The following is a 232923-nucleotide window of genomic DNA, read 5'->3' on the forward strand; positions in this document are numbered from 1 at the left end:
CTGACAATCTTACATGAGATCGTCGGTGTTCTTGCAGAAATTCAAGCGGCCAGTGTTGACAGCTGGCAAGTTTTTTCCGGAAAAGTGGCTGATTTTCCGGAAAAACTGGCCAGTCTAGACACAGACTGCTTTTGTGGAAAAACTTGCCGGTCTAGACGCAGCCTATACGTTTTTCAAAGCCCATACTGTGAACTGGATTATTTTTGATAATCACACATTTGGCAATCCTGCATGCTTGCTTGAATCTCTAGAAAAGCATACATGTGAGTGTGAGGCCTTTCCTGACAAAATATTCTGTATCCTAAGGGAAATCATGCTGGATTTTGATCTAGGATGTTGAATTGTAGGTTCACCTCCTCCACAGAGTGATGGTAATATTTCTGCTTTGCCTTATATTCCTACTAGGAAAGATAACTCACATCTTTAATGTGACTACCAGAATCCTCATCTCCTTAGCCATGCCTCATGAAGCCTGATATTTCATTTACAGATTTGTAACCCATTAGCGTAGGGTCCCTGGTGCTGTCAATCTAGACTTGGTCCACATGGAGGCTACCTGCCTACTTTCACAACAAGTTAGTTCTTGAGCTCAAATAGTAGAGCTCTTGCTGTTTATATGAAGGTGCTAATAAATCATGCAGATAACTATATTGGAAAAAACAGTATGTGATAATAGAATCATGGAAATTTAGGGCTGAGTAGGACCTTGAAAAGCCATCATGTAATTAAAGACTGTATCCTAATGCATATTCACAAGGGGCAGAATTAGAAACCTTAGCGCTTGCATTCTTTTGAGTGCTCTATGAAGAATTGGAACCATTAGATATTCTACCACCTGGACTTCCGCCACTTGAACTAATGGAGTAACTGCATTCAGTCTATAGAAAAGGTAAACCTACAACTCAGAGTGCTGGTTCAAAGTCCAGTGTAATTTCCTTTAGGCTATAGGAGATTGGGGGAGAGGACATGGGGACCCGCCCTACCCTCATCCTACTAGGTCACAACAGTGGTTTTCACATGTATTTGCAAACACAAAAGTGGGACTCAGGAACCTTGAATTCCATTCCACACTCAGGAGGGGAGTGTATTTTAGTTGCCATAGATTCATCTCTCCATTCCCAAGTGTGACCCCTTTTGCTCCAGTCCCTCCACCTTGTTCCTGTTCTGTCTCTTCTCCCACCTCATTCCTCATTTAGCCAACACCAGACACCACTTCTTAGGTAACTGGGGCTGGGATGAGTAACCTTTCCCAATCTTCCCCTCCAGGTTCTTCAGGAAAATGTTTGCCTCCTTACCCCTCAGCCAATCCCAGTTCCTCCTTCCCAGCTCTTCTGCCCATCACTCTCACTCCAACACCCATCCAGTCACCACTCATTGTTCCTGCCCCACCACCCGCCTTTCCCCCGCCTTCCAGTCTCTTTTCTCAGGCTCCTCGTCCTGTTTCATTTTTCTCTGCCCTACCCACACTGCCCTTTGTCCCAGTCACACCTTTCCCATGTTCTTTGCCTCAGGGTTCTTTTTTCCCCTAGCCAGTTCTGAGCTGTCCAGTCTCCTCTTTCCCCTACTTCCCAGTCCTAATCTCCTTGCCCAGCAAGTCCCAGTCTTCTCAGCATCCCCATGCTCTTTGTCCAACCTCCCATGGTCTCAGGCACCAGATCTATAAAGAGACTATCTCCTCCCTCGCTTCCCCATTTTCCAGTCCCAGTCTCTCTCCCTTGTAAACTTCCAGTCCAGTCTCACACTGGTTCCTTATCCCAGGCTACCCTTTTCCCTGCACCCCAATCAATTTATCACCTCTGTATTCAGGACAGACACGCTTCTTGTCCACACTGTCCTAGTGCCAGTACGGAAGTCACTCAGAGCCCAGTGAAGACAGGCTTCCTACTCTCAGTTCTAGTGCCTAGCTTCACCATGGCCCAGAATACTTGGCTGCTATTATTGCGCCCTGGGCTCAAGCATGTTCAGTTACTGTTTAGGGATGGCACATCTGTTTGGTCACATATACAAGCTATGAAGGTGTAGAAGCCCACATTAGATTTCAGTGAACTATGATTTTAAATGGAGTAAGAATATTAGTATGAGCAGTAGCCCAAAAGCAAATGGCTAAGGAGAATGAGATGAGAAGAAAGAAGAGTTGTATTAATCTTGCAGTGGCCCTTTGAAATACCAGTGTTACTTTATTTAATATTTGGGGTTATTAATAGAAATAAAACCAGACTGAATCCAGCAAAGCACTATGAAGTATATGAAGTTGCTCCTATCCAATCTAATAGATGTTTAGTGGCCTTGGCCTCTATTTGAGATTAGTTTGTAGGGATGTAAGTGCCTAGTTGCTTCCCCACCCCACACTCTTGATGCCTCTATCAGAGAGATGCAGCAAGGCGGGGGGGAGCAGGATCCAGTGCTGGGGGGAGCCAGCTTAAAAGCCGGTTCCCCCTAGCACCATCTCCGTGGGGAGAAGGGGCAGAGGCGCAGTGGGAGACTGGTGGCACTTCTGCCTTTGAAATGTAGCAGAACTCTTGCTACATTTCAAAAGTAGAAGTGCTGTGGGGAGCCTGGGGCGAGCTGGGCATTCAAACAGTCCCCTGCTGTCCCTGCGATCCCTGCTTTTGAACTGTATAAGAGCCTCGGGAGGGCTCTTGTACATTTCAAAAGCAAAGTGCCACCGGGAATGCGGGTCCAGCAGGGGACTCTGTCTCAAATATGGAGGCACCCTAATCAAATAGTCGATGTAAATTACATTGACTATTTGATCAACCGATCAATCTAAATTTAACATCCTTAAGTTTGGGGGGCCTCAGATCTAGTTCCTACATGAAAAATGTTTGTAACCTGAGTGGCAGACTCAGCAGAGAAGCCAAGAGTCATATGGACTGTGGAGACAGTGAACTATCTTTGATACCCCTAGTGGATAGGTTAGAACCATGCTGGCAGGACTGTATGGCAAGATTGCCATACCACTACCTTGTAGATATCAGCACTTACTAGCACTGTTAAATGGATAACTCCTACTGAAACTGAATAACACAATTTTAATGAAAATGTATGGTTATGCCAATATGTAAATTAACTAATTAGATAAGTTGCATGAAATATCACTCATGGCACTGCACAAAGTTTGGTAGCTATATCTGTAGAGGGAGACAGGTTAGGGCAAAGGTGAACTGAATGGGAGCACAGTTTCTGAGGAAGTCATGCTCTCAAGAGGAATAGGTCAGGGAGACATGCGGCAAAGCCAGCAATCCTTATCAATACTTTGGAATGTATCTCGTCAGATCCTTTGTTCCCCTCAACTATGCTGGGTCTCCAGAATTTGAAGACTGAAGCACCTGTCCCCTACTGACAAGTCCAGATTTTTCCTACCAAGAGAAACAGTCTTCAAACGTGATGACTTACCTTAATTCTGCAGAGCATTCAGATCACTGTAAGATGAGGATATTAGTCTTTGAATGTTTCATGTTCAAAAAAGATATTTTGATGACAAAGTGAATTTAAAAAAAGATCAGCTATGACAATGATTACTTTGATTGCAGAAGCACCCTAAAATCCTAGCAAGGATAGAAGAGGAAGATCTCTGATCTGAGCAGTCTGCATTCCAATTTACTGATGATTTGATTATATAAAATATTTCATGGACAAAAGTGACTAGCCTAACTGCTCTTCAGGTTTTCAGTAGCATTGGATTAACTACCTGTAAAAACAATATTGTATAGGTTTTCAATCAAACTTTGTTCTCAGGTACACAGGCACAAATTTCACTACTTTTAATGGGTTTGCACCCATGTAAACTAATGAAAGAATTGGGCTTTGTATTTTGTCCTGTCTAAAAAGCTCTTAAAATATTTCACAATACATAAATTATACAAGACCATAAACACACACATTAATGTAAATGTTATGGAGAAAATGTTTTTCTTAATTTGTTAAAGTGGGTATCTAAAACATTTATGTCTTTCATTAGCGGTTATTCTTAGAAAATATAAGAGAGGATGATCTTGGTATGTAGGTTTTTAGAACAGGTGCATTGGTGGATTTAGCTCCCAGTTGAGCTGATGGGACTGGCCAGGCAGTAGGGTTTGAGGCTTCTGGATCAAGCCATTACTTAAATTATATTGATATTTGTTTGAATAATACAAAGGGCTTAAAATGTGATATACATGTTATAAAAGCCTGAATAAACATTGGTACAATACTCCATGAAGCTTTTAGCCAGAACCACAAAACTTGGCTAGTTTAAGATGGCTAGCATTTTATAATAATTTTGCCAGTCTTTGCCAATCCTGATAGTATTGATTTAGAGTGTCTTTTAGAGATGTCCTGTTATGGAGGAGTGTTTCTGATCTCTGAGTCACTCATACAGAATAAATGGGCAATATGACAAAATGCTGTTATGTTAGCAGACCATCTTGTCACTGGTATGTTATCATTGTACAAGAAATCCAGATAAGTACTAGGGAGGTTTACTTATTCTTGGTTTTGTTCTGAACCCTTCTTTTTATTATATATTTATATATTTTTATTTTTTGGCAGAGGGAGAAAAAACATTTAAAAATATTTTGAAAGGGAAGCCCATACAGTATTTTGATGCTCCTCCTCTCCCCCGTCCTCCCCAAAAAAAGTAGCCAGGATTCATGGGCCCAATCCAAAGTTCACTTAAATGAATGGAAAGACACCTGTTGATTTCAGTCAAATTTGGATCAGGACCTATATACATTAAACAGTATGTACAGTTTACAGTTCCCAACTTTGGTTGAATGAATTCCTGGAAGGTTCATTACATGACATCATTATTAATTAAAGATTAATCTTTAATTCTTGGAGACTCCAGGATATTCCTGAAGAATTGGCAACCTTAGCGCTGTTAAAGTTGTTCTGTACATACAAGTGTAATAAGAATGCCTAATTTGAAATTGAGCTGTATGCCTGGTTACACAATATGAGCTCTGTCTTACACTACTGGAGCAAAAGGTCACCCTCTAACAAAAAGGATGGGCTAAAATTTTTCCAATTAGAAACTTGAGCAATGATTTTCTAGGCTATAATACATTTTTCTAATACGCTAAAGATTATGCTGCTTGCAACAACCAACAGTATGCATAATTTTTAGAAACAGACTAGAATTGTTATGTTGAAGTGTAACAGAATAAATGTTGAACTTTATTTAGTTAAAAATTATTTATAAAATAAACGTGTGGAAAAAGTCCTCTGCATATTTAACAAGCAGGAGATAATAACACAGATGGGAGGGTTATATGTGCTCTCACACTTTATCAAATTTAAACCGGGATCTTTCAAATGGACCTTTGGTCTGACCCAGTATGGCCATGCTTATGTTTGCATGTTCTTAAATGTTTACAAATTATGTACGTAACTTTATACATCTTGGGTATGTCTAGACTACATGGCTCTGTTGCCAGAGCCATGTAGATTAGTTTACTAGACATATCCAAATGAAGCAGCAATTTAAATAATCGCTGCTTCATTTAAATTAAAATGGCTGCCGCGCTGAGCCAGTCAGCTGTTTGTCGGCTCAGCGCGCTAGTTTGGATGCTCCGCAGTCGACATCAAAGGCATTTGTCGACTGCCCCGTTATGCCTCGTGGAATGAGGTTTACCAGGGCAGTCGACAAATGCCTTTGATGTCGACTGCGGAGCATCCAGACTAGCGCGCTGAGCCGACAAACAGTTGATCGGCTCAGCGCGGCAGCCATTTTAATTTAAATGAAGCGGCAATTATTTAAATCGCCGCTTCATTTGGGTATGTCTAGTAAATTAATCTACATGGATCTGGCAATAGAGCCATGTAGTCTAGACATATCCCTTGGTAGTACAACTAAGTTCAGTATAAAGACGCTCATGGACTTAAAAAAAGGACCCTGGCCTGCTGGCCTTAATCTGTCCTTTAGAATTTGTTAAAAATAGATAGTGAGAATTTTTCTTATGTAAAGAACATTTCTGTACCTAAATATTTTTTTCTGCCTGAACTGTTTTTATAGGAGTAAAAACTATGTTTTTGCCCAACTGCAGACCTATCTTAGTCTAGGGAACAGTTTTTTCACCCTGTTAGGCTCTGTTTTAACAAACCAGATTGAACCATGTTAGAATATATTTGAACCATGATCGTTCTAGCCCACATGGTGGGTTGTTGTGTGTGGGTTTTTTTTTGTTTGTTTTTGTTTTTTTGCAATACATACAGTGATGACATATTTGCTTTGTCCTTTCCTTACCCTGATTATAGTTCCCGGATCAGTAAGAAAATATGTGGGGCTCTGCCTCATCAGAAAACTTGACATGCTTTCTAAAATTCAATTACTTTAAAAAAATCAAGACATCTCAAAACCAAACTCATAGGCTGTGTCTAGACTGGCCAGTGTTTCCAAAAAATCAGCCACTTTTCTGGAAAAACTTGACAGCTGTCTACACTGGCCGCTTGAATTTCCGCAAAAGCACTGACGATCTCATGCAAAATTGTCAGTGTTCTTGCGGAAAACTTTTGCGCAAAAGGGCCAGTATAGACAGCCCAGATTTGTTTTCCGCAAAAAAGCCCCAATTGCGAAAATGGCGATCAGGGCTTTTTTGCGGAAAAGCGCGTCTAGATTGGCACGGACACTTTTCCGCAAAAAGTGCTTTAGCAGAAAAGCATCCTGCCAATCTAGACACTCTATTCCGAAAATGCTTTTAATGGAAAACTTTTCCGTTAAAAGCATTTGCAGAAAATCATGCCAGTCTAGACGTAGCCATAGACTTTAAGGTCAGAAGGGACCATTATGATCATCTAGTCTGACCCCCTGCACAATGTAGGCCCCAGAATCTCACCCATCCTCTCCTAGAATAATCCTCTCACCTATATCTCAGATATTGAAGTCCTCAAATGGTTTAAGGACCCCAAGATGCAGAGAATCCTACAGCAAGTGATCCGTGCCCTATGCTACAGAGGAAAGCGAAAAACCTCCAGGGCTTCTGCAATCTACCCTGGAGGAAAATTCCTTCCCAACCCCAAATATGGCGATCAGCACTGCATGCAAAGCAAATAAGTCCATCTAGTATTTATCTGGAATCAGACCAAGACCAACCTACTAGTGACAAATTTATGTTTTGATAAATACCAAAGGCATACGGCCCCAAAGCCCTGGAGTCCTCCCCCATTTAACCCATAATTAGAGCTGTGTGACAATTCTTGTTTTGGGGGAGGGGGAGTTGCTTCGGCAGGGGCTTCAGATAATTTTAAATATTGATGTTTGACCCCAATACAAAATTAAGAAGTAAAACAAATTAACCTTGTTGTTTTGGGTTGAATGCAATATTTTTATTTCAAGTTTTCCCTGCTTGCCTTTCATCCTTCCTTCTTCCCTTCTACTTGCCTTTCTTCTCACTTTTGCCCTATTTTTCTTTTTCCTTCCCTCTCCTTACCTTCCTTTTTTAAAAATACTTCCTATTGCTTTTGAAGCATCCCCTTACCTAAGGGGTCAGCAACCTTTTCAAACTACATCAAAATTAAGAACAAGTGGCCAACAAAGAGTCAATATAAGAATGCCAATTTGCATGACTGAAAATATACAACTTAATATTATTGATAATTGACATGATTAATAGTAGCATAAATGAAACATTGTACTCACAGACTTATTTAATGGGACTTCTGCTGCATCTTTTCACATTTCTTTGAAGTTTACTACATAACTGGTCAAATGTAGGTTCATGCAGGTATTCAAGCTACATGAGTAATTATGCATTTTTTAAATTTTGAATTAATTTATTTTAATTTAAAAAGTTGCATGTATTTTGGGAATGACAAAAGAGTCATATTTGGTTCCACACTAAACCATATTCCAGCGCCTTAGAACCTGGAACCTAAGCACTGTGCTTCCCCTGCAACCTTCATGCCTGTAAAGAGTTTCTGCACTTGGTGCACAAAAGGAAAACTGATCAATTCTATAAGCAGAGCCACTATTTGGGTGTGCTCCCCCTCCCTCAACTTATTCAACTCTCCTCTTACAAGCTCCCTGGCTGGAAAGGTTTTGCTCCATTCCACGTGGGAGTGGAGGAACAAAGTGAAACTGACAAGATTCTTGAAGTATTTCGCTTTGCTGCTGCATCATGAGAATGAGCAGTAAAGAGAGCATTCAACAAGATGCCAAAGGCACCCGCCCGCACTCCCTGCCAACCGTAGGTATCCCCAAGAAAGTGGTGCGGATTTAATCTGTAGACCGCCTCACGAGCTCCAGCAATGTCTGTGCTGATGGCTGCGTGGCTGGCTCAGCTTCTCCTCTGGGGAATCGGTAGCATCCAGCCACTAGCATCTTCTCGTGGCGGAAGCTCAACCATTTGGAGAGCAAGAAAAAAAATCCCGAGCAGGAGGAGCACATGTTGTCTGCCTCCTCGCCTGGATGTTTTGCTGAAACATCGGGACATCTGCATAGAAAGGAGGGGGGCTGCCCTGGCTAGGGGCTGAAGTTCTTCTAGTGCTACTGGGCTGTGTATGCGTAGCACACGGGGAAAGGAAGAGGGAGGCAAGTGGTGCTAGAATTGCCGTACTTAGAGCGCACACATCTGGGTTTAGAGATTAAAATATTTTATGTCTGATGGCTTCTGGCATAAACAAAATTCATCAGCCCGGGACTTGCAATGAAGCTAGAGCCGCTCACTGCAGCTCGACAGGGGAATGCAACCAAGAACTCCACCTGAAAATGTGCAAGAAGATTGCCCAGCTCACCAAGGTAAATCTTGCTGTTTAGCGCCTTTCCGGCGAGGGTTTGGGGGGGGGGGGGGGGGGGGGGAGAGGAGTGTACTTGGGAATTTGGTCTGGCGATGACCCCAAGAGGAGAGGAAAGAGTTTTAGCTTATCTCACTATACCTGGGGGGAAATAATCTATGTGCAGAAACTTCATTTCAAATCGCTTTCCCCCAAGGTGCTACAAATCAGCCTCAGGAGATTGCCTCTGCGGCTAACGCGCAAGTCCCCCGCTCACAGCATGCCCTAATTAAAAAAATGAGGAGTAGTAACTCTCTAAAGTTACGTCGGGTAGACGGGCGGATATTATGCAGCTTTTATCTTAAGTCCTCAGGATCAGTTTGTTTGCCTTTCACTGGTTTTGAAGTAACATTGCCTCCAAAGCTAATGACTTTGCCGTGTTGTATTACTGCTTATAGCATATGCTGTCATAGCTTAATGTGTCATATGTGTTTTGTGAAAATTAAAATGGATTCAATTACATTAGCAAAGGATAGGCACTTCTGGTGAGCGTGTAGTAACCTACCTCACTGAACTCTCTCACATCTCTAAGTAGACCTTGTCAATTAATCTACACAAATAAATCAGCGGTTTAGCTTGTCCTCTACACCTGGGGTCAGTGAAAGGAAAAAAATCTTCCAGCTCAGGTTTGTGTGTTCTCCTTCTACATATTATGCAAGATCGACACAACCTATAGAGACATGACTGCACATTGTCCATTAATCTACCTAATAACCTCCACTCCCTTCATTATTAATTAAAAGTACTGTATTAGCTTCAGTTTAAATTGCAACGTGTACAAATATGGTATGACTATAAAACAGTAGGAAAGCTTTACAATATATGTGCACTGGGCAGTGATGCTATATTTTGCTACTTGTGACTTCAGTCATCCCTAAATAATGGCAGATACTGAGTGTGTGTTGTATGTATGCTGTCCCCACAGATAAACACAAGTGTTTTGTGTTTGTGCATGTGTAAAATAATGGTTATTTCTATCCTATTATATATACACACATGAATGCACATTTTTGCACATGAATAAACATTTTGATTGTACAGTAAACTTAAACTACTCATCCACATATCTGTAGTATTTCATTACTTGGGAGGCACTCAAACATAACCCATGTAAGTAGTAGGTATAGTCATCATGTAAGGTTAATTTTTTAATCATGTTAATTTTTTATTTACCCCTGACATTGCTGCTCCTTTGCCCAACTACACAAGCACAAAAGGTGGTTACAAGAAGTATTTACATTGGTCCTTATTTTCTACTTACTAGCTCAGTCACTGTCATTGGTGCACTTTACCTCTGGCTGAAGACTCAATCTAGCAACAATCTCTTACACCTACTTTAGTGAACTGTTCCATGGCGCACCCAATAGGATTTGCTGAAGTAGTTGATCAATAAGGATATCATTCAAAGTTAATGTTAAAATTCTTGGTTCTTTTCAATTTGAAAACCAGTAGTAATTGTATCACTTGTTATTTTTATTTTTAAAAGTGCAAACTGACGGTTTACAGCACCTGTAATTCATAGGAACTCTAACAATGTTTCACTCTGAGGGGGCAGCCATATGAGTCAGTATCTGCAAAAACAATGAAGAGCCTTGTGGATAAATATCGGCCTGTGAACCAGATCTGGTCTGCCAGAGTTAGCCCCTGGTGGGCCCCACACCACTGTAATTATCTGTGCTTCTACAGGTACGGGGATTGCAGCACCCTATTGGCTGCAGATCACTATTCCCAGCCAATGAGAGCTGTGATCATGCATACCTGTGGAGGTTCTACTACATATATTGCCAACCCCTGCCTTAGAATAGAGATGTTAACAAATGTGTATTTGTGTAAATGTTGTAACTGCTGGATTATTTTTTTTAGCAATTACATGTTTACATGCAGGGGAGCAGGCAGGAGCCAGTGCTCATGGGAAGCCAGCTCCCCACAAGCACCTTTCCTGCCTGTCCCCCACCCTCACCCCCACCCACTGCCTCTGATACAGAGGCAGCAGCATAGGGGCAGGTGGCTCCACGGGAGCTGGTACACACAGGGAGCCCGCTTGAAAGCCACCTCCCTGCATATATTGGCTCCTGCCTGTCCCTCCCCTACCCCTCATGCTGCTGCCCCTCTATCAGAGGCAGTAGCGTGGGGGGGGGGGCAGGAGGCTGCTGCCTGCCTTCCCCTCCACCCTCCCTGCCTCCAGCTCTGTGGGAGACAGCAGGAAAAGGGGGAGGCAGCTCTGCAGAAACCAGAACATGCAGGGAGCCGGCTTAAAAGCTGACTTCCCATGAGCACCTACTCCCACTTTCCTCTCCCCTGCCTTGCTGCCTCTGATTTATCTGATACAGAGTAAGGATGTTAAGGACCAGTCAACTATCCAATAAGCAAATGCTTAGTCAACTAGTCGATTCCCCCCCCCCCCCCTTGCTGCCTCTATCAGGTAGCAGGGGGTATTTCAAAGTGGCAGCGCCACATGGAGCCACTACCAAGATCCCGGGATCAGCTGTGTGACACTGCCCCTTTGAAACTTTCTCAGCATTTCAAAGCAGCTCCACGAGGAGCTGACCCTGGGCTCCATGTGGCGCTGCCCCTTTGAAACGCTGAGGCTTTGTGCAGCACTGCCCCTTTGAAATAAAGGGGCAGTGGTGGCTTGGATTGCCCGGAGTACCCACACTGGGCACATCACAGCACTCAGCCATCAGACCGGCTGCACTTGCTGCAGGCTGCCATCTGGGGAGAGGGGGCAATTGGGGGGCTGCAGGAGAGGTTCCACCCCCAGAAGCCCGCAGAGCCAGCCCAGTCCTCCCCATCGGGGGCTTGTACCCCATTCCTCCCTCACCTCCTTCCACTTACCCTTCCCTAACCCCCCCTTCCTGATGTACAAAATAAAGGACAATTGTGTTCAAAAATAGAATCTCTCTTTATTGAACAAAACTAGGGGAGACTGGGAAAAGGAGGTGGGAGAGGGGAAGAGAGAGGGTGGGAGCGGGGAGGGCAACTACAATGATGAGGGGTTTGGAACAGGTCCCATATGAAGAGAGGCTAAAGAGACTGGGACTTTTCAGCTTAGAAAAGAGGAGATGGAGGGGGGACAGGATAGAGGTCTATAAAAGCATGAGTGGGGTGGAGAGGGTGCATAAAGAAAAGTTCTTCATTAGTTCCCATAATAGAAGGACTAGAGGACACCAAAGGAAAGGAATGGGTAGCAGGCTTCAAACTAGTAACAGAAAGTTGTTCTTCACAAAGCAAAGAGTCAACCTGTGGAACTCCTTGCTGCAGGAGGCTGTGAAGGCTAGAACTAGAACAGAGTTTAAAGAGAAGTGAGATAAAGTCATGGAGGTTGGGTCTATGGAGTGGTATTAGCCAGGGGGTAGGAGTGGTGTCCCTGCCTGAAGTTTGTGGAAGGCTGGAGAGGGATGGCACGAGACAAATGGCTTGGTCACTGTCTTCGGTCCATCCCCTCCATGGTCCCTAGGGTTGGCTGCTGTCAGCAGACAGGCTACTGGGCTAGATGGACCTTTGGTCTGACCCAGTATGGCCATTGTAAGCTCAGGGTCGGGGCCTCAGTGGACCACCTTGATTTCATGCACACCTGCTCCTGGGTGGCCAGGCTGGCAGCTCTCCTGCCCTAGACGGCCACTTTCCTGTGTCTAGGGTGGAGGTCGTGGACGAGGTCCACAATGTCCGCACTAGCCCAGGCGGGTGCCGCCTCTTGCGGTCCCGGGCAAGCTCCTGGGAGCCGCCAGCCTGGTCCCGGGAAGAGGGGGAGGGATGGGGAGCATCGGGTGGCTGGCTCGAGCCATGCCAGGTGTAAGGTCTGCTAGCTGGGTGCTGGCAGGCTTGCACCTGGAACGGGCACCGTAGCCAGCCCGTGCCTCTTTAAGGGGTCCGGGGCCGGGAGGGGGGCAATAGAGTTTCCCTGGTGTTGGCCAGAGTGGCCACCAGGGAAAGCTGGGGAGGGCTAGCCTCCCACTAGTTCGAATTAAGGGGCTACAGACCCCTTAATTCGAACTAGTAAGTTCGAACTAGGCTTAGTCCTTGTGGAATGAGGTTTACCTAGTTCGAACTAAGCGCTCCGCTAGTTCAAATTAAGTTCGAACTAGCAGAGCGCTAGTGTAGCGCCTATCAAAGTTAATTCGAACTAACGTCCGTTAGTTCGAATTAACTTTGTAGTGTAGACATACCCTGAGGCTTTTCAGAGCTCCTTTGTATAATTCCACAATTGCAAACTTGGGAAGGTAGGTTGGAATGCCTTCTTTACCTTCGGGATTCATCCTCTAGCCACTGCTACCACTTTTCCTAGCTACAATGTAGCTGATTTATCCCTGAATCTCATAAAAATATGTCTAAATTCTTAGTATTACAAGGTGCAGCCCTTATGCACTTTTCATTGCAGTGAGATGCTTATTAGGGCTGTGCCGGTGCAGATATCATTTCAGGATTAAGTTTTTTGCCATGTTGTTATTTAAATACTTGATGAAGCAATGGTAGATTACATAAACACAACAAAAATAGTACCCTAGTAGGCTTCATAAAAGGGCCAACTTTTCAAAAAATGACCTCAGAATTTTATTAGGCAACATCCTTCATGCCATTCAGAGGCTAGAGTGAGGCCGTGTGAAAATTTTTTTGCTTCTCTTTGGAAAAACTACCTAAGTAGGTCAGATTTTGGCTTACTAACTAAAAAGGTGCTACTTTGACTGGCCCTTTTCCCCTGGCCAAGCTCCAGTCTGGAAAATTACAGTAAATTCCCCCTTCAATTTCAACTGGATATAGTATTCACCTCCATCTCTAACCTGAAATTCAAGTATAATATTGATATATGTGGTTAAAGAACTGCCACCTTCCACCCTAAGGGTGTCAGTGTTTCAGAGTTGATACAGGGTTGCCAACTGTGACCAAAGCTATTCCAAGAGATTTATTTCCAATATGATGTAATGTCCTTTTTAAACATGTCCTATTAAAATCTCCAGGACTGCTTTTAGTAGTCAGAGAGCTTGATGCTGATTCCAGAAGACTCCAGGCTAATCTTGAAGGGCTGGCAACCTTAGAGATGAGGTGGGGGAATACATGTTTTGTATACAGGCAGTCCCCGGGTTACGTACAAGATAGGGACTGTAGGTTTGTTCTTAAGTTGAATCTGTATGTAAGTCGGAACTGGCGTCCAGATTCAGACACTGCTGAAACTGACCGCCAGTTCTGACTTACATACAGAATCAACTTAAGAACCCCAGGCGTCCCCAAGTCAGCTGCTGCTGAAACTGATCAGCAGCTGATTCCAGGAAGCCCGGGGCAGAGCAACTCTGCCTGGGGCTTCCTGTAGTCAGCGCTGGTCAGTTTCAGCAGAAGCTGACTTGGGGACGCCTGGGGCAGAGCAGCTGGGGTGCTGCTGGGTTGCTCCAGTAGCGCCGCTCCTCGGTGCTACTGGACCAACCCAGCAGCACCCCATCTGCTCTGCCCCAGGCGTCCTGATTCAGCCGCTGCTGAAACTGACCAGCAGCGGCTGAATCAGGACCTGGGGCAGAGCAGCTGGGGTGCTGCCGGGTTGGTCCAGTAGTGCCCAGAGCGGGCGCTACAGGACCAATCGGCAGCGCCCCAGCTGCTCTGCCCCAGAGTCCAAAACAAAAGCCTGGTCTGCTGGGGGGGGAGCACACTAGCTGCGCCCCCCCCCCAACAGACCAGGGACACGGGGAGCAGAGCCGCAGCGGCAGCGGGGTGCCGCGCCTCTGAGGCTTTGCTCTGGCAAAGCCTCAGAGGCGAGGGACCCCCCCGCGGCTGCGGCTTCAGTCCGGGTGCCTGTGGTCTGCTGGGGACCATCCCCAGCAGACCACAGGCACCCAGACTGAAGCGGCAGCAGCGGCGGTTCCCCGCGCCTCTGAGGCTTTGCTCTGGCAAAGCCTCAGAGGCGCGGGACCCCCCCGCGGCTGCGGCTTCAGTCCGGGTGCCTGTGGTCTGCTGGGGACCGTCCCCAGCAGACCACAGGCACCCAGACTGAAGCAGCAGCAGCGGCGGTTCCCCGCGCCTCTGAGGCTTTGCTCTGGCAAAGCCTCAGAAGCGTGGGAACCCGCCCGGTGCCCCTGGTCTGCTGGAGACGGTCTCCAGCAGACCAGGGGCACTGGAGCAGCTTACGAACGGGGCTTTCTCGCCCCGACCTCCGGGGCGAGAAAGCCCCGTTCGTAAGTGCGGATCCGACATAAGTCAGATCCGCGTAAGTCGGGGACTGCCTGTACTGGGGTTGCAGCCATGCTTCCAGCTCCTCCAGAGCCTAAGAGATTCTGGCTGAATGTTTTCTCACAACTTGTAATTCATGTGTACTCCATCATGGCACCATGAATGAACAGGACTTCCTTTCCCAACTTTCTCCTGTTGCTGGCAAAGAAGGCCATCCATCACATGAGGAGAAGGAAGCTAGAAAGGAGGTCATTCTGACAGTAGAGAGTACCGTATTTGATCATGTCTCTGGACAGACTTCCTCGAGGCAGTGTCCTCTAATGTCTTAGACATCTTTGAAGAGCAGTGGACACAGTCAGGTTCTGCTCAGTGCCCCTTTCTGGCTCCCTCATTTTTAACATTTGACCTCACTGCCATTCCTGTGTTTTCTTTTGTTGTCCCATACCCTAGCTTACAGACTGGGGCCAATGGTTCATCCCCCTCCTTAATCTTGGGGGTGGGGTTGGATCCCATGTTCCTTACTTGTAAATAGAATCACTACTGATTTCACTCATAATGAGGGAAATTATGGCATAGCTTTTGTACTTTCAGCTAAGTGCATTTTTTCCTGCTCTACACCTTTTTTGCATGGAAGGAGCTGAGGCTAGCTGTATGTTTGTAGTTTGTAAAGCATAGAAAAGCCTTTGGAATGAAAGGTGCAATATACATATCAGATAGTGTTAGCAGTAGTTATTAATAACTATCTGCAACTGATGTAAAAGAACATCAGTTTGGCTGTTTGAAGATGAATAATTTTATTTTAAATATTTCATAATGGAGTCGTATGCATTTGATGTACTAGAACAGTGGTCTCCAAACTTTTTACACTCAAGATCACATTTTAAATCTGAGAACAAGCAAAGACCTACTGCCCCACCCCTTCCTTGAAGCCCCACCCTCTCTATTCTCCTCCTCTCTATCACTTGCTATCCCTAGCCCTTATACACTCTACACTGCCACTTTTTTTTTTCCAATTCTTCTATAGGAAGAGGTTTTCCCAACATTTGGCTTGTCTAGACTGGACCAATTGTCAGAAAAAAACCCTTCTTTTGGCAGCCCCCTTATTCCTCGTAGAATGAGGAATATAGGGGTTACCGAATGAGCATGTTTGCTCTTCTACTAAAAAAATGGAAGAACAAACACATCCCTGGATGCGGAAGAGTTTTTCTGGGATATCTCTGGAATCCTGAAAAAACTCCAGCAGTCTAGCTGTACCCTCACTGGGTTGAGATAGGATGTATGGGCTCTGGGGTAGGACTGAGGGATTTGGGTCTGGGAAGGGGTGAGAGGCACAAGTTCTGGGAGGAAATTTGGATGCAGGAGGAGGTGAAATTTGGATGCAGGAGAAAGGGACGCTGGCTTGGGGAGGGAGCTCCAGGCTGGGAAGTGTTGGGGTTAGATGGAGAGTTGGACTACTAAGCAAGTCACAGGCTTGTGGATGTGAGGGTGCAGGAATTTGGGTTGGGGTATGTGAGGGGCTCAGGGAAGGGGGTTCCAGTGTATGATAGGCTCATATCTGTGGTCTCAGGGGGTGCAGGAGTGTTACAATGCTGTAGCCAGATGGGGGCTTGACCCCAATTGAGGGTTTGTTGGCCAGGCTTCATTTTTAAATAAAAGACTATGTCAGACACAAAATGTTTCTTCATTGTCTTTGTTTATGAGAAGGGCAGGGAACCTATTTTGAGTCAGGGGTCACTGACCCACAGAAAAGTCAGTTGGGGCCTCACTAATGTGGCCCCAATTGTGCTGGTGGGAGCAGGGGACGTGGTACTGGGAAAGGTGTTAGTGGGTGCTGGGGCAGGGGACAGGGTGGCAGTGGGGGCAAGGGACAGGGTTCTAGGGTGGGTGCAGGGGACAGGATTCTGCAGCAGGGGACAGAGTACCAGTGGGAGCTGGGAGTCTCCTGCACCCACCTCCTCCCAGGACTCTTCCCCCTTCCCCCCGCGGAGCAGGGAAGCCCCAGCAGGCACCTTCTCTAGGACCAACTCCTCCCTCCCGCGGAGCAGGGAAGCCCCCAGTATGTGCCTCCTCTGGGGCCGACTCCCCCCTCCTGCAGAGAAGGGTGCACCTGGGATGAACACCATGGCCAGCTAACCAGGCAGCCTCTCCTCTTTGATCCAGCCCAACTGCCCTGTGCTCAGCCCTATGGGAACACCTATGCTCACTTTCAGGTGACATGTTAATAAGAAGGTGGCAGCATTATCTCCCATAAAAGTAAATAAACCTGTTTCTCTTATCAATGGCTGACTAAGAAGTAGGACTGAGTAGACTTGTAGGCTCTAAAGTGTTACATTGTTTTGTTTGAGTGCAGTTATGTAACAACAAATCTACATTTGTAAGTTGTACTTTCATGATAGAGATTGCACTACAATAGTTTAAAATAACAACAATATTTTTTGCAGTTAGTGTTAGTTAGCTGATCTTCACTTTTTTTTCTTGGCCAGTCTTCTTATATTTTCACATCTGACTTGCTATAATTTATGTTCCTTTTTATTTTCCTAGGTAGGGTTTGACTTTGAATTTTTAAAATGATGCCCTTTTGCCTTTAACTTCCTCTATTATTCTGCTGTTCATCCATCATGGCATTTTATTGGTCCTAGCCAACTGCACTATGTTTTCAGAAAAACAGACAACTTTTAATAACTGGCAAATAAATGTTGATTTACAAAATAAATTCAGACCAAATTCAAGCTACTATTTCAAGTCCCCTTATTTAATGTTTTTATCTGAAATGTCTTACATTTTGCCTGTACTGTAAGAAGTGATGAAAAGTTATATAACTTAAAAGTAAATGAGCCATTAAATGTATAACAGAAATGGCAACAACGGGTTTTAGTCTCAATAACGCTTTTCTCAGTCTAGCTTTTAGTTTTGTATACTATACATAAGTACCATTTTCAGTGACTTTATAAATTGAACTTCTCAAACATGCATTCATTCAAGCAGCATTAAAGCTGCTACAGTTGAGACATTACAATCAGAAAAAAATAGCATCTGACTTAGGAATTGCTACAGCACTCATTAGCCTAGCTTCCTTAAGGCATTGCATGTTCATGTAATCCTCTAACACAGGTTGCAACTGTAGTGAATTATACTATGTGTCCTGAGCTTTCCTGTACACTGTAGTATAAATAATTTACAACATATTTCTGTCTGTGATAGTGAGATTCTACACAACCCATGTGGAAAATTGAGAGCCCAAATTCCCTCCAAAACAAGCAAATGAATTGATAGATTGTATGAAATATTATTGTACTATAAAAGTGTACTGCTGCTCTTCCCACACCCACTTCTCACTGCAGATTATTGGGCATAACTGAATTTTCAGTGTCTTGGTGGCTGGGACTAGTGCCGGGGCTGGAGCAGAACCAGTGGCAGAATGAGACTAGGTGGCACGCACCCATCATCCCCTGGGGATTGGCCCAGGCCTGCTGTGCTCCCTGGATATTCCTTTGCACCCCTCAGGGGGCACGCACTACAGTGAGGGTATGTCATAATCAGGAGTGCTGACCAGCACCTGGTGACTAAGGGGTTAACTCTGTCCTTAGCCAGGTATTTGGTCAGCCAATAACAATGCAGGTAGGAATTTCAAACTGAGACAAAGGAGTCTTTATCTTTCTCTCCTTTGTCTGAAAAGCAGAGTGGTTTCTTCCAAGACTAAAGGAGATGGGAGGCCTGTCTCTCTCCAAGAAAAGACTTCTTACAATGTGTAAGTAGGGCAAAGTTTAGATAGTCCATCTGGATTTGTTGTTTTCATGGTTTGGGAATTTGGAACTGATGTCTGAATTGTTAAGGGTGTTTTTTTCTCTTTTATAACTGAAGTCTTGAGCCCAGGGAATTCCTCTGAGTATATCAAATTAGTGACCCTTTTTATCTAGACACTTTATTATGCTTGCAACTGTAGTTTTGGTTTTAATAATAAAAGGTTTTTTTAAAATTTACCGGTACTGGTTGATTTTTCTGTCTTGGAAGGTCTGTCTGTGGATCCCCTCTGTTTTTCCCTACTCCAAGCAAAATGGAGGTTGGGGCAGGGGAGAGTTTTACCTTAGGGAGGAGGTGTCCCAAGTGATCTCTTCCCTGATTTTTCTTGGAGTTACTTGGGTGGTGGCAGTGGACTTCTCCAAAATCTGGGTATTAGGATTTGTGGTGGTGGTGGTGGGGGGGGGGGTGTTTTGGTACCAAAGCCTGTAGAGACAAAGTTTTGGGGTGTTCTTGCGGGCCCCCACTTCTAAATTTGTCATGCCAGAATGGGGAACAGCCTTGACAGGGTACCATGGCTTTACCTTAACTCAGTCTGTGGAAAAGACATAGCTCATCTGTTTGCTGATGTATTTCCAGTTAGAGCAATATTTCCTTTAGTTGTGCATTCTGTGCTTTCTCATGTTCATACCATGCACAACCAAATCTGCTCATGTTTGTTCTCAAAACAAGACAAATTGCATAAAGATATAAGACCCTAGATATACAGCTGCATAAGGGCTGGAGTGGTACAGACGCATGGTCAGGAGGAGTTGCTAGTGTGGGGCACTGACTCCTCAGAACAGCAGTCCCAAATTCTTCTCCTTTCACCTGTGCAGTTCCCAGGAGAGCCCTTGTGGCTCAGCAGATACCAATTTGTATCCATGAAGATCCATATCCATATCTGTGCACAGATCTACCAATCACCTGTTTAGGAAGAAATTTCCTCCCCCAGTGGCCAAATTGGCAGAGAACCATGGAATCTTTTACTCTTCTTTCAGTAACTGCAAGCCCCAGGGGGTTAAGTAGGAATGCACATGGTTCCTAACTGAGATATTGGTATAGTGTGGCTTACTAATCACAACTTGCAGCTGGTATCCAATGTGGTTAAGAGAATAAAATGAAAAGTTCCTTGATGTAAATGACCTTGGATTTTGGTGATGGGCCTTGGGCTCAGGTGATAGAGCCAGACCTTGTGGCCCTCATGAGCCATGTTTGCCATTCTGTTGCACCTTCTTGTCCATCTCACAGGCATGGAGAATGAGATTCATAGTTCTCATTGTTGTAGTTGTATCTATTTGAAGAAGAGCTGTGTGACTCGAAAGCTTGTCTCTCTCAGCAACAGAAGTTGATCCATGAAAAGATATTACATTACCCATTTTGTCTTTCTCACTTCCACTATTTAGAGAAAGTTTCATGTCACATTTCACATACTCTGCCTGGGAAATTTATCACTTATATGAAATCCCAGAGAGGTTAGTAAAGTGTATCAAAGTATTCAGTTCTTATATGCAAACATAATTGTCAGCTGAACAGCCATATTGGTCAGACCAAAGGTCCATCTAGCTCAGTATCCTGTCTTCTAACAGTGGCCAATTCCAGATGCCCTAGAGAGAGTAAACAGAACAGGTAATCATCAAGTGATCCCTCTCCTGTCATCCATTTCCAGCCTCTGAAAAATAGAGGCTAACTAGGGACACCATTCCTACCCATCCTGGCTAATAAGTATTGATGGACCTAACTTCCATGAATGTATCCAGTTCCTTTTTGAACCCTGTTGAAGTCATAGTCTTCACCACATCCTCTGGCAAGGAGTTCCACAGGTTGACTGTGCACTGAGTGAAGAAAAACTTCCTTTTATTTGTTTTAAACCTGCTACCTATTAATTTCATGTGGTGACCCCTAGTTCTTATATTGTGGGAACAAGAAAATAACTTTTCCTTATTCACTTTTTCCACACCAGTCATGATTTTATAGACCTTTATCATATCCCCCCTTAGTCTCCTTTTTTTCTAAGCTGAAAAGTCCTAGTCTTTCTAAACTCTCTTCACATGACACCCGTTGCAAACAATTATCTTTTTTGTTACCCTTTTCTGAACCTTTTCCAATGCCAATACACCTTTTTTGAGATGAGGCGACCACATCTGTATGCAATATTCAAGATGTGGGAGTACGATGGATTTATATAGAGGCAATAAGATATTCTCTGTCTTATTCTCTACCCCCTTTTTAATGTTTCTTAATATTCTGTTTGCTTTTTTGACTGCAGCTGCATATTGAGTGGATATTTTCAGAGAACTATCCACAATGACTCCAAGATCTCTCTCTTGAGTAGTTATAGCTAAATTAGTCCCCATCATTTTGTATGTATAGTTGGGATTATTTTTTCCAATGTGCATTACTTTACATTTATCAACATTAAAATTAATTTCCTATTTTGTTGCCCAATCAGTTTTCTTTTTGAAGCTCTTTAGAATCTGCATTGGTCTTAAATATATTGAGCAGTTTAGTATCATCTGAAAATTTTGCCACCTCACTGTTTACTCCTTTGTCCAGATGGTTTATAAATAGATGAAATAGAATTGGTCCCAGTACGAACCGTTGGGGGATGCCACTAGTTACCTCTCTCCATTCTGAAAACTTAACATTCTTCTTCGAGTGGTCCCCGTGGGTGCTCCACTCAAGGTGTCGGGTCCCGACCCAGCGCCGCTAGTCGGAGATTTCCAGAACCATAGCCGGGCCGGACCACGCATGCCTGAGAACAGCGTGCGGCGTTTGCACCTTTGCAACGGTCCGGCCCCCCCCCTCATCGGTTCCTCTCAACTGCCTGTGGTTGCTGGCGGAGCGCCGTTTATCTCCTCAGAGAAAAGCTGTTCTAAAAAAAGAAAAAAAAGGAGAGAGAAAAACTTATTATACACAGTTGGTATTCTAGTATAGTTAGTTAGTTAGTAGTTCAACTGTTAGTTTAAAAAAAAAGAAGAAAAAGTTATTAGTTTACTTGTATATAGTTAAGTGGTTAACATCATGCCCGGCTCACCCGGGTTTAAACGCTGTGCGCAATGTAAGGAAGCGATGCCGGCATCTGACGGGCATGCGACCTGTATCAGATGCCTAGGAGAGTCGCACGTACCACAGAAATGCGCCCATTGCGTGAAATTGACACCTAGAGCACGCAGGGAGAGAGACATGAGATTGAAACTCCTGCTGTGTGATAAGGCTTTACAGCCTTCTAATGACCAGGTGTCAGAAACCCCCGCAGGGCAGAAAAGGAGATCGCGATCGCCCGCGGTGATGGGGTCAAAGAGAAAGAGAGTGTCTCCGTCACGCTCTCTTCCAGGCACTTCATTGTCCCGGACCAGTCAGGGACACAAGCCGGGTACGTCTGTAGGGATAGGGCAACAAGAAACGCCACACGGGGCACTGTCTGTGATGCCCGCACCTCCAAGCCGATCGTCATCGGCACCGGTTCTGAACGCCTCTAAGCGTTCAGCTCACCGAGAGCAATCAGCACTGCCAGAGGTGCTTGAAAAGGGACTGACTGCGCAGCGGCAATCTACAGCGGCACCGCATCAACTCTTGGATGAATGCCATCTGGTCCTGGTGACTTGTTATTGTTAAGTTTATCAATTTGTTCCAAAATCGTCTCTAGTGACACCTCAGTCTGGGATAATTCCTCAGATTTGTCAGCTAAAAAAAATGGGTCAGGTTTGAGAATCTCCCTAACATCCTCAGCCATGAAAACCAAAGCAAAGAATTCATTTAGTTTCTCCACAATGACTTTATCATCTTTGAAGTGCTCCTTTGGCATCTCAATCATCCAGTGGGCCCCACTGGTTGTTTAGCCGGCTTCCTGCTTCTGATGTACTTAAAAAACTTTTTGCTCTTATTTCTTGAGTTTTTGGCTAGCTGTTCTTCAAACTCATTTTTCGCTTTTCTTATTTTATTTTTACACTTAATTTGCCAGAGTTTATGTTCCTTTCTATTTTCCTCACTAGGCTTTAACTTCCACTTTTTAACAACACCTTTTTTATCTCTCACTGCTTCTTTTACTTGGTTGTTAACCCACAGTGGAACTTTTTTAATTCTCTTACTGTGTTTTTTAATTTGGGGTATACATTAAGTTGGGACTTTATTATGGTGTCTTTGAAAAGTTCCCATGCAGCTTGCAGGGTTTTTACTTTTGTCACTGTACCTTTTAATTTCTGTTTAACTAACCTCATTTTTGTGTAGTCCCCCTTTCTAAAATTAAATGCCATAGTGTTGGGCTGCTGAGGTATTTTTCCCACCACAGAGATGTTAAATTTTATTACATTATGGTCACTATTTCCAAGGGATCCAGTTATATGTACCTCTTGGGCCAGATCCTGCACTTCACTTAGGACTAAATCAAGAATTGCCTCTCCCCTTGTGGTTTCCAGAACCAGCTGCTCCAAGCAGCAGTCATTTAAGGTATCAAGAAATTTTATCTCTGCATCCTGTCCTGAGCTGACGTGTACCCAGTCAATATGGGGATAGCTGTTCATGAGTTTTTTATTTTGACAATCTCTCTAATCTCCAGTCTCCTGACAAATGCAAGAAGCAGTATTTATATTCATCGTAATTGTGAAAAGTGACATCATTTCAGAGTTTGCAATATCAACTTCATGGGTGGCTAATCCATTTGACAAAGAGAGCCAAAACAGCAGCGGAAAAAATGCGAAGAGCTGCACCAGAAGCTTAGGCTTTTTGGCCATATAAGGCTTCCGTAGACAACCGCCATCTTAGGAGCCACTTTGAATCCCTGCCTCAGTGAGCACAGAGGAGTGGGGAGGTGGGGTGGAGCAGGGTCCGTTGGAGGGTGCAGGAGCAGTTTCATGAGCCACACTTTTGGGGGAGAAGAACCACATGCTGCTCATGAGCTGCAGGTTGGCCACCCCTAGCCTACTTTCTCAGCGCATCCTAGAGATGCAGTTTAAAGCCCCAGTGCTTTGCTGACTTCAGATTGGCCATTGACTTCAGTAAGGTTTCATATGAATGCCAGAGAGCCTGCTGAAGGACAGACTGGAGCCTGGCATCTTAGGAACAAAGCTACACCTTTCCCCTTGATTTTATGATTATTTCTCACAAGTATCTTTGAGTTAATTTTGCCATTCCCCCAAATATGAAATAGTCCATTTTTGCTACTGCCTTTAAGGTATAGGGCATCAGATTTGACCTGGCCTAGGCAATATCAATATATGTATTGCTGATAATGAGTGGAAGAAAAAGTAAAAATTTGAGGATCGTCCCAAGTGTTCTCTTCTTACTCTAAATGGAATATCACAGCAAACAATAAATCCTCTTCCAGTTGCTCTCTTGTGATGCTTCTAAAATGCTTTCTAACTATCTCACATAGGCTATTGATCTTGGGGGAAATTCCTGCGTATGTACTTAATCTCCAATATCCCCATAAATCCTCCAGCACTTACTGTATCCAATACATTTGTAGGGATAACATATTAATGTATTGAAAGTGACTCCCCATAATTTGTTCCCCACAACTTTAAGTGTTTAGATTTATTATTAATTCTTCTTCTTATTATTATTATTTGTTAAGATTGTTAAATGTTTAGATTTATTATTATTATTGCCCCTTTAGAATATAATCCTATGTAGCCAGAAACAGCCCCCCCTCTGTGCTCCAGGGCATGCTCAAGCTTGTGCAAGGGGCTGCTTGAAATTGACATTGCAGAGATACATTGTAACAATGCATTGTCAAGCCATTAACTCTGCTATGGGAGCCAAGCCCTATAATTGACTAAGGGCATTGTTACATAATTGACGCCTGTTCTCTTTAAAACATTGTAACTTTACTCAGCACTCAGATAATGTTTTAAGCAATACCACCCAGAAACTTTTGTAACTACAACTTTTTATTATTATACAAAATACTGTATGAATGTATGAGAGAGTGCTTGGACGATGAATGAATGGTTCTGAGAGGTGCCAGCCTGAGAATACAGCAACAAAGGGCTGAAGAAGGCGTCCGGTGCCAGTGCAACCAAAAGGTGTCAAGTGGAGAAAACCAAGTACTGGAGGTCCACCGGATGAGATCACTGACGAGCACCTGGCAGCCACCCTGGAGACATCAGCATGATGCAGTAATTTCCATAGACTGGCATAGGAAGAAATTCCTATAAGAACTGGACTAAAAAACTATGGAATCAGAGTCCAAGGTTCTGCTGCCAGCCTACCAGGAGCTTCAGATGCGCATCTGATCAGGACTTCGCTCCCCACTACCATCACTTGTGTACAGAATACCTGGCCAGTATTCTGTCACAAGCAACTTCCAGGCTGCCACATTCATTTCCATCTTACAAAGCTCTTCTAAGTAGTTAACATACGGGAAATAGAATTTTTTTTATTTAGATCATAATTATTTCCACTTCCTTTTCTAACATTTCAGTTCAAATTAGGTTTTAAAGTAGATGTGTACAGGTGAATTTTCCGCATAGAGATGCAGTAACCCTTTTTTCATTAATAAAAGAGAGAATGCAAGGCATTATTTCCATGCTCTGCACTGACCCGAGCCCTTTATATTCCTTTTCTCCATATCTTTCCAACAACTACTGAGCAGTGTTCATCCCAGAGGCAAGACCATTATTATACTTCAAATATGTGAGTTGTTGCATCTCAGTAAGCAGTTGTAAGTACAAAGAGAGAAAGAGAACTTACTTGCCACATTATCCATAGTGGGAAGTCATTTCTGTGTGTTAATATTTAGCTACAAAGGGCCAGATTTTTAAAAGGTAGTCACTTAGGCACTTTGAAAATTCCACTACGAGCCTATCATTCACTTAAGATACCTAAATATCTCCTTTAAAATCTGTCTCCAAATAATTATCACAGAATACAGTACAGTATTCCAGAAAAACTCCACAAATTATCAAAACCCTTGTAGAAACATATTCTTCTCATTCTCCTTTTTAAAAAAAAATATTTCCTAATTTTAAATACTGTTAGAGTAGGTTTGGGGAAAATTTGATAAACAGACTGGAGTTCTTCTACAGGTAACAGCTTTCAATGAATTGTTAATTAAGAATATTTAAGAACATAAAGCAATGTAAATTAAAAAGCAATCACTTTAAAGTTGGCTTGTCAGTCCTCAAGGATGGTCCTGGAGCCCTCAAGAAGCCTCCAGTAATGCATCAAACCAAAATTGTCAACCTTGTACTTTAAATGTGAAGGATTTCCTGGTGCTGCTTGCAAGTTAGGGGCTCTGATGGAAGCTATATGATCTGGGTCATCTGCCTCAGCCAACAGACAGGCAACCTGGAAAGAGCCACCTAAAATCAAGGTCAAGTGAGTTGTATCTCTCTGTCTTAGGGAGCAGCCTTTTCCCTCTTTCTGTTTTTTGGGTTCATGTGTGTTATCATTCTGAATTAAAGATAAAGTGGGGTTATGTTGCCATCTTCCAGAAAGAATGTTCATGGTTTTTATGTAATACCTGTGTATGCTGTGTACATAACATGAAATAAATAGGTTGCAGCTGCCCTCATCTTTAATACAGAGATGGGGCCTGTGGCGACTATAGGTTCTAGGGAGGAATATTCTATCTTAATTTATGTGAAAGAATTGTGCTTGGCTTAGTCAGACACTGACACACTCATAACGTAAGAGCAGACTTTTGGTGAAGGAATTTTTAAAAGTCAGGGAAATCCTTTGAAGATCTGTACCTTGCTATTGAAGAAAGGAAATATCTGGGCAAACATATATTTCCTTAATCATACTCTCTCAAAGGCAGTAGCTAGGCAACACTCTGCTAGTGTGGATCAGAACACCACCAGAGGAGCTGACCCTAAGTATCTTGCTCCCTCTCTTTTATTCTTTTTTCTATAGCAAGGGAGTTGTTTTTCTTTTCCTTCCCTCAGAGCTTACAATGTATTTATACAGAATTTGGAAGTGCTTCTCTTAAGGTCCCTGAATATTTTTACTGAGATCATTAATAGTTATATAGAGAATTCATACGTAAACTGAAGTGAGTCTTTACTTTTTATCAATAAAGCCATCTTAACTCAACTTTAGCCCACCATGTAGACCTACCCAGAGGAGCCAGACCTTCTGAGAGCTTTAAGGGTAGCCAGTGGCAGAGACAACAGAGTTACCAGGAAAAGCTGTGCAGTGAGAAGAAATCTAGCAATGGACCATATGAGAAAAGGAAGCTGGTGGGGATAGGTAGGATAACAGCTTGCTGAGGAAACTCCTAGGGTATGTCTACACTTGCAGCCTAATTCGAACTAGGGCTGCAAATATAGGCATTCGGAATTGCAAATCAAGCCCAGGATTTAAATATCCTGCGCTTGATTTGCATCTTACCAGCCGGGCACCATTTTTTAAATATACAAGCCCGAAGTAACTGCCCGCGTCTACATGCGGCAGTGAAATGGGTGTTCTAAATAAAGCCCTAGTTTGAACTACCTGTTATTCCTCGTGCAATGAGGTTTAACAGGTAGTTCGAACTAGGGCTTTATTTCGAACACCTGTTTCACTGCCGCATGTAGACGCGGGCAGTTACTTTGGGCTTGTAAATTTCAAAAATGGTGCCTGGCCGGGAAGATGCAAATCAAGCATGGGATATTTAAATCCCAGGCTTGATTTGCAATTCTGAATGCCTACATTTGCAGCCCTAGTTCGAATTAGGCTGCAAGTGTAGACATACCCGTAGGTAACTTGTGGGGATTCCCTGTGGGACTTTTAATTAAGGTTCCAATTTCACAAGGCTTCATTAGAGAAGCCCAGAAAAAGGTTGGGTACTGGAGGGGTCCCTTCATTACAAATTAAATGAAACTAGAGTGAGCTATAATGTTATGGAGTACAAATGCAAAATTAATTCACTATTTAGTAAGTTTTTCCTTTTTAAAATGAGCCCTAAACAGTCATTGAATCACAAAACCTAAAATTGTATAAAATACATGTTGTGAGTTCCTAGTTTTCTTCAAAAGCAAGTATTCGTGTTGTCTCAGTAAGCCAGCAACTTTGTCATGTTCCAACAAAGTGCCTCACAAATCATATATATAGTAGCCCAATGTCTGTGAGTCTGTAATGCTGAAATGCTGGCTGTTCCCTCTGGGTGGCCCATGCTGCATGGGGAGTGTGGGACCCAAATGGCCGCTTGCGCCGCTTGCTCCCCGTGGTGGCCTGGCTGAGCGGCGCAGAAGTCAGCCAAGCGCCACGGCAGGAGGCGAAGGGGGGCGGGGCGGTGCCGTGCAGCGTGACAGTGGCTCCAGGCCCCGCCCCCGGCCGTGAACATCACTGCCCCCCTTCGCCTTCCGCTGTGGCACTTGGCTGACTTCTGCACCACTCAGCCAGGCTGCCGCATGGGAGCAAGTGGCACAAGCGACTGTTTGGGCTCCATGCTCCCCATGCAGCACGGGGAGTGTGGAGCCCAAATGGCCGTTTGGGCTTCGCGGTCCTCTGCGTGAGGGGCAGGAGGGGGAGGAGAAGAGAGAGAGAGAGAGACAAAGAGAGAGGCAGGAGGTGGAGGAGAGCTGAGGGGGGTGGAGAGGAGGCAGTAGGAAGAGGAGAGAGAGAGAGAGAGACTGAGCGAGAGACCGGAGGCTCAGGAGAGAAAGCTGACGTGGAGGAGAGACTTGAAAATCCCATCTTATGACGGGCTAATTGGCTAGTATTAATAGAGTTGGGGTTTGTTTGAACACAAACATGGTGCTGCTTTAATGGTAGGCCTGGTCTACACTGCAGTTTTGTTGACAAAATGCAGGTTCATCAACACAACAGTTGAGGTGTAAACACCTCCTGTCAATTTAACTCTCCTGATATGCTGCCACAGTAAAAGCACTTCAGTGAGTGGCAGAGAGATTTTATGCTGCTTCTACAAGGAGCTACACACCATCCACATGGCGGATCCACACCCACTGCTAAGAATCCCATGGATACTTTGGGGGAACTGGAGGCAGTGGACAGAAGAGTTCACCCCATGGATGAAATGGTGGGTGAGGAGATAGAGTTGAAGGAGGATGGGGACAGGAAACAGGCTTATCCAGAGGTGTGGTATTCCAGGACTTCTTTTGACTCTGGGAGATCTGTTCAGTTCCGGTACTCTGGCTCTGGCATGCCTGAAGCAGGAAATGGGAGCTCCAGTGAGTACTCCTTTTTCTTTGAGCTACATGAGGTTACATGGCGCACATGAGAGAAGGAATTGAAATTAACAACACAAGGTATTGTTTGCATCTGCTTCACATACGCATTGGAGGGCTCCAGCCTGCAGAAAAGTTTTGTAATGCACAGAGATCTCCTGGGAGTCCTGCAGATAATCTGCGGTCCTCTGCCAAAGGTTCCTTGGCAGAGCTGCTAGTTTCTTTCTGTTATAGGAATCTTTGCTGCTCCAGTGATACACTGCAAGCCTTTCCTAGAACTCCTACTGGGAGAAGGTGGTGATGTGTATAAGAAGAGAGCTACCCATGTTTAGAGCCCTACCAAATTCACAGCCATGAAAAATGTGTTGTGGACTGTGAAATCTGGTCTTGTCTATGACATCTGGTCTTTTGTGTATTTTTTACCCTGTACTATTCAGATTTTATGGGTGGAGGGAGACCAATGTTTGGATGTTGTAGGAAGGTTTCAAGATTATCTGGGGGATCACAGATTGATACCCTTAGTTCTGCACTGCCTTCAGACTGAGGTGGCTAGAGAATGGTAGCTGCTGACTGAGGGCTCAGTTCTGCAGGCAGCATCAGAGAAGTAAGGGTAACAATAGCATACCATACCATCCTTACTTGTGTGTGTTGTCAGTCAGGTGGGGTCGCCCCTCATTTTACTATACTGTGCTGTAACTGGTGGTAGCTCTGCCTTTTGAGCTGGGCTCCTGCCCACTGCTCCCCAGCTGCCCAGCTCTGAAGGCGGCACTGCCTCTAGTAGCAGAACAGCAGTAAGGGTAGCAGAATTGCAATCCCTGTTACTATAATCTTTCAACCACCCCTCAGTACCTTGTTCAGTCAGGACCATAACACTGTAAAATTTAAGATTTAAATAGCTATGTGACAGATTGGGCCGGGTCTGGGCACCGCTCAGGGTGTCCGCTCAGGGCAAATTGTTCAAAACCAGGGCTACCTACAGCCCTCGACTGGAGATCTTTCCCAAACAGGTCACAAACCAGTCATACCGACCACTTCAGCTACCAATCTGGCCAGCAGGAAGCCTCATGAGCAAAACCCCTCAGATACTCCAGCTTTCCCTGTGTCACAATCAGTCCTGGGCCTTACACACAGGTGAGGGGTTATAGAACTCAATTTCACCTACCCCGAATGGGTTCTCCTGGACCCAAAGAACCAGTCACAGGTTCCCAGTCAATTTATACTTTAGATTTTACCCACAAAATCATGCTGTGCCAATCCCTTTAGAATCTAAAATCTAAAGGTTTATTAGCAAAAGAAAGAAAAAGTTGTGAGTAAGATTGTTAATGAGAATACATTACATGCACCAATCACCAAGTTCTGGACGCAGGCTCTTAGCAGAGATGTTACAAACTGCTATTTTAAAAGTCTCTTGTGAACATCCTATGTCAGGATGGGTCATCAATCTTTCCCAGCTTTCTGTCCCTCACACGGCTGCATCTGGGATCAGTAGCAAGATTACAGACAAGATGGAGTCCACCTCATGGCATTTTTATATCCATTCCTGGTGTCTCCCAAGCCAGAGTGGGTCACATGATCAAGTGACCTGTCTGTGTTTCACATGCTGGCACCCATTATGCCCTGATTGGTTGCAGGTTTCCAGATGCATTCCTCAGGTATGTATTGGCTACCTTGAGAGCCATGGGGCTGTGCTAGTTAGCATAGTCATTCATTGGACATTCCTTCCTTACAGCTGGCAGTCCAGGCCATTGCTCTGTCTCAGACAGAGAACATTCACAGTACCAGCACAGAGTCCATATTCATAACTCTACATACAAACATCACACAAGTAGCATACATAGAATCAGTAAGACATAAGCTTTCATTTGACACCTCACATGGCCCCCTTTGTACAGACTTTGGGGCAAACACCCCCCATGGGTGCAGCAGTGATCTGTCTGCTCCCCTTAAAATCCAATAATGTGATAAGCTAAAATTATGAAATTTGCAAATTTAAAATTCTATGACTCTGAAATTTATCAAAATGAACTGTGAATTTGGTAGGGCCCTAAACATGGTGCATCGCCTACTCTGTTGGTACTAGAGCAGCAACCGTGGATATGGTCTGCTGGCACGAGGAGTCTTGCATGAACACACACAGACAATGTAATTACAGTTCTTTATGAGTGTCAATAGAAATTAAGGTGAATTAACTCTGTAGTATAGATGTAGACTTAGTTGCCACTATGAAATTTTGCTGGCACAGCTATGGTGGCTAAGAGTGTAAAAAAAACTGGCATAATTATGCCAGCAACTCCCCCTCCGCAATGTAGAGGTAGCTATATTCACAGAAAAGTGCTTCTGTCAATTTAGCTAGTATAAATGGGGAAGGGGGTCTTAGGAAAATTCCTGTCAGCCAGCATATGCTGCACCTATTAAAGGGGTCTCTTGCTGGTATAGTTGTGCTACAAAGGTATTTGTAGTGTAGACAAGCCCACAGGAGTATCGTTAAAGCACTAAAGCCCTCCTAGTGTGGAGAATTTGACAAAGGTGCTTATCCTGGTAGAGCTTATTACTATAATCAAAGGGGAACAAACAGTGTGAATATTGGGCACTTCTGTATCAGTCTGACTATATCCACACTAGGGATGTACCTATCCTATGTACCCCTACAGCCAGGGGTGATGCACTGGGGAAGGGCAACAAGGGGTCATGTGCCCCAAATGCCATGAGCAGGAGAGGTTGGCCAGCAGCTGGCAGGGGGCTAGCCGGAAGGGCCCTGGCACCTGCTGGTCCCCCACACTTTGGTCCCCCACACTCACCAGCAGTGGCAGGTTAGAGTGGAACAGGGCAGTCCCAGCTGCTTTGATCTCCCAGAGTGCCCTGCTCCATAGGAGGGAGCAGGACCACCCTGCACTCCCTGGCAGGAAGTAGAATGATGTGGCTGGGGAAGCAAAGTGATCTGAGGCCACCTTGCTCCGCTTCCCCCCCACCACTGCCAGTGAGTACGGAGGTGTAGGACTCCTGCTGCTGTCACTGGCCTCCCCAGCCATGCTAGTCCCCTAGGTTACCTCAGTGGAAGGAAGAGGCAGAGGAAATCTCTAGCAAAACCAGTAGAACCATCATCATCTGATTCCCAGTCCTGTGTTTTAACCACAGGTTCATTTTTCCTCTGCATGCAATAGCATATGAGAATTACAGCATTGTGGTTCATCTAGCGAAACAGTTAGGCTGTGTCTACACTGCACCCCTTTTCTGGAAAAGGGATGCAGATTAGACACTTTGGAATAGGCAAATCCGTGGGGAATTTAAATATCCCCCGCAGCATTTGCATTAACATGGCTGCCGCTTTTTTCCGGCTTGGGGATAAGCCGCAGAAAAGCGCCAGTCTAGACGTGATTCTCCGGAAAATAAACCCTTTTCCGGAGGATCTCTTATTCCTTCTTGAAATTACTTTGCAGTTGAATTTAGTTGAAATAATGGGTTTTATAAGATGCACACTCCTCACAGAATTAGATAAATGTATATTCATTTAGCCGCAATTGGAAGTAACTGAAGATGCCTTCCTTTAAACATTAAGGCTGTGTCTACACTGCACCCCTTTTCCGGAAAAGGGATGCAGATTAGACACTTTGGAATAGGCAAATCTGCGGGGGATTTAAATACTTGAAAGTAGGAATAAGAGATTCTCCGGAAAAGGGTTTATTTTCCGGAGAATCACGTCTAGACTGGCGCTTTTCTCCAGCTTATCCCTAAGCCGGAAAAAAGCGGCAGCCATGTTAATGCAAATGCCGTGGAGGATGTTTAAATCCCCCGCGGATTTGCCTATTCCAAAGTGTCTAATCTGCATCCCTTTTCCAGAAAAGGGGTGCAGTGTAGACACAGCCAAAGGCTACGTCTACACTGGCCCCTTTTCCGAAAGGGGCATGTTAATTTCACAGGTCGTAATAGGGAAATCCGCGGGGGATTTAAATATCCCCCGTGGCATTTAAATAAAAATGTCCGCCGCTTTTTTCCGGCTTTTAGAAAAGCTGGAAAAGAGCGTCTACACTGGCCCCGATCCTCCGGAAAAAAAGCCCTTTTCAAAGTAGGAATAAGATCCTCCGGAAAAGGGCTTTTTTTCCGGAGGATCGGGGCCAGTGTAGACGCTCTTTTCCGGCTTTTCTAAAAGCCGGAAAAAAGCGGCGGACATTTTTATTTAAATGCTGCGGGGGATATTTAAATCCCCTGCGGATTTCCCTATTACGACCTGTGAAATTAACATGCCCCTTTCGGAAAAGGGGCCAGTGTAGACGAGCCCTTAATGTTTAAAGGAAGGCATCTTCAGTTACTTCCAATTGCGGCTAAATGAATATACATTTATCTAATTCTGTGAGGAGTGTGCATCTTAGTTCCCCTTGTGGCTAAATGAATATACATTTATCTAATTCTGTGAGGAGTGTGAATCTTAGTTCCCCTTGTGGCTAAATGAATATGCATTTATGTAATTCTGTGAGGAGTGCACATCTATCTTATACATCCTGTCCTTGACTTCCAAGAGACAGCAACATTTTAAAATAATCATAATACTCTAGCATTGGGATGCAAGCCACTCCTCCCAGACCACCCTTGACTACTGGAAGCCAAGGACAGTTTACTTAATGGAAGGTATCATACCACTGTGTGCTATGAAATTATAGAAAATGCAGTGCTTTTACAATGAAACATAACAGACTCTTTTAATTTTGGTCAAATTGCAGATGATGAAAAATTCTATTTGTGTATATAAAACCCATTATTTCAACTAAATTCAACTGCAAAATAATTTCTATTTGACCGACTTCAGTGACCATATTTTTATGTAAGACTTATCTTGAAAAATATGTTGAGACTCAGTTTGATTAACTACAGTAATTACTAGAGCAAAAAAGAGGGAATATATTTCATTTCATGATTAGACAAGCTGCTTTTTCTTCCACTTTCATAATACTTTAGTTATTGTCAAATGAATTCAAATTAGTTTGGATAAGGGCACTGCCACATGAATTTAATCAAAGGTAATGATAACATATCAAGTTGTGGAGAGGTGAATGCCACAGGGATTTTTGCCTTATTTAACAACTTAATTAAATATATGGAAGTGAGAGTAAACATGTTAAGAAAAGTCACAGATGATAGAAGGGTATGTGGAAATGCAAACACTCATGAGGGAAGAGAAATAAAGCAAAGGAAACTGCAGAGAGGGGAAATATGGCCAGAAAGCAACAAAACTGGATTCAGCTAGGAAAACTGCCTGCTGGCACATGTGGAGTAAACTAATCCAAAAAGCGGACATTAAATGGGAAGAAGAAACCTGGAAAACTGGAATAGTAAAAAACATCTGGGAGGAAGGAACCAAAAAGCTGCTCCACAGTAGTTTGTGTAGAAATCTTGCACTGGCAGAGGTATTGACAGAATGGCTAATAGGTCCCTAATTTGTATCCAGTTCTTACTTTGTTTTAAATGGTGGGAAAGGTTCCATAAAGCATACTGGACCACATGAAGTGGCTGCACTCTGGTCTGACTAAATCCTTAATGTACAAAAGTTAAAGGAGAGAACCATGGCAAGGAGATGAGTGGGAAAACTCGAGCTTCCTGCCCCTGCGAAGTCATCCATCCATCCTGATCTTCCCTCTCAGTAGAGCAGTGGTTCTCAAACTTTTGTACGGGTGATCCCTTTCAGATAGCAAGCCTTTGAGTGTGCCCTCCATCTTTCTAAATTAAAAACATTGTTTATATACTTAACATCATTCTAATGCAGGATGCAAAGCAGGGTTTGGGGTGGAGGCTGACCACACATGACTCCACCATGTAATAACCTTATGATCCCTGAGGGGTTCCAGCTCCCAATTTGAGAACCCCTGCTGCAGGGCTTTCCTCCTGCTCTGTGGAAACAGAGAAGGACCAGAGCCTTTGCTATTCAAAACTAAATACTTACTGTTAAGGGGGAGCTATTTGTGAGAGAATAGGGAATTGCTGGAGTTTCTCTTTCTGTCTTTCCTGTGAGTTCTAGGGAGCTCTCTTGATGAACTGTGAGCAAGGAATTCTCATTAAAGATCCACTGCTTGGGTGCTGGCACTGCACGTGTCCAAAACTGTGGTGGGTAGGATCTGTGACTCTACCTCTGAACATGAGGAGCAATTTGAGGCTGCACAAACACTATCACACATCCCCAAAGGCTAATCCCATCCATACAATCTGCATTTAGGCAGGCTGTGAAGTGCATCTGTGCCCAAGATAAGATCTTCTGAATCTCTAAATAATTTCAGGAAAGGAAAAATAAATTGTATACCATACTAGTGGTGTTGTTTTCACCACCTCCCCAGTCCCTGGAAACTTAAAAGTACCATTACTGCAGTACATTTTTATTTTACAAATTCTTCAACTGCCTGAGCAGCTATTTCCAACACAGGACAAATTTAGCACATGTCTATATTTCACAAAAGAGACGTCCAGCTGGCCTGCTTTTATTCATAGACCTTAATGTGATTAGCAGAATGATGGAGTGCTGAGTACATAAGCAATTTGGGTACTGTGTGTCCAATATTAATCTTAGAAGTGCAGGAACATTTCAGCCCAGATAAGCAAAGAGCACACAGAAGGGAGAAGAATATATGTGCTTGTCTGGTGTCTGGGGCACTTTAGGTGAGCTAAAACATTTAAATTTAATGTATAACATTTCAACTGAATGAAAAAAAAAAAGCCTTTCCCCTTGTCCAGCTTTCCAAACTTTTAACAAGGACAAGGTGCTGGCACAATCTAGGCAACAAGCACAAGAAAAGAGAGTGAATAGTAATCTCAAGCAAAGTATTCTAGACTTAGAATTTCTTAATGCACCACTGCTGATATGCATTATTGATAGCAATATATAGCTCATGGAGGAGAAAAGGACATACACTAGAATTTCCAGGACATAAAGTCACATAATTTGATGGTAACATTTTGCTAGTATAGTTTTAATAATGTGTTGGTTGATAGTTAAAGGTCTGATATAAGATTGCTTCATTATGTGCGGGTAAACATGAGTCAATACCACTAAGATCAGTGTTGATTTACAATAACATGAATGTACTACCATGGCACAGTTTTATCTACTATTGGCGAATAAGTGAGCTACGAGCTAGGGTCAAAAAGTGAGCTATGTTTGTTTCTCATATATATGTGGAATTGTTACAAAATCTCATGGCTGTGGTAACATTTTGCCAACTCTTGGGACATTAGGTAGCTTTTCCTGTAGCTTTTGGAATTATGAGATTTCAGGAGAATTAAAAAAAATACATTTCTGGCCATTGTGGTTACAAAAATAAATATGAAAACATGGCCCACCTTCATCCGAAAGACTCAGAAAACAAATAAAAGACACATTATTTTTTTTTAATCCCATGTTTTTTAAGTCAGTCTCATGATTTGGGGGGCCTGACTCATGGTTTTCAAATGCTTGAGTTGGACAATGCTTCAAGGGCCTCATCATTCGATAGAACTATTCATGAGCACAATGCTGGTTTGGTATGTCTACATTGCAGCTAGGATACAGACATGCCAGCTCTGCTTGAACTAGTGTGCTACAAATAGTGTAGCTTCCCAGCTTCCCCCCCCCCCCCCCCCCCGGTTCATATGGGGACATTGTTGGCTCTTCCCCTTCATCAGGGAGTGAGGGGGAAGTGCTTAGTGTGCTTCATTCCTCGCTGTGGCTGGGCAATGCAGGGGACAGACAAGCTGTGCGCTGCATTCTCTCTCCCTCACAGGGACAGGAAAGGGAAGAGCAAGCAGCCTCTTTATGAATCTTGAAAGGGAGGGCTTTGTGTCCCCCCTCCACCGCACACACACACAATCCTCCTACACACACACACACTCTGGGTTCCTTGCCCAGAGCCTCTCCTCACCCCAGCTTTGACTTCTGCAACTCCTACAACCCTCCCACAACACCCTGCCCTGAGCCCCATCTTAAGGACCCGAGCATCACCAGGTAACTGTGCTAGTATGTTTCACCCACCATTGACTGCAATGATGTGGACCAAGGTGACCCGCCCAGTTGAAATTCAGGGGTTTAACAGTGTGTAGCAGCAGCACCCAACATACTAAGGTAGGAAGTTAAAAATTCCTCCTGATGCTGTCCAAGCCCTTTACCATTCTTGAATGTATAATCACAACACCCAATGTGAAGAAGGGAACTCTCATCCCTGTTCTGCAGCTCAAGAAACTGAAGCAAAGAGGGACTAAGGCCCACATTCTCAAAAGTATTTAGGTGCCTAAATAACTTTTGAGGATTAGGGCCAAGATGACTTCCTAAGATCATACGTGAAGTTGTGGAAGAGCCAGGAATAGAACTCCAGGACCTGATTCATCACTGCATTATGCCAGGTTCATGTGAGTGTAACTCCATTGAAATCAGTGAAAGTCCACTAGCATAAAATTGGAGTTCTACTGTGGCAAATCAGAGCCCAGAAATTCTGGATTTCAGGTCTGTCCCCTCATCATAAGACTGTCTTTCTTCTGCTTGAATGTGAATACTAATATGGGGAAGAATGCCGGTGTGGACATTTATAAAAAATATTTCTTTTGTGTATTGTGATTTATATTTGTTGGTTTGGTTTTGTACCATTTATACAGATATAGATAGAACACAGGGAGGGGAAGAAGGAGCCTGTCTTTTCACCAAGGGAGAGTTTTGTATTATTGTTTGGAAAGTAGCTCCTTACAGACGCCCGCTGTAATCTGCTTGGACAATAGACAACATAGAGTTCACGGAGAGAAATTAGCAGCTATTGGTGGAAATGAGATGCTGTCTTTGCTAGTAGCAACAGTGATGATACAATCACCTGGCCTCAGTGAGCAGATATAAACTTGAAGTTTGTCCCCTCCCCATGCTCTGAAGAGTTTGTGTAACTCTTTAAATACATGTCTGGTTTAAACAGGTATGTTTACTTGTCAGGTGGCAGGCATGTGTAAATGAACATATTTAGGCTTGCCAGAATTCAATATATATAACAATGTTTTTCTTTAAACATTTTTTCTAATTTCATCAATTTAAATTTTTTCAGTTGCTGGGAACTAGGGGGCTGGACAACATGGGGATCAGACAGTAATTATCGAATGACAGTAGACATTAGGATACAAAAAGTTAAATCTTAATGATTGTTAAAATACAAATTATCAACATCATAATGACAAAGTAAATTACCTTAAATAAAACTTTTAAGTTCTCAACCAGCATTTTCTACTTTGCTTAGCTGTATATTTTGATCTTTAATTAATGGAATTTTTTCTAATCAGTTTGTGTGTGTGTGGTGAAATCAACATTTACTGATGTTTACAAACAAAAATCTAGTCCTTCCAAGCCTTAAACCATATTTTTGAATGCTGATTGCCTCTATTATGACAATCACTTATGATTTTGTTCTCCTTTCATTCTACCTCTTTCTTAACACCTCGCTCTGACATCTTTTATCCTGCTGATGAAACATCCTTCAGTGGTGGCATTCAGGTTCCTAAGAGAATAATGCACCTGACACATCTCTGTAAACAGAAATAAGGCTTTTGTTCCACAATGAGTCAGTTAACCTTATCTCCATTTTTAATTACCAGATTAAATAATAGAAAGTGGGAATAGTAAGGGTTATTATCTAATGCTCTGGTAATGTATTGTATACTGTGTGCCCGTGCTTTTACCAGCATGTCATCTAACTCTATTCAATTGCAGAAAAACAGGTAAGCCATTTCCTAGTGCACACACAGCTTTGGAGAATTGCTATGGCGGCAGTAGCCTAGGTATTATGCTGGTAAGTCACAGAACTATATAATCATCTCTCCAGGTCAAGATGATTCAGGTTTTGCTGTCACACTGATTGGACATTTAAGATTGCCTTTGAAAACCATTTAAACTCTAACTAGAATGCAGCAGCACAGTTTCACAGAGGCTGACACCAGGTTAGCTGATGTTACCTTTGTTCTATTAACTACACCTGGCTGCAATTATGCTTCAGTGTCTTCCTTCTGGTACAGTGAGCTATAAATAACAGGGCCAGTCCCCCTAACTGGCTGTCATAAGGGTATGAGAGAGTTTTTGATTGATTGGGTTAGACTCAGCATCTCACAATGCACATGGAGGATTCTCTGTCAAAAGCACATGACGTTGGAATGATTTTTCTATGGCAAAACTAACATTTTTTTTAATTTCCTTTTTCTGTTTGTCTATGTAGGTTTCTTTTGCTGAATTTAGTATTATATTTTTGGGAGTTCTAAATTTATTATTAGTTTATTTTTTGAATGGGAATATTGTTGTCAATTATATTTTGTGAAGGGGCTTAGCATTTTGGGGCATTGGCATTTAATAAAAAATCATTTTTGTTTTCTTATTTAGGTGAGATTAATTGTTTATGAGATTAATGACTTTGACTTTGGGCATACAGCCCAAGGCTCATTTTCAGGAAATGCGGAACACCTGACCTCTGAAAGCCCAATATCCTCTATGTCATTTCAGTTTGAGTACCCCAAAACTGAACTACCCAAAACCACTTCACTTTTGAAAATGTTATGCCCTTAAACCTAGCAATATTTAAATCAAAATTATAACTTTCATAGTGGTTCTACCCATCAATAGAAGACAGGATACCAAGAATTCATAAATAGCTACAATGAGTAGATAAGCCATTATCTCCCAGCCTTTTTGAGCATCTGAATCAACTATGACTTTGAACTATTCCCATTAGTGCAGATTGATTCGTATTCTTTTGTACCTACTCTAACATTCAGTGGAGTCTGGGTTCTTCTAAAGCCCAATTTCACAATAGCCGGGGAAGGGGAATGGGTGGAGCAGGAAGTAGTCCAAACTCAACTGCTGTAAGCAACAACACAGTTGAATAGGAGGCAAATAGTGGTGGCACACTAGAATTCAACACAGGAACTCAGCATTAAGGGCTCATCTAGACTACAGGGAAGGGTCGAAAGAAGATATGCAAATTCTGCGGGAATTTACATATCTTCTGCCAATCACACTTTCGAAAGCGGAGCTTTCAAAAGCAAAAGTAATTAAGATGCGGCTTTTTCAGCAAACCCTCCACTCTTGGTTGAAAAGTCACATAAACCTCATTTTTTTTTAAGGGAAAGCAGCTTGTCGACAAACTGGAGGGTTTGCCGACAAAACCGTGTCTTAATTACTTTCACTTTTGAAAGTACCACTTTCGAAAGTGAGCTCAAAAGAAGATATGCAAATTCCTGCAGAATTTGCATATCCTCTTTTGACCATTCCTTGTAGTCTAAATATGAGATGAGTCGATGTCTTGACCCTGTTAATTGAAGGGCCAAACAAGTAACTGGTCATTGCCAAAGCATGTGAATGGAATGAATTCCTTTCCCTTTATTTTTCCAACAGACTATTGAATAATTAAATATGTTCCAAAACTGACTGAGGTTGGCACTAAACAGTTAAAACTAAAAGGGGAGAATTAACAAAATATATTACAAAGCTAAAAACTTGTCTACATGGAAATAATAGCCAAAAGGCTTTTGGCTGCTGATTTGCTTGGCATTAGGAATATGATTCTATCACTGTCTGTTGTCATATATTTATCCAGAAATGTCCCCAGACACTGCTGTACTTGTGTTATTTTTATTAAGGCTCCTCTATATACTTTAATATTAGCAGGGCGTGAGTACTTGCATGTCTACTTTTTTTTCTAATGGATAGCTGAAGTCTGAAGTCCAATATGTGAATGTCACACTTTGGAATATATAAAATAGTACTGTGGTAAGCACAGAAGACTCTTACACATGACAAGAGAGTCAATGTTACTAACAAGTGTCTGGAAGAAATCTGACAATATTCTTAAGGTGTGCAAAATAAAGGGCCCAGCCCTGCAGTTCTTACTCAGACAAAGCTCCTTTTGATCTTTTAGTTGATGTTTTGCCTGAGTAACGAGGATTGCAGGAGTTGGCCTACACTGTGATCAAAGAGTTGGATGAGATCCTGACTCTAAATGCATGCATTTGAGGCTATTGTTGGCTATAAAGAACTTGTCAAAAGTCCATTGGGAGACTATCCATAATCTGTATTATAACTTGTATGTAGTTCCCAGATATTTATGTAGAGCTATGAGTTTTGTATCTCTGATACGAAAAATAAAAGCAGGAAAATCCAGGCTTATCTCAATATATTAATCAATATCCTACTTGAGTTTTGACACCATTCTATATTTTTATGCCATGACTTTGTATGAACCCACTTAATGAGAAAAAAGCTTCAGAAGGGTAGCCGAGTTAGTCTGTAACAGGAAAAACTTTAAAAACAACAAATAGTCTGGTAGCACTTTAAAGACTAACAAAACATGTAAATGGTATCATGAGCTTTTGTGTGCCCACCAATGCTACCAGACTGTTTGTTGTTTTTAAAGTTTTTAATGAGAAAAGACATCCTATTTCACAAAGGTATCCGGAAACAGCCAAGTCAGTGTAGACCAGCATCCATTTAAGTCAGTATCCTGTCTCTGAGGGTATGTCTACACTAGCCCCCAGTTCAAACTAGGGAGGCTAATGTAGGCATTTGAAGTTGCACATGAAGCCTGGGATTTAAATATCCCGGGCTTTATTTGCATATTCCCGTCCGGTTGCCATTTTTAAATTCCCCTAGTCCGAAATAACTGCCGCTACACACGGCAGTGAAACGGCAATTCGAACTAAGTCCTTAGTTTGAATTAGCTGTTACACCTCAGTTAATGGAATGAGGCGTAACAGTTAATTTGAGCTAAGGACCGCGGACTAGTGGAATTTAAAAATGGCGACCGGACGGGAAGATGCAAATAAAGCCCGGGATATTTAAATCCCGGGCTTCATTTGCAACTTTGAATGCCTACATTAGCCTCCCTAGTTTGAACTAGGGGGCTAGTTGGACATACCCTGATAGTGCCAGAAATTCATGTTAGCCAATAAATACAGAAAAGAGATTTGCTAATAAACAGTAGGAAAGTAAAAAATCAATGGAAAAAATTAAAACCAGACACATGTATCTGACTAACATAGATGTCACCTACAGGGCTTTTAGTGGGAGGACATATGAGCACTAAATGACCTCATCTATATCTCTATGTTATATAGAGATATAGATGAGATATGCTATATGCTGGTAGCAGCACAATTCAATACTGATCTTTATGCATTTGAAACACGATTACCTATGCATTACTCCTAACAAATTCCTCTTGCTCAATCTATTCAGAAAGCCCCTAATGGTAAATAACATGAGTGTGCTGATGCATAAATTTTACATGCTCAGGATGACTTAGAGCATCATAAGAGATTTTGAATGTATTAAATCAATCTGTTTGACACTTACAGGGATGGCTGTTATTAATAATCTTGGGACATGTCAGAGCTTGAAGCAGAAAATAAAGAAGAAAACATCTATAACAAAACAAAGAAGAGAACCTTTATAACAATCAGTGACATGCCTGAAGCCTGATCCTGGACCCTGAAGATCAATGACAAAATTCCCATTGACTTAATGGGAATGGGATTAGGCTCCAAGTATCTCTTCAAAGAGAATTCTAAACGTATAACAGACTAGCAAGTGCATCACTGAAATGTATCACCTCAGGCAAAAATTCTGTCAATCTACCCACTGTAGATTTTAATGGATATTTTATCATTCTCATCAATATAAATAATAATTTGTTTTATATTGTACTTTCCATATGAGGATCTGGATAAGCTTTACAAATAGTGAATGAAGCATTATCACACCTCTGTAAAAAGAGAATGATTACTCTCTATCTATAGACTGCACAAAGTTTAAGACCAACAATTTTAAAAGTGGCCACTTATTTCTCAGCTGTTGAATGCTTAACTTGAACCAACTCAGAAACTGGTTTTCTGTAGTGCTGAGCAACCAGCACTTCCATTGATCTCAAATGGCTTTGTGTGACCTCAATACCTCTGGAAATCAGATCTGTGTTTTGAGTTAGATAGACTGGATGCTCCTGAAAATTTTGGCCTTAGTGACTTTCCAAAGTTGTCTGAAGAAATCTTTGCTAGACTCCAGAATATACCCAGTATTTTCCAGCTTCTAGGCTCTTATCTTAACCTCTGGGTCATCTTTCCTCCCTTCACTCTGTGTTGCTTTCTAATTTGTGCATGAGAGGCACCTATCTGTTATTTCCACTTTTTCTCTCTTTGCTGGTAAGGAATGATTTTTACTTACCTTGATCAGAAACTTAGAAATGAATATAATACACTGATAAATACAAATGCCAAATCTTTAAGACTATCAATTAAATATATTGTAACTTTCTTTTCCTGGTTTATAGGTAATATATGTTTTGAACACTAAAAATGATGAGCATGAGGCCAGTATACAGACTCTTACAGAAGCCCATCAAGAGGAAATTCAGCACATCCTTGCTGAGACCAGAAAAACCATTCTCCAATATAAATGCAAAGTAGGAGAGGAGCAGGAGCTACATAAGCATGTTCACACTCTTGAAGATACACTGGAGCAACACAGGCTAAACAAAGAAGCCTTAGAAGAATTTACCATGTGCAAGAAGCAGGTGGATGAGAGGGCATTCAGAACAGAGGCAAAACATGCTGAAAGGATCATTACCCTTTCCAAGGAGATGCTAGATACAAAAACAGACTTTGAAAACAAGTCTCAACATTTCAACAAGGAATCTGAGAGCCTGGTAAATGAATGTAAGCTACTTAGGCAAGAGAAATTGGATAAAAAGGAGACAATAGATGAAAAATGTAACCTACAGTTGCAGACTCTAATTAATGAAATGGAAAACCTCAAGAGGGAGAACCAGAAAATAACTGAAGAATATGTCCAGAAATCCAGCAAACTACACACCCCTTCCAAGAAAGAAAAAGAGATGTTGAAAAAGACCATGCAGCAGGCAGTGACTAATACACAGAAACAGCGCCAGCAAAGAGCAACAGAGCAAAAGAAAAGTTCTGGGGCCCTGGAAGCTGCCTTGCTGGAGCAGGTGAAGAAGCTGGAAACTGAGATGGAAGTGAAAGGTCTAAAGATAAATGAGTTGAAGAATCATTCCCAGAAGCTAATGGAGAGGATGCAGGTAGAATGGGAGACACTGATCCATCTGTCTATAAAGGAGAAAATTCTGTTTTTATAAAAGTTTTTTTTTTTCTTTCTATCAATAGCCCTTTGAACCAAGTGCCTTGTAGAGAATTTTAACAGGACTTAGAAGGCAATGGGAAGAAACCTAGTTCAGACACAGAGTTTCACACAATTAAGAATCCCCTGGGGAGCCTTCCTGAACAGCACCCTCTCTCAAAGGTGTACGATGTACAGGGGGAAAGAGGTGAAATGTGTGTCTTGACTGAAAACTTATTCTCCCTTCAGCTGCCAGCTAAAGGGGCAGTAATGTTGCCATCATGTGGGCAGAACGTATGTAAGGAATGGGGAATGGCAAGTCAACTTTCTATCTCCCCACCCCCTAGCCATCAGCAACTCATTCACTTCAATATGAGGTGCATTCTTGGGTAGAAAGGCTAGCCAGCACAGAGCAGATTGGAGATCAGGGCTGCTTTATGTAGTATGTTTCTATAGGCATGGCTCTTTAATTTTGATAGCATTGAATAAAGTATGTACCTTGGAAGATTCTAATGTGATGACAATAGGCCAAGTCACTTCCTCAGTGGGGAAAAATCTGTGGGAGGGGGCTCAGGAGGAAATCTGGAAATCATGAGGATCCTGTCAGAAACTCTCACACTGTTCCACTGGGGAAGGGGCCAGAGTTTACCTCTATGGTAACCTCATAGATTCCTAGAATCCATGAGTTGCCAGAGCCAGATACAAGGAGCTCCTTCTCCCCAGTGAAGGTCTGGTGTCCTTTGCCCCCACCTCACTACCTGGCAACACAGCTCTGAAACTACGTCTACATGGCAGCTTTTTTCCTGCAGAAGATATGCAAATTAACACTAATTTGCATATCGTGCACTCTCATTTGCATATCCTCTTCCTATCCTTTTTGCAGAAGACGTCTGGCTATTAAAAAGCCCAGTGAAGAAGGGCCATTTGTCGGAAAAAATCTTTTGCGCAAGAGCCTGTAAACCTCATTTTTTGAGGAATAAGGGCTCAACAAGTCTCTCAAAGAGATCCAGTCCCTTCAGTATAACTGACAACATGCATTTCCTATGATCAGGAGTTACAGGGAGGGAAAGATCCAATAACTTTGAGGCTCCCCCAGGCAAATGTATCCTCAAAGCTTTATGCCCTCCTTCTTTATTCAGTGAGCTGTGTGCAGGATCTTGTATCTGTTCTTAAGAATGTAATATTTCAAATTTTAATGTTACAATTAATTAATTCTTAATTTACAGCTTCAAGAAGGCCTGTAGTATGTAGGCCCCTATTTGGCAAACCAAGGACATATTTAATCGTAAACAGCTGCTCAGCCCCACTGAAATTAAAATTAAGCATTCGCATAAATGCTTTCTTAATTTTTGGCCTAGCCAAACTAGCTACCCTGGAAGAAGCAGAAGGTGAAGGATTGAAACAACACTTCCTAGAACTTGGTCCTATTAATAAAGATTAGATGGTAATTATACACTTAAAAAGACCAGTAAAAAAGAGTTTTCATGCTGCTGTTACATGCTTATGTATTGCCTATGGCTTATGCATATTAGATCATGCAGCCATCTTACGTCTATTTATTTCCACATACCATAATATTTTATGTAATGCTAGAAACTGGTTTAAATGAAAGAAAATGCAGTGTTTCTGCCATGCAATACATAATTAAATCATATAAATAAAAAGGAATTGGATATACCGAGGCAATTTCAGATCTTTTTGTTTCTGATTTTGGTATTTGTTTTGCTTTTTGTTTCTGATTTTGGTATTAGCTGAATTAGGCTCAAGTTGAAATTACATTAGGAAGATCTGTTCTGAGAGTCAGATCCTCTGCCAGAGTAAATTGGCAGTGTTCCTTTGAAGTAAATGGACCTATGCAGTTTCACACCCTTTTAGGCTCTTCCCTTGGGTGTTTAAAGAACACCACTCACTCTGGGGTAAATTTGGGGAAAAACAAAACATAGTTTCCAATACTTTGCTAGTTTTGACAATATTTGTTTTCACATAAAAGCCCTCCTTTATAAGGTGGCTTTTTCTGCTATCATATTTATGACTACTTTACTTTTCACAAACATATACAAGACGACAGGTTGGGAAGAAGAAACAATTCTGGGTCACAAATATCTCTTACCATGAGCAAGAAAAGTCTTTAAAATATATTAAACATAAAAAGGATGTTAAAGGCTATTAGTCAGGTGAAGTTTCTATTTTTTCCTTAGTGCATGAAAAATGCTTGGAGACCTTTGGATGAAAAGCACCATATGAGGGCAAATTTATAATTGTTATTATTTCAGAGCCAGTATATGGATGATGACAATTAGTGAAGCTAGTTTAAATAAAGTTCTGATCTCCCCAATAGATGTTGGAAGCATTGCAGTGCTTGACAGAGATAGAGATAGAACTAATTAGTTTATTTTTAAGTCACGGAGGGTACGTCTAGACTACATGGCTCCGTCGACGGAGCCATGTAGATTTGTTGTTTTGGCAAAGGCAAATGAAGCCGTGATTTAAATGATCGCGGCTTCATTTACATTTACATGGCTGCCGCGCTGAGCCGACAAACAGCTCACCAGCTGTTTGTCGGCTCGCGCGCTAGTCTGGATGTTCCCCCTGTCGACATCAAAGCCCTTTGTCGGCAGCCCCGGTAAACCTCATTCCACGAGGAATAATGGGGTCGACAGAGGCATGTAGTCTAGACACAGCCCAAGTGTCTGAGACATCACTATGTAGTAATGGTGATGGGCGATTGTTTAATGACCTCTCTGCTTGAGAATAAAATAGACTATATGCAGATGAAAAGAAGGAATGCCACAGAAGTAAGTGATATCATATGAAATTATAGGATTTGGAAATACAGCTCAAGGAATCACAACAAGAGATGCTGGAGTCCAAAAGCACAGTGAAAAAAGTGGAAGAAGAACTGACTGTAGCCAGAGAGAGGCTCATGTTGCAGGAGAATGAAATATTGAGTAAAGCAGGTGAGATGCTCATTAATGCCATTATTAAATATTTCCCCTTGCTAGCCATTCATATTGTAAACTCCCAAGTGACGTATGTTGTTTGAAATGTAAATTTTACAAACGCAGAAGAAATGGAAACTATACTGAATTCCCAAAGCAAAGCTGAGAAAGAAGTAGATGAACTGAAGAATCAAATAATGCAGATGAAGCAAATGACCTCTACCAAACAGAGCCAAACCAAGAAAGGCAGTGAAGACACACAAGTATTTACAAAGGTATTTACTTCAAGACCCCTTAAGGCATGGTACCCTTATCCAAAGTTCATTGATATCAGTGGGGATCGTTCTTTTGACTCCTTTGTCTTTGGATTGTGTGTGTAAGGGCTCAAGTCCTGCAAGGTACTGAGTGCTTGGCCCACGGTAGCAAAGCACTTAAAATAACACTTAACTCATTTAGTTGACTTCACTTGGACTACTCACATGCTTAGAGTGTCCATTTTGTGCTTAAGTGCTTTTCTAGATCAGAACAGAGTGCTTATTACCTTGTAGGATCAAGCCTTTAAAAAGAGAAAGAGAACCAGTGCAGGCATCCTAAGGCAGGGTTGTGCAATAATTTTTGAATGAGTGCCACTTCATAAATTATTGAAGTGGTCACAGGCTGCCCCGGAAGGGGCAGAGGCTCAGGTGGAAGGAATGAGCCTTTAAATAGCAGGAGCTGAAAGGGCTCCTGTCTCCCACATTAGTGGGGGAAGGGAGCTGCAAGCCCTTTCAAGTCTTGCTATTTAAAGAGCTCCCAGTTCCCTGCGCCACAGCTAACACATTGCCTGGGAGCCAATGGGAAGACGTGAACCCTTTCAATTGTTTGTATTTAAGGAGCTTGCTCCTGCTGGATGAATCAGTTAAAAGGGCTCACAGTTCCCAGCCCTGTTGCTAGCGCATTGCCAGGGAACTGAGACTTGCGAGTCCTTTTAACTGCTTCTATTTAAAGGGCTCACACCTTCCCCATGCCTGTCGGGCAATGTGTTCCCTGGCAGCTTTAGAGAAGGCACGAGCCTTATAAACAGGAGCAGTTGAAAAGGCTCATGCATCTGGCTCCCAGGCAACATGCTAGCAGCAGGACTGGGAGCTGCGAGCCCTTTTAACGGCTTCTGTTTAAAGGGCTTGCAGCTCTGGTGCTGCTAGCACATTGCCAGGGAGCCAGGATGTGCAAGCTCTTTCAATTGCTTCTATTTAAAGGGCTCCCATCTTCCCCGAGGCTGCCAGGCAATTAATTGCTCGATGGACGAGGGGAAGATGCAAGCCCTTTAAATTGAAGCAGTTAAAAGGACTCGTGCATCTCCAGCTTCCAGGCAATGCATTAGGGGGGTGGGATCTGGAACTGCCTCACTGGCCAAATCAAAGCCCTAGGCGAGCCACTTCCAGCCCACTTAGAGGCTTTTGCCCACCCCTGTTCTAAGGTTAAGATGCTGATTTAATGTAAAAAAGAAACTATTCCATATAAAGGCTCAACAAAAAAAAGTTTCAATAGTGAATTCCCACACAATAAAGCATTTATTGACCACAATGCCCCCTGCTAATTAATTATTCAACGCCAATTCTCTTTAACGGTTAACTTCCCCTAGTGGATTATTGTACTTGGATATTAAAAATATACTCTTTGCATGAGAAACATAATGGGGACCAAATTTATTTGTACTTTATCTCCAAGCAAGTGCAGCTGTCTACGAGATCTCTTAATTTCCTAAGTAGCTTGCAATATGAAAAAAAGTGAGAAGTTTGATTATAAAGTTTGTGTACAGTCCTAGAGCTTTACAGGAAGGGATTTTCCCCCCAAGAAACCAGTGTTGTCCAATGGAATTCACCTTCCAGGACATGAAATCTCCTACAGAACAAGTGGACTGCTCAGATTCTAGGACTTTACCTTAATATTTTTATATTATAAGGCCACTGTATTTTATAGCCCATGGAAGTTGCAGCTACTGAAACAGAAGATATGAAGCAACAGCACAAAGAAGAACTTCATAAAATTAAATGGCAGTCAAATGAGAAAACGCGTCGGAAGGATCAGCTTGTGAAGGGGTTGGAAGATCTTGTAGGGAAACACACATTGGAAATCAAATCTGCCCAAACCACCATGGAACCTGAAAGAATAACAGTGCAGAAGGTGAGTATGATCTTCTATTAATAGATACTCTGAGTTATCTGTTTTTAATCTTATTGGTTGTAATAATTTTCATTATTCTAACTGGAGGTACATTGAGTTAGTCAATAATGGAAGGATTTTGTTGCTGTGTTTCTCTGCTAAAAAGTAAACCGAAATAGTGGTTTTTATATGAAAAGTTTTACAGGCAAAGTTAATTTATCCGTGATGTGACTCCTCTGTTCCTGAATGCCTGACATGTGACACCAATGTGATTAATGTAATGTCCATCACAAGGGATAATGTAGAGGGGTTGTATTTTCCAATCTCAAATTTAAATTCATATAGATCTTTGCTATTCAAAACTCAAAGAGCATTTACCTACTCTATGCTTACCCATTTTCCAAACATACAGTTCAGTCTTGCAAGATGCTGAGGCTCTCGTCTAAGACAATAGAATTGAGGGGATTTCGCCCCACATAGGATTGGGTTCAGAGTGCAGTTGCTCCAGAGAGGAGCCCCGTGGTGGTCACCCAGGCACAAAGGAGATAAAAGAGTTGATCCTCATCTCTATACTTAATTATAATTAGTAGGAGTAATTCTTATCTTCCCTCAGATCCAGATAGGTTGCCTTGGTAACACCAGCTTTCCTCATGGAAATACGGTAGGAGGCTATACTGCACTTTAATTTAAATCATTGGCATGCACTGACACCCAGTTGCTAAAGAGATGTAATTTCTTGAGAAATAATGCTCTGCACTAAATTGTGCCCTTGCCCGTGTGTTCTGCTCCCTTGGGTTCAGTGAATTTGCACATTGCAAGAGCCTTGATACAGCAAAGCACCTAAATGCACATGTTAAGTCCATGCCAATTTAGCAAAGCACTTGAAACAGGTGCTTAAATCCCAGTAGGTTTTACAATTAAGCATGTACTTAAATGACATGCTGAATCAGAGCCTAAATCAAAGAAGAACTGGGCCCTTAATCTCCTAATGGGACTTTCTTATTTCTTCTTATAAGATAAATAAGAAAAACTTCCATCACAGCATATTACATGGCAATGAGACCAACTGGTCAGGACTTCCTTTCACATCCTTGTTGGAGCTTCACAGGCTTCCCTGCTTTATTTATCTGCTTTTACATTTTTGCCCTCAGAGATCCACTTCTGGTTAAGAATCACTGAGCACACCTCCTACTGGGGAGCATAAAGGAGGTTGCTGCGAAGCCACGCAATACACTCTGGGGGCTCGTCTACACTGGCCCCTTTTCCGGAAGGGGCATGTAAATTTCATGAGTCATAGTAGGGAAATGCGCGGGGGATTTAAATATCCCCTGCGGCATTTAAATAAAAATGTCCGCCGCTTTTTTCCGGCTTTTAAAAAAGCCGGAAAAGAGCGTCTACACTGGCCCCGATCCTCCGGAAAAAGTGCCCTTTTCCGGAGGGTCTTATTCCTACTTTGAAGTAGGCAAGCCTGGGGAGCAAAAGTCTGGGGACTGAAACCAGGCCCTTCCGTGTAATAGTGCCAAGCAGTATGAGCTTTGAAGTAGGAATAAGACCCTCCGGAAAAGGGCACTTTTTCCGGAGGATCGGGGCCAGTGTAGACGCTCTTTTCCGGCTTTTTTAAAAGCCGGAAAAAAGCGGCGGACATTTTTATTTAAATGCCGCGGGGGATATTTAAATCCCCCGCGCATTTCCCTACTACGACTCATGAAATTTACATGCCCCTTCCGGAAAAGGGGCTAGTGTAGACGTAGCCTGGGATGCTTGCCAGCTGCTGAGTATCTTGTTTTGTAGCACCCATTGCCCCTGCATGTCTTGTTTTGTACCCATAGCCCCTGCAAGCCTGGGGAGCAAAAGTCTGGGGACTGAAACCAGGCCCTTCCGTGTAATAGTGCCAAGCAGTATGAGCTTTCATTTGTATGGTGTGTCTAATTTTTAAACAGGACAGATTGGCTTAAATCAGTTTGATTTAAAATTGGATCTTAATCATGATTTAAATCACCAAGCAGGAAATTTTGATTGGTTTCAATAAAAATTGGCATTTTGCATGTTAGATATTTTCCTAAGAAAAGATTGATTTGCTACTCACTAGGCCCTTTACACCTAAACTTGGTGTTTCTTTTTGCTAACCAAGAGGGTACACTGTATCTAGCACATTGATTTAAATCATTATTTACCGTAACTTTTTACTACCTGAGGCTTTTTCTCTTGCAATTTGTGTCAAGTCCTATTTGGATGGAAATTCAAAATAGAAATGCAAAAAACAGCTTTTTAAAAATATAAATAAAACTATCTTAATGCTAGATATGTTGGAAAGTTTATCAACATATTTTGCATTTAAAACTAACTGATTTTATTAAACAAAGGAAGAATTATCTGTAATTAGTGAATTGAACTGATCATTTCTCATCACTGTGTCCTTCATGAACTAGGAGATCTTATTCTCTCACATCACATCTAATTTTTATTCATAGAATGGTGGAGGAAAACAAGCTTTCCTGCTGTTTCAACTCCCAGGTGGTTTCTTAACTTTGAATGGATTTGTCATTGAACTGATCTAGTTGAATAAACCATAATGAAGAAAATATTGTCTCTGCACTTGCAGCTGAGACTACTGATGTCAAAAAGGTTTAGCACATCAGGAAACATGGGTTCCAGTGCTTAGCCAGTATCTTCCACTTGTTCAATAGTTTGACTTGGTTGAAAGCTTGGCAATAAACATATACTGTTTAAGAAGTTTGTAGTTATTATAATCCATGAAATAATTTAAATAAGTTTGGGCCTCAACATAACTTGCCAACTTCAACTTTCATTTTAAATAAATCTGTATGTAAATGAATATCCAATTTAAATAAAAAAAACCTCCCCTTTTATTTAAAAAGATTATAGTTTTTCTACCCTGGGTTTTTTAAGGAACACAGTCTGGCCTCCATTTATGTGTGTACATGTTTGCATGTGCAAAGCATCTGTATCCATACTCCTCACTGATAATAATATATATCTGTTACAGTAGCATTCAAAGGCTCCAGTTAAGAGCTGGGCCTCATTGTGATAGGTGCTGTGCAAACACTTTCTGAAGCACTAATGTGTGTGCATGCCGTGGTAGAGTTTAAATGCACAAATCCCATTTTTTCAAAAAGGGAACTGTGTGCGGAAAGTTCAGATACCTAACCATGAAAGTACAAGTGTTCTAACAGGCAAAATTGAACTCCTACAAAGGAAAGCCTCCTTCTTAAGATTCAACCCCTTATTTTTGAATAGCCCGTACCTATGTGAGCAATCTGTTGTATAGTGTATGCCACTTGGCGCTGGGAAAAGCCATAGAAACTTTCTGTGTGCACAATTTAAACTTCCAGGTTCAAATGGGGGGAGTTAGTTCATTTGTCAGTAATAAATGCATAGGTATAGACACTGCTCAGGGGCTTCTTCCATAGGAAACCTATTAACAGTAAAACAAATATTATTTTTGTCAACTACTGTTTTTCACTGCTGTTCTGACTTCTGTCCCAGTATCTAATGAATTATGTCCCTCAGCTTCACAAGGTAGGGAGATGATGATAATATCCCCATTTTCCAGGTAGGAAAAGTGAGGTAGAGAGAGGTTAAGTAACTAGCCAAAGATACACAGGAGACCTGTGTAGATCTCTGATCTTCAGTGCTTTAACCACAAGACCATTTTTTCTCTTTTTTGAAAACTATTTTTTTCCTTTTCCACCACACTTCTCTGTTCTGTTCTGGCAGGCAGAGATTATCCCCACACTGTGAATTGGTGCTAGCTAGCTATCCATTTGTTTAATTTTAGCTGTGAGGAACCCTCATTACTTTATGGACTTTGCTTGTGTTTGCTAACATTGTTCCTTTCTTTATATTATATATTATTTGTCTCTTCAGGAGTCTACATTCTCATTCTATTATGTGGAAAGTTTTTAAGTCATTCTGTTTAAACATTATAGACTTCCACTGGGGCTGAAGTTCTTAGTCTTGGCATCTTCTCCCTCTCTCCCCCATCCCCTCCCAGTAGTGGTCTCTCAAGATCTGCTGGAGAAATGTTTTTCAGTCAGCAAGTTGACACAGAATAGAAGACCAAGTATGTAAATGAGATTCAAATATGGATTGCTCAAGGAAATATTTAGGAGTTGCCTATTCAGTCTTTTTACAGTAAATGAGCACTGTAACTGTGAAAAATATTCAGACATTATGGGAGACACATTCAGTTCAGATCACAAGGAGTTAGATGAGTTAAACTGGCTAAATCCCCCACCTTCTGCTTTGATAGTGATGTGTATGAAGTAATGCATGCCCTGAAATGAGATTTAATTAACTATAAATGCAGTGGATTGACAACCATAGATACTGAATTGCTTGATCCATTGAGCAGATACAAAATAGAGAGCATCACTACAAGCTTCTGCTTAGTCTCTTGCCAATAAGCATCAGTTTTGAACTGAAGAGACAATTTCTAAGGGTGAGAAATGGCAGCTCAATCTTCATTTAGTTCTTGATGTCTACATTGAGATTAGTCTTAGAGGGGTAGTTGTGAACGTCTGTATCTGTGAAAACAACAAGGAGTCCTGTGGCACCTTCAAGACTAAAAAATGAATTTGGGCACAAGTGTTTGTGGGTCAAAAACCACTTTGTCAGATACATAGAATGACATCTCCATGTTGTTGTTTCCACTGAGATTGTTGTCAAGATTGCAATTATAATGGTGGTTTATGACATGTGCACATCTTTCTCTTAGAAACTCTACTGCATTTAGCAGTCATTATACTTTGAATATATTGTAAATACATGTTTCATAATGTATCGGATGGTTTGCACATTAATACAGATTTCAATTAATCCTTCTTCAACATAGACGCAATGTCAGACAAGTGTCATTTATCTGTTGCCATTCTAATATTGAGAGCTGCTTTTTGGTGGAAGATTGAAACCACAACCAGTATAAGTCTATGCTAATCATGGAAACAGAACAAAATACTTAAATGTCTCTGTAATTAATGTAAGGAGAGACACTATAGGACAGCACTATCTATTCTTGAGTAAACTATTATGGCTCTCCGAATGCATGGAGACAGCCTTCTGAATCTGGGGAGACACAACAGCATGTGAATTCTGCAGATTAACCAGGAGAAAATGTATCTGAATTCTTAAACTGAAATTGCTTCCCTGCCTTCTATGGAAATCCTCGCCACACAATTCAGTTATGTTGGAATCATCATCGGGGCCAAGGATAACAATTTCTAATGGGTTGTTTGTAGGATACTTCTAGTGAATGATTTTTCCACATAAAAATTGCTTCCATAATAATGAGAAATGATTTCACAATATTGATTGATAATTGTATTTTCTTAAATGAAGAAATTACTGATCAAACTCCATTATATCTATTAATATGCATTATTTAGATACACTTAACATCCTTTAAACGTAGAGCCAGAAAAACCCTTGTTAAAAACAAAACAACAAAGGAATTTTCTTTAGGAGTGAGAAGAGAAACCAGACTGAAGGCTTGCAACAGAGTGGGGTCTATCCAGCTTATTACACCCAATGTGGCATGTCTGGCTACCTGCCCTATGGGCAGGCAGCATATATGTGCATTTGATGCAAGGAGCTTCTGGCCCTCTGAGACTGTGTACATGCTTGGAGACGAGAGTATCTGAACAGAAGGAACTAATGGAGACAGAGAGCTACAAAGTTGAGACTTCTTGTGACACATTAAAAGAGCCCCAGACTGATAATGTCTCTGCTGTTGAAGAGGATGAAAGTCTCAAGGAAGGAGAACATTCAATTGAGAGAAAAATTCCCATACTTGGGATCCCTTCTAGATAATATTATGGTATCCCTCTTGCTCTGAGACTACCTCTCCAGGGAAAGGAACTACAGTTATTAGGAAGAGACCAGTAATATGGGAGATTTGATCATTAGAAACATAGATAGCTGGTTTGCGATGACCAGGAGAACCTGCTCGCTGTGAAGGTTGCAGATCTCTCAAGATATCTAGATAGACTTATTTGTAGTGCTGGGAAGAAGCTGATGGTCATGTTACATATATGTAACAATGACATAGGGAAGTATAGGAGAGAGATTGTGGAGCCCAAATTTAGGCTACAAGATAAGCAACTGAAGTTCAAAACCTCCATGGTAACATTTTTTGAGATTCATAGCCAGTTAAACAGGCAGAACTGCAGGGTCTCAATGCATGGATGAGACAATGGTGTAAGGAGGAGAGGTTTAGATTTATTAGGAACTGGGAAAAAGGGAAGCATATACAGGAAGTATGGGCTCCATCTAAGCCAGTGAGAGGATACTGCTGGGTGCGGGGGTGGGTGGTAGGATGCTGGGGCAGGATGCTGGAGCAGGTGGCAGGGTGCTGGGGACAGGGACATCATCTTTCTGGGCACTGGGGTGGGTGGCAGGGTACTGGGGCCAGGGACAGAGTGCTGCTGGGTGCTAGGATGGATGGCAGGGTGCTGCTGGATGCCAGGGTGGGTGGCAGGGCACTGGGGCTGGGGACAGGGTGCTGCTGGGTGATAAGGTGGATGGCAGGGTGCTGGGGCTAGGGTCAGGGTGCTGCGGTGGGTGGCAGGGTGCTGCTGGGGACAGGGCTGGTGGGGGTAGGGATTGGATACTCATGGAGGGGGTCTGGGCAGGGGACAGGGGCAGCTGGGACCAGTACCTGGCAATCCTGCAGCACCTCTGGGTTCCAGGAAGTGTGTGACTGCACTTCCCCTCCCCAAACAGCTGGTGCACACACTACCTGAACAGCAGGGGCTGTTGCACCCTAGCAATTTACTTCCGTGATGCCATCCTGCGGGGGGCGGGGGAGCAGAGGGGGCTGGGAGTCCCAGGGCAGAGCGTGCTGCCTGCACAGTTGGAGATGCACAGCCCCAGGTCTCCTGACCTCCCGCCCCCCCACCGCACAGAAAGGCCACGGAACTAAGTTGCCGGGTGCCACGGCCCCAGCTGTTCAGGCAGTGAATGCCAGCTCCTTTGGGGAGGGGAAGTGCTTCCTTCCCTGCTGTGGATCATATGGGGTCACCCCTGTCCAGCACCCCCCTAGTATGCCGGCTGGAAGCAACTGTTTCTCTCTGCCCCCGCCTTGCTACACCTCTGCATTGCCAGGGAAGAACAGGAAACAACTGTGCTGTTTCTTTAAGAATTTGGCTAGCTGTCTCTTTCTCTTTCAGAGGGGGCGGGGGACTGCTGGCTCCTCATGGAACCCCTACTTTTGCTTCATGGAACCCTAGGCTTCCGCAGAGCACCAATTGGGAAACACTGCCTTAGGGAATGAACTATTAATGGAGATTCTCTATTTCCTAGTAAGGAGAAGAAGATGGAAAATGATAAAATACAGACATGATCTGATTAGAAATATTCAAATGAAAAAGAGTCCCATTCAATAATATAATGCCAGACAGCTGAAGAGTGACATGTTTTTAAAGTGCTTATATGCCAGTGCAACAAGTCTAAATAATACAGTGGGTGAACAAGAGTGCCTCGTATTTAAGGAGGATATTGATATAATAGGCATCACACAAACTTGGTGGTATGAGGCCAATCAATAGGACACAGTAATACCAGTGTACATAACTTATTGGGAGGATACACCAGGTTGTGCTGACACTATATATGAAAGAAAGCGTAGAAATCAAATGAGGTAAAAATCTTAAATGAACCAAATTGTGCCATTCAATCTCTATGGATAGTAATTTTATGCTCTAATAATATGAATATACCAGTAGGGATATCTTACAGACCATCTGACCAGAATGCAGGACTATATAGTACTTTAAAGACTAACAAGATGGTTTATTAGATGGTGAGCTTTCGTGGGCCAGACCCACTTCCTCAGATCAAATAGTGGAAGAAAATAGTCACAACCATATATACCAAAGGATAAAATTAAATTTAATAGTATTTAATTGTATTTAATTGTATCCTTTGGTATATATGGTTGTGACTATTTTCTTCCACTATTTGATCTGAGGAAGTGGGTCTGGCCCACGAAAGTTCATCATCTAATAAACCATCTTGTTAGTCTTTAAAGTGCTACATAGTCCTGCATTTTGCTTCAGCTACACCAGACTAACACGGCTACATTTCTATTACCATCTGACCAGGTGATAGTGACTCTTAAAAGCTCAGGTAGAATAGAGAGGCTGTTAAAAATTTTTTTAAAAATAGGGGATTTCAACTATCTTTATATTGACCTAAGGACAAGATGTAGAAATAAAATTTCTTGACCCTTTAAATGACTTCTTGGAGCAGCTGGTCCTGGAACCCACAAGAGCAGAGACAATTTTTTATTTAGTCCTAAGCGGAATACAGGATCTGGTCCAAGAAGTGACTTTAATTTAATTTCTTGACAATAGTGACAAGAGAAATTAAAAGGTACAGTACTAAAAGTGAAAACCCCGCAAGCTGCATGGAAACTTTTTAAAGGCATCATAATAGAGGCTCAACTTAAATGTATACCCCAAATTAAAAAAAACATAAAGAGAAAACAAGTTCCACTGTGGCTAAATAAAGTGAAAGAAGCAGTGAGAGGCAAAAAGGCATTGTTTTGAAAGTGGAAGTTAAATCCTAGTGAGGAAAATAGAAAAGAGCATAAACTCTGGCAAATGAAGTATAAATATATAATTAGGAAGGCAAAAAATTTTTGAAGAACATGTAGCCAAAGATTAATAATAAAAGTGATAGTAAAATTATAAGTAGCAGTGGAGTGACTGGAGGGTACGTCTAGACTATATGCCTCTGACGACAGAGGCATGTAGATTAGGCTACCGGATATAGTAAAATGAAGCGGCGATTTAAATAATCGCCGCTTCATTTAAATTTACATGGCTGCCACGCTGAGCCGACAAACAGCTGATCAGCTGTTTGTCGGCTCAGCGCGATAGTCTGGACGCTCCCCTGCCGACATCAAAGGTATTTGTCGACCACCCAGGTAAACCTCATTGCAGTCTAGACGCTCATTTTTGAAAGAGGCTTTTTCGAAAGATTCTTTTGAAAAAGCCTCTTTCAAAAGAGGCTTGCAGTCTAGACATAGCCCTGGAGAGCAGCAATTTCAACATTCAATTTATGTAACTGTTCGTCTATGACTGCTGTTTTACGTATTGAATCCGTGTTTGTAAGATAATGATCAGGTTCAAGTCCAGGACACATTGTCCGCACATTCCAGCTACCAAGCCAGAGGCAAGTTGGTTTATTCTATCACCCAGGGTCGGACATAGGGCAGGGCAAACGGGGTGGCCACCCCGGGCCCCGCGCTACAAAATGTCCTGCGCATGCGCATGGCGTCACTGCGCATGCGCCGTAGCAAAGGGGGGGGGGCCGCGAAATTATGCTGCCTGGGGCCCCGCAAAATGGTCATCTGCCCCTGCTATCACCTGTAGTAGCTGTGTATAGCTGTGTGTGGGTAAGTGTCTCCTCCTGTGTGCTGCATTGCCTGGGCTAGCGTGTGAGGAAAGTGTATTGCCAAGTGGCACTATCCCCCTCTCAGTTGCCCCAGTTAGATCCAAAGGAAAGACAAGAGCCAGTACGTTAGGAACTGAGGTGACTGCAGGAGATGCCAGAAAAGCAGATTGGATGAAACCCACTGTTATCCGCCTTGGGGCCTCCACGCCGGATTATCTGTTTGGGTTTAATCCCATAGCCTTTGGATCTCCCAAACCTACCCACAAGTCAGTGGGGAATTTTCTGTCAGGGTTCTCTTCCCTGGGGTGACATAAGGAGTCACTATCACTTGGATGCCGATGACCATACGCAAATCAGATTATCCAAAGTAATCCAGGGACCCTAGTATCCCAAACCCTCAACCAACAGAGTGAGGGGGTAGGGCAGCCATATTTGATGGTGGGCTGCACTCGCCATGTCACACCATTGTCATCAGGCACTTGTGACTTTTAGTCAGAGCATTGGATACCACCCAATGTCCCATCACACTCTGGTAATGTTGCCGCTGCTGGTCCACGGCTGCCTATTCGCACGACAAAGCACACTTATTTTTCAGCAAACCTCTGAAAAGAGGCCCCTTCCTATCCACCATCTGGAGATGTGCCAGGTAGCATGCAGCTTTGCCAACCGTGTGTGTGTGTGTGTGTGTGTGTGTGTGTGTTTCTGTTAGTCTCTACGGTGCAACAGGACTACTCGCTATTTTTAAAGTTAAGGACTAATACGGTTACCCCTCTGAGACTTTTACAGCATGGAAGGGCAGGGATAGCACCTTGCATGGTATGGTCCCCTGATCTTTGTTCAAGGTCTTGAGATTCTACCAGAATACACATCATAATAATGGCAATGTGGTGACCCATCTTGGTTCCCCTCCTAGGAGATGCACAGAGTTTTGACGATCCTAGATGAGCCTGAAATAACTTTGGATCCAGCAAAACAACATCACATGGTAACATTATGTCACTACATGTTTATGTGTAGCTATAGCAGGGTGTCACTATGATGCAATATCATTGTACTATGACTGAAACATTGCAACATTATGGTGCCCAAATTTGTTATACTGAAAGCACTCTCGAATGTGGCAGTTCTAATATGGATGCATCAGAAGGCAGTTTCAAGTCCTCCAAATGAATGCAGACCCTTCCAATAGGCAATAGCAATAAGAATGTCAAATCTTCTGTTTAATTGGGTAGATAGTACAGTATTCCAAGTTATTTTCTTTGATTCCAAGAGCAGATCTCAGCCCTGATATTTCACTTTTCTTACAGCCACCAGAGGGAGGAAGATCCAGGAACTAGTGCATTAGATAGAATGTAGGAACCCCAAGTTCAATTTCCAATTCCACCACAGACTTCCCGTATGATCTTCGGCAAATTGTTTAATCTCTCTCTGTCTCAGTTCCCCATCTATAAAATGGGGATATAGTACTTTTCTCCTTCACAGGAGCATTGTAAGGATAAGTACATTAAAGATTGTGAGGTGTTATAATAAGGGAATGGGGACCATATAAGCTTCTTAGAAAGATACAAATCTTTCACTGGTGTTTATCTATCTAATTTATCCATAAAAGGCATTTCTAATGTACCCAAGACGTTGGTACATAGGGATTTCCACTTTTGTAGAGAGAGCAGAATATGGATTGAAAGAAATCAACCCATTCTTGCCAACAAGAGATCCTAGATATGGTTAAAAGAGAATAAGGCTTTGGAGGAAAAGTGAAATAAAACTTTTAAAATATAATTCATATTCCTTATGTATCACAATGGATGTTGTATCAGCCATTTTTCTTTTATTTTTGGAGGGTTGGGGAGATTGGTTGGCAAAGGTAGGTGCTGGCCACATGCAAGCATATTGTGAGAAAAAGATCTATAGGTGCAAAAATGATATTAATAAAACTATTTTGTTAGGCCATTGGTTACGTCATACAATGTTGTCTGTGTTTATGGACTATTAAGATTCATAGCTACAAGTAAGTTACAGCCAGGATGTTAGAAAATATAACAATACATATTCTGATTAGCTAGTTATGACACAAAATATTCATGATAATCAAAGAAATTCCATGAGGTTTCTACTATCATTATGAAGACAAGTCAAATGTCAGGCAGTTATTTCTCCTTAATCATAAAACTATGTTAATTACCCATAGTGTTCCATTGAGAGTACACCAAAACACCTCCCTTTTATATAAATATTGGTTTGACACAGAATCATAGAATCATAGAACTGGAAGAGACCTCAGAAGGTCATCAAGTCCAGCCCCCTGTTCTAGGCAGGACCAATTCCAACTAAATCAACCCGGCCAGGGCTTTGTCAAGCCGAGACTTAAACACCTCTAGGGATGGAGACTCCCCTACTTCCCTAGGTAACCCATTCCAGTCACCCCCTTCCTAGTGAAATAGTTTTTCCTAATATCCAACCTGGACCTCTCCCACCACAACTTGAGACCATTGCTCCTTGTTCTGCCATCTGTCACTACTGAGAACAGCCTCTCTCCATCCTCTTTGGAACCTCCCTTCAGGAAGTTGAAGGCTGCTATCAAATCCCCCCTCACTCTTCACTTCTGCAGACTAAACAGACCCAAGACTCTCAGCCTCTCCTCATAAGTCATATGCTCCAGCCCCCTAATCATTTTGGTTGCCCTCCGCTGGACCCTCTCCAATGCGTCAACATCCTTTTTGTAGTGGGGGGCCCAGAACTGGACACAATACTCCAGATGTGGCCTCACCAAAGCCGAATAAAGGGGAATAATGACATCTCTGGATCTGCTGGCAATGCTCCTCTTAATGCAACCTAATATGCCATTAGCCTTCTTGGTTACAAGGGCACACTGTTGACTCATATCCAGCTTCTCATCCACTGTAACCCCCAGGTCCTTTTCTGCAGAACTATTACTTAACCAGTTGGTCCCCAGCTTGTAACTATGCTTGGGATTCTTCCGTCCAAAGTGCAGGACTCTACACTTGTCCTTGTTGAACCTCATCAGATTTCTTGTGGCCCAATCCTCCAATTTGTCTAAGTCATTCTAGACCCTATCTCTGCCCTTAAGCGTATCTACCTTTCCCCCCAGCTTAGTGTGTAAGCCTTATCTCAAGAATGTAAAACATTCATGTTTTAGAAAGAAACCTGCTTGGGAAAAGGAATGTAGGGTTGAATTATCAAAGCAATAAATCTAGGGGTAAACTGGGATTTTTCACCCTCTCAAACGAAACTCCTAAGTAAATCTACACAACAAGTATCCTTGTTTAAATGAATTTTATAATTGCACTAAAAACTTTATTCAGAAAAGTTTGTAGGAAATATGTGTACTTGGAAATCTTGTAAGCCCTTTGTTTATTTCTTAAACAAAATGTCAGACAACTTTGTGAAATGCATGCTTGCAAATGTGTTGGTTAAATGCAAAGCTCCTAATATCATGACTTTATAAATGGTAAAATGTTTTATGCACTGGCACAGGATCTAGTGACTTTGCCAAACTAATAAATAATGTAAGAAGACATTTAAGTTTAGAATAGTTATATCAGTGGGGAAATAATTATTTAATTAATTACTGACAGTGGTCAAACTTTTCCCTCGCCCAACTCAGGAAGACACAAAGAATGATCTCTCCAAAAATTGTTATAAGGAATTAATAATCTCATTAACTATTTAAGCGAAAGGCTCTCTGCAAATTATTTATTTTAAAAAGTCTGTTTTGAGGGCTAAACTGTTGTGTATATACAGAATAGGGGTGCTTGGATATTTAAAAAACAGAATTCCATTTCCTAACAAACTCTACTAAAATTGAAGGAATGTCTCAGAATACAAAGAAAAAGTTATCTTTAACTTTAGAAGTTGTCTGATGCTCTCCCTCCATAAGAAGAACAAAGACAATTACATGAGTGCTACATATTCAGGAACTGTGGATATCACCTAAACCAATCCAGAGAGCATGAAACCAGTGAAAGAAAGACAACAAGAACAAACCTGGAAGAAGTGTGTTTCCTACAATTTCCTGGAAATAGGAAGGAGAAGAGTACCGAAAACTCTGAAGTGAACATCCTCATACACACACCCTCTCTGTTACTCTGTTTAAACAGCAAGCACTCCACAACCTATCCTGGTGATCTCTGCAAGCAAGCTACCAGAGATACATAAGAAAAACAAGACTCAAGAAGAGAGCAAGCCATGGGAAACCTCCCCAAGAGTTGAACATGGATTGGTGAGAGAAAGTTAACTAAAGATACTAAGGGATTAGATTTAAAAGCTCTTGTAAAGGTTCACTTGGAATATTGAAGTGCAGTTGTAACTTAAAATATGAATAGTTTCTCCTGTTATTCATAGATGGTTAGACCATGTGTTCCTGGAAAAGTGATAAGGGCTGAATATTGTTAAACTGAGAAATAGTGGGACTGAGTTGGATTTTAAATTCTTGATGTTGGTTAACTGGCTTAATTTAAGATGACTCTTTAAATGGTTTCTTCTTAGTAACTCCCTTTAATTTCATAGTATTTAATTAAGATTGCTTTCTTTCTCATGTATAATCTAGGTGGTTATTTATGGTTATTAATTTATTTATAGCCAGATATTCAGCTGTGTGAATTGGCATAGCTCTGCTGACTTCATCTGAGAGTCTGGCCAGATACTTTGAAGCAATGGCAGATGACAAAAAGCTGAATATAGCAAAATGATGGGGAGAAGGGGCACGCATTGGTGAATCTTAAAAGTCCGTCTCATGGCTTGAAAGATAAGAAAAAGGAGTTTGGCAGGGTGTAGCCTTTATTTCTGGTACTCTGTTGGAGATATTAGACATAGTGGGATGCATAGATAAGAGTTTGTATGTCTGTCATGTTTGTATAGATCCTGCCTTCATCTCCTTTTGTACAAAATATAATCCTTTCCCCATCCAAAGCCTGAATCTGAACACTTCATTTTAAAATTTTATTTTGCTGCTTCTTCTCAGTGTTATTTGAGCTCAGTAAAAGAAATACACTGTGGAGAACTTTAATGTAAGTTAAACATCTATCCCTATAGAAGAGCTAATATACCATTATCTCTATATTGAGAGTTTATACATGTCTTGGCTCATGTACATTTGTCCACATATCAGTCACGCCTGCTGCCAGTCCACACAGCAGAGATGCACGTCATACCTTATGTAGCTGTGTCCACAATGACACTATAGATACTTGTTAGCCAAGCCTGTGTCCATAGGTGTTGATCCCTAAGCCCTTACTTTCCTTGCCACATGGAGCTGTGTTAGTGCTAAAACTTGTCTGTCCTCCCCATCGCCTGTGTAGAAGTGCTTTCAGATTGCCATATTGTAAATCAGTTCTGACTGTGAAACCTGCTCAAATTCTGTCTGTTCCAGCCAGGAACAAACCATGGAGCTCATTGATCAATTACTGCTGCTTGCAAGCAAATGGTTGATGCAGCGGAGTAAACATAAGGCAAGACATTGGATGGCATTTCATGAACAGTTTCTGGGATGAAGAATACAGAAGGACTTTGAGGGGAGTCTATTGACACCAGACTGCATAGACCTATTGAATGCTCCAGTTGGAACTTATTTTCCATGTGTGCGGAGTAGCGGTACTGGTACAGGATAACTAACATAGCATGGTGGGACCACATTGTCCTGAAGACATGGGATGCTCCAGAACTTCTGTGTAAGGAAACGGACATTTTTAATTCTGTGCAAGGCGCTTGGCCCAAACCTCCTGCACCAGAGCACTCAATTGAGGAATGCCATACCAGTGCAGAAGCAGGATGGAGTTGCCCGGCGTGTTAAAGGCTAACCAGTTTGGTGTTGGGAAGTCAGCTGCAGGGATTGTGGTAACAGAGATTTACTGTGACATCCACACATGTGATTGGCATTACAAATGTGCCTTAAGTAATAGTTGGCTTTCAGAGAATGGGGTTCTCCAACTGCATGGGGGCCAATGATGACATATATGTAAGCAAATATATAAACTGCAGTGTCTTACACCATCATTCTCCATGACTTGGTGGACCACATAGTCAGGTTAAAAAAAAACCCCAAACCAACGTTGGTAGCAAGGTACATGACATGAGGGTTTCCAAGAGAACTAGGCACTACCTGTTGGAAGAAGTTGAGACCTTAGTTCTTCCTAAAAATATTACTGCCAATGGACGGTTGGTGCCTACCATTATTTTGAGGGACCTGATCCTAACATGTCTCATAACACTATATCCAGAAAACCATTCTTCTTCTAGGTCCAGACAGCACAGGACCTAGAAGAAGAAGGTTCAGTTACCTGCCCAGAAGTTGCAGAATAGTTATGTAGTGTGCCTTTGGCAGGATAAAGGTGAAATAATACATTTTACTGGCCTCTTTGGAGGCTCTTGTGTCAGTGTGATAGTCCTTATTCATGTAAGCATTTCCTTAAACTCAATAGGACTATATGAGTAGGTGAAAGACAATCACATGAATGAAGGTTTGCAGGATTGGGCCCATACTCTGCAGAGCCCAGTGTGCAAGACATTCCTACACGTTTTGTTACAAATAGGGGAGTCTACCCACCCACAGAGCTATAGTTCTGAAATGCAGCTTTTTGTCTCAAGTGTCCTATTTTTAGTCAGAATTTGTTATGTGGAATATCTTATCTAAAAAATGCTCTTTATCTACTCACATTATGCATGCTGTTTTTACTCCTGCTTACAAATGAACAGACCAGCATATTCTTTGATGTGGTGCATTAAATTTACATGTGATCTTAATGAGGACATATTTTATTGAGATAAATGAAACTATATGCTTATTCCTACCAACTTTTCGTAGTTCTCTCAGAATAGCTTTTATATAATTTTGCCAGTAGATGGCACTAAATGTACCACAGATTAATGAAGAGCCCAGTGTTTATTCCTGCCAGAGTAATTTTAACTGCACACGCACAACTTGTGCTTTTTGCCATGTTGGCACAAAGACACTACTAGATGGAACTAGTTTAGTTTCTATATATACTAAGCAACAAATATCAGGATAACTAATATTGTGTCATTTTTGTTTGTAATGTGTGCACCTGTCCTTAGACACTAGACTGAGAGTACCACCTAACTTTGAATAGGCCATCCTGATGGTTCATACAGATTGTAAATTTCTTTCACTATTGACCTCAGCTTGATTTAAGATGTCAACCTATGTGAAAAGCTCAAGTGTCTACATCGAAGCCCCTGATCCAATCCACACATCCCTTGGCCCTCCTAAGATGAATATTTGAAAGATGTGGCAATGATAGAGACCTGACCATACATCAGAGATTTGAACTGGTTTCCAGCTTTCTCTGTGCATATAATGAATAGAGATGGGGAAGTCCGATATATATAAAAATCCTCAAGGTTAATTCAATTTCCCTGTTAGATCAGCTTTCTGTCCTTGGCAGCCCTGCTAGAGAGACTTTTTTGGCCAGGCTTTCTGCTGCTTACTGCCTTCTATCATGTCTTAAGTGCAAACAATGTAATGCATGACATGTTTGCCATGTTCCCCAGCTAAACTGATACAGATTCTGCATCAGTGATGAAGCTGAGAAACTTCACCATCTAAAACAGGAACTTCTATTGCTTTAGCTAAAGGAGTATCTGTCTCCAGTACTGCCTGGACATCAGGCCTTTGTGAGACAGCTACGGAGAATGGGACAAATTCACACAAGCCTCTAATTTATATATATTCTTCTCTCACTCTTCCCCTGTTAAACCAAGCTCACCCTTGACTGTCTGAGTATCAAAGGAGAATCCAATCCAAGAGTGGTTTTCCAAACAGTCACACACTTACAAGCAACAAGTACCTGAATGGTGGATTTGAACTCCTATGAACCTCATGCATTCAAGAACAACCACTACTAAATGGAGGGAACAGACCTGCACTGATTTGCACTTATGAGAACCAATGCTGTATCCATGAATGGTTTGGAATGTCAGACTAAGGCCTGGTCTACACTGGGAGTTTTGTGCCCTCCCCAAACTTAACCGCATTAGAGCAATTTTGTAAACAGTGAGTTCACACCACCAAACCTGTTCTGTTGACTATAAGGGCTGCTAAAGTTGATTTTGGTACTCCTGCTTTTCAAAAGGAGTAATGGTAAATTCAACATTGCTTGGTAATAGCCAGCTTTAGGGTAGCAGAGATTCAGTGTTTTGAAAGCTGAAGTTCTTGGCCTCTGAGAGATGTCCCACAGTGTCACACTCTGGCCAGGACTTTCAACTCTGCTGCTCTCTGGGCGCACAGGAAAAGCCCTGGGAAAATTTGAATTTAATTTCTAATGTGGCCAGCATGGTGAGCAGACCTCTGAGTAAGCAGGCAGTACACCTCAGCAGCACACTTGAGCATGAATGCCCCAGGTTGTAAACAAGCACCAGCATGGAACGTGCAGGAGATCCTGGACCTCACTGCTGTGTAGGGAGAGGAGTCAGTTCAGGTAGAGCTACAAAACAGCAAAAGAAACACTGATATCTATGCCACTGATATCTAAGACCACACAGGGCATGGTTGAGAGAGGATACACCAGGGATGCCCAGCAGTGCCACGTGAAAATAAAAGAGCTCAGGCAGGCGTACCAGAAGACAAAGGAGGCATATGCATGGTCTGGTCATCACTGCAAACATGCCACTTCTATGAGCAGCTGCCTGGGATTCTAGGGGGGGACCAGACTAATTTCCCAAGCCAGTCTGTAGATTCCTCCCAAGACACTCAGGCAGCCGTGGGCAGCAGCATGGAGGACAGTGTGGATGAGGAAGAAGAGGAGAATACATCACTGTCAAAGTTGACAGTAGCTGCCCTGCTGGGAAGGCACCACATCAAACTCTTGCGCACAGTAGGGATGCGCACCTTTGACTTTACAAATTGGGATGCTAGAAAACTGACCTTAATAAATTCGACCTAATCTGTCAGTATAGACAAGGTCTTAGTCCCTCTTATGGCTGCCCTATACAGGATATAAAAGCATCTCTAACTAAAGGAGACATGTGGTTCAGGTGCTAGAGACCTGTGTTGTTGGAATAGACAGTTCTGACTTTTGTCTGGGATGTTGCAAATTCATGGCCATGGTCATGCATGCTTCATGTGACCATCACTTAAAAAGGAACAAAGACAACCCTACTGATATTTTACTCAAAGTGGTAATCAAAACCAACCCAGCCCTCCCATTTATATGCAATGTTCCTTCTGGTCCTTTAATTATTTTGCAGGAGAAGTAAATTTGAAAAAAAAAATGCAAATAGAAAATTTAAATAACTTTAAAAGAAACAAAGAGCTTGTGTTTAAGCTGCACGTGTCTCTAACAGCAAGTATCATTCTTGCCTTTTTGTCTTAATTGCAGGCTCTGTTTCTACAGCAGAAAGATGGGTCTAAGTTGCAGAGAGAAAGTGGCAAAAGCCAAGAGCCCTTAAGAGCACAGACAGGGACCAGACATGAAGCCAAGCCACGGTACAGTGCAAGCAGAAGGCTCCAGTTATAAAGTGCCTTGGAATTTAGGTTTTACTGGAGTGTATTAGTAGACACAGAAGATGCTGGGAGCTGCATCCCTTCAGAAATTTGGAGAGGTTGTGGACTGAACCCGGGAAGGCTAAGGGCACCCTGAGTAGTTGTGGGAAGGACCCTGGGTTTCTGGGAATGGGGAGAGGTTATGTGAATCCACTGGGTGAGTGCTCAGCCCTTGGCAGAAAGGCAGCAGGTATGCTCAGCCCTGGGCAGAAGTACTAAGCACCTAGGGAGAGGGAGCACATTGAGACCCGGAAAGAAACTATGCATGGAAGCTGTGCTGTGGAGTGAGGGGGTGGTCTTGCATTGCTCATTAACACCTTCTTCTGGCCAATCAAGACATGAAAGAAGGCCACAAATGCAAAGCAACAGTAGGCTTATGAGCAGCTAATAAAGCTTTTCGGCTTGACAAGTAATTATAAACTGATGTAAACACAGAGAACCCAGACCATGCTGAAGAAGAGAAAAATGAGTACCCACTAGTACGGAGACAGGCAATAATTTGGCCAATCTAGAAAAGTCATAAATTATAGGGACACAACTTTGTTGGCCAGTAAAGTTCTCCCTTTAACACCATGGCCTCTGTTTCTTTAAGGCTAGAAAGTGCACGTGTCCCCAAAAGGGAAGGCAGGCATTCTTTTCTCACTGCTTTCCAGAAAGAGAAGACAAAAGAAGCAAAGACCTTGCAGGAAGAACGGCAAAACCAAAAGTCAAATTTACAAGTGCAGGTATGGTGACTAACCCTTTACATAGTAAATATGCTCCTTGGTTCATGAGAGATCAGCAGCAGTGAATTTTGTCATGACAGATGTAGCCAGTTATTTAGAAAATGTAGCAATAAAAAAAGGGAATGACCGTACACTAACTGGCCCCAGGACCCCCAAAAGTCAGAGCTGTAATTATAGGTATAGGTTGTACCTCCAAAATCCAGCACTCTATGGTCCAGCAACAACCTTCGTCCAACAGGACCATGGATGCTCCTGGATCAGAGAGCCCAGGAGCCCAAGGGCAGGAGGGCCAGCCAGGCTGGGCATCAGGGTCAGCAGCCCAGCTGGGGACAGCACAGGACTCGGGCCAGAGTCCTGCAGTAGCCCCCAGGAGTGCAGAGCTGAGGCTGGAGCCCTGTGGCAGTGCGGAGTTGGAGTCCCCATGCAACCCCCAGGAGCACAGGGCCAGAGCCCTGCAGCTTCCCCACGCTGTGCAGTGTCAGGGTTGAGGCTCTACGGGGCCGGGGCCAGAGCCCCAGCCCTGCACCTGCCCCCAGCTGCGTGGGCCCAGAGCCCCGTAGCAGGAGCTGGGGTCTATGCCACCCAGGGACCCAGCAGTGGGTGGGCAAGTAGCCTAGCCAGGTTGGGGGAGAGGGCTAGGCAGGGTTGCTTACTGGGGCAGCCTGCCAGTGGTGGGCAATGGGCTTGGGGGCCAGTGATAGGAGACCTCCTCTGGTCCTGCAAATTCTTTTGTTTGAGGCCAGTAAGGTTCTCAAGATGCTGGACCAGGGACGTCCAATTTGTACTCATATGATAAATACTCTTTCTTCAGTATTTATTTGTTATGAGGAGAGAAGGAAAGCACAGAACGTAAATCTAGGGTGTGGTGCACAGAACTTCCATTATTGTTAATGGGAGGTTTTTTGCACTAACTGCCTCATTGCCCTTTTTGTCAGTGGAGCTATCAGTGTCACAACTCAAATGCCACAGTAACTCTGCTCTTGAACCTGCTTTGGGAAATGTGCATTTGTGCCCTTAATTATCATGTGACTTGGATAATGGACTACCCTTGAGTAGGAAATGATTTGAGTTAGGTAAGAGTGCAAAGTGCTAATGCTTTATTGTTTTAATAAATTCCTTGATGGGGTCTAAGCTAATGCCTGGTGGAAAAAGGATGGCAGTGTTTGATTATATTCTTTCTGGGAGGGTATAAGCATCCCCACAGAGCCTGCTCCCCTTCCACCAGTCTAGTACTTCCATCCTTCCGGTGTTCAGTTGCATCCATCATTCTTCAAGCTGACTTTGAGTTGCAGAGCTAGACAAGTCAGAAAGATCATTACTGAGAGAAATAAGAGACTTTCTTCCACCAAGAAATGAATATCCTGATGTTTTCAAAAAGCCTCACATATTCATAAAGTATAGTTAAACTGATCACAGGTTCTTCAGATGAATCTATTTTGATGCTGCAAAGCAGCTGAGCACAGTAGTTTGTCCAGTGCATAGCGCCGTGAGATCCTGACTAGGGCTTGTAGGAGCTATAGTAATATAAATACTAATTGTTGAAGCTAACAGCTAACCATATCCTGGTAACTGTACTCATTGGTAAAGGTTGCTCAGCTAAAGCAAACTTTAGCTCACCAAGCAAATAACTTCAAAGAATCTCTGAAGGAGCAGACTCTACAGTCCAGCAAAGAAAAAGAAAAGCTTTTACAGGATCTTCAGGACACTGTAAAACAAAGCCAGAATTGTAAAGCTCAGCTGGAGGCATCACATCAGAGAACCCTACACATGCTAGAAAAAAGCAAAAATCAAGAACTCAAGGTAGTTTTGCACTGACATTGGTGCTGTTTATTTTCATTTCCTTACTCGGTTCTGACTTAAAGCATTTTAGGGTAACTATAAGCTGAGAGATGGCAATCTAAATTCAGGTATTTCCAGTTATCCTAAAGATAGGTCATTGTTATTTCAAGTAACAGGCTAGCCTGCAGTTCTGATAGCTTGTGGACCTGCTTTTGTGCTTTATTTCATTGTGTCAGTGCTTGAATACAGATTACACTGTGAAGGACGTGTTTTTATAGGCATTACCTGAGCCTGGCCTCAAAAATAAGAGGAAACTCCTAAGAAATATATATATATATTTAAGTATAATATTACTAGGACTCTCACTTTTTCTTGTTCATCCATAATTAATTTCTACATATAATATTTTATTTAAAATACAATAAACTGATTATTATAACGTGTGCAGATTAAAGAATGTGTAAAAATCAACAATAGAAGTGTAAAAACTACTTCTTTTAAATGCTTATGTAGATAGGCCTCATTGGCAACATAAGATGTAAGATTTACACTGTGTATTGTCCTAAAGAAAGGTAAATTTAAAAATATCCTCTGATTGTGACATTGAGTTCATATCCATATTGCACATGAGCTTTAAATTAACTCTTTAGTTACTTAGCTTAGACCATTTCTTTACAAATTCCTAATCAAATTCTGCCTTAGGTTCTTGGAGGAAACCACAGTCAGTCAGGTGGCATAGATCTATTTTAGGGCAGCATTTGGCCCTCAGAATGTCCCAATCACATAAGGCCATGGCCTGCAAACTAGACTCAGTGAAGACTTCACTCACAATGATAGTTGGTTTTTATCTCCAAATATGGTGACAGGAAGGACTGTAGGATTTTGCCAATAATATTGAGACCTTCCTGGAGGCTGAAGAAAAATTACCTTTCTAATGACCAATATTACAAACTTCAACATTTGTGTTTCATAGCTGATACAAACATTGAGAACTTCTCGAATTCTGCTATAAGAGGCCTGGAATACTTCTTATGTTCCTTTATTTTATTTTATTTTTGAATCTTCTGCTAATCTTGTGTTGATGAAGCTATTTGGGATGATGAAAATTAAATATGCCGTACATATGAGGAGTCTGATTCAGCCTTGCATTAAAGCTGGAGTAACAAAGTGGTAAATTAAGACCTACATATATTTGTCTTGGCTGCAGGAGGTAGAGGAACATTTGAAGAAGCAATATGATGACAACATCAAAATCCAGCATCAGTTTCACAGATTGGAAGTACAGGCTTTGGAAGAGAAAGCAAAAAAAGAGGGTGAAATTGAATGGATACAAAAACAACAAGCTGCATTGATAGGTATAGCAAGCCATGTGTCACACAGAGCTTCTTACTTTATTAAGATTTGAGAGATACTCTGGTCATTCCATGTATTCTTTGCCCCATGTCCTACAAATCCAACTCTTTGTCAGCCTGCAGCAGACAAAGTTTTAGCCACACATGCTTATTGTTAGCTTAGGGTCTAGTGGTCAGTGGCCTATTTCACAAAGCTGCCTACGCAGACACAGTAAATCAATACATGATAGCTGGAATTTTGTGGGATTTTGTTTATTTCTTTATATCTGCCATGGGTAAAATGTAACTTACTGAATTCCGTGATGCTGCTAATGGCAGCTTTGTTCTTGCTACTGTGATCTGCAAATATCTCAGCATAAAATGCTCAGATCTAGATAGAGCATTGCATGCTGGGACCTGTGGTCTCTACGCAACACCTTCAGTTTGCACCACTTTTGGCAAATTAGGCATATCCCTAAGGCTCTTGGCAAATTGCCAGCATAGCCCTTGCTTGGATGAAGTTTGGACACTCCTGATTAATTTTTAGTCTTTTCTTTTGCAATTGCTTCAGTCTTGATTGCCTCTATCCAGTGTGATTTACCTGGTATTGAGTCATAAGTGAAGTCCTGTGGGATTTTTTTCTCCTGGCAAGAAAGTGAAGGGAAAAGCAAGGCGGTATGATGCAAATGTTATAATTTTTAGTGTTAAAAAAGCAATACTTGGTGGGGTGCACACCGTTTTAATTACCATTAAGCTGTTTGTGTGAAATAATAAGAAATAATAAGAAAAAAATATATTTAATAGTATAACATGATTTAGACTCATTTAACAATAACTAACTAGTAGCCTAACGCCATTAAAAATGGATACTCCACTACACTGGAAATACAGATAAAAACTGACCCTTGTGCTGAGGGCTAACCACAGGCTGGCACATCTCTACGTCCTAAACTATAGCTAGGACAAAGTGGTACATAGGTGTCCTACTGGACCTCTATATAGTGGTGAATCGCACCCACAGGTGAAAGGAAAGTTGCAGAAAGAGTGAAGTCTGTAGGCCCTGGTCTACACTAGGGAGTTATTTCAAAATACACTACAGCTGGAAAAATAAGATTAAATGTAAGTTTAAGCTTTATCTAATTTGAGGTTAAATGATTAAAATTTCATTTACTTTCCAAGTTATACTCTCAGGGTACCCTAAAAACTAACCACAGCTATGATATAGTCACTGTAATTAAATACCTCTCATAGTTTTAGGTCGCTGTTCATAGATTTACATTGTGGTTGATTTTGTTTTAATATAATTTACACAAAAAATATATTTTAAGGTATCTTTCTGATATAAAGTAAAACAATAACAATAAATTCTGTATAAATACTTTTCATATTTTAGGGGACTATTCATACATTCACATAGTGGTTGACTTTGTTTTAATGTTATGTACTTAGAAATCTCTCTTACTGAATTGTTCCAATATAAAGTAAAACAAAGAATAAGCCAATTTCTACTCATTGATGTGAAACCACTAATTTTTAAGAGTTTTTCATTGACTTGAGTTGGCTTGCCTATGGACTATCTGTAGTGCAGCCCAGAACTCCTGTAGTGTTCAGCAATCCAGCATGTTCCCTCCTGCCACGATCACCTCCCAGTTTTCCTTCTATGCCAGATCCTAGGGCTGGTATAGAGTTGTTTACATCAGTCCAATATTGCACAGAGGAATTCTCCATTAGCCCCTTGTGGCTTTTTTATAGCTGTCTATGCACCACCAGTGGTGCATAGATATCTATAAAAGGGAATTGGGCAAGTACACCCAGAAGGCCAGAAGAGACCACTGTGATCGGTCAGAGCTATACCATAAGTTATAGAATCTCATCCACTGATTCCTGCATTATCTTGTTGTGGAAGCACAATAACCTGTAGTTGTTATTTAGCAGGTGAATTATGCCACCAGAGCAGACAGGGTCCACTCTACAGTGTGTGTGGGGTACTTCCTGCTTTTTCCAGGTTTATTCAATAGACTGAATGGTGAAGCAATTAAGACTTTGTCTACACAACGCAGCTTTTAGTGACCTGGCCATGTCAATACGGCCATTGCTAAAAGTAGGGCAGTATAAACACCATTATCAGCACTTTTTCTGACAAAATACTTCCAACCTCTACGAGTAGGGTTCACATTGTGGACAGGAGAGCATACCTGCTGACAACGACAAAACTTGTCTTTCTGGGGAGGTGTAGGGGTGGAGTTTAAGCACCTGTGAATGACAAAAGTTTTGTTGTTCTATTGGCAGTGTAGGCAAAGCTTGAGTGTCATGACAAAACTTAACCCTTTAATTTCTTTACCTCCCATAGCAAAAGTGTATGTGTGTATTGCTCTATGTCTGACCTCTTACCCCCTTAACTTCCTGATAAGTCTTTTATTGTTGTTGCTAGAAACATTGAGGATGGAGCTATCTGAGCATCACACATCCTGTATAAGTCACACAAAACAAATGGAAGAACTCCAGCTGGAACTGAAGAGTGTGAGAGCACTAAAGAAACAAGAGGCAATCTTCCAGTTCTTACTTTATCATCATATGGTGCTCCTGATCAGATGGTGAAAACTCCGGCTTAGGTTTTAAATTACACTATTCCCATGTGGAAACAAACAGGGTCTCCTTCCTTTGACTCAGAGTCAAAAGGAATTGGGTGCAGTTTATCATCATTTTCCTTTGGTGGGCAAATTTGTGTTCCATGTAGTATTTTGAGAGTGAGATCCACAACAGAAAAAAACATACAGCCAATTGATCACTAATTTCAACATTTATTGTATATGTCACTGATAGATGGGATCCTACTGCATTCACATTTGACACTATAAATCTACAAGCCCTTTTGGGGGGGTTAATTGAATACATACACCAAGGCTACGTCTAGACTACATGGCTCCGTTGACGGAGCCATGTAATCTAGACATAGCCCAATAGTCCATGAAAAGTGCAGCATTCTGACTAGATGTCTGTATGGCTTTCCCCTCATATTCCATGGGAAACTTGTAAAGTGGGTCTGTGCCCATTCCAATACCTGGTATTGTATAGCATTTCATGTGTTTAAAAGTACTTGCTCCTTGTTCTCCCTTACATATAGTTTGCCCAAACTTTTAAAACATTTTGTGCCTGACAATAGCTACCTAATATAACTGATTTTTAGAGATGCAGCAAACCCAAAAGTACCATTGATTTTAATAGATGCTGCAGGTGACTGATGTTTGTTGGTAGGTGTCTAACTTTCAGCATCTATGTTTGAAAACTTTGGCCTGTGTGTGCATGTGTGAGTAATGTTATTGGTGGATGTAAATATATATGTATGTATTACTTAAGATGAATACATATATACTTTAGAATCCAGTCACTTGATTATATTTATTATAGCCAGTTAATTTGTCATTATGTTAAGTTACTTTATAGACTCAGAACAGATCTACACTTACTGGGAGATCAATCCCTCTGAGGTCGTTTTAGTGGGTCTAGTAAAGACCTGCTAAATTGACTGCTGATTACTTTTTTACTCTCTTGTTGACTCCAGTACTCCACCAGAACAAGAAGTGTAAGGAAATCGACGGGAGAGTTTCTCTCATCAACCCCTCTCTCCCAGTGGAGACCCCCATGACAACTCAACCTAAAGCATGTTGACTCCAGCTATTCTAGTCATGCAGCTGGAGTTGGTTTCCTTAGGTTGACATTGCCCCATAGTGTAGACTTGTCCTCATTCATTCCATATAGCTTCATGGCATCTTAAAAAAGATCCCAACCCTTGAAGTTTGTTCACTGAAAGATTGGTTTGAATGTTTTCTGTTGTTTTGACCAATATCCTTAAACTTTCATTGATGGTAGTTGTAGTGGTGTTTTATTTCTGGCAGTTTGCTAGGAACAGAGAACTCAGTCCTGAATGGCAAGATTTTAAAGTGACATGATAACATCTGTACTGCATAAACTGTGCTGTACATCATAAACTTTGTGTTTCAGTTGTTTTATTCAAAGTTCAGCTCTCGATCATGATAACCAATTGCAGTCCTGGGAAAGCCTCTGGCTATTTAACCAGCAGATAATAATAGCTAAATTTTCCCTTTTCCACTCCCCCACCCTTAGGAAGGAAGCAAGCAAAACCAAATTAAATTTCTTACTGAGGAACTGGAGAAATGTCAGAATGAGATTGCTGGGCTCAAGAAGGAGAATTTGCTTCTAAGGGACACAACGGAACTGCTGAATTCAGGGGCGGCCTTACAGAAGCAAGAGCCTCCACTGTCCCCTTGCCTTCAGGACAATGAGAAGCAGCACAGGTCTGCCTTATATTAGTACCTTCACAGGTATCTCATAGAGAGTTAACAAATTGCTGACATCAATATTCCAAATGCTATGAGAGATCTGAATTTATTTCCTAAAGAGAATTATATTTTAAACTTGGAGCTCCTCCACTGGTCTAGAAAGCTTGTCCATAATTAATCAAGTTGTGTGATTGTTGGGCCCTACCAATGGACAGGTCCTTTAAAAATCTGTCTAGGATAATCTAGAAAGAGAACTCAGGGAACATTCTGAGAAATTCATTACCTTCAGGAGTGCCTGAATATCTCTGTTGGCTTTTACCACTCAGTAACTAATTAATGAATGGGAAATGGAGTCTCTTCTTACTTCATTTTGGAAGTTACTTGAAAGTGACCTTAAAGCCAAGTATTCAAAAGAACTGGAGACTTTGAAACAAGGTCAACAGAAAGAAATGCAAACCACAGAGTCTAATGTCAGCAGCGCTTCCAGTTACCTTGGAGGTATTTAGAACCTGTGGTCATGAAAGAAATAATTATTGACATTCTAAGAACATGAAAGGAAAAGGAACAATGACCTGAGACTAAAAAAGGAGAAATGCAGGATAGATACTAAGGGCAAAAATTAAGGTGTAACAATTCTCAATGGCAAAAGCACCTGAGTATTAGCATAAGGGAAGTAGATCACAGTAAGTATCCAAGATTAAGGTAGTTGAGACATTTGTAGACATCGTGGTAAGGGGTAGTCTTGCAGAATATAGGGAGTGAGAGTGGATGACCCAAATGATCATTGCTGGTCATAACCAGTTATTTAACTCCTACCCCTTGCTAATTGATATAATGGATCAAAGAACTGCTAGTATGGCATGAGATGTGATCATAGGTATTCTGGGTTTGCTTGCAGATCATACATTGGAGGAGCTGGGATCTGAAGCCCTTGTTTGGGAAGGGCAGTAATAGGACTTTAAAATGTAAGGTGTTGCATGTGTGTGTCAGTTTTTGGCCTGACAACTTTGATACTCTTCTTTTCAGGACATTGACTCTCTTCTCTCTTTTTCTGCAAGTTGTTTCACAGTTGGAAGCTCCGATTGATGACTGTTGTGGCCTTTAGTCATGTCTCACATTAGTTGGGGGTAGAAGTGCACACTAGGCCCACCAAAACGAGACATTCTCTCTCAAGATAATCTCATCTGAAGAAGTGGGCTTTGCCCATGAAAGCTCATGACACTATATATGTTTTTGTTAGTCTCTAAGGGTATGTCTATGCTACAGCACTAATTGGAACTAACTTAATTCGAATTAGTTAATTCAAACTAAGCTAATTCGAATTAGCACATCTAGACCCAAAAACTAATTTGAATTAGCGTTTTGCTAATTTGAACTAGCGCGTCCACACTGGTTGGACGCTGGGTCGCATTTAAGGGCAGCTGAAACTGGTTCCGGTAGGGCATCAGGTCAGTAGTTGCTTTGTGTGGCTGCTGTCTGAGGCTTGTGCTTAAAGGGACCCCCCCCTGGACAGCCAGTTCTCAGCTTTTCCGCTTGCTTGCCTACCTTGCCGAGGGACAGCAAAGCGTTTTTCTCTCTTCTTGCCTGTGTCGATGGTTCCCATTGGGGACGCCGCCACAGTTGGCAACATGGAGCCAGAGCTCGCCCTGGGCATGCTGTTCCAGTTTCTGGACTTGCTGCTGCAAGCCTGCCAGGAATGGCTGGAGGCTGCCTTGCACCATCTGGTGCATGTCAGCCCCCTGCCTCTCCCCCTGGCCTCCCCGGGGGTTGTGGAGGAGCGGCAGCAGCGCCCAGACGCCAGCGTGCCCTGCCACATCTGGCATCTGGACACCAGCAGCGACTGGTGGGACCACATCGTCCTGGAGCGCTGAGGAGACCAACAGTGGACCCAGAACTTCAGGATGAAGAAGGACACCTTCCTGGAGCTCTGCAAGTGGCTCACCTCTGCTCTGTGGTGATGGGACACTCGCATAAGTCCCGCCATCATCTTCCAGAAGCATGTGGCCATCGCCCTGTGGAAGCTCTCCACACTGGACAGCTACCGATCCGTCAGGAACCAGTTCGGTGTGGGGAAATCCACCATTGGAGCAGTGCTCATGCAGGTACGGCACCCACCAGCCACTGGGCTGGGGGGGAAAGAGGCTGCAAGGAGGGGATGGGCTGCCCCAGGGAAAATGGGGGGGGAGGAGGTGAAAGTGTCCCGCACGGAAGGGTTCGGTCTGTCTTGGCCGTACTACACGCCACCTTCGGGTGTTGTTTCCGGGAGTGGGGCACGGGGCAGTGCCAGGGAACGAACACTCCCAGCCACCCGGGCGCCTCAGTGATTTGCGCTTTGCTGTGTCTCTTTGCAGGTGGTCAAGGCCATCAACCAGGTGCTGCTCCGCAGGGTGGTCCGCCTCGCCGCCCCGGATGCGGTCATCCAGAGGTTCGGCGCCCTCAGCTTCCCCAACTGCGGGGGAGGGGGCCATCGATGGGACGCACATCCCCATCCATGCCCTGGAACACCAGGCCTCCCAGTACATCAACTGCAAGGGGTACTTCTCTGTCCTCCTGCAGGCCATGTGAGACCACCGGGGCCAGTTCATGGACATTAATGTGGGCTGGTCCGGCAAGGCACACGATGCCAGGGTGTTCCGGAACTCCTCCGTGTGCCAGAGGCTGCAGGCCAGGACCTTCTTCCCTGACCGCCACATCAGGGTCAGGGACATGGACATGCCCATCTGCCTGGTGGGGGATGCGGCTTACCCCCTAGAGCCCTGGCTCATGAAGACGTACACGGGGCACCTCAACCCCTCCCAGCAGGCCTTCAATGCCAGGCTCACCAGGGCCCGCATTGTGGTCAAGGGGGCCTTCAGATGCCTGAAAGCACGCTTTAGGTGCCTCCTCACCTGCCTCGACCTCGCCGAGCACAATATCCCTTCCATGGTGGCAGCATGTTGTGTGCTGCACAGTTTATGTGAGTGGAAGGGGGGAGGCTTTCCTGCCAGCCTGGATGGCTGAGGCTGAGCGCATGGCTGACCAGTACGTGCAGCCCCACACCACTGACATCCAGGAGGCCCAGCGGGGGGCCGTCCAGATCCGGGAAGCCCTGCTGGAGAGCTTCCAGGTGGAGGAGGACTGAACTCTCCCTGCATGCCCCACTGGGGCCTTCTTCCACCCTCCTCTCCTTCCCCTTTCCCCTCCCTAACCCCCCTTCCTACTGTAAAATAAACACAACTGTTTTGCCAACAAAAATCTCTCTTTATTGTACATAACTGGGGTGGGGGAGGGAGAAACCTGGGAGGAGGAAGCTGAAAGGGGGTGGAAGGGGAGGAAGGGAAGGGAAAGGTCAGGGTTGGGGGTCCTGCTTGCTCTCCCATCTCGCAGCACTGTGGATGTGGGGCAGGAGGGACGGGGGGTGCGGAGGAAGCAGGAAGGGGAGCAGGGGTGGAAGGAGGAGCGAGAGCTGGGGCGGCCGCAGGGGCTGGAGCAGGAGGAGGCAGGAACCTGTCCACCAGGGTCTGGAGGTGACCTCTGAGAGCACGTCTCTGCTCCTCCAGCACCTCCAACCTCTGTTGCCACAACCACAGGTCCTCCCAGACCCAGTGGTCCTGGATGCGGAGCTGGTGCTCCAATAGCCGCAGGTGCCACCGCTGGTAGTCCTCCAGGTTCTTGGTGCACCTGCTGGCCTGGGTGTGGGTGGCTGTTGCAGGCAGGGTGGTGCGCCCTGCAGTCCCAGGTGCTGCGGCTGTGGTGAAACAAGAGCAGTGGTCAGTTCTCCGTGGGGACACAGTGGGTGAAACCCAGCCCCCCTCTGCAAAGCGAGGTCGGCGTGTGAGGAACGGGCCAGGGCCCCTGCATGACACCCAGCTGCTGCTCCATGGTGGGCAAGGCCCAGGTGCACTGTCCCTGGGCTCCCTCTCCCCCCACTCTCCCATACACATAAAGGGAGCATGATGGCACTCACATGTGGAGCCCTTCCTGGCCTCGGACAACACAGCCGATGTGCTCTGTGGGATGCCTCGGGGGTCCTGGGTATTGGCCATGCTCCCTGCAGGCTCCTGGCTCTCAGCGTCATCCTCCTCCTCCGTGTCAGGGACGGGTCCCTCTGCCCTGGGGTCAATCACCACCTGGGGGTCATGAATTGCATGAGCCCCCAGGATGTGGTCCAGGGCCTCAAAGTGAGGGCATGCCTCCGGGTCGGACCCTGGCTGGGAGGCCCTGGGGTAGGCCTGCTGCAGTTCCTTTATTTTGTGGCGGACCTGCTCCCGGGTCCACATGTGGCCTCTGGTGGCCAGGCTGGCAGCCATGCGACTGTAGACAGCCGTGTTCCTGTGGCTAGTGTAGAGATCGTGGATATTGGAGGCCTCCCCTCAAACCTCGATGAAGTCCACGATCTCCGCACTAGACCAGGCGGGCACCCACCTCTTGCGGCCCCGGGCAGGCTTCTGTGAGCTGCCAGCCTGGTCCCGGGAAGAGGCGGAGGGCTGGGTGGCAGCAGGTGGCTGGCTCATCTTGTGCCAGGTGCAGGCCATACTGGGTGCTGGCAGGCAGGTCTGCTGGCTGGGTGCTGGCAGGCTTGCAACTGGCACTAGCACCGTAGCCAGACCGTGGCCCTTTAAGGGCTCCAGGGCTGGGAGGGGGGCAGAAGAGTTTCCCTGGTTTGGCCCAGAGTGGCCACCAGGGCAAGCTGGGGAGGGCTAGCCTCCCACTAGTTCGAATTAAGTGGCTACACAGCCCTTAATTCGAACTACTTAATTCGAACTAGGCGTTAGTCCTCGTAGAATGAGGTTTACCTAGTTCGAATTAAGCGCTCCGTTAGTTCTATTTAAATTTGAACTAGCGGTTTGCATGTATAGCCGCTATTAAAGTTAATTCGAACTAATGGCTGTTAGTTCGAATTAACTTTGTAGTGTAGACATACCCTAAGGTGCCACAGGACTACTCATTGTTTTTAAAGTTACAGACTAACATGGCTATCCCTCTGAGACACAAAGAAAAGAGAGAGATGTACAAATCATCATCAAGTAAACCCTCTCCTGTCACCCATTTCCAGCCTCTGACAAACAAAGGCTAGGAATACCATTCCTACCCATTCTGGCTAATAACTACTGAGGGACCTAACCTCCATGAATTTTTCTAGTTCTCTTTTGAACCCTGTCAAAGTCCTGGTCTTCACAACATCATTGTGTTGTCTTCTGATCTCTCATAGATGTTATTATACAAACTCAGCCATTATTTTCAAAACATCAGTATAGTTCACACAAACACAGCTCAGCAAGTTAATTATTATCTTACTTAGGATAAATTATGCTAATTTATTTTTATGATATTACTAAGACCTGATTTGGCTAAGATTAATATCTTAAGAGCCTGAGGTTTGTAAGCCTTGTGTTATAAGATTAATTCATATATTTCTTCTCGATATCCTAAGTATTCCTGATAAGGCTGAACTACACATGATCCCATCAGTGGGCACTGCTCCTGAGCTGTGCTGAGTTAACCTTCTTCTTAGCCTAAAATAATCAGAACTCTTAATAGTATTTATCCATCAGCCGCTAATTAATGAATGTTAAACACTTGAGTGACTTTAACCCCATTTTGACAGGCTCCTGGAAGACCTCAAAGTCAAGCACAAAAGAGAACTGGACATCTTGAAACAAGAGCACCATAAAGAAATCCAGAATATGGTATCGGATTTCAGTAGTGCTCAGGCCCAGCTCCAAGCAAAGATTGTCTCCGTAGAAACCGAGTAAGTGATTCCAATAAGACACAGCTGCGTTAGAGATGTTTCACTATGTCAGTGCTAAGTATTAATTATTGTTAATTATTGTTTTCATTACAAATGGGTGGAATATTTTAAGTGTTGGAATAACAGTGTATTGTATAACTATTTCCCAGGCGCTCAAACAAGGCACAAGTGTACTCTAACAAAACAGAGATATTTCTGACAGTGCAAATCTCTACAAACATACTTTCAGTACCAGTACCATGCACTGTTGCACTTATGGCCCTTGTTAATTTTACTAACTCTAAAATAATCTATGCTGTGTGATGATCCCATAGGCCCTGATTCTGCAAAGAATTTACACATATACTTAACTGAAAATCAAGAGACCTACATATATCAGTAAAATTAAGCATGTGCGTAAGTGTTTTTAGGATAGGGACCAAAACGGGAATGACAGAGGATAAAACACATAGTTACTGAAGCAGCTGGTGGCTAGTGGTTAGATTCAGGGGTTGAGGAATTAGGAGACCTGGATGCCAGTGCCCCCTGTAAGCTGAGCACTTGTGCAGCTGCCCAGAAGAGATTCAAATTCCACCCAGCTAATTAGCAGAGCATCTCCAGCCAGGCAGCATGTGTTTCTGCTGATGGTGTACATCCACATGTGTAAGTGCACAGAGCAAAATTTATTCTGCACACAGATGGAAAAAAAATTAGAGGGAACCTTACTAAATTCTGTCCCTAGCTGTGAGGCCAGACTTTTAAGATCTGTGCCTTGGTTTCCCCATTTCACAAATATGGGACATATCCCTTGGTAATGTCCTTTGACATCTTTAAAGAAAAAGTGCTCTGTAACAGCAAATTGGTTATTAAATCATTATTATTATTTTTTATTACCAATTTTGTTTTATAAGTGTTAAAAAGACACCTATTGGAAACAACAGGAACTTCTGTCATAAGTTAAAAAAACCAAAATAATTATTACCAACATCCCCAACAGGCAATAAAACTCAATCCCCAACAAAACTCCCACCCTCATACACAAACTGACTCCATCACACCCCTTTTTCTGCTGAAGCCTGGATAAAGAAATGCACCTTTCTCCATGCCCCCAAGTTTAGCAGCTCTGGGCTATTTCAGCTAATGCACAGAGCGGATCCAAAGCTGTGGATCATTCATGAAGAACCCCTCTGCTCCCAGCCTTTTTCCCTTTGAAAGCAGGTGCCTCCATCAATCACAGCTGTGGGAGCGTGGTACTGAGAGAGGGGCACTCTTCCTAGTAGGAAGATCCCAAGCCACTGATTCTGTTTTATCTCATGCTGTTGGGTGACTGTATTTCCTTATGCTTGAATACTGGACACCTGGTAAAATTATTCATATTCAAGTGTGTTCAATGGCAATTGATCATCCAAACATTCAGATTAACATTTAAAAAAAAACCTGTGTGGTTAGATTCTTTTTATTTATCTTCGTATCTTTAAGGCTTTTGGGTTCACATAAGGAGGAGTGACACACCCAGGGAGGGATAACACACACACACGCTTCCATACATCTCTCTCTCAGGTAGGGGGTGACCAACCTACCTGACTTTCCCTGCCTGGTGCTCTCCAGCTACTATACCTGTCTGGGTCTCATGGATGGACCCACCTCTACTCGAAACTGACACCACATCTTCCCAAGGCAACAGAAAGGAAAGCAGTAGGGTCACATTCCCTTCCTCCCCCACACTTTGGCCAGGATCCACACTAGAATGTAGCTGACCACAGCCTCTCAGCACTGTGTGGGAAGGAAGGGACAGAACAGCTTCCAGCTATAATGAAGGAGACAGGGGAGGGATGACCTGGCCTGTATCTTTACAGAGCTCATCTCTTCTCCCCGCCCCAAACACCAACTACTCCCATGTAGCTGGAAGCAGCTTGTCCCTTCCTGCTTGCTCAGTGTGAAAAGACAGCTAACACCTTCAGTTGATGCTGGCCACTGACAAACCCAGCCACCACTTGTCACCCTGCTGCCCTGCTATAGCATGGGCAGGAAGGGGTTAAGCCCTAAGTATGCCTAGTTCACCAAGGCCCGGGAACCCAGAGAAGTTGCTCAATAGAGGAGGGAGCAGCCCATGTTCCTTTGAGGACATGGCCCGGGTGGGGTGGGGTGGAGTGAAGCATGTGCTAAGGCCCAGCCTATGGGGCTGCTGTGGAGCATGTAGGTTCAAGGCATGAACAGACTGAAAATTGCTTCCCCAACCCTCACCACTCTAGAGCTGAGCTGGGGGCAAGGAAGCAGAGAGGCTTCCTGATGTCAGCGCTTTGTGGGACGTTGACACGTGCAGGGCTCAACTCTTTGTGGCAGTGTCCCAGGCCAGAGGGTGCTGGGCTTTCCTGGACACTGGCTCATCCAGCAGCAGTGGGGAAGGAAGGAGCCTGCTGGCCAAGGTGCTGATGGGTTCAGTGCTCCAACCAAGGGCTGGTTCCTGCACAGGGTTGCAACTGGGACATGCCCTGATGTGGGATTGGGGTGATATGGAGGAGCAGTGGGACAAGGTGCAGGTAAAGGGGCAAGGCAGGGAGAGGACTGCAAGAGGGGAAGCATGTAATGGTCTGATGGGTGGAGAGCAGCAAGGACACGTAACCAGCCACTGCCCAGTGCTTGCCTGCACTCACTAACCACTGCAGCTCACAGCAATGCTGCCTGGAAATGGGATAGGGGACGGGGTGCCACTGGCTGGGCTGATTGACTAGCTGGGGGAGTGACGAGCCCCGTACACTGCATCTTTACCCCTTCGCCAACTGTGCACACCCACCCCCATCATCAGCCACTGGACGTCCCCATGCATATGCACTGTTGGTAGACAGGCAACAGGCGAGCAGGTATCTGGCCAGAAGTGGGTCTGATGGGGGTGGGGACAGAAAATATGGGACAATTTTCCCATTTTTTACAAAAAGTCAGGACACCTGCAAGAGGGCTTAAACATGGGACATAAAAACAGGTCATCTGGTCATCTGGTACCCAAACCCAGCTGGTAAGACTGGAGGCATCATTTCTCTTGAAAATTTCCAACAAAAACAAAAGAATAAATTAATACATTCTCTATAGGGCATTGCTCAGAATCATATCAAAATGTAGCTTATATAGATGTAGATCCAATTCCTGCCTGGGGTGTGGCTCAAACAGGCCCCAGCTCTGTGCAGAAGCCTACTGACAGCACAAGCAGGACACATCTCATGTACAGAATTGACTTCAGCTGAACTTTGCCCCCCGGGGCAGCAGGGAAGCAATCATGTTTAATGTGTGCACAAGCTTCAGCACATTCCTCTTTAAAAATATATATATAGTTTTGTCCGGGGAGAGCTAACTATTCTCCTGGCTTTCAGGGCCAGGGCTTATGACAGGTCAAAGAGAGAGAAAACCTAGTCTAAATTTTTAGGCCTTAAAAGAAGTTTTCTGATCTGAATGATAGTGTTTGCATTTTTATTTGACACAGATGTAAAGAATTAGAAGAGAAACTAAAAAAGCAAGAACCCAGGCCAGAAGATATGCACCTTATAGGCTGCTTGCAAAACAAATTAAGTGAGAGAGAAGAGATTATCAGACAGCTGACGGTGAGCATTCATTTGTGAATACGTACTGTACAATGTGTGTGCGAGCACTGAAGTCAAATCTTCCATTGACTGCTATGGTACAGTATGACTCCAACTGGTGTACCAGCATTGTATTAATGATACAATTAGGATGTCATCCCATACACCAGGGGTGGGCAATCATATTTTAATGGAAACTACTTCAAAAATGTTTGCAGTGGGTGCAGGCTGCCTCAGAAGGGGTGGAGCCTCAGGCGGAAGGGGCACAGCCTTTAAATAGCAGGAGTTGAAAGGGCTCACACCTCCCCTGAGGAACAGGAGCTGTGAGCCCTTTTGATTCCTGCTATTTAAAGGGCTCGCTGTTCCCAGCCTCGCTGTTAGTGCATTGCCTGGGAGCCCTTTCAACGGCTTCTATCTAAAGGATGCACGCCTTCCCTGGGGCTGTTACCTGATAGCTGCAGAGAAAGCAGACGTCCTTTAAATAGAAGCAATTGAAAGGGTTTGAGAGTCCCTGGCTCCCAGGCAATGGGCTAGCATGAGGCCAGGAGCCGCGAACCCTTTCATTTGCTTCTGTTAGAAGGGCTTGTGTCTGTCAGATGGCTGCTAGGCAACATTGCCTGACAGGCACGGGAAAGGTGTGAGCCCTTTAAATAGAAGCTTAGGGGGCGGGGCGTGAAACTGCCATGCAGGCAGAATCAAAGTCTTAGGCGGGCTGGATCCAGCCAACTGAGAGGCTTTTGTCCACCACTGCCATACAGTACTCTGAGTGCCCTTTTACCCTTGCCATAGCAGCTTTACAGCGGAACAAAGCCACTTATTCCACTTGCCAAGACTAAGACATACATTAGTAGTAATATGAAGGGGGAAAAAATCTCTGTTTCATCTCCTAAATGTAAACCTGCATGTGGCTAATGCGACAGTGAACCTGCTTATATGTATTGCAATAAGCCTTTCGGTCTTTTACTAGAGCAATTGTCAAGGCCCAGTGCTTAGGTCCAGTTCATAATTATGAAAGGTCCTATCCACTAGTAATTTCATCCAACTCTTCACATTTTTGCTCTGGGCCATTCTGAACTCAGTACACTTACATATCAAGGGCATACATGGTTTTATTTCACTTTAAGGAGGGAAGAAAATTTCAGCATTTGCTGTTATCCAGCACTGAATCTCATCGGAATAGATCCTTTTCTTTCAACCCTACTCCTGGATGCTTAACTCCTTCCACCAAGGTAAGACAAACCATTCAACTACAATAGTAAATCTTGTTGTGATAGAATATGAACAGATATAGGTGCTCAGATTCCATGGGAGGAACATACGAGTAGCTGAACAGAGATTTTTCAATACTTCAGTAATATTTCAGTGATGAGACTGCTGCTTTACTGTAGAAGAAGTATAATGCTTCCTCAGGTGAGCTAACCTAGAACCTGGTGATGATAATACAGTACCTACTATACTGGCATAGCAGGAAAAAGGGGCATGTTGGTGGAGGAGAAAGGGTGGCCTAGTGGCTAAAGACACTAATGCCACGTTTTCAACCCCGATGGTTGGTGAGGCAGCTCCTGTAGCTTTAGAGCAGGAGTGACTGCACATTTGGAGCAGTATAGCCAATACCAAAGGAATGCCACCAGTTGCTGTAAGACTGTGTGCATAACATACATTTATTTTCTCACAATAAAAGCAGAAGAAACTAAATGAGGTGCCAAGCCGTGTTGTCAGTGTTCCGAATTTAGCCTCCTATGCGAAGAACTTCTTGAGCTGTGACTTGAGATCAAAGAGAACAGCGCCTCCAATAACAAAATCTACAAGTTTAGACCAGAGTGCGGGCTCCATCAGGGCCAGCTATCAATCAGCGCAATCTTCAGACAGTAGCTATGCTGCAAGGTAATTGTATAATTTGTAGAAACTTGATTATGAATTAATATTTAACTTTTATCAAGCACCCAGATAGTGCTAAGTTCCTCATGGAAAAAAAAGCCAGAGGCCCTGATGCTGCAGTGAGCTCCATCCAGTCTGTGGAACCCTCTAGTCTACACACACATACACTCACAGCTCATGGCACAATCGGGATCATTCTTCCTGCCTGGAAAAGCCTGCAACTGAAATTCCTCATGTTCAAGTCATACAGTTGAAGCTTGCATCTTCCATCCATTCCATGGGTCTAGTAGTTCAAGTATTTTTGGTTAGCGCCACAAGAACTTGAGCAACAAAGTTGTTCTTCCAAAAATAAAGCAGATAGGACTGTCAATTAATCATAGTTAACTCAGGTGATTAACTCAAAAGAAATAATCATAATTAATTGAAGTTTTAATAGCACTGTTAAACAATAGAATACAAATTGAAATTATTAAATATTTTGGATGGTTTTCTACATTTTCAAATATTGATTTCAAGTTACAACACAGAACACAAAGTGTACAATGCTCATGGTAAATGATAAAAGAAATTGTATTTTTTTTTTCAATTCACCTCATAGAAGTACTGTAGTGCACCTGCTTTGTAGGGAAAGTGCAGCTTATAAAGGTAGATTTTTGTTGTTGTTGTAGAACTGCATTCAAAAATAAAACAATGCAAAATTTTAGAGCCTATAAGTCCTCTCAGTCCTGCTTCTTATTCTGCTAATCGCTAAGATAAGCAAGTTTGTTTACATTTACAAGAGATAATGCTGCCTGCTTCTTACTTACAGTGTCACTTGAAAGTGAGAACATGATGATGATGGGTGATCACTCATTGTCAAGTATGACCATCTTCCGTGGGAATTGTGGACTTTCAGGTGGCTAAGGCCAATTCTTGAACCAAAATCCCAATGAGGAAAGATGTTTCCAGACACAGCAGGAGGCTGTTGACCATGACTAGAAGCTAGTCTCCCCTTTCTCCTCGCCTAATTTCCTCAACTTGTTGGCAGGCAAATTCAAAACGCAGGGGGCCATCGCATAGGACTTCTCTCAATTTTGAGCAATCCTGGGCTAGTGTCTCCCAAATGTCTGCATCAATGTTGCACTTCTTTAAGTTATTCTTTAGTAAGTCCTTAGAATACTCCCACATTAGGGAACCCTCTTTCACCTGATGGCAGCTCTAAAGGGTGCCACACGGCCCCTGGCGTGCAGCGCTTGATGGCAGCTCTAAGGGGCACAGCGCGCCAGGGGGCGCAGCCACGCATGCGCTGTGTGCCTGGGGGCGGAGCCGCGCATTCGTGGGGAGTAGGAATGGTATTAGTGCCCTGGTATTAGTGAAAGCCCTGGTATTAGTGCTTCTGTCTTCCCATCAAGATATTTCAGAGGCAGCATTGGTGATACCACTCAAGGACTTTCAAGTGATGTCTGTAGGTTATCCAGGTTTCAGACCTATACAGTAGTGTTGACAGAAAGTGAGAACAGGCATGTACATGGCAGTTTTTTAGCCAGCAATGCTAAATATTTACATACCAGGTGTGTTAAACATTTGTATGCCCCTTTGTGCTTTGGCCACCTGTCAGGGGTCGGGCTCCCCCTCAGGCTTACAGCCCTATCATCATCGGGGTTGCCTTCCCCCAACCAACCCGATAACACCCGCGTGTTCCTAGGACTCTGTGCTCCCACCACCATCAGTCAAGGCACAGATGGACCCATGGACGCCCGTGAGGGTTCCAACCACTCTCACAGGGCTTGGGGCCAGCGCCCCACTGCCAAACACCGAGAGTCCTTCCTGGGGTACCTCCAACTGCGGGGCTTCTCCCTCGCCACTCACCCGTTCGGCCCTTGCTTCCCGTGCTCCCTCTCTGTCCTCCACTGCGGTGAGGATGGATCCCTGCCGCCCCCACGAGCGGGCGGAGTGCGGAGAGGTGTGGTCTCCACATTCGTGGAGCCCCACACCCCGTCACACATCCCCTCCTTTAAGTCACTTACAGTCCCGCCGCTCAGCCCATCTTCTTCCATCACCCTGGAAAAGAAGTCAGCATTTCCGTGCCTCAATCCCGGCCGATGTTGTATTTCAAATGTATATGGTTGTAGGGCGAGGTACCAGCACATAACCCGGGGGTTGGTTTCCTTCATTGCCTGGATCCACCGTAAAGGGGCATGGTCAGTCACCAATTTGAATGGGTTCCTGAGCAGATAATATTGTAAAGTCTTCACCGCCCATTTTGCAGCCAGGGCTTCTTTCTCAATTGTGGCATACCTTTGCTCACGAGGGAATAACTTGCAACTCAGGTATACTACTGGGTGTTCTTGTCCCCCTACCTGTTGAGTCAGCACTGCTCCGAGGCCCACGGCAGATGTGTCGGTCTGCAAGGTAAATTCTTTTGAGAAGTCCAGTTGTACTAGGACCAGAGCCCACATTAAAGCGGTCTTTATTCGCTGGAATGCCTGCGCGCACCGTTCCGTCCACACTATTTGCTTCAGGCTGTTCTTCTTGGTGAGATCTGTCAATGGAGCGGCCTCTGACGTGAAGCTCGGAATAAACCGCCAGTAGTATCCCGCTAGGCCCAGGAATTGCTGGACTTGCTTTGTCGTCCGGGGACGGCGATAGTCGGCTAGGGCTTGTACTTTACTGGCTAGGGGCCTCAATTGTCCCCTCACAACCGTGAACTCCAAATAGGTCACCTCTCGTTGACCTAGGTGGCATTTTTCTGGGTTCACCGTCAGCCCGGCATGCCGCAACGCCTCCAGGACCGCTCGCAGGCGTTGTAAGTGCTCTTTCCATGATTTGCTATACACTACTATATCATCTATATATGCAGCTGCGTACTGCTGGTGTCCCCTTAGCACGCGATCCATGAGTCTCTGGAAAGTAGCAGCTGCCCCGTGGAGCCCAAAGGGCATGGTTTTAAAATGGTAGAGGCCGAAAGGGGTGGAGAAGGCGGTCCTCTCTCGGGAGGCGGGTGTTAGCGGGATTTGCCAATATCCCTTTGTGAGATCTAGCATGGAAATGTACTGGGCTTGGCCTAGCCGTTCTAAGAGTTCATCCACCCGGGGCATGGGGTAGGCATCAAACCGAGAAATCGCATTAACCTTTCAGAAGTCGAAAGCGTATGGTCTTGTCAGGTTTCGGGACCAGCACGATGGCACTGTGCCACTCACTATGCGATTCTTCTATCACTCCTAGTTGCAGTATCTTCTGCACCTCCTCCCACACCGTCCCCCACATTTTTCTAGGAAGGGGGTGCACGGGCTCCCTCACCCTACACCCGGGTTCGATGGCTACATGGTGGCTGATCAGGCTGGTACGCCCTGGCACGGGGATAACTACTGCCTGGAACTCCTGGACTAGGTCCCACATCTCCTGTTTCTGTGCTGCTGTCAAATCTGAGCCTATGTCTACGCTGTGGGTTATCTCCAGATCTCTGGCCTATGGCCCCAACTCTGTGGGCCGAGGCTGGGGATCTACAAAGAGACCCTCTCGCGGGTTCCATTTCTTTAGCAAGTTGACATGGTAGACCTGCGTGCCCTTCCGCTTCCCCACCAAGCGTACCTCATAGTCACCTGCCCCTACTTTACGGACAATTTCGAAAAGCCCCTGCCATTTCGCCAGTAGCTTAGATTTGCATGAGGGAAGCAGGAGAAGGACCCTATCCCCCGGCTTAAACTCCCGGACCCGCACGTCCCGGTTGTAGTAAAAGGTCTGCTTGTCTTGTGCCTGCATTAAGTTAACTTTTGCAAACTCCCCCAGCTGCCGCAGTCTTTCCCTTAAGTGAAGGATGTAGGAAACCGTTCCCTGGACTCAGGTTTCCTGGTCCTCCAGGTTTCCCTTAACAGGTCTACGATCCCCCGGGGCTGTCATCCATAGAGGAGCTCGAATGGGGAGTACCCGGTCGAGGCCTGGGGGACTTCGCAGATGGCAAACAACAGGGCTGGCAGCAATTTATCCCACTTGTGCGGGTCACTCGCTGTGAACTGGCAGAGCATTGCTTTTAGTGTGCGATTAAAACGCTCCACCAACCCGTCAGTCTGTGGGTGGTACGGTGAGGTGCGAAATGTTTTAATCTGTAGTAGGTGGCATAGTTCCACCATGAGCTTAGAAGAGACATTCGTCCCTTGGTCCGTTAATATTTCCCGGGGTATCCCCACCGGAGAAAAGATCTTCATTAATTCTCCTGTGAGGGTCTGTGACGTGGTGTTTTTCAGGGGCACCGCCTCCGGGTATCGGGTGGCATAGTCTATTAAGACTAACATATGTTGGTGCCCGGCTTTTGACCACTTGACTGGTCCAACGAGGTCAAACACTACCCGGTCAAAAGGCACCCCTATCACCGGGAGGGGAACCAAGGAGGCCTTAGTTATCTCCCGTGGTCGGGTTAACAGGCACTCGGGGCAGGAGTTACAAAAATCTCTCACCTGCTTATGGATCCCAGGCCAAACAAATCTTTGGGTTATGTGCTGCAGAGTTTTTTCCCTTCCGAGATGACCTGCCCATGGGTTCGAGTGAGCCAGATCCAATACATTCCGGCGTCGCCCGGCCAGTACTAACAACTGCCAGAGGATCCCCCTGCCCTCCGCGGACGTTGTCACCCAGTAGAGACGGTCCCCACGTACCTCAAAAAAGGGCCCTTGTCTTAGCCTCGCATCCTCATCCCCGACGTTGGTCGTCTCGCCCACTTGTTCCCAGGCCCATTGTAGGGACGGGTCGTCCTGCTGCTCCTGGATGAAGTCTCCTTTGGTGTCACCGTCCCTGGTCTGGCTCCAGTCCTGAGAAGCAGCCGGGTCCCTCCCTGCGTCTCCCGCGTGCTTGGGGCTCCTTTCTCGGGCCTGCCTGACCTGTTGGGCTGCTAGTGCGCTCTCTGGTTGGCCAATCTCTGGCTTGCCGGCTGGCTGAGGGGTCCACCCTTCTATTAGTCGCTGGAAGCCCGGCCAGTCTCGTCCCAGGAGCACTGGGTATTCTAAATTTTCAGCTACCGCCACCTTACATGTCATCTCCTCCTGTCCATCAGATAATTTCACCCATACTGTGGGGTAGGGCTTCACGTCCCTGTGAATGCACTTCAGCCATATGGGGGTCCCGGGGACCCCTGAGTGTGGGACCAAGGAGGCCCGGGCCATGGTTTTGCCGCAGCCACTATCAACTAGGGCCCAAACCTCCCACCCTTCTACCTTCAGTTGGGCCAGTACTTTCTTATTTTCAGTCGCGGTGGAAATGGCCTTCTTGGCCACACTCATAACATGCCCCCTGGCTGCCCGTCCCAGACCCCGCAGGGCGTATGGGCTCCTTCTCTCTCGAGGCCTTGTCTCCCTGCGCTCCTTCCCCGGGGAGACTATCTAGGTTGGTAGGTCTATAGTCAGGGAGCCCCCTTTCCTGTCCTCCATAAGTCCGCCCCCGGCCGCCGCGGGGAGTCTGGGCCCGGACCACCGGGGGGCGTTGCCCTCGCCCCTCCCCTGGGGTCACCGCGGTCTTCCCTGAACCCTCCGCAGCCATATAGGCTTCCATAAAAGCGACCGCATCTGCTATAGTCGTGGGTTGCTGCCACCTTACCCACTTGCGGGCATCCGTCGACAGAATCTGTAAGAATTGTTCCAATACAATAACATCGACTAGCTGACCGCTAGTCCGTTTTTTGGGCTCTAGCCATCTCCAGCATGCTTCCCACAACCTTTGGGTGACCACCCTAGGGCGCACCCTGGTTGGGTACCGTTCTTGGCGAAATCTTTGCCTAAATGTCTCGGGGTTCAACCCAATTTGGTCTAGGATTGCCTCTTTTACCTTATAGTAATTGAGGGCTTCTTGCGGATCTAGTCTCCTATATGCTAATTGGGCCGGCCCTGACAAATAGGGAGCCAACAGGGTGGCCCAATGGTCTCCTGGCCAACGGGCAGCCATGGCAACCCTTTCGAACGTCTCAAGGAAGGCCTCCGGGTCGTCTTGGGACCCCATTTTGGTTAGGCGGATGGGGTAACTGAGGCACTTCGGCTGTGCCCGTCAGCCCACGGAGTTGCCCTGGCCAATACGGCCCCTTGTTGGAGCCACATCTTTCTCTGCGCTTGTTGTTGATCAGTCAGTTCTCTAACGAGCTGCCTTTGCTGCTCCTGCTGCTGTGCCACCAACTGCTGCAGGAGTTGAGTCTGCTGTTGTTGTTGCTAGCACTGATGCTTCACCAGCCACTGCCAGACTTCCTTCATCTCCATTTCCTCACCCCCTTCCCTTTCACCACGGTTTAGGACCAGGTGCCCACGTTCTCCACCATCTGTCAGGGGTTGGGCTCCCCCTCAGGCTTACAGCCCTATCATCATCGGGGTTGCCTTCCCCCAACCAACCCGATAACACCCGTGTTCCTAGGACTCTGTGCTCTCACCACCGTCAGTCAAGGCCCAGATGGACCTGTGGACACCCGTGAGGGTTCTGACCGCTCTCGCAGGGTTCGGGGCTGGCGTCCCACTGCCGAACACCGAGAGTCCTTCCCGGGGTGCCTCCAGCCGCGGGGCTTCCCCCTCGCCACTCACCCGTTTGGACCTTGCTTCCCGCGCTCCCCCTCCATCCTCCACTGCGGTGGGGATGGATCCCTGCTGCCCCCGCGAGCGGGCAGAGTGTGGGGAGGCGGGGTCTCCGCATCCGTGGAGCCCCGCGCCCCGTCACACCACCATTCCATGAGACATGCTTCCATGCTGATGACACTTGTTAAAAAAATGTGTTAATTAAATTTGTGACTCTATTGTTTATACATCTCTTGCTGTTTTATCTACATTGGCATATTTTTCATATAATAGCCGTCTTAGATGATGATTAGCACATCTTGTTTGTGTTTTGTCAGATCTGCAGGGAAAGTGCTCTTAAAAGAAAGAAGGTACCAATGTGAAATTTCCAAAGATAGCTACAGCATTTGACCCAAGGTTTAAGGATCTGACATGCCTTCCAAAATCTGAGGATGAGGCATGTAGCATACGTTCATAAGTCTTAAAAGAGCAATGCTCCAATGCAGAAACTATAGCACGTGAACCACCAAGAAAAGAAAATCAGCCTTCTGCTGGAGGCATCTGATCTGACTCATATGAAGAAAATGAACTACTGCACTACTTTGGATTGTTATTGAGCAGAACCTGTTATCAGCATGGATAACTACAACAGTGCCATGCAAATGCCTCTTCTCACTTTAAGGTGACATTGTAAAAAAGAAGCCAGCAGCATGGTCTCCTGCAAATACAAACAAATTTGTTTGATTGATGTGCTGAAATAAGACAAGTAGGATGGAGTAGACTTGTAGGCTCTAAAGTTTTACATTGTTCTATTTATGAAAGCAGATTCTTTTGTACATAATTCTACATTTTTAAGTTCCATTTTCATGATGAGATTGCATTACAGTACCTGTATTAGGTGAAGTGAAATAAAATGCCTTTTTTTACAGTGCATACATTTGTAATAAAAATATAAAATGAGTACTGTACACTTTGTATTGTGTTGTAACTGAAATCAATATATTTGAAAACATCCAAAAAAATATAATGGAATTCTACAGGTTGCACCTCTATAAACTGGATCTCTCTGGTTCGGCAACATCTCTGGTCCTGCCAGACCACAGATGTTCCAGGATCAGAGTGTCCTGGCATGCTGTTGATAGTGGAGGGGCCAGGAGCCTGGTCTGCAGTGCAGTTGGGCTGCAGCTTAGCTGGGCTGTGGAGGCAGGGAGAACTGGGAAGGCTGGTGCGTGGTGCAGCTGGACTGCAGAGTGGGAAGCCTAGAACATGTGACCCAGATGGACTGCCTGGGGAAACCAGGTGCATAGTTCAGTTGGGCTGTGGGGCAGAAGGGAAGGCAAGCTGGGCTGGGGAGGGTTAGGGGGGCAAGAAGCCCGGCACATGACCCAGCTGAGCTGTTCAGGGAGCTGGAAATGCCAGTAGAGCAGCAGGGCAGGGTGTGGAACTGGCAGCAGAGGGGCCAGAAATGACCTCCCCGGTCTGACAAAATCCCTTATCTGGGACCAGTCAGGTCCCATGGGTGCTGGAACCAGGAAGGTCCAACTTGTATTAACAGCACAAGTCATTTTTTAATTGGGCAGTCAATCATAATCAATTGTTAATCTCTGGATAGCCTTTAAATAAATAAATGATTTCTGAGATTTAACAAACACTCAAGTAATATTATTTGTGTCTCTGTGCAGAATACAAGACAATGAAGTACCCCAAACCAAAGATGGCCAGAAACAAGACCCCCGGCATCAGGAATGGTTTACTAAATACTTTTCATTCTAAACTCAATTATTTCCAAAGTACTGAGAAAGATAACTTCCCTTAATTTCACACTCATGTGAAATGTTTAATCATTGGGGAAAAAAAGTTTGAGTTGCACACAGCTTAATAGGAATCTTAGTGTTCTTGGCAACCAGCTACTATGGGATTCAAGAGTGGGTGCCTTAGAAATATGATTATAAATAACCATTGCAAACATGAAGGCAGGTTAGGTGAAAAATGATGGGTATATTGTCATCCCAATAGCCTGGTGTTGCAGAGAAATAATCCTTGATATCAAGACAAACTGTTCTACAGTTGTACAGGCAGAGTGCTGAATTTGTTCCCCAGGGACTCCTGTCCCTGTCTGGCTTTCTCTTACAAAAATACCTTAACTTTATTTTGTGCATGTTTTAGGATATAAACCCATGTATGATTATTTATTGCATCCCATGCGCTCTCATTTTATTATTTAATAGTCAAAATAAATGGGGGGAAATTACTTGTAATGGGTGTTTGATTAATCTGATAGTTTGTTTCACATTTGTTATTTAGGGTGCAGCATTTTGACAGACTATACCGTTGGGTGCTTTTAGAATTATTAATATAACTAGATTTACCTGGCTTTGCTCGGGTGTTTAACTCTAAGTTTTTACTTAAATAATTGTTTTGAAGTGGGCCTGGGAATGAGGGGTTTAGTATGCAGACTGGCCTGGGGAGAGGGAACAATCCCAACCCTCTCGCACTTCAGCAGTTTAGGGCCAGGTGAGAAGTGCCCATGGCCACTGCAGCAGGCACAGCTGGAAAAGGCGTGTGTGGGTGTAGCTCAGCTGGGGGACAGAAACACACAGACTGTCTGAAGTATATAGTAGCTAGCTGTCCCTTTCTCCACCTGTCCCTTGCTTGCCCAATGGGGTTGCAGCTATCCCGGTCCCCATCTCTGGACCCTTGCTGCCTCTATGTAGTCATTCTACAGTGTAATGCCTCCCTTTCATAAGAAATAATCAAATCCCAGGCATATCCCAGTGTCTTGGCAAAACCAAATCCTTACCTTGCTTTAAGTTATGATAAGAGGATGCTGCATACCAAATTTGATAGTCTAGCTCTTACTTTTTAGCAGTTCTTGAACAAACTGACTCACGGATGGACAGATACACATTTTAAAAATGTGTAAGATTAGAATGGGGTATTATTGCATCTGCAATTGTATAGGCAGCTGATTACAAGATACTATTCTCATTAAACATATTTAAGGATCAGTCTGAGAAATTCATGATAAAATTCAACTATGAACATTAATAAAATTTGCTTACAGATCAAATTCATGTTTTACACTTCAATTCATTATGCAGAATTTTGAACCAGAGTCTGTACAATTCATAAAGTTTCAAGTTTATGAAAGATGGATATTTAGTACATACCATCCATGTGTATCTTCAGTATTCCTACTGTGGGTATCTAAGCACTAAGTACATCAAACCATTGAAATAACCAAATTATTTACATCTTGTTCAGACACTGCTCATCATTCAGACATACTTTAAAAAGTGTGCATCTTAAACTAAATTGCCTACCTGAAGCTGGCTTAGCTGCATCCCACCCTGACATTGGACAACAAGGAGTTGCACATCTGAGCCTACTATTGAAACACCTGTAACTTTCAGACCCCTTTGCCAGGTCTTAGCCTCCTCAGGTAACCAGACCAATGCTAGGTGACTTGTGTGGGTGATTTTTCCCTTGACAAACAAGATCAGAGCAGAAGCCAGTTTTTTCTCTACAGTGCTTTTTTCAATAGGGACCATGAAGGTTTAACAATCCCATGTTAGGCGTTTGCCACTAACCCACTAGAACTGCAGTCCAAGACAGCAATACAAGAACAAGAGACAAAATGGAGCTTGCAGCTTAGTAGAGAGAGCATTCAGTCTTACACAGAATGTGAAAGTTGTACAGATATTCTCTAAACTGCCAGAACTGCATCATAATATGTCATCATACATCATTCCAGTGAGCACAAGCTACTCCATGATATGTTTAAAAGTCCAAGAGGGATAGCCATATTAGTCTGTAACTTTAAAAACAATGAGTAGTCCCGTAGCACCTGAAAGACTAACAAAAATATATATAGTATCATGAGCTTTTCTGGGAAAAATCCACTTCTTCAGATGATTATTGTATGGCGTGTGAAAATATGTAGCAGTCTCCTACATGAAAATAAGCTTCAGGCTACTGTTCAAGTCAAGCAGATGGCTTCCTTGAGTCAACAATTTAAAGAGCGGCTTTGAGAGAACGTAACTCCCAACTTCTGGAGTTAAATATCTCCTGTGTTGAAGCTTCTCTCCACTGATGGCAGAGTGAAAACAATTTAAATCTACCCTCTAAAGGGATTTTAATTTATACTTTTTTTCCTGCAGTAATACTTTGAGTAAATTGGCAAGCACAGAGCAGACAAGCTTTCTGGTTCCCTCACTTACAATATCTCAGCTAATTAGCCACATGGTACACAATCAGGCAGTACTTTCTCCACTCTATTTGCACTCCAGGTGCAGCAGCCTGAAACTGGCAACACTCAATTTCTAGCGATTCAGCTTAATCTGCTTTAATGAGGAAAGCCAACAACTTTCTTCTAAGTTGCCAAACCCTTAAGCTGAGTGGATATCATTTCAGGAGGAAAGGGGGGGGATCATAAGTTTGTAGAAACAGAGCATGGAAAGGGTAGGAAATTACAATCATTTTGCTTTGATGGAGGATGACTAGAAAATATTAAATAATATCTCCATCCTGTTCCTACAAAAAGTTACCCTACAAGATTTTAAAAGCATCACATGCCAGAGCAATTTACCATTGGCACCAACATCCTGTCAGCTCTTGTCTACACTAGGAAAAAGATGCATTTTTGATATACATCTTCTCGCCTCCCATTGGCTACATCTACACTGGCATGATTTTGTGCAAGAACTCTTTTGCAGAAGAGTTCTTGTGCAAAAACTCTTCCAGAAGAGAGCATCTACACTGGCATGTGCCTTTGCACACGAGCATCCTTGCCATTATAGACGCTCTCTTGCACAAGAAAGCTCTGATGGCCATTTTAACCATAGGGTTTTCTTGTGCAAGAAATTCACGTTGCCTATCTACATTGGCCTCTTGTGCAAGAACAGGTGCACAAAAGGGCTTATTCCTGAGTGGGAGCATCATAGTTCTTGCACAAGCAGCACTAATTTCATACAGTAGAACGTCAGTGTTCTTGCGCAAGAACTCGCGGCCAGTGTAGACAGGCAGCAAGTTTTGGCGCAAAAGCAGTTGCTTTTGCGCAAGATCACACCAATGTAGACACAGCCGCTAAGTGAAAGCAAGTGCTTATGTCACAGACAGCAGTAGTGCTCAAGAGAAAATCCTTACTTTGATTTATTTGACCAATCAATATCAGCAATAAGCCTACATTATGTCACCAAAATCAGAGGATGTGACATGATTAGAAACAGTCCCAGTGAAACTGTATACAAAAATACACTGAGATGAAAAACTCTGCAAGTACTTCTACATCTATAGTACCTTAACTTGATTTCAGTTACATTTTAGGACTGCTTTGCCAGTTCCATAAGTAATAGGACAGGACTTTATATTATAGTTGCAGTACAAGTGCATAGAATATACTATAGATATCTATACACACTTAACACATACCTGGAACACTTGTTTGAATGTAAAACCAATCCATACTTTTATCAAAGTTAAAACTATAGATTTGTCCCCATTTAGTTTGTTTGTCCCACTGTCATGTAGTAAAACACTTTATTTGTATATTACAATTCATTATACAAGGTAGAAAGACCACTGCTCTATTTCACTTTAAGTTAAAATACTTAAAGATCTAAATGTACATGTCCATCTAAATCATGTTTGCTTCATGGGTGCAGGAATATTAGCAGAAGCCTGTTCAAGATAAGCTAATGGTCCCTGTGGCATTTCTGCTGGTTTTTTGTGTTGCACATTCATGTCTTCTAGAACTTGCTGCCAGTGACGCAGTTTACCCAAGTGCTTCTGAATTAGTGCTTCTTTCCTCTGTAATTCATTTTTCAATTCTGAAACATCCTGCAGTTGAGAAATCTTGAATTAGTAAATAACTTATTTTCATTGTAATAAGATTATATAACCTAATTTTAACTATTACAGTTCCTACAAAACAATGAACAATTCTCCAAGTGAAAACAACTTAACTCTGAGGGCTTGTCTACACTTACCAGAGGATCAATGCTCTGGTGATCAATCTTCTGGAGTTCAATTTAGCGGGTCTAGTAAAGACCCACTAAATTGAAGGGTGAGAATGCCCCCATCAACTGAAGTACTTCTTCCAGTTGTGAGGACTAAGGGAGATCTACAGGAAAGTTTCTCCTGTTGATCGCCTGCTGTGGGGCCATCCTAGAAAACTGACATAAGGTACGTCAACTCCAGCTACACAGTTGTCATAGCTGGAACTGTGTATCTTACAATGATTTTCTCTGCCAGTGTAGACCTGGCCTGAGAAGTGGCTGAACTAAAGATGAAGTAATTTGGCTACTCCCTTCCCTTTGTGTGTAGAATACATTTTGATATGCACACCAAGACATGTACAGAAGTGTACCACCAACAGTAACACATGCTGCCAGCTGTGGGCACTCTTGCTAATCGGTTGGGAGGCATTTGAATCTCCCCTGGATGGCCATCCAAGTGCACCACTGACAGGAAACACTGCTCCCTCCCATGATATACATCTAACTCGAGGAGTATAAATATGAGGCCTGGTAAATGCATGTAATCAAAAAGAAGTTTGTTTTCTGCACATTAAATTTGACTAAATGGTCTGTTCCCTTACAGAGGCATATCCCTCTGGCTGATTATCTCCTTTAATGCTTCAGAAAACAGACATCCAGATTATCTGACATGCTATAAAGAGCTACTGAGAGTCACCCAGGAGAGCTCTACCAAACTTATAGTGATGAGAAGATAAACTCAACCATTGTTTGTTCCGTACTTGTCTCGGATTCCCTGTACTATCATGCAACAAAAGAAACACCCTTAGTCTTCAGAGAAAGGAACAATTTAAAATTTCACAGGTAAAGAAGATAAAAAGATGGTAAATTCCTACCTCTTTAATAACTAGCTCTGGTTTCTGGACAGAAAGATGTAATCTTTTTTGTAGGAAGAAACATTCAGTTTGTCTCGCAACATCCAGAAATTTCTGGATACACTGATCAACACCTAAAATACAGAAATAAAACTAGATATAAAAGAAAAATCAAAGACCAGATTAGTTTAACAACCTCCATAGAAGAAAATTAATTAATGTACATTTTGCCTCTTTGCCCAAGTAGCCAGGTATTCAGTATTTAAAAACTAAGACACTTGAGACAGCAAATCCAAAACCTTGACGTCAACTTTTTTTTTTTTTTTTAAGTGTCCTGTAGTTATAAAATCTGAAGTTCTTATATAATGGAGAGTAAACTGACTGGGTATATTGACAGATTATCTCTCCGCAGACCTTTTACTTCAGCAAGTTCTAAAAGGCACTCCTCTTTTTGAACAGTAACCATGACAATCAGTATTCCATAAGATGTGGAAAAAAATGGTCACTTCCATTTTCACTGCAACAGATTAAAATTTCTCTAATGATAAAGGACCTCAAAAAACAAGTATACAACACAATATCACTAATTTGGGTCTTGAATGCAAATATGTGAAATAAGATTTCAATGTATTCCCGTGCAGCGATGAACAAAGCCCTACAGTAATGTTTAGATGAATTGTATTGAAAGTGGCATATTTATTAATGATGCTTACCAAATTTATTTTTCACTTCAAAAGCTATGAATGGGACACATCCAGCCCACTTCATTAGCCTCATTAACAGGTATGCTGACAGGTACTTCTTGTGCTGTTATATATTTTGGTTTCTGTTATTTCCACTCCAACTCATCTGATGAAGTGAGTTTTATTCTTATTTTTATCTCTAAGTTGCGACAGGACTACTCTTTAGGGATGTTAAAATGCAGAAAATTGACTAGTCGAGTAGCTGATAGAATTTCCATTGATATTTGACTAGTTAATAGGCACTTCCTCATTCCTTCTTTGAAATGTACAAGAACCCTCGCTGGGGCTCTTGTACATTTCGAAGGAGGAATGCAGAACTCCAGGTACAACCAGGTACAACCCCGCTGACTCCGGGCTGCACACAGGGGTCCCCAGTGGGGGCTCTTGTGCATTTCAAAGCCATGGAGCCCAGCGGTCAGCAGGGGACTCCCCAGCTGACCCCAGCTCCACTCAAATGCCACAGATGATCCCGTATTCTGGGGAAATGCTGCACAGAACCTGGAGTCATCTGGGGAGTCCCCAGCTGACCCCAGGCTCCACAGTGCTTAGGCGTTTTAAAGGGGCAGCACCGCACAGCTGAGCCGCGGACCAGCTATGCAGTGCTGCAGCTTTGAAGTACCCCTGTCCTCCTTTGCTGCCTCTATCTTATGGAGCATCCCTATAAACATCCCTACTACTTTTTGTTTTAAAAATGTATTTAGTTATCCAACAAGAGTTTTCTTTAGTCCAGCACAGTCCATAAATATAACTGGATATCTGAAAACAGAATGATGAGCTAGTTTTCAAAAACTCATAAGTCATTTTTGAAAATGGGAGTTCAGCTCTTAAATCACTGATTTTCAATTAAGACTTTTGCTCCTAAATTACTTCTGTAAATTTTACCCACAGCCTTTTTCTACTTCATATATAACCATAAACTACTATAAACAAATGAGATTCAAGAATTAGAGATTGGCTGCTAATGCTGCCATTGCATAAGTAGAACAGCATATAGAAATACTGTCAAGTGAGGCAAAACACTAGCTCTCATTTTCTCCCTATCTTTTTGCTAAGTCACTGCAATTCATGCTGTTCTTTAGTTTTACAAACCAAACACTCCTCTCTCATTGACAGCTAACTATAATACTAATGGAAAAATTCCACAAGGCCATGACTGTAATAGGACCTTTTTGAAAAATTCTTATAATTGTTAACACTAATTCAGCTCCATTGGGTTTAGCCACAATTGGATCTCTACCCCAACAAACACATGTGATGCCTTTAACAATCTGGGTCTAACTTGATCAGACAGATCTTAATAGGGTTAGCTGACAGAGTATTTAGAACAATGGTGGTACCTCCACTGTTGCTTCCCGATTAGCACAGACCAGTGAAGCTCAACAGTATCAACAGGGGTAATACTTTTCTTAGATTTCATAGTGCAGGTTGGCCCTACACATGTACAGATTCCTGAAAGTACGTGTCATAAATTAAAAGAGATGTAGTTTAAAAATGGTTACCAATCCCTTGACAACCACATGCTAGCCAGATCCAGACGCTGGCAGGCTCGCTTACCCGTTCGGATTTCCTCCTGATCCGTGCCATTCACGTAATCCTGACTCACAAGCGAGGCGAAGCAAGCCTAGAGCACCGGGGAAGCAGAGGGACTTGTTACAAGGGAACGCAGGGCGCCCTGCGCACGTGCCACGGCAGCCCCCGCAGCGTCGCCCCCGCCGCAAACGCCTCAGCCCTGGACACCCCCCCCCCCAGCCCGCCCGACCCGAACCACCCGCCTCCCCCACGGCCCCGAGCGCCCGGCCCGGCCCCTGCCTCAAAGGAAGCCTCCAGCTCGTCCACCAGCGTGCCGTTGGGGTTGCGCGGCCCCGCGGGCGCCGGGAGCAGGCCGGCCTGGCCGGGTCCGCCAGGAGGAAGCGGAGGGGGAGGTGGCCCCGGCGGCTGGTTTGTAAACATCCCGCTCAGAGCCGCCGCCATGACAGGCCGCCTCCAGAGCGAACTGCGCACGCGCGGAGGGCGAAGGGGCGGGGTTTGCGAAGGGGCGTGGCGATGTGGCCAAGAGGCGGGGCCGGGAGCGACTCTTCCCCGCGCCGCGTTCCTGTTCTGTCCTTGCCCGGCAGGAGCGGCTCGCAGGGCCCCGCTGCGGCAGGACAGCAGAGCAAGCGCCGCTTGGTGGCCGCTGGACGCCTCCCGCCAGCCGGGGAGTTTTCCCCACCGCTCGGGGCAACAGGCGGCCGAGCCTCGGTGCATCAACCCCCATCGGGGGGGACCCGCTTCCCCACTTCACCTTTGCCCATTGAGAGTTGGCTTCCTCCCCCCCCTCCCCCCGCCTAAGGGTGCGTCGACCCCAGAGGCATAGTGAGGGACGGGGTGTTATGTGCCCAGGGACAAAGGCAAAATGTGTCATTTTTCCTCCCCCGCACGGCCCCGAACCTAGTTAAATTTGGTAAAAGTCCACTTCAGGCTTTATTGAATCTGACCTGTCTTCCCTATTCATCACCAAAAAGAGGGAAATTATTTTACAGCAGGTGAAAAAAATCAATGCTAATAGCCAAGGCTCCGGTTTACATAGGGCATTAAGAATGTGCCCAGAAATAATGCTGCTCGTGCATAATGCCACCTTGCTGTCCTAAATTTAGTATTCTCAATCTGCATATGGATCATCTAGAGCCACGGTGTCCAACACTTTAGCCACTTGTGGCTATTTGGCCAGTTGGGTGTGGCTAGTTGGCTTGAACAATGTAGCTATTTGACCAGTTGAGCGTGGCTAGTTCCCTGTAATCACTATAGTGGCTACTGCTTCAGAAATGATTGGACAGCACGCATCTAGGAGTTAAAAGCATGGTACTGAGTGTCAAAAGATGAACAGTAAATAATTCCAATTCTACCACCGATTGGGTATATGGACATGGGCAATTTTGTAAAATCCTCATCACCACATTGCTTTGAAAGTACCATGGCAAAGTACTATAGCAAGGGAGAGGGAAAGATTATCTTTGTCACATATACATGGTCAACAGTTTGTTTTCCTCCAGTCTCAGTACAATTGTAGGAGTACATCTGTTCCAGTAGTCTCTGATACCAAACCTGCTGTGAATTCTTGTGGCCAGCCATGGTTACAGGAAGCAAGACACAAATGCTGTCTTCTAAACAATTAGCTTGCTCTAAGTCCTAGTAGTGAACTGGAATGGGTTACTTAGGGAGAGGGTGGAATCTCCATCCTTAGGGTGTGTCTAGACTGGCATGATTTTGCACAGAAGTGGCCACTTTTGCGCAAAATCTTGCCGCCGGTCTACACTGGCCGTGAGTATTTGCGCAAGAACACTGACTTTGTAATGTACAAAATCAGTGGTTCTTGCGCAAATACTCCGACGCTCCCACTCAGGGATAAGTGCTCTTGCACAAGTATTCTCGCGCAAGGGGGCCAGTGTAGACAGCCACGTTAATTTCTTGCGCAATAAAGCCCGATGGCTAAAATGGCCATCGGAGCTTTCTTGCTCAAGACAGCGTCTACACTGGCTCGGATGCTTTTGCGCAAAAGCAAATCTTTTGCACAAAGGCACATGCCAGTATAGACACTCTCTTGTGCAAATACTTTTAACGGAAAAACTTTTCCATTAAAAGTATTTGCACAAAATGAGGTCAGTCTAGATGCAGCCATAGAGGTTTTTAAGTCCTGGCTTGAAAAAGCCCTGGCTGGGATGATTTAGTTAGGGTTGGTCCTGCTTTGGGCAGGTAGCTGGACTCAATGACCTCCTGAGGTCTCCTCCAGCCCTAGGATTCTATGAATTGTAGTTGGAAGTGTGATGGAAATATTAACATGAGGGTTCAGATTTCAGAATCTAAATCACAGTCCTTCATCTGGTGGCTCATGGTGGTGCAGACCAATCAGTTTAAAAAAAAAAAAAAAGGAACTTAAGTTACGTCTACATTGCACATTCTTGCGCAAGAAGATATGCAAATGAAAATAAGCAGCAGAATGGCTCTTGCACAAGAGGGGGCTTTTGCACAAAGAGTAGCAGTGTAGACTGCTCCATGCGCAAAATGGCGGCTCATTAGGTATGCAAATGGGGAGTGACAATATTCATCGCTGCGCCTCATTTGCATATCTTCTTGCGCAAGAATGTGCAATGTAAACGTAACAGTCTCTGTAAACTCCTCTATTTAAATAATATAGTGCATTAGAAAAGTTGTCCCTCTCTCTGACACCCTGCAAGAACAAGATTTTCCTTTAACAATTCCTCTCCTAAACTCTGCTCAGAGTGTGAGTAGCATTAACTATGGTATCACCCCAGAAGGAAATTACTGAAATCAAAAACAGTCATGTTCATTTCAGCTTTATTGAATGCACAAAAGAAAAATCAATGCAGACACAATGGAAAAAAGCATAACAATTGTCAGATGTATTTATGCTAAGCTTCTTTCCAGGAATTATGAACTGCAGGAAATTAAGTTTCCTATAATTATGCTCAATAAACTGGCATCTCATATTGCAATTGGCAAGATAATCCATCTCCCTGCTGAACATAGTAAGATTCTTCACAGCTGATTTTCTGGTCCTTTATCTAGTCTAAGAACCCTCTAGCAATGGAGTCTCCCAATACCTAATAAAGCAGTATTACGTATTAGTTGATTAAACAGATGGTAACAGTACTTCTAGCTTCTCTCTTACATTGTTCTGATAAAATTTCTGTCAATAAACCCTATTAAGAGTTATTCTTCCATGTATGGTACATGCAAAACACAGAGATAGGGTCCTGATTCCAAATTAATGGCTTTATAATGGAGGTTACATTACCATGTTTACACAAAAGAACTTTCTAAAGCAGCTAAAGGTAAATTTGTTTATAACCATTACACAGATCAAGTCCAGATTTTTACAATTATCTTTTTTCTAGTATTAAATGTCTAAGAATAGTCCAAGCAGAACTATTGGATAACCATGGAGGGAACCCTCAACTATGGGATATTCTTACCCAGTAAGAACTGTTTATAAAATGCATTTCTCTTTCATCATTATATCTTTTCAGATTATGGGAAGTATTCCTGTATTGCAAATATATGTCCACATTTTGGATTTTACTAAAGTTTACATATTCCGTAAGCCATTAATTGGTTTTAAAATAAATTTTAAGATTAATTGAAGTAGATAGATTTAAGGCAGTGTGGACGATTATAAAATTACTATTTTACTAGATATTTTGCTTGTCTTTGCTCAGTCGTGTAGCAAACTCTGTTAACGTTCGTGTGGGTCGTCCTGCCATGCCTTTTCGAAGATATGGAACCTCATCTTTATTTGACATCACACCAGCAATATCTAAGTGAGCCCAGTTAGCGACAGTCACAAATTCTTTCAGGAAGGCAGCAGCTGTGCATGCACCTCCAGCTCTGTTGGGAGAGGACAGAGAAGGGCGGGGGGGAAAAACAGATGTTTGAAAACTTAATAAGTCAATAATAAAATGCACACAGAATGGTTATCTATTCCATAGCAACTATGGATTTTCAAGATGTTATAATCAACATGGATCCACATGCAAATCTAGCTATGTTTCTCAGGCTTGTAGCTGTACCTATGCCGCTTAATGTTTCCATACAAAACCATAAAATGGTGGAGCAGCTGCAACCCTCCCTCATTTCTCTCTCAATTAGAAGCTAAGGACTCCAAAAAGTAGGGACAAAGGGCAGAGCAGATTTACACTGACTTACATCTCAAAGAACCACAGTTGCTACAAGGCCAAAAAACAATTCTTCCCCATTCCAGTATTTGTCAGTGTAGTTGGTGGAAGGCAGTACATTTCATCAGGCAATCCAGGGACACAGGGGATGCTGGATTATGGAAGTTTTGCAGACCATGGAGGGTGCTGGAGTGGGGTCTGGGAAGGAGGGAGTGGGATGGGGCGCTTCCTTGATACCCCACTTCTGGGGGCACATGAGGCTCCATGCTGACTGCTGCTCTCAGGCACCATCCCCCACTGCCATGGGAGCAGTGGGGAAAAGCCTAAGGGGAAGCATGTTGCTGCATCACTGTTCTGTGTGCTGCAGAACTGCATCCTTCTCCCCCTGCCAGGATCTGTACCATGGGTGTTCCTACATTAGGGATACACCTGAACCTTCCTACCAAGAGTATCGCCTCAGAATGGTGGGAATGAAAAATCTTAGCTTGATCAGTCAATGACAGAAGCATTGTTTTGCTGAACTTGGCATGGGACCTGGTTGCTGTGTTAAAGACATAGGCTATGTCTACACTGGCCCCTTTTCCGAAAGGGGCATGGTAATTTCAGAGATCGTAATAGGGAAATCCGCGGGGGATTTAAATATCCCCTGCGGCATTTATATAAAAATGTCCGCCGCTTTTTTCCGGCTTTTAGAAAAGCCGGAAAAGAGCGTCTACACTGGCCCCGATCCTCCAGAAAAAGCGCCCTTTTCCAGAGGATCTTATTCCTACTTCAAAGTAGGATGGGACATATGCGCTCACAAAGACAACATAAAAGTAGAGATGTAAAAGTGTAACTCTGTAACTGCTGAAAAATCATAGCGGTTATACAAGCTGCAAGCTCTGCAGTATAAAGCTTAAGTAAGCTTTAAACTTCGGAGCTCACAGTGAAGCTGCCTCCCTGGGAGTAGAGCCAGGGATGCTGCTAGCCCTGCTCCTAGGGAAGAGGCTTCGCTCTGGGGAGCCACTGTATAATCTACAGCAGTGGCAGGAGAGAGGGACATGGACAGGGACTGTTCTGGGGCTGAAGCAGCCCCCTGCCAAGGGCAGGGAGTTCCTCCAGACTTTACCATTGGAAAAAAAAAAAAAAAGTGCGAGGGGGGGGGGGGAGAGAGATAAATCTCAACCATTACAGGTGAGGTGTACATGTTAAGCTTTTACATCCCTACCTAAAATATTTTCTTGTGTTAAGATAATGGAGGAAGTCTTCCAAAACATCTAGTGCATAGCTAGAGTCTGGTTTTATGAAAAAGATTAGTAGATTAACTGGTTGATTTAGGTGAAATTCCAAGACTACTGAAGACTGCACCCTAAGTTGATGGCAGAACACCACTGTGTTACTGTGAAAGAAGGTGTAAAGAGATCCATCTCATTGGACCTCATTAGCCTTCCCTTTTGAGGTAACAGTCAGCTGAGGGAAAGATGATGAACCAAGCAATCTGACAGCAGCTCAAAAAAGGCTGCTCCATGAGCTTCCAGAGAATAGTGTTGCAATTCCATGCAGAAGTTGGTTCTGATAGGTGGGGGAGTACGCAGGAGGCCCTCGATAGAACTGATGGAGAGTACCACAGACAAGAACATGAGACAGCTCAGAGTGTATGTGTGGTCCGCAGTATTCAAGACTAATGTTGTGACATGAGGCACATGCACACTAATGCACCTGAAGAACACAATGATACTCAATATTTGGAAGAATTACAGACTCTTGTGCCTGTTTAAATGGACTATAACTCCCTCCCACAGATATAGTGATAGCACTGGTGTTCTCATTCCCAGTTTCCAGATATACAGCTCTCATCATTTTTGAATGGTAAAAATTGCTTATAGTTTGGTGCAGCTCTCCCACACTCACCCCGCTTTGCAGAGACACATGCCCAGAGGTGCACAAAAGGGGGAACTCCCTATGTTTTACTGTGTGTAAGGACTGCACCGTTACATAACCTTGAGTAGGACACACAGTGGTGGCTAGGAGGTTCATAGTATGTTCTTCCTCTGAACAACAGCTGCTATCACCAGCTGCTCCTCAACTGTCAAATAAAGATCAGGCTTTACATACTAGTAATTTTTAAAAGTAAAAATATTAAAATCTCAATTCCTGTTTTAAAATCTAACTGTACTAATGTAAGTTCAGAGCATTCCTATAACTTTGGATATGGCTGGCTCTTTCTAAAACAGAAACGTGATAATCAGTCAAGACAAGAGTTGCTGCATTTCAGTTAAATAATGTACCTGCTATATTTTCCAATGTTACTGAGGTCTGCAAGTTGACATTCGGTAACCTGTTTTGTGTAATGTTCAAAGAGAGGCATTCTCCAAACACGGTCCCCTGTCAAAATACTGGCCTATCAACGAAACAACTGTTATACTTGGGACAAAATAGATATGTTATTTTTTGTTATATTGTCTGTGCAATCTTAGCTTTGGGTGGACTGGTTAGTTATGAAACTACATCAGAAATTAGTAATATAAGATAACTTCTAGCATCTGAAAAAATATGCTAGAAAAATAAAAGATGAAACAATTTTTGGATGCTTTAAATGTTGCCCTCTGTGATTATGATAAAAAATAGCCAATTTTCTGCAAGACACATTTTTCTGCTGGTAATGCAGCCTTTTTATAAATCACTTCCCTGGAGGCTTCCCTCAGTTTGACCATATATTATGCGTTGTTAAGAATGTAATGAAAGACACTTAATCAAGACCAATTCACCTTTTAACGTAAGTTACCACTAACCAGTAGATCTAGAATTTACAAATAACCAATAAGCCTCAGGAGGGTGTAAACCCTTGACATACATGTGCATGCCACAGTATGATGTAAGCTATCAAGAAGTATATCAGTGGGTCAGCAATTCACAACTCATACAACTTATACTTCTCAATTAAATGCAATGTTAACCTCCCCCTGCAACACAATAGTTTAAAACTGAATACAACACCTATTTCCACTTCTATAAGAGACATTCAGGAACATACATGTCTATTTAAAAAAAAGTCCTACCTCATAAAGATGAGTCCAAAGCCAAGATGAATTGGTAAAAACTCCAGTTGCAGCAGATCCTAGTGCTACATCCATGGCACCTATAATACACCATACTATAAATCATACTCTTGCTCTTGATGAAGAACCAGCGTGTTTCATCCTCCAACTGTATTTTTATAAGATAATTTCCTATCCTCCCCATCCCTGATTCCTACCTTGGACCTCTGCATTTATTAAAAAAAAATATTGAAAACTTGCTCCTTTATATGAATTAGTAATGAGACTGATTGTACCCATGGTCATCCCTCCTCAATGGAAATGGATGGGTAGGCATCTCCATAAGAGTATCCCTCTTTGCCCAGGACCCCACGGAAGGCGGTTTGGATGGAAGGGAGACTGACAAGCACTATGTCCTCCATACCATGATCATCAGGTAGGAAAGGAAGCACGATCCAGGTCTTTTTGGCAACAGGAATTCCCTTTTCAGGAGGACCCAGTCATCAGCTGGCTAAATCTTGGTGGTACAGATAGAATGGACACTGTCAAAAGGCAAGCTGCCCAAGATAGGGTGGTAGATGGCCCAAATCTCTCATTATCACTGGGCACATGAAATCATCTAAATTCTGTTCTATAATTCACACAGAAATCTGGGAGGAAGCTTAGATACTGCCTTCCCTTTATAACTTGCCTCCCATTGATTGCACCACAGAAGGGGATGGGCTGGCCAATAACCTTAACATAAACTTTTTATCCAGCCAGTTATAAAAGTTCCTTGTATTTCAGCTCTATAGTTACTATTTGGGGACAAATAAAAGGAATACAGACAAGTAACTGAAGCCCAAATGTAGGTTTTCTAAAAGAAAATATTAATAGAAATACTTCTGTGAATTTGTAATGGCATGGCATCCATCTCTCATGCATGCTCCATCAGGTCAGGTATGTCTGCCGTCTTTAAATAGTCCCAGCCCTGATACTGGGCCATACCCCTTAGGGCTTCCTCTCTGGAGCAAAGGTTTTATCCTCTTGATCTACTCTGGTCGTAGCTCTCTAGCTCAACCACTAAGTTCCCCTTCTGGGGATGTCTCACTCTCTAGTTGTAAGCCAGTTCCCCAGTGTCCTTTTGGGAGGATGGGGAAGACCCAGGTCTGTCCACTACTTTGGATCCCAGCCCAAAGACCCTAAGAATAGCTGCCATTTGCCACCATCTCCTTTTAATTACACTGCATTCAGTTCCCTGCGCCACTTCCTTGAGGCCTCAACCTTTGCCCATGCTTCACCCTTACCTCAGGGCTCATTTAAGTTCAGACCCAGCAGCCAGCCAGACTGCCAGGAGCTCTTTTTTCCCTGATCCTTGCTAGCACTGAGCTGTCCGTGGTGTTGCAGTCCCCTTAGGCTAGCACCAACTGCACTCCTCTAGCTACAGGAAGGAACTGACTAGATCTGGCTCTGCAGACCTTTTATATGGCCCTCCGAGGCCCTAATTGGTTGTTTCCTGTAGCCTCTCTGGTTGCGTCCCACGCAGCTACTCCAGGCTCCTTGGAGGACTGCTCCTTTCTTGGGACAAGTGTAGCAGGAACCTGAGGCCTCCAGGAGGAGAGTTCTGGGCCTACTCTGCCCCCCTCACAGTATTCAGTGAAACAGTTTCCTTGTTTGGAATTTGAAATTCCTTTGCTATGTTTGTAATGTAAACTTTTCAGCTTAGGAAACTACAAAACCTGAAGCTTACACAACTGTCTAAACCAGGAGTCTCAAACTCAATTTATCTTTGGGCCAGTGCCAGTGCCAGTCCTCAAATCCTCCTGGTTGGCCAGCAGGTACCACACTCTAGCAGGGCTCTGGGGAGGTGGCGTGGAACTCTGTGCATTCCCCTCATATACATCTCTCAGCCTCGCCTGCTGGTCCACATGCCCTCCCCCCCACACATCCTCCAGCCCCATCTACCACCCCCGAGTGACTAAAAACCCACCTGGGGCCCCTGCCACCACCACCTGCAATGCAGCACAGCTAGAGTGGCTTATGGATGCTAGTTCCATGCTGCTGCCTGCATATCCCAGTGGCCTGGAGGAGGTGTGTGCAGAGCTGTCCCATCCACAGGTGTAACCTATGAAACTATTAACTCACTTTGTGAAATTGACTAGATACCAGTAAATGCCAACTACCCTGATTTGATCACAAACTTCCTAATGAGTGAGACCCTTTATTCCTGGAAAGCCCCAGCCACATTATGAGAATTAAGCTAGATCTGGGAACTTCACTACCTGATGCCTCATGAACCACTATCAACTATGAGCGCTCTGACTTAGCAGGCTATGCTTGTTTATTGGTGCACGGTATTAGAAGAGAATCCCAGCTTTTTTCTTTTTCTTTTTAAAAAGGAAGATTTTAGGCCTTGTAGTTTGTGAAGCAATGCTAGAAAACATGCCGCGAGTTTAGCCAAAAGACTTCAAACACAGATGCTAAATAAAAATGTCCCAAGTGTATTTTTATCTGTTATTTCAAGAAGCCATTTTATTTTTGGGGGTGGGAAGGCTGATTAATGAATTTTGTACTCTTCAAGTTATCAATACAGGGGGAGACACTGAAAAAACCTGAAACTGAGTCGTCACTTTGACATCCTCATGTCCTCACGCTAGGATGTTTTCCCCCACCCCACTAATGTCCGCACACTTGCCCTGGGATCCTGCCTTCCCCCCCGCCACTAACATCTGCGTCCTTGCACTAGAATTCCCTGCCCACACTTGGAGTAACCGAAAGTGAAACTCACCAGTCCCACCTCACTGGCTACAGAAACGTGTCAGTTCGGGTGGCTCCCTGGCCAATGTGGCTCACACCATGGCAGAGGCAGGCAGCATGACTTCCCGGACGAAGCAGTGCTCTCTGCATCCGGGATTATGTGACCACTAGGAGCCATGCATGCGGGAGAGTCCCTGTGCACCACCCACCTCTCCCCTCACCTCCACCTCCATACTGAGCCGGCAGCCATGCAGGCCTGATTAAATAACTTTTTTAAAATGTTTTGCAGGCCAGACTGGGGAAGTGCTTGGGCTGTAGATGACCCAAGTCATCGGCTGGGAGTTTGAGACCCCTGGTCTAAACAGAGTAAGTCAACACGCTAAACCAATTAAATGAAAAAGGCTCTACCAAGATACTGACCACGTATAAGACAAAGAGCTTACACACTAGTGCTTCTGTTAACAGAGGGCTGCTTCTCAATGCTGATCCTTCTTGGGACACGCAGTGTCTGTCAACACTGCAATTAGTCACCTCTGCCAGCCCTGTGCCAACTCACACACAGGCTCATAGGGCTCCGGCAGCGGGGCTATTTAGTTGTAGTATAGACATTTGGGTTTTAGCTGGCGCTTGGGCTCTAGTACCCTGGGAGGTGGGAGGGTCCTGGAGATAGCTCAGGCTGCAATCTGAGCCAGAACGTCTACACTGCAATTAGACAGCTCCACAGCCTGAGCAAGCTGGCACAGGGCTGTCGCATTTGTCTAGCTACAGTGTAGACATACTCTCAGCGCCCACACAGTGCCCATTTTAATACCAGAGAATATCAATATTAAAAGCTCTGAGGAGATCTGCAAGAGGCCAGAAGCACACAGAGCTTGGGCTACTCTTCATCTCCTTGGCACTTAGACATCCCAGGCAGAATCAGCATTATCATGGTGGTGGCCACTACCTTCTCTTCTGGTCTGTGAAGTATCTGAAGCAGAAGTTACTTTTATACAAGCCAGTAATCCTGGAATCAGCTTTCTCTTTGGCTGAAGAAGTTACTTTATACACTTATAAAATAGCATAAACGATTAAATAAATCTAATTAAGACATCATTGACATATAGGTAAAGATTTTTTTGGTTTTCTTTACATATGAATTTTTAACTCAATGAAATCCTGTTTCTAAAGTATAGACTCCTTTGTTTTTCTGATAAATGTTTTGCTGTGATGTATGAAAACACACATTTATTTTTAAAAAATAAAAATAAAACGTAACTACAAAATTCATACATAAACAAGGAGAACAAAATACATAGGTGACAAAATTTTCATTTATTAAATGAAAACTTCTCTAAGAAATGTATTTAAGGGGAGTTAGTTTTTCATTTCGAGAAGCTATTTTACAACATAAAGCAGGAAAAAGAAATTGGTTACCTGTTAATGTTGCAGCATTCACTATGGCCCTTGCATTAAAATTGTGGGCATAACAGAGAGCATCAGCTATTAGTAATCTTCCCTCTGCATCTGTGTTATCAATCTGAAGGTACAAGAGAGGGATAAAATGGTCATCTGCTCAAAGTTCCCCTTTACTTGACTTGCTTCTTACAAATTCTTTTTAAAGTGACCATCTGGGTTTTTGGCTATCAGATGGAAAGTGGCAGCTGTAATACAGCTTGTGCAATAACAGAAGGTAAATTTAACTCTTTGCAAATATAAATACAAAACAAAAACAGAAAACATTTTGATTATCACTTATTTTCAGAGTAAATAAACTGGAGCAGGACACTAAAATCAACTGAAATGGAGCTCTGAAGCATTCAGAAAATTATTTTAAATATTGAGCAGGGAACCCCAGAGCATTGCTCTAAAGCCTCCCATGCTGAGACTCATAGATGTCAGCAGCACAGAGCAGAGCAAGAGGGGTATTGTAGAAGACTAGTTATTGTCCCCCGCAAAACCCATGGGAATCCAATGGCTATTATCAAGCAGCTGCAGGGGGAGCTAACCAGTGGAAATGTAGATCCTACCAGAACTATATTGCCAGGAGTGAAACTGTAGAGCAACAAAAAAGGCAGAAGGCATTCCTATAAATGGCTCTGACATCTGTGCAGAGACCCCATTTCCTTTGGCTCTTGAGGCCTCTTCTCCCCCCAAATCTATGGCTTCTATAGCCACTCCTGTTTAAGGCAATGCTTTACAGTGGTAGCCCTTTATAGTGATAGCTGCATGGTAGCGCTTGTGATGCTTTCCTGAAACTCCTAGCTCTTTCTCTATGGCAGGGCGTGATGAGGCCGCTCTGAAGCACAGTGATTTAGAACTCAATCTTCATGCATATAGCTTGGTGAAACCTCAGGAAACTGAAAGATTCTAAATATCAAAGCCAAAAGGTAATATCAGATTACACAAAAACTCTGGAAGGAGAAATAGTGATTTGTCAAGTATACAGCAAGGGTGGGGAACCGATTTTCAGTCAGTGGCCACTAACCCACAGAAAAATCAGTTGGTGGTTATCTCCAAGTGAGAAGCAAAAAAAAAAAAAAAAAAAAAATCAAGAACATCTCACTGACCCAGCCAAAACAATCACCTCATTCACACTCAACATAGGGGACTGGATGTCGCTCACGCTGAGGTTCAGGAACTTTCCAGAGCAGCGGAGTGGAGATTTGCTGCAGGGCTGGAGCATGACCACTGGCTTGCCCCACTGCAGGTTGTAGATTCCCCACCCCTGGGCTGTGTCTACACTGCACCCCTTTTCTGGAAAAGAGATGCAGATGAGACAAGTCGGAATTGCAAATGAAGCGGGGGATTTAAATATCCCCCGCTTCATTTGTATAAACATGGCTGCCGCTTTTTTCCGGCTCGGGGCTTTGCCGGAGAAAAGCGTCAGTCTAGACAGGATCTTTCAGAAAATAAATCCTTTTCTGAAAGATCCCTCATTCCTGATTTTAAAAGGAATAAGGGATCTTTCGGAAAAGGCTTTATTTTCCGAAAGATCCCGTCTAGACTGGCGCTTTTCTCCGGCAAAGCCCCGAGCCAGAAAAAAGCGGCAGCCATTTTTATACAAATGAAGCGGGGGATATTTAAATCCCCCGCTTCATTTGCAATTCCGACTTGTCTCATCTGCATCCCTTTTCCAGAAAAGGGGTGCAGTGTAGACTCAGCCCTAGACTATAGCATTAGGGCATGTGTTAAAATTTAGCCAATGTGTAATGGTTACATTTCAGATGAAACACAATATATGCATATTAGGCCCTGATTCCGCAAGCTGCTCTGTGACTATGCAGTCTTGTGTGATGGGATGCCCAATCTACACAAGACATGGAGGGGTTAAAGTAGCTAAGCAGACCAATTAACTATTAGCTGCACTTGAAGAAAGTCTGGACGCTCTTGAGCTAAAACGCATCGCATTTTCGATATGCTTTTGCAGTGTAGACATGCTCTTGAGCAAGAAGTTTTTGAGGAAAATCTCTTCTGCAAAAAGCTTCTTGCACAAGAAGCCTGTAATGTAGACATAGCCTCAGAGAGGGGAGGCTAGCTAAGCAGGAAGGAGTCCAGAAAAATCAACAGCAACAGGTAGGACTGTACAGACCCTGGCTACTTATTATAGGGTCCTTGGATTGGAACCTACTGTAGAAGGTGCACCTAGGTTTCCCTACCAGCTTCTGGGAGGTGGCTGAAGGAATTGGAGATATCTAGAAAGTTGGTCCAGAAGGAGTCTGAATTCCCTGGAAGGGAAGAACCTAAGGCTATGTCTAGATTGCATCCCTCTCTCGACAGAGGGATGTAAATGAAGCACTTCGAAAGTGCAAATGAAGCCAGGATTTAAATATCCCGTGCTTCATTTGCATAATCACGTAATGGCGCTCCTTCAAAAAAGCACTATATCAAAATTGAAACTGCAGTCTAGACGCTGTTCTTTCGAAAACAGGGCACTTTTTCGAAAGATCCTGTAAACCTAGACTGCGGTTTCAATTTTGAAATAGCGCTTTTTTGAAAGAGTGCCATTACGTGATTATGCAAATGAAGCACAGGATATTTAAATCCCAGCTTCATCTGTACTTTCAAAGTGCGTCATTTACATCCCTCTGCTGACAGAGGGATATAGTCTAGACGTAGCCTTAGTGATCTGGCCACAGAGCCAAGCTATGAACAGGAAGCTGGAGCTCTGAGAATAAGAAGGGCTGCAGGGTGAAAGAGATGATGGGTAGAGACCATGCAGAAAGAGGACAGTGCCTGGCAGTAGCTCAGCTCCATACCCACCAAAAAGAGGCACAACATGTGATGAATGGACCCTGCCACACACCTAGGTTATACTTAGGTGGAGCAGCGTGTAGCATCCACACCTTAGTTATGTCAGCAGAAGTGTAACATTCATGTTTTACAAGCAACGTGCCTGGAAGAAGGCCTTGAAAATGTAGCAGAAGCAATTACCATTTTGCTTACTGTGTTTGATGACTATCTTTAACTCTGGTTTTATAAGCACTACAACCACTTCCTGTACTGCTATCGCAGATTCTGCAAAATGTAACTTACTGTACTTTTTTGCCTGCCCTCATAATTCATAATTATTAATTTATAATAATTTAGAAACAAAACTTATCAATTTCAGTAAAGTTACTGTATTTTTTAAATTGGTGTATGTTCACTGGTTTTTAAAAATAATGTTTTTGTGCACTCACTGTAACAGAAATTGAAACAGTACAACCTGAGGGATTGGACTGGAAGGTTTAGAATGAACGTGTGTAAAACCAATATAACACACACATACCTGGATTGTTTTTCCATTCTTAGCCCTAACAACATCTCCAGGTTTGCTTGCTCTACTGCTGGGCATATTTTCACAGAGAGGTGCCAAACCTAAGAAGGAAAAGAGAGAAAATTACTGTAGTGTCTCATGGGTTTCTACATTTAGTAGTCAGTCACTACAGAAAAACACTACTTAAAAGAAGATACTTTGCTACCCTTCTGTCACAAGTGATTTTAGTGTATTCTCATCTGGAATTTACATATGATTTCTAGATTTGCGCTTGAAATTTTCTTACTAAAAATGACACAAGCCAAATGTCTCCATTAGTGACAGTTCTTGCATTACACAATTAAGTTTGTATATTTATCTTTAACATGCTACATTCACTCTTCTATTCTATTTTACACCATGGGGTACACCTGATTTAGATGAATGAGGTCAGAATCAGATCCATGGTCTTGAGAGAGCTGTGAGCTTCTCATCAAAATGATGAGGCTCCCTGACAATTAGTTATGCCTAGAACATGTGGGACTGTATGTATATTTAATATGATTATAAAGGGATCCATTAATTTCTGCAATTCTAAAGCTCTCTTGGCAACTAAAATGATTAGGGGGTTTGGAACGGGTCCCATATGAGGAGAGATTAAAGAGGCAGGGACTTTTCAACTTGGAAAAGAGGAGACTAAGGGAGGATATGATAGAGGTATATAAAATCATGAGTGGTATGGACAAAGTGAATAAGGAAAAGTTATTTACTTGTTCCCATAATATAAGAACTAGGGGCCACCAAATGAAACTAACGGGCAGCAGGTTTAAAACAAATAAAAGGAAGTTCTTCTTCACACAGCACACAGTCAACCTGTGGAACTCCTTGCCTGAGGAGGTTGTGAAAGCTAGGACTATAACAGGGTTTAAAAGAGAACTAGATAAATTCATGGCAGTTAAGTCCATAAATGACTATTAGCCAGTATGGGTAAGGAATGGTGTCCCTAGCCTCTATTTGTCAGAGGGTGGAGATGGATGGCAGGATCATTACCTGTTCGATTCACTCCCTCTGGGGCACCTGGCATTGGCCACTGTCGGCAGACAGGGTACTGGGCTGGATGGACCTTTGGTCTGACCCAGTATGGCCGTTCTTATGTTCTCTGGGGAATTTCAAGTGTCTCGTTCCAAACAAACATTTTATAACATCAAAAGAAAGAGATCCAGAGGAACCATTATAGAGCAACAACATGAAGGGAGCTGGGGAAGATGCTAAACAGCCCAAGTCAATGCTCTGATTCCATCCATAGCTATAGTATAAGGCAGGGTGGGCAACCTTTTCTGGGTCGAGGGCCGCTGACCCACAGAAAAACTAGTCGGGGGCCACACACAAGTGAGAAGCAACAAAAGAAAAATGAGCCCTCACTAATGTAGCCCCTGACTGCGTAGAAGACACTCCCTGCATTCCCCTCACACTCCAGAGACTAGCAGGGCTCAGTCTAGTCAATTTTGTGTGCTCCAGCCCTGCGATGAGGTAGCAGGGGAGCTGGAGCACCAGTGAAGGCTCCCCAATGCTGGGGGGAGCCCTGAAGTTTGGGGGCCAGATCCAGGTAAGCTGGGGGCCTCATCTGGCCTCCAGGCCTTAGGTTCCCTACCCTGCTATATGGAAATGGCAGTCCACCAGCCATACCAAAGGGGAAGCCCATGATCCGATGTTCTGGACAGAGCACACTAACGGAGGAGGATGCTGGATTGACATGAAGTAGTTTCCAGAACTAACAAACAATTCCCATAAAGTTGGGGTTTTTCAAGCTTGTCAACTGTGTCAACCTCCTCCTGGACATCCACTTTTGCCACTATGTGAGCCAACTTACTTATTCACAGCTGCACAACATCCTATGGCAACTACACTACTGCTTATATTGGAAAATATTAACAAGTTCTTTAGCTGCCTACATCTCCAACCATAAGCGTGTCTCTTATTTTCTTTCTTCCTGTTCTGCACCAATCACTAAAGGTATACCTACAAAGCAGCGTTATTCCAAAATAACATAGTCCGCGTCCACAGTACAAATAGTAGTGTAATAATGTCAAAATAATGTTGAGCTGTGGGAGTTCTTACTCCGACTCCTCTAACTCTAATTTTACGAGAGTAAGGGAAGCCAGAGGAAGAGTGCTGTCTCTCAGACTTTCTGCTGTATAGACAGTGCCAAAAGCCAAAATAAGCTATTTCGACTTGCTCAATTTACGTAGCTCAAGTTGCGTAGCTTATTTCAGCTTTAGCCCTGCTGTGCAGACATGCTGTAAGAGGGGAGGCAAATAAGCTGGCTCTTCCTCATTTCCAGCTGTTTTTGCCGATATCTTTATAATGAAGAGCCAGAGCATTTGTAAAAGCAGTTGGAAACAAAAGGAGACTTACTTGGCCTTCCAGTTTTCCAGAGACTATCCGTAAGTGCTCCCCGGACCAAGTATTTATTAACATTGGCTAAACTAGTGGAATTACTCCATTATCTCAGCAGCCAGGTGCTTGTTTTTCTGGAACCAAAGACTGCAAGTTCTATTCGCAATACTGGATTTGTGACCAGTTATTACAGTACGTATGTTTAGTCATGCATTGCTACTTTGCACATTAGGTTAATAGCCCCTCTTCCCCTCCAACAGTGGGTACTTTTGTTCCTGACTAGGGTTTATCTTATTAATGTACAACTCAATATTTCTGCCTCACAAATGGCATTTTTGTGATTTACACAGTCAGACAGGACTATCTGTACAAGTCAGTACTTCCAGTTTTCAACAGTATATATTCTGGAGATTCTAACCTCTTTCAATCGGTTTTATTACTATACTAACATACTGTAAAAATAACTCTTTTTGACAGCACATATTTTAAGTTAGGTTTTCCTATCCTTTTTGGGGATGCATCATGCCAATCTCTGGTCTGATTGCTTTTAAAACAAAGCAAATACAAAAAAGTATAATTATTTGAAAATCAACAGCAGTCATCATCAGGAGTATCCCACATCTGGGTCCATCTTACAAGAAGTCAGGCACCTCATGCAAGTCCCAAATGCTTCCAATTCCTTTAAGACATGAAAGGTGTGTCTGTAGAGGTGGTTTTGGAACAAACTGATAGACTAAATGGTAACAAGTCACAAGGACCAGATGACATACACCAGATGGCAAGAGCCCTGAAAGAACTTAAAATGTGAAACTGCTGAACTTCTAACTGTGGTTTGTGACCTATCCTTTAAATCAACTTCTGAATCAAATAACTAGAGGATAGCTAATGTGACAATTTTTAAAAAGGGTTCCAGCGTTGATCCTGGCAGTTACAGACCGGTAAGTCTAGCTTCAATAATAGACAAATTGGTTGAAACTACAGTGAAGAACAGAATTGTCAGACACAGAGGAACATAATTTGTTGGGGAAAAGTCAACATGGTTTCTGTAAAAGGAAATCATGCCTTACTAATCTACTAGAATTCTTTGAGGGGGTCAACAAGCATGTGGACAATAGGGATCCAGAGAATATAGTGTACTTAGAATTGCAGAAAGCCTTTGACAAGGTCCCTCACCAAAGGCTCTTGCAGAAAGTCCTCCCATGAACCGGAAACTGGTTAAAAAAATAGGAAACAAAGGGCAGAATAAATCAGTTTTCAGAATGGAGAGGGATAGCTAGTGGTGTCCTGCATGCATCCATTCTGGGACCAATCCTATTCAACATATTCATAAATGATCTGGAGAAAGTGGTAAACAGTGAGGTGGAAAAATCTGCAGCTCAAGATCGTTAAGTCCAAAGCAGACTGTGAAGAGTTTCAGCAGGATCTCACAAAACTCAGTGACTGGACAACAAAATTGCAAATTAATTTTAATGCTGATCAATGAAAAGTATTGATCCCAACCACACATACAAAATGATGGTGACTAAATTAGCTAATACCACTCAAGAGAAACATCTTGGAGTCAATATGGACAGTTCTTTGAAAACATCCACTCAACATGCAGCAGCAATCAAAAAGGCAACAGAATGTTAGAAATCATTAAAAAGGGGAGAGAATAAGACAAAGAATATCTTAATGCCTCTATATAAATCCATAGTACTCCTACATCTTAAATACGGTGTGCAAATGTGGTTGTCTCATCTCAAAAAAGATATATTGGCATTTGGAAAAGTTCAAAAAAGGCAACAAAAAAAGATTAGGGGTTTGGAACGACTGCCATAGGAGGAGAGATTAATAAGGCTGGGACTTTTCATCTTAGAAAAGATATAATAGAAGTCTATAAAATCATGACTAGCATGGAAAAAGTAAATAAGGAAAAGTTATTTACTTGTTCCCATAACACAACTCAAATGAAGAAAATGAAATCAATAGGTAGTAGGTTTAAAATAAACAAAAGGAAACATTTCTTCACACAATGCACAGTCAACCTGTGGAACTCATTGCCAAAGGATGTTGTGAAGGCCAGGACTTTAAGAGGGTTCAAAAAAGAACTAGATAAATTCATGGAGGATATGTTCATTGATGGCTATTAGCTAGGATAGGCAGGAATAGTGTACCTAACCTCTGTTAGTCAGGGGCTGGGAATGGGCGATGGATCATTTGATTGATTACCAATTTTGTTCATTCCCTCTGGGGCACCTGGAATTGGCCCCTATCAGAAGACAGGATACTGGGCTAGATGGACCTTTTATCTGACCCAGTACGGCCATTCTCAATGGGCGTTAAAGAAGGATAAACACTTCACAGGATCAAGCCCAGCGTGGGTGTCAGAACTGGTAGTTTACATCCACACCATTTATGAGACACTACCCACCATAAGAGATTCCACAATAGTTTATATTACTAGATATACTCTATTCTATTTCTTTGTAACAATGTATGGACACTAGCTTTAATTTTCTTACTCTGTAAGTCTCAAAACACCAAACAAGTCGGGACCAGACTGAGGCACATGCATGTTAGACAGACAGTTCCAGTTGCTCTGAACCACGATTCTAGCCAATGAGGCAGAGACAAAAAAGTCTCCACCCAGTTCTGTGTGTCATACATTTTCCCTCAAAATACTTCTAATCCAGTCTTGCAAAATTCTTCTCACCATGCTAATTTTTGACAGGCAAGTAAAATATTGGGATTTTTTTTGCACAGTTATGAAAGGAATTAGGTGATGTGATTAGCCTCGTAAGTATGCGGGAAAATTTTGAGCAGCCATTTCCATTACTGAAATTAAAATAGTAACATTTTAAGCCATATTTTTTTATGTTGTTCCCCTCCCCCCCTCACAACTTACCAATTATATTAAGAGGTAGATTTAGGGTTGCTGCTGTCACAATGGCTGAACACACAGTTGCTGCTCCTCCCATATCTGCTCTCATTGAATCCATGCCTGAAGAAGGCTTAAGTGAAATGCCACCACTGGGGATATATAGGTAAGAACAAATACCAACTGAAAATTTCATTCAGCACACAGGCACCTTACACCACATGCTTTAAAATAACTATTTTGTCTATATGTATTTTACACAATAATAGCAATAGGTTTTTAAAAAAATTCTAATATTCTAAAAAGCAATATATCTGGTTTTAGTAAAAGTTAACCTCACAGATCAGTTTAATCTGACACAATAAAACATCTCTCAGATAATCTGGAGCATGCTAAAATGTAACAAGGCAAACACATTGTTCTTCTAAATGTAATTCAAAGATAATTCCCCCTCTGCAATATTCGGGCTCCTTTTACAAACAATACACAATATGTCAGTGTTAGCTTATCTGCCTGTTTTTTAGAAAAAAGAGCTAGTGGCACAATGCCAAATATTTTCACAATACCCATTTTTATACACACATCTATTCCTTCATAATTGGATTACAGTTTTTGTTTCAGTCATAATAAAATGAGCAAACATACCTATCAAATGTAACTCCTTTTCCAACAAACACTAACGGAGAGTCATTTGCATTACCACTGCCTGCATAGTGAATCTCCAAGAAGACTGGAGGCTCATCTGAGCCCTTAGCTATACTCAAGAATGCTCCCATCTGTTGTTCCTCTATCCATGCTTTTGATCTACAATAAAAAGATTTTAATTATATGCATTAAAAAGAGACTAAAAATATACAAATGATCATAACTCAAAACATGCATGCAATTCTATTTTTCCTAAATGACTGACTGCAAAGTCAAATCACTGTTTTTCACCCATTGCTTCTTCTTTGTTAAATAGAAAAACACTCTCTCAAAGTAATTTTGTTTTCCCTTATAAATTATTTTTCCTGGTTTTCCACATTAGAAATATCATGCCTTCCCTCCTCACCTTTTTGGCTGGAGGCATGTTCTAAGATCTTTGGAAGACCCGAACAGTAATGTGACATGAGACTACTCCCACAAAGCAGAAGGGCACAACCTGGTTCTACGGTATCAAAGAAACTGCTACATTGTGGGCAAATTAATAGGAGCAGGACAGATAGGGAGAGTTTGCTTATCATCTCCAATGGAAGAAGGGGTGTATATGTACTGGGAAGTAACATGAAAAGACTTTTTAAAAAAGGAAGAAGATGGGATTAGAAATATAGTCACTGATCTGATATTTGGTTTCCTTTTCTGTCATTTCTTAGAAGGCTTATGTTACAAAAGGATTAACATTTTCATCTTGTTTCTTTATTTTTGTCCCAGCAGCCTCTCTCTGTCTCCTGTAGTGACTGGAAGCCTTGCTCTTGATACTGAGAATAGTTACTTTTGAGCACTAGCAAAACTTGTATTCATTTAAAATTTACAGACTGTTACACAAATACATTCCTTCCATTTTGTCATCTTGAATTGCAAAAGGTAAAAATAAAAGTGAGCTCACTGCAAACTCTAGGAGACTTTTACATGCTACATCTTAATCAATTACAACATAGGGTATTTCTACACTTGAACCCTAGTTCAAACTAGGGATGCAAATGTAGGCATTCAAAATAGTCAATGAAGCGGGGATTTAAATATCCCGCGCTTCATTAGCATGATCTCGCCGGCGCATTATTCCGATCGACAGCTATTTCGAAAGTGAAAATGCGAGCCGGGACATGTTAGTTTGAACCAAGCCCCTTGGTTCGAACTAACGCATCCTGGCATGCACTTTCACTTTCGAAACAGCTGTAGATCGGAGTAATGCGCCGGCGAGATCATGCTAATGAAGCGCTGGATATTTAAATCCCTGCTTCATTGACTATTTTGAATGCCTACATTTGCATCCCTAGTTCAAACGAGGGTGCAAGTGTAGACATACCCTTACAGACAAGGAATGATTTCAGATGGACTTACCTTATATGAACCGTCACGTTGCTATTGACACTTCTGAGTTTATTTTCAAAAATTTCAGCAAATTTGATTGGTGTTATATAATTAGCTGGAGCCTCCATCAAGTAGCGAGCCAAATTTTGCCCCTCAGCATAGATGACACCTTTCTGCCAGTCTTCCTTTCCATCACTATACACAGACCAGATAGTTATAATTGAATTCTAGCAAAAACAGGATTGTCTGTATACAATTGTTGTCTATATTTTGAAAACTGCCCCATTGAAGGAAGGTGATAAGGACCTGTGATATGGTATCTCTTATTATAGGAACATTGGAACTGCCATACTGGGTTAGACCTGAAGTCCACCTAATCTAGTTCAGTATCTGTTTATGTCAGTAGTCAGAACAAGATGTTTCAGAGGAAAATGCATGAAATCTCCAGTAGAAGAAATGGGATAATTTCTGCCCCTCCCTCTATTAGCACTCGTAATAGTTAGCAATTACCTTATATCCTGAAGCATGAGTTTTAATATCCCATCCATTATGTGTGTTCACAATGATTAAAACAAACAATTCTGGAAATTCTTTATTCTCCACATAACTGTGCAGTCCATTTTTTAATCTTACTACTGTTATGATTATTAGTTGACAAAGGTGGAGCTTGGATAGTGACATTCCAACTACAAAGCACAGTTTTGGTCACTCAACTGTCAACAGCCACAGGAAGGCGTTCATAAAGAGATATCCCTAAATCCTCAGGAGTACGGGATCTTTTGAAAAAGGTGTGGTTTTTTTTCCCCCAGAAGAACCATGTTTACACGGTGCTTTCACTTTCGAAATACCCCTTTTCAAAAGACCACTGTGACGTGATTATGCAAATGAAGCGCAGGATACTGAAATCTCTACTTCATTTGCACTTTCAATTTGGCTAATTTACATCCCACTTTCAACAGAGGGAAGTAGTTTAGACAGAGATTTTCCTAGACTACTAATTAATAGGAAACAACTGCCCTCCCTCAAGGAAATAACTTGTATATCCAATTCTCATTCCCTAGGAGAAGGGGAAATGTGCAAGGTGTGCAGGGGAGGGTATATAAAAGAAGTAACTGAACTTTTCTGAGGAAGTGCTATATTACTGAGATAAGTTCCATTATTTATCTCAGCTCCCAATGATAGGCCAATGCCATTCGGAATACAAAAGAATTGTGTGTCATTTTTCTTGTTGCATAATATGTTGCCTATCACAGTGTACCTAGTGATCTGTGCAAAGCATGCTAAGTTTCAAGAGTTTATCAGGGCTCCAGAAAGGATCAGGCAATTCTGAACAACAAGATAAACAGAAGAGGTACAAATCCAAACATTTCAGGGCACAAACACACTTCCAACAAAGGTTAGAAAGTGTCTTACTATGGATCCAGTATTATAATTGTTCACTAGGGAGTTTCTTGCAACTTACTACTACAGATAAGGTATCACGTAGTCTGGTCCGGTCTAGCATTTCTCATGTCTTCGAAGGGTTTGTTTATATAGAGAGAGAAGTCCTGCACTTCTGAGTTTTTGGGCTTGGTACCATTAAAAGCACTATACACATCATAAAACAGACTGTTGTGTTTGCCTCATCTTCTTTCTTAATCCCAGACCCTTCTCTGCTGCCGGGATGCAATTATGAGGGGAAAAACAAACATGGGACAACTGGCAATGGCAATTAGACATGCAAAGCAAATGCTGTAAAGATGTCTACTGCTAAAATATGCAACACAATATGAAAGAGTTGGTAGGAGAAGGAATGCTCTTAAGTATCCAAATGTTTCACAATTAAAACATTAGTTTGTCATCACCTTCCATGTAGCTGAGCAGTAACTACAGGTTTCTTTTTTTGCTTAAGTTCATTGTATTCATATAGTCCAAGAACAGCTCCTTCTGCAGCAGACTGAGCATCTCCACATGGGTCTATTTCAATACAAGGAATCTCCAGGTCCTGAACTTGTCTGCATCCAACTGGAAAATACAATACATCAGTAAGTGAGTACTGACTGCAGCAGCAGAATGGATTCCTGAGATTATATTAAAATGACTTTTCAAGGAAAGAACTCAGTGCTATTGATCCTTGCATAAACCAGCCCCCCCCCCCGCCCAAAAAAAAAACCCATGATGCTGCTATAAGCTTTGTTCTATTGAAATTTTTAAAAAACAGAGTCTTGGGATTCCCCATACAACAGTGAACTCTTAATATAACTTATCAAATAAGCAATTCAGCAAGGGTTGAAAGACAAAACCAAAGTTCTTAAAACTACACAACTTTAGGAGTACTTCAGGTGACCAAAGCCTGTAGCCAGCAGAAATGAAGTTGTAATACAGCGTGCTTCTAGTAACGCTGAAATAACAGTTAATTTTTTTAATTCATAACAACCTTTTGATTCTAAAGACACATTTTGGAATAGCAGAAAATATGGATGTATTCCATAAACAAGGGACTGTCATATAACAGCCCTTCCTGGGAGCACCCTACTACTGCACATCATGGCATGACAGACACATAGAATCATAGAATAATAGGACTGGAAGGGACCTCAAGAGGTCATCGAGTCCAGCCCCCTGCCCTCAAGGCAGGGCCAAGCTCTGTCTACACCATCCCTGACAGATGTCTATCTAACCTGTTCTTAAATATCTCCAGAGAGGGAGATTCCACCACCTCCCTTGGCAATTTATTCCAATATTTGACCACCCTGACAGTTAGGAATTTTTTCCTCATGTCCAATCTAAACCTCCCCTGCTGCACTTTAAGCCCATTACTCCTTGTCCTGTCCTCAGAAACCAAGAGGAACAAATTTTCTCCTTCCTCCTTGTGACACCCTTTTAGATATTTGAAAACCGCTATCATGTCCCCCCTTAATCTTCTTTTTTCCAAACTAAACAAGCCCAGTTCATGAAGCCTGGCTTCATAGGTCATGTTCTCTAAACCTTTAATCATTCTTGTCGCTCTTCTCTGTACCCTTTCCAATTTCTCCACATCTTTCTTGAAATGTGGCGCCCAGAACTGGACACAGTACTCCAGCTGAGGCCTAACTAGTGCAGAGTAGAGCGGCAGAATGACTTCACGAGTTTTGCTTACAACACACCTGTTGATACAACCTAGAATCATATTTGCTTTTTTTGTAACAGCATCACACTGTTGACTCATATTCAACTTGTGGTCCACAACATCTACCTAAGTTTCCCTCTTTCAGCATCCCCAAGTAATTCTACTCAGGCTTTGTCTCAGTACGACTCTCTCTTGCTGCTTCTCTCTTGCTGCTTCTGTAATAAACCAGCACAACATACATAGTCCGAAACACAGGATCCAAAACCCAAGCCCATTTTTTGGATCAGTGTAATCATTAAGAGCTCCTGACATCTTACTCCCTTGACTTCTTACATACCACATATTGGCATTTGCATCCATGCCCAGGCACTCTGTCAGTCCCCTCCATCTTGTACCAGAACAGTTACCCCAGCCCTTTCAAGTGAAGTGCAACCCTGCTGTTCCCATCAGGAACCTCTGCCAGTCTCTCTTCTCAGGGACATCCGTGCCAGTGGAGCATTCTTCACTCTTCTTGGACCTCTCATGATTCCTCTGGGACCAGCTCTCCAGCCCTGGAGATGTTGGCAAGCAAGCTCCTCCCTTGCTCACCTGTCTTCAGTTCTGGCTCTCTGGGTTATAGCCAGCAAGCAACTCTCCCAGTTGCTGCTGCTCCTGCTTTTCAGCCTTTTCCAGCCCTCACTCTTTGGCTTGTGGATATCAACCAGCAAGTCTGTCTTTCTTTTATCCTGCCTTCAGCTTTCTTCCAGGTCCAACACATGCAATTTTCAGCAGTTCTCACCTACACGACTCTCACACAGGCAGCCCAGATTCACCAAGTCTGTCCGACACACTGGATCTCTTCCTGTCTGCATCTCCCTGATCCTTTACAGTTCCCAGGTGCTGACCCACATGCTTATTTGGCCAACTAGAAGCACCTGTTCTAGCACAGAGGTGATGGACCTACTTATTTACTGAGGCCAGCCACCCTGTGAAAAGGACCAAGGTCCAAATGCACCATCCCTCCCAATTAAAATGCGAGAAAGCAAGACTATACCAAATTATGAGAAACTACATAAACATGACCAATACCCACACCGCATGATTTCACTGACTGCAAGAGACAGAATACTCACAAACTGATAAGGAACTTTCTTTGGCCCCCAACTAATGGGGGAAAGGGGAAGAAACAGTGACAATCTATAAAAATGGAAATAGGGACAACCAGGAGAATTACAGACTAGTCAACTTAAGTATCTGAAAAGATAATGGAGCAAATAATTAAGCAATATGCAAACACTTAGAAATGATAAAGTGATAAACAACAGTCAATATGCATTTGTAAGGAACCAATCATTTCAAACCAATCTAATAACCTTATTTAACGAGGTAACAAATCTTGTGAGTGGGGGGAAATGGTAGATGTGCTTTATCTTGAATTTAGTAAGGCTTTTGATACCATCTCACATGAACTTCTCAAACAAACAGGAAATACAGCCTAGATGGAGCTACTATAAGGTGGGTGCATAACTGGTTGGAAAACCATTCCCAGAGAGCAGTTATCAATGGTTCACAGTCAAGCTGAAAGGAAATATCAAGTGGGGTACCACAAGAATCACATCTGGCTCTGTCTGATATCTTCATCAGTGATTTGGATAATGGCATAAAAAGTACACTTATAAAGTTTGTGGATGATACCAAGATGGGAGGGGATGCAAGTGCTGTGGAGGATAGGATTATAATTCAAAATTATCTGAACACACTGGAGAAATGGTCTGAAGAAAGCAGGATGAAATTCAATATGGACAGATGCAAAGTACTCACTTAAGAAGGAACTATCAGTTTCACACATGCAAAATGGGAAATGATTACCTGGGAAGGAATATGGAGGAAAGAGATCTGGAGGGTCATAGTAGATCACATGCTAAAATATGAACCAACAGGCATAACTCTGTTAAAAAAAGTAAACATCATTCTTGCATCTATTACTCCACACTGATTAGGCTTAAACTGGAGTAGTATGTCCAGTTCTGGGAGTCACATTTCAGGAAAGATGTGGACAAATTGGAAAAAGTACAGAGATGAGCAACAAAAATGATTAAAAGGTCTTGAAAACATGATCTGTGAGGAAAGACTGAAAAATAGCTTTTTTAGTCTGGAGAAGAGAAGACTGAGGGGAACCATCATAACAATTTTCAAGTACAAAAAGGGTTTTTACAAGGAGGTGGGAGAAAAAGTGTTCTCGTTAACCTCTGAGGATAGGACTAGAAGCAATGAGCTTAAATTGCATCAACAGCAGTTGAGACTGGACATTTGGATAAATCATCAAGGTAATTAAGCATGGGAATAAATTGCCTAAGGGAGGTTGTAGAATCTCTGTTACAGGAAATTTTTAAGGGCAGGTTAGACAAACACCTGTTATGACTGGTCTAGATAATATTTAATTCTTCTATGAGTGCAGAGACTGGACTAAGTGATCTCTTGAGGTCTTTTCCTGTTCTATGAATCATAGAATCATAGAATACTAGGACTGGAAGGGACCTCAAGAGGTCTTTGAGTCCAGTCCCCTGCCCTCATGGCAGGACCAAATACTGTCTAGACCAGTGGTCCCCAACCATTTGAGGCTGCCGGGCCCAGGGAGCATGGTCGTTCGCCTGCCGGGCGCTAGAGGGCGGGGACACTTGCACACCCGGGGGCAGGGGGCAGGGCCCCCCCCATAGCCGCGTGCCCGGGGGCGGGGCCCCCCTCCAAGGCCCGCACGACCGGGGCCGGCGCCCCCCCCCAAGCGCCACATGCCCGGCGCTCCCCCATGCGCCGCGCGCCCAGAGTGCGGGCGGCCAATCTGCGGCGCTCCCAGGGCCGGCGCTCACCATGCGCCCGGGGCCGGCTCCGGCAACATGCATGCGCCACGTGCCCGGGGCCAGGCCAGCCCCGAGCACTTGGCAGGCACACACAAATGCCCCTGCGGGTGCCATGGCACCCACGGGCACCGTGTTGGGGACCACTGGTCTAGACCATCCCTGATAGACATTTATCTAACCTACTCTTAAATATCTCCAGAGATGGAGATTCCACAACCTCCCTGGGCAATTTAGTCCAGTGTTTGACTACCCTGACAGTTAGGAACTTTTTCCTAATGTCCAACCTAAACCTCCTTTGCTGCAGTTTAAGCCCATTGCTTCTTGTTCTATCCTCAGAGGCCAAGATGAACAAGTTTTCTCCCTCCTCCTTATGACACCCTTTTAGATACCTGAAAACTGCTATCATATTCCCCCTTAATCTTCTCTTTTCTAAACTAAACAAACCCAATTCTTTCAGCCTTCCTTCATAGGTCATGTTCTCTAGACCTTTAATCATTCTCGTTGCTCTTCTCTGGACCTTCTCCAGTTTCTCCACATCTTTCTTGAAATGCCCAGAACTGGACACAATACTCCAACTGAGGCCTAACCAGCACAGAGTAGAGTGGAAAAATGACTTCTCGTGTCTTGCTCACAACACACCTGTTAATGCATCTATAATGAAGAAATGCATAATATTTCATGCTTTCTTGTCAGGGAAATAAAAGTCTTAATTACCATCTAACCATCAGCAGGAAATATTTAAAATTGTCATATGTGCACAGGTTATAGGCAGGGCTTGACAAACAATGTAATCTACTCACCTCTGGTGAGTAGATTACACCCCGGAAGAGCCGGCGCAGAGCAATCTGCGCATGTACAGAGCACAGAACCACACAGCTGGTGAGCAGGGCTCGCCGCTGCTCGGTGAGCCCTGGTTATAGGCAAAGTGAGTATGGTTATAATCTTGTCAATTTCACTAATTCTCAGGAGGAAGTGGAAGTGACAGAGTTTTTCAATTTCACACTATTTGGGAAAGCTACGAGAAACAGTTACTGGAGTTGCGACAAGGAGTCCTGTGGCACCTTATAGACTAACAGATGAATTGAAGCATAAGCTTTCATGGGCAAAGACCCACTTCATCAGATGCATACTGGAGTTGTGTGTTTGCAGACACAGGAAGACTGCATCTATTCTTATTTGTAAGGTTATCTCTATAACGATAAGACTGGAGGTATTGTGTTGTGTTTTATGTTTGTTTATGACAGGGGAAGGAAGTAGGGAGATTTAAAAAAATATGGAAAAATTATATTCTGCAAAAATTAAAGAGGATGGCCCTTTTATCACCAGGGAAACCTTTCTACTTGTTAGTGGTAAGTGAATTTTCGAAGCCATGTATTAGGTCTTACGATTTAAAACAGAATGTGTTATGGTCTGTTTCATTTAAGCTCATGTGCATCACCAAAAACGGAATGTATCACATTACAGCAGGGCTTCAATAGATCAAATACTTGCAACAGGAACAAATATTAAATGAAAACAAGTTAACCTGCAACAGCTGTCCGAATATTTTCTTTGTCCTCATTCCAATTTTCTTGATCATTTACTCCAGTAGCCTTCTTACCCAAACCGACAACTACAACACTCGGAAAATCCTGTGCAAAATCAACACACAAGTGGATTTAATTTGTTCACTTTGATAGCTATGGTTGAAGATTAATATATGAATGATAAAGAGCATCCTTTTTAAATGAAGTCATACATAAAATGAAAACATATGTATTATCGTCAGCATGTCATTATCATAACAATCTCCTCTCTACCTCTGCATATTTGCATAAACTAGGGATGTAAAAATGCAGTTAAAAATGTAACCGTGTAACCGCTAAAAATCAAAGCAGTTACCGGTTACACAGCTGTTGGGCCCTGCAATATAAACCTTAAATAAGCTTTATATTGCAGAGCGTGCAGCAAAGCCTCCCAAGGAGCAGGGCCGGCTCCTGGGGAGGAAGAATCGCTGCCACAGCAAAGCCACCTCCCTTCGTGCAGAAATGGCAGGGGTTGCTGCTGGCCCCACTCCTGGGGAGGAGGTTTTGCTGCCAGCTCCCAGGGAGCCAGCGTGTAACCTGCAGCCAGGGGTTATGGCAGGGAAAGGGGGTAGCCAGGCCCTCCATGGAGTTGCTCCAGCTCCTACCAGTTAACAGGTTAACTTTTTACATCCCTAGCATAAGTAGATGGACAACTTCAATATTATCTAATTGTTAATATTTATTTGCATTATTGTGATGCTTAGAGGGCCCAGCCAAGGTCCCATTGTGCTAAGCCCTGTCGACAGACAAATAGACAGACAGACACACACACACACAGAGAAAAGCTGGTGTCTGTCCCAAAAGCAATCCAAGTAATAGGACTGTTCTTATTGGCTTTGTATTCACTATACCATATCAAGCTTTGTGCACTTTACAGCCTGTCCCCACCTCCTAGTTCACACAGCATAGAACGATGCCTCCCATCCTGAGCAAGGGCTGCTTCACAATTCAAAGGCAGCAGGCCAGTGGCTAACTGATTCTCTGCACATATATGCCCTTTTTTAGATCCCCACAGAGAGCAAGAAAAAGTCCCCAAAGAGGGCACTATGCCTTTCCCCAGCTTACCACTGCTGAAAACTCTTTCTAGTGCTGCTATGGCAACCTACAAACAGCAGTACTTACAAGGAAACAAGAAAGTTGCAATCAGTTTAGTGTAACAGTCAGGAATGGGAGAGGAGAAAGGAGAGCGTATCTAGAGCTATGGGAGACTGAGAAAAAACAGAGGTGAAAGAAATAGCTAAAATGTAATGTGTTTTTATCCACAAAGATATAAAGGTGGAGGGATCTCTGTTTCTCTTGTGTGGGATGAAGAAAACATTCAACTTGAGGTTGCCTCACACTTCAGTTACAAAAGCTATGCTCTTTCTATTTATAATAATTTGATTTCAAACTGTTGTACCATGCAAAATCTAGCTCACAACTGACTACACACTTTTCAGAACAGCTACAACCCACAGTGATTTAAACTGTCTTCTTCTTTTCTCTCATGCTCTTGGGGAGAAAATTGCACAGGGCCAATTCTACAGTTTTTTCATGCAAGAAATCCCTGCTTAATTTAATGGCAGTTCCACATGCTACTGAATTGGGATTTTGGGACCTGATCTAAACTCCAGTGAAATCTATGGGAATCGTTCCATGACACTGTTAGACTATTTCTTTGAAATCTTACAAAAACCACAGTATAGCAGCACATTATATTCAAACACAACAATATTTAATGACAAAGTATAACATTCTGCTGTAATAATATGCTGCACCCAAAATGAGCATATAATAAGGAGTAATGCCAAGACTCAAATTCAGGGAATGTACTAATCATTATACTCATGAAAATTCAAGTTTCATACCTGATGCAAGCCATGAAATAGGCGTGTTTTGCCTTTCTTCAAAGGAGGCCCAGATCTAGAACACAAAAAGGTGCCATGAAATCTTTTAAAAAGGAGTTCCTAATTTTTTGGTAATAGTTTAATTCTCCACTCATGCTATACGCATTAACTCCATAAAAGGATACTGGTTCAGAACTGATTCAAAGGGACCTCTTACAGACTCACCATCACGACTGTTTTTTCATTAGAGGTTTCTTTATCTGATTACTGACTTAACCCAATTCGGTTTAGCCAGAAAAATAGGAATATCAATGCATAAGATTGTTACAGTTTGCAACCATACAATCACGAAAAATGTATTTTCCATGTTTAAAATATTTTTAAAAATGTAAGAAATTGATCTAAACACTTACATGGACAATAGTTCTGTCAGCTTTCCACATACAAGTCGATCAAAAGTCTCTCCAGCATCAGTAAAATGAGGAGCCGCTTCTTCTTTTTCTTTTGCATAGACTCCTAAAACAAGGCCCTTCCGGAGAAAAAAAGTGCATTAATGCAAGATATTCTTTTTCTAAAAAATATATATTGAGATTTGATAAATATAATCATAACACTATATAAACAAAGATTTAGTGGACTCATCTTACCTAGAGTCAAAAGTAAAAAATCATGAGTAGATAAATTAGGATACAAGACAACCCAAGACCAAAAGTAACATGATTCAGATCATTGTGCTGATTTTAAAGGTATTTTGATAAGTACAGATACTGGGTAGATGCTTTATAAAATCTTACTAGGCACATCCCTTTAAAACTCTGGCCTATTATGCCTAGAAATGCAGTTTCCAAATGCAGGCTATTTTTCTTACTAATTAACGTTATCTCAGAACAGGCACATCTTGAAAAAAGGGAAAAGTTACATTGTGTGCGAGTGGAGGTCAAGGTCCAGGACATTATCAGGAAGGAAACAAAAAAAGCTGAACTAGAGAAAATCAGGTGCAGGATGGTTCTGCATTGGCAGACAGTGGAAGATCAGCTTCCAACCGAATGACCTCTAATAAGTATTTCTGGACTCTGGCCCCGATCCCACGGAGGTTTAACTCTGACAGCCCCCGCCAGGACTCGCAATGCTCCTGCGCACATGATGGGGGCGTGTGAGCGGCTCATTCATCAGCCCTAGTGCAAGCAGCCGAGCTCGGGAACTCGCAAAGTCGCCGAGTGAGTGTAACAGCGCGAACATGCGCAGCAGGAACCAGGGAGTGGCGAGGGCGGGGGATGACATTTAGCGGCCAGCCTGACAGACAAGGGGGCCAGCCCCGCCCCGGGGGCACGCATGAACCCAAGCTGCAGGCGAGCTCCCTAGGGCGCCCGCCCTGCACGCGTGGCCTGGGCAGCGCCTGTGTGCAGCTGGTCGCGCCCCGCCTCTCCCCGCGCCCTTTACCTTGCGCCCCGCGCTGCTGTGACTGCTGCAGCGCCGCGGCGCGGGGGAAGGACCCCGGCAGGGCCAGAAGCCGGGCGCCCGGCTGAGGCTGCGGCCAGCGAGTCTTCTGAGCGGCGGCAGCAGCATGACCAGCGCGCGTGTGCCGGGCTGGGCCAGCGTGTCCCGCCCCCGCCGCGCGCTACAGAGGAGAGCCCAGTCACCACGCCGGGCCACCGGGGAGGGCTCGGGGGCTGGAGCGGGGGGCTCCCTCCGGGGGCAAGGTCTGGCGAGCGCCTGGCTTGTTGGGGAAGCTAGAAGAGGCGTGTTCCTGGCGCACGTGGGCTGCCGGGGCGGGAGGGTGTTGCTGCTCCTGCAGAAAAGCCGTGGGCAGGCGCAGCCCCGGAGCCTAATGGGTGGCTCTCGGTTTCGTTGTGCTGCCGCGTTGAATAGCTCTGAGGACACAGAGACAATCTGAGCTGCTCCCCACCCGCTTCGTTACTTCCTGCCACCACCCCAGGTTTTGGGAACCTCTGGATTTGGAGGTTGGCCTCTGTGGCTCGGAGTCATTTCGATATTAGAACCACCTTGAAAGAACGTGGTTACGGTTTCAGAGTCATCACTCGGAAGCTTAAAAATGTCTGAAATAATGGGGGGCAGGAAGATGAGTGAAAACTTGTGTGTCATTCAGAAGCTCTTGTGAGCCAGCAACGTAGCGATTACAGGGTTAAATGGGCTGTAGCCCTATTTGCACGCCGTGCATCTTGCATAGTGAGGAAGTGGGTAGCTGCCCTCTAGTGGTTTGGTGCATCTAGTAAACAATGCTGTTCACTAAGAACGTCCTTACAATCTTTTCTCCGTTATGCTTAGCTTGGGCTTTTAAAAAAGTAGATAGCTGTAATGTGTGTGGTGTTTTATGGTCCCGTGAAAAGCCATTCTCTTTTGAAAACTGTATTTCATTTGAAAATTAGCGGTACAGGATTGTGGTAGATGAGAAATTGTCTTGATTTGTTTCGTCATTTGGTTGATTAGTCTTTTGAATTCTTATATTTGGCATTTCTGACTGATCCTACATGAATTGCATCAATACACTACTCACATGTTTGCAGGATTAAATGAAATTGCCCAAATGCCAGAGTTAAGAGGAAGAGAGGTTGGGCTCTGTGTGAAGAGAATGTAAAATCTAGAGATGAACAGAAAAAGAGAGAAGGTTTTATTAATTGAAACTTTAAGATAAATGAGAAATTAAGATTTCTTCCAAAACCTAGTCACATGCGATAGAAACGTAAGCAACTATAGAGTCCAGTCACTACAGGCAGTCCCCGGGTTACGTACAAGATAGGGACTGTAGGTTTGTTCTTAAGTTGAGTCTGTATGTAAGTCGGAACTGGCGTCAGCCGCTGCTGAAACTGATCAGTTTCAACCGCGGCTGAATCTGGATGCCAGTTCTGACTTACATACAGATTCAACTTAAGAAACTCAGGCGTCCCCAAGTCAGCTGCTGCTGAAACTGATCAGCGGCTGATTCCAGGAAGCCTGGGGCAGAGCAACTCTGCCTCGGGCTTCCTGTAGTCAGCGCTGGTCAGTTTCAGCAGTGGCTGACTTGGGGATGCCTGGGGCAGAGCAGCTGGGGTGCTGCTGGGTTGCTCCAGTAGCGCGGCTCTTCGGCGCTACTGGACCAACCCGGCAGCCCCCAGCTGCTCTACCCCAGGGGTAGGCAAGAAAAGCCTGGTCTGCTGGGGGGGGGGCACTAGTTGCACCCCCCCCCCCAGCAAACCAGGGGGACAGGAGCAAAGCCGCGGAGCACGCTGTTACCTGTATATCAACAGAATTAGAAAGGATGTCTTAAGGACAACCTTCCGAAGGTTAATTTAACAGCTTGACCAATCCGCAAGGGATGGTACTTAAGGTAACGACCCCCTACTCCGTATCTATTCACCGGAGAGTGTCAGATCTTAGTTTATAAGGCGCGTAAATTAAAACGTAAGTCTGGTTTAAAACTGGAAACCACAGGACTATATTGTTTAACAGAAATTTTAACAGCAATACCTCTAATGAACACACAAGGGGGCAGTCCCCTCTTTACATTAAATGAACCAGGAGGGGAAGTCCCTCAAGGTCCCTATACCTACAACAGAGTCAGCGGCGCTGAAGCCGATTGATGCGATGCTGGCGACCTACGACCTTTGGGCTAATTGAAAGCCTTCAGGGAGGAACTTCCAGGCGTCCCTTGTTGGGTGATCCTGTCGCTTGGCGACCTACAATCCTTTGGCTAATTGGAAGCCGCAGGAGAGGAACAGCCAAGGTGATCCCTCGAAGTGCCGATTGAGTTCGGTGACGGTCGGTTCACCTTCCGTGAAGCCTCTGGTCTCGAGATCCTCTTCCTGCGCTTCGGTGCAGCAGGATCAGGCGATGGATGACTCTGTACTACACTAACCTTATCCTAAAAACAAAACCCTATCTAGATCCCGACGCGCCCGCTGGACAAACTCGATGACGGCCGATATGCATCCACCGACGCAGCCTGCCAGACAAACTCGATGACGGTATCTAGTCTATCTAAGTTACTAATCTAACTAAACCCAATCTAAGAAAGAGGAGGTCTGACCTTCCGTTAGCCTACCTCTAAAAGGGACTAAATTAGTTTAAAAGGTGGGAATCATGACCTTCCGTCATATAATCCCAATGAGGAAAATTATAACACCATGAAGATGTTCGGTATCACAAGGATACCTAGTACCATTACGATACTAAGGGATGCTGTACAGGACAAATACCATTAAGGTATTCTTCCTAGAAAAGAGCCCAGGCTAGGATGCTCTAACCCGACGAACCCACGACGCTGCAGGCCCCAGCTAGGTCCGGGAACCAGCACGAACTAACGTTCGGTCACACCTTATATATGGTAGGTTCATACATATTCATTAACCAGATGGTTTAAATTGATTGGATATAACAAAGATGCTCTTGCAGTGTGGTATGATTTGATTGGCTGATATGAATGCTCATGCATATTCATACTTATGCCAAGTTAACTGTCAGGTAGCTTAAGGTTTAAACTCAAACATTCTACCTGCACATTTGATGCCATACTCAACTGCAAAAGCAACTCTGCAAAGTTCTAAATACAAAATGGAGTTTTGGACTCCATTTTGGAAAACCACAATTTAAACAGTTTCTCCATCATTAATGTTCTTTACACACATTTTCTTATAATTTGCAATTCCTCCCAGCATTTGACAAGAATACAGCGCTAGATTATACCACTTAGATTCATTACAAGTAGTGGGCCTTAAAATTTACACAGTTCTTTTCTCTATTCAGCATTTCTGCCTTACAACGCCCGCAGCGGGACAGCCCAAGCGTGCCCGGGCTGTCCCGCTGTGGGCGTGCTCTGCGGCTTTGCTCCTGTCCCCCTGGTCTGCTGGGGGGGGGTCCAGCAAAGCCGCTGGAACCCCCAGCAGACCAGGGACACCAGAGCAAAGCCGCCGCCTGAGTGGCTTTGCTCGTTTGCCCGGGAGCAAAGCCGCCCAGGCGGCGGCTTTGCTCGGGTGTCTTGGGTCTGCTGGGGGGGGTTCAGCAGCTTTGCTGGACCTTGCTGGACCCCTCCCCTCCCCCAGCAAACCAGGGGGACAGGAGCAAAGCCGCCCAGGTTGGCCCCATGCTCCCTGTGGTGCTTGCACCTTTGAAATGTAGCAAGAACCAGAGGGACTCTTCCTACATTTATACCTATCTCATAGAGCTGGAAAGGACCTTGAGAGGTCATTGAGTCCAGTCCCCTGCTCTCATGGCAGGACCAAGCACCATCCCTGACATATTTGCCCCAGATCCCTAAATGGCTCCCTCAAGGATTGAGCTCACAACCCTAGGTTTAGCCAGCCAATGCTCAAACCACTGAGCTATTCCTCAGTGGTTTGCAGTGACAACTAATTGAGCAGTCGATGCAAATTCCATCGACTGTTCAATTAGTTGATCAATCTAAATTTACCATCCCTAGTATGCACCCTATAAATTGTGAAGTTGATTTGTGATGGTGGTATAGTAAAAATATCAATTAGAAGGAAACCTCTTTCGAGGTATCAACATATTTTGTCAGTATGTATGCTAGAAAACCTAGCATTTCAGTAGGACTTCATGTGCATTACATTTTAATGCTAACTGATTCGGAAGAATTTTTGAGAAATGAAGAATGGGTGATTGCTAAGTACAAGAATCTAAGATCTTGAGCTGCTGATTAAAGCAAACAGTCCTATTCCAAATTTGTGTAACTGAAATTCAATTGCTACATTTAAAATACACTTTGAAATGCTAGCATTTCCATAATTTTCTTTTTTCACCTAAGCGTGCCATTGTCTCACTTAAAATACTAAGAAGGATTTTTAAATAATAGGCTGTACAGCATTACTAAGTGCTACAGAATTCTTTCAAGATACAGAGATGTGTGTTATTTAATCTGGTGTCACTCCAAAAAATGGGTCCATATAATCCTTCATTCAAGCTACTATATCACCTTTTTAAATAATAGCAGCACAAGATAGCATTTGAAAATCAACTAAGTGGTAAAATTAGAAATATTTATTTTGGGGAGGGCCATAGCTAAAAGAAAAATATTTAAGGGCATGAATCAGCCATTGGAGGGAGGCATTATGTATGTATAGTGTGATGAGATGCGGTCACAGAAGTCCCCTTTGGGATTGTTCCCCAGTGTGCTATTGTCACTGATGCCTATGCCCCACCACTCTGTCCTGCTGGACCTGATCCTCTGGTCTCCCCCCAGACAAGCCGCAGAGTTGTGGTTACTTTCCTTCTGCAGAGCAGTGCAGACAGTGAACCATGTCCGCTCTGGACACAATTCTAGAGCTCAGCACCCGGGAAAACAATCCCCAAAATGGGATCAAAACTCCCAAATAAATCACTTTCGCTGTGTAAAAGTTCTACATGGGGAAAGCTTATCAAGTAAGCTTCCTTTATCAGTGAGAGATGCACAGTAGTTGCTCTGCCCAGGTAGTAATTTTTTACACTGGCCTGATGGTACTGTATAACAGTTTTGTTTACTAAGAAACTTATTGCATGCAGATTCTTACCCTAAAGAGCTGCTCTTATTTAAGGCATAATCTTTACATCAGAGACACACTCTTTTGCTCTTACTTGGGTCTCTAGCCCTCTTCAAAGTTCTTTGTATCCTTCGGCAGTGGTCACCATTCAGTAGATCTTGGAGCCTCTGACAAGTGATCCTGACTGGTTTGACCAGGAGGCTATCAAGCCCTGGCACTTCAGCTGTCCCTCCCCCAGTGCTGAACATCTCCTGCCCTTTGCCTTGGAGCTGCCTCCCCCCACTCCTGGGAGCCTCCTGCTTACTATGCAGTACAGGGTAGGAAGAGGAAGGGTGCTGATGTCAGGGTGCTCCCCCTCCCACTCTCTTCTCTCTCTACAGAGCAGAGTGAGGGCACAACAGGACTTGAGATGGGATTTGCTGGCTGCTTTTGGGAGTGGTGGAGGCCCAGGGCAGGAGTGAGCCTGCCTTAGCCCTACTGCACCAGCACCCAGGAGCCACCTGAGGTAAGCAGTGCCCAGTTGGAGCCCACATCCTGAAACCCTACCCCAGTAATGAACCCCCTCCTGCACCCGAAACCCTTGCCTGAGCACCCCTGCATCCAAACACCCTCCCAGAGCGTGTACCTAGAACTCCCTCTGGTACCCCAACTGCCTGCCCCAAGATCAGCTCAGAGCCCCTCTCACACTCCAAATCCCTTAATTCAAGACCCAAGCCTGCACCCTAACCTGCTGCCCCTGCCTGGTGAAGAGGAGGGAGGGAGGATGGAGTGAGCAATGTCGGGGCCTCGTAAAAGGGGCAAAAAGGAGGTGGGACAAGAGTATTTGGGTCTGAGGTAGATATTGGATTGCACTTAAATTAAAAAAGTGGTCTCATGCTTAAAAAGGTTGGAGACCACTGTCTTAGGGTATGCCAGGCAGTTTCCCAGGCCGGTCAAAGACAAAGGGATGATAGCTTACCATTGCTTAAATAGACTCTTCCCCAGTATAGGAATCTTTTGTTTTTCATCTCTTTCCCCCGCCCCTCCTCCTCTGCCACAGAAAAATACCAAGTTCAAAATGGATTCCAGGTGATATGGTCATGTCTCTCCAGACCAACTACTTCTAGACTTAAAGGACAAACAAATCGTTTTACAAGTTGTTGAGCTGATCACCAAGTCATTAGGCTTCCAGGGCACCGGTAATTGCTCTCATTAGCACATTTAAAATTATAAACAGACTCACACTTCATATTTCTTACTTCACTTACAAAAATGATACATACACCAAATTAAGATGCAGATCAAACTGTACCATTAAAATTGAAAGACTACATGAGGAATTTTCTCCAAAGCATCTCTGAGTTATGCATATTTATATTCAAAAGCAAATTTTCATAAAGCATGGAGGTAACATCACATATAGCTATGTATGTTTTATTGGATATGGTATACTTGATGGCTACCCTCTTGGCCAGCACAATCAGAATTGAACAAAGACATGAGCTGTTATATATTGAGTTAAAAAACTAAAGCTGTATAGCTGGGGTTGTAACCACTCATACCTTTTGTGTATCAGCAGAGAGGGGGGCTTGTAACTTTCACTCACCAGGAGGTTGCATATTCATAAACAATGGCTCATTTTTCAAGGCAGGTAAAGATATGTTTTGATTGTTCCTCTTCTGACACAATGTGACATCTTTGTAATGTTCTGGCAAGATTATCCCATTCTCCCACAGCTCTCTTTCCTGTTCATGACTAGGTCCTATTGTTCCAAAGCTGAGAGAGCCCTTAAAGAATCCTTCCCTGTCTTAGACCATATTCAGTATGTGGAAGGGCACAATGCTGGAGTTTTCAATATCTTTTCTGCTGATAAATTACTTCTGGGTAGTGAAATCTTATCTGAATTATATCTGAAAACACACATTACACCCTATTTTGCTCATTGTGAGCTTTTCCCCTTACTTCAATGGGGGCAGGATCAGGTTTTGTATTTATAGTGGATGCTTGTCACAAAACTTTAGTATTTAGTTTCAATGTTGATCCTGATCATGTGGAAAGCAGTTATGAAGTTCTCATTCCTTATTCTCTCCAAAGCCTGTGCTTTGCATCAAGGGGTTGATTTATTTGTTTGTTTGTTTGTTTGTTTTGGACCATGACACTGTGCTATATTATATCTTTTGTATAGAATCTTTGTTTCAGCCATTTTTAGTCATCTTAGCTTTGCACTTTTTTAAAATGCAAGAATTCAACCGTCTAAAGCTGCAGTGCCACATCCAAACTTGTTTTTCATTCTCTGCATTATTCCCTTTGGGCAAAGGGGCCATCAGCAGATATAATGATGCTTACTCTTGCTTCTTTTTGTAAAGAAATAATAAGAAAGAGGTACAAAAGAGAAATGACCACTCCCAGCCACTGGCCTGTGCACAAGTACTGTACTACAACTAGGAGTACCTCATGCTTTTGTGATTGCTGCACTAGCCTCTTAACTAACAAGCCAATTGTGCTAGGCTTCATGCCCTGCTGTCCACATTCCATTCAGCTGTACACATGCTAATCTACAGTGGAGCGTCAAGGATCTTGACATTTGGATCTGGAGCAACCCAGTTCTGACTGCAATTGAATGGAAAGCAGCAGGAATGGGGCACAATTCTCATCTGCACAGGCTGGAGTTTGCCGATTTGAGAGAGATTGCACAGTGAGAGTAATCAAGTTTAACAAAGGGACCTTAGTGAGGCCAAGAATCCACATTAAGTTTCGTCAAATGGACAGGTTGGGAATCACAATGGCTATACACTGGAACACACAAAAAAGTGGTTTGCAAACAAGCACTCAAAAGTTGGGAAATGTCAAAAGTAGGGTTACCTGTAGAACCTTAATTAGGCCCCCTTGTGCATATGGAGGATGGGACGCTTTCCTAGTGGGGTTGACATATTTGCTGAGAGCAGAGGCATGCTGAAGTCCAGTGATTTCTAGGCAGTGGAAGGAAGTGTTCCCTAGTGGGCACAGACTGCCTATTCTCCCTGAACTTGATACCTCCTGTGCTGCTCATCCTGACCTGTTTCCTCATCCACTACTGGCTCATTGTCGCAGTCCCATTCTCCTCACTTAACCAGGCCCAGTCTCCAGGATTCTCATCCCACTCTCCTTGCTCAGCAAGTGCTAATTTCACCCTTCAGGACTCCCAGGCTCACTTGCCTCCTAACCATTCTTTATCTCCAGTTTCCTCTCACTCTCTGAATCCAATCTCTCTCTCTCTCCCCCTAATCTAGCTTCCAGGCTTTCCTACCACCATATTCCCAACCCCATTGGCACCCCTTCTTAGGCTACTTACCCATTTTCAGCACCCCCCTCATTATTCCTTGTCTGAGACTCTTCTCCTATGCTCCCCCCCCCCCCCATCAGCTTCTGAGAAATGAGTATCCATGGGGGAGAACTAATTTGTCTCCCCTTATCTCCTTCCCTCCATCTCATTAGTTGTTCAGTTAGTCCCTGTTTCCCTCTGTTCTTCATCTGGTCTGAGTCATCTCCCTCCTTCTGGCTCCCAGACCCCTTCTTCCATTGCTTTCCTCAATTCCCAGTCAGTCTCATTCTCCCTCATGCCAACTCCCACTCCCAGGGTATGTCTACACTACCCTCCTAGTTCGAACTAGGAGGGTAATGTAGGCATACCGCACTTGCAAATGAAGCCTGGGATTTCAATTTCCCGGGCTTCATTTGCATAAGCAGGGAGCCGCCATTTTTAAAACCCCGCTGGTTCGAACCCCGTGCAGCGCGGCTACACGGGGCACGAACTAGGTAGTTCGAACTAGGCTTCCTAGTTCGAACTACCGTTACTCCTCATTTCACGAGGATCCGCACTTACGAACGGGGCTCTCTCGCCCAGGAGGTCGAGGTAGCGGATTGCTACCTGTGAGCTCCGGGGCGAGAAAGCCCCGTTCAAATTCAGCTGGGACCGTCCCCAGCAGACCACAGGCACCGCGACTGAAGCGGCAGCAGCGGTGGGTTCCCGCGCTTCTGAGGCTTTGCTCTGGCAAAGCCTCAGAAGCGCGGGAACCTGCCCGGTGCCCCTGGTCTGCTGGAGACAGTCTCCAGCAGACCAGGGGCACCGGAGCAGCTTACGAACGGGGCTTTCTCGCCCCGGAGCTCACAGGTAGCAATCCGCTACCTTGACCTCCTGGGCAAGAGAGCCCCGTTCGTAAGTGCGGATCCAACATAAGTCGGATCCGCGTAAGTCGGGGACTGCCTGTATTGCAAAATGTTTTGTGTGATGATGGCTGAATTTGAACAGGTGACCAAGAAGTGAAAGGCTTTTAGTCCAATCAGTCATCTGAGCCATCTTCCCTAGTCTTATTTACACAATGGCGCCTAATGGTATTTTTCAAGCCACTGTAGTCAAATTATGAGCCAAATCCAACACACTTTTACTCTGATCTAGGGATGTGATGGACTAGTCAACTATTCGATAAGCAAATGCTTATCGGATAGTCGATTAGTCGCTTCCCCCACCTTGCTGCCTCTATCAGAAAGAGGCAGCAAGGGGGAGGGAGAAAAAAGGGGGTACCTAAAAGCAGCAGCATCACTCAAAACCTGGGGCCAGCTTGGAACTCCCCAGCTGGTCCTGGGCTCCACACAGTGCTGCTGCTTTGAAACACCGCATGCAGCCCAGGACCAGCTGAGATATCCCCAGGCTGCACATGACATGTGGAGCCTGGGATCAAATGGGGATTTCCCCACTGACCTTGGGTTCCATGCAGCGCTGCTGCTTTGAAATGCCATGGGGAGCCTGGTGTCAGGCTTCTCAAGGCATTTCAAAGCGGCAGCGCCACATGGAGCTCAAGACCAACTGCGGAGTCCCAAGCTGATCTCAGACTCCATGCGGCATTACCACTTTGAAACACCGTGGGGACCCCAGTGTCACGCTCCTCGCAGTGTTTCAAAATGGCAGCGCCATGTGGAGCCCGGGATCAGTTGACCCTGGGCTCCATGCGACGCTTTAGTCTTTAAAGTGTAGCAACAACCGTAAGGCTCTTGCTACACTTCAAAGGCAGAGGCTCCCTATCGACTAATGAAATAGTTGATGCAAAATGCATTTGATTAGTCAGTTGATATTTAAAATCCTTACTGTAGACTTCACTCTCACTGCTATAGTTAAGGCTAAATTTAAGCACACAAGTTAACAGTAAAATTTTTTCCAGGTTGACTCTTGATACACAGCATAGCACAAAGCCTTACAATTCATTTTAATGTAAAAGGAAATGTTTGTCAAATTATGATGCTGTTCTGTGAACGTGAAACTTAAAGCAGCTTTGATATAGAAACAATGAAATAATGTCAAGTAACTTATCCATTTAAAGGAAAGGCACGTAGAAAGATTTAATTTTAAGAAATAGCTATAAAAGTGCACAAGGGCTACTTTTCATGAGGATTTTTACCACTTATTCCAACACATGATAAAAACTGCTGACATGTTCCTGAAAACTCTTACTTGCATAAGCAATCTATACTGGTCTGGGACTACACACCTGAGTAAAGATTATTGATCAGAGTAAAGATGTTAAATATCAACTAATTGAATAGTCGATGCATTTTGCATTGACTATTCCATTAGTCAATAGGGCAGCTACGCCTTTCAAGTGTAGCAATAGCTGTAGGGCTGTTGCTACACTTTTTAAGGCAAAAGCACCACATGGAGCCCAGGGTCAGTTGGGGACTCAGCTGATCCCAGGCTCCATGTGGCACTGCCACCTTGAAACTCCACAAGGAGCCTGACACTGGGCTCCCCACAGCATTTCAAAGTGGCAGTGCCGCACTGAGCCCAGGGTCAGTGGGAGTGTCCCCAGCTGATCCTGGGCTTCATGTGCCACGTGCAGCCTGGGGACACCTGATCTGGTCCCAGGCTGCGTGCGGTGTTTCAAAGCGGCAGTGCTGTGTAGAGCCTGGGGTCGGGTCACAGGCTTCAGGAGGCACTGCTGCCTTGAAGTATCCCTTCCTTCCCTCCGCCCCATCCCTTGCTGCTTCTGGTAGAGGCAGCTGGGGGAGGAAATCAACTAGTCGACTATTCTATTGACTATCCAATAAGCATTTGCTTATCAGATAGTTGACTAGTCTTTCCCATCCCTAGTCTACAGTTGTATAGTAAAGCAGAGCCATATGCCCAAGATTCAGAGCTAGACAGAATTGTTTTTGCAGGTGAAGATAAGGCAGGAACACTACTGATGACTACTTCCAAGGAGCTCTGATCAACAGAGTGGCTAGCTGAGATATAGGTCATCTTCATGTGGATCGGATTTGTGCAATTCCTTTCCTAATATTGCCTCCTCACTGTAGCCTTGACTCAACAAAGGAAAGTCAACAAAGCAGAAGTAAAACAAATACAAGACAAAATTGGTTGCTATAGTTTCTGGGTTAGGAAACATCTCCTTTATTGACTCTAGATTCTCACTCATGGAAAGATTATGATAATAGTGCGCCAAAAGCATTGAAAATTCTAGCTTCTTTCCGTATCCTGCTATTTTGTAATCTTTATGGGGGAGAATTTATTGAATGCTTATCAAATAAGTTTCCAACTACTCTGTCTGGAATCAGTGCAGAATTTACCTGAGTTAAGGAACCAATTTCTAAATGTTCACCTTGGCTTTTAAAATTATTTTTAAGTGGAGAGGGATTTTCATATAAAATTAAGGATTTTCTTAAAATATCTGCAATAGTATAATAATTATTCAGCTCTTTCTTCTAAAAGATTTGTATACTTGTTTTGATAGAGGCTTTGACTACAATAAAGATTACAATATACAGTTTTTCATTAATCAGGTGACTACAAATAAAATGTTTTTAATAATTATTTGGGATGGTAGCTTTACCAAGTGTTTTTCATGAACTCAAACAAATTTCTTCCATCCAATTTTCTGTAATTGTAATTTATAAATAGTTTAGTAATCTATTTTGTTTTACTATAAGTAAGCACAAGAAGTCTCATGTTTGCTGTAAGGTTTGATAATTTTCAGTATATAATGCATCAGTTGCAACTTAGTTGATTAAATGCTTGTAGTAGTGCTGGTCTTTCACTAAGTTTTCCTCACATCTAACTATTTTAGTATAAACACTTTTTTTCATTTTAATAGTGTTTCATCAGACAACATTTTGTATTAATTTCAGATAAAAACAAGAATTGGCAGAGGCCCAAAGACCATAAATCTGTCAGCATATGAATTGTTAGGTTATCATAACAATATCAATGTTTATGTATAAATATTTTGCCCATCATTCGCTACAACGAGCTCTTCACTTGCCACCTATTCATTTTTCTTTATACTCTATTGGTCTTCCATAAGAATATTCCTATCATATTTCATCTTTTTCTTCTTTACACTCCTCTAGGGTCTAGCTTTTGATGTTTGCTTCTAAATCTTCCCACGAGGTTTTTTTTTTTTTCCTTTACATTTCAGTCTTCCAGGTAATGGAGTTTACTTTTCTAATTCTGTAGAACAATAATAAACAGAGTACCTGGTCGTCTCACATTGAAATCTGAGAAACTTGCAACTCTGAATAAAACCTTAAATCCAGTATCTGGTCTTCCTGCTTTGAAATAAAAATATATTCTGGGAACTTAAAGGCCAAATAATTGCAATTTATGTATTTTTCTTCCTTACCTATGATTTACTTTTGGATTATGGTGAAAATATACTTCAACTCTGTTATGTAAATAGAGCTGCCTCCTGAATTACCAAGCCCCTGAGCAAGGTCAGGGAGGAAGTCTAGGCCACAAAAAGGGCGGGCCTCCAATGGAAGAGGCAGGACTGGAACTAACTTCCTCCATCCAGCCCTTCAGCACTGCCAGGCCTCTACTGCCTGGGGCTCTGGTAGCAATGTAAAGGTTTGGGGCTCCAATAGGTACTGCTGCCCAGGTAGTGGCAGCCTGGAGCCTAAGGCCTGTTTAAATCACCAGGCCCCAGGGCAGCTGCCCCTTTCCCCGCCTCCCCATTGGTGGCCCTTATATAAAATATTTAAGATAGAAAAATAATTGTATTGTTGTCTATCTTGCTTGTTTTTCAATTGTGAAGTTTCCATAGTTTCCCTTCCATGCAGTGAATATTAATTGCTAGTACTGACAACTACTTTCTAAAATACTCTGTATTTCTGCAAGTGGCAGTTTGTTGCTGTCATGGACAGTAAAACTCCATCCAGTTCTAGAGTTGTAGAACCAAGGACCTCTTTTAATCATGAGTTCAGTTCATAGAACGAGTGTTAGGTAGGTAAGGGTTATCAGTACATAATATCTTCTGCTGTAACTGTTGCCTCTTCTGTTTTAGTTTTGAATTCAGGGAGGTGCATTCCACTTATGGCAATTAGCAACAAATTTACTACGTGAGATGTAGCACTAGCTACACAAAGCCAAATAGAGCTTTCATACTGTTCTTCCAAAATTACAAACTGAAAGATGTTTTCTTGGAAATTGGCAATTCTTTCTGTGAGGCGATGAAGTTTAACAGCAGCTATAAAGCTAGCGACAGCCAATGCTGTAAAGCCTCCTGCAACAGAATGAAAAAATAATTAACCATTTTCTGAACAAGTTAAACATTGACTGATTCAGGAAAACAAGATGTAAGCACATGCTTAAAGTTTAAACATATAATTAAGTGATATCCAGATTAAGAATGTTAGTGCTTTTCTGAACTGGGGTCTTTATTAGTTATGTGACCAACCTTTGCATAAATGTTGTTTTAAGTTTTTTTGTTTGTGATATTGAAGCTATATAGGTGAATTCCCTGTTCATACAAAACAATTTACAGTATGGTGAAGTCTGAAACGCTTTCTAAAAGGTTTATTGTAATAAAGGGGAATTCAGTGCTATTTTTTTCACACAAATATAGAGGTAATGATAAATTTGCATATGGCAAGAGAGTAATGATCTTCTTTTGTATACATTTACTTTTACAATTTTATTCTAATGTGGTTGGTAGTAAAATTATTTTACCTGCGAGTAAATTCCATAGGTATATACCTGCGGGACCTTTAATAGCTCGGTATGGAACTTTTATTGCATTGAGAATGCAGAATCCAAAACTGACCAGAGCAAAGGAAATGGCCATACAAAGGAAGATTAAAATCATCATATGAAGGCCTGCATTCAACTTTTTCACCAGATGAGGGAAGACTGGCAAGAAAGAAATATTCAGTTATTCAGTGTATAAAAATTACAGGATAAACATTATACTCATGCTAGAAACTGCTTTTCACTCCAATTAACAAAGCATTAATTACAGGGGGAATCAATATGGATAGATAGAGGTGTGTTAGTCCATGAAGGATGAAATTTATCTGCTCACTACATCAAAGGAGCAGAATTCTGATGTCAACCCCCCCTGAACTTTGCTGAAATTCAGATACAAGTACATGTCTATGCTATGAGCTTGGGATGTGATAGCACTAATGAACAACTTATTTTTGTCTTGATACCACCAAAATTGTTAAAAGAATATTAATAGGGTTGCAAAGTCCAGCATGCAAAAGTTAGGAAATGCCACAGTTAGGATTGCTTGTTCCCCATGTATGTGTATGCATTATAATGCACTCATTAGTTACAGGGTAACATTATCTTTTCCACAGAACCCCTGCCTCATTCTGTACTCCCATGAGTACAGACTGTTCTGCTCTTTCTTCTTAAGCGTGACCCCTAATACTTTGTGGCCTGCAACTTGTCCCAGACCAGTCCCTTCTTTTCCCATACACTTGGCTCCTCATCCCCGTCTTTTATTTTCCTTATTTAGCCAGTCCCATTTGCTATTTCTCAGGCTTCTCACTCCAGTCTCCCTGCCCATCAAGAACATAAGAACGGTCATTCTGGGTCAGACCAAAGGTCCGTCTAGCCCAGTCTCCTGTCTTCCAATGGTGGCCAATGCCAGGTGCTCCAGAGGGAATGAACAGAATAGGAATTCATCAAGCAATCCCACCCCTGTCGTTCATTCCCAGCTTCTGACAAACAGAGGCTACAGACACCATTCCTACCCATCCTGGCTAACAACCATTAATGGATCGAACCTCCATGAATGTATCTAGTTCTTTTTTGGAACCCTCTTAAATTCCTGGCCTTCACAACATCAAGTCTTAATCCCACCTCTCCAAACTTCCCTTCTCAGTCCCATTTTCTCTTTCCCTCCTGGAATCCTTGCCCAACAACTCCCAGTTCCCTGCCACTTCATATGATCTATTATCCACATCTAGCGTGTAGTCACTGCCCTAACATCCAGCCATAGACCTTAACCCCACTTGTTCCTAGTCCCAATCTTTCTCCATCCAGCCTCTGTTTTTTCCCCTCCCCTCCCCTCCATGTTCTTTCCTTAATCAGTAAGGGTATGTCTACACTACAGTGTTAATTTGAGTTATCTTAATTCAAAATAGTTAATTCGAATTAAGCTAATTTGAATTAACACATCTACACACAAAATGCAGTTCAAATTAGTTTTTTGCTATTTCGAAATAGTGCTTCCACACTGAGTGGACTCTGAATGGGAGTTAAGGCTGGCCGGAACCAATTCTGGCAGGGCATCAGGTTAGGACTTAGTGTGTAGGGCTGCTGCCTGAGGCTAACTGAGCTCCGTGCTTAAAGGGACCCTACTCCCACCCCAGACAGACAGTTCTCAGGGTTCCCCAATGAGGGACAGCAAAGCAGTCCTGTCTTCGAGTGCCCGCACTCGGGATACCACAGCACTCGGCCACATGGAGCCAGAGCTGCCCCTGGGCACACCGGTGCGTCTCATGGGGTTGTTGCCATCAGCCCAGCTGCACTTGATGCAGGCTGCCATCTGGGGGGGCCTACTGGGGGGGCTGTCAGGATCCATGAGGCCCTGCGGGAGAGAGTCCGGCCCGAGGAGCCACCCCGGTCTTCTCCACCAGGGGCTCATGCCCTATTTCCCCCTCACATCCTTCCACTAGCCCCCCTTCCTCCCTAGCCCCCCTTCCTGATGTCAAACAAAAGACATGTATGTTCAAAAATAGAAACTGTGTTTATTGAACAAAACGGGGGGGGGGGGGGAGAATGAACCTTTGGGGAGACTGGGAAAAGGAGGTGGGAGAAGGGAGGGGAGGGGGAAACCTGGGAGGAGGGAGCTGGAAGGGGGAAGCAAGGGGAAGAAGGGGGAGGGGAAGCTCAGCGCTCAGGGTTGGGGGGGGGGTCTTGCTGGACAAACTTAATTTTCATGCAAACCTGCTCCTAGGTTCACATGTGGCCTTTGGTGGCCAGGCTGGCAGCTATCCTGCCATAGATGGCTGCATTCCTCTGTCTAGTGCGGAGATCATGGAAACTGGGGGCATCCCCCCCCCCCCGAAGCTGAATAAGGTCCATGATCTCCACCCTCAATCAGGAAGGCACCCTCCTTCTCCAGCCCCTTTCAGGCTCCTGGGAGCTGGCAGACTGCTCCTGGGGAGCGGTGGAGGGCTGGCTTCCAGTGGCTTGCTGGCTCATGTTTTGGGGCCACTGGGTCAGGGGCCCCTGTGGTCACTGCTGGCTCTGGGCTGGCAGGCTTGGAGCTGGCACAGGCACTGTGGCCAGGGTCTACCCCTTTAATGGCTCTGGGGCTGGGGGGAGAGGAGAGTAAGTTTTCCTGGTTGTGCCCAGAGTGGCCACCAGGGTTCCCTGGGAAGGGCTGGAGGCCCCCTATTTTGAATTAAGTGTCTACACAGCACTTAATTCAAAATAGCTATTTCGATTTTGGCGCTACTCCTTGTTGAATGAGTTTACCAAATTCGAATTAAGCACTCTGCTATTTCAATTTTATTTCAAAATAGTGGTTTGCATGTATAGACTCTATTAAAGTTAATTTGAAATAATGGCTGTTATTTCAAATTAACTTTGCAGTGTAGACATACCCTCACAGTTCTCCCTCTGCTTCCTGGTGGCTCTTCAGATAACTCTTTCCCCTCTTCCTCCTTAGTCACCATATCCCATCAGGTCTCAGTCAACTTGCTTAACAAGTCCCAGTCTCCCTGAACACTTCATTCACATTCGGTCACCTCTCCTCCCCGCCATCTCCTTGCTCCCAGTCCCTCCCATAACCTCCATTTCCTTTCCTGGCTCCTACTCCCAGCCTCCCTGTGTTGCTAGTTCCAGGCTATGTCTACACAGCTGTGCTACCCAAATTAGAGTTCTGCGCGTCTTAACAGTAAGCCCGTTATTTCAAATGAATTTTGAAATAACAGGTTTGTTATTCCAACGTCTTGTAAACCTCGTTGCACAAGGATTAAGGGACACATCAGAATAGTGCTCTATTTTGATATTTTCACTGTTTAGGCTGCACCAAATTTTGAAATAAGATACACAATTGCCATAGCTCAAAATACATAGCTTATTTCGTACTACTGTGTAGACATACCCTCCGAGTCCTCAGGCCCAACCTATTAAAAGATCACAATCTAGGCCCAAGGTCCGTGAGTACTCTCTCTTCCTCTGTGTTTCCTCTAAGGCATGTGAGATCAGATTACTTTTCTCAGACTTCTTTCTCCATTTGCCTCGGAATGAGACAAGGGAACAGCCATTCTCTGTTTAGGGGCCCCAACAGCTGGCCTTGCTATTTGGGTCAGTATATCTCTGACTATTTTAGCTTTCCCTTTCTACCTTTTTTCTCTTCTATGTCTGTTCTATGATGTAGTCTGGGGAACAGCTGCTAGCTGTGCTGGGCAACTAGCCAGGTTTTAGTTACATTTTGTATAAAGTTTGCAGAGCTTCACAGTAAAACAGGCCTTTGGTTTCATGTGGCTGTATGTGAAGTGACCTGCAGGATCCCCTGTAACTTCCATTTCACTGAAGTGCCCATACCTCCATATATCCCAGTAGACTGGATTGCTCTGAAAAACTCAGTGCTCCTCAAACATGATTAGTTTTAAACTTTATGCTTCTATTATTTAATTTTGGGTTGTTTATTGAGTTACACAACTAAAAAGGTAACCACCGTAGTGCCAGGTTTTGCTGTAAATTAGAGCCTGAACTAAAACTGGGCCAACAGAGGGAAAGAGTGGGGGAGAGGTAGGAGGATGCTTGAGCATCATGGAGACAAATTAGCATCTGTGGCACACACTGTCAGTGTAATGTTGGGTACACAAATATAAAGGCCAGTTTATTAGGGGAGGGAGCATAAGGACAAAACATAAAGAGCAAAATTCTGACTAAGCCTGCTGATTTGTGTAGGGAGTAGGGACAGAGGATGCACAGAGTTTCTGTGCCTCTATGTCAAGGGCAGATAAGATACCACCCCGTGCTTGGAGGCTGTTGGATTTGGGAGTCTGCTCAGTACTATTTCTAAAGCAACAGAAATAAAGGCCCTTATTAAGTGTAGCTTCCTGAGGTGTTTTATTTGTGTACGTCGCACACTAGCAACATAGCTCCAGAGGGCCTGCCACACCTCTGCCAAGGCAATATCTGGAAGAGAGGCCTGGCATTAGCCTCAGCTTCTAACTATAACAATCTCATGATTCTACATATTTTGAAAAAAAAATCTCAATACTGTATTCACTTACAGAACTTTGCCATCTAGTTTATTGATTGTGAGGGCCTGATCCTGCAGTTCTAGCAGAAAAGAGTCCCAGTGATTTCAACTAGAGTTTTGTTTGCATAAGCATTTCAGGATCAGGCCCTTTGGGCATAGTGTAGTAGTCACTGTGCAATTATAGCATGCCCCTTCATGTTGCATAACAACTGAGGAGAACGTCTGTATTTTTTAAAAGCTTGTATTAATCCTACATGTTTGAGCAGGGGTCTCAAGGAACATAAAGTTCCCCATTCCTCTCAGCAATTATGCAGGATAGAGCCAGATATTGAGCTCAGGCATGGGTACAGTGATCGAGTTTTCTGAACCAAAATTATGGACATGTAAGCCATGCCTCCTGACCCCCATTAGCCACATCCCTGACCCCTGTTAGCCACGCCCTATGCCACAAGAGATCCCACCCCTGGAGGTAGTACTCCAGGGGTCAAGATGGACATCCTTTACTTCTGGTCAAGTGTCATGTGACCCCTCTAAGAGCTCCTCCCACCATCCTCTACCAATAGGGATGAGTTTGGCCCCCACAAGACCCCATGCAACTAGCCTGCAATTACATTAACCCAACTTGCATTGCATTAACTCGGGGAAGGGGAGGAGGCGGTAGTAGGGATGCCAGGTGTCCGGTTCAAAACTGGACAGTCCAGTATTTGAGCTTTCTCTTTGGGGAATCAATTGAGAAAATATAAATGTCTGGTATTTTCTAAATAAGATGTAATATAGATTGTGATGTGATGTCAAGTGTGTCCAGTATTTTTGTTGAAGCCATCTGGCAACCCTAAGGGGAAGTGTTCACTGTAAGGCTTCGTCTATACTGCAGTGTTTTTGCATAAGAAGCCTTTTGTGGAAGTGTTCTTTCACAAAAACATCTTGTGCAAAAGCACGTCCAGACCTCAAAGCGCATTGCAAAAGCGATGTGCTCTTGTGCAAGAGAGCGTCCACACTGCATGGGCACTCTTGCACAAGAAAGTTCTGATGGCCATTCTGTGAATGGCCATCAGAGCACCTGTGCTTTTTTCAGATAGGGGTTTCTTGCGTAAGAAAACCCTGAGGAGCATCCACACTTGTTTTGCGCAAGAACTCTTGTACAAAAAAGGAGTTATTCCTCGTGGGGAGAGGAATAACTGTACTGCCAAAAGCCTTCTCTTCTGCTGATTTACTTGCACAAAAGCGTCCTTGAGGTGTGGACGCTCCCCTAGTTTTTACGTAAAAATGGCTGGTTTTGTGCAAAAACCTTGAAGTGTACCCTAAGATTTTCCTCCTATGAGTGGAGTGAGTTTTGTCTTGTGCACAGGCTTGGCCTTTGGGCAAAGTGAGCGAGGCAGTTGCCTTGGGCCCTATGCATTCAGGGCCCTGTGGCACTGCACATTCAGGGCCCCATGTTGCCCAGCTCCCAGCCCCGCCACCCGGACTCTTATTTGCTGCTGAGCGGCCGAGCAGTTCAGCCATGTTGCCTTGGGTCCTGCAGACTTTGGGTGGGCCTGCTCGTGCACCAGTATTGAGTTCATGTGCGCTTGTTCGGATGTGTGCTACTGTGGCACCCATGTTATTAATAAATATTTTATAAACCTCACCCATTTCCCTTCTGCTATCATGTCTCCCACCCTCCCCTGATGCTTGCTGCACCCCACCTCTCAACCTCCTCTGCTGTCAGGGCTCCTGCCTGTCTCTCTCCCCTCAGCCCTTTGGGGACCTGCACCCCTCCCCATCCTCTTTGACCCCTGCACAAGCATTCCCTTCCCCCTGTGCCCACTCCTCCTCTATCTCCACTCTGATCATCTGTAGTTACCCCTCCCCATCCCCTCTCCCCTGCCTCTCTCCTCTGTCTTCTGATGCCCATCCCTCCCCTCCACATGTCTACTCTTCTGCTTCACCCCCACAGTCCCTTGGCACCTGCACGTTCTTTTACCTCCGCATCTTCCTGGTGCCTTCCCCTTCCCTTCTTGTCTGCCTTCTCCCTGGTACCCACCCCCTCACCATCCTCAGCCCCAGTTCCCATCATGCCGCTTTGCCCTCACACATAACTTGCTCCATCCCCTGCCATCCTCATGCCCAGCCCTCCTTTCAACCCCTCTTCTGGCACCCACTCCTCCCCTCTCCTCTTCCTGCCTTTTGCCCCCATTGTCCCTCCCCTCTCCCAGCATCACCCAGTCCCCTTTCCTTCCCCCTCCTGCCCTTTTCCTTATTGTCTCCTCTTGGACCCCTGGCATTTGTCTCTCCTCCACTCTGCCCCTTGGTGCCTTCCCCTTTCTTCTCCTGCCCTGTCCCCCTCCCCTCAATACAAGCCCCTTTCTCTCCTCACCCACATCCCCCTTGGTTCTCCCCCTGCCTCCTCCCTCACCTTCTGCCTTCCAGTTTGTGAGGGCTAGAGCCAGGCTGCAGTGCTATTTTTAGTACTGCTGTCCCGGTCCCTGCACGTTGCCTGGCTCTAGCTGGAGTCAAGAAGCAGCCACATGAGGCCCATTCCAGTTAGACTGCCCTGGCTGGAGAGCATCTTGTGTAGCTGCCACTTGACTCCAACTGGAGCCGGGACTGCCCAAGGTGCTATTTTTAATAACGCCCTGGCTCCAGCTGAAGAAGCAGCGCTCTTGGACCCGCCTGATGCCCAACCCCTCTCCCCTGCTGCGGCCACTGTACAAAGAGCAAGTGGCCACTTGGGGATGGAGGATGAGGCAGTGCACCCGGATTGGGCCATGTGTGGCAGAGGGGGGAGAGAGGAAGGGAGAGTGGGGACCACGTGGTGGTAGGGTGGGGGCTGGCAGGGGGTTGCCAAGTGGCAGCACGCAGCACACTGGAGCTCAGAGAATGCTCTGGGCTCTAGTTTCAATCCCAACCTGGAAACCATGCGCCATTGGAAGTGGCTGTGGCTGCCACTGGCAAAGCACCCAGGGAGACACCTATGTGATGGAGGAGGGGGATGTTGCTGCTGTGCCACGCTAGCATCTGTGAGGCTGTCCCAGAAGGGAGAGGGAAATGGTGGTGCCATTTCTAGCCGGATCCAGCTGGGCTTTTCGGGACATTTCCCTACTTGATAGGGACACCAAGACAGAGCATTTAAATTTGGGACTGTCCCGGAAAAACTGGGATGTATGGTCAGCATAGGTATGGGCAGGTGAGTGAACAGGAGCTGTATGCCAATACTTTCACCCTCCCACAAACACCTGGGCATTGTGGAAGTAGAGACCATCAAAAAGCAGGCAGAGACATGGACATGGGCAGTGGGTGAAGGTAGGACTGGGGGGGCAAGCCCCCCAGACCTGCCCCAATCCTGCCTCTTCTGCTCAGGATCCCCCTCCTTACACTTTGTGGAGGTGGGCCAGCACTTGGCTCCACCACCATGGGGAGGGAGGAGGGCACGTTGGCCCAGCCTCCCCGGCCCCAGAGCACCGGGGAGGGCAGGCACTAGGGGCAACAACTCTCCACCCCAGTATGCCGGCAGTAGGTGTTTGGGGGATGGACTGGGGGTTGAGCCTATGGTACCTGCCACTCATGGCCATGGACCTACCCCCTGTGTTGCAGTCTTTGGAATCGGCTGGATGCAAGGGAGGGAATTTGTTATGCCTACATTACATACTTCTCCCATCCCCCATATAAAATCACAGAATACTAGAACTGGAAGGGATCTCAAGAGGTCATCATGTTCAGTCCCCTGCAGTCATGGCGGGACCAAGCACCATTTAGATTATCCCTGACAGATGTTAATCTAACCTGCTTTTAAATATCTCCAGCGATGGAGATTCTACAACCTCCCTAGGCAATTTATTCCAGTGCTTAACTACCCTGACAGTAGGATCTCCAAGAGAATCCTGACTTGGAGGGGTGCCTCTGAGTCACTGTTCCTTCCCAGAGCTCTTCTTGGGGTGGAACAGAGATACACAGGCCTTAGCACAAAATTAAGAGGAAATGCTCAGTCTATCTCATAAAAATTAAAGAATATTTTTCTTACTTGCTTATGTAGTGTTACAGACTTATACCAAAGAAAGTAACTAAAAAATACCATGTTTATTTTTAAAAATTCTCATCTCAAACCCGTAAAAATCACAAGTAAAATGAGCCATAGATGTGAATTCAATAACTATTCCTATTCTAATCTACAGCTACTACAAAAAAGGATTTATAATGTTCTTAGAATTTATTTATATATTGCTCTATATATTCAACCAAAATTTTACTTACTTGTGAATTTGGAACGTCGCCCACCCAAACCACACTGTCGTAGTTTGCCTCCACGAAAAAGTCCATAGTAAATATCTCCAATGAACTTGACTAGCTCTGGATCAGTGGCATTGACCAAATCAGCTCCTGTTTTACAAAGGATTTTGCCAGTCATCCATTTTTGCATCCCCATAGCAATGACAATCAAGAGAAAAGACACAAAACTCAATGCAGAAGCCAAGGCAAATATAGTCTTTTTAAAGCAGTTGGGCATCCTAGTAGTTTCAAGAGATCATCTCCAAGGCATTTCTGCCATAATTAGAGGAGTTTCACATCTGCTGATGCTCATAAATCCACAGGTAATAAGATGCCAGTTATTCCAAACAGAACCTTTAAAATCTCATTTTATTTTAAAACTTCAGAGGAACAGTTAAAAATCAAGCCCACAGTGTAGATTTGCTGCAATGACGTCCGAAATGGTCGCAAAGAATAATTTCATTACACTGTAGCACAGTGGTGCTTGTTTCTGCAGAAAGTAATTCTATATCTATCGCACGATTAATGTTTCATCAGAGGGTTTAATCGTTCCTTGCTTTAAACACTCAAATGACACCAATTTATTGACAATAAGCACATGGGAGAAATTTAGATGCACAATTCAGTTGTATGGATTATTAAGAAAAGTTAAACAAGTTGTGTGAAAGGGATGCAGCATGAAAAAAATAGGCACCTGAATTTGATACCTAAACTGATACCTAAACTGTATCAAATGACTTTCCCTTGGTGCTTGCTGTGATCCCTCTTTTTCTAAATGTCACTACTGTCATTGCTATCAGAATTGTTCGTAAACTAGAAAATGATGACCTTTCATTTGCCAAGTCTGTTAATTGAAGTGTATAAATAATGTTTCACTATGCCAAGACTTATTAGATTAATCCACTATATACAATGAGATGCAAAGCAATTTATTGTAGCTTCGAGAAACACAATGCCAGCCATCTTTAACATATACCAGCAACTATGGTGACATAAACATGTGCGGAAACAGAACAGTACAAGCCAGAAGTACTAGCAGTGCTTCAAATAGCACTGAAAATAATAATAGTTTTGCACTTGTATAGGCACTTTCACTAGAGGACATCAAAGCTCTTTACAACTATTAATTAATTAATCTTTCCAGCATCCTTGCAAGGTAGAAAATAAACTAACAACTGACTAAAGTTGTGGAGGGGCACCAGTGCTGACAAAGGTGCTGCTGACTTTTGGATGAAATCTAAAATCAGACTATTGGCCTGTTATGTTCAGTGAAGGTTGCACATTTGCAAAAATCAGGATGGTAATCCGGGGGTCCTCAGTTAAAGGCAATCAACATTTCACCTGGAGACTCAGTTGTTACTTAATACTCTTTTATCTCTTGTATATGCACATATTAATATACCATGCCCATCACCAGAGAATAAGATCACCTGACAAATTTATTACAATGATCAAGCAGATCCTGTCCTAAGTTGTTATGCTGTGTTCAGCTGCTGTCATCAAAGGCAGCTTCATTTTGTTGGAGATGCACTAGAAATTTAAGCAGGAATAATTATCTCAGTTGGAGTTGGCTTTTACAGGAAGTGCAATGTGGGGCCTGTAGTGACCATGAGGGACTGGAGGAATTGGGTATTATTTATATCCTTGCGCCAAAAGACAGCACAGGCCACAGCATAGTTCTCTGAAACACGTTGCTTGGGCACTGGCTCAAAGGGAAACCTGTTTCCTACTGGATTTCCAGCATTTGTACCCTGGCTTGTCCTTGTATTTGCAGTATGGTGGCAATAACGTGTTGTTTGGAAGATCCTTTTATTTTTACCTAAATTCTAAATTTTTTAAGAGAATGTTTGTCCCTACAGTGACTCCCAACAGTGTGGGAAATCTGTAGCAGAGTGCAAAGGCAATCCACTGAAGGCAGGGAAATGCACATACCGCCTGTGTTATAAAAGGGTTCTGTTGCAAAGCGCTATCTCACCTAAGGATGTTAAATATGAATAATATACTAGTCAAGTAGTTGATGGAATTTCAATTGACTACTTGACAGGCACGTCCACATTCCTCCTTTGAAATGTACAAGAGCCCCAATGGGAACTCTTGTGCATTTCAGAGTTGGAGCTCCTCATGCAGCCTGGGCCAGCAGGAAGTCTTGCTGGGTTCCATGCCTTTGAAATGAACAAGAGCCCAGGGGCATTTCAAAGCAGAAGTGCCTGTGTGAGCCTGGAGTCAGCAGGAGTTCCCATTGGCCCCGGGGTTAGGGGCAGATATAGGGCAGGGCGAGCTGGGTGGCCCAGGCCCCATGCTTCAAGAAGCCCCGTGCATGTGCTGTGGCAAAGGGGGGGGGGCACGAAATTGGACTGTCCTAGGCCCCTGCCTGGGCTGCACAGGAGTCTGGAGCTGTCAGTCCTCAGCGGGGACTCTTGTGTATTTCAAAGTGGCACAGTGCTACATGGAGCCCAGGATCAGCTGGGGACTCTGCAGCGAATTCCAGTTCTGCAGAAATGCCACATGGAGCCCAGGATCAGCTAGAGAGTCCCCAGTTGACCCCAGGCTCCATGTGGCACTGCCACTTTGAAATGCCACAGCATTTCAGAGTGGCAGCAGTGGAACTGAGCCTGGGATCAGCTGTGTGGCATTGCCCCTTTGAAATGCTGCTATGGTGTTTCAAAGCGGCAGTGCCTCAGGGAGTCTGTACCTTGGGCTCTGTGTGGCATTGCCGCTTTGAAGTACCCCTTCCCCTCCTTTGCTGCCTCTATCTGATTGAGGCAGCAAGGGGGGGGGGGAGTGACTAGTTGTCTTGACTAGCCGATAAGTAGGTCAACTAGTCCTTAACTTCCCTAATCTCCCCAGGGTTAAGGGCACTTAGACACACGTGCTAGGCAACGCAGCGGTGCTTATGGGAGCCTGGAGGTGGTACAACCCGCAGCGTTTGGCGCTGGAGGTGGACGGGTGTGTGGTACAACCCGCCCGGATCCCTGACCCGGGGGAACTGGCGCAGCGCCGCCGGCCGTAGCATCTCAGCCAGCCTAGGTGGCGATGGCGAGGGCGCGCGGAAGTGGAAAGCGAACGCTGGGCGGCCCGCAGGGAGGCGGAGCTGCTGATGGGGCGGGCCCCGGCCCCAGGCTCTGGCAGGCAGCGGGCTGCAGAGAAGGCGAGAGGGAGCCAGGCGCGCAGCGGACGGAGCATGGCAGCCGCAGCCGAGGCGCACAGGGTGCTGGTGTACGGCGGCAGAGGGGCGCTGGGGGCCACGTGCGTGCAGCATTTCCGAGCCAAGCACTGGGTAACTAACCGCCGCCGGAGCGGGCTGGGCCGGCAGCCGCTGCCCGGGGAGCTAGCTCCCCACTGCCCTGTGTAGCGCAGCTCTGCACCGCTTCGGCCCAGCGGCCAGGGCTCGCCCCGGCGCTGTGACATTGGATTGCAGAGCTCCGAGAAACTAGGAGCGAGACGGTAAATCTCTCGCGCAGATGCTCGGCCGTCTCCTCTCCTCTGCTGGCGAGGGAGAGCGTTTGAAGCCTTCCTTGCCGCTAATCCCCACGGCGAAGGGAGGCTTCCTCCCCCGAGGAGTAAAACGCGCCTGCTGCCTCCCTTGCAAATCAAGAGCCTTGGTTTCGTACCGCGCTGTGCAGCGGGCAAAGTACAGACACTGTATTCCCCCGCCCGCCGTAAATACTCTTTAAAATCTCTCATTGACTGCAACGTTGTTGTTGTGTATTTTAAAAGCAAAATGTGTTTGCTGATCTTGTTATCTATCAGTGGGTTGCCAGCATTGACCTCGCAGAAAATGAAGAAGCTAATGCCAATGTTGTTGTGAAAATGACCGACTCCTTCACTGAGCAAGCAGAGCAGGTGACTTTTATTCATTTTACTTTAAATGTTGTGATAAAACTTGTGGCATCAATGGCTGGGGCAGCTGTTTTGCGTTAGGTGCTAGGGCAGTTCTTTCAAGTGTTGAGAGAAGCACTAGCCTTTTAACTGTCTTAGGACTTCAATATAAAATCCTATCTACAATAGAATATAGACTAGACCAGTGGTTCCCAAACTTTTTGGCATCAAGCCCCCTTTTTGATTTTTGAGAAACTCCCCAACCTCCCTCCCCCATAGCAGCAAAACTTGTTGAACAAAGAAAAAGCTGAAAAACAAAAATAGCAGCAAAACTTGCCAGGAGAGGAGACTGGGTCACCTCGCGCCCCTCCTGGAATTTCTTCACGCTCCCCAGTTTGGGAACCCATGGACTAGACTCTCTTGCTTTGTTCCTTGCAAGCTGTTTTTCTGGTCCTACACAGGTCATCTTCAGCTTGATACCTGGCTTCTGCGCTGATATGTATTCATATTAAAAGGTCCCATTTGCTCTGAGGGCACCCTTTTATTAAAATCCATCTTTATCTTTAAAATCTGTACCTGGATAACAACAAACCATAGACTGATTCTTAAAGAATTTTACAAATCTGTCTCTTCTCCCGCCCCCCCCCCCCCCTTCCTTTGGTCAAGTTGGTTTACTTTTTGCACTTTGTGCAATGAAACTAGGATTGCCAGTTACTAGTAGGGATGTTAAATTTCCACTAGTCAGCTAATCAAGTAGTTGATGGATTTTCCATTACTACTTGATTAGTCGTGGCGGGGAGGGGCGCTCACTATCTTGACAGTCCGGGTGGGGATCTTGGTACATTTAAAAGGCTGAGGCACAGCAGTCAGACCTGGTGCTTGTGGAAACTGCTTGAGTCCCTGCTCGCACTGTTTCCCCCACTGTGCCTCTGCCTCCCCGGCTTCCTTGGTGGAGACAGTGCTGGGGGGGAAGTGACTAGTCGAGTAGTGACTCGACTCCCTGATAAGCCTAGGCTTATCAGGTAGTCAACTATCCACTTATACCCCTAGTTGCTAGTCAACTTCACTGTTTCTTCCTTGTCTGTCAGAATTCTGCAAAATTGTGAAAAGACAAATAGTTTTATCAACATTCAGTCATCAGTGAAGCAAGTTCGTCACATGGACATGTCCGTATACTCATGCAGAGTATCAGTGAAGTCAGTGGGGCTTCTGTGAACTGATGGGTCTAATTGTGCAGAGCATCTCACAGGACTGGGGCAAAAACATTTCTATGAAATTTTCTGAAACTGAAAAACTAAAACCAAACTCTCTCTTTATCTCTCACCTAATTCTGGAGCCTAAATTTCCTCACACTGTCATTTTAAAAAAAATTGTAGATGTACCTGTCTCACCTCATCTTATTTCTTTTTTTTTTTTTAGCAGTGTTCTCACTCACATTTGCAGTCAAGCTGAATTAGAGTTTTTCATTCTGAACTACAAGAAGCCATTTGTTAATGTTCTTGTTTAGACCCCCTTCATTATGAACCACAGAAGCAAGCCCAGCACTTTTCCTGAGAAGCCAGTAGAGCTGGATAGGCTAATTGAAAACAGTTTCTCTGCATGAAAATGTTTCTTGGAGACTTACTTGACAACTTATTTTAGAACTTGGTCTCCTAACTTACCACTTCTTTCTTGAGTCTTGGTCCTGAAATGTATTGTGTGCAGATAGATTGCTGTGCCTGTTCAGAGCCTCTGACAACTTGATGGGGCTGCAGATAGATGCAACAGACCACCCCCATGCACAGCTTGCAGAATCGGGGCCGAAGTGTTACTGTATTGTCAGCAAGTGAAGCTTTGTTCTTCATATATTAGCATGTTCCTCTAATTGTTAAACTGAATCATTAGGCTCAATATTACTTTTATGCATGTATAACTCAAAAGGCTTTAAAATAGATGAAGTATTTCAGATCTCAAATTCGTAATTTTTCCTGCTTTTTAAAGGTTGGTCTTTTCTTTAAACATGAAACAATTTGATTAGACCCTTAGAAACTGATCTCTCGCTAAATAATTGACACAAGTGTTCTTGGTGTAAGTTCCACAGAACTAAAATTCAGTACTAATATATATGAAGCCCTACACTTACAAGAAGAAATAAAAACAGGGTAGACTAAAAGTATAAACTCTCAAGCTTTAAGCTTATAAATGAAGGTATAAACTATGTTCTCAAGTAATAGCAAACTAAGGGCCTGATTCTGAAACTAACTGATCCTGCAAGTCTTATTCTCACATTAGTTTCGTTGACATCACCTAGCACATAGTTGGTGTTTAATCTCTTTTCAGTATTTAGCATTGTTGTATTGCTTCCAGTGGGTAGAATCATAAACTCTAATTTTAAATAGCTGTTTACATCACCATGAGTGCAACATGAGTTAAAAAATACAATGTAAAGGTAGTCTGGGTATTTTACATTTTCTTCAATGAGGTATTTTCAGAATGACTTCATAATTTCTTTGGGATATATTTCAGGTGACAGCAGATGTTGGAAAACTTCTGGGTGAACAGAAGGTGGATGCTATCCTGTGCGTAGCTGGAGGATGGGCAGGTGGTAGTGCAAAAGCTAAATGTAAGTCCTTTGTTAGTTGCATATTGGCAAACACATTAATGCAATGGGATGGAAAAGTCATGGTAAAAAGGAGATCTCTCAGATTAAAATTTTTCCTTTACTGTGATCACACAGAAAGGGAGCTCCAATTAGCTTATTGGGATATAGATCACTTGAGTGCCTTTCATAGCTTTTTCTAATTGATGTTTATATTTGATTAATAATAGTATCTTGCTCTATTATAGCATTTTTCATCAGTGTATCTCAAAGTGCTTTACAAAGGAGGTCAGTATCAGTATCCCCTTTTTACAGATGGGGGAAACTGAGGCACAGAGCAATGAAGTGGTTTGCACAAGATCACTGGTTAATTCTGGTAGAGCACTAGACTTTGGGTCTATATCTGTTAGGTCACACTACCTTCCACTGTCTTGAATGTTGGTGTATCGTTGGACTATAATGTTACATGCTGACAAGGTTTATATAAAAACTTGAGAGTTTTTTAAAATGGATTCAAGTCTTCAAATTTAACATTAAAATGTCTTGTTACTGAGCTCCTAATATTTCATAATAGCCAAAATGGAATTTTTCTAATGTAGGTTAGAATCCCCCAAATCATTAGTCTCATTTGCTATCTGGAGTATACAAAGCAGTTGATGGACCCTCTTCTCCTCACCCCATACAAATATACAAGACAACGGTGTTTCTTACTTTTAAAACCAACATAAAAAGAAGATATTCAGTGCTGCTGAATAAAAAAGTACATATTTGTGGGTTTTTGTTATAATCCAACACAATGCAGTTACAGTTTAACTACTATACATGAGGCAACAGCTTGTGACAAGTAACAAACTAATATTACTGTCAGGATGGCAAACGAATACCCTTGGAATGGGTGGTCATCTTGTCTACTTCATGCCACTAATGTGTGTATATTTGAGTTTAAGCTAGTGGGTTTTCTTATGGAAATAAACACCCTAAATGCTACAGATACAGGTATTCAATATTATGATTTGCTTAATCTTAATTTTCCTTCTCTTTATCCCCCAATAATGTGTTGCAAACACAAACCATCGCTCATTATTTTAAAATTCTATTTTCATTTTGAATTGACTGTTGGCAATACTAAAATTCTTTTAATTGACACTACATGCAGGCCAGTTCTTTGGAAATCTTGAAATTCTGAGCATGTCTTGGCAGCATTAATAGAATTTGTACCACCTGTCTGTTTTGAACAATAGTTTTATGAACAAAAGATGTTTCCCACTAATTCCTTTATGTCTTGGGAGATCTCCATCCACTAGCCTGCATAGCTTATAAGATCCAACAAGACTCAAGCCAAAGGAGAAAATGGTTTGCAGTCCAACAGTTAGTATTGTTTTCTATGAAATTCCAAGGAATAAGTAAATAGTAGTTGCAATCAAAACTAGGTTTATATAATATTACAGAGCACTATCCAAAGGTCACCATTGCAGACATAAAATATTTAAGAGCAATCTTTGCAATCACAGAAAAGAAAAATCATAGGGCACTAGATTTTGTAAGGTGGTTTCCCCATTCAAGAACTAATAGACTTAAACCTACAGTTTATGTAAGACAACACAACTTTATTTTATACAGCTTCTCTCCTACAAACTGTGTGGTCTATAGAATTAAATAATACAGTTACAGAATTAAAAGAAATAGAGAGAGAAGTTAAGAAAAATAGCCGAGGAAAAAAATTATTTTCAAAGCAGATATAAAAGTCATTCCAGAAGGTACGCACTTTAGAGAAGAAGGCTTTCTTACCATCACTGGTGAGACAAAGCAGAATGGCAGAGAGAGGAGGCTGTCGCAAGATGGACACAAGAGGAAGGGAATAAAGAGAACAACAAGCTCTTTAATGCTGATGAAAGCACATCTATTAAAGTTTTAGAAATGAGGGGAGTTCTGAACAGAATCTGGAAGCAAAAGGCAAGCTGGTAGAACTGGCTGAAGATAGGGGATGTGGTCATTCTTGTTACAGTGAAAAGTCTGGTAATACAATTGTATGTGCCATTGAACAGTGACTTGGGGAAACCAAAGAGAATGGAGATGCAATGAGCAAGGTGAGACACTGAAGGCATTGATTAAGATTTCAGCAGAAGTGGATTATATGAAGTGTTATAAGGCAGATTTGCACACTATTTGAGTCTCTATGGTGGGATTCAAGTTAGAACGAGAAGACTTTTGCATTCTGCATCATTGATCCAACTACAGGTTGAATCTCTTAGGCTATGTCTACACTACAGAGAAGATCAAAGCTGCTGCTGTCGATCTTCCAGGGTTTGAAATAATGGGTCTAGTGAAGACATGCTAATTCAAACTGAGAGGGGCGCTCTGGTCGATGCCGATAGTCCTACTTCCATGAAAGACTTCCTACAGTATGGACAGTGCCAAAAGTTGAGTTAATGAACAGGCAGTCCCCAACTTACGCAGATCTGACTTATGTCGGATCTGCACTTACGAACAGGGCTTTTCTCGCCCCAGAGCTCGCGGGCGGCGGGACCGCCCAGAGCGCAGCGGTCCCGCCACCGTGTCCTCCGGGGTGAGAAAAGCTGCTCCGGGTCTCCCTGGTGTGCTGGGGGGGACTCCCCAGCACAGCAGGGAGACCCGAGCAAAGCCACACAAGCGGCGGGACCCTGCTGCCCGTGCGGCTTTGCTCCTTTGCCCTGGAGCAAAGCCGCACAGGCAGCAGGGTCCCCGCCTCTGCGGCTTTGCTCCTGTCTCCCTGCTGTGCTGGGGGGGGGGGGGACTCCAGCACAGCAGGGAGACAGGAGCAAAGCTGCAAAGCCGCACGGACAGCGGGGTCCCGCCGCCTGTGCGGCTTTGCTCGGGTCTCCCTGCTGTGCTGAGGGGGACTCGCCCCCAGCACAGCAGGGAGACAGGAGCAAAGCCGCAGAGGCAGGGTACCCCACCGCCTGTGCGGCTTTGCTCGGGTCTCCCTGCTGTGCTGGCTTTGCTCTGGGTGTCCCTGGTCTGCTGGGGACCCCCCCATCAGACCAGGGACACCCGGAGCAAAGCCGCATAGGCGCGGGACCCCACCGCCTCTGCGGCTTTGCTCCGGATCTCCCTGGTCTGCTGCGGGGGGGGGGGGGGGGGGGGGTGCAGCTAGTGCCCCCCCCCGCCCAGCAGACCAGGCTTTTGTTGTGGATGCCTGGGGTGGAGCAGCTGTGGTACTGCCGGGTTGGTCCTGCGGGGACCTACCCAGCAGCGCCCCAGCTGCTCTGTCACAGGCTCCAGAGTCAGCTGCTGTTGAAACTGATCAGTGGCTGATTCCAGGAAGCTGGGGACAGAGCAACTCTGCCTCAGGCTTCCTGTAGTCAGCCCCCGGTCAGTTTCAGCAGCAGCGGCTGAATCTGGAGCCAGTTCCGATTTACGTACAAATTCAACTTAAGAACAAACCTATAGTCCCTATCTTGTACGTAACCCGGGGACTGCCTGTACTTCAACTTCAGCTACGCAATTAACGTAACTGAAATTGAGTATCGTAATTCTACCTTGTCCCTAGTGTAGACATATCTTTAGTTCAGCATTCCCTGGTCTGGCAACATCCGTGGTCTAGCATGATTTTAGTTGGCCACTTATTGCGGATGTGTCCAAGTTTTCCAGGGTCTCATAAAGTTTGTTTACAGCCACCAGTCCTGGCTCTTAGTGTCCTGTGCTATTATTTAGCTCTTATTTACTCCTAACTGCTTCAAAGAACCCAGTAAACAGTAATGCTGCCAGAGAACTTTGACCTCTTGTGGTTGGGCAAATCCTTTGTTTGGCTCCAGTCAGGTCCCAAAGATGCTGGACTAGAGAGGTTCAACCTGTATTTTGTTTTTCCAGCTTTATACAAAAATTCTGACCTGATGTGGAAACAGAGTGTTTGGACATCAACTATTTCCAGTCACTTAGCCACAAAACATCTGAAAGAAGGAGGCTTATTGACACTGACAGGAGCAAAAGCTGCTTTGGCTGGAACTCCAGGTAACAAACAAAATGTGGTGGTTGCTTTGACACCAACAATAATTGTTTTAATTATTCTTATTTGAAAAACAACAGTTTTGCTCTCTCAACATTTCTTCCCATATTACCCATATGGAAAACAATTGTTTGAATCCCTTGAGGAAAGTTAGGAGCTTCAGGGGGTCGCTGAGTTAGTCCGTTACAGGAAAAAAAACAACAAATAGTCTGGTAGCACTTTATAGACTAACAAAAAAAAGTTAGTTGTAAGTTGTTAGGAAAGTTGTAACTTCACAATTGACAGTCTTAAACGGATGACCAGTATAATGCAGTAAAATAAAATAAAATCTGTTGCATAAATGCTACTTGTCTGGCTTTAGTGAAATCTTTCTGTAATATATCAAGCTATCAGAAGTACCTGGGAAAATAATTAAAAAATAACACATTAAAATGTTAGGCATAACATTTAAAGAACTTGGAGAAGGTTAAGTTCCATATTTGCTTTCTTGAAAGGCAGAGTTCTTAGGTAACTAGCTTTTTTTTTTTTTTTTAAATTAGTGATAACACAGTTATTTTTATTGAGCATGATATCCTTGCTCATGTTCTGAATCCAGTCCACCTTGTTTCAGACACAGATAAGTTTGATGACCTTCAGCCTCTATCTTTATTAGTTGTTTAATATAGGTTTTGTGAAATATGCCTTGTGATCTTTGATCTTATGTCAGTTTTTCTCGCTCTTTGTAGAGAAGAAAGTCTGAAAGCAATTAAAAAAACCCAGACACTAGGGGACTGAGAGTGTGAGGTATACAGAAATTAACATTCCTTAAAGTCTGCAATATTTTTCTGAGGTTTGGATCAAGTACTTTTCATTTCAGTATCTCGTATATTAATTACTTAGATCTTTTAGCTATCTGCAATAATATTCTGATGTAACATAAGAAACTGTGAACGTTGAAATGGTGGAATAGTTTATAAAGATAAGGGGCTCAAAGGGTGCTTCTTAAAGCTATGTCTAAAAACAGAGGTAAAGGAAATTATAACTGTTACCATTATATTTCAGAAAAGTACACTGTTTTTTAGTTTGAGTTGCCTTCTATAGTCACATGGTTAAAACTGCATCTAACCTAGTCTGATAAAATTATTATCAAGTGGGAAGTGTGTTTGTTACTTTTTTTGAACTAGATTGACCATGTACTACATAAGAACGGCCGTACTGTGTCAGACCATCTAGCCCAGTATCCTGTCAGACGACACTGGCCAGCACCAGGTGCCCCAGAGAGGGTGGACTGAAGACAATATCAAGCGATTTGTCTCCTGCCATCCCTCTCCAGCCTCTGACAGACACAGGCCAAGGACACCATTTTATCCCCTGGCTAATAGCCTTTTATGGACCTAACCTCCATGAAATTCTCTAGCTTCTCTTTAAACTCTATTATAGTCCTAGCCTTCACAGCCTCCTCTGGCAAGGAGTTCCACAGGTTGACTACACGCTGTGTGAAGAAGAACTTTCTTTTATTAGTTTTAAACCTGCTCTCCATTAATTTCATTTGGTGTCCTCTAGTTTTTCTATTTACGGAACTAATAAATAACTTTTCTTTATCGGCCCTCTCCACACCACTCATGATTTTATATACCTCTATCATATCCCCCTCAGTCTCCTCTTTTCTAAACTGAAAAGTCCCAGTCGCTTTAACCTCTCCTCATATGAGACCCGTTCCAAACCCCTAATCATTTTAGTTGCCCTTTTCTGAACCCTTTCCAAGGCCAAAATATCTTTTTTGAGGTGAGGAGACCACATCTGTACACAGTATTCAAGATGTGGGCGTACCATAGTTTTATACAGGGGCAGTAAGATATTCTGGGTCTTATTTTCTATCCCTTTCCTAATAATTCCTAGCATCCTGTTTGCCTTTTTGACCGCCGCTGCACACTGCGTGGAAGTTCTCATTTTTTCTATTAAAATGCAAATAGGTGAATTCTTTAGAGTAATTCTGTGACATTTTGTTTAGGCAGAGAATCGACTTAATTTTCTTTCATGTTTTGAGCAGGATGGTTCCAATCACTGTGGATTTTTAGTACAAGCAGTGCTGTGGGAAAACACATGAATCTTATTAAATATAAGGAGGCATTGGGAAAGAATTGTTGCTCAACTAGTGCAAATATGTCTTCTGACATTTTAGGCTTGTTATTTATAATTATGGAAGTCTAGTTATTCTTTCCCCCTATTCTTGTTTTTCAGTAGAGTCTGGAAACTAATTTCCTATTTAAGTACAGTAACATTAAATGGGAATTGCCTACAGCTAACTGGAGAAAAAAAAAGAAATAGAAGGGGCACAGGGATGTATGACAAAATTATTTAGAGTCAAAAAGAGACTTCACTATATTGAAAGACTGGGACTATTTGGTATGTCTACACTTCATTCCTTTCTCGCGAGAGTTTTGCAAATGCAGACACCCGAAATTACAAATGAAGCGGGGATTTAAATATCTAAATCCCCCTTTTATTTGCAATTTTGGATGTCTGCATGAAGAATGACGTGTAGACATACCCTTTGGCTTACAAAGAAGACAGATAAGAGGTGACATAAGAGATAAAAACAACTAATAGTAAAGAGAATGTAAATTGTCCACTTCTGTTTCAGCCTTCTCCTAATATACACACATACCATTACCTAAAACCTATAGGGCAACATATTTAACATTGATCAAAAGAAATACAGATTGAAACTCTTTGGTCTGGCAACATCCATGGTCCGGCATGATTTTAGTTTGCCCGATGTCCACTTCTCATGGGTGTAGCCAAGTTTCCCGTGGGCCCATCATGTTTTTTAACAGCCACCTGTCCTGGTTCTCAGTGTTCTGTGCTGTTATTTAGCTCTGATTTACTACTATGAACCCAGTAAGCAGTGGAAGTGTTGGTAATGCTGCTAGACAATATTGACCTTGCATGGTCCAACAAAATCTCTGATTCAGCACCAGTCAGGTCCCAATAGTTCCAGACTACAGAGGTTCAACTTGTACTTTACACAGTGTATAACTAGACTGTGGAACTCATTGCTGCAAGATATAGTTGAGAAAAAGTAACAGATACTATAAGGATGGTGAAAATGTATCCACAGTTATCGTAGCTAGTATAAGACCTTTCTTTTTGGAAAGAGGAAGATTCATGCGTCAGAATTTAATTTAGTTAGTAACCAATGTGGGTTAGAAAGAAATCTGCCCATAATTAAAGTCATTACATGACTTTCCACTGTGGGATTTCTGTAACTTCCACTAAAGCATCTGGTAAAGTTTTGTGTCAGACATACCAAGACACAAGACTGGATGGACCATTGGACTTTTCTATTATGACTATATATTTACCCCAGATTCTGCTAACATTTAAGCACTAGTTTACTTTTAAGTATGTAAATTGTTTGATTGAAGTCAGTAGAACTAGTCACTAAAGTTAAGTACACACATGCACAAGTGTTTGCAAGATTATGGTCATATACAGAGCTATCTAGGATGGTGTAGAAATTGGTGAAATACGCAGATTTGATTATTCCAAAACATTTCAGAAATTTGAGTAAATTTCACTGAAGTATTCATTTAGAAAAACAAAAATATTCTGAAAAAATTGAAACATTTAATTTCAACATTTCCTAAAAAGAACATTCAGATTTTTTGAAACAGCTTTTTTTCCCCACAACATTTAATTTTGTTTTAAACATTCAAAATTTTTTAAATGGTCAAAAATTAAACAAAATGTTTTATTGAACCTGAAATAATTTCTTCAATTTTTCAAAATTGCCAATGAAGTGAAAAATCTGTTATTCTCTCATCTCTAGATCTATCTTCTATGTGTTTTTTATAAAGAGAAGTGCTCTAACAATGTGTTCAGATCTATGGCACGGAGTTTATGAAACAACTAAGCAAATAATCTTACAAAATTCCATGTTGCTAGATCAGTTGAGATCTGTAAAACAGCACAGTTCCTTTGTCCTTTTTAAAAAAATGCATATAATTTTTGCAATGTGCCGTTTGAATAATTCTGTTACCAGATTCCTGCAGCGAAAGATAAACCTGCTTTTAATCAAATAACATAGAAATTTTCACTGTTTCTTTTTATACAACACTTGTCAGTGAGAACTTCTTTTTTTTTTTTTTTTTTAATGTGCTTTGTTTCTACTTGTTAGGGATGGTTGGGTATGGCATGGCGAAAGGAGCAGTGCATCAGCTTTGTCAGAGTTTAGCTGGTGTGAATAGTGGCCTGCCATCTGGGTCTGCTGCTGTTGCTGTTCTGCCGTAAGTCGTTACGGAGCTACCTGTGCTACTGCATTGTTTAATTTTAAAGTGTAACTGCAACTAAGTGACACATGGATGGGCTTCCTTTCTTCTCTGCTACAGACAGGGGCGGCCTGTCCGTATAGGTGAACTAGGTGATCGCCTAGGGCGCCAAGTTAAATGGGGCGCCAAATGGTGGCACAATATCATTGAGGGGTTTGGAAGTGGGGGCTGATTGCATGGTTCGCCTAGGGCGCCTGTTGCTGGCAGCTAGTCTAGGGCTGCCCCTGGCTACAGATGTAATTGTTTAAAAGTTGTTGTGGTTTCTCAAAGCAGGCACGATGCAGCCCTCTTCAGTGGTCTAAATTGAACATACCTGGTATATTATAGGCACTGCCATAACAATAAATTACATATTTTTTCTTTCCTGTGCTAAGAGAAGAAATCATTGTTACAGTGATGTTAGAAAACCATGACTTAACCTTCATAGATGGTTAAGCCATGTTTAAATAGGTGTCTAAAAGTGACACATTAGACATATGGAATTGTTATAGTTCAGGTGGAAAAAGAAAAAAAATAGCAGGAAGTCATATGTAGCTGAAAATGATTTTGAATGTTTGCATTCACTATTCCTTAATTTTGTTTGGGCAAAGTTAGCTGATGTCTGTCAAATTTTACATCTGAATGCCAAGTGGTATTTAGTGCCAAGAGGAAAATATGTCTTGCCAAACTTTTACCTTTAAGATTTTTTTCCATAGAAATGAAGCCTTTACTGTAGTGAATAATATTCAATCTCTTCTTTGTAGAGTGACTGGAGTAGCTAAAGTAATTGCCCTGAAGACTTGTGAATACAAAAGCTTTAGTTTCTCTTTTCCTTGCTACAAGGCTACTATCTGCCTGCATTGGCAGAGGTGTGGCTGACTGGCCTAATAGATATGGAAAAGATCTAACTTCTGTGATTGCCTTCAGAAACCTAGCTAAGGGTTTGAGTATTTCCTTTTCAGGTCCAAGTCAAACACAGTCTTTAAAGATTGTCAGTACTCAGAAGTATAGAAAATGCTGTCTGAACTCATTTCATTGCGTCTCCCCTTGTTTTGTCCAAGTTCCTCCAGTACACTTCTTTTTGGGCAGGGAATGAGAACATACAGGATATCTGAATAATTATCACCTGCCTCTGCAGAGTACCACAACAGGCAGATACCAAGTTCACACTGATTTCTTGGCTACCAACCATTCCAAAATTGCTTAGATGCCTTGAAAGATTTTCTTCTGGTATCCATTTTTAAGAGCGTTATAAGCGTGGGATATTCAGCAACATACCAGTGATGTAGGCATTTCCCCTCACCTTACAAATATCATCATACTAAATTATATAGATTTAAAAACTTAAGACTGATCATTACATGCTGTTAGAGTCATGCAGCTTTCAAGGGAAATCTATCTATCGTCTGGATTTCAGTGCCCAGTTTTGAAAACTCAGCCTATATTAAAGCAAAGAGCGGAAGAACAGATAGCTCTTATCAGAAGCATGATGTACAAATGAAAGGCTTATCTCTCTCAATTGCAGAGTTACCTTGGATACACCAATGAACAGGAAATCAATGCCTGATGCAGATTTCAGCTCCTGGACACCCCTAGAATTCCTTGCAGAGTGAGTATCTGCACAATGATGAAACAATTCTTAGCTCTCCTTTCAAAACAACTGGGTGTGTTTTTTTCCATTTTCTCCTATATGCATTCGTGGGCTTGTCACTTGTATTTGGATGTTTGTGTGTGCACCCCACTTTCTGTATCTTGAAGTTAGGTTAAGCTTATAGGGGTAGATCCTGGGCTAGTGAAAATTGGCATCACTCCATTGACTTCAGTGGCCCTGCATTAATTTACACCAGCTGAGGCTTTTAGCCCAGAGTGCTTTAAAGTCAAGCAAGCCTCATAAAACATGCAGACAATTAAGTTAAATCACAGACAGCTGTGCCAGACGTAAGCAGTCTAGTTTAAAGGTAAAGTGTAAAGAGAAACATGTCTTTGCCTTTACTGCTCCTTTTATATCATGTTAAAGTAGATATAGTTTCCCCTACTTCTGTGTGCCCACTTTCTTCCTGCAAAAGTGGTGTTGTCTGCATATTGATTCAATAATATCACTCGATCAAGTCCACACTGGCTAGAACTGTGGAGGATCTGACCTGAATGAAGCAGCGAAAAGACTCAAGCTGAGCTGCAGATCTCTTTGCTCTATACTGAGGGTTAAAGGCTTAGCATCCCCTTCTTTGCTCAGCTGAGGGGAGGGAAACCAGCAGCCCATTTGTGCTGGGTTTTTGTCATTATTCAGAACAGGTCCTTTAAAGATCTTGCCAAAGATGGCATGGCACAGAGAGAGAAGTGGGGCCCTGCTATAGAGTTTTGTATCTTTTTTTTAAAAAACAGCAGTATTTTTGTGGGGGAAAGGAGGAAAGAATGGAATCATATCCAGTTTCATACCTCATAAAGGGCATTACAAATCTCTCTAGTTTTGTAGTTCTCCCTTTAAACCTGCAGAAGCCAGAACACTTGGAAATGAGGCTGAAGCTGTGTACATCACACCATTGTTCCTACAGCCTGTCTGTATTGACTCTGTATTTCCTTGCCTTTTGGAGTGCTTTAATTGAATGTTCCATTCAGAAATGGGTTTAGGCAGAGGAGTCCTAGACAGCAGAGTGGTCCTTGAAATATGGCAGCTCAACCAGCTAACTTGACATCTGGTTGGTTTTAAAAAAAAGTAAGTACTTTCAGGTGCTTACCTGCACTCCTGAGACTTTGGCCAGATGCTTTTGTTTTACAAACACATTCCTAATTTTGTTTTTATAAACTGCTTTTCTCTTGTGAGAGATGCTCACAAACAGGAGAACTCATTCTGTGTGTGAGAATGTGTGCAGAGTGCTGCTCAAAGCACATAACTTGGGGTAGGGAACACAATCTGTTCCACTAGAGCAGTGGTCACCAACCAGTCCATCGGGATCTACTGGTAGATCTTGGAGCCTCTGATAGGTGATCTTGACTGGTTTGTCCAAGAGGCTGTCAACTGCAGCACTTCAGCTGCCCCTCACCCCACTGCTGCGCACCTCCCTTTGCCTTGGAGCTGTTTCCCTCTCCCACCCTGTATTCTGCCTCCACAGAATGGAGAGGTGAGGAGCACAACAGGATTTGGGATGGAAAGAGTTTGCTGGCTGCTTTTGAGAGTGGTGCAGGGCCAGCGCAGGAGTGAGCCTACCTTTAGTCTCACTGCACTACCACACCTGTGGTAGTCAGTGTCTAGCTGAAGCCTGCATCCTGAATCCCTGTCATGGTCATGTACTCCCTCCTGCACCCAACCCCTGCCCCAGGCTCAGCTGAAAGCCCTTCTCACACTCCAAATCCCTTAGCCCAAGGCCAAAGCCTGCACCCCAACCCTCTGCCCCTGCCTGATGAAGGGTAGGGAGAATGGAGGAGGGAGGGAGGATGGAGTGAGCAGGGACAGGGGCTTGCAGAAGGGGCACGGAGGAGGTGAGACACAGGGTATGTATACACTACCCCCCTAGTTCGAACTGGGGGGGGTAATGTAGTCATACGGAGTTGCAAATGAAGCCCGGGATTTGAATTTCCCGCGCTTCATTTGCATAAAGCCGGCCGGCGCCATTTTTAAATGCCGGCTAGGTCGGACCCCGTGCCGCGCGGCTACAGGCGGCACGGGGTCCGACCTAGCCGGCATTTAAAAATGGCACCGGCCGGCTTTATGCAAATGAAGCACGGGAAATTCAAATCCCGGGCTTCATTTGCAACTCCGTATGACTACATTACCCCCCCTAGTTTGAACTAGGGGGGTAGTGTAGACATACCCACAGGTATTTGAGTTTGGGGTAGATCCTGGATTGCACTTAAATTCAAAAAGTGATCTCATCCTTTAAAAGGTTGGAGACCACTGCACTAGAGTAATGTTAGCCATAGTGGGTAAAACAGTTTCTCCCCTGCCCCCTCTTTTTTTAGAGAGAGATTTTAAGTTGATGGTGCTGAAATTGTTTTATGATTCAGCAATGATCACACTCTGTAAGAGGCTTCTTCACACTTTCTGGTAGAGTCAAAGACTATTTCCCTATATTGTGATTTTTGAACATGTGGGGATGATAAGTCAGCCAGGACCTCCAAAATCTTGAGATGACCTTAAAAACAATGCTCTTTTTCATTTGCCTCTGGGTTGCTGAGCCTGTAGGGTGCTAAAGATTTACTTACTTAATGAAAGCTGAGATTTTCACAGGAGGAGGCTTTAAGGGAAACACCAAAGAGCACTGATGACAGAGCCTTCCTCTTGAGAACACCCCCCCTCTCCCGTAGGAATTCTCACACCATTTGATACAGGCTGAATTCTTTAGACTGGCAACCTCGGGACCTGACAGGTGCTGAATCAGAGAATTTGTCGAACCATAGAAGGTCAATATTGTAGTCATTTGGTCTCTTTACTTTTCCATCGAGGTGAATAAACCAAATAACTCTTGCAATGCTGCTTAATAATGTAAGGCTGTACTAATACATCCTGTATAAGTCTATGTTATACAATTGTACTGTATTGATACAAGGAAATAAGTAGATAAAAATCATGCTTATGCTTTAGCAACATTTCCATCACTTCCACTGCTTTCTGGTCTCTTTAGAGCTAAACAGCAGCACAGAACTCTGAGAACCAGGGCTGGTAATGGTAAATAAGCTTTACAGGACCATGGAAGACTTGGCCACAGCCATGATAAGCAGACATCTGACTAATTAAATCATGCCAAACCATGGATGTTTCAGAGTGTCAGATTAGAGTGCCAAGTATCAGAGGGGTAGCCGTGTTAGTCCGAATCCGCAAAAGCGGCAAGGAGTCCTGTGGCACCTTATAGACTAACTGAAGTGTTGGAGCATAAGCTTTCGTGGGCAAAGACCCACTTCATCAGATGCATGTAGTGGAAATTTCCAGAGGCAGGTATAAATATGCAGGCCAGGATCAGGCTGGAGATGACAAGGTGGATCCAATCAGGGAGGATGAGGCCCACTTCTAGTAGCTGATCTGGAGGTATGAATTCCAAGAGAGGAGAAGCTGCTTTTGTAGTTAGCAAGTCATTCAGTCTTTGTTTAATCCAGAGTTGATTGTGTCTAGATTAGAGTGGTGCAACCTGATTCTGGCCTGCATATTTATACCTGCCACTGGAAATTTCCACTACATGCATCTGATGAAGTGGGTCTTTGCCCACGAAAGCTTATGCTCCAGCACTTCATTCTGGGATTTATTGTGCCCCAGAATGCATTGCATTGCATCAGATTATATAACCATTCAAAATGGCTACTGCAGAGTGAGAGCATGGGGATAGAGTATGGGCCCTGAAAAAATGCCTTCATTCTCTGAATGAAATTGTGTTCCTCTGTTCCATCCTCAGCAGCTACACAAGACCTTTGCAAAATCTTCAAACTAGGGCTCAAATTGAGCATGGGCAAGAAGGTAACCCTCTGAGAGGTGAATTCAAGTTCCATTGCTCCCTTCCAAGCCCTAACGAATCATTTCCACAATTTGTGTAGTTCAGTGGAGTGATGATGGGAGAGAGTGGTTGAAAGGACAGGATGCTTAGGGAAGGGAAAAATGCTGAAAGAAAAGAGCACTAAGGAAGGATAGAGCATGAAACCAAGAAGGAAACTTGGGACAGGGAAAGGAGGACACTGGCAGTGAAGGAAAGAGGAAGGAACTGGCAGAGACTCAGTATGATAATAGGGTTAATGAACAGGAGAGGAGTGGGGGGGAGGGGGGAATAAAAATACAAAAGGAAAGAAAAAAAATATATGAGAGAGGAAAGAACAAGCAAAGACACAGCTTTGAAATGTGAACTTTATTTTAGCCATAATTTTCAGTGAAAGGATGAATCTGAAGGGGAAAAATACTTTTTTTAAAAAACATATTGGGATGCCAACAGTATTTTTTGTTTTGGGCTCCCAAGTATGGTTCTAGAACATAAGAACGGCCATACTCGTGAGACCAAAGGTCCATCTAGCCCAGTATCCTGTCTTCCAATAGTGGCCAATGCCAGATGCCTCAGAGGGAGTAAACACAACAGGTAATCATTAGTAATCCCCCCTCCGTCATCCATTTCCAACCTTCTTAAGTGTTACTTTAAAAAAAAAAATCCACTAAGAAATTGAAATGTTTTGCAAGCTTTCAGAGCTGAATCAGGGTACAATTACCTTCCACCAAAAGTTAACTTTTCTTATGTATGCACGTTAGACTTTTCAGGTACACTGCACACAGTCTGAAGATCATGGAGATAGAGCCTAACAGGATAATAGGTGCTTGGTAGACAGATGAGAGCCTGCTCTTTGCCCTGAAGAACTTACATTCTAGGCCCCAGTTGTTCAATCAGCTCTCCCTGTGCAAAGCATTATAGATTTCAGTGGGACTCTGTGAGACTGTAAGGCTCTACTCTCATGGAGACAATTGTAGGATGCATGTTTAAAAAGACAGCACATAGCGATGGAAGTGAACATCACAGGCTGACTTTAACACCCTGCCTATACACACATAATATATTATCTCTTTTTCTCTCTCTCTTGCTTTCTCTTTTTAACAGAACCTTTTATGACTGGATCACAGGCAAAAACCGGCCCAGCTCAGGCAGCCTAATCCAGGTGGTAACCACAAGAGGCAAGACAGAACTAGCAGCCGCACATCTTTGAGATTGATCAGTGTAATTGTTTGTGAAAACAGCAAAGGAGAAAATTGTAGCATCCTAGTCCAGTTTGGGTGATCTTCTGTATCCAGTGATTGTTACCTTATTTGTGAAACAAGAAGTTGAATAATATTTCTCTGTTCTTAGATGCAAACAACATTCCTCTACCAAAAGATGAGTTATCTTCTATATATACCAAGGCTATAGATTTTTAAGATCTGCAAATAACCCTCTAGAGAAAACGCAAGATAAGGATACCTCTGTTTAACACCACTATTTGCCTAAATATATTCATCAGAAATTGTGTTTAATGATATACAGGGTGAACCTCTCTCATCTGGGACTCTCTAGCCCGGCAACATCCATGGTCCAGCATGACCATGGATTTTGCTAGACCAGAGAGCCCCTGGACCAGAGAGCCTGGGGCTACAGGGCTGCTTACAGCCATGCTCTGCACCATGGGACAGAGGAACCACGGCAGTCTGGGTGCACCGGGGAATGGAACCGTGGCATCCTCGGCAGCCCTAGAGCTACAGAGCCCCAGTGGCCTGGAGCCACAAAGCACTAGAAGCCCCAGGGAGTAGAGCTCCAGTAGTCCTGGGGCATCATAGCTGTGGCAGCCACTATGGCCCCAGGGAGTGGAGCTGCAGTGTTCCCAGTGTCCCCAGGACAGTGGAGCAACAGCAGCCAGGACTGACCGGCAGACCTGAGAGGCAGCAGCCTGTGGGCAGAGGAGCTTGGCAGTGGAGAGAAGAGTCCTGCTTGGTTGCTGACAGACAGAGAGCCCAGAGTTTATCAGCAGAGGGGCAGAATTGACCTCCCCTTATCCAACAAACTCCTGCCTTTGGGACTGGTCCGGTCTCAGGGTGCTGGACCAGAGAGGTCTATCCTGTACCTACATATATAACTATCCAGTTGTATGTGAGTTGTCTTTTGGGCATTTCAGCAGTATTGTTGTGTGTTGTTTTATTATCCTAATGCTAATTTTGGTGTTGGACAGAGATATAAAACAAAATCACTGCAACTCAGTCTTGTTACCCCTTTTCCTATGAGTATCCTATACCATTTCACATTGTTCCAATTGAACCAATGGTACTGAATAAAGGTTAATTGCATATGATGGTGTTGCAAGATTAGAATCCTTAAATTGCCTTAATTCTTTTTCAAAGCATCTGTCAGCCCCATAATTATTGTAGGGTGTTGCCTATTCCAAATAACTGATATATGATATTCTACATGTGTCTTGTGTAACTCTTGCTGGCTCTTTGCACCTTCAGATAGTAAAGTGCTCTACGATATAAAAGTAGAACACACAGATTATTGTTAGTCTTATACAGGATTTTGTGCCAAATAAATAAATACATATATAGTTTTATTTGTAGGATTGGTTACTTTATAATCTAAATCTGTAGTGTAATATTTACGGGGATTTTTTCCAGTGCTTTCAAAATAACTGTTAGTTCCACAACTGAGATTATTGTACACAAACAACAGGAATACTTTACGGTCTCATGTTTTCTTAGAGCAGAGTTATGAAAATGTATATAGTTTCCTACTATAGAGAGGAAAGGAGAACCTTTTAGCATTTCTCTAACAGGGACTTGCCTTATCTCCTTTGTATCTTTTCTTTGCTATACAAAAACATTCACGGAGAAGTGTCAATGAGTGGTCTCAGATCTCTGTGTTCATGTTCAGCACTCCCTGTCTGACACAGTTCTGGGGGTAGTCTTAGAGCAACACTCAAATTCATAAGTATGAGCTAAGGCATACTGACAGGAGTTCTCCAGAGTGAGAAGATGGTTGAAAGTGTGATCAACATCAGCTAGAATACTGTAGGACATTTTGTTTAGCATACACATTCAAAAAAGCAATATTTTGCCCTCCACCTTTCTCCTAGTAGTGGCAGTGGGAGCTCTTCATTTCTATGGCATGAGCCACACCCACCTCCTCAGCTTGCGAGATCTCTTATGAGAAAACACTTTCTGTTGGGTCCCAGGGCAGAAGAGTCAGTGGGCCCCATGCACATGTAAGCCATGCCCATGTGGAAATGGTCTATCTGACATTTGGATGGTGCTGTGTCTGTGCTGGCTGCTGCCCAGTGAGCTTCTGGCTGCCCTGCTGGGTACACTCTTCTGGCATAGCTATGTCTTCTACATTCCTGGCTCGTAGGGTTGCCAACTATCTTAATTACACAAACCCAAAGTCACTTGCCACTGTCCTTCCTGAGATCACATCCCTGTCCTACTCCTTTTCTGAAACCCTGCCCCCTACTTGCTTCATCCTCGTCCCCTCTCCCCAATTCACTTTCACCAGGCTGGGGAAGGGATTTGGGGTGTAGGACACAGTGCATGTTGCAGGCCTTGGGAGGGAGTTGGATGCAGGGTGGGGGCTGTAGGCTAGGACAGGAGGTTGGGGTGCAGGAGGGATCAGGATTGGTGTTTTTCTGAAGTGGCTCCCAAAAGTGACAGGTAGCTGCTTTGGGGAGAGGGCCCTGAACGGCTGGGTGCACTGCTGCCTATAGATACTTCCTCTGCACTTCCTGGCCGATGGGAACTGCAGCATTGGTGCACAGGGTGGCCTACAGAGGGGCCACAGGGACGGTGATGACTGCTTCTGAGAGTGGTATAGGACAAAGGCAGGCAGGAAGCTCGCATTAGTCCCACTGCACAGCCACCCCTGGGACTTTTTAAATCACCTGAGCCCGTGTGAGACTGATCCTTTCCCCTCCCTCACCCGGCCTGCTGTTGGAGTTTTATGGTATTTTTCGTTCTGCCATTTAGAATCTGGACTGGAAGAAAGTGAAAAGATGAGAATGAAGAAGATGGGGACCCAAACTGAACTCGTAGATATGAACAGCTCTGAACTTTCAAAGTTTCAGATGATGGCCTGGACTTCACAACTACCTTTACCTCTAAAGCAAGCTAATTCAAAACCAGATCAGAATCTCTCTGCCTCTATCATATGCAGATTTGGATCTGAACTGTATGCTTGGGTCTAATTAATTTTAAAACATTAATCTAATTAATTGTGCCTCCAAATTTTTTTTCAAAATGCCAGAGGTGAACAGATCACAAGGCAGAGGAGCAACACAAAGAAATACAAAGGATTATACTAGAGCATATAAAGTAGGAGAGCAGGAGGTGATATACTGCCTATAATGTTGCTTTGGACTAACATTAGAAAGCACTGTGCATTAAAAAAAAATGAAAAGGAAGTAACAGAACAGAGCTGATAAGAATATGAAGAGCTTCAAATAAGGTTGTAAGAAAATCATGATTTTATGGCAATCACAACTTTCAGCATTCACTGTAATATTGATGTAAATTTGAATGAACCACTGAAAAATACCATTTAAAAAGTATATTTTGCATCTCTAAAAACATGTCCTTAGTCATGATAAATATGATTGATTTCCAGAGACTTTAAATAGCAGAACCACTATCAAATATGATTATCAATTTCTGAATTGCTTGTGAATTGCCCTGCTTAGTCAAGCCAAAACTGAGTGACATCTTTTGCAGAAGTAATCTACTTGTGTGTAATGGGCTCAAGAATATATAGCAAAACTGGAAGATTTACGTGGTGTTGCTCAGATTCTTAAATAAGTTTTGTTTTTCTTCATTTAAATCATTATTCTGGGCTGGGGCTTGGGGGTGAAGGGTTCAGTATTCTGGCTGCCTTGAGGACAGAAGATAACCCTCTCTTACTGCAGCATCTTAGGACTAGGTGAGAAGTGTCTGTATGTTGCTGCTGCAGTGGGCACAACTAGGGGAGGGGTCAACTGGCTAGGGGACAGGCAGACCAACGCACAAACTCTCTGAAATATATGGAAGAAATAGTTGTCACTTTCTCCATCCCTGCCTCCTGCTAGCCCAGTGGGATAATAGCTGTCCCGGTTATCATCTCTGTCCCCTTGCTGATCTGCTGTGGTCATTCTACAATATAACTGTCCCTCCTACTAGACTCCTCTTTTTCCATTTTATGAGAAACAAATACCAGGCATTGTTCTGGCACAACCAAACCCTGACCTTGCTTTAAGTTATGATAAGAGAAAGCTCCCTACCAAATTTGGTGGTTCTAATTCTTACCATTTAGGAGGAGTTCTTGAACATACAGACTCACAGATGGATGTACAGACAGATGCATATTTTTAAAATATGCAGTCAAAGAGGTGGAGAGAATATGATTTATTGCTTTCACCTGTTTCTCTCTTTTCCTGTGTCTGCTAGCCAGTGAGCAGCAAGTAGTGACTGTGTGGGAAGGTGTTTCATTCTAATCCTTGTAACGTTGGACAGATGTCTGGAAAGTATTGCAAAAGTCAATAGCAAATGTCATTTGTGATTTGACCTCGTGTCACACACTAAGAATTTTCTCTGTAAACAGTTATCCAACACGTTCAGCCTTTGAATATTGCCTGCCTTTACTGTATTTTGTGAGAGAGAGGGAGAGAGAATAACAGAACCTTACAACAGAATTGTTAACAATTTTCAAGAATGTCAGTAGAGGGCAGAAACTTGCAGTACATGGGAAAGACCTCCTTTTGAGTTCCCTGAATGCATGGCTATTTAACTCTTTGAAATGCTCTTTTTAGCAGTGAGGATCCTTCAGCTGTGTCAACAAAGAATGGGCCTTCCTTTTTTCCCCTCCTCTGCTTTATTGTCCCTAGATAATTTTCTGGCCTTTCAGGGCACTGCACATGACTAATTTCACACCATTTGCTATCCTCTCCATAAGACCTGCTGCTGCTCTTTCCTGTGAGGCTCCCAGACCCATTCTCTTTCAGTCATTTCCCACTATTCTCACCCCTTCCATCTCTCAATTTAAAACAAAATTTGGGTGCCTTCTCTGTGAAGGAGGCCCTGCTACAGGGTGAGCCATTACAGCAAGCAGGTAACAGCTTATCAGAAGCTGTATTTTCAATGCTTGTTCTGTCATGCCACTTCACTCAAGGGCCGAGATGTCTCTGGGATGGGAAGATGAGCATTTACCTTACACAGTGCTTGTAAGGAGGACATGAAACTGCAGTGTGCCTGAGCCCAGTTTGGTGGAAATGGCTTATTTTCAGAAGTCAAAAGTTAATGACAGTTCAGAATTTGACTAGAGGAGTTAAAATCAGGTTTAATTCTTAAACATGTGGACCTAGCTAGTAGATAATTTCACCACAGTGTTACTTAGGGACAGGAACACAAAGCAGCCAGCCACATAGTTGCAAGTGATATAATTTGAAAATTGTTTTTCTGGAAGGAAAAAAAAAGCTACTCTAGGCAATGTGGGTTATTTTCTTTGTATATTTCCTCTGAGACCCCATTACCGTTTTGTTTTTGTTATTTGTTGTTCAAGAACTTATAAGCTGAATCAAACACCTCTAAGCAGGCTATGCCCATAACTGCAGTGTGGCCTAGAGAATCAGCATTAGAGCATCTGCTCAGAAGAGCTACGTTCCACTGCTGATTCTGTCAGTGGGCTGCTGAGTGATTGTAGAGATGTCGTTTCATCTCTGCATGCCTCCGTTTTTTCCTCTGTAAAATGGAATTAATGTTTCCTCTTTGGTATAGCACATTGAGATCTATTGCTGGAAAGCACTATAGGTTTTAGGAATCTTTGCCCTTCGGACTCTAGACAGCACAAAGATCCAATTTTCTCCTTCTCAGGGATTTTTTTTTATCACTTTCACCCCAGAATCAAAACTGATGAGATACATTCATGCACAGGCTTCCCCTTTCTAGACAGAATGACAAATGCAATTAAGGAGGTCTCTTTGTCCTTGGATATTACACAGTGCCCTGGACAGGCCATCTTGTGTGCAGGGCAGCCTGAGGTGGGCTGCGGCAGCTGGCGCCCCAGGCGGAACGCGTGATCAGTGCCCCCGCCTGCACGGCCGTCAATGGTGTGATGTTATCAGCGGGCGCCCCTTTGAAGGCTGCGCCCTAGGCGACAGCTGAGTCGGCCTATAGTCACGGGCCTCCCCTGCTTGTGTGCAGGATAAGAATGTTACCAGAATCAATGTTTTTTCCTCTGTTTGCTGAGTTACACAATTGCAGATGTTTACAAGGCAAACACTCAATATAACCTTATACCATGGACTACAGAGGTCATAAGTCAAATCAATACATGCACCAGCCCACACTACTCATAAGTCTACTCAAACAGTCTTACAAATCTACTATTATCCTTAACAATACAAACGCAGATATAAGCCAGAGCAGTCTCTAGTGATGTATCTGTCAGTGTTCAGTGAGGTCTGGGACCTTGGCATGAGCTGACCAAGTGACCACCCTGTACATGAACTCACTTAAAACCTCTCTTTGTTAATAACTTTATTTGCTTTTAATCTAAACCAATTCAGTGCTGCATTTGTATCAAAATGATTAACTATAAAATAATAAGCTGTGGTTTTGTCTCTATAAAGCAATAATGAACGTTATTACTTTTGAGTGTTTCAAGACACTGCAGGGCAGATGGTACTGGGGGACTTCAGGACTGGAGGCCTGTTGGAATCACTCTTCAGCGACTAACCAACGCTGCTAGAGACCAGGGAGGGGTTGTTGTGCTATCCGCAGGCTGCTTGGGTCAGAGTGGTGAACCAGGGCTGCACAGTAGTCAGACACTCAGGGTGTCCAGACTGTGAGCCACAGCAGCAAAACATTTAAGGTACCCAGGGTTTCAGTGCTGGTGGTGACACAAGCTGTCATTGGCCTGGGTTGATTCCCAAAACACGACAATGGCCAAAAAGCCACAATCAAGGAAGAAGGCTGTATTGTGAAAAAGATTTGGGGGTTGAATAACTCCTACTGCAGTGCTGTACCCAGAAGAGCAAATGGAATCCCTGGATGCACAAACAAGTAGGTGCAAACAGGTAATTTTACCTCTGCATTTGCCCCTGGTGCAATCACTGCTGGAATATTGTGTCCAGTTTTCATACTGGAGATGGTTCAGAAATGTGCTATGAGAATAATTAAAGGATTAGAAAACATGCATTGGAGCAGGGGTTCTCAAACTTCATCATTCTGCAACCCCCTTCAGACAATGAAAATTACTTCTTGACACCAGGAGCGGGAGGACTGAAGCCTGAATCCCGCTGCCCCTAGTGGGGGTAGGGGCAAAGCTGGAGCCCAAGGGCATCAGCCCTAAGTGGGAGGCCTGTAAAATGAACCTCACTGCCCAGGGACGTAGACCTCAGGATGAAACCAAAGCTTATGAGGTGGGGCTTGTGCTTTGTCTTTGGCCTTAGAGCCCAGCAAATCTAACACTAGCCCCATTTTAATGGGGTTGTGACTCATTTTGGTGTCTTGACCCACAGTCTGAGAACTTCTGCCAGAGTTATAGACTGAAGGAGCTCAGTCTTGTTAGTTAGTCAAAGAGACACAGAAGGTATAATGTAGCACCCCCATATTTTTATGGAAATATGTTTTTGAATATGAATATTCATAACTCAGATATGCTTTATGCAAATTGGGGCATGTGACCTATCATTGGGGAGCTTGTAATCTCCTGAATGTGTATATTCTATTTGTGTGCATGAATCATTCCTGTATTTGAAGTTAGAGGTATGTAGTACAAAACTGTTTAGTAATCTGGATGTGCTAGTGAAAGCTGTTAGTGGTTCTTAAGGAATTTAACGGACCAGTACTCAAGACAATGATCAGTGAATAGTTTTGTTTTTACTGTGAGCCTGGACTATGGTTGGTCCTACAAAGACATGTGACCCTGCCATATGGTGCTGGAATCCATCTTCAATTTTGTATTTTCCCACAGAATGTGAAGAATTGAACAAACACTTCTCACCCTGGGGAACTTCTGTATAAGAAATTGGAAGCAACAAATGATTGTCTTCTGCTGGCTTCCCAGACTGCTCCACACTCCCAGAGGATACATGAAAAGGCCTGGAAACAAATGAACTCTAAGGATAGGGGTGAAGGACAGCTCTGGCCTGAAAAAGACTTCACCTGAAATAAGAACTAGGGTGAGAAGTTATGATTTGTAACAACTTTTCTTGGGTTACGTCTACACAGCACCATAACTCGAAATAAGATACACAGTTTGAGCTATGCAATTGCGTATCTTATTTTTATGCTATTTCAAAATAGCTTATTTCGTCATTTGGCACTGTCTACACAGTGCCAAATTTCGAAATAAAGCACTATTCCAAAATGTCCCTTAGTCCTCGTAGAATGAGGTTTACAGGGACATTGGAATAGTAAGCCTGAAATAACAAGTGAAGATGCGGGATAGCTATTTTGGGATGTACCCTTAGGCTATGTCTACACTATCACTTTTTGCAGGAAGACGCAATACAAATGAAAGCACTGATTAGCATATTGTCCAGCTTCATTTGCATAATCTATTCCGAGCCATTTTTGCGCAAGGGGTTTTTGCACAAAAACAATCAGTGTGGATGTGTCTTTTTTGTGAAAAAAGCCCTTTTTGCACAAGATCCTTATCCCTCTCTGGATAGGAATAGATTATGCAAATTAAGCTTAACAATATGATAATCAGTGCTTTATTTGCATTGCCTCTTTCAGCAAAAGCCATAGTGTAGGCAAAGCCTTAGTGTACTAGGCTTAGCTGGTGTATTTTGTTTTATTTCAGCTCAGTAATTTATTTTGATCCGTCTGTTATCATTTGCAATCACTGCAATCCTACTTTTTGTATGTAATAAAATCACTTTGGTTCATTATTGAATCCAGTGTAAATAACTGTTACCAGGAGAGGGAGAAAAAGCTGTGCATCTCTTTCATTGGTAAAGGGGGTGAATTTTATGAGCTTTCTCTGTGTAAAACTTTTATAAAGAATAAGGTGGATTTATATGAACTTTTGATCCCACTGGGGCTGTGTGCTTGGGTGTTGTGTCAAGTCCCTGTGACTGAGCTTTCCCAAAGCTGAGCTGTTATTTAATAATGGGCTCATCAATGTAGCAAAGGAAGATAATAATATAATCCAGTGGCTGGAAGTTGAAGCTAGACAAAGTCAGACTGGCAATAAGGCATAAATATTTAACAGTGAAAATAATTAACTGTTGGAGAAATTTGCCAAAGGTCATGGGTTCTCCATCACTGACAATTTGTAAATTAAGATTGGATGTTTTTTTCTAAAAGATGATCTAGGAATTATTTTGGGAAAGTTCTGTGGCTACAGGTCAGACAAGATGATCACAATAGTCCCTTCTGGCCTTGGAAGCCATATGAGCCAAGTTTTGTAGGTCTGGACATTTAGATTCCTTTCTACATCCACAATTCTGCCTCTTTCAAAAAAGTTTTTAGCACTTAGCCTAGCTGGTGACTTTTGTTTGAATGCTTATTTCACCTAGATATTGGGAGGGTGATTTAAAAAAAAAAACCCTCAAAGTTTCTCCTTCATGATGGTGTGTGAAAGTAACTAACGATGTTTGTGAAAGATGTCATGTTTCCTAAGCTGAATCTCACAGTAGAAGGTATACTCTTTGCTGAGCTAGGCTGAGCACAGACTCAGTTCTGTTGCAAAGGAACTCAGACAGGTTTATTGCTGAAGCAATATATTCCTGTGAAGCAATGTATATAACCTCATGGGGAACTACACACAAGAAAAAGTAAAAAACATAGTGACTTCCAACTATAATGGAGGGAGACTCCTCCCATGCTGGTTCCAGTCATCCATGGGCCTCCCAGGGTCTTTGGTTTCTCTCTCTTGGCATTCTTCAAATGCCACCTCTGAGTTGGAGAGTGTATCATTGACCCACTCATTACAAGAAAAGGACTAATAGAATCATAGGACTGGAAGGGCTTCAAGAGGTCATCTAGTCCAATCTCTTGCATTCATGGCAGGACCAAATTATCTAGATCATTCCTGACAGATGCTTAGCTATCCTGTTCTTAAAAATCTTCAGTGATGGAGATTCTACAACTTCCCTAGGCAATTTATTCATGCTTAACTGACAGTTACAAAGGTATTTCTAATGTCCAACCTAAATCTCTCTTGCTGTAATTTAAACCCATTGATTCTTGTCTTATCCTCAGAGGTTAAGACTAATTCTGTCCTCCCACTTCCCCTCCCTGCCCCCCCCCCCCCCCCGAGGGTTGTTCTTAGGATTTATGGGGCCCTACAGAGTATTATTAAATGGGTGCTGATGGCAGCCTGGGGAGGGAGAAATGACAGTTTTTTAGAGATGTGATTTTATAATCCTCAGCAACACCCTAATGACAATTTTTAAAGCAAATTTTAAACTAAAGTCTTTGCTTGCTATCTCTTCTTCAGTCAAAGCTACTGTGCATATTGCTTTTGGCAACACCATTTCTCAGGACTTTAAATACATCCCTTGATGTAGGCTTTCCTGCTGGCAGACCCACAAAATGGACTGGCCAATGGTCACCTTAAAGCAGGGGCGGATGAGGATTTTGCGGGGCCCAGGGCAGCACAATTTCGCGGCCCCCCCCCCTTTTGATATGGCGCATTCGCCGTGGCGCCACAGTGCATGCGTGGGGCTTCTTGAAGCGCGGGGCCCGGGACGACCGACCCGCTCGCCCTGCCCTATATCCGCCACTGTTTTAAAGAAGTGGGTCTGCCCCACGAAAGCTCATCACCTAATAAACTATCTTGTTAGTCTTTAAAGTGCTACATGACTGCTTTTTTTATTTTACCAAGATCAGACTAACACTGCTATCTCTCTGTGACTTAAAATAAAACATTGCTAAATGCTGGAACCAATGTGTAGTACATTCCATTGTTTAATGCAGCCATTTCACTTAATAATCCCCAGGTAGGGAGCCAAAACTGAACAATTCCTGTATATACCAGTGTGTTCTATAGCTTTTGTGTGGAGCGTTTGAATGCAGCTAAACATATCATGATTAGGAAAATACTTAATGTTGCAGGTTCTTTCTATAAAAGGCTATGAAGGGCTGTAGTTAGGAGGTAATTTCATAGTTTGAAGCACAACAGAGAAAAAATGGGTATTGATCTCCAACAGTTCTGTTCCATTTGCTCAGTATTCATTATTCCCCTCTCTGCTATTAAAATGTTTTTTTCCTTTATCAGTGCAGTGGAAAATATTTAAAACATTTATTTGAGGTTAAATGAGTCATGATTGTATTCTTGGAGCCAACTATTACAGGTTGTTTCATATTGTTAATGAGGAGAGAGACCCTCTATTGTGTGCGAGCTCACACTTGAGCCTAATGAACATACTAGTATATTCTATCAGGGACCAAGTGAGAGCAGCACTGAAAGCTGAGGGGGAGTATTGATCATACTGATGACTGGGTGAAAGCAGCTGAGGAAAGCATGGCATGAAGTAGAAAGAGCAGCGAGGGATATAATAGAAAGGGATTTATCATGAAAATCGGGAGCTGAAAATATTGAATTTTGCTCAGAGAGCTAGTTTTATCTTTATTTTCAAGCACTAATTGAACTTTCCTCAGCAAATAATGCTATAACATTCCACCAGCTTTAGAAAGCCAATCTCCAAATTATAAAGTTAGACCTAGTACTTCACCTCTGCCTGCGATTTCATATGCTGAACAAGGCCTAGCTAGTGTTTGGATGGAGGCCTCCAACTACAAAACTCCATTGCTTTGGGATGTGTTTTTTGGTGCTATATTTGGTGCCACTGTTCCCTGAGGCTACGTTTAGACTGCAGGCTTCTTGCGCGAGAAGCTTTTTGCAGAAGAGATCTTCCGCAAAAACTTCTTGCACAAGAGTGCGTCCACACTGCAAAAGTGCATTGGAAAAGCAATGCACTTTTGTGAAAGACAGCATCTAGACTGCATGGACGCTCTCTTGAAAGGAAACTCTGATTACTATTTACAGAATGGCCACCAGGACACCTGTGCTTTTTTTGATTGCCTCTTTTTGTGCAAAAAAACCCTGTTCCCTGTCCCCACACACCTTTTTGCTCAAGAGCTCGTGCACAAAAATAAATTATTCCTCATAGAGGAATACCTATTGCACAAAAACCCCTCTGCTCTTTCAATTTTTTGGCACAAAAACATGCTTGAGGTGTGGATGTTCCGCAAATTTTTGCGGAAAAGTTGCCGTTTTTCTGCAAAAACTCTCTAGTGTAGACATAGCCTGAGTCTATACAAAGTGAATGCCACAGCATTGTGCTAGAGGGCACTGTGTAGCTGCATATGCCACCATTTGGATAAAAGATATAACTTGTGTGCTAAAACATTTTTGGCCAATAGAGTGAGATCCCCAAGGAACTTATATGCTAAACCTACATTTATGTCAGGTACGGAGATTCCCAGGATTAGACTCAGGACCCTCGGTCTCAGCCACACATCTCTGCACCAATACCAGTATCCCTCTTAGGGGGCCAGAGGCAACTTCTGGAACAAGCACCACACGCTGCAATGGAACACGTGGCAAAGCCAGGAGTAACCCAAGGTCAGGTTCTCTGGCGGGAGTTTCCCAGTCTCCCCTCTCCCTGATACAGCATGTAGTTTCCCTCCCTCCATGCCTGGCTAGACACACAGTCTCTTTGCTCGCTCCCAACACAACCCCCTGCTTTAGTCAGCCCAACCTGACCACATGCTCTGATGCTGGCATGTGCTCAAATTGGGAGGTGGTGGTATATGATCTTAGCTGTCCTGCTGGTTCCAAGCTGTGTCCCTGTAAGAGACCCCTTTTGCAAACACTAGAGCAGTGGTTGGCTCTCCTCCAAGCAGCTTCTAGTTCAGCCTCTTTGTGTCTCTCTGCCCCAGCTCAGCCCTGCTGCAGCTTCTGTTCTCTTTCTTTGCTGTCTCTCCAAATCTTCCTGGGGTGGTTTTCCATCCTTCCCCACACTGAGGCACCAGTTTTAGGCTCCACTGCAATCCACAGATCTCCTGCTGAGCCCTGTAGGCATCTAAACTTAGCACTAACATTTTGAGAGTGAACCACCGTACCTCAGAATCATTCTCACTCTCAATGGCCCAATGACTATTTAAGTATTTATCCACAGTGGAATAGTCATTGGGACAGAGACACTCAGAAAAAAGAGAGAATGACCCCAGAATCAAAGGCAGACAGTAGGCATGGAAGCCAAAGTAGCAGCAATATTTAACACTGATTCAAGGGAGGGCTCTAAGGGTAAGTGTCCTCCTCACGCCCCTCCTCTGGGCCATTAATCTTCTTTCTGTTAAGCCAGACTCCAGAAGCTCCATCTATCACTAGAAGGCATGTTCTCTCACGGGTCTCTTCTCTACCCACTCCAGTCATCTGCATTTCTCTGCAGTTGTGGATGCCGGAATTGGGTGTAGTATTGCAGCAGTGTTTGTGCCAAATATAGATATAATATAACCTCTCAACTCCGATTTGAGACACTTCTGTTTACTTCCTGCTCTAAATCCGTTGCTATATGCTGTTAAAGAGCTGTCCTGATCCATTTCACAAATATACCCATTTATGTGTTATTTACCTGAGCCTGGGCCCTGGTTTACCCTACAGAATTAGGTTGATATAAAGCAGCTTATGTTGACCTAACTCTTTCAGTTTCTATACTACAGTGGTACTCTCACTGATGTAAATTGCCTACTACATCATCCTAACTCCATCTCAATGGGAGGCAACACAGTATCCATGTAGATACTGTGTTACTTATATTGCCTGTTGGCTGTCAGCCCTCTACCCCATTTCACTCAGGCCCTGCCAGCCTGAATTCCCCGCTGAGCCGGCACAGGGCTCACAACTGGTGGAATCTCCAACCCAGTGATGACAGCCTGAGCTGTCAGGCAGGCAGGCAAATGGCTCAATTGCGTATCAGCAAGAAGACTAACATTCTTCTCAGTTGCTGCTATTATTTCTCCTCCACCTCTTATTGTCAGCCCTGGGTGAGGGGAGGGTGGGTAGAGGGAGGTATTCTCCACAATGCCCCCTCTTTCTTTTTAAGGGGAACAAGGAATAAAGTTCTGCCTCCCCACACTGTTCCCCCAGGAGACCCTGAAAGGGAACTCAGTGGCTTGTTATCAATAGAGTGAAATGTCACTCCTCGAACTACCCGAAATGCTTGCATTTTTAATCTGTGGTGAAACCTGTATTCTGAGCTCCCAGTGTCCTAACAAGAGTTGTGCACATGCATTTAGCCCAGCACTTGGAAGCTGGAAGATAAGTAGTACATTACACTGCAAACAGACCCTAATGTGTGGTTTAAAATGAAGCTTTAAAGCCAAAACTGGCCAGGGAGGGAATGTGGTCAAAAGGAGTTGGGTCAGGAGTGCTGCCTCCATGAACTCCATTGCAACTACTGTTGGCAGGGGCTGTCTGAAAAGGGGATGGGGAGAGAAATACCACTTGCCTTCCCCCCATTACAACAGCCTTTCCTGATACAGGAGAGTTGCATGTCTGGTAACAGTGACTGTGCCTCTGCTCCATATGTCTAGCTGCCTACTCAGGGCTAAAATCTCTAATGGGCTTGTTTTCAGGGATATTAAGCATACAAAAATCGAATTTATATACATGGGAGCTGCAGGCACTCAGCACCTCTGAACATAAAGGTGCAACAACATAAGAATGAGGATCAGAGCAAGGCTGGCAATTGAGATGGCAGCAATCTGCCCATTCACCCCAGGATAAACAAGCCTAACACATTTGATGGCAGATGTCAAGGGTCATGAAAATTGCAGCTTAAGAACTGTGTATGAAGGATGCTGGATTTACATCTTTCAGATTTCCTTCCAAAACAATGTCACATTTACAAATTATCATCTAAATGCAGCATGGGAGCAAAGGATACAAGGAGAGCTCTGCATTAACAGTGACCTACATCCTGGGGCAAACCAGAGCAACAACAATATCAGACAGGATCTTCATAGATGGCAATTTAACTGTCAGTCACATGATTTGTAGGTAGATGGAGTGAAGACTAAAAAGCCAATATTTCTGTTAACTTGAGCCCAATGTATTACATATTATGAAGAGCAGCAGACGTTTGGAAGGATTAAAAGAGGTTTCTTCAGATTACTCATGTGAAAGTCAGGGATTTGGACAGATCAAGCTAATTTCACAAAACTTGCTACATTTTTGTGATAAATAAATCCCCTCATCTCTCGTTTCTCCACCAAACAAAACTAAACCCCCAGAAAGTGCACACTCATGCCTGTAACCAGTAAGGGATAAGAATACATCCCTTGGTGGTAGACTATCATCTTCGGTGAAGCAGCCACTGTCCCTTGGCAGCAGTGGGAGAGGCTGTCTATAAAGTAGACTTGACCTAATCTATTTGCAGCTTTGAAGATCAAGGCTAGGTCCCCACCCTTTTGTCCCTCTGTCCGCCAATTGGGTGTGTATGCTGAGAGAGAACTGAGTACTAGGAGTAAGATGAGGCAAACCTATCCTGAGTTACAGATTATATGGTATGACCCTGGTACTGCTACATTGGAAAACCAATTTAATGCTTGGTAGAGGAGAGCATAAGTGAAGGGGGGTGGAAATTTAATTAAAATCGCAGCCCATTGCTTAGATCTGTCCATGTGTCTGTCCTCATTTTGCCAGTGTCTATACCAAAATACGTGCATGGTTTGTTGCTACTGCATTTCTCATGCAGTGTTGCACTGAAGTGCCATTCCAAGTTAGGCAGCAGAGTAAACACCATATTTATGTAGCATGACTTGTGTTCTGTACTATTGATTGTATTGTATATTAGGGGTTTGAACTGCGGGTAAAAGCAGCAGCAGCTACTGAAATTCTCTTCTTTAACCAGAGTATACCCAAATGTCACTTGCCACATACAGCATGCTACGTCTAGACTGGCATGATTTTCCAGAAATGCTTTTAACGGAAAACTTTTCCGTTAAAAGCATTTTCGGAAAAGAGTGTCTAGATTGTCAGGACGCTTTTCCGCAAAAGCACTTTTTGCGGAAAAGTGTCCGTGGCCAATCTAGACGCACTTTTCCGCAAAAAAGCCCCAATCGCCATTTTCGCGATCGGGGCTTTTTTGCGGAAAACAAATCTTTGCTGTGTACACTGGCCCTTTTGCGCAAAAGTTTTTCGGAAAAAGACTTTTGCCCGAACAGTAGCAGCATAGTATTTCCGCAAAAACACTGACAACCTTACATGAGATTGTCAGTGCTTTTGCGGAAATTCAAGCGGCCAGTGTAGACAGCTGGCAAGTTTTTCCGGAAAAGCGACTGCTTTTCTGGAAAAAGTGGCCAGTGTAGACACAGCCTAGGTGTGTCTACGGCTGACATAAGAATGGCTACACTGGATCAGACCAAAGGTCCACTTAGCTCAGTATCCTGTCTTCTGACAGTAGCCAATGCCAGATGTCTCAGAGGGAATTAACAGAACAGGCAATCATCAAGTGTTCCTTCTCCATCACCCATTCTGACAGACAGATGCTAGGGACACCGTTCCTACCATAAATGACTTTGTTAGCATCAGGATATTGAAATCTCAGCCACGTACTGTATCAGAACCTTCCTTGGGTCATAAAAACCCAGATTTTTTCCCTGGTGAGCTACCTGTACACAACCCAGGAGAAGAATTTAACCCAGTTTAATCCATTTTTCATCCTGTTACTTCTCTTGTAATTCTGTAACCAAGTCACTTGTGTCCTTGCTCTCTTCAACAGCTGGAGAAATACAGCAGCAACATTCCTCTGCCCTACTACACACAGCCTTGTCAGCCACAGCTATATGGAAATTACAGGTTGTTCTAGAAAGGTAAAATGTTCTTCTGATGTAGCCCTCCAGCCTTCACCTCCCTTCAACAGAGATTCCTAGCATATACCAGTGGAAAATGTAGCCAAATAACTAAACTGCCAAAGTGAGACAACCCCTCTTTCCAAGTAATATGGCAGCCTTTCTGTTCATTTACTTACACAGTCTGCAATCCTGCCCTGTCACTCTGCAGGAAAATACAACAGAGTGGCTGGCTCATCTGACCTAGAGAGACAGGATGACTTTGGAGAGGTTGCAAAGAGGAAGAGTGGAAATGGTGTGACCAGTGGTCTGCCACTTCATGTATCCACTTAGTTCAAACCTCTGCCTTCTGCAGAGATGATAATTAGTGCTAGGCTGTTACCCAGAGGTGTTCATCTGTACATCTCCAAGTTCTTGACAAAGAAGGCAGGTTTTGGAGGTAGCCCATGATAGTCTGTTTCAGCAAAAACAACGAGGAGTCTGGTGGCACCTTAAAGACTAACAATTTTCTTATGGCATTCGCTTTTGTGAGTTGCAACTCACTTCATCAGATGCCTGAAGTATGTATTGTGAGCACACTGCTACTACTCTACTATTAGAGAATTTTCAAATTATAAAAGCTCAGCTGTTAGTCTTTTAATAGCCCTGTCTACCTAACAAGCAATAAACACCTGACTATGAGATGACTTTTGAACACTGATGATGATTGTTGGTGTCCGAGACAAAGTTAATACACCTGTCATGCACTCATATAGCACTAAAAATATACAGAGTGACATGTGAGCCCATTTTCATTGGCACGCAAGGCAGGAACTCAGCCCCACCCCGCCTTTCCTCCCCCACTGCAGCTGAGAGCCTGAGCCAGTGCTCCCTTAACGTGCACATCTGCACGGTGCCTACACAGCAATGCACAAAGAATTCTAATCTAAGTCTGCCCACCTCCACAGCAACACTCACTTCCTCCTGCTCCTGGAATTTGAGTGTTGCGGCTGCACCTGCTAGTGGGGATGGGGATGGGAATGGAGAAGGCCCAGGGCCATACTGGGGGAAGGATGCTCGGGCAGCCGCTCTAGCAGCCAGAGCCACACTGGGATGCGGCTAAGGCCATGTTGTGGGGCACTGCCACTGACATTTCGGGCCTAGAGCATGTGGCGAATGGGTGAGCGGGTTGCTCTCATGGTGTCTTGAAACTGCAGGTAGGTGGGTTCTGCCAGGGGGGTTGAAGCTGCAGGCTGGCGGGTTGTTGTGGGGTGGGAAGGGAGGGTTGAAGCTGGGAGTGGGTAGTTTGTTGCCACAGGAGATTGGAGCTTTGGGAGGGCAGGTTGGAGACAAGGATGGGCGTGCGGCTGCATTAGAGGGTACAGTAGGTTGCTGAACCCTGACTCAGAGCCTTGTGTGTATCAGACTACAAGTCTGAGATTGGAGAACTCAGCAAGGCAAACCAAGGCGAAGGATCACACTGAACAGTAAGATCTCTTTCGTTAATATGGCTTCTTAACCAAAGAGAGAGCAATGGTAGAAGTCTGCTCTGAACACAGCTCCTTGTTCATTATAAGCAAGGCATGACAAGACCTACCAAGCCAAGGTCTACTTTCTAAGGAATTACAGTGTCAGCAATTTGAAAGAGAGGGAAGAAAAAGGGTGTGAGAGCTCTTTCTAAGGTCTTAAGTGTCAGATGAGCACTGACAGATTCATAGCTGGAAACCAGATCTGCTCATCAGCTTGTTGTTATTGTTCAAGAGAGGGGCTAGACTTGTATGGATGAGTTTAGTGTTTATTCTCTGTAAAATGTTTGTAAGTTGCTGCATGTGTTAATCTTCCCTGTGATGGCTGCAGCTGATGCTAAAGGTACGAGGTAAGCGGCGTGCAGGAGGGCGGAGCAGGCTGCCCTAATCACTCCAGCTGCCACTGCCCATGTAGTGAGTGAGGGGAACCCCTGCTGCTGCTGTGCCAGGCCCTATGTAATTACTCATGGGAGGAGGCAAGAGTGCAGAGCAGGGGCAGAGCTGAGGCAGGGCTTGGAGAAAAAGGGTGGAGTGTGGCAGAGGTGGAGTGGGGAGGCTGCCAGGCTCTCCACCTGAAGCACTGTGGGGGAGGGGTGTTGCCCCAGGCCCTACGCCCCCCTCCAAATGTCTCTGCCCAAGGGAACAGTACACACAAGCTTGTTTGAGTCATCTGGGTATCAGCACCAATAACTGTTATAGGGAAAACATAGAATCATAGAATCATAGAACTGGAAGAGACCTCAGAAGGTCATCAAGTCCAGCCCCCTGCTCTAGGCAGGACCAATCCCAACTAAATCAACCCGGCCAGGGCTTTGTCAAGCCGAGACTTAAACACCTCTAGGGATGGAGACTCCACTACTTCCCTAGGTAACCCATTCCAGTGCTTCACCACCCTCCTAGTGAAATAGTTTTTCCTAATATCCAACCTGGACCTCTCCCACCACAACTTGAGACCATTGCTCCTTGTTCTGCCATCTGTCACTACTGAGAACAGCCTCTCTCCATCCTCTTTGGAACCTCCCTTCAGAAAGTTGAAGGCTGCTATCAAATCCCCCCTCACTCTTCACTTCTGCAGACTAAACAGACCCAAGTCTCTCAGCCTCTCCTCATAAGTCATATGCTCCAGCCCCCTAATCATTTTGGTTGCCCTCCGCTGGACCCTCTCCAATGCGTCCACATCCTTTTTGTAGTGGGGGGCCCAGAACTGGACACAATACTCCAGATGCGGCCTCAGCAAAGCCGAATAAATGGGAATGATGACATCTCTGGATCTGCTGTCAATGCTCCTCTTAATGCAACCTAATATGCCATTAGCCTTCTTGGCTACAAGGGCACACTGTTGACTCATATCTAGCTTCTCATCCACTGTAACCCCCAGGTCCTTTTCTGCAGAACTACTGCTTAACCGATTGGTCCCCAGCTTGTAACTATGCTTGGGATTCTTCCGTCCCAAGTGCAGGACTCTTACACTTGTCCTTGTTGAACCTCATCAGATTTCTTGTGGCCCAATCCTCCAATTTGTCTAAGTCATTCTGTACCCTATCTCTGCCCTTAAGTGTATCTACCTCTCCCCCCAGCTTAGTGTCATCCGCAAACTTGCTGAGGGTGCAATCCATCCCCTCATCCAGATCATTAATAAAGATATTGAACAAAACCGGTCCTAGAACCGAACCTTGGGGCACTCCGCTAGAAACCGACTGCCATCCTGACATCGAGCCATTGATCACTACCCGCCGGGGCCTTCTAGCCATCTTTCTATCCATCTTACCGTCCATTTATCCAATCCACAATCCCTTAACTTGCTGGCAGGAATATTGTGGGAGACCGTATCAAAAGCCTTGCTAAAGTCAAGGTATATAACATCCACTGACTTCCCCATGTCCACCGAGCCAGTTACCTCATCATAGAAGCTAATCAGATTGGTCAGGCACGACTTGCCCTTTGTGAATCCATGCTGACTATTCCTAATCACTTTCCTCTCATCCAAGTGCCTCAATATGGATTCCTTAAGGATCCCTTTCATGATTTTTCCAGGAACCAAGGTAAGACTGACCAGCCTATAGTTCCCTGGATCATCCTTCTTCCCTTTTTTGAAAATGGGCACTACATTTGCCTTTTTCCAGTCATCTGGGATTTCTCCTGATCTCCACAACTTTTCAAAGATAATAGCCAAAGGCTCCACAATGACATTTGCCAACTCCCTCAGTACCCTCGGATGCACTAAGTCCGGACCCATGGATTTATGTACGTTTAGCTTTTCTAAATAGTTCATAACCTGTTCTTTACCCACCACAGGCTGTCTATCTTCATCCCATCTTGCGTCATTTGGCGCAGAAGTCCAGGAGCCGACCTTGTCCATGAATACCGAGGCAAAGAAAGCATTGAGTACTTCAGCTTTCCCCACATCATCTGTCACTAGGTTACCTCCTTCATCCATTAGGGGCCGCACACCCTCTCTGATCACCTTCTTCTTGTTAACATGCCTGTAGAAACCTTTCTTGTTATCCTTTACATCCTTAGCCAGTCGCAATTCCATTTGCGCTTTCACCTTCCTGATAACCTCCCGGTATTCTCGAGCTATACCTTTAAACTCCTCCCTGGTCATTTGTCCAAGTTTCCACTCTTTGTAAGCTTCCTTTTTGTGCTTAAGTTCACCAAGGATTTCCCCTGTAAGCCAGTCCGGTCTCCTACCATGTTTGCCTCTCTTGTTACGCATCGGGATGGTTTCTTTCTGTGCCTTCAATAAGGCTTCTTTAAAATACTGCCAGCTGTCCTGGACTCCTTTCCCCTTCATGTTAACATCCCAGGGGATTCTGCCCATCAGATCTCGGAGGGAGTCAAAATCTGCTTTTTTGAAGTCCAAGGTGTGTATTTTACTACTCTCTTTTCTTCCTTTGGTCAGGATCCTGAAATCTACCATCTCATGATCACTGCTTCCCAGGTTGTCACCCACCTCCACTTCCCCTATTAGTTCCTCCCTGTTTGTGAGCAGAAGGTCAAGCTGCGCACGGCCCCTGGTCGGATCCTTCAGCACCTGTGTCAAGAAGTTATCCCCAACATTCTCCAAAAACTTCCTGGATTACCTGTGTACTGCCGTATAGGTTTCCCAGCAGATGTCAGGGTGATTAAAGTCCCCCACGAGAACCAGGACCTGCGATCTGGAAGCTTCGCTCAGTTGTCCAAAGAAAACCTCATCTACCTCATCCACCTGATTTGGTGGCCTGTAGCAAACACCAACCACAACATCAATGCTGCTGTTTGCTCCTTTAAACTTAACCCATAGACTCTCAAAAGGTTTTTCTTCCTCTTTATACTTGAGTTCAGAGCAATCGTAGTGCTCTCTTACATATAGTGCAACTTCTCCTCCTTTTCTCCCCTGCCTGTTGTTCCTGAACAGTCTATACCCTTCCATGACAGCGCTCGAGTCATGCGAGTCATCCCACCAAGTCTCTGTTATCCCAATTAAACCATATTTCTTGGTCTGGGCCAGGGCCTCCAGTTCTTCCTGCTTGTTGCCCAGGCTTCTCGCATTAGTGTACAAACACTTCAGGTAACCAGTTGATCGTCCTATCTTCTCCATTCGAAACATGGCTCCTCCTTTCTTGCCCCTTCCTCTCTGCATTTCTTCCCGGTATCGGACTTTCCCACTCCCCTCAGGGTTTTGGTCACCGTCCCCCGACGAACCTAGTTTAAAGCCCTCCTCACTAGGTTTGCAAGCCTGCCCGCGAAGATGCTCCTTCCTCTCTTCGTTAGGTGGATCCCATCTCTCCCTAACAATCCTTGCACCCAGTACAGAGTCCCATGGTCGAAGAAACCAAAGCCCTCTCTGCAACACCATCTGCGCAACCACGCATTTACGTCCTCAATTCGACGATCCCTGCCCACTCCTTTCCCTTCAACAGGGAGGATGGAGGAGAATACCACTTGCGCTCCAAATTCTTGGATCCTTCTTCCTAGCACTACATAATCCGCAGTAACATGCTCAAGATCATTCTTGGCTGTTCATTAGTTCCCACGTGGAGAAGCAGGAAGGGGTAGCGATCCGAAGGTTTGATCAGCTTGGTAAGCCTCTCAGTGACATCCTGAATGTGAGCTCCCGGTAAGCAGCACACCTCTCGAGATTCCAGGTCCAGACGGCAGAGGGATGGCTCAGTCCCTCTTAGGAGGGAGTCCCCAACCACCACCACCCATCGTTTCCTTTTGGGCGTGGTGGCCGTGGAACCCCCATCCGTAGGACTACGCATTCCATGCCTTCCAGTAGATGGTGTTCCTTTCTGGTTTCTTCCTTGTGAGGTCCCTTCCAGAGCTTTCAGCACTGCAGAGCCTGTGGAGAGAGCTTGAAAGCGATTGCTTACCTCTATAGCATCGGGGGATTCCCGTGCTGGCCTTTTTCCCCTTCTAGAAGTTACATGCTGCCAGTTCTCTTCTTGGTCACGTACTGCCCTCTCTGGATCCTCTGCCTGCCGTGCTTGAAGGATTAAATGCTGCCTTCTATTGAGGAAGTCTTCATCCTCTCTGATCAAGCGTAGGGTCGACACTTGGGCCTCCAGTCCTCTAATTTTTTCTTCCAAAATGTTGACCAGCTTGCACTTGGTGCAGATGAAATCCGTTCTTTCTTCCGGGAGGAAGACAAACATGGCACACGCTGTGCAGGTAACAACAGCAGACCCATCACCAACCATGGCTGCTGTCCTGGATAAGGGATTTAAAAAGAAAGGCAAGAGAACCTCCCGCCCTTCCCTCTCCCCTTCCCAACTCCCTCTCAAAACTCCCTGTTAGCACTCACCTGTTCGCAAGCTCTTTGGTCGCTTGCCCACTGCCTTATAAAGCCTCTCCCCCTACCAAGGCTCAGCCAATCAGCAGAGGCTTCTAGAATTCTAGAATACATTTATTAACAAAGGTTAAGATTTAAGAGGCAGTGAGCAAAGATAAGAACTGCTTACAAAATAAAACTGAAAGTTGAGTATGTTTATTATAGTCTAAACTTAATGTTAATAGGCTTAAAGCAACCTCTTGATGTCACTGGGACCCATGGCCAGTATCGAGTTTTCATTCATTTGAAAAGTGCTGTAATTTTTGCTTCTTCAGTGAAGGATGATAAAATGATTTTTTTTCTTCATATTTCCCAGAAACTCATTGTTTTGTCCCCTCCAAAGAAAGTATGGCTCATATAGTTCTGTTCTTGAGAAGTGGCTCCAAGGTATCTTGCCATACTCTCTGTCTACCTGTTTTTGCGTAGACTTTCACACGTGAATTGGGCTTCCATTGTGTTGGCTATATACAATGCTCAATATACATCAAACAGGGATAGGTGAATAAATGTTTTGTCTGGCTGAAAACCTGTTCCTCAGTTCAGTCTTTGTTACAGACTCTAAAACATAATTTCAGTGTGTATAGACACAATTCCTCATATAGTGCCAATACAAACATTTTACAATTATATTAATGAACAGTGTGTCACCAGCTTTCACTTGACACCTTACGAAACACTTTTTGGATAAATAGTATGAAAGCAGCATGTTGAGTGTAAAGAGTTTTTCAAGCCTAATAAGAGTTGTTGTTACAGAACAGTGAACTCTTTGCTATTGAGAGTGTGTTAGGATCACAGTGGCCTTATGTATCATTTGCTGCACACTATCTAAAGAGTTTATTGATTACAGAGCCCTGGTTATTTGAAAACAATAGCCTTATTTCAAAATAATAAGCGGAGCGTCCACACTACCCCAAGCCTGTTATTTTGAAATAGCAGGCTGGTTCTGTACTCCTACTTTCTTTGGGGAATAAGCTTATTTCAAAATCATTATTTTGTGAGTTATTTCAAATTTAGTTATTTTGAAATAATTTCCTAGTGTAGACATGCCCAGAATGATTAACTTCCTCCTGGGTGCAGTGCTACATGCACATCTTATAATAAAATATAATAGTGATATCTCACTTTGGCATCATGAATGAGGGTTATATCTTTCCCAAATATAGTCAGCCTAGGTAGCCTTGCAAAGTGCACAGGACATCTGAGGGGAAAACCAAGCTCAAGTATCCAGCAGACCCAGTGGGCATATTCAAATCACAGTGAGGAGCCAATTGCAAGGATCCCAGAGAGCACGCAAGATCATTCTTGAACACGTGACTAATGTCTTATTTTGGTGATTCACCTGGGCAAGCTTATTGTCCCCATCCTCCAATTCACCTGCTGGTATACTATTACTTATGTAACACTTTCTAGTTGTCTTGGATATATCTAGTTATTGTATCATAACTGCAGTACCTATTTTGCATGACAAATTGTTCCTCTGTCTGGCCTTATAGTCAATAGCTTTTACAAAGCTGCATAATGGATAATGCCCGGACCTCTTAGCATCATTGCAAGTGGACTGCAATTTATATCAAAATAATGTATCTATACGTATTATCTTGTCATCCCAAAGGGTATTGCACAGCACTTAATTACCTACCAATCCAATACATAAAATTGGAGTCTTGGAATGCTACAAATTTTATCATCAAAGTGAAGGTCTTTCATTTGAAAAAGTCTTATCTTTGAAGCCATTAAGTACAATATTGATGAAAAATAAAGGAAATATAGAAGGACACACAAAGGTCAGGGACACAAAGGATCGTAATAAATATAAGTAAATATGTTATAAAGTAATTTAAGTAATAGATTATTTTCCTCCAAACTTTTAATCAGACGATGATGTGTTTGTCTGATTAACTGTTACTCGTGGACAAAAAGTTGCCAGATATGTGTAGGTGGTAATAATAATACCTCTCTTATATCACACTGTTCATCATCAAATCACCAAAGTACTTCATAATTTGTAATATATTTGTCCTATTTGAGTAGGCAAGTATTATCCCTAATGTAGAGGTAAGGTACTGAGAGGCAGAGGATACGTCTAGACTATAGGCCTTTGTTGACAGAGGCTTTGTCAACAGATACTGTTGACAAAGCTTCTGTCGACAAAGAGCATCTAGACTACATTTAGTTCTGTCAACAAAGCAAGCCGCTTTGTCAACATGAAAGTGTAGATGCAAAGGACAGTGTAGATGCAATAACGCCTTCTGTTGACAGAACTCTGTCGACAAAAGGCATTATTCCGTATAGAATGAGGTTTATCGCCGTCAACAAAACTGCTGAGTTCTGTCGACGTTATGTTGACAGAACTCGGAGATAGTGTAGATGCAGGTATAGTTAGACAAAAGTGGACTGTTGTCGACAAAACTATACCTGTGTCTACACTACCGCTGAGTTCTGTCGACATAACATTGACAGAACTCAGCAGTTTTGTCGACGCAGGTGAACCTCATTTTACGAGGCATAACGCCTTTGTTGACAGAGTTCTGTCGACAAAAAGGGCAGTCTGGACATAGGGGTTTCTTTTGTCAACAGAAAAATACCTCCAAGGAAACTCCCTGCTGGACAGTCCTTCTTCAGGAAAAACCTCTTCTTGTTTCTGTCTGTAGCCATGTTTTAAAGGCACAGACATCCCTGGCAGGCATTGTGACAGGAAGCTGGCCACAGAGGAAGCCTGTCAGCACAGAGCTCTCCCAGCTTCACCTGCACGTGGCCATGTGTGCAGCTCCAGAGCCACGAGGCCCCCAAGGACCTTTGAGGGAGCCAGCCCTTGTGCCCACAGCTGAGAAAAAGAGAGCCCCAGCCTGGTCAGGGCCAGAGGCCCTGCACACCTGGTGCAGGAACGCCAACATCTACGGCTGCATGGTTCAGGAACTGGCTGATAAAGGGCACCACCCAAGGACACTGCAACAAGTTCGGGCGAAAGTCAAAGAGCTTCGGCAGGGATGTGTGAAGGCCTGAGAGCAGAGCTCAGCATCAGGTGCAGCCCCAGCGCACTGCGCCTATTATAATGAACTGGACCACATCCTGGGAGGCCAGGAACCTATATCTGCACCGGTGTTCGTGCAGACAGGGTTGCACATACCGGTGCAGCAGAGCCGGCAGGAGGTCCCCAGGGAAGATGATGATGATGAGGAGGAGGAGCAGATGGAAGACACCCTGACCTTAACCACACTGCTGTGCTGTGCCAGGAAGCAGGGCACTCCAAGCAAGCACTGCAGAACCTTTGCTATCCCTCTAGGAGGTAAGCAAGGCAGCTGCAGCAGCTACAGCAGCAGAGCAACGGCTAGTCGGGGGGGAGGAGGGGTCCCTTTTAGCACGTTCTCTGCAAGGGGCAGGCAGCAGCACCAGGAAGTACATGCTGCCCCTGTGACCTGGCAGAAGCAGTTCCGGGTACTTTCTTCTGTCAACAGAGCGTCCTGCAGTCTGGACGCTCTCTGTCGACAAAGCAAATAGTTTTGTCTATCTGCTTGATGTAGTCTAGACGCTCTTTGTCGACAGAAGTTTTGTCGACAGAAGCCTGTAGTCTAGACGTACCCTAAGAGACTTGCCCCAGGTCACCCAGGAAGTCTCTAGGGGTACGTCTACACTACAGCGCTAATTCGAACTAACTTAGTTCGAATTAGTTCATTCGAACTAAGCTAATTCGAACTAACGCGTCTAGAACTAAAAACTAGTTCGAATTAGCATTTTGCTAATTCGAACTAGCATGTCCACATTAAGTGGACCCTGAACCGGGCTTAAGGATGGCCGGAAGCAGTGCCGGCAGGGCATCAGAGGAGGACTTAGAGCGTGGAGATACTGTCTCAGGCTAGCCGAGGGCTGCGCTTAAAGGGTCCCGACCCCCCCCCCCCCCGGACAGACAGTTCTCAGGGGTGCCCCGCTTGCAAAGCAGTCCTGGCTTGGAGTGCCCGGAGTACCCACACTGGGCACATCGCAGCACTCGGCCATCAGACCGGCTGCACTTGCCGCAGGCTGCCATCTGGGGAGAGGGGGCAATTGGGGGGCTGCAGGAGAGCTTCCACCCCCAGAAGCCCGCAGAGCCAGCCCAGTCCTCCGCATCGGGGGCTCGTACCCCATTCCTCCCTCACCTCCTTCCACTTACCCTTCCCTAGCCCCTCTTCTTGATGTACAAAATAAAGATAACGTGTCTTCCAAAATGGAATCTGTCTTTATTGAACAAAACTGGGGGAGACTGGGAAAAGGAGGTGGGAGAGGGGAAGAGAGAGGCTGGGAGAGGGGAGGGCAACTAAAATGATCAGGGGTTGGGAACAGGTCCCATATGAAGAGAGGCTAAAGAGACTGGGACTTTTCAGCTTAGAAAAGAGGAGACGGAGGGGGGACAGGATAGAGGTCTCTAAAAGCATGAGTGGGGTGGAGAGGGTGCATACAGAAAAGTTCTTCATTAGTTCCCATAAAGAAGGACAAGAGGACACCAAAGGAAAGGAATGGGTAGCAGGCTTCAAACTAGTAACAGAAAGTTGTGCTTCACAAAGCAAAGAGTCAACCTGTGGAACTCCTTGCTGCAGGAGGCTGTGAAGGCTAGAACTAGAACAGAGTTTAAAGGGAAGTGAGATCAAGTCATGGAGGTTGGGTCTATGGAGTGCTATTAGCCAGGGGGTAGGAGTGGTGTCCCTGGCCAAAGTTTGTGGAAGGCTGGAGAGGGATGGCACGAGACAAATGGCTTGGTCATTGTCTTCGGTCCATCCCCTCCAGGGTCCCTAGGGTTGGCCGCTGTCGGCAGACAGGCTACTGGGCTAGATGGACCTTTGGTCTGACCCAGTACGGCCATTGGAAGCTCAGGGCTCAGGGTCGGGGGTCTCAGTGGACCCCCTTGATTTTCATGCACACCCGCTCCTGGGTGGCCAGGTTGGCAGCTCTCCTGCCCTAGACGGCCACTTTCCTGTGCCTAGTGTGGAGATCGTGGACGAGGTCCACGATGTCCGCACTAGCCCAGGCGGGTGCCCGCCTCTTGCGGTCTCGGGCAAGCTCGCGGGAGTCGCCAGCCTAGTCCTGGGAAGAGGGGGAGGGCTGGGGGGCATCGGGTGGCTGGCTCAAGCCGTGCCAGGTGCAGGGTCTGCTGGCTGGGTGCTGGCAGGCTTGCACCTGGCACGGGCACTGTAGCCAGCCCGTGCCCCTTTAAGGGGTCCGGGGCCGGGAGGGGGGCAATAGAGTTTCCCTGGTGTTGGCCAGAGTGGCCACCAGGGAAACCTGGGGAGGGCTAGCCTCCCACTAGTTCGAATGAAGGGGCTACACACCCCTTAATTCGAACTAGCTAGTTCGAACTAGGCTTAATCCTCGTAAAATGAGGTTTTCCTAGTTTGAACTAAGCGCTCCACTAGTTCGAATTAAGTTCGAACTAACGGAGCGCTAGTGTAGCGCCTATGAAAGTTAGTTCGAACTAACGTCTGTTAGTTCGAACTAACTCTGTAGTGTAGACATACCCTAGTAGAGCACAGAATTGAACAAAGGAGCCTGCCATCTTAGGCTAGCACCCTAATTGCTAGACTATCCTTGGTTTAGTAAATGAATTGCTGAACTACTTCAAGCTCACCACCTGCCTATAACTGTGTTGTCCCGGAAAAGCAGAATTCTAGGAGCCAGCAGCTCAAGGAGCCTATCAAACCTATGAGCAAACCCTGGTGAGGCATGATGGATCTAGTACCCGTACAGAAGGGATTTGTCTAAACTATGGTGACCTGTGGAAAATGCTGGAACATCTAAGTACCAGTACTAAGCACCATCAATAGGAATGGTCCATTGTGTCAGTAAAACAAGTCTGGAATCCCTTTGGCTCCATCAATCTTTGAGGATAGGCCACAAGAACCATATCAGCCTGACATCAAATCCTTGCTCTTGCAGAAGTTCATGGTAAAATTCCAGTTCAAGTCAGGGGAGCCAGAGTTTCACCTTCTGTCTCTAGCTTTCTTCTAAAGTTATGATCCAAAGTGCTTATCTGTAGAGAAATTAAAACCACTTGAGATAAATAAGATTGAGCCAACAGATCATTGTCACCATAACACTCAGACGTCTTAGTATTTAGTATCTTCTGCACTATTAATGTTAGATACTGGGCTTTCAAAAGTGATTGAAAGCATCTGACAAGCTTAACTCTGGAATTTACATAATGTAATACTATAACTTGTGCATCAAACATTAATCACTCTACACTATGTTGCCTGATGTCTTCTGGATTTAAAAAAATTCTTTGATCAGAAGGCTTCTTAGGGTATGTCTATACAGCAGCAATATTTCAGAATAACTAATGTTATTCTGAAATAACATAGTGCATGTCTACACTACAAGCCTTCATTTCAAAATAATGTTGAGCTGAAGGACTTCATACTCTGACTCCTGTAACCCTCATTTTATGAGGAGTTAAGGGAAGTCAAAGAAAGAGTGTTCTTCTTTCGTCTTCCTGCTATGTAGATAGCTTCAAAAGCCAAATTAAGCTATTTCAACTTCTTCTACGCAATTGATGTAGCTGAAGTTGCATAGCTTAATTAGACTTTAGCCCGGCTGTGTAGACATACCCTTACCATGTGACATAAGCTCCTTTCTGCTATCACTTGTACAAGCTCTTTTTTTTCAGTACTTGTACCACAAATATTAATATTTTCTTACACAAATACTAATGTAAAATCTCCCAATGAAATATTAAAACTATTTCAACCAAGAATTCCTGCTGGGTTTAAACTGTTTGGACTGTGCTCTTGTGATCTGACATCAACAGAAACTTAAGATGGAATTGTTGTCTTGCTATCAGTAAGGAACCATATTGTACCTATAACAATTTGAATGAAGGAACCTTTTTTAAGCCCATTTCCACTTTCTTTTTCACATATGGCTGACAATTCACCATGTAGGAAAACTGCAGTAAAAAATCTTGGCAGTTGGTGTTGCAAAAAGAAGGGAGGGAAAAAACATATGCAAACATTAATTATAGCAGTCTTCAGGATCCAAATTTACTAGAAATTTCTAAAACACAAAAAAATGTCTGGCAAAAGTTACTTTTGTGATATTATGGAACTGAGCTTTGGAAAGGGAATCAATGAGCAGAGGCATAATGCAGTAGATTTATGTATGTTGTCAGTTTCTAGGCAATATACCTATTGTCAGTTTTTTCCCCCCTCTAGCTACTTTCTCTAGCTTCTGGGAATAACTACATAATGTATTCAGTTATGTGACATGTTCTTTTTTTCTGTACAGAGCTTACCTCCTTCTCCCTGTTGGTGGATTCTATATTTCAAAGCACTCAAACACACTTTTGCCTGAGATTTTTAAAAAAAATATCATGTGACAAAGATTCATTTTGCAATATTGCAACCAAAGTGGTTTTCCATATCACATAGACAGCTGAGAAATCAATGTCAGGCTTACATCCAAGCAAGGCTTAAATAAGCTGGAAGTCAAAAGATGCAATACTTCAGCATTATAAAAAGCTGCAAAGTGACCATATGATAGATGGTTTTGATTCATGAATGCACAGTACCGGCTAGGCAAACCCCTCAGAGAATTATTTACTGGAGGTTAACTTCTTTCTCCCTTTTCCCCCCCTTCCCTAGTCTTCTTTCTTTTCCACTGCCAGTTTATTGTTCTCTCTTGTCACTATTACTCCAGCATGATCCCAGTTTCTGCAGCTTCAATTTCTATCTGATGCTGCATATGCTTATGTCAAATTCTGGGAGCTGTTATGATCAGTGTAATGTAATGTCCATAGATTAAGTTGTTCAGTATTTAACCCCTTGGCAGATGGAAGACATTCAGTTTCTGAACTATAGTTCTGGCTTTGATCATGAAGATTCAGGTACTGACTCTAATTTTAAATAGACTACCTAGATATGATTTTTTTATGCTCCTTTTATGTTAAGGACAAGTGGGAATTGGTATTTCTTTGTCATTTTGAGTTGCTAGTAAAAGCAATCTGTTTTATTGCACAGAATAGTAGGTAGAATACATTAATGGAAGTATTTTAACATCTTAAAACTAAATATCTTTAATACTTGTGACTATACAACATACTTATATTTTTCTTTATATTACTTTATATGGACATTTTTGGAACAAAAATACCCCCTAGAAATAGTGTGTTTGTAACTGATAGCTTTTGTTAGTAATTGGAAGAATATTCTAGTGCTACTGATTTGTTAATTTCTAGGAAGAAGGGAAAGGAGATACATTCTTTTGCAGTACTGTACAGAGATCAATGATCAGGAAGGAGTGAGAAGGTCTATAATATTGGAGATGAGACACACTAATTGTCTTTAGCTAGTGGCTCTAGAATTAATGATCTGCCTGGCTGATGGGTGAGACAGGCAGTAGGAAAAAAACAACCCTGTGAAATATAGTGAGAAAAAATAAAATATTTGACAAAAGTTTTTATTGACAGATATTTCTGCTGATTTGCCTACATGTTTTTTGACATACAAGGACATGATTAGATTCCCTTCATTTCCTTTACAGTAGGAACCTTGCTTTCATTTTTTAAATAAGTTATGTTTATGTTACGAACTAGGATATGTGATTAGTGTTACTGAGAAATATATAAATGATCTTACTTCCTTTTCATCACTGAATATAAAAAGAAAATCTACAATTACAAAGATCATAAATGCTGAAAAAAGGTTTATATTTGGGGTTGGGGAGAGGCTGATGAAATGTAGCACTTTCCAGGGGAGGCAAAAATAATGTAAAATTAAATGTTTATAAGCATGCTTGACACTATGTTATAATAACTACATAATTTCTCCAACTTCTTAATGTACAAAAATGCTAGCAAAATATAAAAAATTCAGAATGAATCATTTGGAGAAAATGTTATTGTACTGGTTGTGAATACATGTAAAATAATATCATATTACATTTATATTGCATATTTCATGCTAAACAATCTCAAAGTGACGCAAGGCAGCAGTTCCCAAATGCCAGTCTGTGGACTGGCAGTGGGCTGTGAACTCCTGTCTGCAGGCCTTGGCACATTGCCAGGCCACGCCCACAGTTTTTCTTTAGCCCCTCCCCCAATGGATCCCTAGGGAATTTCCTTCCTGCCCACTTCCCCAGGCAGCAGCAGGCTGAGTGGTAAGGCAGGCAGCCGGTGTGCTGTGGCTGAAGCCAGGACCACGGTGAAGCTGTCCCTACTGGGGCAGCCTCACCGTGGTCCCAGTTCCAGCTCTGTTGGTCCCTATGCAGCCTGGCTGGTGGAGCCACATGGAGAGGAGCTGTCCTGGCTGGCAGGGCCCAGCTCCTGGTGAAGGGAGGGTGCCCTAGCCAGCAGGGCCAAGCGCGGTGTGGAAAGCGACCGCCCTGGCCAGTGGGGCCAAGTGCAGTGTGGAAAGCGACTGCCCCAGCCAAAAAGGCCAAGAAAGTGACTGCCCTGGTAGGCGGGGACAAGCACCGTGAGAGGGCGGCTGCCCCTGAGATCCCATTCTCTTCCCTCCCTGCTTTAAAAATACCAAAATATGCTGAAATTTACATTCATGCATGAATAAGTTAAATAGAAGCAAATGTGCTGGTTTGAGCTGTTTAATGTGAATCACCATGAACAGCTTTTACCCAAATTGGATTACTTAGAAATCATTAACTCATAACCACCCAGTCAAAGAGAAGCCAAGATTTACCACACAAAGCACAGCTATCTTGCATTATCTTCACATACAGCTCTTAGAAGCTCAAAGAATCTTCACTAAGGTGTGAATTGATTAGTATTCCAGCTGGAGGAATATTTCTATTCTAGCAGAAATGTTTGGCTCTTTATTCTTATAAAAATAAGGCTTCTCCAAAAATTAGTGAAAACCAGAAATATTCTGCATGTATTGTGTGCATACACACATAATGTAAAATATTACATGACCTCCTAAAATTACCATTCTGAATATGCAAGTATGCAAATAAATTAATTACCATAATGAATATATAAATATTTCCGTGACCATCTATCAACCGTTTTTGAATGAGTTTGCTGGTCCCTGGTGTGAAAAAGGTTGGGAACCACTGATCTAAGGAATATTTCACAAAAGTGTCATTGGAAGGAAGTCATATTTGGGGTGAAACAGGGCAACTCTTCAGCCATGTTCACCCACATTAAGATTAAGACTAGAAGAGTAAAATAATTTTCTAGAATAAACAACGAGAAGTCCTGTGGCACCCTATAGACTAACAGATTTATTGGAGCATAAGCTTTTGTGGGCAAAGGCCCACTTCGCCCATATCTGACGAAGTGAGTCTTTTCCCATGAAAGCTTATGCTCCAATAAATCTGTTAGTCTATAGGGTGCCACAGGACTTCTCGTTGTTTATGCAGATTCAGACTAACATGGCTACCCCTCTGATTATATTCTAGAATATTTAGCAGTGGCATTTGGTGGTAGAGTAGATCAATTCATCAGAGGCGAGGCCCCAGGTCAGCAGGTCATTCCGGGAAGCTTTTAATGACAAGCATAACAATTTAGCTGATATGAAGCCTTAATTTTGACCTTAATCATAAGTGAATATTAAATGATTTTTGACTATGGAAAACACCTATATATACAAAGCCATCAAAGAAATGAACATGATTGCTATTCTCTGCTAGAACTGAGATACTTATACAGGGATATTTTGAGATACTTATACAGAGTCTGGTAGACTAACGTATGGAATAATAACATTAACAAGAAAGGGAAAAACTTCTTATTTTTCCAGATTCACAAGGTGAAATTCTGTCTTAAACATGTTCATGAGAACTATGGAGATCTTCCCAAAGTGTGTAAAACACCAGATAGGGGCTCAGGGACTTATCGATTACCCATTACTGTAGTAAAGTCTGAGATGCTTACCCTGGAAAGTTTTTTCTTAAACTTTCCCTGGGTTGTCTGAAGTTGAAGACTATTATTAAGAAAAAGGAAAGATATATCTTTCTATCTTACATACTTTTTTTTAAATATTCTGTTTTTAGAGGCATAAGAGAACCAGAAAAATAGGATAAATTTTGAGATAAATTAGGGTTTAACTTAGGTTGATTTCTGCACAGTTCTTACATAAGTTTCCCCCCTTCTTACTCCCCAAGCTGTCTAAAAACAGGACACTCTTTTGACTATATGCTTGCAGCCAGAGATTCTTTGAAACACTTGCACTGTCTTTTTTGGATCTAGTCTGGTTTGCTTCTTTAAGCAGGAAAAAATGAAGATGAAAGGAGGATGTGAAAGAGCCAGTAAAAACATGAAATAAACTGAGTTGTGGTCAAAATAAGCCAAGCCACAGTCTTTTCCTTCCTCTGACCCGGTAATGAAATTATCAAGGTTCACATGTGCCACAAAATGAGTGACAATGTAATCTTATAATTGCGACCTCCTCCTTTCCTCACCATGGCTTTCCTCTTGCTGCATCACATTTAAAATGAGCTAGTGAGCTCCATGGGCTAAGTATCTTGGTTATTTGGTTAGCCTGTAAAGTGCTTCTGCACATATTTTGGAAAACAAATATCACAGTAAGGAACATATTGGAAATAATAAAAAAAAATGGCATAAAGAACTAAACTTACCTTGGTCTTTAAAATTCTGGAATTTTTCACTTTTCTGTGAATTTAAAGGGGATTATTCACATGCTTCAAGTTAAGCCTTTACGTACATAGCTTGCTGAATTGTGACCAATTAGAGCTGGCAGATCAGTTTCAAAGCTGAACATTTTCAGAGGGAAGAGGGGGAGAGGACAAAATGCTAATTTTTTCCAGCCTGCAAAACAATCCCTCTCCCTCCCCACCCCCTATCAACCCCCGTTACCTCAAACCTATATGTAGTATCTTGAAATCATTTCTAATGTAATTGGCTCAGTGTATAAATATTGCATATGAATTGCTGTATGCTTAATAAGATTGTATTTGTCACTGGACTTTCATATGATTCTTTAAGGTTTATATTGTTCTTATACATATACTACTGTACAAAGATTATTTTGAGTGATTATGATGGCCTGTTTGTTTGATATACCTGAAGTTTACAGCAAGTGAATGTTGTTGTAGGCGAAAAATGATAATGTAAGTAAATTTTAATATAATGACTACACAATAGGCAGCAAGATTAAGGGTTGTATGCATAATGTTGTCACTTCTTGATTAGAAGGCTTAGCAATATCCTCTAATCACTTTGCTTAATGTTTTTAAATGTCATATAATGTTAAATATCAATGGAATGAAAATGTATACAGCATTGCAGATGGTGGTAATCATATCATGCATAACGAGGATTTGCAGATTAAAATATACATATAGGATTTATGCAACAGATGGCTATGAAAATTAATGGGAGTTTACCTAAGTAAATTTAGCCACTAATGAGAGGATATTAAATGATCAGACTATGTCAATATTACTTTTACAATATACTATTTAGACATAGATTTTAACACAACTGTCTTTTCTTTGTAACTCAGGTCAACCAATTGCCTTGCTACTTAGTGATTTTTAGCTAACAAAAATGTTTAAGGGCTTGAAAAAGATGAGTGTAGTTACTTTAGAAATATGGATTTTCCTGAAACTTCACACATTCCAAATAATTTACTTTCTTCATATGTTACATCAAAATTGATGGTAGAACAGTACCTCTAAATAGCTAAAGAATAATATGAAGTTTTGATGGCTCTGATAAAGTTTTGCTAGCTTAAGTTGCGCTTTTAGTTAAAGATATGTTATATCTCACTGTTTCCCATGTGTAGCTATCTGCATTGCTACAAGCAAGAGCATAAATTGTTGGCTGGCTTTGCAATACGTTTTAAAGTCAGCAACTGTATTGGTAAGTTGATGAAAGGACCTTGTTTTGTACTTTAACACTCCATTGCATCTGATAACATCTGTCAGTCCCAAATTTTACTTATTGAAAGCCGGACCCTGATCTCATTTACTCTGGTGTGAATCAGGAGTAATTCCAAATCAGTGACATCAATCCAGATGCAAACTGCAATTCACACCTCAGAGTTAATGTTTCAGCCCTTCTGTAGACTCCAGCAGATATCTTTGCATCCCTTATGTATAATTAGTATGTCCAAGCTCTTCATAACCTGAAGTCTAATAACATTCTTGTCTGCTATGAGTGGGGTTTTGTTTTTATTTTAAACAAAATCTGACTTCCTGATTACCCTCCCCCCTTCTTCTAGAACTTTGTTCCAGTGTTTAAATCTGGGCCTGATCCTGTTATTTGGAAGGGATTGAGATCATGGTGCTTACTACTGTGAGTATCTCCATTGAAGTCAATGACTTCAGCAGCTTTTACTATATTTCATGTCCAGTAGTAAGTATTTGCAGGCTTTGGCCCTCCAGCTACACAAGTCTCTATGCAAGCTTGCATAATCAGACACTTTTAGGCTATCAGACACTATTTAATGTATCTGGGAATATCAGGGACATCCAGAACAGTGGAAGAGTGACAATATTTGAAAAAGCAAGTGGGATGACCAAGGCAATTAGCCTGACATCAATCCCAGACAAAAGAATGCTACAAGTTGATATGCAATTCAATTAATAAAGAATAGAAATATAATTAATGCCTGCCACCACAGAATAAAGTTCTTGTCAGGCAAACTTGAATTCATTCTTTCAGATGACAAACTAGATTGGCAAAGTCAACTGTAGATGTAATATACTTACTGTTATTTACATTACTGTAATTTACATTATTGTAGTCCCTAGGAGCCCTAGTCATGGATTAAAACCCTGAACAGAACAAAGATGTTCCCCTCCCTAAAAAGGTTGCTATCTATTCTTGGAGATCCTTTGACTTAGTACCACACCACTTCCTGAAGTAGATAAAGTGCATGTTGTGTGGATTAAGAACTGGCTAACTGACCAATCTCACAAAGCTGCTGTCAATGGAGAAATGTTTCTAATGGGGCCCTCCAGGGATGGGTAAAGCCAGGGCTATTCAATATTTATTTTAATGATCTGGGAGTAAATATAAAATCAATGCTGATAAAGTTGGTGACTCAGACTAAGGGTACGTCTAGACTACAGGGTTTTGTCGACAGAAGTTTTGTCAACAGATTCTGTCGACAAAACTTCTGTTGACAAAGCGTGTCTAGACTACATCAAGCCATAGACAAAACAATTTGCTTTGTCGACACAGAGCGTCCAGACTGCAGGGCGCTCTGTCGACAGAAAAAAGTACCTGGAACTGCTTTGCCAGGTCACAGGGGCAGCATGTACTTCCTGGTGCTGCTGCCTGCACTTTGCAGAGACGCATGCTAAAAGTGCCACACCCCCTACTAGCCATTGCTCTGCTGCTGCAGCTGCCTAGAGGGATAGCAAAGGTTCTGCAGTGCCTGTTTGGAGTGCCCTGCTTCCTGGCACAGCACAGCAGTGTGTGTGTGGGGGGGGGGGGGGGGAAGGTTTTTCCTAACCTTTCTTTACCATGGAGCGAGAGCTTCCCCTGGCCAGGCGCTGGTCCCACTCCACGGTGCTTCAAATGCTGCTGCAACTGCATGAGACTATCATGCTGTTAATGCCTGGTCCAGAACCTGAGCCCAGACTGGAGCCCCTCCTTCAGGATGCAGCAGCACTGTTCCTGCCTCCGAACTTTTTCCCAGACAGGCAATATTGGAGGATGGAAACAAGTATGGACTGGTGGGACTGGCTTGTAATGGAGCAGTGAGATGATCAGGCTTGGCTCCAAAACTTCAGGATGCGGAAGTCCACCTTCCTGGAGCTTTGCAACTGGCTTGCCCCCACCCTGAAACGACAGGACTCCCACCCGCGCCCTGCCATCCCGTTGGAGAAAAGGGTAGCTATTGCCCTCTGGAAGCTGGCCACTCCTGATAGCTACCGGTCAGTGGGACACCAGTTTGGTGTGGGGAGATCTACTGTTGGTGCTGTGTTGATGGAGGTAAGTCCCTTGGGAACGGGGGGAGGGCAGTCCGTAAGGGGACTGTAACCGAAAAAGGGTGGGTGGGGGGTAATGGAGGGGAGATGGTGGAGGGCTCCTGTGTCTTACACCATGATACTACTGGGAGCAATCACTGGGGGGGGGGGGGGGGGGGGGGAGGGGGAGAGGTTCTGGGTTCTTGGGGGGGCGGATGGTCGCCAAAGGACTTGGGCAACCCATCTGACTTCATAATCTGTATTTGTTTGTATGTGTCTATTTTTGCAGGTGGTGAGGGCCACAGCTGCTGAATTGGATTGTCCACCTCGGAGACCTAGACACGATCATGGCTGGTTTTGCAGGGCTGGGATTCCCAAACTGCGGAGGAGCGCTCGATGGAACGCACATTCCCATCTGTGCACCACCCCATCAAGCCGCCCAGTATATCAACAGGAAAGGGTACTTTTCCATTGTGCTGCAGGCCCTGGTGGACCACCGTGGACTATTTATGGACCTGTGTGTGGGGCGGTGGGGCCAGGTACGTGATGCTCGGATCTTCCGCAATTCACACCTGTACGAAAGGCTGCAGACAGGAACCTTCTTCCCCCAGCGAACCTTTGCTATCGGGGATGTAGAGATGCCTGTCTGCATTGTGACCGATGTTGCGTACCTCCTCATGCCCTGGCTTATGAAGCCATACACTGGGCATCTGACCCCGAGCAAGGAAGTGTTTAATGTGCACCTGACACGCGCCCATTTACAGGTAGAATGCACATTTGGCTGGTTGAAGGGAAGGTTTAGGTGTCTGCTAACTCGCCTCGACATGGGGGAACACAATATCCCAGAGGTGGTGGCAGCATGTTGCATCCTACACAACCTGGTGGAGAGCAAAGGGGAGGCCTTCCTCCCAGGTTGGGGGCCAATGGCTGAAGTGGAGGGCAGGTGGTTTGCGCAGCCTCGGACAGCTGCCGTGCGCCAAGCCCATCAGGCAGGGGTTCGCATCCGGGAGGCTCTGCGTGAGCGCTTCTCAGCTGGAGCCCTATGACTCCCCAAGGTATCCCCAATGGGGTCTGTGGGCCTTCCCCCCCATCCCAAAACCTTCCCTCCCACAATCCATCCCTGCATCAGCCTCTGAACAGTTAAGGCGCACACACCATGTTAAACTTGAAAAATATGTTTATAAAGGAGTAACGTTAGAATTTAGATCTGTTATACAAAATAGAATTGTTCAACAACTGTGAAAAATAAAGTTCTTTTTTTAACTAATAACCTGTGTTTATAACTGTGGTGGGAGGGGGGATTTCAACCTGGAGGGAGGGAGGGATTTCCAACATGGAGTGAGGGAGGGAGGGAGGAGGGATTTCCAACATGGAGTGAGTGAAGGAGGGAGAGAGGGCAGACAACTTAAGGGTAATGGCGGCCTCGCCTGGGCCGCAAGGCTTTGCCACCCCTGGTCCGTGGACTCTGCCGTCCTTGGGCTCGAGTGGGGGCTGACAATGACTCTGCCCTAGCGGGGGGGGGGGGCAGGGCTGGAGGGGTGGCAGGGGCTGAGGGAGAGGAAGGGGTGGCAGGGGCTGAGGGAGAAGAAGGGGGGTCAGAGGGGGCTGAAGGGGAGGATGGGGAGTCAGAGGGGGCTGGAGCTGGATGGGCAGGAGGAGTCCCCAGGGGGAGAGGGCCTGGCACAGCCAGGGCCTCCCGGACGGTGGCACACATAGCACTCCACTGTGGGAGGAAGTCCTGCAGCAGGCGAGTATGCCACCGAGCCTCCTCCCTCGCTCTTTCAGCCATGTTCTCTTGCATTTTGGCCATGGTCCCCTCCATTTTTTCCATGGCCTCCACATTCCTCCTCAGGAGGTCGTTGTAGGTCCTCCAATGCCTGCAGGTGCTGTGGGACCGGGTGGGTGGTGGCACAGGAGTTGCTCGGCGGACATCAGCAGCAGATCCAGCTGTGGAGAAGAAGAGGGAGAACCGATCAGTGTTAGCAATTCACACACAAGTCCATACAACAAGGGATGGGAATGTTGTTACTGGTAGGCCACGTCTGGCCTTGCCAGCCACCTCGGCTGCACAGGGGACCCGTTGTGGCTAGGACAATGTCCACCTTCACCCCCTAGATCCTCCCGCCCTCCACTGTGGCCTCCCAGGCCAGATCAGTGTGCAGCCACAGTAGGACAGGGGCCTGCTGCACCTTGGGTCTCCCATGTCCCCCACCCACATACCCACCACCCACATACTCACCATCTGCCCGCCTGCTTGTACATGCAGAGAGAGATGCAAGCTGTCCAGGAAGGAGGACCAAGATGTGAACACTGCTCTGCATCGTCTCTGCTCCCACTTCCCCTGTGCTGTGTCTGTGACCCTGCCTGCACTCACCTGATGTTCCTTCTCCTGCGTCGGAGGGTGCCTGCGAGGCTTCCTGCGTCTCTGGGATAGGCTGCAGAGTCAGGGTCAGGGTGTCCTCCATCTGCTTCTCCTCCTCCTCCTCCTCCTCCTCCTCTTCCTCCACATCTTCCCTGGGGACCTCCTGCCGGCTCTGCTGCACTGATGTGTGCAACCCTGTGTGCAACCGAGCACTGGTGCAGACATAGGTTCCTGGCCTCCCAGGATGCGGTCCAGTTCTTGATAGTAGGTGCAGTGCACTGAGGCTGCACCTGAAGCCGAGCTCTGCTCTCGGGCCCTCATGTATCCCTGGCGAAGTTCCTTCACTTTGGCCCGGACCTGTTGGAGTGTCCTTGGGTGATGCCCTTTATTGGCCAGCCCCTGAGCCATGCGGCCATAGATGCTGGCGTTTCTGCGCCGGGTGTGCAGGGCCTGGACTGCTTCCTCCTCCCCCCACAGTTCAAGCAGGGTCAGGACCTCTGTCCCTGACCAGGCTGGGGCTCTCTTTTTGTCGCCTGTGGGCACCAGGGCTGGCTCTCTCAAAGGTTCTTGGGGGCCTCGTGGTGCTGGAGCTGCACACATGGCCACGTGCAGGTGACGCTGGGAAAGCTCTGGGCTGACAGGCTTCCTCTGTGGCCAGCTTCCTGTCACAATGCCTGCCAGGGATGTCTGTGCCTTTAAAACATGGCTACAGACAGGACCAAGAAGAGGTTTTTCCTGAAGAAGGACTGTCCAGCAGGGGGCTTGCCTGGAGGACTTTTTCTGTCGACAAAAGAAACCCCCGCGTTCAGACTACCCTCTAATCGGTAGAGAAAGTCATGAGAAGAACTAATGTTTGGAAGCTGAAGTAAGGGTGAAGGTGATAAACCACTAAATCAAACTACCAAGGGAAGTAGTGAATTCCCAATTTTTTGATGTCTTTTGCCCTTCAGAAAGATATGCTTTAGTCAAACACACATTTTTGACTTAATACAGGGTAACTGAGTGAAGTTTAATCTAATGGTCTCTTAGGTCTTAAGCTCTATGATATGGATCTAAGAATAAAAAGGTGTCTTGAAAGTGTCTCAAGCTGGGAACTAGATGAAAAATTTTCAATCAAGCCAACTTTCCTTTTTGGCAAAAAATTGCCTTTTACTCAAAACAAATTTTCAGCACACAGCTTTTATTCAAACTTTCCAAATTTTGACCAAAATAAATAAATAAAATGTTTCCAGAAAACCAAAAAACAATTTATTTTTGACAAAAAGAGAGAGAAGTACTTTGCATTTGTCTGTATTTCATCCTATTTACGTCAAACCATTTCTCCAGTTTGTCTAAATCATTTTGAATTATAATCCTATCCTCCAAAGCACTTGCAACCCCTCCCACCTTCGTATCATCTACAGACTTCGTAAGTGCACTCTTTATGCCATTATCTATATCATTGATGAAGACATGGAACAGAACCAGTCCTAGAACTGATCTCCACTCATTATGGCCTTCCAGTATAGCTGTATAGCTGTGAACCATTGATAACTACTCCCTGGGAATGGTTATCCAACAGTTAAGCACCCACCTTAGAATGGCTCCTTCTAGGTTGTATTTCTCTAGTTTATTAAAGAGAAGGTCATGAGAGACTGTATCAAATGCCTTTCTAAAGTCTAGATATACCACATCTACCACTTCTTCCTTATCTACAAGGCTTATTATGCTGTCAAAGAAAGCTATCAGGTTTGACATGAAAAAAATGTGTGCCTTTTTGCATCTTATGTTCTTATGATTTGAGAAAAAAATAAAAATCTAAAAAATTTTTGAGGTAAAAATCCATTTTCCGGGATCTCTCTTGATTCTTTATAAGTGTCGGGCAGTTTTTAATGGTCTGTAAAGTTATAATGCACAACTGGCAATGAATAAATACATAAGTATGCTAGTGTGTGATATGTTTTCTTGACATGAGTTGTATATTCATAAACATTTATCAGTTACTTGAGTGCTTTGAGGAGTTAAGATATCCTATTTGATTATTTTCTTTTTGCTGTCTACCTGCGTTGTGTATTTTTATAAGATTAAGTTGTTTGTGTCTGGAAACCAATTCATGCATTGCTGCAGATTACACTGAACAGTGTGCAAATTCTTCTGTGAAATTGCTACATTCAATATATTATTTTGAATCTGACCAGAGTGGAGGTGAGATTTAAAATAATAATTCCTTGCCTGCCTTTGGCTTGTTCTGGTGAATTTGGGTATTTCTTTTGTCATACAACTTTTTTCCCTCTGGGTTATGAAATGTCAAGGTCAAACTGAGGTGAGTCTAAATGGTGTTGAGGATCTGACATGTAAATACATTTGCGATAATCCATGTGATGTTCAGAGGGCATCTGCTCTCCCGGAGTCATTAGCATTCAGGGATAGTCATTAGCAGTCAGGCATCCCAGTCAGGGTGCATTAGCCAAATTAGATGTGTTGATTAGAGTTACAAATTACATGTTGTATGTTTAGACACAAAGGAAGATGGCTTAACATTAGATTTAAAAAATCCTTAATCTTGTGAACATTTTTTTTTGGTTGGAGGGGAAGAAAGGAGTACTAAATCAGTAGGAAAAGGGTGATGCTAGTTACTTGTGGCAGCAAATTTAACTTAATAATGTTAATTTTAAGCATATAAAATATCTATGTTAACAGCTGAATAACAGTGAAATTAGAGCCCAATTTAAGATAAACATTTTATGTTTTGTTTTTAGTTGTTGACTGGGGAGTTAGGTGCCTAAATATATCTTTTAAGGCTGGCTTTATACTCCTTGGGGCAAAGGCAAATCTTCCTCTGTTTTGTACAGTGCCTAGATACTCTGGTACTACTCTGGTACTACAGGTTGAATCTCAATAGTGCTGAACCAGAGAATTTGCTGAACTGTGATAGGTCAATGTTGTCTATCAACATTACCAACACTTCCACTGCTTACTGGGCTCTTACAAGACATTTAGGGATAAATTAGAGTGAAAAAACAGCACAGAACACTGAGAGCCAGGACTGGTGGGTATAAACAAATGTTATGGGACTGCAGGAAACGTGGCCACACCCATGATAAGTGGACATTCGGCTAACTAAATTCATGCTGGATCACGGAGGTTGCTGGACCGAGAGTGCTGGACTAGAGAGGTTATGTAAAACTTTGGTGACTTAGTACATAATACATGTTGATTATCTAATTCACCTTGTTCAGGGATTCATGTGATATCTATCTAAATGGAGCACTATGCACAAAGCACTGATAGATAGGTTTAACCATTGGGCAGTATTAATATTAAAATTGTATCACAATGTGTCATGTTGATATTATATAGATAGTGCTACCTCATGTAAACACAGCGAACAAGGATACTGTACTTAACATTAGGCTATCAGCATTTTGGATAACATTAATAAAACATATGCTTGTTCTGCAGTGTGCAGTAACACCAGAAGAGATATCTTAAGCAAGCATAACACTCCAATGTTGAACACAGCCAGCCTTCAGCGCTCCCAAGATAAGGTACATCATGCAGGAAAATAATCAGATATATAGCTCATCGAGATGTAGAGATTTCTACCCTATAACTTTAACAATTCATTGTAGTATTTGCCTTGTTTAGAACAAACTAATGTAAACTAATGTTAGCAAATTGCTGATTGGTCCTAAATGCTTTGCTATTAGTTCTTATAAATTCCCCATTTAGGAGTGCATTGGTGACAAATTCCAAAAGGACATGGCACAGTATTTTCCTTTGCTCTGTTCTTACATTTTTTGGACTCACAGGGGATAGTCTATGGGAATGGCCAACTATCAGAGAAACAAGTATTTTAAATAGGTGGTGGTGAGGCTGAAGAATACACATGCCTTCAAGGAATTCCTTGAGAGTAGTCATGTGGAGACATCCAAGGATGAAAAAACTATCCAGCTACAAAGGACTGACGGTACACCTCTGGGAGAGGAGGAGATAGCACTGTCACAGTGTCACTGACACACAGCTGGTTACTTCTGGCAGCAGGCAATGCTCCCCCCCCATCCCAACACATCCACCATGGTGCTGAAGAACTGTTACACTTCCCTGGAAATAAGAGATGAGGAATCACTCCCTTAGGCAGAGGAGGAGAAGCCCTGTATTCTCAAGGCTGGGAGCACTGCAGGCCTGCCAGTAGCTTACCCAGATGGCCCACAATTAAACTTTGAAAGCCACTCGTCTGGCTGGTGCTTAGTCCTGCCATGAGTGCAGGGGACTGGACTTGATGACCTTTTGACTTTCCTTCCAATTCTATGATAGTATGGTAAATGAAGTCTCAGCGTTTTTTCAGTGCAAGGCTAATTGGTAGAGATGCCAGGAGGAAACAGTTATTTGGATTTCCAGAAAGGGCTCAAGACTACATCTAGAAAACAGTGTCCTTGACTGATAAGTAAAGTGAACAAAGGGTGATATAAATATTAGTTATGCTTCAGCACAGAGTTGCTAGTTATCCAGACTGCATCTGAAGCAGATTTCTGAGAAGCACACCATACCAGGGTTGCATACTTTTGTGGGAGTAGGTCACTAAACCACTAGTTGAGAAGTGATGTGTACTCAAACTATACTCCTGATTCACTTGGGACATTAGCAGGTGTGTGTGTGTGTGTGTGTGTGAGCTGAGAAGGGGAATGCTAAAATTGGAAATGTAAAACATATTTATCTTCTAAGGAGTTAGCAGTTTTAGGAATTGCCTTAGCAAACTGATCAATTATTCATGTAAGCTGAATGCTTCAGAATAAGTTATAAAAACCTGGTAGAGACCCAGCTATGTAATGCTGCTATGTCCTGTGGATGAGAGGAGACATTTTCCTGATTTTAGAGCCAAGGTTCAGTTGAAAGGCAGACAAATAGTCAGTGACAGTTTAAGGAATAAGGTCAATCTCACTGGCTAACACTTCCAAAAATGGGTATTGAGAGATTAGCTTCCTAAGTCCATATTCAGACACTTAAATAAACAGCCTGATATTCAGAAGCACTTAGTGAAGGCTCTGTGGTTCTGGGTTTCCTATATTCTGGAATGCCAGACTATAGAAAACATAGCAGCTGCACTGATGTGGCTCATAGGCTACAAGTAATCAGGGTGTATCAATACTGTAAATATAAATTTGTGGCACTGACTCTCAGAGCCCAGTCAATAGACTCAGGCTTTCAGGTCTCATGTTATAAAAATAGCAGTGTAGACACTCCTGCTTGGATTGGAGCCCAAGCCATGAAACCAGTGAGGGGGATGAGTCTCAGAGCCTGGGCTTCAGCATGTTTATGTTACAATCATAGTACAGAGATCCCTAGGAAGAACATTGTCCCACCAGAAAAATCAATGGATAATGGGCAAACATTGAAAAAAATGGAAATGGAAAAGAAAATCATAGTCCTGAAAAACTAAGAGAGAAAGGAATTTCCATGACCATGAATCATCACAGTCAGAGAGAGAGAAGAAATGAATTGCAAACCCTGAAATGAAAAGGGTTTGAAATAAGCGGCATCCTGAATGGAGGGAAGTCTCTAAGGCCATGACTACACTACAGAGAAGATCAAAGCTGCTGCAGCCGATTTTCAGAGGTTCAAATTAGTGGGTCTAGTGAAGACACACCAATTTGAACTGAGAGGGTGCTCCCATCAATGCCGGTAGCACTTCTCCTATGAGGAGTAAGGGAAGTCGAAGGGAGAATGTCGATTTAAGATGCTCTGACTCAAGCTATGCAATTAATGTAGCTGGAGTTGCGTATCTTAATTCTATCTTATCCCCTGGTGTAGACCTAGCCTATGTGGCAAGTGGTCCATGAAACTCTGATCTCCTCTCTGAGGAGGGGATTCACTGGAAACTATTCAAAGGCAATAGGTAACATATTGAGAAAAGGGAATTTAGCTAATACAGAGGTGTAAAGCATGAAGCTTCATCTTTATGTTTATTTTCTGCATAAAGAAGATGTGTTTGCTGTCCATATTTTGAATCTGATTTTTCAGTTAAGTTTTTTTTTTAAACCATAAGCAGGTCCCTGTGCAAACTGTGTCAAATGTGTGTGCCAAAGTGATAACTGAGGACTGTTTTCACACTTGTGGTGATGATGTGCCAGGGGGAAAGAATCAGTGTGTCCTGTAGTTAAGAACGCTAGGTGGACAGATCTGGGCATGCTTGGGACCAGAGCTGTTGAAGTCACCCTGCAGGGAGTAGCTAGGCTGGGTGAAGCCCTTGTGGACCTTTATGCTTGTGGGCTGGCTACTGGTGTCAGGACTCTGAGGGTATGTCTACACTGCATTCCGCTTTTGAGAGAGGAATGCAAATGCAGTCGACCGAAATTGCAAATGAAGCGCGGCTTTGAATTTCCCATGCTTCATTTGCATAATCACGGCCGGCTGCTATTTCGAAATACCCTATTTCGAGATAAAAACGCCATGTAGACACAGTTATTTTGAAAGAAGTCCCTTCTTTTCAAATAACCATAAGGGTTATTTTGAAAAAAGGGTTTTACCTCAAAATAACCACGTCTACACGGCGTTTTTTATCTTGAAATAAGATATTTCGAAATAGCGGCCGGCCGCGATTATGCAAATGAAACACGGGAAATTCAAAGCTGCGCTTCATTTGCAATTTCACTCGGCTGCATTTGCATTCCTGTCTCAAAAGAGGAATGCAGTGTAGAAATATCCTGCGGATGCATCTACACCGCAGGGCTTAACTTGAAATAAGCTCCGCAAATTGAGCTACATCAATTGCACAGCTTAGTTCGAAATAGGGAGTATCTACACAGCACTTATTTCGAAATGGAGCACTCTTCCTCCAACTTCAGTTACTCCTCGTACAATGAGGGGTACAGGAGTCGGAGGAAGAAGACCTCCAGCTTGACGGTATTTTGACACTATTTCAAAATAACTGCCTGCTCTGTAGATGTGGACTAAGTTATTTCGGAATAGCGCTAGTTATTTTGAAATAGTGTTTTAGTGTAGATGTACCCTAAGACATAGAACTACAGCATTAAGGCAACCAAAGTTACTAGGCAAGTGGTAACAGAACTCCTTCCAGATCTGAATAATCCCCAGAACATTACAGTTGACACTGTTAATTTAGCCTCATAGTGTGAGCTAAAGGCTTGTCCCAGGCTTTGCTGACCATTTATTTCATTCATTCCTTCAATTTAGCTGTACCTTCAGGTTGTTTGTGTAGAATGACAAGTTCCCTCTCTTTATAATCTAGTTTGTTGGTGGATTCTCTGCAGGATAAAATATAATTCCAATTATTACATAACAATTACTGTGCTATCTTCCAGGTTTATACTGCTGCCCATCACCACACCTCAGCCCCTTGCATGTAAAGTCAATAACAATTACATAGTCCCTAATGGATTCTGTGGAGTCCCGGGCACTTGTGTCTTTTCAGAGTAAAAACTTAGAGTAAGCTTTTTTGGTTTTGACTTTTAAGCTTTTTGTGTATTGTTTATACAATGGAAAAACTTTTTCAAACAGGAAGTTTTCCTAGAGATGGTTGGAATCTAGATTCACCTCCTCTCCTCTGGAAGTGTCTCCCCTAGCCAGATCCCACTGAATAAGAATGTTGGTCCCAGATTACCTTCAAACTCACTGTATGAAACAGTGATATAACAGTGTTTCTTTTTTTTTTTCCTGATCATGTCAACTAATAACAATTTTGTCTCTTTGCTTTATAGAGGTCTAAAGTACAATTCACACTTATGGTTTCTTCAGAGATAATCGTAAATGGACCTGTCACACAGTGAGTTTGTTCAAGATATTAGAAGGAATTGTGATCTGTTCGGAGGTGAAAATAAGCAGGTGTGCCCTGGTATGCAGCATTATCAAGAGCTGGCTGAGCTGCAGCAAAAGCTAGCAGGGAGCTATTTAAAGCTATTTTAAGCATTCAAACTTTTCTGTGATCATTATTAACTAGCTAGAAAATAATAAAATGCAGTCAACTAGATTCTGCATGAGGCTAAAACATGTCTGAGAAATGGTATTCCTCTATGTATTTGGGAATCTGGAATCAGTAAATAAAACAGTGAGAATAAAAAAGCTGGAACTACAAGCCATAAACCCATATAGAGCCTCTCAGATCTATTATCTGGTTTTGGTTTCTAACTTCACAGTGATTAAGATCTTAGCAAAGTTTCCCAAGTAAATGGAGAGTGAAAACATCATGAAGGGATCATGAGGGATAAGTTCACTGAGTTTTTTCCTCTTCCCTTTAATTTCCTCTTGTTTAATTTTGTCTTGACTTTTACCTGACATAATGAAAGCTTTACTTTCATGATAGTGGAATAATAAGCCTATATGTTGTTTGAACTATAAACATACACAGGAATCAGTATTAAGATGTTTTCTGAAAAGTCAGCACTAAAGTTACCAATAGAAATACCCTGACTCTGACTTTCAGAGGTGCTGAGGCTCCACTATTCTAGCTGAAGTCAATGAGAGTAGTAATTGCTCACTATATCTGATCATCTGTTCAAATTTGTTTCAGGTGCATTTTCAAAGAATCTCATAGATTCAAGACCAGAAAGGACCATTGTGATCATCTAGTCCGCAGGTGGGCAAATTCCAGCCGATGGGCCAGATCTGGTTCCCCAGGGTTAGTCCCTGGTGGGCCACCTCCACTATATTTACATGTGCCTCTGCAGATGCAAATGATTGCAGCTCCCATTGGCTGCGGATTGCCATTCCCAGACAATGGGAGCTGCAATTGCCTATATCTGTGGAGGCACAGGTAGATATAGCAGCGGCTGTCCATCAGGGCTACCCCTGGCAAACCACCTCTGTTTTATTGCCTACCCCAACATAGTTTAACCACCTGAACAACACATACCATAGGACTTCCCCGGAAGAACTTTTAAAGTAGATCTTTTTAGAAGATTCAATTTTGATTTAAAAATTGTCAGTGATACCGAATTTACTATGCTTTTAGTAAATTGTTCAAGTGAATAATTACTCTCACTGTCAAAATGTATGCTTATTTTACAGTTTGTATTTGTCTAGCTTCAACTTGCAGACTTTGGATCATGTTATACTTTTCTCTTCTAGATTGAAAAGCCTATTAATAAATATTTGTTCCCCAGGTAGATATTTATGGACTGTACTCAAATCACTTCTTATCTTTCTCTTTGTTAAACTAAATAAACTGATGAGCTCTTTGAGTATATCATTATAAAGCTATGCTTTTTAATCCTTTAATTGTTCTCATGACTCTTCTCAGAATCCTCTCCAATTTATTAGTATTCTTTTTGAATTGTGGGCTCCAGAACTAGACCCAATATTCTAGCAGGTCTGCACCAGAGCCAAATATAGAGGTAAAATAATCTCTCTACTTCTACTTGAGATTTTCCTGTTTATGCATCCCAGGATCCCAGGATTTCTTTTGGCTAGAGCACTGGAATCTCATGAATAAATGATTATCCACCACAATCTCCACATCTTTTTCAGAATCATTGCTTCCCAAGATAGAATCTCCTATCCTATAACTAAAGCCTGCATTCTTTGTTCCTAGATGTATATATTTGCATTTAACAAAATTTAAACCCGTGTTATTTGCTTGTGTCCAGTTAACCAAACAATCAATATTGGCAGTGTTATTTCAGAATAACTGATATTATTCTGCATCTACACATAGTCTGTGTCTACACAGCAAGCAGTTATTTTGACATATTATCAAAATAATGTCGAGCTGGAGGACTTCTTACTCCAACTCCTTTAACCTTCATTTTATGAGAAGTAAGGGAAGTTGGAGGAAGAATGCTTTTTATCAGACTTCCTGCTGTGTAGACAGCACCAAAAGCTGAAATAAGTTATTTCAGCTTAAGCTATACAATTGAAGTAGCTCATATTGTGTAGCTTATTTCGGCTTTAGCCCTGCTGTCTAGATGTGCCCTCAGTAACCTGTTCTTTATTATTTACTATTCCTACATTTTTTTGTCACTTGCAAACTTATCAATGATTTTATTTTTTTCTCCCATGTTATTGGATGAAAATGTTAAATGGTGTAGGTCCAACAACCAATCCCTGCAGCACCCCACATGATGAGTCCCCTCTTATACTTACATGTTGAGACCTATCAATAAGCCAATTTTAAATCATTTTACTGTGTGTTATGTTCATTTATATCATTCTAGTTTTTAATCAAACTCTTATGCAGTACTAAATTCAACCCCTTATAGAAGTCTAAATATATTACATCAACTCTTTCAGAGGGGTAGCCATACTAGTCTATAACTAAAAAAACTTAAAAAACAATTAATAGTCCTTCGAGACAAACAAAAAATATAGATGATATCATGAGCTTTAATAGGCACAACCTACTTGTTCAGATGAATGGTGTTAATGGGTTCAAGGTACAAATAGCAGAAAAAGAGAGGGGATGGAGAGGAAAAGAGAAGGAAAAAATGGGGGAAAATGTTGTCTATTAGAGTGTCCAATGCTTGTGGAACGAGGTGTACAGATAGATCGGAATGGCTACGTAGTTCGAACTATCTAGCCCGTGCCGCGTGTAGCCGCACGGCACGGGGTTCGAACAAGCCGGCTTTTAAAAATGGCGGAGCCGGCTTTATGCTAATGAAGCCTGGGAAATTCAAATCCCGGGCTTCATTAGCAAGTGCGGTATGCATACATTACCCCGCTAGTTCGAACTAGCGGGGTAGTGTAGACATACCCATAGTCACTTTTAGAGCCATTAGTGAGTGCCCAGGCAAGTTAAAATATCACTCAGCAGGGTTTCTGTGTGTTAATATTTTGAATGTCTGATTTGTGTCCATTAATCCTTTGCGATAGAGGTTGCCCAGTTTGGCCAATATACATGGAAGTGGGGGTTTGCTGGCACTTGATGGTATAAATCACATTAGTGGATGTGCAGGTGTATGAGACTCTGATGTGGTAGCTTATGTGGTTAGGTACTGTGATGATGTCGCTTGTATAGTTGTGTGGACAGAGTTGGCACTGGAGTTGACTGCAGGGGTAGATCCTACATGCTTGTGTTGGAGGTGTGCTGCATGGTTGTTGGAAGAATTTGTTTCAGGTTAGGTGGTTGTCTGTAGGTGAGGACAGGCCAGTCCCCCAAGGCCTGTGAGAGTGAGAAGTCATTTCTCAGGATAGGTTGTAGATCGTTAATAATGCGCTGGAGGGATTTAAACTGGGGGCTGTAAATGATGACCAGCGGTGTTCTGTTGTTTTCTTTGTTGGGCCTATCTTCAAGTAGTTCATGTCTGGGTACTCTTCTGGCTCTGTCGATCTGTTTTTTTACTCCCCCAGGTGGGTATTTAAGTTGCGAGAATGCCTGTTATAGATCCTGTAGGCATTTGTTTGTGGGATTGGAGCAAATCTGGCTGTATCTTAGGCCCTGGCTGTAAATAATTGATTGGGAAGTGTGTCTTGGATGGAAGCTAGAGGCATGTAGGTAAGTGTAACAGTCGGTAGGTTTCTGGTATAAGGTGGTGGAAATGTGTCCATCATTTAATTGTACTATAATGTCAAGGAAATGGATCTCTTGTGTTGACTGGTTCAGGCTAAGGTTGATGATGGGGTAGAAGTTGTTGAAATCCCTGTGGAATTCAACATCAGCTCTGTTACTTTTCTCAACAATCTCATAAAAAATATCAGGTTAGTTTGATGGAATCTAGTTTCCATAATCCATATTGATTTGGATTTATTACATTACCCTTTGTTCATTCTTTATTAATGTAGTCCTGTATCAGTTGTTCCATCATCTTGCTTAGGATTGACATTTTGCTGATAAGCCCGTAATTACCTGGATCATCCTGTTTACCCTTCTTAAATATTGGCACAACATTAACTTTCCTCCAGTATTCTGCAACTTGTCCAGTGTTCCAGAATTTATTGAATATCAGCTTTGACAATCCAGCAAGCTCCTCAGTCAACTCCTTTGAAACTTGTGGATATAAGTTATCTGGACCTGTTGATTAAAAATGTCTAACTTTAGTGGCTTCTGTTTAGCATCTTCTAGATCCATGAATGAAATAGAAAAAGTGTTACTGTCACCATGTGATGACATTATATCATCTGCTTTGTCTCCAAATGAACAGAAATATTTATTGAACACTTCTGCCTTTTCTGCAGTATCACTGATTATTCTACCATTTCCATCTATCCATGGACCAATATCATTGTCAGGATTCTTCTTATTCCTAATATATTTTAAAAGCTCCTCCTTAGGGAAAATCCGTTAGATCACAAAAATGCCATGTTTGGCAGAAGTAGCAGTCTTTACATCACCTCGCTAAGGGAAATATTCTCATTGATTGCAATGGGAACAACAGTGGGCTCTAATAGGATAGCAGGAATGGTCACAGCTGGGTTGTCTGAAAATTTTGGTACTAAAAAAAGAAATATGGACTTAAGATTTTTATTTGAGTAAAACTAGCATAGAGGGACTTTTGGCAGGGATGCAAGGAGGGAGTATGTGAGGAGGAATCAAATGAATCTATCTTTTTGTTTTGTTTAGGTGCTTATTGTCATCCTGTAAATGTGTGTACATTTTTCCTGGACAGAATCGTTAAGACAAGCATGGCTTCATCGCTGGGGTTTCTGAGAAGTATATTTTAGCCTGCTAGACTTTTAACCTTCTTTTTTCTAACAATAAGTTTGCTATCCTTTTAAAACCCTTTGATTCAATGGCTTTTGTTCCCCTTCAGGGGGGACAGGGCTGCCTGGTTACTCAGCAGATGCCAAGCTTGTGATTTGCATTTGATGAAAGCCACTTGTGAAAGCAGAATCAATGCTCAGATTTACAAACAGTAAACGTGGGTACTGGCTTGTCATTTCTTCCTAGGCTATTGTCCTCTAAAGTCTCTCAAGTTCCTCTCTCTACAAGAACATCTTCCTGATATCCCTACTGCCCTTCTCTATAGTCCAGGCGATATGTTAGATCAAGATGCAGGGTGAGTAATGTTTTCTCCTCTATTTTTCCAGCAAAAGCATAGAATAAAAATATATTCATTGAAAAAAATCTGTTATAAGTTGATCAAATGAACCATAACCAAACTGTGTGTCTGTAGGGTCCTAATCACAGAACACAAGAGACACAACAGAGAGTTTATTGCGAACAGGACAATGCTATAGTAATGCAGTCGTAGCAGTGGCTACATGAGCATTAATGTGTTTATGGGCAGGTAGAATAAGAATGGCGTAGAATGCTTCAAATAAAGGAAATTGAGATGGGTTATATTAATGACAGTAAACCATTCAAAGTTAGAGAGGAGAAAGGCATTATCTTGAATGAGGTT

At 43.5% G+C, this 232923-nt stretch overlaps 5 protein-coding genes across 5 annotated transcripts; 2 read left to right on the forward strand and 3 right to left on the reverse strand.

Moving 5' to 3' along the window:
- The first annotated feature begins 8016 nt into the window (after positions 1 to 8016).
- Positions 8017 to 96760, forward strand: FAM184B (family with sequence similarity 184 member B). Its single transcript, XM_075930681.1, has 17 exons — positions 8017 to 8716; positions 43085 to 43852; positions 46712 to 46847; positions 46956 to 47104; positions 48789 to 48992; positions 59302 to 59373; positions 67742 to 67848; positions 68498 to 68630; positions 70218 to 70430; positions 71617 to 71764; positions 74172 to 74284; positions 75866 to 76056; positions 81629 to 81772; positions 85227 to 85344; positions 86448 to 86552; positions 87005 to 87207; positions 95384 to 96760. Exons 1-17 carry the CDS (start codon positions 8582 to 8584, stop codon positions 95472 to 95474), a joined length of 3030 nt encoding a protein of 1009 aa, XP_075786796.1. The 5' UTR covers positions 8017 to 8581; the 3' UTR covers positions 95475 to 96760.
- Positions 96761 to 99222: 2462 nt separating this feature from the next.
- On the reverse strand, positions 99223 to 103296 carry MED28 (mediator complex subunit 28). Its single transcript, XM_075930683.1, has 4 exons — positions 103104 to 103296; positions 102849 to 102915; positions 100573 to 100685; positions 99223 to 99539 (listed from the first exon to the last, which is right to left on the reverse strand). Exons 1-4 carry the CDS (start codon positions 103263 to 103265, stop codon positions 99342 to 99344), a joined length of 540 nt encoding a protein of 179 aa, XP_075786798.1. The 5' UTR covers positions 103266 to 103296; the 3' UTR covers positions 99223 to 99341.
- A 2313-nt stretch (positions 103297 to 105609) lies between these two features.
- LAP3 (leucine aminopeptidase 3) lies at positions 105610 to 135885 on the reverse strand. Its single transcript, XM_075930682.1, has 13 exons — positions 135457 to 135885; positions 134430 to 134545; positions 134038 to 134092; positions 132151 to 132256; positions 126545 to 126704; positions 124731 to 124895; positions 123336 to 123494; positions 122718 to 122842; positions 117467 to 117555; positions 114133 to 114235; positions 110002 to 110081; positions 109231 to 109343; positions 105610 to 106676 (listed from the first exon to the last, which is right to left on the reverse strand). The coding sequence occupies exons 1-13, from the start codon at positions 135580 to 135582 to the stop codon at positions 106481 to 106483; spliced, it is 1593 nt and encodes a 530-aa protein (XP_075786797.1). The 5' UTR covers positions 135583 to 135885; the 3' UTR covers positions 105610 to 106480.
- Positions 135886 to 148727: 12842 nt separating this feature from the next.
- Positions 148728 to 158426, reverse strand: CLRN2 (clarin 2). Its single transcript, XM_006136991.3, has 3 exons — positions 158174 to 158426; positions 149440 to 149619; positions 148728 to 148993 (listed from the first exon to the last, which is right to left on the reverse strand). The coding sequence occupies exons 1-3, from the start codon at positions 158424 to 158426 to the stop codon at positions 148728 to 148730; spliced, it is 699 nt and encodes a 232-aa protein (XP_006137053.1).
- Positions 158427 to 161278: 2852 nt separating this feature from the next.
- Positions 161279 to 180893, forward strand: QDPR (quinoid dihydropteridine reductase). Its single transcript, XM_006136990.4, has 7 exons — positions 161279 to 161465; positions 161939 to 162031; positions 164513 to 164609; positions 168435 to 168575; positions 172730 to 172838; positions 174385 to 174468; positions 179420 to 180893. The coding sequence occupies exons 1-7, from the start codon at positions 161286 to 161288 to the stop codon at positions 179523 to 179525; spliced, it is 810 nt and encodes a 269-aa protein (XP_006137052.2). The 5' UTR covers positions 161279 to 161285; the 3' UTR covers positions 179526 to 180893.
- The last annotated feature ends 52030 nt before the right edge of the window (positions 180894 to 232923 follow it).

The sequence above is a fragment of the Pelodiscus sinensis genome, chromosome 5, assembly GCF_049634645.1.
Source record: "Pelodiscus sinensis isolate JC-2024 chromosome 5, ASM4963464v1, whole genome shotgun sequence".
Taxonomy (NCBI): domain Eukaryota; kingdom Metazoa; phylum Chordata; order Testudines; family Trionychidae; genus Pelodiscus; species Pelodiscus sinensis.

Coding starts and splice junctions, on each gene's coding strand:
- FAM184B (XM_075930681.1), top strand. CDS start 8,582: ATGGCTTCTGGCATAAACAAAATTCATCAGCCCGGGACTTGCAATGAA. Junction 8,717..43,084: donor AGATTGCCCAGCTCACCAAG/GTAAATCTTGCT, acceptor CCTGGTTTATAG/GTAATATATGTTTTGAACAC. Junction 68,631..70,217: donor AGTCAAATTTACAAGTGCAG/GTATGGTGACTA, acceptor TCATTGGTAAAG/GTTGCTCAGCTAAAGCAAAC.
- MED28 (XM_075930683.1), bottom strand. CDS start 103,265: ATGGCGGCGGCTCTGAGCGGGATGTTTACAAACCAGCCGCCGGGGCCA. Junction 102,916..103,103: donor AGCTGGAGGCTTCCTTTGAG/GCAGGGGCCGGG, acceptor CCGGTGCTCTAG/GCTTGCTTCGCCTCGCTTGT. Junction 100,686..102,848: donor TCAGGAGGAAATCCGAACGG/GTAAGCGAGCCT, acceptor TCTGTATTTTAG/GTGTTGATCAGTGTATCCAG.
- LAP3 (XM_075930682.1), bottom strand. CDS start 135,582: ATGCTGCTGCCGCCGCTCAGAAGACTCGCTGGCCGCAGCCTCAGCCGG. Junction 134,093..134,429: donor CTGACAGAACTATTGTCCAT/GTAAGTGTTTAG, acceptor TTTGTGTTCTAG/ATCTGGGCCTCCTTTGAAGA. Junction 106,677..109,230: donor AACATTGGAAAATATAGCAG/GTACATTATTTA, acceptor CTCTCCCAACAG/AGCTGGAGGTGCATGCACAG.
- CLRN2 (XM_006136991.3), bottom strand. CDS start 158,426: ATGCCCAACTGCTTTAAAAAGACTATATTTGCCTTGGCTTCTGCATTG. Junction 149,620..158,173: donor GCGACGTTCCAAATTCACAA/GTAAGTAAAATT, acceptor CTTTCTTGCCAG/TCTTCCCTCATCTGGTGAAA. Junction 148,994..149,439: donor CCTATGGAATTTACTCGCAG/GTAAAATAATTT, acceptor ATTCTGTTGCAG/GAGGCTTTACAGCATTGGCT.
- QDPR (XM_006136990.4), top strand. CDS start 161,286: ATGGGGCGGGCCCCGGCCCCAGGCTCTGGCAGGCAGCGGGCTGCAGAG. Junction 161,466..161,938: donor ATTTCCGAGCCAAGCACTGG/GTAACTAACCGC, acceptor GTTATCTATCAG/TGGGTTGCCAGCATTGACCT. Junction 172,839..174,384: donor GCTGCTGTTGCTGTTCTGCC/GTAAGTCGTTAC, acceptor TCTCAATTGCAG/AGTTACCTTGGATACACCAA.